The sequence below is a fragment of the Pinus tabuliformis genome, chromosome X (genome assembly GCF_031772625.1).
Source record: "Pinus tabuliformis cultivar Carrire ecotype Pingquan chromosome X, CPIR1, whole genome shotgun sequence".
NCBI lineage: Eukaryota > Viridiplantae > Streptophyta > Pinopsida > Pinales > Pinaceae > Pinus > Pinus tabuliformis.
The window spans coordinates 606,759,165-607,047,522 of record NC_142308.1 but is presented as its reverse complement, the minus strand read 5'-3'; the positions used below and the strand labels follow the sequence as shown (position 1 = coordinate 607,047,522).

Sequence of the window (288,358 nt, the reverse complement as noted above, 5' to 3'; positions counted from 1 at the left end):
ATAAGACCTTCGAGAAATGCCGATCGCCGATATGCGATATCGCAAATCGCAAGCATCGCGCTATGCGGCGTAACCATTAAACAAAATTTGCGATCTGCGATATTTGCGATCTGCGATATCTGCGATCTGCGATGGCAGCGATCTGCGACCTGCGATCTGAAAAGACTTATCACACGATAAACCCAGGATTAAGTGCGCGCCTTGAAGGAATTTAATGACCGCATGCTTGAGTATCTAGGAATGATTGCATTACATTTATCGAAGAGTCAAGTCATGATGAATGTCAGGGTTATGCATTCATTAGAGATTAATACTTTCACGTCAAATCTTTTCATTTCCCTTCTTCTTTGCGTAGACTGCAAGACACGCAACTAATATAAGTTTATATGCAGGAAACATTTGAGGGAAAGAGGAAAGCGCCAATCAGATAGCAAAGAGAGAATGCCTCCGCAAACGGATGCCGCATGCAGCAGAACCGCGGATTCCAGACTATCAGCCAACCGGCACTGATGAAATTAGACTATCCAGGACTCAGAGTCAAAGGCGCACAAAAGCAGCGTGTTCAGAAAAGATCCTGAAGCTCAGACTTGGTAAAGCAGAGAAAGAAGCGCATGAGAAGGAAGACGCTTCAGGAAAACCTGGAACAAAGAACGGAAACAATTCCTAAAACAGGGGGATGTCCATACAGCACGACTCCTAACCCACTCAGTCATTCGCACGACCGGAAACCGAAAACAGCAACAGCAAAATCAGTTCGAGAAGAACCTGGGTTGTGCTAAGTATACACGCGACAAATACACCCAGCTAGAGAAAGGTTTTCGAAAATATCTTCTGGTCTGCTGGAAGGAAGTGCCAGCTCCTGTTATTTCCACTTTTATCTCCCGAGCGAAAGAAGAAGGCGGCCAGCCGACTCTTCCTAGGAAAGCGTTACACTGTTGACAGCACTAAAGAGAATATACAGAAACGGTCAGAAATTAGATTTTAAGTTTAGAAATAAAGTTGATTTTAGTAAAAGGGTGGTCATTTGAAGCCGATTCCCTAATTTCATGTAATTAAGATTGATTAGTTAGTAGTATTTAACCCTTCTCATGGTTTTTGGAGAAGGGTCCGGAAATCTGTCAAAAAACTCATCCTCAGAACATGCACTTCTGCACCCTCAGAGGAGGTTTTTGATGAATAGATGGATCAAGATTTATTTATGTTTGCATTTTAATATCTGTTACTGATGTTGCTCTTCTGTACTCTTAGCAGATGTTAGAACAAGTAGAAATAAATCATTATTACTTAAAGTTTATTAGTGAAGTTAGTCATAAATGGTACTTTTATCTCTTGACTAGATTCTGCTAGTATCCCTAAAGTGATATGTAGTTTAGTTCTTTATATGTTATTGTATGAATGTCTGCATTACCATTTGGCACTTCTGTACGGTGGGATCATTTATTTATGCTTAACATATAGAAGACTGATTATGCGATATGTTGTTCACAACTATTCTGCCTAACTTCTTATGCAGAACGGTTCATCTTTATTGATTTATATTCTAATATCAGTTGAATGATCTTTATTACCAGCTGCTGTTAGAAATCTTTCTAGATCGCATAAACAAAAGAAAAACACCCCGGGTTAGCATAGATCAGATGTATTTTTCTTCATTAGATTACATTAGCATAGAGTTAGTTTAGTAGTTAAAATCGAGACTAGTTTAGAAAAACCTCTAGATTAATATCATCAGACTCTACGCACACACACACATCCATCACATTGGGAAACTGGTCCCATTACCCCCAGTCAGACCCGCTACTCCAAACGGGCAAGGAGCCGCCTACCAGGTTCCGGACCGGGTGGGTATCCCCCTTGTTGTTGACCCGACCTCGGGGCCCTCAACACCTCCCAAGAAGAAGACTGCAAGTAAAACGATGAAGAGAACATCATGTCGGCCTCATATATATATATATATATATATATATATATATATATATGAAATACACAACGATTCACTTGGTCAAGTCGGCTCAAAAATGGGGAAATAACCACTATATATATACCCAGTTAGGGTCACCGCAAAATAAGAGACAAGAACTCGCATTTTATGAGATGATTAGGTTAAGTACAAGGATTGTATTCCGCATTACAGGAGAGTAACAATTCATACTCATCTACAAATTTGGGTAAGGATAGAGACTCAGATTCACCATGACTGTTGGATGTTTACAGAATGGAATCCTTGCAGTTAGGGTGGCAAATAACGAAACAATTCCGGATGTATACCACATGGGTATAGTCTCGGCATGGGTGTAATGAAGAAGGTCTCAGATCTTTGTCTTGGGATACAATCATAATCTCGACATACCTTATGGACAGTCCTGACAATGACACACATTGCCTTAGCATATAAATTGTCTCGGCACAATACTCAATCAACATACTTAACATAGTCATGTTCTTGACATAATGGTCTTGATCATAATCCTACCGAAGATAAGATCACAATGAAGAATGATATGTAAACCTCGTTGATATGGTGAAGTTCTCTATGGCAATACAACAATGATGTTCTCGGTGATGACAACAGTAATCAAGATCTCAACAATACAGTGAAGATGATCTCAACAATGATAAATAAGAAGATTGGTGTCTTGTTCTTGGAGTGGCATAGAAGGTCAAGTGTCATGGTCTTGGTGTCCATCAATTAGAATCTCTATAAGAAGAATTATGTGTGGGTTTTCCTCTCCAAGAGGGAGAGGTTTTGGCCCTAGCAGAATGCCAACTTCTTGTGTTCTTGTCTCTTTGTTTTGGTAGCTATTTGATGAAATAAGAAACACACACTCTAATAATGTTAAAGAGAAGATTATGCTAATAAGAAAGTAAAATGCCTCACAAATAGTTATCAAGTAAAAGAAGAATCTCATTAACTAAATGTGCCCTCAATTCTTCAACAAGGAGCATACTATCAAGTAAGCATATTTATTTCCACATCTGAATCTGTCAAAATGTGTTTTTGCAAGGAAAGCAACAAATTGGTTGGGGCTTCAAACTATCTTGCATAGAAGAAAATGATAGATCTAAATCTCATTGAAAATGAGGCTATGGAACATGTCAAAGGTTCTATCACTAAACCAAGAAATGAATATGCTCAAACTCTTTCCAAGTATATGAAAAGGGAAGTTAGGGCTCAAAGGATTCTCATAGAATCCATCAGGGATCCCCTCATCCCATATGTATCTAAACTCGAAACTTCAAAATAAATCTATGACAAACTGGTAGAGTTGTATTCCGTAAGCATTGTTAGTGAAGTCATTTCATTAAGGCGAGAACTCTACAAGATGAAGATGTTAAGGGAAGATGGAATAGCCTCATACTTTATGTGGATATCTGAGATCTAGGATCAACTACAATATTTGGGAGAAGTCATGTCTGATAGAGAAATGACTACAGTTGTATTAAATACACTACCAAAGGAGCGGGGTGACTTTACTTCAACTATTTATGGGAATAAAGAAGCTACTCCATTCCAGGATCTATGGTCACTATGAAAGTTTAAAGAATCTAGACTAAAGGCCAAATATGATGTGGGAGAAGGTGAGAAAAATCAAGCTTATGCTACAATGACAAAAAGAAAGGGACAATTTGGAAAGTTTGGTCCTCGGGAAAATAAGATGAACATGGATGAAATACAATGCTATGGGTGTCAATAATATGGACACTATAGGAGAGATCGTCCTAAGCTCAAGAAGGACAATAAAAAAAGAGGAAGATAAGAATCCCACATCACCAAGGAAGTGGAGGAATCTAAAAAGAAGAAATCCAAGAAGGATGATGTAATAGATCTCCACTATTGAGATAGTCTTCCTCACATAAGTTCTTATAAAAATTCTAAGTCTTTTAAGATATGGCTATCATGATTCACTAAGTAAAATAATGGGATGCATCAAGGCATCAAGGAAGCATTGAAAGCAAGATCTCGGGACATCATCATAGAAAAGCATGAAAGGCGGTTAGAATCTATGGAAATCAAATATATAACTCTTGTGAATCTCATTGAAAACAAAAGTGGCAAGGTCATCTAGTACAAGTTTCATCATACTTCTGTCAAATGGAAACATCCGTTGATGGGGATACTGTAGATCCTCAAGATTCTCTAATGGAATCTTCATTGAAAGGTTCACCGATCATGAGGGGAAGCAAGTGTTTCATCAAGAATTCCAAATTTGTGGAATTCTTGGGATGATGGTATGATGACATAAAAGTGAAGAAAATCAAGGGATTGAAGCTCTTTCAATCAAGGAAGTTGTTGTAGGAAGTCTAGATGACCCAAAGGAAAATGATGTATGTGTTCCTATATTCAATATTAAAGAGTCATGTCATATGGTTGCAAGTAACATGGATCAATGCTCTATCTTGGGAGCATAATCAAAAGGAAGGATCTCCTCTCTTGAAGGAATGCAAGAATGCATGGGTCACACATTCACAAGATGGAATCAACATAATATGTCCTCATATGAAGTATGAGGTGGTTGACAATAATTGAGGAACTCTAATTGGAAGCTCCTGGGAATGAGATGTGTGACGAAAGGAAGGAAGAGATCGTGGAATATGCAACCATGGTAAAGGAAATAAACATCCGAAATACCAAGAAGATTTGAGTAGATATCTTCGTGAAAGATGTGAAAACTCTGATGGAGTATTAAAAAAAAAGGACCCTTGACAATATATATGTTTGGGAGATGTGTCAATCTGTATGCAGGATGCTAATGCAAACTAGTAGATGTCATGATGAAATACCATCACAAATGTAAAGTTGATTTTTAATGTTCATTCTTTTATTTTTATCTGGACAAGTTTTTGCAGGGCTACCAAGGGAAGATCTATGGATGTCTTCCACCACAGATGCACTTGTAGTAGAATGAAATATCCTTAAGTAAACATGGCATGAAGATAACAACATGGCATGAAGGAAGGCTAGATATGGACATATGGATCACTTTTTGATGATGACATGGTTGACTCATGGATGTCGGCTCCCTATGTAGAAGTCCCTAACGAAAATAAATTCATGACATCGTGAAGAGGAGTTCTTCAAGAAGCTGGTTGTCCCATCATCTCCACCCAAGGAGATGTTGTAGGTCCCTAATTAAGAGGGAGCCTAGAAAAAAGTTTCTTACTTGGAAGAAACTTGGAAATTCTTAAGCCAAGAAGGAGGTTAGGTACATTCCTTCCGTAGGAATGAGTACATTCCTTTATTGGAATAGACATGTCCTCCCGAATTAAGAGGGAGAGATAGATACATCATTCTTGTCTTCACTTGGGAATACATATTGGAGGATTGGGTAAAAATATGGCACGTGATGCTCTTTGAGGATGTATTAGGGCATCCAAGATAAAAGTAATTATTGAGGACCGATATTCTTTGAGCACTGGGAATCCATGATAAATATGGTCTTGGTGGAACACACCCTAAGAACTCGGGTAGGGTATGTTCCGAGAGAGATAATGATGACGATGTCTATACATCATTGGTCTCTCTATAATTGTGCTCAAATCTCGTGGAGAGATAGACTTGTTAGTCGAGGCCTTTCTATGTGACAATGCTAGTTTATATGATGCTAAACAGAGGGGTTACCAATCTGATTCTTTTTATGAGAAATTCTTCAGATTGAGAATGACCAAGTACCATTATGAATACCTCCCTAGTTAAGAGGGAGTGTTGAAAAATGTAACTAGGTTCGGTATTCATAATGACGTGTAATTTTGATTTTATGTAATTGATGAAAAGAAGAAAAATGAAATTATTATTGTAATGTTTGTCTCATGGGTTTTATGAGCAAGGAATTTTATTTTAGTGATGGCTCCCAATGTGAACCTTTAGGATTTGTCATCTTGTCATAAAATTCAATTTGAGTCTATGTCATGTATGAAGGACCATCCTTGAGCATGTTATATATTTATATAATTCCTTAAAATAAGTTAGAATTCCCTCAAAGACCAAGACAAAGTCACCTCCTTCAAGGCGGCTTCAAAAGAATAATATAAATCTCTCAAATAGACATGTCGGCTCACTATCATGTCATGTCGGATTATTTTGATGGGAAACAACTATAAATATGATTGTTTGTATTCATTTAAGAGCATAATTTCAGAGATTCGATCATCATACAGTCTGAACTGCGAAGTACAACGAGGAAGCCTAAAGACCAACAAAGTAACAAAAGGGAAGAGTGAATTTCTTAAGGGTATTTTGGGACTATTTTAAGGGCAGAAAACCTCTATACAAGAAGTTTGTTGCAACAGTGAAGGAGAAGTTTTTTGCTGCAATAAAGGTTGAAGGTAAGTGTGTTGTAGTAGTAAAGGCCAAGGAGAAGTCTGTTGCAACAATGGAAGCCAAGGAGAAGTCTGTTGCAGCAATGGAAGCCAAGGAGAAGTGCAATCCTCTTAAGGAGCCAAAGTGGAAGAAGGAATAGTGAAGAAGGTCGAAGGTCTTCCAGGGTTGAAAAAGAAGCCAAGAAGGAAGGAGCTGGAGGTTGACTATCATTGACTAAGGATCTTGTGTCTTGTTCTTGGTATTTGTCCATTGGAATCTCTATAAGAAGAAGAATTTTTTCAGGTTTTCCTCTCAAGTGGGAGAGGTTTTGGCCCTGACTGATAGCCTATATTCTGTCTCTTGTCTCTTTATTGTTTATGCATTGGTAGTTCTTTGATGAATAAGAACACTAATAACCTAATTAAAACAAGAGCCTAATCTAAAGAAGTAAAACACATTCACAAGCAGTTACTAATAGAAGAGAAATCACTTAATTGTTATGCCTTAGATTTCTCAACACTTCCGACTTCGCAAATTTTAGAGATTTAAATTCTTGAAAAATTCTGTTGTAAACGTTATAGAAAAACATTCCCTACAATATTGCATTTTGAATGTCAATAGAACTCCGAGCCTCTAACTATTTAAAAGCGATATGGAGTCGGGGTCAGCACCTTACTCACAGGACTTGTGGAAATGGAAAGATGGTTGACTTCCGACTTAGTTGTGGTCATTTTCTGCTGATCTACACCTACAAGATTGCATTCAAAGCATCGAAGCTCGACCCCACAACATTGCATTTAGATTATTTATGTTTTCTCCCATTTGACTGACTCCAGATCGTGGTGTCTTGGATAGTCCAGGTCTAAAATGAGCCTCCTAAGAAAAATGTACAACCAAAATAAACTTTATAAGAACCAATAGGATTCAAGATGATGATGTCAACCATGGGGGATGATTCACCATTTTTGGAGTAAAATAGTACAAAGATTAAAAAATAATAAAATAAGAAAACTACCTTTTCAACTCGTATTTTCAACTTATCTCCCTAAGTTTTTACTCAAATTTTGAGTGAGAGTACTCATTGGATGCAAAATTTAATTCTTCATCCAAGGAGTACCCATGTTGCATACTTTCGATGGACCCTATTACAGGAAAAATGAGAAATATATTAAAAAATGTGATTGCAATCACGTTTTTCATGTATTTCTCATTTTTCGTGTAGCAGGGTCCATCAAAAGTATGCAACATGGGTACTCCTTAGACGAGGAATCAAATTCTACATCCAATGAGTGTTTCTGCTCAAAATTTGAGTAAATCCATACGGAGATAAGTTGAAAATACAAGTTGAAAAAACAGTTTTGTCTTTTTCCTCTCTAAAATTTGATGATGTAATCTAATATTATTTTATTATTTCCACAATTATTTTATAATTTCCTTAGGAGGCCCATTTTAGACCTCAAAAATCCCCTAATGGATGGGGTCAGCACCTTTCTCACAAGTCTTCTGAAAATGTAAAGATGCGTATACTTCTGACTTCGCAAATTTCAGAGTGTTAAATTCCTGAAAATTTTCATTGTAAACGTTATAGAAAAACATGGAGCTTTTATATTGATTATTGAAGGAAAATTCCCTACAAGACTGCATTTTGAATTATAGTAGAACTCTGAACCCCTGACTTTTTAAAATCATACCATATGGAATTGGGGTCGACACCTTGCTTACAAGATTTGTGGAAATGGAAAGATGGGCCGACTTCCGACTTATTTGTGGTTAGTTACTACTAGTTTACCCTACAGGATTGCATTCAAAGCATCGAAACTCGACCCCGCAATGTACACCTCGATTTAACACTGAAACTTTGGCGTTATTTTTATATTTACCCACAAACTCCATAATTTTTTGTTAAGAAATAAAATCATGAATTAAACTAGAGTTTGCTCGTAGGGAGATCTCAAAAACTCACCAAGTTTTAGTCAGTAGAATCTGCAATTCACTTATCCGAACTCTATATCAACGCCCTTTGAAAACTCTGCTCCTAGCTATAGGCAAAAACACGACAATTCCAACTTCAATGAGCACTAGAATGCCAAGAAAATAACACAAAGCCTTTGAACACAAAAAACATCTCGAAACCGCCTCATTAGAAACGCGCTTATTGATAATCCCTTGATAAATTTTCCACCAACACACTTAAAACCAAATTTATGGCACCAGAGCTCAAAGTGGGTAGAACTTAACCCACAAATGTACGTAAAATCACTGTTTGCAGTACCTCCTCTATACTATTTGATCAGTCTGGTCAATCGTGCATGCCAGAATGACGTAATTCCTCGAAACCCGGCGCCGGGGATGCATAATGTCAACTATACAAAATCAATTTTTTTTGTTGTATGGACAAACTAATAGCTACAAACCGATCATAGATGTCACTACGCAAGTAGTGATATAATAATAAGAAATGACCATTTTTACATATTCCTAAATGTGGATAATGTGTTCCTCGTCCGTAGAAAATCATTGCTGCCAATATTAGCCATATTTTATACAAAATTGAAGTTGGATTTCTCTTCTTGTAGCCCCGAACGAACCACTTCTAACTTGGCACTACCACCACACAATGCATTGGTGAAGATTAAGAACTCTTGTTCTTAACAATTTTCTTTTCATAGTTATATTTTTATTCTCCAAATTCGTGTTTATTTGTGTGAGTCACATGAGCAGCTTGAATTTGCAACTTAAGGTTAAAATGAGACTACCAAATTCAGAGGGACTTGCAGCTTGTATGCAATGAAATCCACAAATTGCAGAATTGGAATTCAGATGCAACAATGTAGACTAAGAATTAACACATGTTTATTCCTATTATTGGCACAGATGATTATTAATAATTTCGGGTGATGTATAATGTTATACATATTTGCATAAATGTTTATTAAAATAAGATCAACTAACATAATGGACTATTTTGTTCTTGAGTTAAAGGATAAATAAATTTGACTTTCATATTAACTAACATATGTGGTATATAAAAATGGTCAAACATATCAAGTATTCTCATGTTAAGAATTCAAAACATCTTTGTTATGAAAAGTTTTGACTATTTATTAAATGACAGATCTCAAAGAATCAATTTTTTTTCTCACAAATCAATGACATTGACAAAGGTTATTTTCATTGATCATAGGCACAAGTGATTAAGAATATGAATATAAATCTAGAAAACTACAAACGACCAATTTTCAAAAGATGACATACAACATGACTATGTTGATGTTGAAGTGAAGTATAACATACTTGAAGAAAGTATAACTTGGTGCTCTCTCTCTCTCTCTCTCTCTCTCTCTCGATATATATATATATATATATATATATATTATTTCCATGAGAAATATTTTTGTATTTCATATGAGGAATATACATGTTTTTGTCCTCAAGAGACTTCTAAAACTCAACAACAAGGCTCAAGACATTACAACAAAGTTTATCATGTCACTTGTGGGAATTGAACTTCGACAAGTAGGATAATAATCATTCCTCTCAACTACCATAGATAAACCCAATTCTCTCTCTCTCTCTCACACACGCATTTTAACCACCTCCCACTCCCTTGACCATTCCATGTTGGGAAAGTGTTACTCCTTTTTGACCCGATCTACAAGATCTATTATGAAGATGGGGTTACAAAAAAAAACCTCACTTTTTAAACTTAAAAAAAAATTATTTTGATGCTACCAGATGATCAACTCATCAAGACATATCTAGCTATATAAGTTTTGTTTCAATCCAAGTCCCAAATCAAAAGTTATGCTCATTAAAAGTTTTGGCTTATTAATAGGGGCCATGTCATCACAAGGATGCCATGTGGCACCCACGTTGCCTTTTCCCTACTCACGTGGCATTGCCACACCATCCATGAATGGGTTTTAGGTTGACCATGTCACGAGACCTATGCTTCCATCCATTGTATGGTGCCTGAGGTGGAGTCCGCTGGCCCACATCATCTCAACGTCTCAACCTCAGGGTTCCCCCCTCACCTCCTTTGGCAGTTGCTTCAATTAAAAGTGTCGAGGTCTGAGGTCCAAGATTTGAATCTACGCTTCACCCCATTGTATTGTGTCAGAGGTGGAGCTCGCTAGGCCACATTATGTTGAGGTCTTGGCCTTAGGATTTCCCAAGTCTCTTCGCACACAGACACTTTGGGGCCAAGGGCTAAGGACCCACATCAACCCACCGACAGCTGGTCTCTCCATAGGTTGGCTCTTGCGATTTTCCCTAAGGTTCAATGGTTGATGGCATAATTATAGTAACCATGGTTCTGCCCTAGTCCCACTCTCTTCCTATTCACACATGTATGTTATGTTTCAACCAAGCCTTGACTAAAAGAACTTGTAGCATAAAACCCTCCAATGGTGGTCATGAATTTGGGGAAGCCCCCCCCCGCCCAATTTATCTTAGTCGTTGATTGGAGATGGGCAGATTGATGCTAATCCCAACTGCAGACACCTTGCTCATTAAACATCGGCCACATGGAGGCCCCCTCAATTGACATAAACCATTAATTTCTAGGCCCACTCTCCACTTAGTTCCTTTTAAAACCTGATGGTCTGGAGACCCATGAGCCTGGTAGGCTTCACCCCCAAGCCACGTCACAACAAGCTGCATCATTTTGACATAGAGTTATCGACCTTCCTACACATCTACTCGTTTTAGGAACTGAAACCCTAAGAGCCTGATGGGCCCACTCTCGACACATCGTGGCACCAGTCCATTGGCTCGTTTCTTCACCTATCTATTTCTAACACTCTGAAATCCGGAAGGAAGAGAACCAAATGTCCCAAAGGGCCCAATGGTTGGGAAACAAGGTTGCATAGGGCTAGGTTCCACCACCAACATAGTCCTATCATTCCCTTTCTGTGTGTTCTATGAACAATAACCCCACTGATAGGGTATGGATGATGCCCTTGCAGTGAACACTCGACATGGTTCAATTGGGACAAGATTCTACCCGTAGACCCATAATGTCACGCTCTTACCCATACACTGAAGTGTTGGGTCCTATCACTCTACCAATCCCGATGAGTTCCCACCATGTTGTGTTCCCAAAACAAAGAGGCGTAGCTATCCCATGCTATCTCCTCTACATATTGAGGCTTGTGCCCCCAAGGTCCAGAGACCACAAACTCCAATTAACGTACATAACAACATATGAAACAATCCAACTCTATTGCTTTGCTACAAACTGGTTCAAATCATTTAAATATATGGGATTTATTAGTTTTCCAACATGAAAAACATTGATTTGAATGATTGCACTAGCATAAATACAACCTATTTATCAAACATCACAAATCTACTAATCAATTTGAGTTATATTTATTCATAAGATTTAACAATCATCTAAGTGAGTATAAACACAATTTCTCACATCCATCATGAACATAACATTGTACAACATATTCCACACATCTATTAAATTAATATCATCTAAGATATCATGCAAATCATGAGCATAATGATAACCTTCACCATTCACGCATTCATTAACATTCAGAATATACAAGAGCTAATATAGACATGCAATTCGTGGAACATCACAGTTCATAACTCAATATATCAATGAATTTAACTTATATGAGTATGTAAAGATGGCTAACAATGAAAGGAAAGACTTCAACTCTCCACCCAACCATAGGCCAACTACACTGAAAATTTCTTGCAGCTGACCACCCTGGAGCTCGATCCAAAGTTTGAAGGGATGCTTATTTGGAAAATTCAAACAAAGACTTGGTAGATACTGAATATATGGAGTCCATTATACAAGTGGTTTCTCAACTACCTTCTGGTAGTAAGCAACATAGTGACTCACTTACTCCTATGCATTTAATCACAAGGCTTCACCCGAGGTCTAGATGGGGTATTTATTAGTCCATGGGGTTGAATCCACTGTCCAGGTGATCTCTCAACTATCTTTTCATACCAATAACCATAGGGGTATGCAATCCACTATCCAAGTGGTTAACAACTCTCCAACAAAAACTGCAGTGACACAAATTTCCCTATCCAAGTGGTTAACAACTATACAACCAACACCATAGTGATTTGGTGATCCACTAAGCCTCCCACTGACAGTCTAGCTTGGACACACATGGTCTAGTGGCCTCAAGCACATCAATACATGGCCTAACATCCCAATTTTAGAGCACATGGCTTAGTCAAAACTCCAACATTACTCCATGCAGTCCATGCTCAACGTCCAGAGAATTCTCCCTCTCCAGAAACATTCTCCTATCACCAGTGTTTGTTTCAAATATCACCCTTCGCGTTTTTCCTCATTCTCTCTATTCTTTTTCTTTCACCTTTATTTTTCTTGCTTTTCTTGCATCTCTTCATGTACCTGAGAGAGTGTCGACCTCCCTCTTCTATCTCGCTAAAGAAGAAGAAAATTATGGGAACTCCCCCCATCTAATCATGTCTCTTACTACATTCAATCGGTTGTGCCACCTCCTCCATCTTCGAGGGTGAGGGCATCATCCTCCACTTCTCCACTCACCAATGACATATTTTGAATTCTATCAGGTGATGGTTTGATCAGCTATGCCACTTCCTCCATATTTGAGGATGAGGGGTGTCATCCTTCACTTCTCACTCCCCAATAGACTTGGATCCATGTGTCCCTCCCTTCAGGCCAACATTCATTTTTTAATTATTTTCAAGAAAATAATCTAATACTTTAATTGTTATAAGATTTGTCCCAGCTAGTCGTGGCTTCCATAGTAGTGATCACATAAAAAGCAGGGGTAATAAGGCGAGACAATTACAAAACCCACCCCATTAAAGGAACATTTTCCTTGGTGTTTTGTAACTAGAAAGAAAAATAACAAAATTGAGCTTTATAATTACAAATCTTACATCCACTTAATAATTAAACCAAAAACGAGTATAGTACCCTCATTTGTTCATGTTCCCAAGTTGCTTCATCGGGTGCAAAGTGCATCCATTTCACTTTGACCTACTCTATTACTTGATTCTATAGCGTGATCTGTCTTTGATCGAGGATGCACAATGGTTTTGCTTTGAATTCTCCCTCAGATTCCACCTGTGTCACAGACCAATCAATTACACAATCAATGTCACATACATACTTTTTAAGCAAAGAAATGTGAAATAAATGGTGTTCTTTAATGTGGGTGGTAAGGCCAATCTGCAAGCTACTGGTCCCTCTCTTTCTTGGACATAAAATGGTCCACAAAATCTAGGTGCTAATTTAGCACAAGACCCTGCTTTCAGTGTGCATTTTCCTAGTTTGATATGGAGATATACATGATATCCTACTTGGAATTCTCTGTGCATTCTCTATTGGTCTGCATAACTCTTTTTCTTATCCTGGGCTGCTTTTATGTAATATTCCTAATTGGAATTTAACATCTAATACCAAGCAATGGACTAGGAACAGTAAATAAATTGGAACTCATACACAATAATTAAAACACTGAAAATGTCCAGCAACATAATTTGAGCCATTTTATTAGTTTAATGATAAAAGAGTACATAAAATGAGCTAAATCTTCGGAACTTGGGCTTGCTATGCAAGCTATGCAAACCCCATGTAGTACAAATCTAATTTGGAGGAAATACTGGCCCAAACCGGTACTATGCACTACCCATAAAATTAATGCTATTTCTATTGGAATGAGACTAAAGATTCTACCCTGAAGAATGGTTAGATCACCCTAAAATTGCAGCCACGAACTCCCCTCCAAAACCCCAGAAATACCCAGAAAGGGTTTGGCCCAACTCCAAGCCAAAAATGATCCCACCAAGTGATGTAGTTTCTCCAGCTAACTAGCAATTCGCCTTGCTATAAGAATGAGGATTTCAGGCCCGAGTATTGCCCGAAAAAATCTATAAAATTAGTTGGAGACTCCTTTCAATAAACCCACAAAAACCAAGAAAAGGTTTGGGCTAAATCCAACGTGCCCTGGTGACCCCAAGAAATGTGTGTGTTTCTAACTAGCTAGAAAAACGCCCCGCAGAAAGAATTCAGATATAGAAGGCCAATCAATTACTGGGTAAATCTCCTCCAACCCCTGAAAATCACTCCTCCAAGCCTCTTTATTTCTCCTTAACCCAAACTCACCAAATATCCCTATCAAAATGTTTGCACAATAGCTATCCAAAAACCCCTGAAATAGATAAATTCGGCCCTCAAAAATGCAACACTCTCGGCCCTACAAATCACCAAGGAAAAACTCGCCCTCCCTATGGATAAATCTCTGCAAATTCTCCGTCCAAAACTCCACTGTTTACTAGCTTCTCTCAGCCCCTTCGAATTTCCTTCTGTGCCCTGAGAGAAGCACGCTCCAGCTGGAAATGGTTTGCAATGTAGCTCCTAGAGAAGCCCTGAGATGGACTCCTTTTTACTCCTCTAGGGCGACACTCGAAGGTAGAAGTGGAATTCTCGCTCGGAAATTCCCTGTGTTGAACAACACAGTTGTCTTGGCTAAGTAGCTCAAGAGAACTAATGTTGAAATTGTAAAATGACCAAAGATGTCCCAAATGAGAGCCTCCTTGCTCTATTTATAATTGTTGGCCTCTCTCTCACTTGGTGGTCCCACTTTCCACTAGTTCATCCCCTTTATTTTTCTCTCTCTTGCTCCACAAGTGCGCATTCCCTTTTTGTCTCTCTTGTGGCCCCCACCTACCAATGAGCTGCAATCTTGTCTTTTCACTCAAGCTCTTCAAGCCGAAATCATATCCAAAACTTGAACTACAAAATTGTGCTATGCCTAGCACCTCCCCAATAAAATTCGTTAATCTCCTCAAATCAAAAATCAAAATTGGGGATATTACAGTCCTCCCCGCAAAAAAATGCTTATCCTCAAGCAATTCCTGAACAAGCACCCTATCTAGCTGTTGATAACCATTGTTACTGCAAATTATGCTAGAGTTCCAGATACGCCATTGAATCGTCCCTGACATTTGCACTGGCTTGTCATGAAGGAATCCCTCAATACCAGGATCCCAAGCCATCATGTCCAACGTGAAGCTCCCATTTCTCCACTCACTATCTTGCCATGTATAGGTACTAGAAGCCCTCTGCATACCATAAATGAGTAGTGAATCACGATCATAATAATGTATCACTCTTTCCAACTCCTCATGAAGCTTCCCTACCAAGTGGTCCATCTCATACACTCCAAGAGTAAACTCCTGAAAATACCACCCAATCCCTGTAGAGATAAAGTCTCACTCGCATGAGCTTCCCCTGATATCTTCCTGCCGATGTCCCTGCCATGTTGATGAAGTCCCCCATGCCATCAACGAATCACTAAATCCCAATGGAAGATCTGAATGATCTCCCCCTGTAGAATCGGTTCATCCCCAAGGGTAATTGTACTGCCAAATCATATGATGCCTAAATCCCATGCTAATCTAAAATGAGTTCCACCATGTTGTCGTTGTGCAACTTTGACCATGACAGTCTGCCCATCATGTGCAAGTTGTATCCTCCTCTCCTGGGACCTAATGGAAAAATATCTATAGAGCCCCAATGCATCTGGCCCAGGAATCTCCACGATGTCACGACCTACCCATCCAACACTCACCTTGATCCGTAGCAACAACATGGAAAACCAACCTTTCCATGCGACAAATGCCTGAACGTTTCCCCAGATGTCAAACCAAGTGTGAGTTGGGTTATCCTATATCCTGATCCCACTCATCACAAAACAAAGTGTCCCGTCAACCAACCAACTCCCCAGATTCCAAAGCTAGAACGGTTGCAGCATAGTCCTGACCGCTGCTGGCAGCAACCTGTACCACATCTCAAGTCCTTGCATGCAATCAATATATGGACTCCCTACATCACGAAACAATCTAGTGCATGTGAAATTTCCCTTCGTCGGCCATACCACATAGTGGGATCTGTCATCTTGCCTCCTGAAAGCACTCCCAAATACTGCCCGGAGTCTAAACATCTCTCTGCAAGTAAGGTACACCAACTACTGTAGATGCTCCTGAGACACCTCAGAATGTCTTGGAAAAAGGGGATCATGCATCTCCCTAAGTGTGGGATCAAGGGTGGTGCAAGTGTTACCTCTACAGAAGATTAGACTATCCCCAAGCAAGCATCCACCAACTCACACCCTGACCATATGCCACAGCTAGAAATCCTCTCTCCTGATGCACTGTGTCCCATCCAACTGTCTCAGACCATTCTCTAGGGTTCTATTGCTCATGATGCGAGCATCAAGAGACAATATCCAAGTCCCCTGTGCCAGTGTGCAATGCCGGAGAGTGATAAATGGAAGCTCACAGTCGGCCCTGTCATCAACTCGCTCTCCAACTTTGAGTGTACCAAACCCAATGGTGTTTCTGATGCCCTCGTTAGGAGATCTCTCTGGAGGAAATAATTCAACAACTTTTCATGCATCATCATCCTCTGTTGCACTCAAATACGTACCCCTACACTCCTCTACATAGCACTGAACTCCGTGGCACAACTCCATGCACCACTGGATACCAACGCTCAATGCCATGCCACCATGTACCATAGGGCATCCCATATGTGCCCATGCATCCACCACTCTGCTAGTACACCCACCATGATGTGATCTACACCTCCTCATATGCCCAGGTACACCTATGTGGCCCAACTCCTCATATGCAGTCGGCAATAACGCTACCATGTCAAACCTCAGTAGCTCTAGTGTCCAATACATCAATGAGAGTGCATTGTCTCCATATTATGCCTTTCCCAGTGGCTTGATGATTCCACCTCCTCCTACTAACTTCTGCCAAAGTAGTCTAATCATCCTACAATCCCATGTCAACCCAACATGCCATGACAACTCATGAAATCTGCCTGCTCCCCTGTTAATCCATCCTGTCACTAGTGCTGTCAAGAACTCTAAAGGGGATATGAAAATGTATGTGCGCCCAACCATCACCTATTGACTCCATGATGTGATGGAGAATCCCACTTGGATCCCAACAACAATCTGGCCCTTGAGCCCCTATGGTAATCCAAAACTTCTGTTGAACTATGGCCATGGATGCATCTAACCTCCTAAACAACTCCACTGGATACCAACTCAATATCTTTTGCCCTCCAACCCTGAGAGAGGGATCAAATGCATGAACAACCATACATGGAACATGTCCTCCTTCGTGTGAATGATGCACCCTACGCAGCGCATGTTTCCCCATCTCACTAGTCTGGCCAATCCATGTAATATGCCTAGGTAACATGACCTCTCTCTCACCAACATGCGGAGGTGGCCCAATAATGCTGCAAGCCTCATCGATGTATGCCTGAAGGGGACTGTCATCTGGAAGTATGACATCTCTATTGGTTTCTGATGCATCTAACTGCTCCTCATGGATGGCTAACTCTAAGTATGGCTACTCATCGTCCTCCACCATGGGATCAACATGAACCACTAAATGTCCCTCCAAATATAGCTCATCATGCATAACATCCTCAATAATCAGCTATGGGTAGCTACCATCTGGAAACTCTGTCACAGATTCCTCTATACCTATCGATTCCTCTTCAATGGTGGATATGTCTCCCAACACCTCATCAACCTCTTGTGTACTGCTATCACCTGAAAACTCAGACATGGCCCTAGACACCCCATCAACGGATCCCTCAACAATGGACGACATCTCATCCATGAGTGGCTCGTCATCAACAAATGACCCTCTGAGTGTATGCTCTACTCTTTCCATTAGGGTGTCAACTAGAGCTACCAAAGGGATCTTTGACAAGGGTGACTCCTGTGTCACACTGGACACATCTATTGAAGGAAATGTAACTAGGTTCGGTCTTCATAAATGTAATTTTGATATTTGTATTTATTCAAGAAAAGAGAAATTATTATAATATTTGTCAATGAGTTTCTTTCTCATTGAAAATAGGTCAAGCGCATTTTAAAGTGCTTCTAGAAAGTCAAAGTCAAAATGTAATTATGATGAGACCCTTTGAGGGCATGCTACATCATGAATTTCAATGTACAAGGTCATGGGAACACCTCCAAGACAAGTAAAATCCTCTCCTATCATCAACGAAGTCTTCAAGGAGCAAAATAATGAAGAAAAGATGAATTATAGCGAAACTGTCAAGTCTGCCTAATAGATAGTCAAGTCGGCTTGAAGAGGAGGGACAAATCTCTTTTTATAGAGGTTTTCCACTCCTTAAAATCACAACGAATTCTCTTTGAAATCAACGAGGGTATAACACAGGAAAAGGAGTACTAAGGAGGACGAAGAAAGCCAAGGTAAAGGGTTTACAAGGGCAACAAGCAAGGAGGAAGAACAACGAAGAAGAAGAGATGTTTTATAGGCTTTCTGCAACCACACGTGAGAAGATAAAGGAGGCTTCCAGTGGTCATTACATCAGTAACAAGTATCTTGGTTTTGGGCTAAGAAACAAGGACAATAAGGCCTCCCCAACCAGCGAAGAAGAAGGAAAAGACAATGAGGAGAAGGAGATTATTTTAGGGTTTCTATCCACACGTGCAACAATTAAACCCTTGCAGATTTGACAGCAGAAGAAGGAAAAAACATTCGATGTGTATCTAAGTCTACAAGGTATCCAAAGGAAAGCAAAGAAGGCTCTCTCTATAACTGTAGTAAAGAAGCCCTAATGTTCTAGGGTTTTCTAACTTAGACAAGCAGCAAAAGGACGAAGTGCTAAGGAGCAAAGTGTCGGAGGGCAGAGGTCCATGTGTCAGAAGTTATAGTGCAGAAAGAGGAAAGATTTGACTTGTGCTAGGAGGATATCCTAGTCAAGGATCTAGGGTTTGGCATTTTTCCAAATAAGAAGCTTCAATAAGAGGAAACTTCTGGTTTTCCTCTCAAGAGTGGAGAGGTTTTGTTCTTGGTAGACAGCCAAAAATTTGTGTTCTTGTTATTTTGTTTTGGTAACAATTTGATGAAGTACACACATATGCACTAATAAGAAGAATAAGAAGCATAAGCTAACAAGAAAAATAAAAAGACTCCACAAATTGTGACCAAGTAACGAAAAATCACACTACACTACTTTTCCTTAGATTCTTTAGTATTAGAGCATAGGTGACACATCAAGGAAAGGGCAACTCAAGGACACTCATCAAGGGAAGCATCTACAAATTTGAAGCATCAAGCCTATAAGTCTCAATCACTTCAAGGTCAAGAAGGGTCTACAATCCATCATTCATCAAGGAGGTCTACAAAGCTAGAAGAAGAGCCTTATGTAAAGGTGCCCACAAAGAAAAGAGCAGATTGAAGCAAGACCTACATCAAGCTACAAGTCATCAAGCAAAATCTCATCATCAAGCGAGTCCACTTGGAGAAGGAAACTTGAAGAATATCAAGATCCAAGGAAGACAAGCCATCAAGCCTTCCAGGAGGAAGCAAATCCATCACATCACAAAATCTTTCAAGTAAGTACATGTCCCCTTCTGAATGTAAATCAATGTCTTTTTGCGAGGAAATCAATGAATTGGTAGGGACCAATAACTTTCTTGCATGGAAGAAGAGGATTGATCTACTTCTCAAGGAGAATGAACTCCTAGAACTTATCAAAGGAAATATCACTATCCCTGCTAAGGAGCAGACTCAAGCCTTGGCCAAGTACAATAAGGATGAGACAAGAGCTCAAAGGATTTTGATAGAATCAATCAAAGACTCTCTCATTCCTTATGTCTCCAAGTTTGAGACATCGAAAGAAATCTACGATAAGATAGTAGAGCTATTCTCGGTATCCACAATCGGAGATGTAATATCTCTGAGGAATGAATTATACAAGATGAATATAACAAAGGAAGGAATAGCTACCTACTTCATGAAAATCTCTAAAATGAGAGATCAATTTCAAGAGCTTGGGGAAGTCATGTCTGACAGACAGATAAAAATTGTAGTACTCAATGCTCTACCTGAGGAGTGGGGAAACTTCACATCAAGAATATATTCCAAAAAGGAAGCAACCACTCTCAATGAAATGTGGTCTCTATGTAGGACAGGGAAAACCAGACTTAAGGAAAAAGAAGATGTGGGATCAAAGGAGAAAGCATTTGCTACCATGGCTAAAATAAAGGGTAAATTTGGCAAGTTTGGTCCACGAAGAACAAACAACAAAGACATGTCCAAGATCCAATGTTTTGGATGCCAAGAATATGGACACTACAAAAGGGATTTTCCTAAGCTTAAGAAGGACAACAATAACAAAAGGAAGAGGAAAGAAGATCACATAACTCAAGAGATGAAAGAAGGAAAGAAGCAAAATAGGGAAGATTCTCCAGATCTCTACTATGACTAGGTCAAACTCTTTACTTCTAGACTTCTTTAAAAGTTTTGGGTAGAATAGGAGCATGTAGGAATAAATTAAAATTGCATGGATAGAAACATCCTCTAGAATCAAGCAACATGATGTACATAGAGTTCTAGATACCCATGTAGATGTAGCCTTTATGATAAGAACAAAAATGCATAAGTAGAAATATCTTCTAAAATATAAGAGCATGGCAGGTATAACTCAAGATATTCATGTAGAAAAAGCATACCTAGTATAGGACCTCATACATGATGAAAGGAAAATTGATCATTATAATATTCTTAGAAGACCTCCATCATCAAAAGAAAGGAAACACTTGCAAAACAAGGATCTTTAAGATCCTATGATGGAATCTTCAAAAGAATGTTCATGAACCAAGGCAGATGTCTCACTGGAATCCCATTCAATGGGATTCAAGAAAAGGATGACATGCAGGCAAGATAAGATGAAGAAAGAAGGACCACACCTAAGAATGATCAAAGGAGAATCAAGATGAGGTATGTATGCATTAAAGTTTAGTGATGTTATCATTGAGTCATGGGTATAGTCCTATTACATGATCAGGCATGAAAGAATCTCTTTCACCAAGAACATGCTTGAAGGCATGTACCGCGATGCAATGAAGATCAACAAAAGAATATGCTCACATAAGGAGCATAAGATTGTTGACTAAGAAGCAAGAAGAAATGCCGACAAATCCAAAAATAAAGAAATGAAGGAATTCTCTCATAAGAAGCACTAGATGGTTGACCTATCTATCTAAGAAAAAGCAAATGAAGAAAGAGATCAAGCAAGTGAAGAACACCATGATCACCGAGATTCACTATCTGACAAAATGCCTTGAAAATATCTCCCGAAAGAGGGCAGGACAACTCTAATAAAGGAAGAAGGACCCTTGACACCTATGAAGGCCTGGGAGATACAAAAGGTGCATATACTTGATTCTACTCTACAGAGATGTCCTGATGAAGTAGCCATCCAACAAAAGAAAAAGCAATGTTGAAGCAATATCAGGATGAAGCCATGATCGGCTACTAGGTTAAAGCATGTAAATCGAAGCATCCATGAGAAGAATATTTTGAAGCATGGACAAGATGAAAAGAAAACCCGATGAATGATAAGAAAGTCACTTTCCACGAAGGAAGAAAGAAATGACAATCAGGAAGGAAAGTGATCGATGGATGGTGCCCTACATAGAAGAAGTTCGAACAAAAGATTTCATGACATCAAGAAAGGAAGGAAATCAAGCAGCTAGAGGACCCACGAAGAAGAAGTTGCTGATGAAGGAAAGAGTCCCCAGTTAAGAGGAAGCTTTGACAGGTCCCTGATCAAGAGGGAGTTTTGGATCACCCATGATTACAAAGGAGTGACAATTGTGTTTTCCATTTCATGGGTCATGCACCAGACCAGGACTAACAGCCGTAAGTCTAGATGAAGTTCGAATGGAAATGTAGACACAAGATAGACACAACATTCTTGTCTTCATTTGGGAAGAAAGAATGGGAGGATTAGGTAATCATCTGTCATCTGGTACTCTTTGAGGATGTGTAGGGTATCCAAGATAAAGGTAGGCAAGAGGATCGATATTCTTTGAGGATTGGGAACCCAAGATAAGAATAGTCCTAGAAGTTCATACTCGGTGAACACCTGGGTGGGTATGTACCTTGAGAGACAATGATGAAAGTGTCTATAAATAATTGGTCTCGCCAACATTGTAGCTCATGGTATCGTAAAGAGATGGAACTATTAGTCAAGGCCTTGCACTATGACAATGCTGATGGATATGATGCTATAACAGATGGATTGCTAATCCGATTTGTCTTATGTGAATTCTTCCAGATTGAAAATTCCCAAACACCTTGTAATGTTGTATGAATGCTCCCTAGTTAAGAGGGAGTGTTGAAGGAAATGTAACTAGGTTCGGTCTTCATAAATGTAATTTTGATATTTGTATTTATTCAAGAAAAGAAAAATTATTATAGTATTTGTCAATGAGTTTCTTTATCATTGAAAATAGGTCAAGCACATTTTAAAGTGCTTCTAGAAAGTGAAAGTCAAAATGTAATTATGATGAGACCCTTTGAGGGTATGTTACATCATGAATGTCAATGTACAAGGTCATGTGAACACCTCCAAGATAATTCAAATCCTCTGCTAGCATCAACGAAGTCTCCAAGCAGCAAAATAATGAAGAAAAGATGAATTATAGCGCAACTATCAAGTCGGCCTAATAGACAGTGAAGTTGGCTTGAAGAGGATGGACATACCTCTATTTATAGAGGTTGTCCACTCCTCAAAAGCACAACAGATTCTCTCTGAAATCAGCGAGGATATAAGGCAGGAAAAAGAGTACTAAGGAGGACAAAGAAAGCAAAGGTAAAGGGTTTACAAGGGCTGCAAGAAAGGAGGAAGAACAACGAAGAAGAAGAGACGTTTTCTAGTGTTTCTACAACCACATGTGCAAAGATAAAGGAGGCTTCCTACGGTCATTATAGCAGTAACAATTATCTTGGTTTTGGGCTAAGAAACAAGGACCATAAGGCCTCTCCAACTAGTGAAGAAGAAGGAAAAGATAGCAAGGAGAAGGAAATTGTTTTAGGGTTTCTGTCCACACATGCAACAAGTAAACCCTTGCAGATTTGACAGCAGAAGAAGGCAACAACATTCGATGTGTATCTAGGTCTACAAGGTATCCAAAGGAAAGCAAAGAAGACTCTCTCTATAACGAAGTAAAGAAGCCCTAATGTTCTAGGGTTTCCTAACTTAGACAAGCAACAGAAAGACGAAGTGCTAAGGAGAAAAGTGTCAGAAGACAGAGGTCCATGTGCCGGAAGTTATACTACAGAAAGAGGAAGGATTTGACTTGTGCTTGGAGGATATCCTAGTCAAGGATCTAGGGTTTGGCAATTGTTCAAATAAGAAGCTTCAATAAGAGAAAACTTACCTAGGGTTTTCCTCTCAAGAGTGGAGAGGTTTTGTCCCAGAGAGACAAAAATTTGTGTTCTTGTTATTTTGTTTTGGTAACAGTTTGATGAAGTACACACATGCACTAATAAGAAGAAGAAGAAGCATAAGCTAACAAGAAAAATAAAAAGACTCCAGAAATTGTTATCAAGTAACGAAGAATCACACTACACTACTTTTCCCTAGATTCTTCAACAACATCGACATGCTCCTCACACTCCGTGTGCCCACAATCTCATGCTCAACCTCCTCTTTAGGCTCTTAATATCTAAAGCCATGTCTCCACCAGCAAAAGCGCCTCTTGGTCTTATCCTCTAACTATCCTCCTCTATGCTCCTCAAATGAGAAATCCCTCACGATCCTAGGGTCCAATGCCTCACACTCATCAATCTTATCCATGGAGGGCCTCATTAAATCTGCAAAGGTGTCTAGTTCCCTATCCTCCTCCGGTTCACGCAAAAAATGAGGCATGGTAGGTCAAATGGGTTGGCCATGGGTACTGTTATGCTAAACTGAGTGTGCATGTGTGTGGCTTCTCTATTGGTTATCTCTCAATGTCCCCATCATTTGATGCATCCTCTCTAGGACTTGTTGGTTTTTCCTCCTCAACAATCGGTTCTCCCTCATTAGGTCCTCCATGATCCCTTGTGTACTCTTCCCTTTCGGTGTCATCAGAGTGCCCATAAATTCACCAGTCACTATGAATGCATGGCTAAATCCTGCATGATCTTGCTGGCTCCCCCACAGCTAGCCAAGATCATGCTCTGATACCAATGTAATATTCCTAATTGGAATTTAACAACTAATACCAAGTAATTGACTAGGAACAATAAATAAACTGGAATTCATACACAATAATTAAAACACCAAAAATGTCTAGCAACACAATCTTAGACATTTTATTAATTCAATGATAAAAGAGTACATAAAATGAGCTGAATTTTGGGAACTTGGGCTTGCTATGCAAGCTATGCAAACCCCATGCAGTAAAACTATGATCTAGAGGAAATACTGGCCCAAACTGGTAGTGCACACTACCTGAAAAATCACTGTTACTGCTGTTGGAATAAGACTGAAGATTCTACCTTGAAGAATGCTCAGATCACCCTGAAATTGAAGCCACAAACTCCCCTCCAAAATCCCAGAAATACCCATAAAGGGTTTGGACCAACTCCAAGCCAAAAATGATCCCTCCAAGTGATGTAGATTCTCCAGCTAACTAGCAATTCACCCTTCTATAAGAATGAGGATTTCAGGCCCGAGTATTGGGCGAAAAATTCTACAAAATTAGTCGGATACTCCTCTCAATAAACCCACAAAAACCCAAAAAGAGTTTGGGCTAAATCCAAGGTGCCCCAATGACCCCAAGAAATGTGTATGTTTCTAACTAGCTGAAAAAATGCCCCGTAAAAAGAATTCAGATATAGAAGGTCAATCAATTACTGGGAAAATCTCCTCCAACCCCTGCAAATCACTCCAAGCCTCTTTATTTCTCCTTAGCGCAAACTCCCCAAATCTCCCTGTCAAAATGTCTACGCAATAGTTGTCTAGAGACCCCTGAAATAGACAGATTCGGCCCTCCAAAATTCAGCACTCTCTTCCCTACAAATCACCAATGAAAAACTCTCCCTCCCTATGGATAAATCTCTGCAAATTCTCTAGCCAAAACTCCACCATTTTCTAGCTTCTCTCAACCCCTTCAAATTTCCTTCTGTGCCCCAAGAGAAGCACGCTCCAGCTGGAAATGGTCTGCAATGTAGCTCTTAGAGAAGCCTTGAGATGGACTCCTTTTTACTCCCCTAGGGTGACACTCGAAGTTCACCAAAGGTAGAGGTGGAATTCCTGCTTGGAAATTCCTTGTGTTGAACAACATGGTTGTCATGGCTAAGCATCTCAAGAGAACTAATGTTGAAATTGTACAATGACCAAAGATATCCCAAATGAGAGCCTCCTTGCTCTATTTATAATTGTTAGTCTTTCTCTCCCTTGGTGGCCCCCACTTTCCACTAGTTCATCCCCTTTCTTTTTCTCTCTCTTGCTCCACAAGTGCACATTCCCTTTTTATCTCTCTTGTGGCCCCCACTTGCCAATGAGTTGCAATCTTGCCTTTCCACCCAAGCTCTTCAATCTGAAATCATGTCCAAAACTTGAACTACAAAATTGTGCTATGCATAGCACTTCCCCAATAAACTTCGTTAATCTCCTCAAATGAAAAATCAAAATTGGGGATATTACATTTTAATTTCTGTCGAATACTGATTACTTCTTGCTTCATTTCTCTTAGCATGTTATGTCCAAGAATCACTTTGTTAATTGGGTCATCCCAACTAATGGGATTATTGCATTTCTTACCATACAATGCCTCAAACAGACTCATCTTCAATGAATCTTGTTCCATGTTGTTGTATGAAAACTCAACTAATAGTAGGAATAATTCCCACCTCTTTGAATGATACACGACATATATCATCAACATGTCCTCGAAAATCATGTTTACCTTTTCATTTTGACCATCTATCTGAGGATGATATGTTGTACTAAAAGCTAGTTGGGTTCCAAAACCAACAAACAATGCCTTTCGAAAATTGGATGTGAATTGGCATCCCGATTTGAGATGATTTTCTAAGATATGCCATTTAATCTAAATATTTCCTTCATGAAAATATGAGCTATGTCGATGGTCTTGTGCATGGACTTAACTGCTATAGAATGAACTACCTTACTCTATTTGTCTACTACCATCATGATGTTTGGTTGTCTTCTATGTCAATGGTCTTATGCGTGGACATAACTGTTATAAAATGAGTCGCTTTACTCTATTTGTATACTACCATCATGATGGCATCATGATGTTTGGTTGTCTTCGATAATCTTGTAACAAAGTCCAGAGACATGACTTCCCATTTCCACTTAGGGATTAGGACCAGCTGTAGCAATCCTATTGGGTGCTTGCATTCTACTTTGACTTGTTGGCATTCTAGGCACCTGGAAATGTACTCAGCAAATTCCTTCTTCATCCCTGGCCAATAGTATGATTTCTTTATGGATGTTATAATTTTATGATAGCTAGAATGATTTGAGCAAGGTCCTTTATGAAACTCATCCATTATGAGCTTCTTCAAGTCATTCACACTAGGCACATACCGCTTGCCTTTGAACAACAACATACCATCATCAATGAAATTGTAGCTCTTTCTCATTAGTCCCTCTATGTCTTGTTGTAACCATCTCTTCACATACTGGAAATGCTCATCACGTGTTAATGACTCTTTGATCCTTTCCTTGGTGTTAAACTCACAAGTGCTTATAGCTGCCAAGTGCATTACTTGGATATTCGACTAGGTGCATATGCTACTTGGTTTTCCTTGCCCTTAATATGTTTTATTTCAAAATCAAATTCACAGATTAAAGCCAACCATCTATGTTGTCTCACATTCAACTTAGGTTGATCAAACAAATATCTCAACCCTCCATGATTTGACATCAATACAAATCTTTTTACAAGCAAGTAATGTCTCCACATCCTCGGAGCATAAATAATTGTTGTCAACTCTAGGTCTTGAGTGACATAGTTATTCTCATGCTCATTTACTTTCCTTGACTCATAACAAATAACATTCCCCTCTTGCATCATGACTCCACCTAGTCCTTCCTTACAGGCATGTGTAGACCAGAAATTCCTTTTTATGGATCTGTGTTGATAGGTGGAAAAATTCCACCTACAATAGGGAGATACCACTTGGTTAGCGTCCAATTGTTGAGAAATCAAGGGTATTGCAAATTAGGGTTTGATTACTCTAAACTTGATAATTACTTGTGAGTTTTGTTGGTGTTTAATTATTTTGTTATATCTTCTTCATCAAGCAATTACCAAAAACCATAAATTACATGAAGATCACAAGAATAAAAAGAAACTTAAGATATAGGCTCCAAGCCAAGGCAAAACTCCTCCAAGGGGAAAACCCAAAATAATTCTTCTCTTCTTATAGAATCAGTGCAAAGTGAGACATCCAAGACCCAATGACCAAGATCAAGACCCCCTAAAGCACCAAGTCAACCCTCCAAAGAAACCTTCCCCAAACAAGTCAAGCTTCACAAGGTCAACAACTTCAAACTAGCCCAGTTTCAGAATGTTGGCCCGACTTCACTCCAACTTCAGCCTTATAGCTTCACAGAATTTCGACCTGCAACTTTAGAATATTTTGGTCCTGCAACTTGTAAAGATGCCCTAGAATCTCACATGTGTGAACAAAAGATGTCAAAAACAAAAATATTATTTTTCTTGGTTGCCTTGCTCTTCTTCTCCTTGACCTTCACACTTGATTCTGCCTCTCTTGCTTGGAGATCAAACTTATCAGTGAGTGTCTCGAAATGAGGTCGTAGTCTCTTCTTTATATAGCTTTTCAAGTGGTTGAAATAGGCCTTCATTAGGCAGACTTGGCCTTGGGGTCAAACAAACTCTTCTAGACTCAAAAATAATATTTTATTTTGATTACAAAATTCCCAAAAGGCACTTTGACTCATAAAAAAATTTCTTATTGACTCAAAAAACTCTAGAAGCAAGAAAAACATGCTTATCTAGAAAAATAATAATATAATATATATTTTTTTTCTTTCTTTTCTTTTTCATAAAATTTGCATTGATACAAGTACAAATAAAATTATGAAGACCGAACCTAGTTACATTTTCTAACACCAATTATACACCTATTAATTTGGGTTGGCAACACTCTAGGAAGCAAAAGCTTCGTTGCCTATACTAACCTAAAATAAATGCTAAAATTAAATTGAAACAGGGAAAATTCATGACATAATAAAATATTAACTATTTATTATGAAAAATATATACAAATTGTTTTGTAGGTGTGTGCTAGGCTTCAGGTGATTAAAGAGAAGAGGCGAGCATAATCACCCAAATGTGGTACTCAGAAAGCACAACAAAAGTTTGTAGTAATTTCCTGGACTGATCTGTGAGCTCAGTTAGCGACCAAATTGATTATGGGCTCCTGTTAAAGAGTATATAAAAAATCGAGTATATATTTTATATTGTTTTTATATTTAATTTACATGCAAAAGACTAATCTATTTGACAATGTTGTCGCACAAAGTGTTTAAGCACCGCGACAACGCTCACAGTAAGGGTTGTCAATCTAATCTTTACTCCATTTAGACTTTCTCCTAGATAAGTCAGGGGGGTAGTCCCTAAGGTGAATGAATGAGAATGGCCTGTGAAACACAAACTCTAGGAGACTTAAAGATGGACAACTTGATGAATTTAGAACAAATCTTGGTCAACTGAGATAGATAGATTAAAATAAGACACAACCACAAGATAAAAATAACTATAGACCAGTGCCTTTATACTCAATTAACCATAGAATAAACAGAAACAAGTTATCGAGAACAATTTATAAATGTGGCAAAGTGACGATCATGAACAATTAAATGTCAATGCCCAAAATTTTATCATGCAAGATATTCTAGCAATTAAATCTTGTGAAGAATTATGAAATTTAAATGCTAAGCAATAATTCCAGATTTAAAATTATTTTCATTAATAACCCGAATCTAGAATAATTTATCATTCTCCAATAGTCAATGATTTTAAAACATTAATCGCATCTGACAATAGAGAAATCACTACCACGAATGTACACTAACTTTATATTAACACTTTAATTATTCCTTAAGCAATTAATTTAATGTAGTAAATGAATTTTTTAACGCAACTAAAAAGTCAAATCAAGAGACATTAATCAAATTTAAATTTTTTTATGGGCCGTAGGCCACATAGAATTTTTTTTTTTCTAAATACAAAAGCTTAAGTTCTGCTTTTGATTTATTTCATTAGCAGTTAAAGTCACCAAAATTTAGAAAAAATAGATTTTTCAATGATTTCTAAATTTTTTAAAGCAAAAAATAAAAAAATAAAAGGAAAGGAAATCAAAATAAACATAAAAAAATCACAAGTAAAAAAAAATAAAAATGTGAAATCAAAACAAGACAAAAAAACAAAATAAAAAATCAAATTTTAAATCAAAACGAATCTAAAAGTTAACCAAAGTAACAAAAAAATCAAATTAAAACAAAATAAAAAAGGAAATTAACTAAAGCCTATCCATACTACAAATAAAATAAAATAAAATAAAAATGAAAAAGGTCGAATTTGTTTGTGTGAACCCAACCCTAACTTAAATGAAAACTTAAAGCATATGATACACTCAAAGGAAACAAATAAGATTTGTTTGGGTTTTGTAGGTTGACGAAAAAAAGGGGAAACGACAAGCAGCATTAGGGAGTGGAGCAGCTTGGACGTAGGGATGACAGCAAGCAACAGATAGCAGCTTTGAAGGGTTTTCAGGAAGGGAGCCGTGAATAGAAGGAGCTGGCAGCACGAGGAGAAATGGAGCTTGATGGAGGAGCACGCAGAGACTTAGAAGAGGGTTAAAAAGGAATGCGAGCAGCAAGGGTATGGAATAGAAGGAGTTGCGTGTGGCAGGAGGGATGCAAAGGGATGCGAGGGGCAACAAGGAAGGAGGGCACGCGGGCGAGGAAAGTCGCAGATGGGGCAGTCGATCTTGCAGCAGGGGTATGGCAATAGAACGAGGGTATTTGAATGAAGCAACATTTTTTGCAGGGGATGAATGAGGGAAAAAAGAGGGTTGTTGGAGCTGAGAAGGGGAAGAAAGAACTACAAGTAGAGGGATGGCAAGCTGCAGAAGGGTTTTCATAAAAAAATTGAAATTTTTTGTGAACCCAAAAACCCAGGCAGCAGATCGAAAAAACCAATCAGCAAAGAAATGGTAGCCCAGAAACTTAAAAAATTTCAAAAATTTCAAAAAAAATAAAAAAAATAAGAATAAAATTAAATAAAAAATAAAAAATAAAAATTAAATTAAATAAAATTCGATTTAAAATGATGTGTTCCTTTGCTTAAGATTTATCCTTGAAACCCTTATGAAAATTTCCAGATCCAAGAAATTTTAAACCCTTGGACTGCAAAAAAATTGAATAATATCCCTGGAAAATTATGTTGATAAACCCCAAAAATCCAAGTCTTACCCTACAAGGCATAGATCTGGGCTCTGCACAAATTTTTTCCTTAGATTTGTAGCTGAACGACAATAAGAAAACACCCAAATGATATATACAATGATAAAAACTAAAACCCAGAAAAACCTACATAAGAAAAATAGTTACAAAATTTACAAACTACAGGCTCTAATCAGCGGATCTACCATTATGCCACACAAAGAATTAAATTTTTAAATTTTGAAGGAGGTGCTAACTCAAAACCCTTCGTGAATCACTAATAAAATCTTATGATTCGCCTAGAGTTAATTTAGCTAGGCTCTTCCGAGAACACAGATCGGGAGTTAACTGGTCCAACTGAAAACTTCCCCTAATGCCTGATGATCTAAAATCAAAATTTCCCTGCAAGACTCAATCCAACCATTAAAAATAGAGTGAGAAAATAATAATAAAACTCATACAAATAAGATACCCAATATTACGTTCAAAATTTAGATTATTATTCAAACCCCAACAATTGAGTAAGATACTTGTACTCAAATCACTCTTTCAAAGCTATCATCAATGGCTTTATAAAAAATTATGTATGAAAACAACACATCTTACAGTATTCCCATGAAGAGTAATACTAGCAGAATTTAACCCCAAAGTCTTTCTTTATTATTCAGAAAAATATTACACAAGAGCTTCTCGCTAAGCACACGACTCAAAGGTCGGATCCATCGACTTACAAATGACTTCCTATTTAAACATAAATCCTTTAACGGCTAATTCGAGTGATCCTCGTCAAAACAATCTCAACCGTATATGAAGATTAAAATTTCTTTTAATCTGATCCGTAGAAATATTTAATTCTTGAAGAAATTCAAATTTTTTAATTAAATGCATTTTAATTAACTCAAAAATAAAAATTTTGAGTTAATTTCCCAAAAAATTTGACTTTGACTTAACCCCGAGGGATTAAAAATTTAAAATTTAGCAAAATAATTAATTTACCTTAGTCCCCGGACCTTTTAAAATTTAATGTTTAAGGATCGACAAATTTTGTTTTTGGAGAATTTAAATTTACATAAGACCTAGAATTAATTAAATTTCTGGCTTAAGATTTTAAATAATTTTTGGCTAAAAAATTTAATTCATTAACCTATGAGGGGATAAATTAATTTTTCAACTCTTAAGACACTTTACATCATCATTTTCATATTTTTTACAGCATATGGGATAAAACCCATTTGTAATAGACCCTCACAGAATACCTATTTCCGCGAAAAATATAATCTAGTAAACCAAACAATTTGTAATAAAATAACCTAACCAAATAGTTAGGATTATTCCCAAATTACTTTTACATAGACTCGATCTAGAATGCTAGAACTCGTCTAAGATCCTAGCGACAAAATCCATTCCAACTTTGGGGTAAGACTGGAGGAAAACTCTATCAACCATTTGAGAATGGATTAGTGAAACATAAAAACCTCCCAAAATGGAGGTCATCACTAGAAAAATAGGTTTACTTAGGTCGCTACATACATGACACGGATCTACTGAGATTATTTACATTATACACATGCAAAAAGGATTTACAAAACATCTTGGAAGTCAAGTTGATGATGATAGATGGACGGCACTATTACACAATAATTTGTCACTTTCCTGTCACTCCCCGTTCCTGATCCCGGAGAACCCTAGTAGTGACTACTGTGTTATACTTTTACCATGAAACCTATGCTCTTGCATCCCTTGAAGTTTGAAGAAATTAATCCCCACTCCCTTCAGAACATTTCTAGAGAATCCTTCTTAAAACCCTGTTTTTAAGATCAACGCTCTTTCCCAGTGTCTCACCCGCACTGATGGCAGAGTTTTACAATGTGACCCGCGCCGATTGGCGCTACTGTTATCCCAATACCTGCGTCGATCTACTTCTGGACTGTTTCCATAAAAGGAAACAGAGTTTCACGTCTAAAAACTTCTAGTGGCGATGTGTTAGATGTTCGTTTGGTTGGATAAGGGCCGAGAACTCCATATAAGGTTCATTCCCCCTTAAAAGTGGACATTTTCAAGGAGATAAGACCTTCTTCCCCCTTTGAGTGGATCTCATTCTTATCCTCCTCTCCCTATATAAACTACTTCGTCTTACCATTTTTTGTTACAATACAATACAACACATAGTGAAAGTGGTGGAGAGATAGAACCAGCTACAAAATTTTGAAATCTTTAGCTTTTGATAGAAGAAGATTAGTCTTAGAGGACAAAAGACTAGTCTTTGGTAGCTAAAGCATGAGGAGAGAGAGTTAGAGCTTGGAAGCTGTTTCATGTCAAGCTAGAGGAGGAAAAGAGTGTTGAAAATGCATGTAGTGGGACTTAGATACCGCAAAGGAGATCTCCAACATCAAGGCTTCGATTGTATTTCTCTTTGAAGTTTATTTTAATACAACTAATGGTTCATTTCCTATATTAGGTGTAATATTACATTGGATAGCTTAAAACTCTGTGACCTTTTAAGTAGATTGGATTCGATTTTATGCTATCACGTTCGTTGTTGTTTTTTGCATGTTTGTTTCAGGTACTTGAACGAAAGGAAGCTGGAGCAAGGGAGCGAGATCACCATCAAGTGGATTAGCATTACAAGAGGTGGGTCTTTTTATTCGATTATAATCTAAGGAAATTTACATTAGATTGTCTTGTTTGTGGCTAGAACCACTCTCTTGGGCAAGAGGGATCGTCTCTGTCCGCAGAGACGAATTTCCTACACCACAAATTGGCGACCATACTGGGGACATACATCTCCTTTTCATCACTCTATTTTTTCTACTTATGTACCTAGTTTGTTTATTTATGTTCTTCAGGATCTGTATTGGCCTGTTTGAAGGCATGCAAACAATAGCCCACCCTATGATGTGTTAAGTCTGGCCCTGTGTGAAGTTCTTTTTTATCTTTTCTTTGAATACCTCGATCAGAACTAGTTTCAGCCAAACAGTTGCACCGATCACGCCGATCAACGCTAGTTTTACCCTGACAGTCATGCCGATCATGTCGATCAGCGCTAGTTTTAGCCAAAAATTCGCGTCGGTCAATGAGTTAAGAAAAAATCAGAGTTTCTCCCATTCAAGTCCTAGTGTCTTGACCCTCAAACTCTCTTCTTCCACCCAGAAGTGACTAGGCTACTTTGTTTGCTTGATTTGATTGATTGATTGGCTTGAAGTTTCATTGCTTGATTTTTTTAGTTTTTTGGATGGTTTCTATGACCCTAGGGCATCTAAGTCAATTACTGTTTATTTGTTTGTTTACTCATTGTGTCAAGTTTCTGATTTGCTGCTTCATTTAATCCATCTTTCAGTCGCAACATCTTCATTGCTTCATTTTCAATTGAATGAGTGAAAGAGTCTCGTTTGTTCTCTTATTTCAAGTGTTTCTTTTCTCTTTCCGAGCATAGATTACATTGCTTGGTTTTCCGATTGAAGCATTCGTGTGTTTGGTTTTTTTGATTTAGGGAAGAAGTTACTTTTAGTTTCATTTATCATGCTTTGGATTTGATTGATGCTTGTTTGTTCAGAATTGTGAAAATTTTCATTAAAGTGCTTTATGTGAAAGATTCATTTTTCATTTTATGAAAAGAAGAACATCATTCTAGTTTACTTAAGTGAAAATATTGTATTAGTAGTGTTATTGAGAAGCTAGAATTGCATCATAATAGGCATGAGAAATGAAATGAAACTTCTTTTAGTGTTAACTTTCATCGAAGGAAGATTTTTTTTTCTCATATAGCTGCATATAGGAGTTTTTAGATGACAGTGGTAGGGCCTTGGAATTGAAACATAATTCAAGCTCAACCGTTAAAATTTATTGAATTAACCTAAGGAAGCATTGAAACTTAACGCTCACATTTAGTGGTCTAGGCTAGAGATGTATTCCGACGTCTTTAAACCTAGCAGTTGTCATTAACTTTAGACAACGCTAGTACAGACTTGTGCTCCCCATACTGTCACATATATAAAGTGAGACCCCACTAGGTTTGCAATCCTTTATCAGCAGTAAGCCGAGTTTGCCGCCTTGTAAATGTGATACACTGAACACAACATTCAAGGAGATAGCCTGCTCATACTTTTCGGTTCACCGGGAGGTATTCTGCAGTTCGAAATTATTTGGTAATCCTTTTTTCTAGATTATCCTAAGTAGTCATTTTGATCTTTTTTTACTCTTTAAATTTGAAAAGATCATCAAGCCCTTGTCCTTTCGAGCTCGTTAACTTCGAAAGCGACTAGAGTCACCTTTCGCTCTTTTCTCGACTCTTAAAATATGAAAAGGCAAAGTTTTGTTTCAGTGTTTTAAAATTAACTACCCACAAAATATTCTTGGTTAAAGTTATCTTCCTTAGTGATTCTTTAGGGTCGATTCCAATGGAAACATTTCCAAAGTCTACCAGTCAAGGATTCCCCTCAGATGGGAATCTTGATCCTTTTCCTTCTTTTGGAAATGTTGGTGCTCCTTATATGGCAACATTGTCCCTCCCTGGGTTAACCATTAGTTTACCTATCTGGTTATTTTCGACCTCGGTGCCCTCGAGTGTCCCAACTCCTACCTAGCCATCTCCTTCATTTGAACCACATCACGTTGATTCTAAGGTTGACCTCTCACCTTCTTCCCCTATTTCTTCACCTTCCTCTTCTACTTCGCCTGGTGAAAGTTTGAAATCTAGTAACCAAGAGGCTAAGAAGAAGAAGAAGAAGTTAGATAAGCGAGAGGCCAACTGTGTAGTTGTTACTCCAAATGCACCTCCCGTAGACAAACCTTCCGATCCTCCACGGAAGGTCAGATTCCCTTGCAAGCTGTGTAAGGGTGACCATCTCCTTCGAGACTGTCCTGACATTCCCAAAGTCTTAGAGGTATGGTCTCAAGACCTTAATCGACCATCCCCGTCAACCTTTGGAGATCATGTCAATGTTACACCTTCAGCTAATGATGGTAAGAAGAAGGGAAAGATTAAATTCCCCTGTAGGTTATGTGAAGGGAAACATCTTCTTCACCGTTGTCCTCTTATAGATAAAGCTTCCAAAATTTTGGAAAATCTTACAACTCCTCAAGCCCAACTCCCTGTTGGTTATCAGAGACTTTCCTCTGACCCTCTCCTAGTTGGTAAAGAGATTGACTTGGATTCATCTCTTGCCCATCCTTCTCTTCCTAAGCATGACTCTCTTATGTCTGCTTCCAACCAACCATCAGTCAGAAAGAGTGGTGACTTGGCGCTGCCTTCAATCGTTCACTTTGTTCCCGAAGAGAGTGATGATCATATTGCTCACGTTCTTCTCATCTCCTCAGATTCTCACGAATCGAAGAGTGACCCTCCCATCCCAGTTGTTCAAGAGAGTCCTTATCCTATTCCTACAGAGCATGGGGGGAATCATATGATACCTCCACCAAGTAGTTCTGTCGTTTCTTTTGATTGGAGTCAATTGACTGCTTTCCACCTTCCATCTTATGTGCCTTTCCAGATCATAGTACAAGCCTATAATATGGTATTACATGGCACTATATTAGATGAAGGCGTGTTTGTTAGCATCATGTCTTCTACTACTTGGCAAGCTTTGGGTTCCCCACAACTTGTGCCTGTCACCCAGAATTTGTTGTCTATCAACGAAGGAACCAGTCAGCCCTTAAGGATCCTTCTGAAGTTCCCTATTACTTTGGGAGGAAAGACCGTCTATATAAACGTGATGGTAGTCCAAGGTCCCTTAGATTTCAATCTTCTCCTTGGACGCGACTATGTTTATGTCATGGGAGCTCTTGTTTCTTTGCTTTTCCGTGTGGTTTTTCCACACGAAGGGAGAATAGTGACCATTGATCAATTGTCGTTCATTGGTCACCAGGTGCCTCCTATGCAACCATCGTCCCCTATTGGTTCTTGTTTGCAAGTAGTACCCTCCCTGCCATAGGTCAATTATGTGGCTACCCGTTCTATCTCCACATTTTCTGATGATCACACAGATGGTATAGTACATTATGTACTGGGGGCATTGGAACCCGATTTGTCTTTGGTACCAGTTGACATGTATTCCTCCCAGAGTGTGGTTCTCCGTCTAGTGAGGATCTCTTGGGAGCCATGTTCTCGTATGGTCCATGAACAGGCTACGAAGCATAGTTCTTTGTCTTGTGTCAAGCTCGTTACAAAATGAAACAAGGGGACGAAGCATAGTTCTTTGTCTTGTGCCAAGCTCATTAAAAAATGAAATAAGGAACACAGAGCATAGTTATTTGTCTTGTGTCAAGCTCGTTAAAAAATCAAACAAGGGGACGGAGCATAGTTCTTTGTCTTGTGTCAAGCTTGTTAAAAAATGAAACAAGGAAAATGGAGCAGAGTTCCTTGTCTTGTGTCAAGCTCCTTAAAAAATGAAACAAAGGATGTGAGCATAGTTCCTTGTCTTGTGTCAAGCTCGTTAAAAAATGAATCAAGGAGTCCGAGGACAGTTTCTTCCTGTATCAACCTCGTTAAAAAAATGAAACAAATGTCCGAGGATAGTTTCTTCCTGTATCTACCTCGTTAAAAAATGAAACAGATGTCCGAGGATAGTTCTTTTACTGTGTCAATGTCGTTAAAAAATGAAACAATTCCGTTTTCCAAATCGAGTCTTTGATTAAGATCTATATCCCAGTCGAGTCTTTTATGGATCTCGAAAGTGAACCTTCGTTCCATCCACCTAGCTAAATGAAATGAAGCTTGCGGGGCATGTACCTCGAATTGAGTCATTAAGCTGTGGGCATGCAAACTTATCTCAAGCATAGTTTATCTTTGTTTCAAGCTTGTGTAAAAATGAAACCAAACTCGAGCATAGTTTCTTGTTTCAAGCTTGTGTAAAAATAAAACCAAACTCAAGCATAGTTTTTTTTTTCAAGCTTGTGTAAACATGAAACCAAATTCAAGCAGAGTTCCTCATGGTTCAAGCTTGTGTAAAAATGAACCCATGCCCAATTTACATCTAGTGATTGTCGTTTTTATCAGCTAATTTCTGTTAGATGAACCTTGGTTGTTTCATTTCATCGCCGCCATCTCTTTGGCCGATCATATGCTTTCACTTGGTTGTTTTTCCTTTCCTGAGGAACTGCAACAATGAGTGGTTTTGCTAGCTAAGCCTCTTGACCTTTTAGTGTTTTGAGCAGTCCCCCCTTAAATAGAACCTGTTGCTACCCTTTATACCACTCTTTCCTCTAGGATGAGTCACCTTTAAGTTCTTTTTTGACTCGTAAAAAATTGAAAAGATTGCCGAATATTTTTTCCCTTTTAGACTTGTTAAAGTAAATTAAAGTAGGGAGTCATCTTTGAGCTCTTTTCTGACTCTCAAAATATAAAAAGATTGACAAGCTATTGTCGTTTTGAACTCGTTAAAGTAAATGAATCGACGTTTACCCAGTATGCGTTTACCCCTTTTTCGAGCTGGGATAAACTATTTACGAAAAATGAATACCTTAGTCAAACATGACTAGGAGGTTCTCTCGGATATTGTTTTCTACCTTTTCAAGTTTCAAGGGACAACTTTATGAAAATGGACCTTTGGAGTTTTCTTTTCCGCTTCTTTTCCAAACTCTCTAAAAAAAGATGTCGAGTTTCACCTTTTTCGGACTCGCTAAAAAATTAAACGACATAGGACTTGTCATTATAATCGAGCTACTCCTTCCTAGGTCTCACAAAACTTACTAGGATGGATCCATCCGAAGGATGGACTTATATTACAAGCATATGATATCCCTGTCAAGCATGTGTAAAAAATAACTGGGGTACTCGCCAGAAATGGTGGGGGAAATTGGAAGTATTTCATCAGTTGTATTCTTCACTTAAGGCAGCAGGTCACTCTTGAATATTGACACTCATCTATTGTTCGTGTCGGTTTTGGGACATCCTCACTTTGTCACTTGCCTCCTTGGGTTTTGGGTTATCCATTTTAAACTCTCATATGATCTCTGCCACGTCACCATGACCTCTGATCCTATGATGTTAAATGCTGCCAAAATCTGGAGTCATGTCATCCACATGTTCAAGAGAAGTCTTCCTACCTACACATTATCTAATCATATGTCACCATCTTGGATTACTCTCATTCATTATGTTTCTTGTTTCGTGTCGATGATGAAGGATCCATTATGACATTCCTTTGATGGATCTCTTCATGTCGACTTCAACTCATTATCCAGGAAGTTGATTTAGAAACTCTTTTCCAGTACCTTAGAACTTGCATGCCTCAATGGCAAGTTCTTCGCACCCGATGACAGGTTCTCATCATTGGCCCTCGATCGAGAAATTTCACAGGTGTTCGACTTCAGTGCCTTATTCACACTTCGTGAATTGTACTGATAGTACCTTGAGAGCTATTAACATTATGGGTGGTTTCTCTTGCGCTTGTTAATGGTTCACATCATTGGTCGGTAATCAAGTGATTTTCTAGCATGTTCAACTTTAGCATGTCTATTCACATGTTAGAATTTGTACTTTGATCGGGTCGTGTTGGAGCGAAACACCTTGGGCTTAGATCATAAAAGTCCAGGTTGCGAGGAGTGATGAGTCATTCATGATTATATACATGATTCTTTAGACAGATGGTTGCGACCATACTGTAGGTCTTTTCATTTTGATCCTCTCTATGTGGATGGTTGTGCCCATGTCGTGGATCTATTTCATATGATCCCTTCAATCAGATGGTTGCGTCCATGCCGAGGATCCATGCACATGATCCTTTTCTTGATGGATAGCTACACCTATACCATGGATTCATGTATTGTTATATGCCTCCCATGTTTATCAGGCATGACTACTAGATTTTAAATTTGTACATGTATGTTTGAGTTGCAGGTCTTCCAATGCTGGTATTCCACATCCTCGCTCCGTCTTAAAGCATTTCATCCATCGCTCTCAGCTCTGACTTCATGGTTTAGGGGGAATCTGTTACACAATAATTTGTCACTCTCCTGTCACTCCTCGTTCCCGATCCCAGAGAACCCTAGTAGTGATCACTGTGTTATACTTTCACCATGAAACCTATGCTCTTGCATCCCTTGAAGTTTGAAGAAAGTAGTCCCCATTCCCTTCAGAACATTTCTAGAGAATCCTTCTTAAACCCTAGTTTTTAAGATCAACGCTCTTTCCCAGTGTCTCACCCGTGCCGATGGCAAATTTTTACACTGAGCCGCGTCGATCGGCGCTACTATTAGCCCAATACCCGTGCCGGTCTACTTCTGGATTGTTTCTATAAAAGGAAATAGAGTTTCACGTTTAGAAACTTCTAATGGCGATGTGTTGGATGTTCGTTTGGTTGGATAAGGGTCGAGAACTCCATATAAGGTTCTTTCCCCCTTAAAAGTGGACCTTCCCAAGGAGATAAGACCTTATTCCCCCTTTGAGTGGATCTCATTTTTATCCTCCTCTCCCTATATAAACCACTTCCTCTTACCCTTTTTGGTTACAATACAATACAACACATAGTGAAAGTGGTGGAGAGATAGAACCAGCTGCAAAATTATGAAATCTTTAGCTTTTGATAGAAGAAGATTAGTCTTAGATGACAAAAGACTAGTCTTTGGTAGCTAAAGCATGAGGAGAGAGAGTTAGAGCTTGGAAGTCATTTCATGTCAAGCTAGAGGAGGAAAAGAGTGTTGAAAAGACGTGTAGTGGGACTTGCATACCACAAAGGAGATCTCCAATGTCAAGGCTTTGGTTGTATTTCTCTTTGAAGTTTATTTTAATACAAATATGGTTTATTTCCTATATCAGGTGTAATATTACATTGGATAGCTTAAAACTCCTTGACCTTTTACGTAGATTGGATTCGATTTTATGCTATCACGTTTTATGTTGTTTCTTGCATGTTTGTTTCAAGTACTTGAACGAAAGGAAGCTGGAGCAAGGGAGCAAGATCACCATCAAGTGGATTAGCGTTATAAGAGGTAGGTCTTCTTATTCGATTCTAATCTAAGGAAATTTACATTAGATTGTCTTGTTTGTGGCTAGACCCACTCTTTTGGGCTAGAGGGATCGTCTCGATCCACAAAGAGGATATTCCTACAACACATGCACATACACATCAATGAAGTTATATCCCTTTTGCGAAAAAATGGGGTGTACTGCTATGGGTCGTTGACACATAGTGGTCAACATCTGGCTCTACTTGGGGACACATTGCTGCACTAGAGGAATGTGAGAATCCAGAATCTGCATCACGCAACACACAAGATAACATAAGTAGCGTCCATCCAAAAATCATCATATACATACAAAAGATCTTCATTTATTAACTATCCTAATAACATGAAAAACACAAATCTAACTACAAAATGAAATACTGAAATAACAAGGTATAAGGTTAGAAATAGAATACAAAGATGCCCCATGGCATCAGATGCGTTCAATGTAGTGCATGTTGAGAATTTGTCTGTTTTCAGGCAAATTTGTTGGTTGTTTCCCAGATGTGCCATGTCCAATCCTGCATACAGTATGACTTTTTCATATCTAAAAGTCAAGCTGTTCGCGGCCATCAAATGGATCAAACCGCTTTCTCATTCTCTTTCTCTTGTGCTTTTTCTTTGTGGCAGGTTGTGATGTTGATGATGATGTGGTCAGCACACAACTTCCTTCTTGATCCGAAAAACGTTCATATGGAAAATTTGGAATGTTCAAGACTTTTGTGCCTTGCGCTTCTTTATGAACTTAATATGTTATCACTGGTGGATCAACCATGTAAGCATCAACCTGATTCTTATCAATTTCCATTTTATCTGGGTTACCTTCAATTAGCCACTTTTCAGTGGAACAAATGACCTACTCATAATAAGATGGAGCTTGCTGCATCAGACAAGGAGGCTTATGATCTGTTGATGTTTCTTCGTTTCTTTCATCCTCTGACTGATGTTGAAATTTTTGTACATGTATCTTTTCCATTGTTATGACATCCATCTGGTTAAAGTGTTCAACCTTCATAGCACTGATTTCCTTGGCATGGTTTTCCTCCATGGTCAATAACCTATTCTGAAGACATACCTGACTAGCTTCCATGTCCTTTATAATTTTATCGTTCTTTGCTTTCATGCCCATGAAGCAGTTTTGCATATAGTTTCTCTTTCTTATGATTTGATTGCATGGTAGCTAACTGATTATTATAATCGAATCTCATGATGGTCATTTTTTCATCCATAGTTGACAATTTGTTCTGAATCAAACTTATTTCTTATTGATAACCTGCTTCCATGGCAATCACTTGATTTGAATGATTGAATTCCATGATCGTCATCTTTTCTTCTAGGGCTAATAACTTGTTTTGCATAGAATTAATTTCCTGAGCATGATCAGTTGTTAATCTTGCTTGATTAAGTTCCATATATTTAATAAGTTGAGCCTAATTAACATCTGCATTCTTGATTGCTTGAGCCTGATTTAACTGTATGTCTTTAACCATTTGAATTAACTCCTTGAAATTATTTTCCACTTCTATAGTTTCCTTTACTTCAGCTCTCGCTTTGACCTTTTCTTTATCTCCATATCTATCTTCAAAGGCATCAATGATTGATTGTAGAGAATCAAATGGGTTATTAGGGAACTTAACAAACCAATCTAAAACATCTCCAGATAAGGTGAGAACGAAAATCTTCATCTTCACATCTTCATATTTAAAATATGGGCGACACTTTCTTATACATAAACTAACATTCTAAATGTGATTTTAGACAGTAAAAGCTTTATTACCTTGAAAAGGAGGAAATTCATCGATGGCTTCACCAAAAAAATAAGGATAACCATGTAGAGATCCCTGAATGTTAGTAAAATCATAAGGAGAAAACAAGTCAAAATCCATGATGACTTGTTTAACGGAAATGATGGGCCAAATGGATATGAGAGAGAGAGATCCCTGCTCAAGAAAATCAAAACATCTACAAGAAGCAAGTGTCTAAAAGAAATTCTTGTAAGAAATGAAAGAAGTGCAGTCGCCACTTGAGCATGAATCTCTCATAAAGTTTCCAAAGGCGAAACCGAAAAGTTAGTGGATGGAGGCAAATGACAATCAAGAAGGGCTCCTTGTCTGGGTTAAATGAATGAATAATTGGAGTCACCAACCAAATAGGAAACCAACCGGAATGTCCAGGTGCAGAAAGTGAAGATGAAAGGATTAGATGAGAGAGATGACGAGAGTTAGGATGGTGAGAAATGAAGAGACGAAATACACTAGAAAATGAGATGAAATACCATAAAGCCAAAGTCCAATAAATTGGTCCTTGGTGGCAATGCCAAGAAGTGTTGGCTTTGTCGGCTCGAATGAGAGATGAGAAATGAGAAGAATGATGAGGAAATGGCATTGAAACGCCGAGAAAAAATATATCCCCGACAACGACGCCAAAAAATGTTGTTTCGCTTGACAGCTTAATGAATGGCAGAAAAGATTAGATAATTAGGAAAATGTTGTGAGGACCAAGGACAGAAAAACTCTATCCCCGACAACGGCACCAAAAAATATTGTTGCACAAAGTGTCAAGGTACTGTGATAATGCTCAGAGTAAGGGTTATCACTCTAATCCTTACTCACTCTGTTTAGACTATCTGCTAAACAAGTCAAGGGGGGTAGTCCCTAAGGTGAATGAATGAGAATGGCCTGTGAAACACATACTCTATTAGACTTAAAGATGAACAACTTGATGAATTTAGAACAAATCTTGGTCAACTGAGATAGATAGATTAAAATAGGACACAACCACAAGATAAAAATAATTATAGATCAGTTTCTTTATACTCAATTAACCATAGAATAAACAAAAACAAGTTATCCAGAGCAATTTATAAATGTGGCAAAGCAACGATCATGAAAAATTAAATGTCAATGCCCAGAATTTTATCATGCAAGATATTCTAACAATTAAATCCTGTGAAGAATTATGCAATTTAAATGCTAAGCAATGATGCCAGATTTAAAATGATTTTCATTAATAACCCAGATCTAGAATAATTTATCATCCTCCAATAGTCAATAATTTTAAAACATTAACCGCACTTGACAATAGAGAAATCACTACCACGAAAGGACACCAAGGAACTTTAGATTAACAATTTAATTATTCCTTAGACAATTAATTTAATGTGGTAAATGAATTTTTTAATGCAACTAAAAAATCAAATAAAAAGATCTTAATCAATTTATTTTTTTAGATTAATTTTTTTTAAATATGAAAGCTTAAGTTCTGCTTTTGATTTATTTCATTAGCAATCAAAGTCACCAAAATTTAAAAATTTTAAATTTTTTAATGTTTTTTAAAAAAAATTAAATTTTTAAAGCAAAATCAAAAATAAAAATAAAATAAAAGGAAAGGAAATCAAAATCAAAAAAAAAAAAAATCGTAAGTTAAAAAAAAAAAAAAAAAAAAAAAAAATGTGAAATCAAAACAAGACAAAAAATAAAAATCAAAAATCAAATTTCAAATCAAAACGAATCTAAAAGTTAACGAAAGTAAATAAAAAATAAAAAATTAAAACAATATAAAAAGAGAAAACTAACTAAACCCTACACACACTACAAATGAAATAAAAAAAAAAAAAAATTGAAAAAGTCGAATTTGTTTGAGTGAACTCGACCCTAACCTAAACGAAAACTTAAAGCATATGATGCACACAAAACAAACAAATAAGATTTGTTTGGGTTTTGCAGGTTGATGACATCAAAGGAAAAACGACGGGCAATGTTAGGGAGTGGAGCAGCGTGGATGCAGGGGTGGCAACAAGCAACAGATAACAACTTTGAAGGGTTTGTAGGAAGGGAGTCGTAGATAGGACCAGGCAACACGAGGAGAAATGGAGCTCGATGGAGGAGCACACAGAGACTCGGAAGAGGGTTAAAAAGGAATGCGAGTAGCAAGGGTATGGAACGAAAGGAGCTGCGTGTAGCAAAAGGGATGCAAAGGGATGCGAGGGGCAGTAAGGAAGGAGGGAACGCAGGCGCAGAAGGCCGCAGATGGGACAGTCGGGTTTGCAGCAGGGGTATGGCAGTAGAACGAGGGGATTTTAATGGAGCAGCGTTTTTTGCAGGGGATGAATAAGGGCAAAAGGAGGGTTACTGGAGCTGAGAAGGGGTAGAAAGAACTGCAAGCAGAGGGATGGCAACAATGGAGCTGCAAAAGAGTTTTCTTAAAAATTTCGAAATTTTCTGTGAACCCAAAAACCTAGGCAGCAGATCAAAAAAACCAATCAACAAAGAAAAACTAAAAAAAATTAGAATTTTTTAGTTATTTAAAATGATGTGTTTCTTTGCTTAATATTTATCCTTGAAACCCTTATGAAAATTTCCAAATCCAAGAAATTTTAAACCCTTGGACTGCAAAAAATTGAATAATATCCCTGGAAAATTATGTTGATAAACCCCAAAGATCTAGAACTTACCCTCCAGGGCCTAGATCTGGACTCTACACAAATTTCTTCCTCAGATATGTAGCTGCATGAAAACAAGAAAACACTCAAACGGTATATACAATGATAAAAACTAAAACCCAGAAAAACCCACGTTAGAAAAATAATTACAAAATTTACAAATTGCGGGCTCTAATCAGCCAACTCTACCATTATGCTACACAAAGAATTACATTTTTTTAATTTTGAAGGAGGTGCTAACTCAAAACCCTTCGTGTATCACCAACAAAATCTTATGATTAACCTGGAAATAATTTAGCTAATCTTTTCCGAGAACACAGATCGGGAGTTGGTTAGTCCAACTGAAAACTTTCCCCAACGCCCGATGATCTAAAATCAAGATTTCCTTGCAAGACTCGATTCGGCCATTAAAAATAAAGCAAAAAAATAATAATAAAACTCAGACAAAGAAAGATACCTGCTATTACTTTCAAAATTTAGATTATTATTCAAACCCAGCGACTAAAAAAGATACCTGTAGTCAAATCACTATTTAAAAGTTATCATCAATGGCTTTAGAAAAAATTATGCATGAAAACAATACATCTTACAATATTCCCATGAAGAGTAACACCAGTAGAACTTAAATTAAATAAGACCTTCTCGCTAAGCACACAACTCAAAGGTCGGATCCATCGACTGACAAATAACTTCCTATTTAAAGATAAATCCTCCAACGACTAATTTGAGTGGTCCCCGTTAAAGAAATCTTGACCGTTGATGAAGATTAAAATTTCTTTTAATCTCATCCCTTGAAATATTTAATTCTTGAGGAAATTCGAATTTTTAATTAAATGCATTTTAATTAACTCAAAAATAAAATTTGTGAGTTAATTTCCCAAAAAAATTGACTTTGACTTAATCCCCAGAGATTAAATGTTTAAAATTTAGCATTATAATTAATTTACCTTAGTTCCGGGACATTTTAAAATTTAATTTTTAAGGACCGATGAATTTTGCCTTTGGAGAATTTAAATTTACCAAGGACTTAGAATTAATTAAATTTCTGACTTAGGATTTTAATTAATTTTTGGCTAGAAAAATTAATTAATTAACTTAGGAGGGGATAATTAGTTTTCCAACCCTCAAGGCACTTTACATCATGATTTTCATATTTTTTACATCATAAGGAGGAAAACTCATTTGTAATAGACCCTCACAGACTACTCATTTCTGCGACACAAATATAATCCACCACACCAAGTAATTTGTAATAAAATAACATAACCAAATAGTTAAGATTATTCTCAAATTACTTTTACATAAACTCGATTTAGAACACTAGGACTCGTCTAAGATCCTAGCGAAAAAATTCATTCCAGCTTTGGGGTAAGACTGGAAGAAAACTCTATCGACCATCCGAAAATAGATAGGTGAGACAAAAAACCTGCCAGAATGGAGATCGTCACTAGAAAAGTAGGTTTACCTAGGTCGCTACATACATGACACGGATCTGCTAAGATTATTTACATTATACACATGCAAAAAGAGTTTACATAACATCTTGGAAGTCAAGCTGATAATGATAGCTAGACAGCCCGGACACATTGATCAAGTGCTACCCCTTTTACGAAAAAAGGGGGTGTACTGCTGTGGGTTGTTGACACGTAGTAGTCAACGGACAGAAAGAAAACCTATCTCATAAATGAGAGCAAACTGCTTCTTTTTCAAATATCATAATAGAAATGTTGAAAAATAAACTAAGAGTGAATCTGAGTCTATTTAAAACTTTCGATAGAACATTATACTTAATATAAACGATATATACAAACTATTGTGTAGATGTGTGCTGGGCTTCAAGTGTTTAAAGAGTAGAGGGGAGGACAATCACTCAAATGCGGTACTTAGAACGCACAACAATAGTTAGAACTTAGAACAAATATGTGGGTTTAGTCAACCTCCAAATTGATTTTGGGCTCCTGTTAAAGAGCTTATAAAAAATAGAGTATATTTATTATATTTTTTCAAATTTAATTTGCATGCAAAGGACTAATCTATTTGAATGAAAGAAAACCTATCTCATAAATGAGAGCAAACCGTTTAAACTATTTTTTCGAATATCAGAATAGAATGTCGACAAAACACTAAGAAGGAATCTGAGTCTGTTTAAACCTTTCGACAAAACATTATACTTAATCAGTTTCATTTCATAAGGAAAAATAAAAGTACATTCAAATATTCAGCGAGTTTTGACATAAATGAAAGTGATCAATCAAAAAAGAAATTAAAGAGTCATAAAATATCCAAACTACGATATTCAAAGATACATCAATGCCTGAGTGGTTTTCAAAAATTGCTTGCAACTTCTAATTATAATACTAGTGTTATTGAGTACAACAATTTCCAACCCTTACTCCAACGTGAAGGGTTCTATAAATACTAAAAATTCCAAAAAGTATGATAATATTTGTTTCTCTAAATATAGAAAATCTACATGAAATAGGCAACAAACAAAATCTTATCAATCTATCTAAATCCTATTGTCAACTTGGCAGAATATTTAATTTTCCTCCTACATTTGATCTACTAGCAGTTTCTTTGATGTACTGGGTCCATTGCAAGAACTTATCAGATAGCTGTGGAAGATGGATCGGTATGAAACGATTTAAGCTGACCTGGCATTGAGAAATATGTCTCTCAATGTACTTTTTCTTTCTGTTGTATTTTGATGAGAACTTAGAAATTAATTTGATTTGCTCATAAGGACGCTGATAAAATGTCTGAATACTTTGTGGATCCCAAGTATTCATTCCCTTGATCTTCTCATTGTCGGATGACCTGTTTTCTTCAATAGTTTGCTGACAAATGACTGGTGGTAAGGCCTCCCTAAGTCCTTGAAGGTATGGCATACAAAATTCTTTAGTAATATCCAAACCATTGTCCCATACAACATCGCACCACTTGATGGCTTCCTTAATCCATTCATCAATAATTTTGGAATTTGTGTCTCTCTCATATAATGATGCTTGCATCAGCTTTTTATCTCTTTTTGACAAATTTTCTATTGTTTCCGGATCAAATTGCTTCTCCCAGTCTATAATCTTGCCAAATTGATCTTTTATTACTTGATCCTCCTTGGTCATTGATTTAATTTGATCAGTAAAAGAAATTAATTCTTGAAAGAAATTGTAAATCTTTCCCAACTGTTTGAAAAATTTTAACTGTACCTTTCTGAGGTGTTCATTTACAATCAGAGCCTGTTCTCTGAAAATATCTATGTTCAGAGATGCCTTTCGAATCTGGGCCAGTTGTTTTTCAAGGGATTTTATCTGTGCTTCTGATGTTGTAGTGATTGTTTGCAAATTAATATCTGACTGTTCCTTCAGAATTCTAATCTCTACTTCTTTAGCTTGTTTCAAAATTTCAACTTCTTGGCGATGCTGATTATTTAATTCTGACAATTTTGCTTGCAGTTGTTGCTCCAGTTCTGCCTTTTCCAAACTGTGCCTTGACTCCATTTCCTGCATTGCTAGCGTAAATCCCTGTCTGAGAACAACGGCATGAGATTGCCATTGTTGTTCACCAAAGACTCTGCTCTTTTCCAATTCAGCCTCCAGTTCTTTTATCCTTTGAAGATTTTTTTCAAATTCTCCTGACAGCTCTTCTACCGTGCCTTGACAATAAGTCACAAAAGCTCCTAAGGCCGAGGCTGCTTCAATTGCTTTATCTTTAGTATCACCTTTGGCTTGCCAGCTTAATTCAGTAGGTGTCTCCATGGAGTCATGCTTGCTCTTTGTAGACCTTTTAATAACTGATTTGGTTTGTGAATTGTAGAAATATTCACTTAGAGATGCAACAGTTTCAACTACTGGCTCAATTTCTGAAACTGGTCTGAAAATTGAAGAAAATACTGGAATATTTGTTGAGATAGGAGTAACTGATACCCCTGGGGAAACTTTATCAATCACCTGTCCAGATGAAGTATTCAAACACTGAAGTTAATTAAGACCATAACTCAAACTTTTAAGTAATTAGACAAAGAAAATTGAATTTTACATGATTAGCTTGGAGGGATTTCTTTGGACCACTATCAGAATGCTCCAAACCAAGGTACTGCTGCCAAGCTCCAAACACATCTCGCCTCTGTAGAAGCATCAAACCAAAATAACTGAAATAAATGCACCTGATCAAACTTTGTAAGCATTTAATTTCAATTGAACTCCTGGCAAGAAACATCACAAAAGCATAAGTAAAAGTGTATTACCTGAAAACAAGTAGACACAATGTCTGGGTCTTGAAGATATTCAGGACGACCAAAAGAAACGAATGCGAAATTCCACTGTTACAAAAGAAAGGGACATTAAACCTGAATTATGGAAATGAAGCAAATTTGGATTACTAATATTTTGAAATATTAGAGACAGAAAATGTTCTCTACCTTGCAAAATTCTTCATCGGGAACATGCAATTTCATTTTTATTCTTTCTTTTACTTCTGCTAATGTTTCGCCTTCATGGATAGCCAAAAAGAAGGGCTCGCCGAAGTTTTGCACCTTCAAAAAAAATTAAAAAGCTCAGAATTTTTTTTTTTTAAATCAAAAGATTTAATCACTGCACTTGTTACACTCACTGAAGCTTAAAAGCATAGAATCCTTTATTTTAGTAAAGTCCATGTAAAGAAAACTAATAAATTTACCATGTGGTTCTGAGATGCACTCTTTGTGAAATGATACACATGAATTAGCCAGTCCTGGGGACCTATATTTTTCTCCTCTTCTGGGACCTGCTCAGAGATGTCAATAAAAGTAATCATCAAGAAATATCAAAATCATTACAACAATGTGTTGAGAAATCTAGGGCATCAATGTTAAGTGATTTCTCTTCTATTAGTAACTGCTTGTGAATGTTTTTTACATCTTAGATTAGGATCTTCTTTTACTTATGTTAGTATAGTATTATTTTTCATCAAACAGTTACCAATGCATGAACCATAAAGAGACAAGAGACACAAAATATAGGCTATAAGCCAAGGCCAAAACTTCTCCCACTTGAGAGGAAAACTCGAACAAATTCTTCTTCTTATAGAGATTCCAATTGACGAATACCATGACCAAGACCCTTAACCTATTTGCCACTCCAAGACCAAGTCACACACCTTCCTTGATGTAGTCCTTGAAACAAACTTGTTGCTCTTTCCTCCTATGGTCAACGCAAGTCAAATTGTCTACACTTCTGCAATTTCGGTCTCATCCACAGATCTGCAACTCTCAGCTTATCTAATTCTCACGTGTGAGCTGTTTGGAGATGTCTTCCTTTTTTGCTTGACTAGGAGACTCAATCTTATGACCTCAGCTATGATGTATGCTGATATAAAGATCCTTTTCTTGGCTCCTTTGCTGTCTGAGAAAACCCTACTACAGAACCCTTAATACATGCCACACGTGCGAGAAAAAGTTAACCAAAACAGTCCCAAAATAACTTGGATTCTCCTCCTTGCGCTAGATGAGAGGCTTCTATCTCTACTTTTTGCACCTTCTGATGTATTTCAGATGCAAGACCGAATTCATTGTCTAGAATGAAAGTCAAGCTGCCTATAAATAGTAGTTTTCCCATGCAAATTAGCCGACATGACTTGGAGACGAGGCCAACATGCCTTTTGGAGATTATCTTACTTTCATCTTGAGCCGACTTGAAGGAGAGGTCTTGTGCTTGTCTTGGAGGGCTTTCATACTTATTTTAATGACTCATACAAAATGTAACATGCCCAAGAAGGGTCCTTCATACATGACATTGACTCAATTAGATTTTTATGACTAGATGACAAAACCTAAAGGCTCACAATGGGAGCCATTAATTAAAATAAAATTCCTTGCTCATGAAACCCATAAGACAAGCATCACGAAAAAAATTATATTTTTCTTCTTTTCATCAATTACATATGTCATTATGAAGACCGAACCTAGTTACACTTCTCTGTTGAAGTTTCTAAGATTACTTAGTTAGAAACCCTCCATGCACTTTATCTGATTTATTCCTACCTACTTGTTATTTTACTTAACAAGTTATTTACAATGTAAATACTGAAAATAAACACTAGTGCATGCTCAACATATTACAGATAAGCAACTAAAGGAAACATAAACAATCACACCATTATTTTTGGACAATATCCCTGGAAAAACCCAATGTGGGAAAACCGATGCAGATATCTAAGGGTTTTCTTATTAAGCAATATCAGAGTACAATCTAGGTGCCGAAACTGGCCTACCCAACAGAGAATTTCCTTGGCAGTAATACCTCTCAGTTTGAGACAAATCTCCTCGCTGAAACCTCGGATAATCCTTCCGGCAGCTCCTCAGCACCAATCTACCCCAGAAACCCCAGCGTCAGCCTCTCTCTGGACTGTGTCAGCCCCTCACTACTCAGCGCTAGCCCTGCGTCACCCCGGATGGGTCTGCGTCAACCTTAGGAGGCCCTGCGTCAGCCCTCTGGCCCTCTGTGTCATCAACAATGGCCTCTCTGAGGCTCTGCGCAGCTCCCGACTGCCTCTGCATGGCCCTGCGTGAGCCCTCGCTGGCTCTGCGTCACACTTACCGGCTACTGCGCTGCTCTCCCGGCACTATCTTTGCCTCTCTGTCTCTCTATACTCGATGCCCCTCAGCTGCAACTCCTGATCACTAATTCTATCTCTCTTAGCAAACCCTGCTCTAGAGAATAGAATGACTGATCACTCTGGTGTATTCTCCAGGTGACTCTCAAGCCTCCTCTTATACTTTTCATGTTGACATCTCAACGGCCGAGATTAAGTCCCTAATCAACGGCTAATATTAGATCTGGCTTGATCCATGTCTTTTGGACCACTCTAAAACACAGTCATATTAATACACATTAATATTTTATTTTCCCTAAGTTTAGACTTAGGGACTCCATTAAAAATATTAATTATTTTAATATCTCCTAATCTGTTTAGAATCTACACAAACCCTTTCTGGGTATTGGAGATCTCATGTGCCCCAACCTCTCCACCAAATTTCGTGGCTAGAGCACATCTGATACTACCCCAAATCAACACTCCCTCTTAGTGAGGACTGTGCTCTAGCAATACTCCTCACTGAGTATTACTCTGACTATCCGGCATCAGTACCTGTGCTGATGCTAGGCCTTCCTACCCAACATCCTCTGCACTGTTGCATCCTGTATGCTGCCCATGGTTCTGCCACTGCCACTGCTGCATCTGTACAACAGCTCCCTCTACATCCGTTCTGCTGCTGGTCCTTTCTCCCAGCATTGCATCCACACTGCACCTCCTCTCATCATGCTGCATCGTGCTGCCCATTGTTGCACTGCAACTCAATTACTAAGAAGTAAGTAACTAATCTCCCAACCAGTGTTGCACGAAGCGCGCCCCCCCCCCCCCCCCCCCCCCGGTTCCAAGCCCCGAAGCGTGTCCCGTACGGAAGCGCCGCTTCGACTTTTTTAGCCGCTTACTGGAAATTTGGAAGCGCTGTACGGAAGGGCCGCTTCCGAAGCGCCGAAGCGCGCTTCGTACGGCGCTTCGGGCGTCGGAAGCGTGGCGCTTCGGAGGAGGAAGCGTACGCTTCCCAGACGCTTCCAGAAAAGCTTCCGGAAAAGCGTTTAGAAAATCGTTTTTTTTCAATTTTTTTTTTAAATTTTAGGTGAGTTTGCTTGTTGGGGGTGGGTCCACCTTGGGTTAGGGTGACGAATGAAGGCAAAAAAAATATAAATATAGCAGATGCTCCCTCATGGTAATGTTAAATTCTTAAAGTAAAAGTGACATTCTCCTTTATTTTTCATTTTCATCCTTTTACTTAAATTTTTAACATTACCATGAAATGACTCAGGATGTTTGAGAGTGGTTCCAGCCTCATTGGACTTCATATGGAGAAAATAGAATTTCATATCCTATTCAAAATTCAACAGACTTAACAGTTTTCAGGTATTCAGGATCAATGGGATTGTGGCATTTCATTAGATTATATCAAGTATGAAGGTATGCGATTAGCATTTAATCAAGAGCACCAAGCCCTATATGTACCCTGGTGTTGGTGGTGTTAATTGTTGAACTCCTTTGTCACACGGCACGCCCTTAGCAAAAAATTACCTTTCAATCAAGTCAAAATCATCGATCAAACATGTTAAGCTTTTTCTACCATATTTTAAGTCTTGAATTAGGTAGTTTGATCAAAATTGGGCAATGTTGACTAATATCCCTAGACAATCGAGGTAGAGGCAAAGGCTAGACAAGAGGAGAAGAATCTAGATTCTAGATCATTAATGTACAATGGATGTTATATCTATCTTGATTTATGCAAAAATATGCATGTTTTCATGTCTTCTACAATTAATTTGGTATTTGGGATGTTTGTTTTGAGTATAAATGCAAAAAAATATAAAAAAATATATACATATAGCAAACGCTTCCGCGGACGCTTCGCTTCCTAGATTTTTGGAAAATGACGCTTCGGCATCCCCGCTTCCAAAAAACACTTCCACTTCGCTTCCGCTTCGTGCAACATTGCTCCCAACTAACCTCCCTATTGTGCTAGAGACACCCACTGATGCTGAAGCTCCCTCTGCCACTGACAAGTGCTCCCTCTTTGACCTCTGCGCTGCTGCAACAACTCCCTGCATCTCGCACCGTTGCACACCTCTCTGTGTCGTCCTACACTGGTGCAACACTCCTGTGCCTCTCGCACTACTGCAACCTGCTAGCCTCGAGCTGTCTCGGGACTCCTGCACTGTAGCTTTCTATGCCGCTTCATTGACATCTGTCTCTACTCGACTCAGCCAGTCCTGCTACTCCTCTTCGGGGCTCCCGTACCAAGGTCTAATCCAAGAGGCTGGGTACCTTGAGGATCCTGTTAGCCCTGAGGTGCAGCGCTGCTAGTTTGAAGACTAAAGGAAGAAGATGGTCTGCTTTGCTATCTTGGAAAGGGCCCCCACACGGGCCATCACTCCACTTTCCCCACTCTTCCACTTACATTCTATCCCGCTCATATCTTAACCCGACCCTCACTTCATAACAAAACCCTCTTCTGCCTTAGCCCTAAATAAATTAACCCAAAACCCCGAAAAACCTTACCTTTCCGTCCATACGTGCCCTCCGCACATTTCTCGAGGACATCCTATACCTCTGTGTCCCTCTGCCGATCTGACGGCCCACGTTTCACCCGATCGATGAGACATGCTCGATCGATCTCCGCCGTTAGATCACTCCCACTAGATCTAACGGTTGTCGCTCTTATCGCGCGGGCAACTAGCGAGAGGAGTACCCGCCCGATAAAGGCAATTTCTCTCTCTCCTCCTCTGCTACGTGGCATGCAGTGAGTGGCATCGGGCAGACTCCACCCTTTACCGCTTACCGCCCGATAAAAACCATAACCACCCAAACCAAACCACCCCCTCGGCGCTATTGTCCGAGCACCTCCTCCGCCTGATAGCCGTCCGATCTGTCCACCGAGATCCAATGGCTTGGACTTTTCCGCTCCCGCTAAAGACCGCAAGCCTCATGCAATCGATCCCCTCCGTCCATTTCTTCCGATCCAGCGGCCCTCGTTCATGACTGCTCCCGCTTGTCCTTCGCCACCCTGCCATTACTATGTCCGTCCGATTTAATTCATCCAACAGCTACCCGCCTGTCCTTCACCACCCGCCATTACTCTGTTCTTTCTAATTAGCACGTCCAGCCACCCATGCACCTCATACTCTACTTCCTATCAATTACCCGAGAAGGAAGGTGGTTGACTCTGTCAGTATTGTGATAGTCAGGCCACTGAACTGAATTAATAGAAAGTATGGCCGAACAAGGAAGGACACAACACGATACAAGCAAACAGAATTAAATAGTCATGGAGCCTCACTGGCACAATCAAGCCAGCCACCTAACAGGGCAGTGTTGTACCAGAATTAATTACCGTTTTCGTGATGGAAGGAAAATTGTGTCCTTGTACGCAATCAGGCAGTTAAAGACAGTGGGGATAGATTAAGACACCTCGAGCCCTAAAAAGCTCGAGAGCATTGTAAAGAGCTATAAATAGTTGAAAGTAAGATGTAATCAGGGTTCAACTTCTGGAGACTATAGAGACTTTGCTACTCAAGCTTCTCATCTTCATTCATCAGTAATACAAGCTTCTTTTGTTGTCATATGTTCAATATCCCAATTTCTCTTATGTTCTAAGCTTGCACTTGAACAGGCCATTCAGGTTTCTTTTGTGTCTAATGCCAGATAACTGTCATCTTATCTCTGCGTTGATGTATTAGATTTGCAAGTTTCATTTACTTTCTGTAGCTGGCCATCATATGTTTATGTATGTATCTGCTGGTATGGTTAGTATTCTCCATTCATTCACCTAATCTACAAACTATTGAGCATTGGTGGTCTAAAGCCTTGTAGGTTGAGGGTGTTCATGCATGTCTTGAGTAATAACAGAGTCAAAGTGGTTATTCAGCTTGATCCAGACCATTATTTATTCCAATAGTTCAGAGAACAATATTGAAGATTATATGTTACCAGGCATCTCCGAGCTGCAACCTAGGAGAGTTTCCTGGAGTGATAACATTAATTGGCGTCGTTGCCGGGGAGAGGAGATTGAAGCTCAGCTTCCCTGGGAGACTACACAGATCTAGCTTTGATGATAGACAAAGTCTGAACACTATTCTGGTTGTAACCATCTATCTCGCGACTCTACTGGAGAACGAACCTCTTGGCGACTCCACTCCATAATTCTGGCTCAGTTTGGAAGGCATACTCGAAGAAATCCTCAAAAGTCACAAGCTGACCCAGTACCTGACCCTGAAAATATCATCAGAGAATAAAGGCTTTCCAGAAGGAAGCATCAAGTTCAGGTAAACCTAAACAATATTCTATACATCCTCAAGAAAATCTTGCAATAGAACAAACACGTGTTGGGAGTATAGCATCTAATACTAGCAGTGAAGAAACAATCTTAGAGATACATAAAGCTCCTAATTCTTTAGGTCCTCCTTTTGTTGTAAACCCAAAGAAAGCCTCACCTCCTATCCATCATATCCCTTTAGTCTTATCAGTCACTCCTTAGCCCTCTGTCATTCAGACTTCCAGTACCCTTCTAGCCACCACAGCTATGGCAGGTCCACAAGCACCCACCAAAATGGAGAGAATTATAGCTGCTAGGTATGGACCTCTAGTACTGTCTGTTCCTTTGAATGCTATGCCTGCTGGAGAATATCAGAAATACATGCCTAAGTTTATTGGGACAGAAGGGTTACAGTTGAAGAACATCTTGAATCATTCTATAGCTATGCTGATAATCTAGACATTAGTGAAGATGATGTATGGATGAGAGTATTTGTCCAAAGCCTAGATGGAGAGGCTAGGAAGTGGTTCAGAGAATTGACCCCGAGATCTATAGCAGATATTGAAGCGTTAGACGATGTATTCTTAAAGCATTGGGGGGATAAGAAATATCTTCTCTACAACAAGATACCAACAGAAGTGAAACCCACCCCTACCTCTGCTAAACTCACCTATGCCAATGCTTTTGACTTCTGCTAAACTCACTTATGCCAATGCTTTTGACTCTGACTTCTGTCTACTATTGAGGGAGAGAAGATCTGCCACTTTGGTTGAGATGCAGGATGCAGCCTTGGAGGTGGAATCCAACATCATGGCTGCAAAGAAACTCAAGGGACATGTTGATCGAAGGAGACAGGGAGGTTGAATCTTCATTATCTGCAGATCCCAAGTTAGATAAGATGACTAAGATAATAGAGTCATTAGCCTCTGAAATCTCTAAGCTAAAGATTGAATAGCACTCTGGGAAAGGAAGAGCTCCTAATGCCTTTGCTTTTAGAAATCCGAACCCATACAAAAGAACTAATGAGCAGTTGCAGGTTCCTCAAAGAAACAAAGATGCAAATGAAGACCAAAGGATGAAGACCCCCTTGCAGAATGTAGTCATGGATGAAGATCAGTATGAGGAAGACGATGAGATCCATTGTCTGGAAGACAAGGGCAATGCCTCTTTTTTGACCCTAGCTGCATATGAAGAGTCACTATCCAAGGACCAAAACAGCCAAGAGTGGGATGGTGGGGCCATTCTGCAAACTGATGACCAACACAGATACAATCTAAGGTCCAAGGTGAATACTGCCCAGCAAACCCCTGTTTAGAGGGCTATCGTCCCTACAATGCAGCAAACTAACAAGCAAAAACGACCAGCCGCTGATCCCATCGTTCTCAAAGCTCCAACTCAAGAGGTAAGAGTCCCTAACAAGTACCCTTCTCCCTTCAATTTTGAATCAGAAATCCAAAAGCTGAAAATATCCATACCTTTGATGGAACTAGTGAAGAAAGAATCCTTTAAGAGACCCATCCTTGAGGCCCTTGAGCTTAAAACCACACAAGCACCTAATGACTATGTGAATCTGCAAGATGACAAACCGACCATTGTCCTCAGCCCAATGATTGAGCATTCTGATGACAATTCCCCATCATTCTATGTCTCCTTGACTATTCATGACAAAATCCTTCACAATTGTTTGCTGGACACAGGTGCCAGCCATAATCTAATGCCCAAGGCTGTCATGGACGAGTTGGGCCTGGACATCACTAGGCCGTATCATGACTTGTTTTCTTTTGACTCTAGAAAGGTGAAATGTTTGGGGTTAATCAAAGACCTAGCCATCACCTTGTCTCAACTGCCCATGAAGAGCATGATGATGGATATTGTGGTAGCAGATGTCCCCCCCAAGTTTGGCATGTTACTTTCCAGAGGATGGATTAAGAGATTAGGTGGGACATTGCAGAATGACCTGTCCTATGCCACTATCCCAGTCTTTGGAGGTGAAAGCAGGAGATTGTACAGAGAGGCTCAGTTAGCTTATATCATCAGCGATGAAAGGAATCCTGCTAATCATCCCATCTATGTTGTTGATACTGATTTTGGGGCATGTATCCTCCAAGTAGAAGAATCCCAGTTGGCCTCCATGCAGCTTAGAAAGCCGGTTTGCCATATCACAGAGGAAGGAAGCCCACAAATCTGGGATATGTTCTTTGATGGAGCTTGCTCTAAGGAAGCTGCAAGAGTAGGTGTAGTTCTTGTATCTCCCACACAAGAATGCATACATTTATCTTTCAAGCTAACTTTTCAGGTCACCAATAACATAGCAGAATACGAAGCCTTGATGTTAGGCTTAAACGCTGCTAAAGAAATGGGCATCAAAGATCTGAAAGTGTTTGGAGATGCAGACCTTATTATTCAACAGGTGAACAAGACATTCCAAGCAAAGCACCCCAGGCTGAAGGCATACAGAGATGAGGTATGGAAGCTCAAGGATTCTTTCAATAGCTTTAGTATTTCGTACATCCCTAGAGCTAAGAATCAGCTTGTTGATTCCCTTGCTGTGTCTGCTAGCACTTTTATCCCTCCTTTGCCTCCTAAGTTGACTTACGAAGTCCAAGTGAAATATAGACCGTCTTTGCCTGACAATGTCAAGTACTGGAAAGTTTTTGAAGATGATGATGAAGTCAATAGGTTTCTACAAGTCATTGATGAATTCTCTGAAATGCAAATTGACCAAGAGAATGAAGCCATTGAGGAATGTAACCAGTCCAAGCTGAGAGACAAAATTGGCCAGGATAGCATTGTGCAGCTGCCTAGTAATCATATACCCAAAGGGTTGGTGCCCTTAGAGAGGTTGTTTGACCATAACAATGTACCTTATAAACCTGCTAAAAAAGAAAGTGAGTCTGCAGTTCATGAACATAATATAGGGAGTCCAGCCCATCCAAAATATATCAATTTGTCCACTCACTTGTCCTCTGTCCAAAGCTCTGAGTATTGCACCCTGATGAAACAATTTGCTGATGTCTTCGCTTGGGAATACAATGACCTTAAAACCTATGACACCAGCATTATTCAGCATAAGATTCCACTAGAGAAGAACACCATCCCCTTCAAGCAGAAATTGAGGTCGATTAACCCTCTCTTGTTACCTTTGATTGAAAAGGAGATCAAGAAATTGCTAAATGCCAAATCATAGTTCCCCTAAGGTACTCGAAGTGGATAGCTAATCTTGTGATAGTGAGGAAGAAGAATGGAGAAATCAGGCTTTGTGTTGATTTCAGGAATCTGAACAAGTGCTCTAAAAAAGACAACTACCCCCTGCCCAAGATGGAACATTTGCTGCAAAAAGTTTCAGGGGCTAGAGTCATGTCTTTCTTGGATGGATTTTCAAGCTACAATCAGATTGCCGTACACCCAGAAGACCAAGAAAAGACTGCATTCACTACTCCTTGGGGCACTTTCATGTACTCTAAGATGCCTTTTGGACTGATGAATGCTAGGGCTACTTTTCAGAGGGCCATGGACATAGCCTTCGTGGGAGAGAAGGACAAGTTTGTCCTTATTTATCTTGATGACATAACAATTTTCTCCAGCAGTCACAAGGATCATTTACAACATTTGAGGAAGGTGTTCCTAAAGTGTAGAAGGTTTGGAATTTCAGTAAATCCAAGGAAGTCACAATTTGCTCTCGAAGAAGGCAAACTTTTAGGGCATATTGTTTCTGCTGCAGGTGTCAAAATTGATCCAGAAAGAGTTCAAGCAATACAGACATTGTCCATCCCAAGGTCAAAAAGGGACATTCAATCCTTTCTAGGTAGAATTAACTTTGTGAGGAGATTTATTCCAAACTTTGCAGAGCTAGTGAAGCACATCACTTCCATGCTAAAAAAGGGGTCAGAGATAAAATGGACAGAGGCTGCAAGAAGATCTTTCGAAACCATCAAAAGAGCTATCATGGAAGCTCCCACTTTAATTAGCCCAGACTACACCAAGGAGTTTTATATCTTCTCTTTTGCCTCTTATGATACACTTGCAGAAAAATGGTGAAGATGTAGAGAACTAGTGGCCTTCTTCAGCAAAACATTGAGGGATGCTGAATTAAGGTATGACCTTATTGAAAAACAGGCATATGCTCTTATAAAGTCCTTAAAGGCATTCCGAATTTACATTCTGCACTCCAAGGTGGTTGCCTATGTGCCTTTAGCTTTAGTAAAGGATGTCCTAACCCAGCTAGATGTTGATGGAAGAAGAGCCAAATGGATTGCAAAACTCATAGAATTCGATATAGAGGTGAAGCCCACCAAGCTTGTCAAAGGCCAAGGCTTGGCTAAGCTTATGGCCGAGGAAAATTGCAGTCTGCTGGACATAAATTGCATGAGCTTAAATTCAGATGGAGAACAAACAGAGGAAGCAGCAGGAAAGCACGAACAGAACCAATCTTTGGCTGAGAATTTGGCCACTTGTGAGTGGTATTCCAGTATAGTTCATTTCTTATTGAAGCTAGAAGTCCCTCCAGGGCTTAGCTTAGGATAGGCCAGGACCATTAAGCTCAGATCAACTAAATTTTGTATTAGTAAGAACCTTCTTTATTGGAGGGACCCATCCAGAATCCTCTTGAAATGTCTAGACAAAGAACAACCTATGGAAGTTATGCACCAGTTTCATTCTGGCATCTGTGGAGGGCATCATTATTGGAAAACCACGGCCCACAAGATCCTGAGGGCTGGGTATTATTGGCCTGCTTTGTTCTCTGATGTGTTTTCATTTGTGAAATCTTGTGACAAATGCCAGAGGTTTACAGGAAGACAACATCTGAAATCTCTGCCCTTGAAGCCCATACACACCAATGGTCCCTTCCAGCAGTGGGGTTTAGATTTCATAGGGGAGATTAATCCACATTCCAGTGGCTAGCACAGGTGGATTTTAGTAGCCACTGACTATTTTACCAAATGGATTGAAGTTGTACCCACTAAGAAGGTTGATCACCAGGTTGTCATGAAGTTCCTAACCGAGAATATTTTCACTAGATTTGGCTGCCCAACCAAGCTAGTCACTGATAATGCAGCAACTTTCAAAGCGAAGGAATTGGTGGACATGTGTGAATCAATGGGCATTCAATTAGTGCATTCTACCTCATATTATCCTCAAGGCAATGGCTTGGCTGAATCATCAAATAAGAGCCTGGTAAGGATAATCAAAAAACTGCTAGAAGACAACAAAAGAAGCTAGGATTCCAAGCTGAAGTTTGCACTGTGGGCTGACAGAGTTACCACCAAGAAATCCATAGGGAACTCTCCATTCAAGCTGGTGTATGGTACTGAAGTTGTTTTTCCTATCCAATTGACCCTCCCTGTAGCCAAGTTCTTGCAAGAGGAGCTGGATGAAGGAGATGACATGGCAAGGAGGATGAGTGACTTGGTTGAAGTCCAGCAGATCAGGGAACAACTAATTGAGAAGTCAACAATGCATCAAAAGAAGATCAAGGAAGTCTTTGATAAAAAGGCGAAGATGGATAATTTTCAGGTTGGTGACTGGGTCCTCAAGTGGGATGCATTCAAGGAAAAGAAGGGTAATCATGGTAAATTCGACGCCTTGTGGACAAGACCTTTTGTCATTACTCAGGCTCACACAAACAACACCTTCGTCCTTCACAATCTGGAGGGGGAAAGTGTTTTCGATGGCCCAATCAATGGGCATTTTCTCAAGCTTTATTTTGTTTAAGGTTGTAAAGGCCTTAGCTTTGTAAATATGTTTTTGTCTCAGTTTTTATTTTTATGCAAAATTGACTCCATGCCCAATGGAACACTAGGAGGAAGATTTGATTTTGGTTTTACTGGAAAGGCAGTGGTCTACAGTTCTTGAAACCTCACAAGGAGGCTTTCATCCCCAGAAGGAGCCAGTGTTAGCCCTGAGGTGCAACGCTGCTAGTTTGAAGACTAAAGGAAGAAGACAGTCTGCTTTGCTGTCCTGGAAACAGCGCCCACACGGGCCATCACTCCACTTTCCCCACTCTTCCACTTGCATTCTATCCCGCTCATATCTTAACTCGACCCTCACTTCATAACAAAAACCTCTTCCACCTTAGCCCTAAATAACTTAACCCAAAACCCCAAAAAAACTTACCTTTCCGTCAATACGCACCCTCCGCACATTTCTCGAGGACATCTTGTACCTTCGTGTCCCTCTGCCGTCGATCTCTCCCGCCGATCTGATGGCCCACATTTCACCCGATCGACGACACATGCTCGATCGATCTCCGCCGTTAGATCACTCCCGCTAGATCTAACGGCTACCGCTCTTATTGCACAGGCAACTAGCGAGAGGAGTACCCGCCCGATAAAGGCAGTTTCTCTCTCTCCTCCTCCGCTATGTGGCATGCAGTGAGTGGCATCAACCCACCCTTTACCGCTTACTGCCCGATAAGCGCCCGATAAAAACCATAACCACCCAAACCAAACCACCCCCCGGGCACTATTGTCCGAGCACCTCCTCCGCCCGATAGCCGTCCGATCTGTCCACCGAGATCCAACAGCTCGGACTTTTCCGCTCCCGCCAAAGACTGCAAGCCTCATGCAATCGATCCCCTCCGTCCATTTCTTCCGATCTAGCGGCCCTCGTTCATGACTGCTCCCACTTGTCCTTCGCCACCCTGCCATTACTAGGTCCATCCGATTTAATTCATCCAACAGCTACCCGCCTGTCCTCCGCCACCTGCCATTACTTTGTTCTTTCTAATTAGCACGTCCAGCCACCCATGCACCTCGTACTCTACTTCCTATCAATTACCCGAGAAGGAAGGTGGTTGACTCTGTCAGTATTGTGATAGTCAGGCCGCTGAACTGAATTAACAGAAAGTATGGCCGAACGAGGAAGGACACAGCACGATACAAGCAAATAGAATTAAACAATCATGGAGCCTCACTGGCACAATCAAGCCAGCCACCTAACAGGGCAGCGTTGTACCAGAATTAATTATTGTTTTCGTGATGGAAGGAAAATTGTGTCCTTGTATGCAATCAGGCAGTTAAAGACAGTGGGGATAGATTAAGACACCTCGAGCCCTAAAAAGGTCGAGAGCATTGTAAAGAGCTATAAATAGTTGAAAGTAAGATGTAATCACTGTTCAACTTCTAGAGACTATAGAGACTTTGCTACTCAAGCTTCTCATCTTCATTCATTAGTAATACAAGCTTCTTTTGCTGTCATATGTTCAATATCCCAATTTCTCTTCTGTTCTAAGCTTGCACTTGAACAGGCCGTTTAGGTTTCTTTTGTGTCTAATGCCAGATAATTGTCATCTTATCTCTGCGTTGATGTATTAGATTTGCAAGTTTCATTTACTTTTTGTAGCTAGCCATCATATGTTTATGTATGTATCTGCTGGTATGGTTAGTATTCTCCATTTATTCACCTAATCTACAAACTATTGAGCATTGGTGGTCTAAAGCCTTGTAGGCTGAGGGTGTTCATGCATGTCTTGAGTAATAATAGAGTCAAAGTGGTTATCCAGCTTGATCCAGACCATTATTTATTCCAATAGTTCAGAGAACAATATTGAAGATTATATGTTACCAGGCATCTCCGAGCTGCAACCTAGGCGAGTTTCCTAGAGTGATAACAGATCCTGCCCCTCATCGCTTGTAGTCCATCTGACCACAGCTCGATGTCTCCCCACTTCCGCTCAAGTGGTGCGTGTGCACTCATCACACATTGATCGTCCGTCAAAACTTCCTTCTCTGCCAGTGCTGGCACTGCCTTAGTCTCGGAAGACTCTCCCTTACACTTCTTCCTTGGACACTGGATCGCATAATGACCCAACTCCCCATAGTGGAAGCACTTATCTTGGAGAGATCCTTCTTCTTCCACTTTTCCTGCTTTCCCTCGGATGCTAGGGCAACATCTTCCTCCTCCTGCTTGACTTTGATCCCCTTGCTACTGCTACCCATCTTCGACTGTCGTTTGATCTCTTCCTAGCGAAGAGCCGCCCACATCTCGTCCCAAGCAGGGGGATTCCCTCTGCCCACTATACTCTGGACAAATACCTCCTAGTCTTCTAAGACAACATTCAGGGTTGTCCTCACCATCAGCTCCTGATCTGGCGTGGCTTCCATATCAGTCAACTGGTCTCGGATCTCATTCAGTCGTCCGAGGAAGGTGTCAATCTGTTCTCCCTTCTTCATCTGATACGACCTCAACTGATTCTCAAGTAGCATTCTTCTCTGCACAAAAGTATGCTGGTACAATTTCTTGAGGGCTTCCCACATCTCATATGTCGTTTCCTTCTCGGCAATGTGTGGTACTAAATGGTCCTTGACCCCATCAAGGATGATGTTCTTGATCCTCGCCATTGCCTCCTTGTACTTTTCGTTATCATTGGGGTCGACTGGGATAGCTATAACCTTCAAGGCGAAGTTCTTGACATGTTTTTTGTCAAGTACGGATAAGATTCTCGCCTTCCAGACTGTGAAGTTTGACGCTCCGTCCAGTCTATCCTGGTCTCTTACTCCGTGTAGCCCCATGATTCTCTTCTACTTCCCTCTTGGAAGTTCTCTGTTTGACTCCTCCAAGTCTCTACTTCTCGTCTGGAAGTTCTCTTCTGGACTCCCTCTGAGTCCTGATTTCCCTCTTGGAAATCCTTCTGTCGTTGTTGAGATGCCCCCTACTCTGATCGTCTTGTGCAACCGCACCACTAATCCGGGTTTCTCAGCTAGAAACCCTCGATAGCAACTCCCTCCTCTTGGCCTTGCTCTATCAGGTACTGTTCTGACTATAGTACCTCACCAGCTCCACTCTGCAATATTCCCACAGCCTTCTAAACCCCAGCAACCTAAAGGTGAGAGCTCCTAGGCTCTGCGCAATCCCGACACCAGCAACCCGACCTCCTCAGCGAACTGCGTCAACCCTCCTAGCTTCTGCGTGGCTCTATGTGAGGCTCCCTTTGCCTTCCTTAGCCTCTGCGCTGCCTCTTCTCGGCTCACCCTTGATGACGCAGGCACTGCGTCACCCTTCCCTTGTTGCTGCTCTGCTAGAAACAGCTTCTGTCACCTCGGGACAACTATTTCTGTTGCTATTGCTCCGCTCGACTAATGTCCTTAGTCCTCCTGTGATCTGCAATCACGCTTTGATGCCATGTTGAAGTTTCTAGGCTTACTTAGTTAGAAACCCTCCATGCACTTTACCAGATTTATTCCTACCTACTTGTTATTTTACTTAACAAGTTATTTACAATGTAAATACTGAAAATAAACACTAGCGCATGCTCAACATATTATAGATCAACAACTAAACGAAACATAAACAATCACACCATATGACACCATTATTTTTGGAACAATGTCCCCAGAAAAACCCAATGTGGGAAAACCGGTGTAGTTATCTGAGGGTTTTTTTATTAAGCAATATCAGAGTACAATCTGGGTGCTGAAACTAGCCTACCCAACAGAGAATTTCCTTGGTAGTAATACCTCTCAGTTTGAGACAAATCTCCTAGCTGAAACCCTGGATAATCCTTCCGACAGCTCCTCAGCACCAATCTGCCCCAGAAACCCCAGCGTTAGCCTCTCTCTGGACTGTGTCAGCCCCTCTCTGCCCGGCGCTGGCCCTGCGTCACCTCGGATGGGTCTGCGTCAACCTTAGGAGGCCCTGCATCAGCCCTCTGGCCCTCTGCATCAGCAACGTTGACCTCTCTGAGGCTCTGCGCAGCTCCCGATTGCCTCTGCATGAGCCCTTGCTGGCTCTGCGTCACACTTCCCGGCTACTGTGCTGCTCTCCCGGCACTATCTCTGCCTCTCTGTCTCTCTGTACTCAATGCCCCTCAGCTGCAACTCTCTATCACTAATTCTATCTCTCTTAGCAAACCCTGCTCTAGAGAATAGAATGACTAATCCTAAGTTGCACGAAACGGGGAAACGGAAACGAGTTTCCGAAACGGGAAGCGATACGAAACGCGACCTCCCCAAATTTTGGAAACGGGGAAATGCGAATATATATATATATATATATATATATATATATATATATTTAAAAATTATTATTATATATATGTGCAATCATAAAGCATTAATGATACATTATAATTTATTACATTTAAACATTAAAATTAAATTTACATCACATTTACTCATGAGTCATGAATGATCACATAATGAAAATAAAAATATAGGAAAATCCAAAAGCAACCTTTATTATATATCCAAGGGCAAAATCTCAAAATCAGCCTTTATTTATATTAGTATATGAGGCTGCAAGTACAATAAAGACTATAAGGCTGCAAGAACTATAGAGACAAGTCACAAAAGACTAATCCTCATCATAACAATCCTCATAAAAAATAGAAGCAACACAATGCTCAACAGTGGATGGTAGTGTTGAAGAAGATGATGCACCAATTCCACTTCCAGATTCGGCCTCAATATTCAGGGCAGCAAGAGAGAGATCCAAATCAGGATTTTCTGCATCCACATCCCATTCTTTAGAAGGACCACTGTTGTATTCTGGACCCCTACGAGATGCAAGGCGAAGGTTGGAGTGCACATAAACAAGATCCTCTGCTTTCTGTGAGCCCAACCTATTGCGCTTCACAGAATGAATAAAACCATAAGTGCTCCAATTCCTTTCTGCTGATGAAGAGCTTGCCACTTGTGAAAGAATACGAATGGCAAGGTTTTGCAAATGTACACCATTTGCTCCATGACAAATCCACCAGCTAACTGGATTCATGGTGCTTCTCTCCTCCAACGTTGATATATCTGCATAATCATCTATTTCTGCAGCAAAACTGGCAAATTCCTCCTTTACCTCCCTATGTAGATGAGAAGGAAACATTCTCATAAGGGCTTTTTTCACCCGAGTAGCCACCTCTCTATCCTTATGGGGTGCCTTCCTCTTCCCATTGCTTTTAGCAATAAGCTCCTCATCATAAAATTTGGGGTTCAAAGCATGTGCTAAAGTGTGCAATGGAGTATTGAAATTGTTCCACCTATCAACAATGATTTTCTTGATCAAACCAGCAAAATGATCATCAACAAACAAAAGTTGTGGAGACTCCTGCGAAATGATTTCCATAGTTTTCTCAACCATGGAATCCATGCCATCATATACCTCTCCCAAGAAAGGTTGGTCAGTGTCAGCACTTCGGAGAAGCTCAAATGCAGGGGTTGTGAACTTTAGCAAGAAATCTACCTTGCTCCACCAATCCTCATCAAGGCACAATCTACGCACCATAGATCCCCACTCTGAATCTGCTTGTCTCCACTCAATCCAAAGTTGACTCACCACCATAGAAACTAATGCATGCTTAACCTCAACAAGGCGGCGCACCATCACGAAGTTTGAGGCATATCTTGTCTCAGCAACTTTTAACAACTCCAATTTGGAGTACTCTCGAAATATGGCCTGAGACTGGTGGTGGTTGGTGATGAATTTGATAATCTCCCTTGCTTCCCCTGTGAGTTCCTTTATCCAGGAAACTTTGTTGTCGATCTCCTCTAAGATCAGATTCAGATTATGGACAATGCATGGTGTCCAAAAGATGTGGTCATACCTCCCCTCAATAATTAAACCTGCAGCTTTGCAAACCGGTGCATTATCCGTGATAACTTGCACCACCTTGTTAGGCCCTATTTGTTCAATAGCTTTTATAATAACATCAGCAATGTACTATGCATCTTTCACCTCTCCTGAGCAGTCTTCTGCCTTGATAAACATTGCTCCTTTGGGGGAAGTGGCAATGATATTTATCAATGGTCTGCGCCTTATATCTGTCCAACCATCTAAGACTATGGTAACCCCAGAGCTACTCCAGGAAGAACGAATTGGAGCTAAAATGTCCTCCACAAGGTCCTTCTCATTTTTGAGAAGTTGGGTTCTGACTTTCTCATAGTTGGGCCCCTTGTACCCTTGAGGAGCTTTGTTAACTGCCCTTATCATATCTTGCCAGTAAGGAGAGCGAACAACATTGAATGGGATACCACATGCATAAATGCACCTAGCCACTCTGGAATCAGTTTCTTCTCTTGCTTGCACATTCACCAATCTAGCAATTCTGCTATCCTGAACTGAAGGGGATGCCCCTGGGCCTCTGGTATTTTTGGGTGCTGGTTGTTCATGTTGTTGAGTGTGACCAGCTCTCCTCTTTCTTGCTTCAACTACAATCCTTGGCTCAATGTTAGATGGAGCTTGAGTAAGTTCATCATGCCTTCTCTTAGTACCATCCGCCTCATCTTGCTCTCTTTGATATGCCCTCCTTGCCAACGGATCTGATGTTTTTGTGCAACCTGAAATCCCCTGTCCTCCATGCAATAGATGTGCCTTCACTCTTAGGTAGGAGCCCTTGTACATATTATTGCAAAGATTGCATCGCCATTCCCATGAGCCACCACCTCCACATCTTTGAAGCTTCGTCATATGCCTCCAAAGAGGATAATATTCAGCCCTTGGGTTGGCCCTAGGGCTTGAACTTGCAGCTGCACTTTGGCTGGAAGCCATTGCTACAAAAATAAATTAAAAAAACAAATCTATAAATAAAAAAGTTAAATAATAAAAACGTTTTTCATATTTTTGGCTGTATAAACCCTAGAAAAATTGAAGAAATAGTAAGAAAAAACTAAGAAATGAATGTGGCTTACCCAAATTAATTTTCTGTGGCTGAAACTACCCTAAAATGCCAGAAAAGAGGAGAAATATGGTTGTAGCTGAGCCAAATCTGCTGCAAAAATAAATTTAAAAAACAAATCTATAAATAAAAAACGTTTTTCATATTTTTCGCTGCATAAACCCTAGAAAAATTGAAGAAACAGAAAGAAAAAAACTAACAAAATGAATGTCGCTTACCCAAATTAATTTTTTGTGGCTGAAACTACCCTGAAATGCCAGAAAAGAGAAGAAATATCGCTGTAGCTGAGCCAAATCTGCTGCTACTGAAATCTCCTGCTGAAATCTCTTTCTCTTGCTGCTGAAATCTCTTTCTCCTGCTGCTGAAATCTACTTTGCTCACTGCTCAAAACACCCTAGCTGAAACAACTGCCAGTCTCCAAAAGAAACGACTTGCTGAATAGTGTGATGAGAGAATGAGACAAACTTCTCTTTTATAAGTTTAGAATAGGCTTCTAGAATTTACTGGAAACCTAAAAAATATTTAAAAACAAATTAAAAAAAAAAAAAACACATTACAACTGGGAAACGTGGCTTGTACGGCCGGGAAACGCGTTTCCAGCCGTACTGCCACGTTTCCGTTTCGGGAAACGTGGCAGTACGGCCGGAAACGCGTTTCCTGGCCGTACCAAACGCGTTTCCGCGTTTCGTACCGGTTTCCAGCCGGAAACGGGCCCCCCCCCACGTTTCCTGCAACATAGGACTAATCACTCTGGTGTATTCTCCAAGTGACCCTCAAGCCTCCTCTTATACTTTTCATGTTGTCATCTCAACGACCGAGATTAAGTCCCTAATCAACGGCTAAGATTAGATCTAGCTTGATCCATGTCTTTTGGACCACTCTAACACAGATTCATATTAATACACATTAAAACTTAGGGACTCCATTAAAAATATTAATTATTTTAATATCTCCTGATTTGTTTAGAATTTGCCCAAACCCCTTCGGGGTATTGGATATTTCATGTGCCCCAACCTCTCCACCAAATTTCGTGGCTAGAGCACATCCGATGCTACCCCAAATCAACATTTTCAGCACTCCCTCTTAACAAGGTAGGTATTCATAATGGTACTTGGTCATTCTCAATCTGAAGAATTTCTCATAAGAAGAGTCGGATTGGTAACCTATCTGTTTAGCATCATATCAACCAACATTGTCACATAGCAAGGCCTTGACTAACATCTCTATCTCTCCACAAGATCTGAGCACAACATTGGCGAGACCAATGATGTATAGACACCCTCATCATTGTCTCTCTCGGAACATAACCCACCCGAGTTCTCAGGGTGTGTTCCACTAGGACTATTCTTATCTTGGATTCCTAGTCCTCAAAGAATATCGGTCCTCTACGACTACTCTTATCTTGGATGCCCTAACTCATCCTCAAAGAGTATCGATGCCAAATGTTTACCCAATCCTCCATTCTATCTTTCCAAGTGAAGACAAGAATGATGTGTCTATCTCTCCCTCTTAATTAGGGAGGGCATATCTATTCCAATAAAAGAATGTACTCATTCCTACGGGAAGAATGTACCTAAGCTCCCTCTTGGCTTAGGAATTTTTTCTTCCAAGTTTCTACCAAGTAAGAAACTTGTTTCTAGGCTCCCTCTTAATTAGACACCTACAACAAGTCCTCAGGTGGAGATTGTTGACCACTACGTGTCAACTACCCATAGCAGTACACCCCCTTTTTCGCAAAAGGGATAGCGCCTGATCGATGTGTTCCTGCCATCCAGCTATCATCATCAGCCTGAGGATCATCCCATAATGTAAACCCAGTCTGCATGTGTATAATGTAAATAATCTCAGCAGATCCGTGTCATGTATGTAATCACCTAGGTAAACCTAGTTTTCTAGTAACGATCTACATTCTGAGAGGTTTTTTGTCTCACCAATCCATTCTTAGATGGTCGGCAAAGTTTTCCTTCAACCTTACCCCAAAGCCAGAATGGATTTTGTCACTGGAATCTTAGGGGAGTCCTAGTATTCTAGATCAAGTCTATGTAAAAGTGATTTGGGAATATTCCTCACTATTTCGTTAGGTTATTTTATTACAAATTGTTTGATCTGCTATATTATATTTGTGTCGCAAAACTGGTAGTCTGTGAGGGTCTTTTGCAAATGGGTTTTCCCCCTTGAGATGTAAAAATGTAAAAATCATGATGTAAAGTGTCTTGAGGGTTAGAAAAATAATTTATCCCCTCATAGGTCCTAGGTCCTAGGTAAATTTCAATTTTCCAGAGGTAAAATTCGTGGGTCCTTTAAAAAAATTAAATCTTAACAGGTCCAAGGACTAAGGTTAATTGATTATTTTGCTAAATTTTATGCCTTGGGTCCCTAGGGTTAAGTCAGTCAAAATTTTGAAGAAATTAATGCAAAATTTTAATTTTTTAATTTATTAAAATGCATTAATTGAAAAATTCAAGATTTCCTCAATATTTAAAATTTCGACGGATGAAATTAAAAGAAATTTTGATCCTCATCAACAGTCGAGATTGCTTTGACAAGGATCACTCGAACTAGCTATTGAAGGATTTATCTTTAAATAGGAGGTCATTTTGTCTGTCAAATTCATCCGATCTTTTGATTATGTACTAAGCGAAAAGCTCTCTTGTAATCTTTTTATGAGCAATAAAGAAAGACTTTGGGGTTAATTTCTGCTAGTGTTACTCTTCATGGGAACGCTGTAAGATGTATTATTTTCGTGTGTAATTTCTTTTTTTGCCATTAATAATAGCTTCTGAAGAGCGATTTGAGTACATGCATCTTGCTCAGTCGTTGGGGTTTGAATGATAATTTAAGTTTTGAATATAATAGCAGGTATCTCTATTAGATCTGAATTTTATTATTGTTTTCTCGCTCTATGTTGACGGCTGAATTGAGTTTTGCAGGAAAATACTTGATTATTAGATCATCAGGCGTTCGGAGAAGTTCTCGGCTGAACCATCCAACTCCCGATCCGTGTTTTCTAAAGAGCCCAGTTTGAATTTGATCCTGGACTTATCATAAGATATTTTTATGGGTGATGCATGAGGGTTTTGAGCTCAGTACCTCCTTTAAAAATTCAAAAAACTTAATTTTTTTTGTGCTAAATTGTTAGATCTGGCTATTGAGAGCCTCAGATCATCAGATCTGGGAGCGGAGTCAGACTCACACTCCCTAGATCTGATAGATCTGGGAGCGGAGTCGAACTCACACTCCCTAGATTTGATAGATCTACCATTTATGTACATAGATCTGTAATTAATTTTAGTTTTCTGACTTTGGTTTTCAGGGTTTTAGTGTTTTTTGGTCATTGTGTATATCGTTTGGGTGTTTTTGTTGTATTGCAGCTACAGATCTGAAGCTGAAAGTTGTGCAGAGTCCAGATTTAGGCCTTGGAGGGTAAGATCTAGGTTTCTGGTTTTCATCAGCATGATTTTGGCAGGGATTGTGTCCAGTTTTTGCAGTCCAAAGGTTTAAACTTAGTTCCAGATCTGGAAATTTAATGAGGGTTTCATTAAGCAATCTGAAGCAAAAGGATTTAAAAATTGTATTAATATTTCTAGAAAGTTTTGAGGGGTTTCTAGACCACCTATCTACTGCTGCCTGGGGTTTTCAATTTTTGTTGCAAGAAAATTTTGAAATTTTTGGGAAACTGTGTAAAACCCTCGCTGTTCTCATTACCCACCATCTCTTTTCCTGGCCCGTGGCTATCCCCTCCTCTCATCGCTGCCAGAACAACCCTCTCCACGCAACTCCATTTCTGCATTTCTATTCTTGCTGTTGCGTATCCATTTTTTGTTCAATGCCATTCAAGTTTCCTCCTCCATTGATTCTTTGTTGTTCTGCCATCCCTAACCTGCAATAGAAAACCCCACCTACGGATCCCTCTCTTCATCTGTGTAGTTCATCTCCCTCACACCCACGTCCATCTACAAATCCGTTGCCCATTTCATCGAAAAACCTAACCTGCGGCTCCCTCATCCGCTGTCTGCTCCCTCTCAACCTACGTCGAACCCTTGCAAGCCTCTCCAGCACTGCTCCTTACCACCGTCTTTCAAACCTGCAATCAGCAACCAACAAATGTTTTCGATTTTTTTTACATTTCGATTTGTTTATATTTCACTTTGTATATTAAGTTAGGGTTAGTTTGTTTTTATTGTCATTGTGATATATGCGTTGGTTTAGTTTTAGCTAGGGTGTATTTTTTATTTTTAATTTCATTAAGTTTCAAAAAAAAAAAATTTAACTTTTTCTTAGTTTTCATTTCATTTTTATTTTTTAATTTTTTTTGAAACACTTAAAAACTAAAAATTTCTAAAAATCCTAAGCATTATTTTTTTTTTAAAATCTAAATATTAAAAAAATTTAAATCAAAAAAATATAAAATTTCAAAAGTCTAAAAACACCTAAAATATTTAAAATCCAAAAACATTTAAAAAATATAAAACTAAAAAAACTTTAAATCATAAATCTAAATTTAGTGACTAAGGATTTAAAATAAAATTCAGGGGTTTTTTTCTGCTTAAAATCTAGAATTTTTAATGTGGCCTATGGCCCATTAAAAAATTTGATTTTTTTAACCCTTCGATTAAATTAAATTCCTAAGGAATAATTAAGAAAAATTTAACCTAAAGTTCTTTAGTGTCATTTGGTCATTAAATGCAATTTTTTTTATGATTTTCCTACGGTCAAGGTGCGATAAACTTTTTTAATCATATTTGGCTGTTGAAGAAAAAATTAATTCTAGATCTTGGTCATCAACAATAATCTGGAATATCTTGCATGATACAGTTTTGGGCATTTATTGATTATTCATGATTGTCATTATTCGTCACATATTGAAAATCGTTCTAGACAACTTGTTTTATCTAGTTGATGGTTAATTCAAATATTAAAGGCACTGGTCTATAATTGTTTCTATCTTGTGGTCGTGCCTTGTTTACGTTGGTGTTTAATTTATTCATCTGATTTAATCATTTAAATCCATCAAGTTGTTCATCATTAAAATCTCCTAGAGCCCGTGATCCACAGACTTTCTCATCCATTTACCTTAGGGACTACCCCCTTGACTTGCCTAGGAGAGAGTCTAAACGGAGTGAGTAAGTATTTAAGAGTGACAGCGCTTACTCTAAGCATTGTCGCGCTGCCTAGACACTTTGTGCGACAACATAGATGATGGGACAACCAGCTACTTGAAGAACTCCTCCTCACGATGTCATGAACTTCTTTTTGTTATCTAGGAGTCTTCATGTTTGGGACTTCTTCATAGGGCAAAGACCATCCATCACTTTCATCCATGAGTCAGTCATCATCGGAAAGTGATCCATCTGTTCATATCTGACCTTCTTCATGCCATGTTTCCATAAATATATTTCATCCTACCACATGGGCATCATAGATCTTCCCTCGACAGACCTGCATAAACCCATCCAGATATTTGTTCAAAAATAAGAAATGAACACTTAAATCAAAATTACCTTTGTGATGGTATTTTATCATGACATCTTCTATCAGCATCCTATATACATATCAACACATCTCTCAAAGATATATATTGTCAAGGGTCTCTTTCTTTTTCACACTCCATCAGAGTCTTCATATCTTTCATGGAGATATTTTAGTCAAATCTTCTTGGTCTTTTGAATGTTGATTGCCTTTTTCCATGGTTGCATATCCACGATCTCTTCCTTCCTTTCTTCACACATTTCATTCTCAGGAACTTCCAATCGGAGTTCCTCCAATTAATGTCAACTAACTCATACTTTATACGAGGACATATTATGTGATTTCGTCTAGTGAATGTGTGACCCATGCATTCATGTATTTCTTCGAGGGACGAGATCCTTCCTTTTGATTATGATCAATATGGAGCATTGATCCATGTTACCTGCAACCATATGACATGAGTCTACAATATCAAATGTAAGCATACATATCTCATTTTTCCTTTGGGTCATCCAGATTTTCTGTAGCAGCTCCCTTGATTGAAAAAAAAGTTTCAATCCCTTGCTCTGCTTCTTTTATGTCATCATACCATCATCCCATGAATTCCACAAGTTGGATTTCTTTCAGTGAAACACTTGCTTCCCCTCTTGATCGGTGAACCTTTCGATGAAGATTCCATCAAAGAATCTTGAGGATCTAGAGTATCCCCATCCAACAGATGTTTCCTTTTGACAGATGTATGATGAGACTTGTATTAGATGACCTTTTTCTTTCTTTTCATACATTACTAATGAGGCTTCCAAGAGCTACCTTCTTCCATGGGTGACTGCCACATATTCTAACCATCTTTCATGCTTTTCTATGACAAAGTCACGATTTCTTGCTAACAATGCTTCTATGATGCGTTGATGCATCCCATTATTTTTCTTAGTGAATCATGATAGACATATCTTACAACAGAAGACTTAGGAATTATGAAAAGAACTTAGGTGAGGAAGAATATCTCAGTCATAGTAGAGATGTCTTACTTCCTCTTTCTTGGACTTCTCCTTTTCAACTTCCTCCATTTCTTCGGTGATATGGGCTTCTTCTCTTACTCTTTTGTTATTGTCCTTTTATATTAGGATAATCTCTTTTGTAGTGCCCATATTCTTGACACCCATAGCATTGAATCTTAGTCATGTCCTTCTTATTTTTCCGAGAACCAAACTTCCCAAATTTTCCCTTTCTTCTTGTCATGGTAGGATAAGCTTGATTTTGGTCACTTGCTCCCACATCAAATTTGGCCTTTAGTCTAGATTCTTCAATCTTGCACAAAGACCATAGATCCTGGAATGGAGTAGCTTCTTTCTTCCCATAAATACTTGAAGTAAATTTACCCCACTCCTCCAGTAGTGCATTTATTACAACTGTAGTCATTTCTCCATCAGACATGACTTCTACCAGTTCTAGAAGTTGATCTTAGATCTCAAACATCCTCATAAAGTATGAGGTTATTCCATCTTCCTTTGACATCTTTAGCTTGTAGAGTTCTTGCCTTAATGAGATGACTTCTCCAACAATGCTTATAGAATACAACTCTACCAACTTGTCATAGATTTGTTTTGAAGTTTCGAGTTTAGATACATATGAGATGAGGGGATCCTTGATGGATTCTATGAGAAGCCTTTGAGCCCTAACTTCTCTTTTCATATACTTTACAAGAGCTTGAGCATCTTCCTTTCCTGGTTTAGTGATAGATCCTTTGACATGTTCCATAACCTCATTTTCAATGAGATTCAAATTTGTCCTTTTCTTCCATGGAAGATAGTTTGAAGCCCCAACCAATTTGTTGTTTTCCTTGCGAAAAGACATTTTGATAGATTCAGATGTGGAAATAAATACACTTACTTCATAGGATGCTCCTTCTCCTTGTTTCTTCCTTGATGTTAATGATGATATAGAGAATAGAAAACTTCTCCCTGATAAAGGTAGTTTTCTTCAAGAATGATCCTTGATCCCACAGAGAGTGAGATCTCTTTGGATCCTTTGATGGTGATGTCTTGATGATGAAGATCAGTGATGTCTTGAGAGAGAGATTGCCTTCGAATCTTGAGGACAACGCCTTTTGATCTGGCTTCCTTTGGATGAATAGTCTTCAAGACACTTCAACTTCAAAATGATTGAGAGAGGATCCCAGGAATGATCTTGATCTTGAAGTGCTTTTCTTGGATGAATAAACTTCAAGCTTACCTTGATTCATAGATCTCTTCAACTTGAGTAGATGTAGGGCTTTGGCCTTCTTGTCTTGATGATGATCCCAATACTTCTTTGTAGACTTCTTTGATCTAGGGTTATGATTCTTCCTTTATAGATCTTGACTTCAATATGATCTTCACTTTGATGCCTTACTCGAGATTTGATCCTTGAGTGTCCCTTGATAAGATGCCCTTCCTTGATTTAGTCACCTTAGCTCTGATACCATGTTGAGAAATCTAAGGCATCAAGGTTAAGTGATTTCTCTTCTATTAGTAATTGCTTGTGAATGCTTTTTACTTCTTAGATTAGGATCTTCTTTTACTTATGTTAGTATAGTATTATTCTTCATCAAACAACTACCAATGCATGAACCATAAAGAGACAAGAGACACAAAATATAGGCTATAAGCCAGGGCCAAAACCTCTCACACTTGAGAGGAAAACCCGAACAAATTCTTCTTCTTATAGAGATTCCAATTGACAAATACCAAGGTCCAAAACCAAGACTCTTGGGCCTTAACCTATTTACCACTCCAAGACCAAGTCACACACCTTCCTTGATGAAGTCCTTGAAACAAACTTGTTTCTCTTTCATCTTTCTATGGTCAACGCAAGTCAAATTGTCTGCACTTCTGCAATTTCGGTCTCATCCACAGATCTGCAACTCTCGGCTTATCTAATTCTCACGTGTGAGCTGTTTGGAGATATCTTCCTTCTTTGCTTGACTAGGAGACTCAATCTTATGACCTTGGCTATGATATATGCTGATATAAAGATCCTTTTCTTGGCTCCTTTGCTGACTGAGAAAACCCTACTGCAGAACCCTTAATACATGCCACATGTTCGAGAAAAAGGTAACCAAAACAGTGCCAAAATAGCTTGGATTCTCCTCCTCCTCCTTGCATTGGATGAGAGGCTTCTATCTCTACTTTTCACACCTTCTGATGTATTTCAGATGCAAGACCAAATTCAGTGCCTAGAATGAAAGTTGGGCTGCCTATAAATAGTAGTTTGCCCATGCAAATTAGCCGACATGACTTGGAGACAAGACCGACATGCCTTTTGGAGATTATCTTACTTTCATCTTGAGCCGACTTGAAGGAGAGGTCGTGTGCTTGTCTTGGAGGGATTTCATACTTATCTTAATGACTCATACAAAATTTAACATGCCCAAGAAGGGTCCTTCATACATGACATTGACTCAATTTGATTTTTATGACTAGATGACAAAAACTAAAGGTTCACAATGGGAGCCATTACCTAAAATAAAATTCCTTGCTCATGAATCCCATGAGACAAGCATTACAATAATAATTTTATTTTTCTTCATTTCATCAATTACATATGCCATTATGAAGACCGAACCTAGTTACACTTTTCAACACAATGGAAATTCAGAATACCTCCTCTGCTCGCAAAGTCCAATATTGATCATTTATGTTCTCAATCTCTTCATTCAAGGGGAAAATCTGCATACAGATACAAATTATTGGCATTATCTAAGAATGTGAAGTGATAGCCAGAACAGTAGATTTCACCATAATGAATATAATAAACCAACAATAGACCAAGACTCCTAGAATAACCACTAAACAGGTGATGTTACTGTAGATCTTACCTTGTAAATTTTGTGGTAGAAGACCTGAAGTAATCTAATATCCGCATTTGGACTTGAAAGCTCAACCTATTTTAACAAGTATAATAATGAATGCCAAGCCTAGTCAGCAGCATACATTGGCAGACAACTCAAAAGATAGAATCAATATAGAAAGGCTTCCAATACTTTGCTTCACCAATGACAAGTAACAGTGTCTATTCATAAGTAACATCCAAAATAAAACATCGGCATTGTAAAAATTGGGATATATATATGATGTCACTGAACAAGCTCCCATGTATGTAAGCAAACAAAAGATTACAGTGCAGAAAGCACATTGATCAGAAAGTTATTTAATTTAATCCACAGAAATTGAAAATTGATTGTGTACCAAATCAAATGAATGAACACAATTTTTTAGAAAGAATATCACATCTCCACATAATTTCAATGTTAAAAAATCAGATATTAAACTTGACATTGATATCATGTGTTGACCAGGTTCAAAATGAACATAAAAATAACAATTCAAAATGACTAAGCAAGCCTCAAAAATAGGCATCGTAACATTTACATACACTACACATACATCTAAGAATGTACAAAAGCAATGAGGAATTAAAAAGAAAGAGGGAACGTAAACAACCCTTTTCTTGAGTTCATTGAAAACATCACCGACAGTACTCTGTTTTGGCAATCTAATGCTGTGCACAGATACCTGTTATAAAGCTAAAACATCAATCACATACCAAAAAATCGATGCTGCAAGTATAGAATTCTACATGCAGCTCCTACACTGCACACAATCAAACTAGTCCTGCTATTGTGTTCACCTCATCTTTTGTTGAATGATGGAAAGAAACCTTCAAAGTTTTTAGTCCTTGCAGCTCTGGAAGACGGATATCGAGAATTTCATAATACAAGATGTCAGAAGTCTGTCCAAAACAACCATCCATAACTCAGTAAATTGATGAGCTTGCACATAATATAGTTTCATTTCCAAAAATCTGAAAATATACCCACGAATTTACTTCTATTTTTGAATGAATACAAGTATGTGATGTATACCTGATTATAATGTATTAGCATATCACTTAAGTGGCCTACTCCTCTGAATCTGACGGATTGAGGATTTGGTTGCTGTGAGTAGCAATTATGTGCTGTGAGTCAGATTTTTGAGGGATTGTCCAAGTCAAGTTGCTGTGCAACTCTCTCCACAACATCGTCATAAGTGCAGAGTTTTGAGCTACAAAAGTTACAAACCATGAATATAAATAAGCCACCATTGTGCCTTAACTTCAAAGATATAAATTAAAATAATTCCCTCCCTGTATAGAATTACAAAGACCAAGGTTCCATTCACTTACAGTTCCAAACAAAAATCATCTTCCTTTGGCTTATCCAGGCGCCGAAAATGTACAATCTACAGAGAAAATTCACCCCTAAAAATTTAATAATCTTCTCTATTCACCCCACTTGGTAATGGAAGAAAAAATTATAACTCAGTAACAAAAGATACAGACGCAACATAATTCATAATTCATAAAGACAGAATTTGGAGAAAAGAAATAACTAACAAATCCTACAGCAAATTTTAATATGTCAAATCCTAGAGAAAATTTACAAAGGAGAATTTAGTCATACATCATTAAAATGAAGGCGATTATTATTAGCCTTAGTCTCATTTTTATACAGATGCAGATGCCAGGTTAAAATATTAGCTAACATATATTTTACATGTTATTCTTCTAACACCTAACATTTTTATTTCTTGCAACAGAATGGTGCCTCTACATTGGGCACTTTCATAAAAGTTATAAAACAAAATAGCAATTCACACCAGGGATTTGTCTGTAGACTCTGTACAAGTCATACTAGGGATTTGTCTGCACATACTACCACTTGAGAAGATAAAAATTCATAAATTATTTGAAGTTAAAACAGTAAAACCCTATGCTTGCTATGGGATGTTGAAAAATGTATAGTTAGGTTCAGTCTTCATATAGATGAAATGTACTTTTGATTCTTGTAAAGTGTAAAATGAGAGAAAGATTATTATTATTATTATTATTATTTGAGCATGGGTTTCATGCTCAAAGTCTTTTATTTTATAGGTCAAGCACCCATTGAGTGCTTCTAGGGTTAGTCCTAGGTCAAGGAGTCAAAAGAGTCATTGTCATAAGTTGAAGACCCCATCGGGCACATTGTAACTTGTAAAGAAAATTATTTTTGTCTTAAAAAGTGTCCAGATACACTCCAAGACCAAGTCAGCCTGGCAGCTGGCAAGTCCACCTAAAGGAAGAGCCACATCTATCCTTGAAGAAGCCTATAAATAGAAGAGGACTCGTCCTACTTGAAGCACATTCACTCACCACTCATTCTTGCGAAGGAAGAAGAGGACGAAGAGGATCTTTTGTTTGGGCTATTTTCTCTCACACTTGCTAAGGAGAACTAGGGTTTCTACAGCAGGACCTAGGGTTTCTATCTTCAAGTTCGATCTTGGAGAAAAGGAGACAAGTAGGTCAAGTGAAGGTCACCAAGGGTAATCCTCATGCTCCTGAAGTGAGGGAAAGTCAAGCGAAGGTCAACGGAGGGATTAGAAGGTAGATCGAAGCTCACACGTGTGGCAGCAACAACTATTGGGGGGGGCCAAAATGTCAAATCTGCAGTGGAGGCCAAAATTTCTGCCGCTGGAGGTTGAAGAAGTGCTACTGGAAGAGATTTGACTGGGTTTGACAGGATTAGGGTTAGCACATCATCTAGAGACGTTGGTCTTGGTCTTGGAGGGTTCTGAAGTCAGTGTTAAGGTATTGGAATTCGTCAATTGAAGAATCTATAAGGAAGAGAAGAGATTTGTGGGTTTTCCTCTCAAGTGGAGAGGTTTTGGCCCTGGCTTGCAGCCTATATTTTGTGTTCTTGTTCTGGTAGCTGTTTGATGATTCACACATATAATAATAAGTAACAAAGCTAATAAGTAAAAGAACATCACAAGCAGTTATCAAGTAAAGAAAAATATATATAATCATTGCCCTTTTGATTTCTCAACATGGGAGGCAGGTGCAAGGGGGATCATTCTACATATGAAGGAAATCAAGAACTTACCTATGCTTGGGGTCTGGCTTATGTGTCTATCAACGAGCAGAAGCACTTTTGGTTTATCAAGTCGTTGTGTTGATCGAGAAGGGGATAAAATGTCCTGTTGTGTTAGGGGATTCGGGATTCCTCATTGTAGTATGTCATTTGCATGTTATACAGCTCCAAAATGATGTTTACCTTGCTAGACTCGTTCTCAGGTACCCTATATCTATAATTCAATTGCAGACATCCAGGTCAACTTGGGTGTTGAATTAGGAGTGATAAGAATAGATGAAGGGTCTGTCCATCTACCCCCTCTCATCATATTAATAATGATACCTCCTAAGTCATGACAATATATCATAAACCCAATTGCCATCCCAAGCATGTGAGCAATGAGTGGGAGTTGATGCCCCTGTGGAGGTGCGTTTTTCATTTTACCTCACATGCATCAGATATTATTAATGGTTGCAACATGGGGAGATTTCTTGACCATGGTTTTATTGTTCAGCTGTGATATTGGGGTTGGTGAGTCTGGTTATTACCCTAGAACTGGAGCAGTTGGATTCTGAGCATGGCCATGGACTTTGCTCCACAGGACATTTTCATGTGGGATTGATTGGAGAGTCTTCGTAAATTCTGGATGCCAGTCTATGCAGAACACCTAGCCATGGCCAGTAATCACAGCGAGTATGGTCGTCGTGTTATTTGCACCTTATCTGATGTGAGGAGAGGTACAAAGGGTTGTGACTATGAGCACCAAATTCCAGAGGTTTAGAGTGATTTGTCAAATTCTTTTAAAAGGTGGTCACTGTGGCAGGATGATTGGGAGTAATGAGTTTTTGGTGGAGACTTGAGACTAGGACCATCATGTGAGTCTCTTCTCTTCAATTCTTAGTGTTTAGAGAAAATAAGGAATTTATGCTTATAGTCATTAGGAGAGGTATGACTCATATGAGGAACTGGCAGAAAGATTAGGCTCCTTGCATCTCATCTTCAATGTTGAGCATTTCCATGCAGTAATGTTCATCTCACTCCATTCAAGGAAAACTGAAACTATGGAGGAAACCTCTGAACATCTCACTCCATTCAAGGCAAACTGGAACTATGTTGTGGGAGAGGATATTGCAGGATCATCAGTGGATGTGGACAACATGCAACCTACCTAGCATGTCAGAGAGGCAGGTTGGCCTTAAAGGCTACCCCTCAAAGGTCAATTTTAATGTAGTTCTCTGCTTTATTATGTTTCATCAAGTAGTCTTTTTGATATATCTGTATATATGGCAAAGCACATGCTAAATAAATAAGATAAGGGCTTCAGGGAAGTGGATAGCACAGTTATTGGATAGAAAATATGGTCTTCATATCTACTTAGAGAAGAACTCAGTAGTTTGTGGCTAGGCTTCTTATATGTGTATTATTGTGCTGTCCAGTTCAGCCATGGACCCTTTATAATACAAATTTTAACCATTATTGTTTAAAAAAAAACCAACCTATGTTTGCAACCACCACAAAAATGCAAGTTCAATAATTATCATAAATTTATCTAGTAAATCCCCACAGAACAAATTTCCAGGAGCAAATAATGAAAATTTCATTCATCTAGCAAGCATCCAGCAGAATGATGAGTATATCAGCATGAATAATCCTGCAAAAGATTTTTTAAACTTAAAAGGGTGAAGTATGAGTAGAGAACCTTCAGCAGCACATTGTTGTTCAGGTAGATAACAAGATGCCAAATTTGTTGATTTTTGTAGCATTGGGAGGTATTCCTGCATACCAAATTGACCTCCTAAATCCGCCCAAGAAAATATTAAATATGAAAAATAAAAATTATTATTTCTGGCCTTCATGTAGGCCGCAAAAGTCAAATTGGCCCACCTTGTGAATGGGTGTGACCCTTGGTCAAAACCCATCCAGTTTGACCACTATAAATCGCCATTCGACCTCCTCAATTCATCATCAAATCAATTCAGATCTCAAGAGCTATTAGTCAGTTGTTTACACATGCAAAGGAGCAGAAGAAGTCTAAGGTTGTTAATTTTAGGTATGTTCTATGTTGATAGCAAATTTACTTCAATTTTCCATATTAGCTCAATATCAATTCCAGATTGGCAATCACATTTAGCATGATAGTAAAATGCAGATAGAACAGAAATATAAATCGTAGAAGACAAGCCAAGACAAGGGGACACAAGATGTGGTGCGAGCGAGGGACAAACCCCAATGTGGGGAAACCCTTGATCAATTCTTCTTATATGTTCTTCAATAGTTCAGCAGAGAGAGAGAGATAGTACATATACATCAGAAGTCAACATTTTGACTTATCAAATAAGGGCATAGATCTTCTCAAAGAAGATGTCATGTGAGGTAGTTGATCTGGACTCAGGTGAAGGCATGTTGATCCTCCAAGGTGACTCCATCACCATGCTGCAACTCACTGTGCTGCACCTCATCATCGTGCTGCACCTCATCATCGCGCTGCACCCGTCATTGTGCTGCACCCATTCCATTGCTGTGCACTATGCTACACCATTCCATCACTGTTGTACCCATCACCAACAAGCTGCAGCAATGCAGTGTGTGCTACTATGTCTACATACCCATCATCACCATGTTGTACCATTGTGCAGCATAGCACTGCATCCATGCTACCCACACCAGTGACTGTATTTATCATGTTGTACCCATCCAAGTATGCTTAACATACTATCAATACAACCATGCTGATACAACCAAGATGCATCTTATTACATCATGTGCTGCACCATACTATCCATTGTGTTGCACCTAAATATGCTGTCATATCAAACTTCAGTCCTCTATGTTGCTGGATATGGCCTATGGCCTAGCCCAGCAGCAAGACAACCCAACTATCTTTACCCAATGACTTCCTATCAACCTTATTGCTGCACAGCCTTACAGCGTCTAATGGCTGATAGGATCCTCTCCATGGACTGTGTTTAGGCAGCGTTTGGTCTTCTCTTTGACAACTAGGACTGCAGCCTATTCTTCTCATTCTCTGTGGCTGGGTTAAGACTTGAGACTACAGATTAGGACAGCAGCTTAGGGCACATGAAAACCCTCCTCAAACTGCGGCCTAGAACAACGTTAAGGTCTTCTTCTTGACTGCATTTAGGGCAGCATTGTGACTGCGTTTAGGGCAGCATTTTAACTGCGTCTAGGGCAGCATTCTTGACTGCGTTTAGGGCAGCATTGTGACTGCGTTTAGGGCAGCTTCTTGACTGCGTTTTAGGACAGCATCTTGACTGTGTTTAGGGCAGCTTCTTGACTGCGTTTAGGTCAGCTTCAATACGACCACTTCCTAGATCCATGACAGCGTAGAGGGCAGCTTCATCATGAGAGCGTCCTAGATCTAGGGCATGTCTTCTCCACATGACTGCATCCAACATGACTGCTCCTAGATCTAGGGCATGCGTAGAGCTAGGGCATCATCTTCTTGGAGCTGCGTAGTCCTTCTTCCCCATGGTAGCATCTAGGGCAACTCTTCCTAGGGCAGCATTTCTCTTAGGATCTCTCCTGCCACCAAAACCCAAAGACAAGTGGAGAGCAAGAGATCACAAGAAGAGTGTGTACAAATGACTAGCAAGCCACCTCTTTTTATACTAAATTGTTGAGCACATGTGGGGGCAATTTGGTTGCTGGCCGACCTTGACGAATTCTCCCATAACACAAATAAATTCATATCTCCATGAATACATGTCGAAATCGGATGATCTTTAGATCAATCTGACACCTCTCGACGAAAGGAATCGAAGAAAAATATCAGCTGCCATAAATAAGATGACCCACATGGAGTTTGGCCCTAGTTGCCAATTTTAACACTCCCCCTCAACTAGGGAGAACTCCATCTGCTAATCCATCTGCCAGACTATACTATCTCTACCATTAGTGCCCTACACTGCTCTACTGAACTATGAAGAAGAAGAAGTGATCGAGAATGTATTATACCATACTCTACTGACCCGAAGTCAATTCCATATAACAGAGAGTGTCTCATACCACTCTTACTGACCCGAAGTCAGTCCCAATGAAGAGAGTGTCATACCACTCTTACTGATCCGAAATCAGTTCCAAATAAAGAGAGTGTATCATACCACTCTTACTGAGCCGAAATCAGTTCCAAAAGAGAGTGAGTTATATCACTCTTACTGACCCGAAGTCAGTTCTAATTGATCCCAAATCAATATCATCCTAGCATAGGGAGTACGGTACTAACACGATGTGTCCATCAGTACTACTATGGTCCCTATCCTCATTTCCCTACTCATTGGCCAAATGAGAGGTACTTCCCATGAGTCCCAGACTGCATGGGTAGGATGTCTCAGTAGGAGAAGGATGAACCACTCATCCGACCTACATGTCGCCAGGGGTATCCCTGGGGAAGGCTGGACCACTCACCCTGTACACAACAAATCACTAAGGGAAGGCTGAACCACTCACCCTATGACTCTGTCTCGGCAGGAGAAGGATGACCCACTCATCCTGCCTACATAGCAGACCACTAGGGGAAGGTTGAACCACTCACCCTATGGTTGCTCATCCTCCACGATGTACCCCTAAGCGCCCTGGAGCTCTCAGAGCTCAATGGCCATATCATACAAGACCCTTAAGAGAGAGTCACTCCACGACTCCTAGTCATTATCGGAAAGTCATGAATTTGACCTTTCCCAGGGGCTTCGACAAAATATGGCGATCTGCACATCAATCCCAATGCGATGGAGCCTTCTTTCTGCTCAATGTACCATATCCCAGATAAAGTGGTACCTGATGTCTATATGCTTGGAGCGATCATAGAACACATGATTCCTTAACAATCGAATCCCCCTCTAGTTGCCACAGAAGATCACGACATTATCCAACTGTGAAAATTCTATCACTGCAGCAACTTATTTACTTTTCCTACTTATTTCATCATAAGTTATTCATGAAATTACTTCAACAAACATTAAAATAAATAGTAAATACTGCTGAGATATCACATCGTAATACAAAAACAAAATTATGCACACATTGACATAGTTATTTTGGATTAATGTCCCCAAAAAAACCCAATGTGGGAAAAATAGTGCAGCAAGGGAGGATTTTATTATTCAACAATTTTCTTGTACAACAGGGTGCCAAATTGGCTTACCCACAGATAGACAAACTTCCAGCACTTTCCTAAACCCAACGTAGGCTCTACTGACCTCTGCTACAGCCTGAAACCTTCTATGTCAACCTACTGAGGCTCTGCGCAGCCTCTCTAGGCTTCTGCTTCACTCCTACAGACTCTGTGTGGATGACGCAGGCCCTTCTGGCTCTGCGCAACCTCTGCTTCCTCTGGCTCTGCGTCTGCCTCTTCTGCATTGATCTCCCGTCTCTTTGTTCCGTACTTGCTGCCTCCTGACTGCTCTCCAAACCACTAGTTCAATTTCTCAGCAAACCCCGCTCCAGAAATTGAATTGACTGGTCTCCCTCAATGTGTTCTCCAAGTGCCCCTCGAGCCTCCTCTTATACTTTTTCTGTTGACATCTCAACGGCCGAGATTATGTCCCTAATCAACGGCTAAGATTAGATCTGGCTTGATCCATGTCTTTTGGACCATTTTAACACAGATTCATATTAATACACATTAATATTTTATTTTCCCTAAGTTTAGACTTAGGGACTCCATTAAAAATATTAATTATTTTAATATCTCCTGATCTGTTTAGGATCTGCCCAAACCCTTTCTGGGTATTGGAGATCTCATGTGCCCCAACCTCTCCACCAAATTTAGTGGCTAGAGCACATCCGATGCTACCTCAAATCAACACTCCCTCTTAGCGAGGATTGTGCTTTAGCAATACTCCTCACTGAGTATTACTCTGATCATCCGGCATCGGTACCTGTGCTGATGCTAGGCCTCCCTGCCCAACATCCTCTACACTGTTGCATCTTGTACTGCTGCCCATGGTTCTGCCACTGCCACCGTTGCATTTGTACGACAACTCCCTCTCCATCCGTACTGCTGCTGGTGCTTTCTCCCAGCACTGCATCCGCACTGCACCTCAATGTTGCACGAAGCGGGAGCGAAGCGGAAGCACGGAGCGCGGAAGCGTCATTTTCCAAAAATCTAGGAAGCGAAGCGTCCGCGGAAGCGTCTGCTATATATATATATATATATATATATATATTTTTATATTTTTTTGCATTTATACTCAAAACAAACATCCCAAATACCAAATTAATTGTAGAAGACATGAAAACATGCATATTTTTGCATAAATCAAGATAGATATGGCATCCATGATTCCATTGTAGTTACTAGTATGTACAACAATCATCTATATTCTAGCTATTACAAACATACATCAAATTTTTAAGCATATTATAAAACATAAAACATTTAAGCATATTATAAAACATAAAACATAGAGCATATTATGATTTATCTAGCAAGTGAGCAACTGTCAACATTTGTCATGTCCAAAATTCAAATAATAATGTTTACAAAATATGTCACTTGGTCACCGCCAAGCCAAAAAGGTTCAAAATTCAAATTCACAAGTCTACAAGTCTAATGAGTAATCTATGACAAAAAGAAGTAGATTGTGAATATATCTACTAATCTCTCCTCCTTCCACCACGAATAGAACGTGATGGCGGGCCTCCACGTGGTGGCAATGAAGAAGATGGTCCCTGTGTAAGTCGTGGCACTGGAACTGATGAAGAAGAACCCCCTGCTGTTGGTGTTGAACCATGGAACCTAGGAACCAAGGGACCAGATGGGGGTGGGGGTGGTGGCATATCAACACGGTCATCATCATCCTAGAATCGCTCAAAAAATTCATGCAAAAAAAAAAAAACACTAGTTAACAAAAAAATTAAAAACATGAATTAGAGAAATGCTTTATAAGGGAAAATTGGAAAATTCATACCACAATGGACATACCTGGATAAGAGCATCCTCTAATTGCTCTAGTCGCAACACTCCATCCTCCAAATTGGGCTCCTCTGAATTCTTGTCCCAAGTCAACAAGTCTTTATTAGACTTTGCATCTTCACAGTAATGGGACAACAATCGCAAGTTGTAATGAACATAAACCAAGCTCTCTGCCCGGTCTAAACTCAACCTGTTCCTTTTAACACTGTGGATGAAAGAATAAGAGCTCCAACACCTCTCTGCAGAAGAAGTGTTTACCACCTGTGATAGCACCCGCAATGCCAAACTCTGTAGAAGTGGAGTAGCCCCTCCATGCATGTTCCACCACTCAAGAGCAGAAAAATGCTCTCGATCTTGAATTGCATGCATGCTCCCAAATGGACCAGTGTTGAGCGTATAGTTGCTCACCTGTCTCCGTACCAATGCAGCCTCCTCATTATCAGGGATTAATCTACTCAATGCAGCCATATATTTTTCGTGAACCTCTCTATCTTGGTGTGGTTTTTTCCTGCTTCCCCCCCCAGGTGCTGGTTTTGAAAGCCATGATGGATGATAGTATTTAGGTGTCAAAACATATGCTAATGCATGCAATGGAATATTTAGCATTTCCCATCGATTTTGCACCTCTACACGAATATAATTGTACAAGGTGGTATCTCTAGGCTCAACAATGTCTTTAATCTGCCCCAACATGCTATCCATTTGCTCATACACCTCCCCAATTACTGGTCGATCTGAATCTGCAAACTTGATCATGTAATAAATTGGTTTGGTGAATTGCAAAACATATTTAACCTGTGACCAAAAGTAACTGTCAAGAACAGTGTCCTTGACTACATTAGCACCATCTGTGTCAGTGTTAATTTCATCCCATGTTTCAGCACACACCAGATTAGTTAAAGCTTGTCTCACCCTCACTAGCCGCCTAAAGGTGAGGTAATAACTAGCAAATCTTGTCTTTGCAATTTTAAGCAATTGCAACTTGGAGTAAGTGCCATAGAAGTAGTTTACCCTTGTATGCCCTGTGATGAATTTAATGAGCTGCTTCCCTTTCCTGTAAACCTCAGCAATCCACCCACAATCTTTGTGTTTCACAATATCATGCATCAAAAGGTTCAATGTGTGAACCAGGCACCCAGACCAAAAGATGTGTGGATGAGTACGCTCAATAATTTTTCCTGCTGCCTTACAATTTGCTGCATTATCTGTGATCACTTGAACCACATTATTCGGACCAACATCTTTGATTGATTTCAATAGGAGATCTGCAATGTTTTGTGCAGTTGCACTAAAGGAGGAGGAGTCATGACATGCAATAAATACTGCACCACTAGAAGAAACACCAAGAACATTTATCAAATGTTGGTTTCTAATATTTGTCCACCCATCTGATACAATGGATACCCCATAATCCACCCACTCGTGTAAAACGTGTCAAAGCTCTTTGAACCTTAGCTTTTTCTCTTTCTAATAACACTGTTCTAGCTTTCTCATAGTTGGGGGCCTTGTATCCTTTTGGGGCTTCATTGATGGCCTTTACCATGTCATGCCAATAGGGAGAGCGAAGCACATTGAATGGTACACCGCAAGCACAAAGAAAACGGACTATCTTTCCATCCACATCATCCCTCCCAGCAACATTAAGGAAATCCCCTATTGTTTTTCTACCTCCAGAGGTTGCAGAAGTACCATGAGGAGATGGGCAACTACCAAATTTAGAGGTTGCACTTGATTCAGAATGAGTTTTTTGTTTCTTGTTTTTTTGTTGTGCAACCATCTCTATTTGGATGTATTTTTTTCTTTGTTCAGTTGAAATGTTTGGGCAAATTTGTACCCCCACAGAACCCTTTTTTTCATCACTGTCCAGCACCCCACAAAGATGCCTCCTCAGACGAGTATATGAACCCGTATATGGTTTTCCTCCATGACAACCATGAGGGCACACAAATTTGTAAGATCCACCACCATTTCCCCCTTCAAGTTTGGTCACATAGTTCCACAAGGGATTTGATGTACCTTTCCCATCTTGTGCTTCAGTGTCCCCTTCAAGTTCATCCCCTTCCTCTTCAAACCCTTCCTCCTCATCATACATTGGGTCACTACTATTAGGACCAAGTTCATCCCCTTCCTCTTCCCCTCTATTCCTCACCCTTGCCATCATTAAAACCAAGAGTGGAATGATACATAGAAGCCAAAAGAACACCATCTTGGAATATGGATATAGGTGGTGGACAACCTGTAAATAAAGGAGCAAGTAGAAACAATGGGAAAGAGTAGGAGAGGGAGGAGAAAAATACAATTTTTTTTTCAAAAAAACAAGGGAGTTTGGGGTTTGAACTTACCTCTTTAGCTCTTGTAGATGAAGTCCTCCAAGCTCTTGCTCCAAGCTCCTCCTCCTTCTCCTAGCTCCTCCTTCTTCACTCCTCCAAGCTCTCCTCTCTTCTCCTCTCCTTTCCTCTCTTCTCTTCTCCTCTCCTCTCTTCTCTTCTCCAACTCTCATAAACTCAAAGTGAGAAAATGAGAAGAGAATGGGGGCTTTATTCTTTTCTAAACTCACCCTAAACTCACCCTAACCCACCCCCTCATCCTAAGTTAAGTTAACTTTTAAAAGAAATTAAAAAAAAATTAAGTTAATTTTTGCTGCCCGCGGGTTGCGTCCGGGTTGCGTCGGGTTGCGTCCGGGTTGCGTGCGGGTTGCGTGCGCTTCCGGGCGGGTTGCGTGGCGCAACCGGATGCCCGAATCGCCCTCCGAAGCGCGGATCCGGGGCAACGCCACCTAAAAACCAGGAATCGTTTTTAAAAAACGGAATCGCGCAACCTAAAATTTGGAATCGCGCTTCGCCTGGAGATTCCGGAACGATTCCGTACGGGTCGCGATTCCGGCTTAGGATCCGGGGGGGGGGGGCGATTCCTGCAACTCTGCTGCACCTTCCTCTACATCTGTGCTGTTGTTGGTCCTTTCTCCCAACACTGCATCTACACTGCAACTCCCTCTGCATCTGTGTTGTTGTTGGTCCTTTCTCCCAACACTACATCTGCACTGCAACTCCCTCTTCATTCGTGCTGCTAACACACTACTTTTGAAAGGGGTTCTTTACCATCCCCATCTTTTCCCTAAAGTAGTCAAATTTTGACTTTCCAAGGACCTTGGTGAGGATATCTACCACTTGTTCCCCTGTAGGAGTGTAGCTCAACTGTACAGCTCCACGTTGGACACAATCTCTGACAAAGTGACACCAGATATCAATATACTTTGACCTATCATGAAATACTGGATTCTCAGAGAGTTTGATGCAACTCTAATTATCACGCATGATCCTAGTCCCCTCCATATTTCTTCTAAATAGGTTTACCAGCAGTTTTCTAAGCCATATGGCCTCACACAAAGTTGTGCTTGCTGCCATATATTCTGCCTCAGACGAGCTCAGAGCCACGGACTTTTGTTTCCTACTGCACTAGGAGGTTATTCCTAATCCAATGTTGAAACAGTACCCAGAGGTACTTTTCTGATCCACTGAACTTCCTACCCAACCTGCATCAATAAATCCACTCAACCTGATATCCTTCCCCTTGTTGTACAAGAGCCCATAATCAACTGTTCCCTGTAAATACCTGAGAACGTGCTTGGTTGCTACCCAATGAGCCCTCTTTGGTTCCACCATGAACTGACTAAGGATGTTGACAGCATAGCAAATATCTGGCCTGGTACTGACTAGATACATCAGGGACCCTATGAACTGTCGGTATAGCGTGGGATCGACATCCTTGTCTTTTGATGCATCAATCTTCTTCCAGTTGGTGATCATTGGCATAGCCATAGGTCTACAGTCTCCCATCTTGAACCTTTTTGGAATTTATGTAGCATACCTTCCCTGCCCAAGGAACATTTCTCCTTTCTGCTGCCAAACTTCCAACCCTAGAAAATAGTGCATTTGTCCCAGATCCTTCATATTGAACTCCGTGGCTAGATTCTTCTTGCAGTCTTCAATGAGTCTGGATGATCCTGTTAGGAAGATATCATCCACATATAATACTAAGATAAGTGGCTCGCTCTCTACGACCAGATAGTAGAGATTCGGATCTGCGTCACTCTTGACAAACCCCATCTTCTGCAAGTAGCCATCAATTTGACCATACCACGCTCTTGGTCCCTGCTTCAACCCATACAAGGCTTTCTTTAGTCTGCATAGATGAGACTTCTTCTCATGAGTTTCAAAGCCCTCTGGTTGTTCAATGTATACTTCTTCTATTACCCCATTCAGAAATGTCGTCTTGACATCCATCTGATGGATCTCCCATCCCATCTGAGCTACAAGAGATATCACGGTCCTAATGGATGTATACTTGGCTACCGAGGCGAAGGTTTCCTCATAGTCAATGCCTTCCTTTTGAGCATACCCCTTAGCCACAAACCTGCCCTTGTGTTTTTCAATGTTGTCGTTCGCAGCATATTTGATCTTGTAGATCCATCTTGAACCTACCACAAATTTGTCTTGAGGCCTTGACACCACCTCCCAGACATCGTTTACCATTATGGAGTTATACTCCTCCACCATCGCATCTAGCCAGACCTGATGCTGAGCTGCCTCCTTGAAGCTGGCAGGCTCTCCATCCTGAGCTACTAACGCCTGATACCTGTCTGGCTGTTTTCACTCCCTTTTACTGTTCCTTGGCTCTTCGATGAAGTTCTCTGCATCACGCAGAATCTAACGAAGTTCCCTGCTGGTTCTTCCTTTGCCAACAGGTGCTTCTGTTTGCTCCTCTTCCTCATCCTGAGAATCTTCCTGATCTGAGGAAGGATTCTTCACTTCCGTTGGTTGAAGAGGCATGACCAACAGATCTTCTTTTGCCTGCTCCTTGGAAGGCATTTCGCGAGATCTTCTGAAAGCTCTGTCCTCCATGAACTTTACATCTCGTCGTACTACTACCTTCCTGCTCCCTAGAAGATAGATCCTATATGCCTTAGCGTTTCTCGCTATATCCTACCAGATACCCCTTTTTTGCAGTCTGATCCAGCTTCTTCCTCTTTTCTTCGGGTATGCGACAATATGCCAAACTCCCAAATATCCTGAAATGACCGACTTCAGGTGTCTTCCTAGTGAAGACTTTCTCTGGAGTAATCTTGCCCAATGCCCGATGAGGAGTCTTGTTCTGAACGTAGACCACTGTGTCGCATGCTTCTGCCCACAGGAATTTTGGCATATCTTGATCATACAGCATGGCCCTAGCTGCTTCTACAATAGTCCTGTTTTTCCTTTCTGCCACCCCATTCTGCTCTAGATTGTAGCGAGCTGTCCACTCTCTTCTGATGCCCTCCTTAGCACAATAATCAGTGAAGTCCTTATCGACATATTTTCCACCATTATCTGAGTGCAAGACTTTTATTTTCTTACCTGTCAGATTCTCCACTACAGCCTTCAACTCCTTGAATCGACAGAAAACCTCATCCTTGGTTTTCAAAAAATAGATCCAAGTTTTCCTCGAGTGGTCATCAATGAAAGTTTTAACGGACATAGGTCTGCAGATATCTGAGTGTATCAATCCTAGTACACTCTTGGCCCTGTAGTTTCTCCTAGGAAATGTCGCCTTGGCATACTTTCCTAGAGCGCATCCCCTGCATACATCATCTCGTTCCGTACTCAGATACAGAACTCCTGTTACAGTGGTCTCGAGAATTCTCAGAGCTCCATGGTGCAAGTGACCCATCCTTCTGTGCCATAGTTCGTTCAAGTCTTTGTCCCCGTGACTACCTATTAGTGCCATTGGAGATTCTAATTGTAATCTGTGCAACCGATTACTTTTGATCTTGATCTGCACTTTCTTTTTCCAGCTCAGGTGTTTGACGTATACCTTTTCCTTGATGAAGTAGATGTCATAGCCCTTGCCTTGTAGTTGTGACATGGAAAGTAAGTTCATCCCCAATCCTGGCACATGCAGCACATTTGTGGCACAGAACCGCTCTCCCGATTCTGTCTGAAAAACTATGGTACCCTTTCCTACTAGAGTACACTTTGCCTTGTTCCCCATGGTGATCTGAAAGTTCATCTTCTCTTCTCGATATTCTGAGAAACACTCCCTGATTCCCGTCATATGCCACGAGGCTCCACTGTCTATATACTATACTTCTGATGATGCAGCACATTTGTGGCACAGAACCGCTCTCCCGATTCTATCTGAAAAACTATGGTACCCTTTCCTATTGGAGTACACTTTGCCTTGTTCCCCATGGTGATCTGAAAGTTCATCTTCTCTTCTCGATATTCTAAAAAACACTCCCTGATTCCCGTCATATGCCACAGGGCTCCACTGTCTATATACCATACTTTTGATGATGCAGCACTAGTCATGCATGCCACTTCTTCTTCCAACCTGGAAGCCAACATAGAGAAATCGAAATCTCTCTCTCTTGTGCAATCTTCTGAAAGTCTGTGTGAATCCCCTGAGGTGGATGCCTCTACATCATGGTCTCGACCCATAAATGATTTTCCCTTTCTGTCTCTAATTACTTGCTCTGATACCATGTGAAAATTCTATCACTGCAGCAACTGATTTACTTTTCCTACTTATTTCATCATAAGTTATTCTTGAAATTACTTCAACAAACATTAAAATAAATACTGCTGTAAATTCACATCGTAATACAGAAACAAAATTATGCATACATTATCAAAGTTATTTTGGACTAATGTCCCCAGAAAAACTCAATGTGGGAAAATCGGTGTAGCAAGGGAGGATTTTATTATTCAACAATTTTCTTGTACAACAAGGTGCCAAACTGGCTTACCCACAGATAGACAAACTTCCAGCACTTTCCTAAACCTAGCGTAGGCCCTACTGACCTCTACTATAGCCTAAAACCCTTTGCGTCAGCGTGAAACCCTCTGTATCATCCTATTGAGGCTCTGTGTAACCTCTTTGGGCTTCTGCATCACTCCTGCAGACTCTGCATGGATGACGCAAGCCCTTCTAGCTCTGCGCAGTCTCTGCTGCCTTTGTGTGGCTTCCTCTAGCTCTGCGTCTACCGCTTTTGCGTTGATCTCCCGTCTCTCTATTCCGTACTCGCTGCCTCCTGACTGCTCTCTAGACCACTGGTTCAATTTCTCAAAAAACCCCGCTCCAGAAATTGAACTGACTGGTCTCTCTCAGTGTGTTCTCCAAGTGCCCGTCAAGCCTCCTCTTATACTTTTTCTGTTGACACCTCAACGGCCGAGATTAAGTCCCTAATCAACAGCTAAGATTAGATCTGGCTTGATCCATGTCTTTTGGACCATTCTAACACAGATTCATATTAATACATATTAATATTTTATTTTCCCTAAGTTTAGACATAGGGATTCCATTGAAAATATTAATTATTTTAATATCTCCTGATCTGTTTAGAATCTGCCCAAACCCTTTCTGGGTAGTGGAGATCTCATGTGCCCCAACCTCTCCACCAAATTTCGTGCCTAGGGCACATCCGATGCTACCACAAATCAACACCAACATGTGTCCAAACAACTCACTAAAGAGCTTCCACAACCAGATAGCTTCACAGGGGGCCATACTCACTGCTATGTATCCGGCCTCATTTGTGCTTAAAGCAACCGACTTCTGCTTCCTACTCATCCAGGATATCAAAGCAGAACCCAAAGAGAACCAACACCTAGAAGTGCTCTTGCGATCCTCCACACTGCCTACCCAATCAACATCAGAATAATCATGTAGCTTCACATTTCCAGCAGTGTATCTCAATCCATGAGAGATTGTGCCCTAAAGATATCTCAAATGATTCTTGGCACCAATCCAGTGAGGCTCAACCATATATGAGCTCAACATGCTAACTGCAAAACATATATCCGGACGGGAGTTCACCAAGAACATCAATGTTGTTATGAGTTGACAAAACTCAGAGGCATTTTCCAAATCAGGTCCGGCAGCACTACCGCATAACTTCTTAAAGTTAAGCTCCATCGAGGTAGTCATGGGCTTGCAGTTCACCATTCCAAATCCGGAATCCAACTCCCTCTTACTTTTGCAAATGAGAGGGTCTGCACCTGTCAGAAAGAGGTCATCCTCATAAGGTGCCAGTATGAGAGGTCTATCATCCATAACTTCCAAGCAATGGTTTGGATCGGCTTCACTCCTAGTGAATCTCAGCTTCATCAGACAGCTATCAATCCTCTCATATCAAGCCCGGGGTGTTAGCTCCAAATCATAGAGAGCTTTCTTCAACCTGCATACATGAGATTCCTGATCATGAATCTCAAACCCCTCGGGTTGTTCCAAACCTGTGGACTTGCTACATGAGGGGAATGGTCCCCTTGTAAGATTTTCCTTCGGTACATCTCGGACATGTACCCTCATGCTCTTCTTGAATTTAGGCATCCCTGTCACCATCTGACTCACATCGGGTAGGGCCCCATAATAAGTAGACCTTCGGTGCTATAGAAGAGATGTGTCAACTGACATGGTCCCCAATGGACTTCCTGCAACTTGATACAAATTGTCAACCCTGAACCCAAGAATAAAAGCATCTTTGAAAATTCCATTTTCAAACACATACCTTTCCATCGATAAATGCCACCTTGAAACCTTTGACTTTCATTGCTGAAATGGACACCAGGATCTTCTTGAGATCAAGTATATAAAGAACTTCTTGTTACTGGATCGTGCTACCCTTATTTAATTGAAGGGTAGCATTCCCTACACCCTTTCCGGGATAGGTGGCATTGACTCCAAGTATAATCTCCACAATTGTTTCCTTCTCTATTAAATTAGAGAGAGCTTCCTTCTATTCGATGAAGTGCCCTGAAGCACTACTATCAATAAGCCAGATTCCCAAAGAGTCTGGAGGAGAAGTAGTGGAGAGGGCCAATATAAGATAATACTTCTTTAGCTTATCAGAAATAACATTTGATTCTTCATACCTGGAGTGCCTTGCTTTCTTTGAAGAGTCGTCCATTTCCTTGATAACGTGCATTACCTGTCATTCCTCCGATCATTGAAGATGTCCCTAGAATGATTGTTATCATCATCAAGTGATGTGTCCCTACCATTCGAACACTCCTTCGCATAATGGCCGAACTTATTGCAAGCAAGGCATCTGCCTTTCCTTCCACCCTTAGATCCGGACTTCCCATTGAAGTGATCTTTAGGTAGGCCATCAAATGCTTCCGCTGCGCCACTCGGATAATATTCTCTGCTTTGACTTCACCCTTGGTGAATTTGAAGTGGGATGAGGAACCCATTGAGCCTTTTGTCCTTTCCAACTGTCTTCAGTGATTGCTCTTTCACTCTTGCTTGGGCTTTTTCTTTGCCTCAGCTCCGATACCATGTTAATTTTAGGTATGTTAATGCTAATAGCAAATTTACTTCAATTTTCCATATTAGCTGAACATCAATTCCAGATTGGCAATCACATTTAGCATGATAGTAAAATGTAGATAGAACATAAACATAAATCACAGAAGACAAGCCAAGACAAGAGGACACAAGATGTGGTACCATCCAGGGACAAACCCCAATGTGGGGAAACCCTTGATCAATTCTTCTTATATGTTCTTCAATAGTTCAGCATAGAGAGAGAGAGATATTACATATACAGTAGAAGTCAACATTTTGACTTATCAAATAAGAGCAGAGATCTTCTCAAATAAGATGTCACATGAGGTAGTTGATCTCGACTTAGGTGAAGGCATGCTGATCCTCCAAGGTGACTCCATCACCATGCTGCACCTCACTGTGCTGCACCTCATCATCGTGCTGCACCCGTCATTGTGTTGCACCCATTCACTGAGCTGCTCTTATCACTGAGTTGCACCCAATCACGACTGTACCCATTGCTGTGCACTATGCTGCACCATTCCATCATTGTTGTACTTGTACCCATTGCCAACAAGCTGCGGCAATGCATCGTGCCGCTGCTATGTCTACATGCCCATTATCACCATATTGTACCATTGTGTAGCATAGTACTGCATCCATGCTGCCCACACCAATCACTGCATTTATCATGTTGTACCCATCCAAGTATGCTAAACATACTGTCAATACAACCATGCTGATACAACCAAGTTGCATCTTATTACATCATGTGCTGCACCATACTGTCCATTGTGCTGCACCTAAATATGTTGTCATATCAAACTTCAGTCCTCTATGCTGTTGGCTATGGCCTGCGGCCTAGCCCAGCAGCAAGACAACCCAGCTATCTTTACCCAATGACTTCCTATCAACCTTATTGCTGCACAGCCTTACAGCGTCTAATGGTTGATAGGATCCTCTCCATGGACTGTGTTTAGGCAGCGTTTGGTCTTCTCTTTGACAGCTAGGACTGCGGCCTATTCTTCTCATTCTCTATGGCTGGGTTAAGACTTGAGACTACAGATTAGGACAGCAGCTTAGGGCACATGAAAACCCTCCTCAAACTGTGGCCTAGAACAACGTTAAGGTCTTCTTCTCGACTGTGTTTAGGGCAGCATTGTGACTGCATTTAGGGCAGCATTCTGACTGCGTCTAGGGCAGCATTCTTGACTGCATTTAGGGCAGCATTGTGACTGCGTTTATGGAAGCTTCTTGACTTCGTTTAGGGTAGCTTCTTGACTGCGTTTTAGGGCAGCATCATGACTGTGTTTAGGGCAGCTTCTTGACTGCGTTTAGGTCAGTTTCAGTACTACCACATCCTAGATCCATGACAGCGTAGAGGGCAGCTTCAACGCAGCTTCATCATGACAGCGTCCTAGATCTAGGGCATGTCTTCTCCACATGACTGCGTCCAACATGACTGCTCCTAGATCTAGGGCATGCGTAGAGATAGCGCATCATCTTTTAGGAGCTGCGTAGATCCTTCTTCCCCATGGCAGCATCTAGGGCAACTCTTCTTAGGGCAGTGTATCTCTTAGGATCTCTCCTCCCACCAAAACCGAAAGACAAGTGGATAGCAAGAGATCACAAGAAGAGTGTGTACAAATGACTAGCAAGCCACCTCTTTTTATACTAAAACGTTGAGCTCATGTGGGGGCAATTTGGTCGCTGACCGATCTTGACGAATTCTCCCATAACACAAATAAATTCATATCTCCATGAATACATGTCGGAATCGGATGATCTTTAGATCAATCCTACACCTCTCGACGAGAGGAATCCAAGAAAAATATCAGCTGCCATAAATAAGATGACCCACATGGAGTTTGGCCCTAGTTTCCAATTTTAACAAAGGTTGACCACCGAATTTTGGACTAGAGTTTGACTCATTGACTAGTGTTGACTTTGGCATTTTCTGGGCAGCTTTCACTTGGAATCTTGGACTGATTATTGGACCAAATATTCTGGGCATCTTTGACTGAACATTGACCAAATCAATGGGCAGAAATCTGGATGTTGACCAAACCTATTTGATTAGTGTTGACCACAGGTCAACTATGCCAGTTTGACCAATTTTTTCTGAGGAAATTATAGGGCTGAAATTCAGCCTCTTTGACCACAGTTGATCAAAAGCAGCAGAGGTCGAAATTCATCCTGTTGACCAAATTTGACTAAACAAAACAGAATTCAGATATTCCCTCTCATTTGACCAGGTCTGACTGGTATTAAAAGCTTGTAAATTGGCACAGATTTCTAGACAATTTTATTGTAAACTTTGCTGAATATTGAATTCTCCTTAGAAGAAAAGTTGGCTGGGTTTTTCCCAAGGTTGGGTTTTCCCAGGGTAATCTTGTGTCTTGTGTCTGGCTGTCTCTTTATGATCCTACGGTTACTATTGCATTATAGTTGAGATTTTTTATGTATAACTGCTTAGTGACATAAGACTATTTGAGAATATAAATCATTGGAAGTAATTATCAACATTAGAAAATCAGTTTCTATTATGACAAAAATCAACATGGTATCAGAGCCTAGTTGAAAGAGCAACCACTATAGTACTTTGAAGATGCCAAGCTTTGGAATAATTTGAAGTCAGTTCAAGAGAAAGAGTTCACAAATACTTGATTCCTTTATTGTTTGACAAATGACTCCAAACCTTAGAATTGAACACAGGTTGGAAGGTGCAATCAACTATCAATCTTGGAAAACCAGAGTACCCCAAATCCTCGAGTAAAATGACCTTCTAGAACATGTGGAGAAGGATATTCCAGAACCAGAGTAATCCTCGAGTAAAATGACCTTCTAGAACATGTGGAGAAGGATATTCCAGAACCAGAAGGGGCTGAGGAGAAAGCAAAGCACAAAAAGAGTGAGGCAAAGGTGAAGAAAATTCTTGTAGACTCCATAAAAGACCACTTGATTCCTCATGTTAAAAGGACTAAAGGCTGCCAAACTAAGTTACCGGATCCGTGGGGCCTAATGGCTGGATCTGCGGATCCCCGGATCGGAGACGGATTCGGATCCGGATCCGCAGAGATCCGCCTATCTTTCTTTTCGTGGGTAAAAAATCATCAACATACGGGAGCACAAAATTCCAAAACGAGAAATTCAATGCAAGTCAATGGAATGGTAAGAAATAGATTAATGAATCTGTTAGCGGAAATAAACTAGGGAATTGCTGGGCGACATAAAATTTATTATTTTTATGTTGAACATATTATAAATTTTAATACAAGACGCTATAAACTTTAATGCAAGTTCGTGGCGACATACAAGACGCTATAAACTTTAATGCAAGTTCGTATTTCTATGTTGACCATGTTATAAATTTTAATAGTATTAAAGACATTATAAATTTTATTATAAACTTTAATACACGTGACTGACGTGAACTCATATTTATTAAACTTTAATAGTATTAAAGACATTATAAACTTTAATACATGTGACGTGAACTCTTATTTATTTAGAAGATATTTTAAAGTTCAGAAAGTAAGTTTATATTTTAATCAATTTTAAAGTTCCTTTTCAAGTTTAAAAGTAACTTTTCTAAAATAACTATAAGTTTAATAATTTGCTTAATATAAATAATTATAACTTAGTGTTTATGACGCATTAATTATATTATGATTAATTTAATAATTATTTTTAAAGTATTAAATTGGAGTTATATATTTAAAAAAGTACATATGCTTTTTTATTTTTATATAAATTTAATTAATGTTTAATTAATATTTATAAATGATACATTAAGAATTATTTATTGTATGTAAAAATTATATATTAACAAATTAGTATATGTTTTTATTTTTAATATTTGTATAAATTTAGTTTTTATTTTTATATTTATATAAATTTTAATTTTAAAAATTATAAAATATTTTATATTTGCTTGTACTTGCCGTTTCTTTGCCGTTTCCGGATCCTAGGTTTTCAAAAAACTGGCGGATCCGTATCCGAATCCGGATCCGGATCCGGATCCGAATCCGAATCTTGGTAACTTAGCTGCCAAAGCAATGTACAATGCTCTAGAAAAATTATATGCTAGCAGCAATGCTAACAGGAAATTAGCTTTGAAGAATCCTCTTCGCAATATTAAAATGACTGGATCAGATTTTGTTAACTCTTATCTTCTGAAAATAACACAGGTCAAAGATGAACTTGTAGCCATTGAAGAGAAAATTGAAGATTCAGAATTAGTTACAGTTGCTCTAAATGGCTTTCCTTCATCATGGGAACCATTTATTCAAGGAATCTATGCACGTGGAAAACTGCCATCATTTGATGAACTATGGGATGATTGTATTCAAGAAGAAACCAGGTTGCTGGCTAAAAATGAACCTCAGAATGAAGAAACTCAAGCCCTTGCTGCTTGTACAAAGAAAGGGAAAGAAGGAATCCTAGAAAATTTGACAAGAAGAACTTTGATTTTGGTAAGAGGAACTTTGGAAAATTTGATGAAAGAAATAAAAAAAGATCAGATCAAAAGAAGAAAGACATATCAAAGGTTAAATGCTTCATCTGTCATAATCTTGGTCACTATGCATCACAATGCCCTGAAAGAAAGAGGAAGGAAAAAGAGCATGCTTCTACTACCAATGTCAATGAAGAATAGAATGACGTAAAGCCACCTCTAAGGAAGTCAAAGGATTTCTTCAGTAAAGAAGGTAACAATTGAAAGATAAGCATTTATCTTCTTCTGTTTCTCATTTTTTTATAGTCAAGATTTTATTTTCAATTGGTTGTAGCCTTAGTACTTTCTTACTATTTTTGTTATAATAAAGGAAGATTTTTTAGAAAAAGACTGTTGTAGTACAAGGCAATGTAGTAGGAAGAAGGAATTTCCTACAAAGGTACAGGTCTACAGATATATTCCTCCACTTACAAATAAAATAATACCCAAGATCATGGGATGATCAAAACGAACTGATCTCTAGAAAATGTTAAAGGCAAAGGACAGCCTATTGGAAACTTCTAGAATTAGATTTAGAATACTGTATATAAGAATTGCAGAAGAATTTGAAGGATATCTACAACAAGGTAAGGTTAAAGGAAAAAACTTCATACAACAGTCAAAAGATAAGTAATCTATATCCTTCTATCTGGATTTTTATTTTATTTCCTTCTCTTACATTCCTTTGTTTTTGTATCTTTTACTCAATAATAATTGTTTCTTCTATGATATCCTGAATAAGGTTTGCAGGAACATTGTTGATATGATCTGTAATGTCCCCATTTTTATTCTTCTTCATAGGACAACCAGGGTGGATTTCCAAGGCAGAGGATGCCAGGTCAGTGGAGCAGGTTTATGTCATCAGAGGTTCCGATGGAGTTTTGAGGAGTTTTATGGGGTCCGATGGCATTCGCTTGGCATATTCATCATTATGAGAAATTCCACACATCTTGTTTTTGGTTCCATGACTTTCAGATAATTCCCGTAAAACGGGGCTATTATTGGCGTAAATTAAATATGCTCGAGGTGGCGTTCTAGGGAGATTAATTGATGGAACACCTCAGTGTAATAGCTCGTTGAAACTGGAACGAGAATATCTACATGATGGGATGTTGAGAAGTGAGTTCCAGTGGCCAAAGAGAGTATGGTGGGTGATTTACTATTTTCCTTAGTTAAAAATTACTTTAATTAGTCATTTAATTATATGAAAAATAATTAATTAGGAGAAATGGGCCAAAAGTGACTTAGTAAAATAAAATAAAATAAAAGGGTCACTTAAGATAAAGTCAATGGAGGAGTTTCTAGAATAATAAATAAAATAATAAAATAAGATGCTTCTAGAGGCTTGGAGATCTATCTATGAGATCTATAAAAGAGGAGGAGAAGGTCATTTGGAGACATCTTGGATCGGATATTGTTTCTTGCATGAGAGGTTGAGAACCTGGTTCTCTACTCCAGCAGTAGCCCCAGGACAGAAACCCTCGGGTGATTAAGTGAGAGTGGGCGACCACCCATCACTTCCCTTGGTGAATCCATTCAGGATTCACAGGTTGCAGTTTATTGGTTTTCAATTTGTTTGGGAGGCCGATTGCGGCATTATTGTATATCTGTTTGAGGCCAACTTATCTCAGCGATATGGGTGTATGTGCATGTAAACCCCAATTTATCTAATATAATAAAGCTGAGGTTGTTCCTATTCATTATGTTATGGGATTGCAATACTTTTTTTGTTTAATTTTACATGGCAATCTTCTATTTATGAATGAAATTTTTATCTGGAATTTTTCTAAGTAAAAAATTTGAGCTTGTTCCAAATTTTTCCCACTTGGGACATTACAGTGGTATCAAAGCATCGAACTTGGCTCAGCCTGCGGGTTTGGGTTTTCAGTTTTAAGTATTCGAGGATTTATTTTGGAAGTGCCAAAGTCATCCTTTGTTGTAAAATTTTTATTTATGTGCCAAGATTGTTGTTGCCAGTTATTTTTCAGTGAATTTGATGGATTGAAGAGGTGGAGCATTGTGATATTATTTTATCTTATTTGGAGCAGTGTACCGAGTTGGGCGGAGTAAGAAACTTGCACTAAATTGGGGCTTTCTATATCTTTTGGAATCTACCCAAAAAAATTCTGGGTTTTTCTGGGTTTTATGAGAGGAGTTCGTGGTTAAAATTTCATAATTTTCCGGGTAGAATGCGGGTTGTAAATCAATGTTCCTTCATTTCGTTTTATAAGTGAACTTGATAATTCACACCATTTGGTGAGTCTGATCTTGGCTTGGATTTAAGCCAAACCATTTTTGGGTTTTTATGGGTTTGGTGTGAGGAGCCTTAGGTTAAATTTTCAAAAATTTTGGAGTAGTATTGAGGGAAAAAAACACCAGTTCACCTTCAGCAACAACAACATAATTTATGGGCAGTGTGAATTAATTATCTGGGTTATTTTGTTGGGCCTTTGCAACAGCAGTAAGGGGAGCTTGAAATTTTAAAATTTATTGGCTCATGGATGAGTCACTGAGGCAGCTCACAGCCCTTAGTGCTGACCCTATCGCCAGGAGAAATTTTATGAGAATATTTTTGGGAGGGTTCAGATTTGGGAAGGATGAGGAACCAAAGCAGAAGCAGTCTCAAGAGCTCCCAAAGAAGAGCCGAAATCAAATGAGGAGAGAGCATATCTGCTTCACATGTCAAGGAGCATGGACACCAGATCACACATGTAAAACTGACAGAGAAGCAAAAACTAAAGAAGAGCAAGGAATGACAAAAAACTCAAGTCAACAAAGAAATGAAGGGCCCATGTTTGAGCAGGAGCTGCATGTAGAATGCTTTAACTTGCATGAAAACACCTTTGAGGAGCATGAAAACACCTTTGAGGAGCACGAACAATTGTGTGATAGCAACCTACCTATGCCTCTATGTTTGATGATTGTAGATGGTGAGCAACAATTTGATTCCATGCATAAAGAAAGCCCAGGAGAAGACACTTGGGAGGATTTGAATAAATGATCCCAGCACATCAAAGCAAAATATAATGAATATTTTTTACATCATGGAGCTGCAAATTGTGGTCTGTTAGGAGTAAATAATCATATGCAGAGAGTTTTAACATATTGATCAAATCACTAAACTACAAATTTAATTTTTTAAATTTGGAATCGAAAATAAACGAATTAAAAAAAAAAATTGATTTTGATTTCTTATAATGCTGTAGTTTTAATGATTTGTGCAAATTCAGAGCAAGAGATTTTTATTCAATTTTGAAAATAAATCAATAGATTTTCTAGTCTTCCTGATCGCTCGAAGCGCAGAAAGAGAGCATATTAGCATATTGATTTGTTTTTTTTTTTTTTTTGCGAGTTAGCATGGATGGAGTGGCTCTTACTGCACTATTGAATTTATTCATGAAAAATGATGATGATTTTTTATTATTTTTATTATTATTTTTTTTTTTTTGAAAACAAGACTAAAAGAAAACCATATGAGATCTCATTTTATTTTTCTAATCTATTCTACCTTAACTTGAAAGTATTTTTTTATTTCCTAGGTAAAAGAATGCTTCCAGTGAAGCCACCTACGGACTAAGAATTCGAAAATGCTCACATCAAGATTTAAAATTTTTACCTTATGATTTGCAAACATGTGAGTAACCTGTTTTATTCTTGGAGTTGGCGCAAGGTTCTTTTGAAACCAATCTTCAATATTGTCCTTGCTCTCCAAGAAGTACATGTTTAACATCTTCAAATTTCTCATCCGTAGATGAATTAGTAAGAAATGGGGGGTTTGATAAAAAACTGAATTTAAAATCAAACTAAGTATGTATGAAAAATAAAAAAGCTCAACTCGAACACCTTTATGAAGATCCTGCTGTCACCAGGTTTCACAACTTAGTCCATAAAAAGAAATGGCAATAAAAATAACTTCCTAAGTCTATCTCTAAATGATCCTCCCCGACAACGGCACCAAAATGTTGGGTCTAAAATGTGGATGCAAATTAGAGTTTTATTTACTATCAATCCGGGTAAATAAACTTTGAGAATCATCCAATATATATGGACTTAGAGACAAACTAAACTAAGCTAGGTGAAAAAATGCCAAAGCTCCCTTACAGGAGGTCTTTCATTGGGATCTCCAAAACCTATTTAGTCATTTAACAAAATGAAATCTAAAGACATTGTGACAAGTGTAAGAAATATTAAAGCTCCCTTACGGGAGACTGTTCATTAATATCTCAAGCATATAAATTAGAAACTTAAACTAATAAAATCAAACATTAAATAACAAATCAGATTCATTGAAAGAAACATTAATACTTTCTTACGAAAGGTCATTCGTTAATATTTCAAACATATGAACCTAATGAAATTTACAAATAAACATAAAATGAAAGCTTACCAAAACAAAAGTGTACTTGTTAGACATTGGGGGCCCTTCCAAGGATTCATAAGCACATCAAAAGAGAAATCAAATGTAGAAGATAAAAGAAGCTCCATTTTATTTATCATCAATTGCAAATTGCAATTACAAGTTCTACATCCCAAGAGGTTCTAAAATCTCCATTACAATGATTCCAAATTCTAACTTCTCATTACCACTTATAAGATCCTAAGGTTCTAAATTCTAACTTCTCAATTCCAAATTCTAAATTCCAAAGTTACAAATGAAGGAGATAACACTCCTATTTATACAAAAGTTATGATAACAAACTCATAAATGTGGATCCACTATTCCCTCTTCAAATCCACATATCTCTCAACCAATGGTGACACATAACCCTATCCTCCATGATCTTCTCCATGAGGTCCATGATCTTATCCATGAGGTCCATGATCTCCTCAAATTCGAATTTGAACATAGAGTGCCACATAAGGCCTTAGAAGCTTCCTTTGTACCTACACATGTCAACAAACTCATTCTAATTGTTAGGTATAAGTATATGGATATTATTTTCTAAAGTTTAACCACAAATTCACTTAAAAATACTAAGAATTAATAATGTTTTGGAAAACACAATGGTAACCCATTTAATGATGAAAGTGAAGCTAATGTGGTAACATGTTGGTGGAATAGAGGTGAGAAAAATTGTGAATGGAGTGAAAGTGGATGTATTTTAAGGATAATTCTTAGGCCCAACAAACATAATAGAGTGGAGACGCCCAGACATGTCAGAGACTACATGCTCCAGTTGGCAATGGGATACGAGTCGACGGCTCTTTAGCACTTTTTCCCGACATCAGGAAAGTAAGATTAGCATTAGATTGAGTCAGGGGTTGGACTGGAGAGAGGTGATGAGATGGTATGCGGTGGATGGAGCAACATTCATGGTTGGCGCTATAGCACAACAGAAGTTGTGGAGCATTGGTGCTCCTTCTTGGTGGCATTGGGATCCAGGAGGATTTGTTGATGACGAGATCAGTCGAAGATTGGTCTGGGATCCAAGCATTGAGGGGTCCGTTCATGGTGGGTTGACACAGGAGCAGAGCGTCACCATTGGTTCGTATAGGATCCTGGTATTGGGTCTCAACTGCGTTGGGCCACCAGATTGGTCCACAAATTCAGATTACTTGAGGGCAAGCAATCTTGGGGTAGGAAGACTGTAATGTCCCCATTTTTATTCTTCTTCATAGTACAACCAGGGTGGATTTCCAAGGTAGGGGATGGCCAGGTCAGTGGAGTAGGTTTATGTCATTAGGGGTTCCGATGGAGTTTTGATGAGTTTTCATGGGGTCCGATGGCATTCGCTTGGCATATTCATCATTATGAGCAGTTCCACACATCTTATTTTTGGTTCCATGACTTTCTGATAAAAGTAAAACGAGGTTGTTATTGGCATAACTTGATTAATTATGCTCGAGGTAGCATTCTGGGGAGATTAATTGATGGAACATCTTAGTGTAATAGCTCGTTGGAAATGGAACGAAAATATCTACAGGATGGGATGTTGAGAAGTGACTTTCAGTGGCCAAAGAGAGTATGGTGGGTGATTTACCATTTTCCTTAGTTAAAAATGACTTTAATTAGTCATTTAATTAAGGTAAAATAATTAATTAGGAGAAATGGGCCAAAAGTGACTTAGTAAAATAAAATAAAATAAAGTGTCACTTAAGATAAAGTCAATTAAGGAGCTTCTAGAATAATAATAAAATAATAAAATAAGATGCTTCTAGAGGCTTGGAGATCTATCCATGAGATCTATAAAAGAGGAGGAGAAGGTCATTTGGAGACATCTTGGATCGAATATTGTTTCTTGTATGAGAGGTTGAGAACCTGGTTCTCTACTCCAGCAGTAGCCCTAGGACGGAAACCCTCAGGTGATTCAGTGAGAGTGGGCGAGCACCCATCACTTCCCTTGGTGAATCTATTCAGGATTCACAGGTTGCAGTTTATTGGTTTTCAATTTGTTGGGGAGACCGATTGCGACATTATTGTATATCTTTTTGAGGCCAGCTTATCTCAGCTATATGGGTGTATGTGCATGTAAACCCCAGTTTATCTAATATAATAAAGCTGAGGTTGTTCCTGTTCATTGTGTTATGGCATTGCAATACTTATTCTATTTAATTTTACATGGAAATCTTCTATTTATGAATGAAATTTTTATTTGGAATTTTCTTGAGTTAAAAATTTGAGCTTGTTCTAAGTTTTTCCCATTTGGGACATCACATGATCTCTCAAGTGAGGAGTAGTAGCAATGGTACAAAAGACTTGTCTACATGACAGAGGGAGCAACAGTAACAGAAGAACTTGCTTATGAAAAAGAAATAATGGAAGGATTTTTATCGTGACAAAGGGAGCAACCCAGATAATCACAAAGAAGACCTACTTTAGCTTCAAAAGGATTTAACCTCAAGATGAAGGATTTTTTATAGTACATTATCTAGCTTTTTGATGAACTACAAATCCATATTCATGGACCAAATATTTGAAATTGAACACCTCAAGTTAATATATATATATATATATATATATATATATCACTGTTGATAATATCGGCGATATATCGGCGATTTTCGGAAATATCGCGATATTTTCAAAATATCGGCAAATATCGGAAAATATCGGCTATATTTAAAAATTTGAAAAAATTATTTTTTATGCTTGCCGATATTTGCCGATATTTTGCTGATATTTTCGCCGATATTGCCGATAAGATATTTTCTGGACCCTCGCCGATATTTTGCCGATACCGATATTTTCAACACTGATATATATATATATATATATATATATATATATATATATATATATTGATTGGTACTTATGATGTATATTGTATATATCTCAGGAAACGAAGTGAGTCTTTGCAGGGATATCACTAGTCATAAAGCAATGACCAGATCACTTCATTCGAGACATAATGAAGAAAGGAGAAATAGAGCTCCAGTATATATTCACAAATAGATTGTGGACAAAATTGAGCTTAGTATGATGCTAGATGTCTCCCTCGTTGAAATTAATGATGAGGAAGCCAAAAAGGATTTGGCTGGGCCATAAAGGATTTTGACCAAGTAGAGATGTACACATTCACCTTTGAAACCAAAAGGACTTGGCTAGGTCAATCGAAAGTCAATGTTCCAGGGAAATTATAACATTGGACAGATCTTCTCCTTAGAACCCAAAAGGACTTGGCTATGTCGACCAAAGGAGATAGATAAAATTCACCTTTAAATACAAAAAGGACTTGGATAGGTCACCAAGGATTCTGTAATGTCCCAAATGGGATAATTTGCTAAATTTGCAGAAATCGAACTCAACCCAAATTTCACTAGTAAACTATCATTCACTTAGCAGAAGATTGCCATGTAAAATAAAACAAACAAAGCACTGCAATCCAATGACACAATGAACAAAAAAACTCTCATCTTTTATTATAATGGATAAATTGGGGTTACATGCATATACAACCAAAATAGTTGAAGAATCTAGGGCTAATGTAGTTAATGAGATTCTTCTTCCATAATAACTATTTGTGATGCATTTTGTCTTTAGATTATTAGCACAATCTTTTGCTTATTATCATTAGTGTGTATATTTCTTCCTTCAACAAATAGCTATCAAAGCAAAGAGACAAGAGCACAAGATACGACATTCTGCCAGGGCCAAAACCTCTCCCTCTTGGAGAGGAAAACCCACACAAAATTTTTCTTATAGAGATTCTGATTTACGAACACCCAAACCATGACCCTTGACTTTCTGAGCCACTCCAAGACCAAGACACCAATCCTCTTCACTGTTGTGTTTATTTAGCAAAGTCTTTCGGTAGAAATCACATGAGAAATTTTTGGTTGACGCGTTTCGAACCAAGTGTGGTTCATCATCGGGACTAGATGAAGAGGCAGACCATGGCAAAGGCTTAAATAGAGAGCAATGTAGAGACATAATTTCAAGTAACGGCTATATTTGAACAATGATATTTAAATTATGATATTAATTTATTATCTTCATAACTTTTGATGTACCAGGGTCAATACTATTATACCACTAAGGACACGATAGCAGCATCATCACCGAAACAATGACTGTACATTTACTGAGATTTGCTACACCCTTCACTAAGATCATAGTTGCATTCTTGAGATCATCTTTTGTGTCTTCACTGAAATCACCATCATACCAATGAGATCTATATGTACATAGATCCATGAGAGTTGCACTGATAACCTTTTCATGATCAAGACTTCATGACTATGTTATTATCAAGCTCATGACAGAGATCGAGATCATGACAAGTCATGACGTGTTGCTGTGGGGTAATATCCAAACGTGTTACTGCAATGATATGTCAAGAGTGTAGCCTTTTCATTCACGAGTATGCATTCCCTTTAGAACCGACATCTTCATCATGAGACTATCATTACAGTAGTACTGCTTCAGAGTAGGCCGAGACTGTATCTTTCCATCCATAAGTATGCCAAGAGTATATATCATAGCGGCATCGTTTATATGACTGCATCGAATCTCCAGAGTAAGTTTCCCATAGACTGTGTCACGTGATTCTTCTTCATCTCATAGATGCAGAGAGTAATTCCTTCAATTTGTATGATGAGAGCAAGCCCTGAGACAGAGCTTTCACCGAGCACCGAGACAGAGCTTTCATGAGATCGTATATCGAGATTCTGTGTTTCATTGTTTCGTATTACCAAGATCATGCATTGGATATGTCACAGAGATATTATCCCTTTCAGTATCTTACGAAGTTTCAGAGTGATCTGAAGATTTATGTTCGTTGATTATTCTAGTTGCATATATATATAGTTCCTTGACCATATGTGCAAGTCGAAATGAGCCAGTGAACCTTTGCGTCCTTCTGTTGAGCCGACATGTCATCTTTATATACTTTGACTTGACTGTCTTTCTTAGCATTTTTGCAGGCACACTTTTTCTTTGGAGGATGGTGCTTGTCTTGGAGGGCTACTTGACACTAGGTTGACCCATGTACATTACATAAATGCTCAAGAAGAGCTCTTTAACACGATTTTGAATCTTTGACTCAGTGTTGCACTAATCGCGATATTATTGTATAATCGCGATAATTTCAAAGAAAAGATAAATTTGCGCGTAGTAATCGAATTTTTTTTTGGCCCAATTTTTTCGAAAAAATCACGATTTTTTCGGTAATTATCGCAAGAGGCTCAGGCAGCGCGTGTTTAAACGGAAAAATGAGATTTTTTTTTATTTCATTTGGACAGCAGAGGGCGTCGTGGGGTTTGGAGACTTGGAGTGTTGGAGGCTTGGAGATTTTGCCATTTTGGAGCTAAATCAACTACCTGGAGGAGAAAATCGAAGAGTGAGCTAAGGAGGAGACAAATTATATCCATAAAAACTGTATGGGCACCAATGTTTTTTGTTTTCATTGTTTTGTAACTTTGTTTTTGTTTTTTTCAATGTTTTTGGTTGGGTTTGGAATGGGGTTTTTGACATTTGTCCAATGTAATTTTTTTTTAGTTTTTTTGGTTGGGTTTGGAATGGGGTTTTTGACATTTGTCCAATGTATTGTTTTTTTAGTTTTTTTGGTTGGGTTTGGAATGGGGTTTCTTAAATTGTATGTAATTTTTTTTAGTTTTTGTACAATGTAAATAGTAAAATACTAAATTGTAAGTTTGTAACTTGTAAATACTAAATTGTAATCCTTATTTTCCCATAGGTTCACTGAAACACCATTCAAGTTTTCAACTTCAAAGTTCAAAATCAAACATGCCAAGGAAATTGGACCCTTTCTGGGAATTTGGTGAACCTAATGCTCCAAATGATAGACTAAACTTGACTTGCAAGTTGTGTGGGCACCATATGTCCGGGGGGGTGTACAAATTGAAGTATCACCTTGCAAAAATCCCTGGATTTGATGTAGGGCCTTGCAAAAATACAAATCCTGAACTCATCCAAAGAGCCATGAAAGCATTGGAAACTTTAGACCACAATAGAGAGGCCAAAGAAGAAATGAAGAGGCAACTAAAAAAGTCAGCTGAACAAGCAAGTGCCACTGGTTCTACTGCAGCATCAACCAATCTGGTAGTTGCCTCATCATTTTTTGTTCCTCGAACCACACTTGGTTCATAGCCATCTATCAGTTCAATGCTAAAAAAAACTGAGAAAGAACAAGTTGACAAGTTGCTGGCAAAATTTCTCCTTTGGAGTGATATTCCTTTCAGCGTTGTAAGGAATAATCCATTTTTCCAACCTGCTCTTGATGCTATTGCAACTGTTGGCCCAGGGTACAAAATCCCTTCTTATCATGACATGAGAGGCCAGATTCTTCAAAATGAAAAGCTTGACTGCACCAAAAGATTGGAGGATTTTAGGGCATCATGGGCACAAACAGGATGCACTGTGATGTCAGATGGTTGGATTGACCAAAAGGGGAGAACCCTTATAAACTTCTTGGTTAGTTTTCCAAGGGGACTATGTTTATCAAATCTATTGATGCATCTGCACAAATCAAAGATGCAAGAACTTTATGTGATTTGCTAGATGTGTTTATTTTGGAGGTGGGTGCAGAAAATGTTGTCCAAGTCATAACGGACAATGCTGCAAATTATGTTGTTGCTGGCAGGATGCTTATGGACAGGCATCCTACTTTATTTTGGACACCTTGTGCTGCACACTGTATTGATTTGATGTTGAAGTACATAGGGAAAATTCCCTTTGTCAAAGATATTATTGAGACATCCAAAAGCATTACAAAATTTATATATAACCATACATCTGTGCTTAGCTTGATGAGAAGATTCACCAACAACAGAGTTAGTGCGCCCCACCATTACACGGTTTGCCACCAGTTTCATATCTCTTCAATCCCTCTTGAATTCTATGTGGGATGTGAAGAGAATGTTTCTTTCAGAGGAGTGGCGTGCTTTGCCAATGAGCCGCAAACCAAAGGGAGAGGCCGTATGCAAACTAGTTTCATACCAGGAAGACTTCTGGGTGGGAGTGCAGGAGGTGTGCGCCATTACTGAACCTTTGGTAAAGGTTCTTCAGTTAGTTGATGGTGAGAAGCCCGCAATGGGCTATTTGTTTGAGACCATGGACAAGGCCAAAGAAGCCATTCGGGCCTACTATGATGATAAGGGAGATGAGGGGTTTCAGAGACAACTCGGGGAGTGATTGATTAGCGATGGAACAACACACTCCATCGTCCCATTCATGTTGCTGGGATTTCTTGAACCCCATATTTTCTTATGCATGTGGGTTTGTATTTGATGTTGAGATCATGGATGGATTCTTATCCTGTATCCGGAAGATGGTGTGATCTCCAGCAGAACATACAGAGATCTCTAAAGAAATTGAAACATATAGGATGGCAGGTGGCACATTTGGCTTTGACATGGCTATGACTGATAGGACGATTAAAATGCCAGGTATTTTTTAGTTTGTAACTTTGTTTCAAATTTCATTGTCTCTTCAAATTCCATTTTTTTCTTATGTTTATTTAAAATTTTATTTGTAATTTTGTTGTAGATGCATGGTGGAGAATGTATGGTGCCAGGGTACCCCTTCTACAAAAGCTTGCCATTCGAATCCTCAGCCAAATATGTACCTCCTCGGGATGTGAGCGCAACTAGAGTGTATTTGAAAAAATACACAACAAGAAGTGCAACAGGTTAACACTTAAAAATTTAAAATATTGCAAATTTCCAAATAAATTTTTGAATTCATTAAACAATATTTTTTTTATAATTATTAATTATTATTTCATGATCTTTGTACAGGTTGGAGTCCCAGCGACTTAATGACATGGTCTACGTCTACTACAATCTTCGATTGTGGGTGAAGCAACTTGAGAGGACACTTGATATGGAGGCCATCTCATTGGATGGGATTGACACCACTGCTGCATGGAGGGTTGAGGCCGAGAGGCCTCTCATGGAGTCTGCTGATGATTGGTTAGTGCAGGATGTAGTGGAGGGGGAGGAGAAGGAGGAGGAGGAGGTCAAGGAACAGGAGGAGGAGGTGACACCACCTGCCCAGGCTACCCCTGCCACCAGTGGAGGACGTGGTCTACCTCCTATAGCTCCTACTTCTAGTTCTTCAGCTTCTAGAGCATAGCAGACTCCACTGCCAACTCCACCAGCACCAGCATCTACATCTAGAGGGAAAGGGAAAGCTATGGCATTTTCTCGCAAGAGGGGCAGAGGAAATCAATAGTATTAGACTTTAGTTATTTTGTTCATTTCATTGTATATGACATTATGACTCATGAGATACATTATTATATTTTTTTGTTGATATTTTGAGGCTGAGTTGGGACTCAAGAGTCAGGACTTACTATTCAGGACATGATTCACTGTTATGTGTGATTTTAGCACTAGAAATGATATTAAACATCTTATATATTAGTTCTTTTATCATATTTATGTGTCAATGTATTTATTTTATGTTGTAGATGGTTTAGATATTAAAAAAATTGGAAAAAAAATGAATATTTTTGTACCAAACGATTTTTTCCCGATTATTACCGATTTTTTCCCGATTATTACGATTTTTTCCTCGCGTTGATATTATCCCGATAACGATTAGTGCAAAATTTCTTTGACTTTCCTAGACCTATGGAATGAGCAAGAAACTATAATGTTCCTAAACAAGAAATTAAGTGATATACAAGCATGCAAACAATCCAGTAATCAAAAAAACGAAATTTACATCAAGCATCCATGCGAACGCTAGAAATAGAGAACTGCTAAGCCATTTCATTAATTCTTCAAGGGCAAATACAACGACAAGATAGAATGGTGCACCTGGACTTGTCTCAATGGACAAGAGTGAAAAAACCTAGGCGAGCAAATGCTGAACTGAAGGCTACACCAACTGCTGCACCAAAACTGAATTGCGTCGCCCAGAAATTGCAATTTCTGTTGAATTTGAAGGGTTGGAATCATTACTTCCTGTGCTCAGAAAATAATGAGATTTCATCTCCTTGCTCCTTGGCCTAATCCCAATAAAACCTAGGAAGGGTTTGGTCTGGTTCAAACTTCTTAAATTCGACCCCCAAGGAGCCAACCTCAACTGCAACTGCAAAACTTGGCCTGCTAGAATGAGGCTGTAAAACCTCCTGGAAAATGCCCCAAATCACTGAGATGATCCCTCCTATGAATCTCCTTCCTTCCTAGCCGAGATTTCGGGTTGTAGCTCCTCCCCTCGAGCCACGAATTGACTGAACTGGCCCTCTACACCATCCTCTAAGCCTGGAATTCGAACTGCTGGTTTGCTGCCTTCTCTTGCCCCAAAACTCTCCCTGAATGTTGGCCCAATGATGTCCTTCAGATTCCTTGGCTTCTCCGGCTAATGGCTAGCCCAAGGTAGCTCTTTCCCTCACTGCGTGTTCCCAACTGTTGGCCCATAAATACGCACTCCCTAAAGATAATTGAATGACTGTGATGTAGATAATCCCCAGAACTCCTCAAAATGTTGTGGAACTGCCTTCATCTCGCTTGAGAGATAAGTGGCTGAACAACCAGTTGACTCGACTAAGCAGCTCGAGCAAACAGTCAAGCGCAATTCAATATACAAGAGTTAATGCATGACCAAGTGAGAGGCTCCTTCTCCTTATGACTTCGAGGACCTTCCCTTGCCTCATGTGGCCCCCTCCAACAGTTATTCAAATTCCATCCAAGCCATTCGAATTGCCTAGTTCGAATTCCCATGTGGGTGGCCCCCACATTCCACTAGCAAACTAATCTGGCCGAAAATTCTCCTAAGTCCCTAAGTCGAAACTGCTTGGGTCCTTTTCCTTGGCAAAAATGTGCAAAATTGTGTAGAGATAAGCTTGTTACAAATGTTTTTGGGAAGGGACATGACAGAAACTCATTCATATAATTTACAAAAATAATATTTCTTTTTCTTGACAAGTACAAAGATCAAAATTACGTTGACAAATACCGAACCTAGTTACACTTTTCTTCAACAGTCCCTCTTAACTAGGGAGGTATTTACAATGGTACTTGGTTATTCTCAATTTGAAGAATTTCTCATTAGAAGAATCGGATTGGTAATCCCATCTGTATAGCATCATATCAATCAACATTGTCATAGTGCAAGGCCTTGACTAACAGTTCCATCTCTCCACGAGACCATGAGCTACAATGCTGACGAGACCAATGATTTATATACACCTTCATCATTGTCTCTCAAGGTACATACCCACTCGAGTGTTCACTGCATATGACCTTCTAGAACTATTCTTATCTTGGGTTCCCAAACCTCAAAGAATATCAGTCCTCTTGCCTACTCTTATCTTGGATGCCCTACACATCCTCAAAGAGTATCGAATCCCAGATGATTACCCAACCCTCCATTCTTTCTTCCCAGGTGAAGACAAAAATGATGTGTCTATCACGTGTCTACATTTCCATTCATGGCCTTCATCTAGACTTACAGTTGTTAGTCTTGGTCTAGTACATGACACATGAAATAGAAAAAACACAATTGTCACTCCTTCGTAACCAAGGGTGATCTAATTCAAACTCCCTCTTGATCAAGGATCTGTCAAAGCTCCCTCTTAGCTAGGGACTCTTCTATATATCAACAACTTCTTCTTCATGGGTCCTTCAGCTGCTTGATCAACTTCTCTCCTTGATGTCATGAAATTTAGTTGAGCTTTTTCCTTGTAGGGCATTAGCCATCCATCACTTTCCTTCTTGGTCTGTTATGTCATTTCTTTCTTCATGGAAAGTGGCCTTCTTGATACATATTTGGAACGTTCGTCATATGGCTACTTCTTCCTCATCATGTTTCTTTCAAGAATTTCCATCCACCACATGAATGCTAGTTGTACTTGTACTAACAACTCTTGTGCCAGTAGCCTTGCATGAACTCATCCAGATATTATTCAAGAAATCAAAACATAGCAATAAATCAAATTGTACCTTTCGAGATGGCTCTTCATCATGATATCTTCTTGTACGTATCAACATCCTGCATACATGTTGACACATCTCCCAAAGATATCCATTGTCAAGGTTCTTCATCTTTTTTAGACTTTCATCAGAATCTTCATATCTTTCCAGGAGATTTCCTAGTCAAATCTTCTTGGTCTTTTGGATGTTATTGCCTTCATCATGGTTCCATATCTCACGATCTCTTCCTTCCTCACACATTCCATTTCCAAAAGTTTTCAATCAGATTTTCTTAGTCAACTACCTCATACTACATATGACGACATATTATGTTGATTTCATCTAGTGTGACTTATGCCTTTTTGCATCCTTTCAGAGGAGGAGACCCTTTTCCTTTGATCATGCTTCTTAAGATAGAAGTAACAATCCATATTATCTGCAACCATATGACATGATATTATAAAATTTAAACATAAGAATGCATACCTCATTTTACCATTAGGTCATCTAGGCTCCTTCTAGCAGCTTTCTTGATTGAATTGTCTTCAACCCCTTGATCTGCTCTTCCTCTTATGTCATCACCATCCATGAATTCCATAAATTGGAGTTCTTGATGAAACACTTGCTTCCTCTCTAGATTAGTGAAGCTTTCCATAAGGATTCCATTAGAGAATCTTGAGGATCTTGCATATCCCCATCTGGAAAATATTTCCTTTTTGACTTGATGTATGATGAGACCTGTCCTGGATGACTTCTTCCTTTCCTTCAATGTCCAATGAGGTTCCTGCTATATCCTTTAATGTTTAACTGTCGTGGATTTTGTTCTTCATGATTCCCACAAGCTCTTGCTTCCAATGCTTTCATGATGCCATGATGCATCTTATTATCATGATCATATCTAAAGATTTAGGAACTTATGATAGGACCCCTTTTGCGAGGGAGATCATCTACTCATAGTGGAGATTTGTTGCTCCCTCTTTCCTTGGCCCTTTTCTTCAGCTTCCTCCATCTTTCCTGTGATATGAGCTTTCTTTTCACAATCTATCCATAGTTCTTGTTTTGTCTTACTTGAGAATCAAACTTTCATTTTCCTTCTACAAATGTTTGAGTCCTTTATTCTTTAACATTTTTTGTCTGCAACTTATCTTTCTCTATCTAACATAGAGACCACAAAGTGTTGAATGAGGTAACCTTCTTGTTTATAGACATTTGTTACCTTGCTTATCTGTTGGAACAATGATGATTATCTTCTTATCATCCTTCCCAGATCTTCATGAAGTTATTCCTTCATTCTTTGATGCTAACCATCCAGTCTAAGTGATATGACCTTCTTTTCACTTTCAGTGAATATATCTTTTAGTACTTCATATATATATATATATATATATATATATATGCCTCCTCTTCTGCTACATAGGCATGGGAGGACCTTTGAGTGATATCTTATGAGTCTCTTGGTGCATTTCAAACAATGTTTGACTTTCGGAGATCTTTCCATAGACATCAACGACTTCTCTTTTCTGTGAGGATTATAACAATCCTCCTTATTCTATGCAAGGACTTTCGATGATTTATTGACCTATAGTTCTCCTTGCAATCATGAAGTCATTTTACCAAATTGATTAATGAAAAATACTTATTTGATTTGTGAAGATGAAATCTTCACCTTCATCATGTTGATGAAGATTGACAAGGACTTCTTTTTGAATTATCTTCTTCTAGGGTAAGAAAATGATCTTTGTTTTCTTGAAGATGATGACAATGTTTTCTTGCTCTTATGCTTTTCCTTGTAGATCAGAACTGCTTCTAGGGTTTCACCTTTCTCCAAGTTGATGTGATCTTCGTTTTGAGATCCTATGAGCTACCTTGCTTTGTGGACAACTTGATGAGTGTCTTGATGGCCTTTCGATGATGACTATGGAGACACAAGCTCTCGTTGTTGTAGGTTGCTCTTTGATCTAGGGTTTGATCAAGATTAAGGTTTGATTCTGCAATGTAGATCTTGATGTTCTTCAACTTGCTTTGATGCCTTGCTAGAAACTTGAACCTTGAATGTCTCTTTTCTACCCTTCCTTTGACTATAACCATATCTCCGATACCATGTTGAAGAATCTAGGGCTAATGTAGTTAATAAGATTCTTCTTGCATAATAACTATTTGTGATGCATTTTGTCTTTAGTTTATCAGCACAATCTTTTGCTTATTATCATTAGTGTGTATATTTCTTCCTTCAACAAATAGCTATTAAAGCAAAGAGATAAGAGCACAAGATATGGCATTATGCCAGGGAAAAAACCTCTCCCTCTTGGAGAGGAAAACCTGCACAAAATTATTCTTATAGAGATTCCTATTGATGAACACCAAGACCATGACCCTTGACTTTCTGAGCTACTCCAAGACCAAGACACCAATCCTCTTCATTGTTGTGTTTATCTTCATCACTTTTGTTGTACAAGGGTCAATACTATTGTGTCACTAAGGACATGATAGCAACATCATCACCAAAACAATGACTGTACATTTACTGAGATCTGCTACACCCTTCACTAAGATCATTCACAAGTATGCATTCCCTTTAGAACCGAGATCATCATCATGACACTATCATTACAGTAGTGTTGCTTCAGAGTAGGCCAAGACTGTATCTTTCCATCCATAAGTACGCTGAGAGTATATAACATAGTGGCATCGTTTATATGACTGCATTGAATCTCTAGAGTAAGTTGCCCATAGACCGTGTCACATGATTCTTCTTCATCTCATAGATGCCGAGAGTAATTCCTTCAATTTGTATGATGAGAGAAAGCCCCGAGACAGAGCTTTCATGAGATCGTATATTGAGATTATGTGTGTCATTGTTTCGTATTACTGAGATCACGAATTGGATATGTCACTGACATATTATCCCTTTCAGTATCTTATGAAGTTTCAAAGTGATCCGAAGATTTTTGTTCGTTGATTATTCTAGCTGCATATATATATAGTTCCTTGACCATATATGCAAGCCGACATGAGCCAGTGAACCTTTGCATCCTTCTGTTGACCCAACATGTCATCTTTATATACTTTGACTTGACTATCTTTCTCACCATTTTTGCAGGCAAACTTTTTCTTTGGAGGATGGTGCTTGTCTTGGAGGACTACTTGACACTAGGTTGACCCATGTACATTACATAAATGCTCAAGAAGAGCTCTTTAACACGATTTTGACTCTTTGACTTTCCTAGACCTATGGAATGAGCAAGAAACTCATTCATATAATTTACAAAAATAATATTTCTTTTTCTTGACAAATACAAAGATCAAAATTACGTTGACAAATACCGAACCTAGTTACACTTTTCTTCAACAAGATGAACGCTAGCCTCCAAGATAATTGCCTGCATTGCACCAACCTCCAAAACTGAACTAAACTGTCACTGCTAAGCTAGATTGTGAATTCTAGATGAATTCACCAAGGGGAGATGGGTGCTCGCCCGATCTCACTAAATCACCTGAGATTTTCCATCTTGGGGCTACCAAGGAAGTAGAGAACCGAGTTCCCAACCTCTCATCCAAGAAGAAATAACAAATCCAAGATGTCCTCCAATGTCCTCCTCCTCTTTTATAGATGTGATGGACCCCTCTAGAACCTCCTATTTTATTATTATTTTAATCATGGAGCACTTTTCCCTCTTTTATTTCAATTAAAATATTTTTTTTAATGCGGGAAATGGCAAATTGGCCACCATGTCTCCTCAGGTTACTAAAACTCACATCTTAACCATCCCATCCTGTAGATCTTCTCATTCTGGTTCCAACGAGCTATTACACTAAGGTGTTATGTCAAGTATTCCTCTTGGAATACCACCTTAAGCGTAATTAATTGAGTTAACCCCAATAGTAACTCTATTTTTTGAAAGTTGTCGGAATGCACCGAAATGAAAGGCAAAATGTGTGGATGATGGAATATACCAAGCGAATTCCATCAGACCTCATAGAAACTCCTCAAAACCCCTCCAAAAGCCCCTAGGCCTACTGATGACACCAACATGTAACTGTGACTTGTCTGCCCCCAACTCTGAAAGTCCATCCTAGCCATGTCATAAGAACACCAGAAAAAAGGAACATTACAAATCCTCCCACCCCAAGATTGCTTTCCCTTAAGCAATCCAAACTTGTGGACCAATCTAGTGGCCCAACGCAGTTGAGACCCAATGGCTAGAACCCATTCGAACCACGGGATGATGCGCTGCCTCTGTGTAAACCCAACATGAACGAAGCCCTCAATGCCCAAATCCCAAACTGATCTCTGGTTGTACCTGTCATCAACCAATCATCTTGGATCCCAATGCCACCATGGCCAATCCTCGTCAAAGTCCCATGGCTCAGACTGTGCTCTGTCTCCAGCTATAGCTGCTGCTCCATAAAGCGAATACCAACTCATCAACTCTCTCCAATCCCACCTCTAGCATAGGCTGAGGTCAACCCCACTCTATTGATGCTGGGCTAGTGCTACTGAAATACTAATGAACTGTCGATCCACATCCCACTGCCCACTGAATAATGTAGTAACCCTCTCATCTAAGCGCCCCTGTTGTATTGTGCCCTAAACTAAGGTTGATACTCCATCAAAAGGATACCAACTCATGATCTCTCGCCAATCCATCCTGTGGGAAGGATCGGATGCATAGGCACCTGTATATGTGATAAGTCCCCTATGTTGCATCGTGCCCCACTCATGCAACCTTGCCTAGTCAGTCAACAATATCCATCGAGAAAATCCTACCTCTCTCCCTATAAATGGTAAAAGTGGCCAAATTGTGTTGCAAGCCTTGTCTATATACTCCTGGAGAGGGTTGCTGCATGAAAATGTGGCAGCTTTGTTGGTTGCCATTACATTTGTTTGCACCTCATCACTGGGTAGACCCAAAGATGGATGCACTGGCATCTCCCTCGTCTGATAGGAAACTCCACGCTCCTCCAGTCCACCAATCTCCTGCCAAATTGTCATGTCATACTCCAGCACCTCCTGAGGACAAGTGTCTGCGAATAATGCCACCCCACTAGTTGTCTGTACATCTGTCTGCTCACCATCAATGGTTGACCCCAAGGGTGGCTGCTCATCCATCACGGGCTCAATATGAACCTCGAACTGACTCTCCCTGAAAGGCTCATCATGCATATTGTGCACATCATCCTCCTCAGCTAGCTCATGCGCCACCATATGCTACTCATGTTGAATCACCATTGGTGACTCATCATCCTGAATGTCTCCCATAGGGTCCACTGATTGCTCATAAAAATTTGGCCTATTATCAACAACTCTACATGATTCATGCCCCTCGGAGGCATCCTCATATGAACCCAGCGACTCGTTCAAAGAAGAATCCTCACTTTGAAGGTCAGAAGGAATCTCCACCTGCTCTACCTCTGTCATCTCCTCAGTGTCACTCAAACATGAGTGGTTAGGTCCCCAAGGTCCCTTGCAGATGAAGCAAAGTCCCTTCCTCCTTATCTCATTCTTGTTGCATGATCTACCAAACCTGAGCAGCTCCTCCCTGGTCAACTGTCTCTTGAACAACCCAATGTTCTTCTCAACCAACCTTTCGTCTAGCTCATAAGCAGCAAGCGAGACCAACTGCTCTCTCCTCCAAACAGACAACAATCGAGACTTCAACTCCCAGAAAATGGCATCACTACCTCTTATACATGATGACAAGATGGACTGCATGTGTGTTATCACTGTGTTAGGATGATGTTTCCTAATGCTCAAGAACCATTGGAACATCTGCAGGATCAAACCATCACACTCTAGATCAAACACGATTTCATAATTCCTAGTCATGGCCATAACTTCTAAAATCTCAAGCTTCTTCCCAAATGTAGATCCTGCACTATTGTCCAAGCCCTAGAAAGTTTCTACTAACAGTCCGAAAATTCTCCTCATAACATCATCATTATAAGGAGCTATAGTGGCGGCTCGTCTCATGATGTTACTGAGACAAGATGCAGCTCGAAGTCTAATCCCTTCACAAGGTTCCTCCAAGAACTTGTGTTGTATGAGATGTGAAAATTCTATCACTGCAGCAACGGATTTACTTTTCCTACTTATTTCATTGTAAGTTATTCATGAAATTACTTCAACAAACATTAAAATAAACACTGTTGCATATATCACACCGTAATATAGAAACAAACATATGCACAAGAATCAACACATTGACACAGTTATTTTGGACTAATGTCTCCGAAAAAACCCAATGTGGGAAAACCGGTGCAGCAAGGGAGGATTTTATTATTCAGCAATCTTCTAGTACAACAAGGTGCCAAACTAGCTTACCCACAGATAGACAAAACTTCTTCTGAACCCAGCGTAGGCCCTACTGACCTCTGCGTCAGCCAGAAACCCTTTGCGACAGCCTACTAAGGCTCTGCACAGCCTCTCTGGCCTTCTGCGTCACTCCTGCAGCCTCTGCGTGGATGACGCAGGCCTTGTTGGCTCTGCGCAGTCTCTACTACCTTTGTGTGGCTTCCTCTGGCCCTGCATCTGATCTCTTTTGCCTTTGCGTTGATCTCCCGTCTCTCTGTTCTGTACTTGCTCTCCAAACCACTGGTTCAATTTCTCAGCTAACCCCACTCCAAAAATTGAACTGACTAGTCTCCCTCAATGTGTCCTCCAAGTGACCCTCAAGCCTTCTCTTATACTTTTCTTGTTGACAAATCAATGATCGAGATTAAGTCCCTAATCAACAGCTAAGATTAGATCTGGCTTGATCTATGTCTTTTGGACCATTCTAACACAGTTTCATATTAATACACATTAATATTTTCATTTTCCCTAAGTTTAGATTTAGGGACTCTGTTAAAAATATTAATTATTTTAATATCTCCTAAACTGTTTAGAATCTGCCCAAACCCTTTCTGGGTATTGGAGATCTCATGTGCCCCAACCTCTCCACCAAATTTTGTGGCTAGAGCACATCCAATGTTACCCCACATCAACATGAAAGCAGGCATAGCTAGTTTTAGAGCCCAAATCAGTCTCTTCCCTTCTAACTGGTTCACTTCAGAAAGGAGTGCATCCAATTCATCTAGTTTGAAAAGGGCTTTCACTGTGACCCTCATGTGTTTCAATTCTATCCCAAGTGCAAATATTTTGTGTCCTATTTCCTCCCCCTTCTGCACATCTCTTGGTGATTCTTCTAGAAGAATGACATAGATCCTTTTTGACAAAGGTATGTTGTTCAATTTTGTTTTATGGTCTAATGATGCATGGTGGTTCAAGGAAGCAATTTCTATGGTTAATCTTCTCAATTTGTTTAGTAGTTCCTCCGAGGTTTAGTCCAATGATGACAAGAATGCTTGTGATAATGAGGCTACTGCTTTTCTGAGCCTTTATAGTGTTATAGGTGTTAAGTATTTACTAATGCTCCCGAAAATGGTGGAATATACCAGTAGAGTTCACCCAACAACCATGACTGATATTCAAATGAGATTAGACATACAAATAGGAAACTGATAAACTTCATGACCATTAGAGTTTTGAGGATGTTACAAGCCTTTATAATGAAATAGCAATGAATTGATGCAACAAACAATGTATGGGAGGAACCTGGTTTATTGATGGCAGTGTATCCTTTACGGTCTAGCCAACATACACAGAGACACTCAACAACCCAAACTTGGTTGACTGTCCACAATATTTCAATGTCTATTCTTGTAGTTTTGTTGTTTTGGTCCTTTAACGCCTTCAGATTATATGCTCAGCTAGCAAAAAAATGCATGGAGTTTCTTGGCTAGCTATGCAGGGAATTTCGCACCCCTTCTAGGAGTTGACTTGACCCACAAAGGTAAGAGTTCTCCCACAACTTCACACGCTGGTTTCTTGTGGCAGCTCAAATTGTTCCAGAGATATATTGCACCAATAGCTAACACACCTTCCAGCAAGGATTAAGCACACTCAGGTATCACATAAGGTTTTGTCCAGCAGAGTATGGACCCTCCGTCTAATAACCAAGTGTTAGAAAATTAGAAAGGAAGAAATATTTTCTTATACTTAATGATTAATTGTGATGTTCTTGACTTCTTATTAAGTTTTCTTTATATCTTCTTTCTTTAGTTCATCAAGCAATTACCAAAGCGAAAGCAAATAAAACAATGGACACCAGATATATCACTATGCTAGGGAAAACGCCCCCTCGAGGGGAAAACCCAGTCAGTAATTCTTCCTTCAATAGTTTTCTGGAGATATTCCAAGACTCTTGACCTTGACACAAACTTTCCTCCACACCAAGTCATCCTTCTTCCTTACTTGCAGATGATCCTTCTTGACCTAACAGAAGAAGAAGCAACGGCAACATTTTCTTCAACCCAACAACTTTGATCTTGCCTTAGAGACTTCGATCTTTACTGAAAGACTTCAATCTTCACTTAGAACCTTCAATCTTGGCCCAATACAGCTTCTTGAGGTGACAACATCACACGACAACTGGCTACGACATCGACACGGCAACTGGATACAGCATCATACGGCAACTGGCTACGACATCAATAAGAGAACTTCAATCTTCCAAACTAGAGCACAAGAGAGAGAGATAGTTGCACCAAAGATTCGATTTTCCCTTTTTCCATCTCCTAGACCAAACTCGCACTTCCTTCTCCTTCATCTTCTATTTCGCACCTCTTCCGAATTCAAGAGAGGTCGAACTTGCTTACGAGAGTGAGTGCTTCAAATGGAATTTGAATGCCTTCATTTATAGTCCTTTGGTGAGGTCGAATAGCCTCCTTTGAGGCTGACTTGATCATCTTAAGGCCGACTTGGTGTGGAGACAACAAAATTCATATTTGACTCAATACTTAACCGTTTTACATGATTCAAAAGCCCAAGAAGGGTCTCTTTAAAAGCAAAATGACTCTATTGACTTAAAATAAATCGTAGAAGTCCTCAATGGGGACTTTGACCTAAAACATGGTGACCTAAGCATGAAACCCATGCTTTAATAAGTCACAATAATAATAATAACAATTCTTTTCTTTATTCTTTTGACAAGTACATTACAAGATAACTCAAACACATTTAATGAAGACTGAACCTAGTTACATTTTCCAACACTCCCTCTTAACTAGGGAGGTATTTATCATATACAAGTACAAGGAAGATTTCAACTATATCAACCATGAAGAATTTTAGGCACCACAATGCCATGGACTAGATTCTTGACCAGGGCAATCCATCCATTGGTCTCTCAACAATTTAGGCACCGCAATGCCACAGACTAGATTCCTAACCAAGGCAATCTATCCAAGTGGGAATAAGATGGACTCAAGCTTTCAACCACTCTAGGTACCATCAGGCTTACTTGCTAACTATGAACCCAAAAATCCAGTTGTGTATCCAAAAACAAAGCTCTATAATCAAGACCACCTTTTCCAACTTCGGGACCTAGACATCAACACAAAGTGTCAGCCAGATGTCCTCCCAGGAAATGCTTCACTCACAAAGCCTCAACACTCCTAGATCCAGCAGATCAATGACAACCAATCTCGCCCAATCAAACTAATTAGTAACTAGCATGCTATCAACACCTTCGAGAGATTCACCTGTACAAACACAACCCCAATGAATAATACACTTTCATATGTATATAATAAAATACAAATCTCTGGGGTCTTCCAGACAACTTGATGTTGCTTCTCAACTTTTCATAGTAGGACTATCCATTGAATCTTTGACAAAAAATTCCTCAATCATAAACTTTCCTTTCCTACTTCCCACGCAACAACATATCCTCCGAAATTCATTCTTTAATCAAAACCAAGCTATGCCCTGCCTCTCAATCAGGGAGCATCTCTTTATCCAGACTCCCTCTTAATCTTAGGGATATCTCTTTTATTCAGGCTTCCTCGGGGAGATCAACTTCTTCTTTTCGTCATCGAAGAATATTTCCTGGCTTCCAACCATTTCATCAGAATTGTCATAATCCACATCATGCCTATCAACGAACATCTTCATCATATTGAAGATTGTGTACCTACACAACTTAGATAGCAAGTACAACCAAATCTATAGAAGCATGAAGTTAACCATATCAAAATTACGAAAGCATTTCAACCTTGTATATCAAATATCAAAACAAAAAAGAGACACATACTCTTTCAACATCTTAAAAGGGACTTAGTCATAAACCCTAGACTATTTGATAACAACTTTCATTACATCTAGGGTTTCAATGTTTCTTCCAAAGGTATGACATACCTTTCCTCAAAGCAAACCTTAGAAAAAATTCAAACAAATATATATCAACAAAGCATCTAACAACTTTCAAAATTCATATGTTAGACTCCTTACTAGGGTTTCACACAAATCCTAGATTTCATACATTAGAATTAATCAAACAAAACCAATCACAGCGTAGTCAACATAACCAGCTTCCCCTAGGGTTATTTTCAAACCCTAGATTTTTAAATCAAACATCAATCACAACCAAAACTCACATTTCAACGGTATCACACAAATGTCAAATTATCACATAGTCATCATACATTAGAGATTTTCACTTCTACTAAGGTTTAACTCCAAAACCCTAGAATTTCACAAATACTATCATCCTAGAATGACAAACTTTGACTATAGCTTAGTTCCAAACCCTAGGATTCATGACCACCGACAAATAGGTCAACTCATACATCTAAGACTTCATCAACATGCATAGGCATTTCATATCATGTGTTAGTCAAACCGAACTTCACAAATATCAATAAGAGTTAAACAGACAAACTTGATTAGACTAGGGTTTGATCGGACAAACACACATTCCATGGAAGAGGGTCTTGCTTACACATTCCACCAAACCTAAGTTGCACGAAACGGGGAAACGGGTACGAGTTTCCGAAACGGGCATGGGTACGAAACGTGACCCCCCCCCCCCAAATTTTGGAAACGGGGAAACGCGATATATATATATATATATATATATATATATATATATATATATATATATTAGAATTTAGGACATTTAAGAAATGTTATGTGCAATCATAAAGCATACATGATACATTATAATTTATTACATTTAAAGTTTAAACATTATGATTGAATTTACATCACATTTACTCATGAATGATCACATAATGAAAATAGCAATATCGGAATATCCAAAATCAACCTTTATTATATATCCAAATCTCAAAATCAACCTTTATTATATATATGAGGTTGCAAGTACAATAAAGACTATGAGGTTGCAAGAACTAGAAAGACAAAAGACCACTGCTCTCTTTCTCTTTTCTCCTTTTCTAAAATCATCCATCTCCAAGAGAAACAACTTGCTTAATTGTGTGATGAGGGAATGAGGTGAGAGTCTTTTTTTATAACTTGAGAGAGGCATCTAGAAGCATCCACAAGATATTTTATTTGCCCAATAAAAAATTAGAACTGAAATAAAAAAATTAAATAAATAAATAAAAAATTAAAATAAAAAATAAAATAAAAATCGCAATATGAAGTGGAAACTCCGTCGTACGACCTAGAAACTCGTTTCCGGCCGTACTGGCCACGTTTCCCCAGCCAGAAACTCGTTTCCAGGCCGTACAGTACGCGTTTCCGTTTTGTTTCCTGGCTGAAACAGACCTGGGGGCAACGTTTCCTGCAACATAGCACCAAACCCTAATGAGTTAGGGTTTCAATATAAGAACATAGCAAACCCAAAATTACCAATACTTCAAAGGTTCAGGATCTTAGACTTTATCATTCAACCCTAACAAGGTAGGTTTTCCTTATCATACCAAAATCCTAAACATGACATCATCAACAAAAACTTCAAATAACATTTCTAATAACCCTAAGCAATTTAGGGTTTCAGTGATTCACATTAGCATACCCTTAGGTTAGGGTTTTCCAGAGAACCTGTCTAGGGTTCTACAAAATCAGTTAGGAATATGAGTGGGGTGGGTAGATTTATCAAGTGATGAATCACCCAAAACAAGAATCACTATGATTCAATATAGCTAGACACAACAATGTTAGTAATAGATTGTCAAATGAATAAACAAAAGAAATCAATGTTTTAAAGCATACCTTTGTTCTTTGACAAACCTTGTCTTGAGAGGTCCTCTTTCATACTCCAATAGAGGGAGAATGGTGATTAGTATTGAACATAATCAAAACTAAATGAGTACATGAAAACAAAAACTGAAAGGAAATGAGATACTTATCTTTGGGAGTTGTTGGGGGGTCCCTCCAAAGCTTGAGGGATACCTAAAAACTTATAAAACAAAAGAAAATGTCTTTTCCAAAAACATGTTAAAACCTATAAATTCTAAACATTAGAAATGCAAAATAGAATATCTAAGACTAAAAGAAAAGGACTTAATAGTGTAAGTCCCTTATATCAGATTCTTCAGGTTTTGCTTTCTTTGGATCTCCTTCTTCAACAATGTTAGCATGACCTCTATTTCTCTTCTTATTCTTTCGATTTTTGGGATAGTCACTCTTGTAGTGACCCTTCTTATGGCATTGATAGCATTCTACCTTGGATATGTCAACTTTCTTCCTTGGTCCTTTTGATTTTTTTCCTTTCTGTTTAGAAATGTAGGAATTTGATACTCCTTCAAGATTGGCGACTAATGAGATCCTTTATTCTTCTTGACTGCAAGCAATCCATAGTTCTTGAAAAGTGGTAGCTTCCTTCCAACTGTTAAGACCTGCAGCAAATGCACACCAAGTAGGTGGCAATCCTAATAGAGCGGTGACCAAGAGTTCTTTATCTAGAACAATTTCATCAATGGCCAAAAGATCATCTTTGATTCTTGCTATCTTCACAAAGAAGGAAGCCATTGTATCTTCTTTAGTCATCTTTGTGGTCCTTAGTTGTAATGATCCTAAATAGGAAATACAAGTGCTAATAGCAAATATTCTATGCAGAAAAATACAAAAACGAAATATTCATCAAACACCCACAGAAAAACTGCAAATGAAGAACTTTTGAGCCATTTTATTATATTTTTGCAAGCCAAATACAATAGATAGTGGAATGGTGCACCTAAGCTTGTCTCAATGGACAAGCAAGACCAAACCTAGGTAGGAAAATGGCTGAGATGAAAGTTGCCTAGTTGTTGCACCAATCTGCACTGCGATCCCCAAAAAACTGTTGCACTTCTGAATATCGAATGGCTGGAAAGTACACTAAAACCGCTCATAAATTTATATGCTTTCAACCCCAGACTCCTTGGCCAAAACCCAGAAAACCCAAAAGGGAATTTGGTTGGTCTTGAATTCTATTTTTCGACCCCCTTGGAGCCTCACCCTAACTATGACTGCCAAATTCGACCTGCTGGAAATTGCCTACAAATCCCTCTGCAAACTCCACCAAAATGTTGGGTTCACCCCTACTATCCAACTCCTAACTTCCTGGATGAACTCTTGGCCCAGATCAGTAACTCCCAAAACACCACGAAATTCTGTCAGGTGGCCTCTGCGTTGTCCTTCTTACCAAAAAGGCAAATTGCTGGTATGTTGGCTCAGCTAGCTGAAATCGCCAGCGAAAATGTCGGCCCAATGTTGCTACTTCAGCTCCCTAACCTCTTGACAAGCAATGAGATCCCTGCTAGTCTCAAACTCCCTCTGCGTGATTCCTAGTTGCCCAGAAATATGCATTCCCCTCTCTGCGTTCGTTATTGATGTGTGTTTCTGCCCCGAAACTCTTGAAAATTGTTGTAGAACAGCCTCCCTCGGGCACAGATGGTCCCTCGAAGTAGAGGTTGAATCTCCTGCGTGAGAGACTTGTGGCTAAACAGTGGGTAGACCTGGTAAACAACAAAGCGTATAGATGAGTGTTTGTTTGCAAATGTCAAAGATGATCCAAAATGAGAGTTGATCTCTCCTTATATCTCCTTGGACCTCCTTAGCCTCATGTGGGCCCCTCCATCCACCCATTTGATTTCCCTCCAAGCACATCGAATGGCTAGTTCGAATTCTTCATGTGGGTGGCCCCCACATTCCACTAGCTGCTAAATAAAGTCGAATTAGCCCCAAAGTCCCTAAGTCAAAGTGTGGGGCCCTCTTCCTAAGTCAAAAATGTGCCAAAATTGTGTAGTTGCACCCTGTTACTAATGTTTTTGAGAAGGGACATGAGATTAGTTCATTCTTCAAGCTTGCCACTTGACCAATGTTCTTAATAGTGAATAACTTTGCCAAGGTTACATACATTTCCTGAGCATGATTGATGTTGGCTATAAATGGGACAAGATTGTCCTTTATTCCTTCTAACGTTAGAGTCATGGCCACCAATTCTAATTCTCTGAATTTTACTTTGTCGGCATCACTAGAGTCATTTGTAGGCTTCTTTACTTTTCCTTTGACCAAGTCTAGTACCTTGTCCTTTTCAAGGATGAGGTCAATCCTCTTCTTCCACGACCTGTAGTTTGAGGCTCCTTCAAGTTTGTTCTCCCCCTTGATTGTGTTAGACATCTTCCTTGAATATAGTGGACTTCTTCCCTTAAATAACCCTTTTGAATGGTTCCTTGATCAAGTGCTTGAGATTGCCTTTTTTCCTTCCTTCTTCACCAAAGCTCTGATACCATGTTAGAAAATCAGAAAGGCAAAAAGATTTTCTTATACTTGATAATTACTTGTGATGTTCTTGACTTCTTATTAATTTTTCTTTATATCTTCTTTCTTTAGTTCATCAAGCAATTACCAAAGTGAAAGCACATAAAACAATGGACACCAAATATAGGCACTATGCCAAGGAAAAACCCCCCTCGAGGGGAACACCCAGTTAGTAATTCTTCCTTCAATAGTTTCTTGGAGATATTCCAAGACTCTTGACCTTGACACAAACTTTCCTCAACACCAAGTCAGCCTTCTTCCTTACTTGCAGATGATCCTTCTTGACCTAGCTGCAGCAGCAACAACAACACTTTCTTCGACCCAGCAACTTCGATCTTGCCTTAGACACTTAGATATTTACTGAAAGACTTCGATCTTCACTTAGAACCTTCGATCTTGGCCCAATACAACTTCTTGAGGTGACAACATCACATCACAACTGGCCACAGCATCAACACGGCAACTGGTTACAACGTCATACGGAAACTGGCTACAACATCAATAAGAGAACTTCAATCTTCCAAACTAGGGCACAAGAGAGAGAGATAGTTGCACCAAATATTTGATTTTCCCTTGTTCCTTCTCCTAGACCAAACTCACACTTCCTTCTCCTTCTTCTTCTATTTCGTACTTCTTCCGGCTTTAAGAGAGATCGAACTTACTTGTGAGAGTGAGTGCGTCAAATGGATTTCAAAGGCCTTCATTTATAGTCCTTTGGTGAGGTCGAATAGCCTCTTTTGAGGCCGACTTGGTGTGGAGACCACAAAATTCATATTTGACTCAATACTTAACCTTTTTACATAATTCAAAAGGCCAAGAAGGGTCTCTTTAAAAGTACAATGACTCTATTGACTCAAAATAAATCCTAGACGTCCTCAATGGGGACTTTGACCAAAAACATGTTGACCCATGCTTTAATAAGTCACAATAATAATAATAATAATTCTTTTCTTTATTCTTTTGACAAGTACATTACAAGATGACTCAAATACATTTAATGAAGATTGAACCTAGTTACATTTTCCGACACCAAGCTCAAGACACCTTCCAGCCTCGTACACAACCCTTCGTCCTCAATAAAGCTCACGCATAACAACTAAAATTTCACCATGATGTTTCTTCACGATGCATTACGTTTCCGAGTAAGCACCAGTTCTCACGTCCAAAACAAAGGGGGTTCACGGCCTATCAAAATTAATGTCTTACAACCTGCCAAATGAACGAGAAATCTCATCCAGTATATTCGTCCTGTTAGATAATGAGGATCCTGCCTAGAGATGCAGTGTACAAGATAGTCACTTGAGTTGAACATGCCCCAGGCACTCAACCTCCGCTATTGTAGTATACTCGGCCTGCTTTAGTAAGTTGCAACTCAATAAAGTCTACCTAAATCACACAAGGCAATTCTGGGCGAGATTCTCAAGAATTATTACGCCAAGAAGAGCTTGCCCAGAAATAAAGTGACAAGTGACTTCGTTCAGACATATAAGATCATTTTGCCCTATAAAGTATTGAGGAGTATGCCAAGACGTAGGAACAATCCCGCTCTGCACTCGCTCTACCCAAATGACGATGACGCGGTTTGTAAGGAACTAGTCTTCCGCTTCTTCAAAATTCAATTCTATTGCTTTGAACTCAGCTTGCGAGGAGAATCACGAACTCGACCATAGTGTTAAACAAAAAGATGATGTAACAATGATTTTGGCTTCCCGAATAAAGTAGCTCGACTCCTCCAGCACTTTGAGAAGTCCCACGATTCTCAGAATTGTACCAGAACTCTATTTTTCCACGCCCAACAATGTGGCTTCCTCAAGCAATTGTCCCTGCCTGGTCACATGAATTTATTGTAGGAATATGGAATGGCTAAGCCCCTTCACTGTATGAACTCGACCTCTAGAAATTTCACCTGAGAATATTTACAGTCCCATCCACAAAGAAGTTTGGAGCTTGACTTCTGGAATCTTACAGTCACTATAAGATTCTCTTTTCTCTGGAACAGACTCGTCCCACATAGGGGAATGCGCTCAAAACTGGAACATGGGACCCCTAGAATTTCTCAAGAAAATCGGTTTTTTGCTAGTGAATAATATAAATATATATATATATATATATATATATATATATATATATATATATATATATTGTTTGGTCCTTCGGTCTTGGAAAAAATTCATCGGCCCTTTCAATTTCCCTCCAATCCCATCCACCTTGTTGTCGCACAGATTGACACGACAACGCTCAGACCGGGGCTGTCACTTTGATCCCCAATCCCTCCGTTTAAGCCTATCTCCCGCGGCTAAGGGGGGTAGACCCTATGAGATGATGAAAACCAATTGTGAACCAGTTGGGTTGGGAGACACGAAAGGAAACCAGCACTAGATAGATTTTATTAATTTAATGGACCAGTGCCTTGTGCGCTTGATGTTTAAACAGTTATTTACTAGATGTTGCAGAGATGTAAACCATGTACAGCAATCATTTACCATCAAACAACTTGAACGGTGCAAGATATCCAGTAAAACCACAATGTTCTTATAATGATTAAAGCTCAATAACGATATCCAGCAATTAAAAATTTCAAAAGACGAACTGCTTTAAACAACCACGCAATTATGACATTAACCAGATATCATATTCATGCAACTAATGTTCGAAATGATCATTCATGTGCAGACTCGCATAAAATGATAAATATTCATTCCACATCAAAAATTTAGCCTTAGCAGAAAAGATAAAATGTGATAAAATCTCCGAGCCAAGACTAAATCTGGCAAAATATTTCCCAAAATATATATTTTTTTTTTACGTTTTTTCAAAATGAAACAAGATTATAAAGTCTAAATAAAAAGGGTTTTTTATTTTCCTTTTTTTTATTTTTATTTTTATAATTTTTTGAAGTTTTATGATTTTTTTAAAAATCTAAACTATAACAAAACAAAAGAAAAAGAAAATAAAATTCGAATCCTAAGATATAACTTAGCTTTAATCTAAATACATAAGAAATAAAAACCAAATCCAAACAAAGTTAAACTTTTTGAACTAATCTAATGCTAAACCCTAAATCTAAAATCTAAATAAATTTAAAACTTAACTATGCTAACATATATAAAACGACAACTAAAACAACGAAATTAAGTCTAAACAAAACTAACTGCTGAACAAAAAAAACAAATCTAAACTCTGATTTTGAAATTGTAATCTAACCAAAACGACTGAGGTTGAAATCTGAAATGAATGAAAATTTAACCAGCGCATAAAAAAAAACAGTCGTTAACCACGGCGAATATGCAAATCCGCAAAACCTCGATAGCACAAGAGGAAGAAATACGACTGTGTGGGCGTGCGAGGAAAACGTTGTCGAAAACCTTGAATCGTATTTGAGCTGAAAGAAATCTTACCTGATGCCCACGCGTAAAAACGCTTAACGCACCTTCAGAAATCACCTTACGCAAAACTCGTGATACTCTTGGCCCGCGTGAACTATTTGAAACTTGCAGACGGAGGTGAGTTCGACGGTTTTACGCAGGTTGCCGGCAGATGCAGTGAGACTTCGGCTTGGAGGGATTGCCAACAGCGCAGTCGTATTTACGATGAGACTAAAACGAAAATGCTTCCTGATGCCACCTCACGCCAAACACATGAAATTACTGGCCCGTATAAAAAAATTGAAACGTTCTCTTGCTTGTGACGGCAGCTGCGAAGTGAATGGAGGACGGCACAAGAACGCAGGGGTGACTGGAGCTGCAGATGTAATGGCGGCAAGGAGAAGATGCAATGCAGGTTTAAAAAATCGAATGGGGAAATAGACGCAGCAGGGATTAAATAAATTGACGAACCAACTTTTATTTGCGCAGATGAACAAGCGTTGTGGAGATAGGGATGCAGGAAACAGCTACGCAAGGAAGGCAGTGTGGAAAGTTTCAGAGGGGTAACGAAAATGGCAGCTGCACGCAAGGATTTGGCACTTGAATAGAAGATGCGTGGGAAAAATGCAGATGGAGACTGCGCACATCAGCTTATGGTAGCGCTCTGAGAAGGCAGTAACGATTGAAAGGCTGTAGCGCAGAGGTGGGAGCCTGGAAAAGGAGCAAAGGCAACGAATTTACGCAGAGGATTGATATGGCCTGAGCAGCCTTGAGTCCCTTCAGAAAAAGATTGTCTCTGATGAAAACCCTGCAATAAATTTCCAGATGAAAACTTCAGATAGCAAAACAGCTTAGACAGACCTTCGAACAGATTCAGAAAACCCTGTAACCTGTAATCGAAAACAAGTACTTGAAAAATACATGGAAAAAAAAAAAAAACCAAAACCCTATAAACCGGTCCAAAATCACAACATTACAGCTCTATAATAGCCAGATTTGTCAGTTATTCTCAATAATATTTTCAGAACTTCAGATTTACTATGAAAAACTTCAGAAAATCTCTCATGCAATTTAGAAAAATAAACTAAATGATTAACCCAGGATCAAACTAGTTGGGCTCTGCAAGAAATGCTTGCGGGAGCTGGCTAGTTCAGCCGAGAACTTCCCCAAACGCCCACTGGTCTTCTTTAATAAGGGTTTCCTGCACAGCTCATTTCAGCCGTCAATAAAGAGAGAAAAAACAATACTAGATCTCAACAGCAATGGAGATACCTGCCATTACTTCAGAAAACCTAATACCATTCAAACCCTAGCATGTGAACAAAATACCTGTGCTCAACAATACTCTATAAGAAGTTGTTACTAATGGCTAAAAATCAAAATATGCAGAAAATAAAATAGCTCACAGCACTTCCAGAGAGTAACACCAGCAAGATTTGAACCCCAAAGTCTTTCTTTATTAGCACCAGAAAAGTTTACAAGAGAGCTTCTTCAGCACAAGACTCCAAGATCGAATGATCTCAAATGACCCCTAGCACCCTATTTAAAGGAAAAGATCCCAACAGCGAGTTCAAGTGATCCATGTCAAAATGATCTCAACCGTTGATGAGGATCAAGATATCTCTTGATCTCATCCGTCGAACTTTTAATGTATTAAAAAATTTAAATTCTGCATTTATTTACTCAAAATATTATTATTTTATTATTTTTAGGTTTTTTTACTTTATTATATTTTTTTATTATTTATTATTATTATTATTATTATTATTATTATTATTTTTTAAATGGATCCTTGAACTTAGCTTTTGGGAAAATTACCTAGGACCTAGGACTTAGGACTTATGAGGGGATTAAAACATTTCTTAACCCTCAAGACACTTTACATCATGACTTTTACAACTTTACATCCCAAGGGGGGAAAACCCATCTGACATAGATCCTCATAAATCACCCAGTTCTGCGACACAACTATAATCTAGTAGATTAACACACTAGGATTCTCCTAAGATTCTAATGACAAAATCCATCCCGGCTTTGGGGTTAGGTTGAAGGAAAACTCTGCCGATCATGGATCGGTGAGACGAAAAACCTTCCGGGACGTAGATTATCATTTAGAAAATTAGGTCCACCTAGGCAATTTACAGACATGACTCATATCTGCTAAGATTAGTTACAATTTATACATGCAGACTGGGTTTACAACATAAATTGATCAAGCTGTCGATGACTGTAGAATGGCACGGATATGTCGATCAAGCGCTACCCTTTTTGCAAAGAAAAAGGGGGTGTACTGCTGTGGGCAGTTGACCGGTAGTGGTCAACATCTGGCTCTACTTGGGGACACGTTGCTGCACTGTAGGAATGTGAGAATCCAGAATCTGCATCCATGCAACACACAACAGAAATAAGTAGCGTCCATTCAAAAATCATCATATAACATTTAAGCACATAAAAGATAGAAGCTCTTTAACTATGAAAAGTAAATCTAATCTAAAACAGAAATGAAATGCTGAAATGACAAGGAGTAGGGATAGAAATACAATACAAAGGATGCCCTATGGCATCAGATATCATCTCTGAAGAACAACTTGAGCATTTGGCCATTCGCTGGTAGATCAAGTGGTTCGCCATCCAGTCTGCTCAAGTGGAATGAGTTTGGTCCAGCTATATCTCGAATGATGTAAGGTCCCAGCCACAAACTGTCAAACTTCTTATGTTTTCCTGGTTTCTCATTCTTGCGGTCCCAAAGCAATACCATATCTCCCACCTGCAAAGATCTAGATCGAGAAAATTTATCAAAGCTTTTCTTAATGTTAGATTGATTTTTACATATGGCATCAAAAGCTGTCCTACGAGCTTCATCTAACTCCACAATCCGATCTATTCTATTCTGAACAACATCTTTATTAGTAGAAAAATTCTGGAGCTGATAAGCTGGCAATTTGAGGTGCACAGGTAAAGTTACATCCAAGCCATAAACTAATTCAAAGGGAGATTTACCAGTAGCTTTCTTCTTAGTGATTCTATCTGCCCATAAAGCATACTTGATTTTGCTGTCCCATGATCTCTTATTATCTCCTACTATCTTTTTGATAATGGTTATGAGATTCTTGTTACTTGATTCAGCTAGACCATTACCCTGAGGATAGTAATTTGACGAATGAGATAAGACAATGCCATACTTGAAACAAAAAGATGAAAACTCTAAAGAACTAAAAGCTTTGGCATTGTCAGTAGTGATCTTAGCAGGGACACCAAATCTAGTAATGATGTTATTTTCAATGAAATCCATAATAACCTTTTTAGTGGCATTCTTAGCAGGAATGGCTTCAACCCATTTAGTAAAATAATCCGTAGCTGTCAAAATCCATGAGTAGCCATTGCTAGAATTTTCATGGAACTTCCCTATGAAGTCCAGACCCCAATGCTGAAAAGGTGCCTCTATAATGACAGGTTGTAGAAGCAGGGCAGCAAGCTTCTGTTTCCCAGTGAATAGTTGACAAGCTTGACAGGCTCTAACAAACTTGTGCACATCAGAAAAGATTGAAGGCCAATAATAGCAAGCTCTCAAGATTTTGTGGGCGGTAGTTCTAGCAGCATAATGACCACCACAAAATCCTGAATGAAACTCAGAGATTAATTTCTTGGACTCAACGTCGTCAACACACCTAAGCACTATGCCCTCAGGATTTCTCCATCCAAGGCCATCCTTCATAAGGCAATACTTAGTGGCTTTTAGTCTAAGAGCCCTTCTCTTATGAGCGACTAAATGGTTAGGACATGCAAGATTCATCAAGTAATAAACTATGTCCTTGTACCACTCATGCTCTCCTAATCTTTGCAACTCCGGCGAAGATAGATCGCTAAGACAGAACAAACCAAGAGTCTTTTCATTACCTTCAGTTAACATCTGAGCTAAACCTTGGCCTTTGACCAGCTTGGTGGGTCTGATCTCTAAATCATATTCCTGTATTTTAGTAACCCACCTAGCACGAGTCCCTAAGCAATCAGTTTGAGTTAATATATCCTTGACAGCAGAATGTGGGACGAAAGCAATGATTTTAGAATAACCCACATAAGTTTTAAAGTGCTTAAGAGACTTGACCAGGGCATAAGCCTGCTTTTCCATGGTATTGTACTTCAATTCGGAATTTTGAAGTGCTCTACTCATGAAAGCAATAGGCTGCTCGTGACCATCTTTATTCTTTTGAAGCAGGACACCAGCAATGGTTTCTTCGGAAGCGAAAGAAAAAATCATGAAATCCTTGGAATAATCGGGACTAAGACAGGAGCTCTTGCGATAGCACATTTGATTTCTTGGAAAGCCTTTTTACCATCTTCTTGCCAAACAAATTTCGCATCTTTCTTTAGAAGATTTTGAATAGGCTTAGCTATTTCTGCGTAATTTGGAATAAACCTTCTAATAAAATTTATCTTTCCGAGGAAAGACTGAAGGGATTTAAGATTATGAGGGAGAGGAATCTTTTGGATTGCTTCAATCCTTTCAGGATCAATTTTGATTCCTTCCTTAGAAATGATATGGCCGAGTAATTTCCCTTCCGTTACTCCAAAAACAGACTTAGCTGGATTCAAAGAAATCCCGTATTCTCTACATCTATCGAAAACCTGCCTAAGATGATTTACATGATTGGTACCATCTTTAGAGAAAACAGTAAGATCATCTTGGTAAATTTCAATAAATTTCCCGATTAACCCTTTGAAGGCATAATCCATAGCCCTTTGGAATGTAGCCCCAGCGTTTGTTAATCCAAAAGGCATTCTGATGTATTCAAAGGTACCCCATGGTGTAGTGAACGTGGTTTTATGACGATCTTCCTTCTTAACCCATACCTGATTGTACCCAGAAAAACCATCTAGCAGCGACATCATTCCAGAACCGGTTACTCTTTGCAATAAAGTCTCCATGTTTGGCAAAGGGTAATTGTCCTTCTTGCATGCTAGATTGAGGTTTCGAAAATCGACACACAGCCTTATCGTACCATTCTTTTTCCTAACAATCACCAGATTCGAACACCATGTCGAATGCCTTGTCTGAGCGATAATCCCTGCTGCAAGCATTTTCGCAAGTTCTTTCTGAACCAAGGGGGCTAATTTAGGATTAATTTGCCTAAGTTTCTGACGAAAGGGTTTAGCATTTTCATCCTTTAAGGGGATAGTATGTTCCATGACATCTTCCCTATAGCCCTTTAATTCGTCATAAGAAAAGGCTAAAATATCTCGATATTCGCGAAGTAAATCAATTAACCTTTTTCTTTCCTCCACACTAGTACCTCTACCAATTTTAACGATCTTTGGGTTTTCAGAAGTACCAATGTTTATTTCGAGATATTCGCCTGGGTCCATCTTATTTTCTTCTCTCAGCTTCGTGGCATCATGCCGATCAAAATGTTGCTCTAAGGCAACCACGTTCCTAGGAGTAGGATTTATGATATGCTCATGATTTAAAGATCCATCCTCCTCAGAAACTATCCGGAAATCCTCAAACTCATCCAAACTGTTAAGAAAACGAATGACTTGCTTTTCATCATTGAAGACCTGCCAATGCTCTGAGTTATCTGGAACAGATGGTCTGAATATTACTTCCATTTTGATCTTGTCGTTAATTAGCTCATCAGATAACTGGAAAGTAGTAGCAGCTACGGCAAGTTCATCTGCCAAACTATTCTGCTCTCTTGGAATTGCTTCGAGGTCAAGGGCATCAAAATGCTCCATAGTATCCCACACAGCATTTCTATAGTTTCTTAATCTTTGATTTCTGCATGTGAATTTATTTTTAAGCTGCATGATAACTAAATCAGAATCCCCTTTAATGCTAAGCAATTTAACCTTCAAGGACTTGGCCAACTCAAGCCCCAACAATATAGCCTCATATTCAGCGACATTGTTGGTTGCTTCAAATTCTAATCGATAGGCAAACTTGAAAATGTGACCAAGGGGAGATTTAAGCACTATCCCAGCACCTTTACCAGCCCTAGATGATGCACCATCGAAGTACATATACCAAACTTTATCCTTGAGACCCCTAATCTTATCATCGGGAGGAATTATAAAATTAGACATGATGGCATAGTTCCCAATGTCAGATTGCTCTTTGATTATTTCGTTGTGAGGTCTCTTAGGATCTTCAACATGAAATTTTCTTTCGGGCTCTCTATTTAGTCTTACAAAACCATCACCCCTAGGAGAAGGAATCATGGCATATGACCAATTCATTTGAATACTTCCTCCTAGATCAGAGGCCCACTTTCTAGATAACAACATACCCCAGGCATCAGGCACATCCACAACAACAATATCCATGACAACCATGATGTCTGGGTAAACTGAAAGATGAACTTGTAAATCTTTGATTAAACCATGCACTTCGATTTTCTTAGAATCCATGGCGCATATATTATAGTAGGGTCTAGAAACTCTTAAGTTAAGCTGTTCCATGACCCTTTTAGTCATTACACAAGCTGATGCACCAGAATCCAACATGCAATTATTCAATTTATACCCATTAACTAATAAGGTGATAAAGAAAGGCTGATGATCTTTGTTATCAGCATCTAAGCTTTGCAGATATATAGGAGCATCATGATAGTCAACTTCCCGAGTCTTCTTTTGAGAAGTATTGACTTGAGGACCTTGAATCTCTTTTAGTAACTTGTCTCTTTGGGAAGGGATTTTAGCAATCTCGGAGACAGGAACCCAGATTTTAGCATTGTTATACCAACTTCCCAAATCGACATCTATTCCAGAGTTTACACCAGGGTTAAAAGTTCGAAGGGGAATTTGATTCCCACTTTGATCTTTATCCCTTCTCTGATAGGTCAAACCCTTATCTCTAGCAATTTCCAAGATTTTCTCGGGAGAGGGATTTTCACCATATAACCTAGCCAAAATATCATCTTCATTTTCAAGGTTATTTATACTAAAAGCTGATGAAGGATTCTCAACATCACGACTTTTTTCCTTGACCTCTATCCAATCATCCATAGACAAAGGAAACTTGCTGCCTACTACATTTATTTGATCACATGTTCCAAACATTCCATTATCTAAAATTCTTTTAACGATGGGACAAGTGGCCTCTTCATGAAGAGCATCACAAACCCGACAGTAAGGAGGAGCATTATCAACCAAATTAGTTAACGGATTAGGAGGTCTCTGCTCACTAGATTGACCCTTCCTTTGCCAATTGTTATTTCTATTATTATTATTTCGAGGTTGAAAATTCTGCGTTTGCGATCTTTCCATTTGGATCAACCTATTCTGCAAAGTGGTTATCTCCTTATTATGATTAATTTCCATAGTTTCAATTTTTTGAAGCAATTTGAGAACAAGCTCACTTTCAGGTTCTTGAACTGCTTTTCCTTTAGGTTCCTTTAGTTTCGTAGCAGCCCTATCGAAACCTGGGATCTCAGACTTCCCAGATGCGGCCTTGTCCTTTTCAAGCTCTATAGCTAAGGCTTGGCAATCTCTATAATCATTAAGTTTAGCACGCCTCAATTCATAAGATGGCTCAGGACTAAAGGCATCAATGTAAAAATCTTAGAGAGTTTTATCTGTAGGTTTATAGTCTTGAGGTAATTCTCTAACAATACCATTAAACCTTTTATTAAATTCTTCAACAGTTTCATCCTCTCTCTTTCTTATTAGGCTAATAGCTTTTACGAGGTGTCTTCCTTCTCTCTTATCTCCATATTTTTCTTTAAATGCATTAATGATCGATTCTAAGGAATCAAATGAATTCTGGGGTTTTTCAGTAAACCATTCATGAGCATCACCCCCCAAGGTTAAAATGAAAAGAGTCATTCTAACATCTTCATGATCGAAATCAGGGGACCTTGCATATTTAGCCATCCATATATTAAAGTCTCTTAGATGCGAATTTGCACTAATAGCATTGTCTCCCTGAAAGTTAGGCAATTTATCTATCCCAACTGATGGAATAGCATTGGGATACCCTGGAATGTTAGAAAAATTGCAAGGGGCATACATATCCATGATGCTGTGCCTAACTTGACCTTTAAAAAGCAAATGAATGTCAGAGAGGGCTTCTTGTCCAAGGTTAACAAGAAGTGTACGAGAAGAGAGTTTGTGTAATCGTACCCTGAGGACCTTTTCAGGATCAGGAGTAGGATTGCACACACTGCTTGGATGTCTTCTAGTATACACTCTTGAAGATAATATATGAAGTGGAGTCGCCACCTGAACAAAAAGTGAAACACGAAAAAGCTAAAAAAGAAAGCACCAAGGACAAAAAAACTCTATCCCCGGCAACGGCGCCAAAAAATGTTGTCGCACAGATTGACACGACAACACTCAGACCAAGCGCTGTCACTCTGATCCCCGATCCCTCCGTTTAAGCCTGTCTGCCGCGGCTAAGGGGGGTAGACCCTATGAGATGATGAAAACCAACTCTGAACCAGTTGGGTTGGGAGACACGAAAGGAAACCAGCACTAAATAGATTTTATTAATTTAATGGACCAGTGCCTTGTGGGCTTGATGTTTAAACAGTTATTTACTAGATGTTGCAGAGATGTAAACCATGTACAGCAATCATTTACCATCAAACAACTTGAACGATGCAAGATATCCAGTAAAACCACAATGTTCATATAATGATTAAAGCTCAATAACGATATCCAGCGATTAAAAATTTCAAAAGATGAACTGCTTTAAACAACCACACAATTATGACATTAACCAAATATCATATTCATGCAGCTAATGTTCAAAATGATCATTCATGTGCAGACTCGCATAAAATGATAAATATTCATTCCACATCAAAAATTTAGCCTTAGCAGAAAAGATAAAATGTGATAAAATCTCCGAGCCAAGACTGAATCTGGCAAAATATTTCCCAAAATATATATATATATATATTTACGTTTTTTCAAAATGAAACAAGATTATAAAGTCTAAATAAAAAGGGTTTTTTATTTTCCTTTTTTTTTATTTTTATTTTTATAATTTTTTGAAGTTTTATGATTTTTTAAAAAATCTAAACTATAACAAAACAAAAGAAAAAGAAAATAAAATTTGAATCCTAAGATATAACTTAGCTTTAATCTAAATACATAAGAAATAAAAACCAAATCCAAACAAAGTTAAACTTTTTGAACTAATCTAATGCTAAACCCTAAATCTAAAATCTAAATAAATTTAAAACTTAACTATGATAACATATATAAAACGACAACTAAAACAACGAAATTAAGTCTAAACAAAACTAACTGCTGAACAAAAAAAACAAATCTAAACTCTGATTTTGAAATCGTAATCTAACCAAAACGACTGAGGTTGAAATCTGAAATGAATGAAAATTTAACCAGCGCATAAGACAACAAAAAAAAAAACAGTCGTTAACCACGGCGAATACGTAAATCCGCAGAACCTCGATAGCACACAGGGAAGAAATACGACTGCGTGGGCGTGCGAGGAAAACGTTGTCGAAAACCTTGAATCGTATTTGAGCTTAAAGAAATCTTACCTGATGCCCACGCGTAAAAACGCTTAACGCACCTTCAAAAATCACCTTACGCAAAACTCGTGATACTCTTGGCCCGCGTGAACTGTTTGAAACTTGCAGACGGAGGTGAGTTCGACGGTTTTACGCAGGTTGCCGGCAGATGCAGTGAGACTTCGGCTTGGATCCATTGCCAACAGCGCAGTCGTATTTACGATGAGACTAAAACGAAAATGCTTCATGATGCCACCTCACGCCAAACACATGAAATTACTGGCCCGTATAAAAAAAATTGAAACGTTCTCTTGCTTGTGACGGCAGCTGCGAAGTGAATGGAGAACGGCACAAGAACGCAGGGGTGACTAGAGCTGCAGATGTAATGGCGGCAAGGAGAAGATGCAATGCAGGTTTAAAAAATCGAATGGGGAAATAGACGCAGCAGGGATTAAATAAACTGACGGACCAGCTTTTATTTGCGCAGATGAACAAGCGTTGAGGAGATAGGGACGCAGGAAACAGCTACGCAAGGAAGGCAGTGTGGAAAGTTTCAGAGGGGTAACGAAAATGGCAGCTGCACGCAAGGATTTGGCACTTGAATAGAAGATGCGTGGGAAAAATGCAGATGGAGACTGCGCACATCAGCTTATGGTAGCGCTCTGAGAAGGCAGTAACGATTGAAAGGCTGTAGCGCAGAGGTGGGAGCCTGGAAAAGGAGCAAAGGCAACGAATTTACGCAAAGGATTGATATGGCCTGAGCAGCCTTGAGTCCCTTCAGAAAAAGATTGTCTCTGATGAAAACCCTACAGTAAATTTCCAGATGAAAACTTCAGATAGCAAAACAGCTTAGACAGACCTTCGAACAGATTCAGAAAACCCTGTAACCTGTAATGGAAAACAAGTACCTGAAAAATACATGCAAAAAAAAAAAAACCAAAACCCTATAAACCGGTCCAAAATCACAACATTACAGCTCTATAATAGCCAGATTTGTCAGTTATTCTCAATAATATTTTCAGAACTTCAGATTTACTATGAAAAACTTCAGAAAATCTCTCATGCAATTTAGAAAAATAAACTAAATGATTAACCCAGGATCAAACTAGCTGGGCTTTGCAAGAAATGCTTGCGGGAGCTGGCTGGTTCAGCCGAGAACTTCCCCAAACGCCCAATGGTCTTCTTTAATAAGGGTTTCCTGCACAGCTCATTTCAACCGTCAATAAAGAGAGAAAAAACAATACTAGATCTCAACAGCAATGGAGATACCTGTCATTACTTCAGAAAACCTAATACCATTCAAACCCTAGCATATGAACAAGATACCTGTGCTCAACAATACTCTATAAGAAGCTGTTACTAATGGCTAAAAATCAAAATATGCAGAAAATAAAATAGCTCACAGCACTTCCAGAGAGTAACACCAGCAAGATTTGAACCCCAAAGTCTTTCTTTATTAGCACCAGAAAAGTTTACAAGAGAGCTTCTTCAGCACAAGACTCCAAGATCGAATGATCTCAAATGACCCCTAGCACCCTATTTAAAGGAAAAGATCCCAACAGCTAGTTCAAGTGATCCATGTCAAAATGATCTCGATCGTTGATGAGGATCAAGATATCTCTTGATCTCATCCGTCGAATTTTTAATGTATTAAAAAATTTAAATTCTGCATTTATTTACTCAAAATATTATTATTTTATTATTTTTAGGTTTATTTACTTTATTATATTTTTTTATTATTTTTTATTATTTTTTATTATTTTTATTATTATTATTATTTTTTTTTTTTTAAATGGATCCTTGAACTTAGCTTTTGGGAAAATTACCTAGGACCTAGGACTTGGGACTTATGAGGGGACTAAAACATTTCTTAACCCTCAAGACACTTTACATCATGACTTTTACAACTTTACATCCCAAGGGGGGAAAACCCATCTGACATAGATCCTCATAAATCACCCAGTTCTGCGACACAACTATAATCTAGCAGATTAACACACTAGGATTCTCCTAAGATTCTAATGACAAAATCCATCCCGACTTTGGGGTTAGGTTGAAGGAAAACTCTACCGATCATGGATCGGTGAGACGAAAAACCTTCCGGGACGTAGATTATCACTTAGAAAAATAGGTCCACCTAGGCAATTTACAGACATGACTCATATCTGCTAAGATTATTTACAATTTATACATGCAGACTGGGTTTACAACATAAATTGATCAAGCTGTCGATGACTGTAGAATGGCACGGATATGTCGATCAAGCGCTACCCTTTTTGCAAAGAAAAAGGGGGTGTACTGTTGTGGGCAGTTGACGGTAGTGGTCAACACACCTAAAAGGAAATACTTGGCCTTGAGATTTTATTTTCTCACATTATTGATATACCCTTGAAAAGAATTTTTGGATGCCCATGATTTCTCACATAATGTTTGACCAAGCTGAATATTGAATTCTCCATCCACAATAATGTGGCTTCAACTAATTTATGAGCTCATCCTCTACAAATACACAGGCTATATATATATATATATATTGTTTGGTCCTTCGGTCTTGGAAAAAATTCATCGGCCCTTTCAATTTCCCTCCAATCCCATCCACCTGAAAAGAAATACTTGGCCTTGAGATTTTATTTTCTCACATTATTGATACACCCCTGAAAAGAATTTTTGGATGCCCATGATTTCTCACATAATGTTTGACCAAGCTGAATATTGAATTCTCCATCCACAATAATGTGGCTTCAACTAATTTATGAGCTCATCGTCTACAAATACACAGGCTATAAGTCTCATCCTTTTGAATTGGAAGGAAAGATAATCGACCTGGACTAGATCTAGAATTGCAAAGTTGATCTGTAGCACTAAGATACCATTCTCTGATTAGAAAGAAAGCAAGAAAAATCCTTCAGCAAATCCGGCTTTTGCGGCACATCAACTAGCAGGCTTGATCGAAATGGAGGAAGAATATCAGCGAGCAACGGAAGGATCGAACTTCACGAGGAACGAATATGTCTCCCTCACTATTTGATGGCAACTCAAAAAAATTCATAAAATTTGGCTTGAAAATGAACTTTGGACTTGCCCTTCTCTTTTTTCTTCACAAAATAAAGAATCGGCAGAATGATTTTGACGGCCCCACCTATAAATTAAAAATTTGATATAATTTGGCCGAAAGTCCCTTTTGAATAATTCATATTTCTCACGGCCTCATAATCTTGATTTTTAAATTCGTTGAGCATCGCCATTTTGTCGATCATTTAATAAAAATGCAACAATTTGGTAACTGAATTAACAAGAAGTCATCTTCAATAAAATTTGGGTTTTTTGGCAAGGATATTTTTTCTGCAATGCACCTTCAAAATAAACCATTGACAGTCTGTAGTTAACCCTCAGGCTGGCAGGAACACCAACTCTGAATACCATTGTAATGTCCCAAATGGGATATTTTGCTAAATTTGCAGAAATCGAACTCAACCCAACTAGGGTTACATGCATATACAACCAAAATAGCTAAGATGAGCGTTAGCCTCCAAGATAATCTGTTGCACTGCACCGGCCTCCAAAACTAAATTGAACTATCACTGTTAAGCTCTCCTGTGAATTCTAGATGAATTCATCAAGGAGAGATGGGTGCTCGCCCAATCTCACTAAATCATCTGAGGGTTTCCATCTTGGGGCTACCAAGGAAGTAGAGAACCGAGTTCCCAACCTCTCGTCCAAGAAGAAATATCAAATCCAAGATGTCCTTCAATGGCCTTCTCCTCCTCTTTTATAGATCTGATGGGACCCTCTAGAACCTCTGATTTTATTATTATTTTAATCATGGAGCACTTTCCCCTCTTTTATTTCAATTAAAATATTCTTTTTAATGCGGGAAAAGGGTAAATTGACCACCATGTCTCTTCAAGTTATGGAAACATACATCCCATCCTGTAGATCTTCTTGTTCTAGTTCCAACAAGCTATTACACTAAGGTGTTCTATGAAGTATTCCTCCCAAAATGCCATTGAGTCAGGCCAAATAATAACTCTATTTTTTGAAAGGTATTGAAATGCACCGAAACGAAAGGCAAAATGTGTGGATGATGGAATATACCAAGCAAATGCCATCAAACCTCATAGAAACTCCTCAAAACCCCTCCAAAATCCCCTAGACCCGTCGATGACACCAACCTGTACCTGTGACCTGTGTGCCCCCATCTCTGAAAGTCCATCCTAACCTTGTCATAAGGAACACCAGAAAAAGGAACATTACAGATTCTGACTAGAGAGGTGAATAGTCACAAGGCAAATTCTCAAGGAGTTAGAAAAAATTTGATACCTATGCTAAGGTCATGACCAAAAGAATTTGATATACTTGTCTAAGGAGCAATGAAGGATTTTGAACCACCCTAGTGTTATGAATAAAATATACATATAAATAATGTAAATATAAATAATAATAACACATCATAAATAATGATTAATTAATAATTAGTTAATGAAGAGGTATGTCCCTAAGACATGATCGTTCATAAAGGAACACCTACCTAGGTTATATAAGCAGACCCTCACTCTTAGTTGTATCATCATTCTTATTCATACATTTTAATATATATTCATGTATCTTCAATGGAGATCTTTATATTCCAATTATTCTAGAGTATTTAACTTCTAACTGTACAAACTTTGTTCATTACATTGGTATCAGAGCTATTCGATCCTCTGGTCGCTCAAGCGCTACACAGAGCCAGTATGATCTAGCCTTTGGCCATCGAACTTTGTCAACCTTGTTGTTTTTGAAGCGTTTAGCTACAAGAATTTTGGAAATTCTCCATTTGGTCGTCAGAGGCCCTTGGCCATTAAATTATTAAATAATTAAAATATTAAAAAAAAAAAGACAATATATTTTTTTTAAAAAAGCAAAAAATTCTATAAAAAGAATTTAAAAAAAATAGAAATACCAAAAATAAAGAAAATAGAGAATTATAAAAAATAATAATAATAATAATTAATATATATATATATATAGATATATTGGGGAAATAAATAAATAAGAAAGAGTTATATATTTAAAGAAAAAAAATATGAAATTATAATTAAAACTCCTCCCAAAAAAAAAGCGAGTATCCTCTACCGTTGTTTTCCAGCACACCGACCGGATGATTTTCTACAACCAGCCACGCCCCACCTGCAGTGGTTGACCGCTGCCCACTGTCACCATCAAAGCAACGAACTAGAGATCGAACGCCACTGCTAGATCCCCATCTCCTCTTGTCCACTGATAATCAAACCATCTGTTGCTACTCCACATCTACACTCATCCACCGCCCCCGCACCCTGTTCATTTCAGGCATGCATTACATTTTTCCCAACAACCACCGCATTTCCGCTTTGTAGAGGACAATTTTCTACAATCACTGATTCAACCGCCACCATTAAATTTTTGCAGTCGTTTCTCGTAGTGGCCTTTCCAAAGCCTAGGTGTGAAAGTGGGCCAGTCAACCTCCATCGCTGCATTTTTCTGTCTATTGTTTATCCAATCCGCCTATACAAACATTTGAACAATCATATAACTAATAATTCTTCATACAATCGTATCACCATCATACCCTAACCAAGTCAACCACAGAGCAATGCTTCATCTCTCCCCCCACAGTTGCAACCCTTCCCAAGTCAATCCACCACCATATTATCGACTAAACGCCACAATCAATACAGACACGACTTATCCATATGGTTGGGTTAAGTTAAGGTAATTTATAAGTTGGAAAAAGCAAAAAAAAAAATTCAAAGTTTTGGTGGGATTAATTTTAATTTGTTTAAAGTTTGTGGTAAGAAGTATAAGTGGAAATACGTTTATGTTTTTATGGAGGAAAAAAAGTAAAATCAACGAAATAATACCATTAGTAACTAATACTATTATCAAGTTATATATATATATATATATATATATTAAAAGGGACATTCATGTATAAAAAAAATAAAAAATAAATAAGAAGAAATATTTAATTATAAAAAAAAGACCTTATTATCAGTAAAAAAATATTTCATAAAAAATTCAGGAATAAGTGAATTATTAAGATATTTTCATCAAAGGGAATATGGAATCTAATTTGGAAACAAAGGAAGGAACATTTTCAGAGACCTCACGTAATTACGTTTCAGTGCTATTTAAAATTAAAGGGGCTATTGTAGGAAAAGATGTTACTATTTTTCCATCTCACTTGCTGAAGATAAAAATTATATAAAGCCTAAAATCACAAACCAATTAGTGATTCCCGAGTCAAATATAATTGAAAAATTAGACTGTTTTGGCAACAAAAAATATGGCATAACCAATTTAGAGTTAAAGATTGGGGATTATACATTTATATCGCAATTCTCAGTTCAAACCCTATGGAACACTCAAGGTGACATTATTTTGGGTTCTCCCTAGATGGAAAGTCTAGGGTCCTTCATCTTAAATACGAAAAAGAAGTTTTTGACATTTTCATACAAAAAGAAAAAAATAACATTACAGGATTTTACTTTGAAACCTGATTCAGTGACGCCAGAAAACATACAAGAAATCTCAAAAGTAATTATTCAAGAAGGTAAAAAAGAAATACAAAATATGCAAAGAGAAGTTGACAAAATCATAGCTGACAAAAACGAAGAAATTACTTGTCTTAAGGACCATAGTGAGAAATTACTCACTCAAATTAAGAAACTTAAAAATGATAAGCAATCATTGAAAAATAAATTAGAAGAACTCATCACGAAAGATGTATCGAAGTCGTCAGATGTAACCGTCCAAATTGAAGATAAGGGAACGAATACTGATCCAGTCAATATCACAACTCAAAAAGAGGACAAACCAGTTGAAGGAAAAACATATTCAGATGTTGCAGTTCAAATGATGAAAAATCCAAATGAAGATTTTGTAACCAACTCAACAACATCAGTATTTGAAGTAAATCAGGAAGTTGTCACACACAAGATAAGGGAAAATCAAACCACAAGAACTCCCTATTGACATCTGAATCACAAGAGCAGACAACTCAATCAATCTGCATATTTGTATCACTCAGATCAGAAACAACAAACTTTTGTTTCGAAGACTACTAATGTCAGTGCAATTCAGTCTTGTGATAAAAGTTCACACGAAGTATCTAGTAACCGCAAGATTCTGCAGAAGATTGATTTAGGATGATCGGATCCTTCCTCCATGCAACAATTTTATATATCACTCCAAGGATCATATCAACTTGTATCAACGAAGATGACAATTCCGAGACGAGAAGACATTCAAAACAGAAAAAGAGATCAAGCCTTTTCATCAATAAGCTTTGAGGACAAAGCTTTTTGAGAAGGAAGGCAATGTTATGAATAAAATATAGATATAAATAATGTAAATATAAATAATAATAACACATGATAAATAATGATTAATTAGTAATTAGTAATTAGTTAATGAAGAGGTATGTCCCCAAGGACATGACCGTTCATAAAGAGACACCTACCTAAAGTATATAAGAAGGCCCTCACTAGCATTTGTATCATCATTCTTATTCATACATTTTAATATATATTCTTGTATCTTCAATGGAGATTTTTATATTCCAAGTCTTCTGAAGTATTTAACTTCTAAGTATACGAACTTTGTTTGTTACATTCATACTAGAGCATTCCTCTGAAGTATACAAACGTGTTAGTTACATTGGTATTAGAGCATGCCGCTTAAGTATAGAAAAAATTTGATACCTAGGCTAAGGTCATGACCAAAAGAATTTGATATATTTTCCTGAGGAGCCATGAAGGATTTTGACCCACCTTCGATATTTATGTTGATCAGAAAGACATGCATCATTATGACAAGCTCATGTAACTCTTCTTAAGGAAGGAGAATTCCCAGCTTAAGGGAAATTTGTTGCAAGAGAATACCTCCCTTGCTAAGAGGGAGTGTTGATTTTTCTAGCTTCGTGAGGCATTCCTGCATGCCAAATTGGCCTCCTAAATTGGCCCAGGAAAATATTAAATATGGAAAATAAAAATTATTATTTCTTGCCTTGATGTAGGCCCCAAAGATCAATTCGGCCCACCTTGTGAATGGGTGTGACCCTTGGTCAAAACCCATCCAGTTTGACCACCATGATCCTAATAGACATATAATTAAATGCAGGGCATCACATGAAATTCTTCATTAATAGAAATCAGAAAATTAATATTTGGGTGCTATGTAATAGAGATTCTAGGCATTTTACCTCATGATCATTTCTGTACAGGAAACATCAAATGTTTCCCATACATTTCCTACCAAGTATGTAGATGCCATTACATTACTATAAAATCTACTCCATTCGTTTTTGAGGGATAGACAGGCACCATGACTTCAAGTGTTTCCCATACATTTCCTACCAAGTATGTAAATGCCATTACATTACTATAAAAACTACTCCATTTGTTTTCAAGGAATAGACAGGCACCATAACTTAGAATTAAGAAAAAAATTGAATAATAAATTAAGGTCACAACAGGTTTTAAGAAATAATTTTTTTTAAATCCTATCCATGCATCTAAATGCACACCATCTATATAAAGAATTTCCTTCCAACATATTCACTTATGTAGATATATTTTCCTGTTTCCTAGAATTTTGTGTATATGGTTGCCAAAAGCCAAAGCATTTCCATGCTCCACATGGCATTGTCTGAGGAAGTGCAACATTTATACCCTACAATATTTGTTCATGGTTCTAACAAATACAAAATTTGTATGCATAGCAATAAGTTAAATCAAATTTTGAGGCACAGTTATGTACACAATTTTCACAACATAACGGAGGACATCACCAGGGAACTACAGTGCATTATAATTGAAATCATGTAATTAACATTTTTGAGCTACGTAATTGAGATTCTTAGCAATGAACTCAGTGCCCATTTCGGTACAGGAAACATTTATGGTACAGAAACAAATTCAAGGAAAACATAAACGATGCTATAGAAAAAATACAAAGCACTCTCAACACAGACCTTGGCAAACCTAAGATATTTCATAAAATTTGAAGAATTTTTGTGGCCCTGATGATTATAATAGACATATAATTAAAAGCAGGGCATCACATGAGAACTACAGTTCTTACTGAATAGAAATCAGAAAATTAATATCTGGGTACTATGTAATAGAGATTCTAAGCATTTTACTTCATGATCATTTCTGTACAGGACACTTCAAATGTTTCACATATATTTCCTACCAGGTATGTAGATGCCATTACATTACCATAATTTTAAAATTGGCAACTACGGCCAAACTCCACATGGGTCATCTTATTTATGACCGTTGATATTTTTCTTGGATTCCTTTCTCTGAGAAGTGCAGGATTGATCTAAAGATCATCCGATTCCGACATGTACAAATGAAATTATGAATTTATTTTGATTATGGACAAATTGTCAAGGTCGACCAGCAAACTTATGTAGGCTCAGAAGCCCAACAGTCACATATATTCATCCTCAATGTTTGCTATAAATACATGATGTCTTAGCCTCATTTGGACACACTCATCTTCACACTTTTCTCTCTCTCCTCATTGACTGGATACAGATTTCTGGGCCTCTCTCTCCACACGTACGAAATTTCAGGCGAGTGAAATTTCAGGAGAGCGAAATTTCAGGAGACTGAATTTCTGGACAGTTTGACCAAGCGTTGACCAACATGCATTGACCTCTTTTGATTGCGTTTTTGTGAGGGCTATCTCTGTTTGGGCAGGCCACATTTCTGGGCACAGAAATCGAGGCTAAACATTGACTGTTGACCAGCATTGACTGCAGCTAGGGCTGACCGCAGGTGGGCTGTTTGACCAAACTTTGACTAGGCTGAATTTGACTATTTTGAGGGTTGTTTTATCTTGCTGTTTGGAGGTCGAAGTTGACTGAAGTTGACCGATTTGCTGAGGGTCAAATCTGCCCTATTGACCAGCGTTGACTTTTCTGGTTAGGGCTCTTTTGCTGCTGTTATAAATTATCAGATTTGTAAATTGTACTATCTCTCTCTGTTGAACTATTGAAGACTAAAAGAAGATTTGATCAAGGGTTTCCCCACATTGGGGTTTGTCCCTGGCTGGTGCCACATCTTGTGTCCTCTTGTCTTGGCTTGTCTTCTACTGTTTATGTTTATGTTCTATCTGCATTTTACTATCATGTTGATATGATTGCTAATCTGAATATTGATACTAGACTAATAAAGAAATTGAAGTAAAATTGCTCTAAAGCATAGAACATACCATTGTTGCCTAAAATTAACATGGTATCAGAGTTGAGGTGAAGACAAAGCCCAAGAAAGAGTGAAAGAGTAATCACCAAAGACAGTTAGACGAGGACAAAAGGTTCAATGGGTTCCTCATCCTACTTCCCGACTGAAGACAAGCTCCATGATAAATCTGACTATCTTGGATGGAAGACGTCTCTTGATTTGACCTTGGAAGAAAAAGAAGTGATAGACTATGTGCAATGTAAAATCCCTGAACCTCCTTCAAATGCACCAGCTGTCGCAAAGACCAAGTACAATAGGGCTAAAGTCAAAGTAAAGAAGATTATCGAGGATTCCATTGACAAGCATCTAGTGGGCTACATCTCCGAATTGAAGACCTCCAAGGAGATCTACGATAGGTTGGTCGGCATGTTCAAGCTTAGTAATGCTAATCAAATTCTATTTCTCAAGAATAAGTTGAAGGATATTAAGAAGGGCAAGGATGAGGATATTCAATCCTATTTCGTGAGGATTACTGAGATAAAGAATGATTGATTGGAGAAGTCGTTCCTGACAGGGAACTTACTCTCACCACCCTTGGAGGACTCCCACCTGAGTGGTATGTATTTAGAACCACCGTCCTCAACAATGATCGAATTCCAGGGTTTCAAGAATTGATGTCGAGATGCATTCAAGAAGAAACAAGAATGGTGGAGCAAGAAATGTCTTCTAATAGAAGCAACCCCACTGCATTCTCTGCTCCAAAAGGAGAAATAATGCAAGGTCTAAAGGTCATTTCCATGAAAAGCCTGGATCTAAGGGAGGAAGGAAGGGCAGGTGCTTTGTTTGCAATAAGTTTGGCCACTATGCAAGGGAGTGTCCAAATAGAAGGGACACATCGCATGATGATGATCACAATCATTCCAGGGGCAACTTAAACAACAATGATCAAAGGAATGGCAGGTCCAATGGCAAAGGAAAAAGGAATGCGGGACATCAAGGAAATGGTCGACCCTCCAAGAAATCAAGGAATTCCAAGTATGAAGAATCAAATGTTGTTAACAATAAGAAAAAGAGTAATATCTTATATCGGCCCTCTCCACTGCCTCTCCTCCGGACACTTTGGGAAATTGGCTGATTGATAGTGGTGCCTCAAGGCACTTCACCGGATACAAGGAATCCCTCTCTAATCTAATAGAAAAGGAGACAAACTTGGAGATCATCCTTTTAGACGATGCCACCTATCCTGTAAAGGGAGTAGGGAATGTTACCCTTCAATTGAATCAAGGTAACACTATTCATTTGCAAGAAGTACTATATGTACCTGATCTCAAGAAGAACCTAGTGTCCATTTCAGCCATAGAGGACAAAGTATTCAAGGTGGAATTCATCGATGGAAAGGTACGTGTTTGGAAAAGAAATTTTAAAGATGCTTTTACTTTTGGGTTCAGGGTTGACACTTTGTATCAAGTTGGAGGAAGTCCATTGGGAGCCATGTCTTGCGACACATCTCTACAATCTGAACTATGGCACCAGAGGTTTTCCCATCTTCATTATAAGGCCCTACCCGATGTGAGACAGATGGTGACAGGTATGCCCAAGTTCAAAGTAGAGCATGAAGGTGTATGTCCGGGATGTGCCGAAGGAAAACTTACAAGGGGACCATTCCCCTCAAGTAATAGCAAGACCACAGATATATTGCAATTGATCCACTCCGACATATCTAATATGATGCCCGTAAACTCTTTGGGAGGATACTTATATTATCTCACCTTTACGGATGATTATTCTTGCAAGACCTGGATCTACTTCTTGAAGAAGAAGGATGAAGTGTTCACCTGGTTCTGACACTTCAAAGCCTTGATCGAAAACCAATCCGAGAAGAAAATCAAGCTATTGAGGACTAATAATGGGACCAAGTTCGAATCCAATGAATTCCAAGATTATTGCAGAGAAGCTGGCATTAAGAGGGAGACGACGATGCCATACACTCCTTAGCAGAATGTGTGGCTGAAAGGAAGAATCGTTCTATTGTAGAAGCAGTTTGTGCCATGCTTCATGATCAAGGCCTTTCGAAGTTCCTATGGGTTGAAGCTGCCAATACCGCCATGTATGATCAAAACCGATGCCCTCATCAAGCAACGGACTCCAAGACTCCTGAAGAAATGTTCACTGGTAAGAAACCAGGTGTCTCTCATTTTAGAATTTTTGGAAGTCCTGTATATTTTCATGTGCCGAAAGAGGAAAGAAGCAAATTGGGTGCATCTGGTAAGAAAGGAATCTTTGTGGGCTATACTGAAAATTCTAAGGGATATAGAATTTGTGGCTGGTCAAAAGGAAGTTGAGATAAGTCATGATGCCACCTTCGACGAAGATATGGCCCTAAGGAAGATCAACAACCTTCCTATCCTAAGGAAGGACAAAGAAGCTGACACCGGAAATCAGGGTGCAAAAGAAGACGAAACGACACCTGATGTTGATGTACCTATGGATCCTATTGATCCTCCTCCTCATGAGCCCAAGAAAAATCAGTTGTCCCCTCTAAGTGGCTCTACAAAATCAAGCATGGAGCTAATGGAAGTGCAGAAAATTTTAAGGCTCGCTTTGTTGCTTGAGGCTTCTCCAAAAGGAAGGTGTAGATTACAATGAGATATTTGCACTCGTTGCCCGACACACCACCATCCGCTCAATCATAGCCCTTGCTGCCTCGCAAGAATGGAACCTACATCAGATGGATGTCAAGACCGCTTTCTTGCATGGTTCAATCAAAGAGGAAGTCTATGTGGAACAACCCGAGGGGTTTGAGGTTCATGATCGGGAATCTCATGTATGCAGGTTGAAGAAAGATCTGTATGGATTGAAGCAAGCACCTCGGGCTTGGTATGAGAGGATCGATAGCTAGCTGATGAAGTTGGGATTCACAAGAAGTGAAGCCGATCCGAACCTTTACTTTAAGGTTGAAAATAATAAACCTCTCATTCTGGTACTTTATGTGGACGACCTCTTTCTGACAAGTGCAGACCCTCTCATTCACAAATAGAAGAGGGAGTTGGATTCTGAATTTGAGATGAAGGACCTAAGACCGATGCACTTTTTCCTAGGTTGGAGGTCTGGCAAAAGCCAGGTGAAATTTTCCTCTCTCAAGGAAAATATGTTGTGAAGATATTGGAAAGATTTGGGATGGTGGACTGCAAGCCTGTGACTACTCCAATGGAACTTTACTTTAAGAAGTTATGTGGTAGTGCTATTGGACCTGAATTGGGAAATGCTTCTGAGTATCGTCAACTCATAGGAGCACTAATGTTCTTGGTAAACTCCCGTTCGGACATATGTTTTGCAGTTAGCACATTGAGCCAATATATGGTTGAGCCTATCATATACATTATATTGGTGCCAAGAATCTTTTGAGATATCTTCGACGCACAATCACTCATGGACTAAGATACACTGCCGGAGATGTGAGGCTGCATTGTTATTCTGATGCTGATTGGGCTGGCAGTGTGGTGGATCGCAGGAGCACTTCTAGATGTTGTTTTTATTTGGGTTCTGCTTCGACATCCTAGATGAACAAGAACAGAAATTAGTTGCCTTGAGCACCATCGAGGTCGAATACATAACTGTTAGTATGGCCTCATGTGAAGCTATCTGGTTGAGGAATCTCTTCAGTGAGCTATTTGGACATGTGTTGGATACCACCATGATCCTTTGCAACAACCAGAGTGGGATCCGATTATCTAGGAATCTTGTGTTTCATGATCACTCCAAGCATATAGATATCAAGTACCACTTTATCCGGGATATGGTACAACGAGGAGCAATAAGGCTCCATCACATTAGGACTGATCAGCAAGTCGCCGATATTCTGACAAAGCCCCTAGGGAAGGTCAAGTTCTTGGCCTTCCTAGAACGACTTGGAGTCATGGAGAGACCCTCTTATGAGGGTCCTGTATGAGATGGACATTGAGCTCTACGAACTCCGGGGGGCTTGGGGTACTTCTTGGAGCGATGAGCAACCATAGGGTGAGTGGTTCAACCTTCCCTTAGTGGTTTGCAGTGTAGAGGGTGAGTGGTTCATCCTTTCCCTAGTGGTTTGTAGTGTACAGGGTGAGTGGTTCAGCCTTCCCCTGCGATACCCCTTGGCGACATGTAGGCAAGATGAGTGGTTCATCCTTCTCCTGCTGAGACATCCTACCCATGTAGTCTAGGACTCATGGGAAGTACCTCTCATCTGGTCGATGAGTAGGGAAATGAGGATAGGGACCATAGTACTACCGATGGACCTAAGTTGTAGGAAACATGGGCAGAGGGTCTGTTTCCATACGGAAACGAAACGGAAATGGGGAAACCCATACGGTACGGCCCAAAAACTCGTTTCCGACAATATTGTCCCATTTCTCGAGGAGGACACATGGCAAGTATGGCCGGAAATGAGTTTTCGGGCCGTACGGTGGAGTTTCCCCACGCAGATTGACTTTTTCTTAGATTTTTTTAATTTTGTTTTCTATTTTTTAATTGGGTGACTAAAGTGGCTTCTAGTTGCTTCTAGATGCCTCTCTCAAGTTATAAAAGTGACCTTCGCCTCATTCTCTCATCACACAATTGAGCAAGTCGTTTCTCTTGGAGATTGACGATTTTAGCAAAGGAGAAGAGAGGAAGAGAGCAGTGGTTTCAGCTAGGGTGTTTTCAATAGTGAGCAAAGGATATTTCAGGAGCAAGAGCAAGAGAAAGAGATTTCAGCAGCAGATTTGGGGTGCAGAGTTTCCGGCTATGGCATTCTTGGTTTTTTGGCTCAGCTACAGCCATATTTCTCGTTTTTTCTGGCATTTTGGGGTAGCTTCAGCTACCGAAAATTAATTTGGGTAAGCAACATTCATTTTCTTAGTTTTTTCCTACTATTTCTTCAATTTTTCGAGGGTTTATGCTGCCAAAAATTTAAAAAACGTTTTTATTTACAGATTTTTTTTATTTTTATTTTTTGCAGCAATGGCTTCCAACCAAAGTGCAGCTACAATTTCAAGCCCTAGGGCCAACCCAAGGGCTGAATATTATCCTCTTTGGAGGCATGTTAAGAATCTTCAAAAATGTGGAGGTGGTGGCTCATGGGATGTAATATTTGCAATAATTCGTACAAGGGCTCCTACCCAAGAGTGAAGGCACATCTTTTGCATGGAGGAGGATAGGGGGTTGTGGGTTGCACAAAACAGCAGAGGAGGGCATGTCAAAGAGAGCAAGATGAGGCGGATGTTATTAAGAGAAGGCATGATAAGCTTACTAAAGCTACTCTTCAAGCTCCATCTAACATTGAGCCAAGGATTGTAGTTGAAGCAAGAAAGAGGAGAGTCAGTGCCACTCAACAACATGAACAACCAGCACCCAAAAATACCAGAGGGGCATCCCCTTAGCTCAGGATAGTAGAATTGCTAAATTGGTGAATGTGCAAGCGAGAGAAGAAACTGATTCCAGAGTGGCTAGGTGCATTTACGCATGTGGTATCCCATTCAATGTTGTTCTCTCTCCTTACTAGCAAGATATGATAAGGGCAATTAACAAAGCTCCTCAAGGGTACAAGGGGCCCAACTATGAGAAAGTCAGAACTTAGCTTCTCAAAAATGAGAAGGAGCTTGTGGAGGATATTTTATCACCAATTCGTTCTTCCTGGAGTAGCTCTAGGGTTACCATAGTCTCAGATGGATGGACAGATACAAGGCGCAGACCATTGATAAATATCATTGCCACTTCCCCCAAAGGAGCAATGTTTATCAAGGCGGAAGCCTGCTCAGGAGAGGTAAAAGATGCACAGTTCATTCCTGATGTTATTATAAAATCTATTGAACAAATAGGGCCTAACAAGGTGGTGCAAGTTATCACGGATAATGCACCAGTTTGCAAAGCTGCAGGTTTAATTATTGAGGGGAGGTATGACCACATCTTTTGGACACCATGCATCGTCCATAATGTGAATCTGATCTTAGAGGAGATCGACAACAAAGTTTCCTGGATAAAGGAAATCAGAGGGGAAGCAAGGGAGATTGTCAAATTCATCACCAACCACCACCAATCTCAAGCCATATTTCGAGAGTACTCCAAATTGGAGTTGTTAAAAGTTGTTAAGACAAGATATGCCTCAAACTTCCTAATGTTGCGCCGCCTTGTTGAGGTTAAGCATGCATTAGTTTCTATGGTGGTGAGTCAACTTTGGATTGAGTGGAGACAAGCAGATTCAGAGCAGAGATATATGGTGCGTAGATTGTGCCTTGATGAGGATTGGTGGAGCAAGGTAGATTTCTTGCTAAAGTTCACAACCCCTGCATTTGAGCTTCTTCAAAGTGCTGACACTGACCAACCTTTCTTAGGAGAGGTATATGATGGCATGGATTCCATGGTTGAGAAAACTATGGAAATCATTTCGCAAGAGTCTCCACAACTTTTGTTTGTTGATGATCATTTTGCTGGTTTAGTCAAGAAAATCATTGTTGATAGGTGGAACAATTTCAACACTCCATTGCACACTTTAGCACATGCCTTGAACCCCAAATTTTATGATGAGGAGCTTATTGCTCAAAGCAATGGGAAGAGGAAGGCACCCCATAAGGATAAAGAGGTGGCTAATGGGGTGAAAAAAGCCCTTATGAGAATGTTTCCTTCTCATCTACACAGGGAGGTAAAGGAAGAATTTGTCAGTTTTGCTGCAGGAATAGATGAGTATGCAGATATATCAGCTTTGGAGGAGAGAAGCACCATGAATACAGTTAGGTGGTGGATTTTTCATGGAGAAAATGGTGTACATTTGCAAAACTTTGCCATTCATATTCTTCACAAGTGGCAACCTCTTCATCAGCAGAAAGGAATTGGAGCACTTATGGTTTTATTCATTCTGTGAAGCGCAATAGGTTGGGCTCACATAAGGCAGAGGATCTTGTTTATGTGCACTCCAACCTTCACCTTGCATCTCGTAGGGGTCCAGAATACAACAATGGTCCTTCTAAAGAATGGGATGTGGATGCAAAAAGTCTTGATTTGGATCTCTCTCTTGCTGCCCTGAATATTGATGTCCAGACTGGAAGTGGAATTGGCCCATCATCTTCTTCAACACCACCATCCACTGTTGAGCATTGTTCTGCTTCTATTTTTAATGAGGATTAGTCTTTTGTCTCTATAGTTCTTGCAGCCTTATAGTCTTTATTGTACTTGAAACCTCATATATTAATATATAATAAAGGCTGATTTTGAGATTTGGATATATAATAAAGGTTGCTTTTGGATATTCCGATATTTTTATTTTCATTATGTGATCATTCATGAGTAAATGTGATGTAAATTTAATCATAATGTTTAAATGTAATAAATTATAATGTATCATGTATGCTTTATGATTGCACATCTATATATATATATATATATATATATATTCGCGTTTCCCCATTTCCAAAATTTGGGGAGGTCGTGTTTCGTACTCGTGCCCGTTTCGGAAACTCATACCCATTTCCACGTTTCGTGCAACTTAGCAATGGATTCATCGTGTACTACCGTACTCCCTATGCTACGATGGCCGATATTGATCTGGGATCAATTGGAACTGACTTCGGGTTAGTAAGAGTTGTATGAGACACTCTCTTTTGATTGGAATTGACTTCGGGTCAATAAGAGTGGTATCACACACTCTCCTTTGATTGGGACTGACTTCAGGTCAGTAGAGAATGGTCTGATACATTCTTGATCACTTCTTCTTCTTCATAGTTCAGCGGAGCAGAGCAATGCATTGATGGAAGAGATAGTATAGATTGGCAGATGGATTAGCAGATGGAGTTCTCCATAGTTGAGAGGGAGTGTTAAAATTGGCAACTAGGGCCAAACTCCACATGGGTCATCTTATTTATGACAGCTGATATTTTTCTTGGATTCCTCTCTCCGAGAGGTGTAGGATTGATCTAAATATCATCCGATTCCGACATGTACAAATGAAGTTATGAATTTATTTTGATTATAGACAAACTGTCAAGGTCAACCAGCAAACTTATGTAGGCTCAGATGCCCAACAGTTATGTCTATTCATCCTCAATGTTTTCTATAAATACATGAAAACTTGTGTAGGCTCAAAAGCCCAACAGTTATGTCTATTCATCCTCAATGTTTTCTATAAATACATGATGCCTTAGCATCATTTAGACACACTCATCTTCACACTTCTCTCTCTCTCTCCTCATTGATTGGATACAAATTTATGGGCCTCTCTCCACACAGCCGAAATTTCAAGAGAGTGAAATTTCAGGAGGCCGAAATTTCAAGAGAGCGAAATTTCAGGAGACCGAATTTCTGGATAGTTTGACCCAGTGTGGAAAAAGTCTGGAAAAAATCCTGATTTAATCCTAAAAACGCGATTTTTTGAACTAAACGATTTAATCCCCCGACTTTTTGGCGACTTTTTCACAAAGGAAAAAATCCCGATTTTTTCCTTATACTCCCGATTTAATCGGGAGTTGACCCAAAAAGTCTGCCTCCCTTCCCAGGCCGTGGATAAAGAGGCCACAAAGGTGAAAAAACTGTAAATTGAAGCTTCCATCCATGCATTTTCAAGTTATTGCATTGTATTGTTTGTCATACTTCTTGCGAGCATAGCAGTCTCATTTGTAATCTGTTAGTTTTGAGGTTAAGATATTTTTTTGTTTTCCAAGGAAAAACAAATCTTTATACTTCATATTTCTAGTTAGAAAGCAAAGTATACATTGGCTAAGCCTCCAGGCTTTTAGTGATCCAGACTCTAACAGCCATTGCCCCTTCAAAATATTACAAAAGTACCAAAAGGACAGGCATACAACAGTCTTCCGTAGAAAGAACCCCACACCATCAAAAACATTGTTACAATTGTTGAATGCTTCTAGAAGAAACAACAAAGAGGAGGTCATGAAGATCAAATAGCAACAACCTGTCCAAAAAAAACAAAACTAGTGCCTCAAAAAAGAACCCATTTTTCAGACAGGAACAAAGTACCTGTGAAATCTTGTGCCAACAAAGATCCTTCCTGCAATGAGAGCACGTTTTGAAAGGGAATCTTCTTTAGTGGTGAACTCCCTATAAATGTGGGCAAAGGTTATGTATCAGAAGTGGATTTTACCTCCAAGAGTTTTTGAATAATAGATGCCAAGGCTAGGTTAGTAATCTGACATCTACTGTTTTCTCAGAAAATAAGCAGCTTGGAGTCACCAAGCGTTAATTTTCACATCTACTGTGATACTCACTGTTAATTTTCATTGGACCTACCACCTGACACCTTATTACCCAAGCAGATTACAATCTACTGAATAAATGCATGACTTATTTCTTAATACAATTAGCGGAAACAAAAATTAAAAGGGGAATAGGATCTCAGTGACTGATTACTTGATGACTTTTAGATGACTCATGATATACATTTATTATATTTTTTGTTGATATTTTGACTCTTGAGAGTTGAGACTCAGACGGGACCCAAAATTCAGGGGTTGATTCACTATTTTGATATGTGATGTAGCATTAGACTTCATATACATATTATATATTAGCTTTCTTTACATGTTTATGTGGAAATGCATTTATTTGATGTTGTGGATACTCTAGATGTTAAAAAAAATAAAATAAAAATGAATAATTTTGTGTTTTTTTAATTTTGCCGACTTTTTCAAAAAACTCCCGACTTTGACGAGTTTTTCAACTTTTGGACCCTTGCCGAATTAATTCCGACTTCGACTTTTTCCACATTGGTTTGACCAAGTGTTGACCAGCATGTGTTGACCTCCTTTGATTGCATTTTTGAGAGGGCTATCTCTGTTTGGGCAGGCCACATTTCTGGGCACAGAAATCGAGGCTAAATGTTCACTGTTGACCAGCGTTGACTACAGCTAGGGCTGACCGCAGGTGGGCTGTTTGACCAGACTTTGACTGGGCTGAATTTGACTGTTTTGAGGGCTGTTTTATCTTACTGTTTGGAGGCCGAAGTTGACTGAAGTCGACCGATTAGCTGAGGGTTAAATCTGCCTTGTTGACCAGCATTGACTTTTCTGGTTAGGGCTCTTTTGCTACTGTTATAGATTATCAGATTTGTAGATTGTACTCTCTCTCTACTGAACTGTTGAAGACTAAAAGAAGATTTGATCAAGGGTTTCCCCACATTGGAGTTTGTCCCTGGGTGGTGCCACATCTTGTGTCCTCTTGTCTTGGTTTGTCTTCTACTGTTTATGTTTATGTTCTATCTGCATTTTTCTATCATGTTGATGTGATTGCTAATCTGAATATTGATATTGGGCTAATAAAGAAATTGAAGTAAAATTGCTCTAAAGCATAGAACATACCATTGTTGCCTAAAATTAACACATAAAAACTACTCTGCTTGTTTTCAAGGAATAGACAGGCACCATGACTTAGAATTAAGGAAAAAAAAATTGAATAAAAATAAGAACAAAGACACAACAGGTTTTAAAGGATGAAATTCCAAAGCTTATTATCCATGCATCGAAATGCACACCATCTATATAAAGAATTTCCTTCCAACATGGTCACCTATTTATAGATATATTATTTCCTGTTCCCTAGATTTTTGAGTATATGGTTGCCAAAAACCAGAGCATTTCCATGCTCCACATGGTGTTATCTGAGGAAGTGCAACATTTATCCCCTAGAATATTTGTTCATGGTTCTAACAAATGCAAAATTTGTATGAATATCGATGAGTTGAATCAAATTTCGAGGCACAGTTATTTACAGAATTTTCACTACATATTTGAGAATTTAGCACAGCTATCAACTTATGCCCTGTATAATTAGACAGGTATAAATCTATGCCAAATATAATGAACCAAATATGGCATGAACACTCTTAAAATCCACAGAAAGTCATCAAAAAGACCACAAATGCCCTAAGAATTAATAACTCAATTGAAAGAACTTGGCAGGCTAAATATATTTCAAACCATACAGCAAGTACAAAATCTTGACATTCAAAGGGAAATAATTATGCACAATTACATATTTGCCCACATCCAAAAGAAGCTTTAAAACCAGCATAAATAAGAGAAAGCCTTGTTTGACAACTTATAATTCATACAAGTGCTTGTGCCATATAATCTACAGTACTAATTGAAACCTTCATTTTCTTTAATAATAATTTTACATCAGTTAGAAGAGGCACTGCAAACAAATTAAATGATAGAAGACTTGTCCAAGAAATTGTAAGTGTGAAAAAATACAGTGCTCTCAGTAGATTATGTACCTGCCGAGTACGAACATAATCCAGGAATGAAGGAACATCTGGAAATTGGTGTATATCCTCTTCAGATGTAGCAAGAGATCTCTGAAAACAAATGATGTCCCCATCTTCAAGCTGCATGATTGACATCACCACAAATATAGAAATAATATAGTGAGGGACCCATGCTTAGTAACAAACTGCATTGCATGAATTTCATATAATAAATCCCCTCACTGACCCTTTCTAAAATGAATAAAGATACAATAAAGATAAAACAAGTATTGACAACAATGGTATAAAACTGAACTAACCTGGCTAGATCGAAAAGTACTTCTCTTTTCAATGGGTTCACACATGACATTTGGTTCAAATTTGATTTCCTACATATTACAACACCCAATGCATAAAACATTAACCACTGGATCATGGAAAACCAACAAAATAGGTGCAACTAGGATCCATATATACCTTGGAATAAGAATACTTATAATAAATATGACAAGCACCACGTGACATTGTCACTAATTAGTGTCACAGTATCCAAAAGCTTTTATTCAACTAACCTCGTAAAGATCAATTTCCTCATCTGGTGGAAAACCAACCATGGCATTCAGCTTTGTAATAATTTCTATTGGCTTTCCCAGAGCCTTGACAAAAAGCCTCCCAACATACCTGAAAGACAACAACACTTAATTATATAGACCCAATAAAACATCCTACAAGGTATTGTATTGAAGGGGGGAGTGATTTAGAACATTTATGATACACAAGCTATTACCTGAGCTCTTCTCTCACTGGATCATAGAGTTTGAAAAACAAAAGTATATCATCTTTTGTTTTATCAGGTGGGAGCAATCGAAGATCCTACAGATTTTAAACTATAAATCATTATCAGCTAACATGTCATAATGTTTATCACAACTGAAAAGCTAGCACCATTCAAATATCGGACATCGTTTTAGCAACTCAAAATATACAATGATATGCAACAAAGGTAAGATATCTCTATGGACAAGAAAGATGAGAAACAACTCCAGATAATATATCAAAGGGAGCCTACATCTTCTACCACTACTGCAAAATGATAACATTTGAGTAGTCACATTAGTAATAAACAGATTAATAGTTCTAAGCAAGTTTCTATGGGCTCTTTTAATTAAACAATTGGCACTAATAAGCTACTAAACATAGCACTTCTTTAACCTGGGAACACTCTTCAGCAAATTAAGCTTCCACAAGTAACACATCATATGAATGTTTGGACCAAGATTTATTTCACTATTTACATGTACAAAGCTTATAAAAAGGTTCTGAAGTTACCATGCCATTCCTTTATTAAAAATGACACAACTTTAATTTGAAAATAACAAGCCAATATTCGATGGCTAACAGATAGACAAAAATTGTGCTGTAATATTTCATTGCACAAGCTTCCTATATATACCATGTTGAAAACAACAGTCCACATGTCAGATTCAGAAATTTACCGGACCATATACGGCTTCCAAAAACAATCTCAATTCTGCAGTGTGTGCCTTGTTTGAAGTCTCTTTCAAGATACCAACCTGTAAAGTTTAAACAATAAGGACTGCAATAAGTGCTAAAACTCAAGAAAATTGCAGGAAAACCAATTTTCAAAAGTTGCTTACAGATTGGGACTCCTCCAGTTGTGTTAAGGGCCTGTTAGGACGGTATGTGTGGTTTTGTCGCTTAGCCCACAGCCAAAACCGCTGAAATTGCACTGGAATACCAAATTCTTTTGCAACTTTTTCCTGCAAAATTAAATATCTTCCATTAAAATAGATCTACAAAGAAGACTGATGGTTGAAATGAGAAATGGTATTATTCAGTCCCAAAAATGTCATCAGAAACTACATTTACAGGTCCCTTGAACACTGATAAGATGCATATCAAATCTTTAAATGAATAAGGATAAACTATAATTAACAATTGGAACAAAGAAAATACATCGTTATTTCCTGTGAAGGCCACAGTAAATCCCATACAAGAAACTCAAAGAAACTGAAACTTTTAAACATTAATCTTACACTCTGTTATCCTGGGGCTACAGAACAATGGTCATTCCTTGATGCAGAACATTATATCCACTAAAATATCCAGAATACCCACTATATTATTTTCCACTATAGTTTCTAGCCTTTCAATTAGTTGCAATATGTTCAAAATGATAGAAAATTATATCCATAACCTTCCATCCCTCGCAATTGTTAAATTGAATATGGCCAATACTGCACGTGGAGATGCTCATTACGCTTTCATTACTAACATAGAGATCTTCTACAACATTAAATAAGAGGGTATATGTATGAATAATTCCCCTGGTATATTAAGAGATATGTCAAAAGCATTCGGCTCCGATCCTGCCAACCCCTGAAGCCTCTGCTTTCGACCTGCTTTTTCACATCCCATCTGTAGTCCTCTCCGTGGGAGGCCATTCCCCACACACAGCCCCCCTCTCCTGACCTTGCAGCAGTGGCATTCCTCTCCTTGATTGCTTCCCTCGGCCCTCTGCAAGATCGACCTGCAATCTCAAAGTTTGTAAAACACTTGGAATCCATCCCTGAAATAGATTTACCCCCGACAGTTCCTCGCAAGGCAGCTCTCTCCCTTGTCGAGCAAGCCTTGGTAGAATAGTTTACCGACCTGTGGCCTTCACTAAAATTGGTTCAAAAGTGGATTGAGCGTAACTGGTCCACCAAAATCAAGTGACAAATTTCAGCTTGTTTTTGCGGCAGAGGGTTTTACACCTTCGAAACAAAGGAAGACAGAGATTTAATCTTCAAAAATGGGCCATATTTCATGGATTCAAGAGCCCTTTACTTAATCAGATGGACCCCAGACTTTGATCCGAAGCTCGATATTCCCAGTGCTGTCCTAGTATGGGTTTTCCCTCCTCATCTACCACTCCATTGCTAGGGAGATGATTCAGTAAGAGCAATAGGAAACACAATCAGAAAATACATAGATCGGAACGAGCCAAAGGATAACATGCATGTATGCACTACAATCTGCCTAGAGGTTGACTTAGACAAAGGCCCCCCTGAAGCAGTTAAGCGTAAGTTTCACAATTGGTCACATATAAAGCAACTTGACTATGAGCAGCTCCCCTCCAAATGCAAGGTATGTCACGAATATGGTCATTTTGCAAATAGATGCCCAAAACAATCAACAACTGAATCTCTAGAAAACAACGAAAAGCAAACGGAAACAGCTAGGCGTAAATCCAACAATACCAGAAAAAACCCATCCTCAAATGGGCAATCCCAATCTCGTGTCCCTCCTTTGGCTCGTCAACCTTCACCATCTATCCCAAATCCAATCAATGTCGACCTTTCACGCTCCTTAGGAACTTTTATTCCCTGCACCTCAAACATTTTCAAAATCCTAGCCAATACCCTCTTGTTGATCCCGATGACCAACAAAACACATCCACTGAGCAGGAGGATGGGGAAGCTTTAGAGGAAAATCCCCCCCATACCCCCCAAGCCCAATTCGCTAATCTACAATTCTTGATCAAATCAGGGACAATCTCCAACCTCTTCAAAACCATGAAGAATCCACAAGGCCTCACGAATCAATGCATGAAGATTGAACCTTTCCACCCTCTGATCCACTTCTCATTCCTCCTTCCCAATCTACTACGTCCTTTGCTAACATCTTGACAAAGAGCCAAAACACTCGATGCCCCCAGATGAATCACAAAAGAGAATTGGAAGGAAGTCTGTGATGAAGCAACACAAAAAGATATGGCATTGGGCATTCAACAACCCATGGATCAATTTTTAGGGAAAGGACAAGCAATGAAAGAATCTTTGACCCAAGCAGGGAGAGTCAAGGGCTCTACCACCCCTTCCCAAGGTAAATGATGATTATGGTCTCTTGGTATTGTAGAGGACTAGGAACAACTCCAAAAATAAGTGCAATAAGAGATACAGTTGGATCTAAAAAACCCACAGTCCTCATTTAGGAGACTAAATCAAGCGAGGAAGAAATGGCCTCTATAATCAAGAAAATTAGTAAAGATCTGAAAGAAATAGCGATCAGTGCTAGGGGCGCATCAAGAGGTATATGTACAATATGGAACCATAAAATGTTTGACATACTAAATACACATCAGGAGTAGCATTGGGTGAAGACTGATTTCAAGAACAAAGATAATGGAAAGACGTTCACATTCTATAACATCTATGGCCCGATCCATTACAGAGACAAGGAACAAAGTTAGAACTCCTTGGCTCTTAAGTTAGATTCAAAAGATAGTCTCTCCTAAATACTTGCAAGCGATCTCAATCTGGTAATGAATTGCAAAGAAAAAAGAGGTTGTCAATATCTCCCTGATCCATGTAGAGACAAACTGGAAAGCATTATGGTCAATTAAAGTTTCATAGACATCAAGCCAAGAAATGGCAAATTTAAGTGGAGTAACAAGCGCCAAGGTCCCTACAACATCAAAGAATGTTTGCACAGGTTCATTTTCTACACTAATCTTATAGCCACCTCCACCTCTGTGTCCTCAAAAATACATAGATCATAAGCTTGTAAGTATTATATTTCAAGAAAAAGGAAACTTTGGTCCTCTCCATTTTCATTACAATCCTCTTTGGTCCAAGAATAAGGAAGTGCATCCATTGGTCGAACAAGCCTAACACACAAAAATAGATGGCTCTCCAAACTTTGTCTGGAAGTCAAAACTAAAGATTGTCAAGTATGCCCTCAAGATCTGGGCAAAGAACAATTACAGAGAACCCACTTAGGAAAAGAGAGCCACCCAAAGGGAACTAGAAGCAATGTAGTTAAGAATGGAGAATGGAACAGAGACAAAGGAACTCCAACCTCAAGAAAAGGAGCTCGATTGGAAAATTTACCAAATAAATAGGAAAGAGGAGGAAGACAAGAGAATCAAATCAAGAAGTCACTGGCTCCAAGCAGGAGACAAAAACATAGCCTTTTTTCACAACTAAACAAAGGCCTGAAGAAATAAAAATTGTTTCCAATCTATCTACAAAGAAGGGAACATTCAAGCCGAACGGGTGCAAGAGGTAAAACAAGTAGCCTTTAAACATTTTAAAAGGCTCTTGACCGTTGACCTCAAGCCAGTTGATTTCGAGAAAATTTAGAGCTCAATTCCAAAATTAGTAATTGAAGAGCAAAATGCAATCTTACTCGAGCTTATCACAGAGGAAGAAATGCAAAAGGTAATCTGGAGCCTGCACCCTAACAAAGTGCCAGGGCTTGATGGTTTCTCCATATCCTTCTATAGATCCTACTGGGGGCCTATAAAGGAGCTCCTAAAAATGATCCAATACACCCAAAAGAAACCCAAAATTGGAGGCGGGGGGGGGGCTATTCAACTTTCATATCTTTAAATCCCAAGGAAACCATACCCTCGTCCTTCAATCGCTTCAAACCAACCTCCTTATGCAATTCCTCTTACAAAATCTTGACCAAAATTCTTGCAAATCGCCTCAAAGACTTCATTCCGGGCTTGATATCTGAAAACCAGGGTGTGTTCATCTAACATAGACAGATTGTGGACAGCATTCACCTCATCCAAGAAGCAATACATCCCAACCTCTCCAAAGAAGAACAAGGTTTCATCCTCAAACTAGATGTGGCAAATAGTTTCGATAGGGTAAGACACTCCTTTCTATTTGTTGTCTTGAAGCGATTAGGTTTTGCTAATGAATTCATAGGCCTAATTAAAGCGTGCATCAACAAGCCATGGGTAGCAATATTTGTAAATGGAAGGCCTGGCCATTTTTTCCAAAGCACTAAAGGGATAATGCAAGGATGCCCTCTCTTGCCTTTCTTGTATGTCCTAATGGCAAATGCTCCTAGTAGAAAACTGGAACACGAGAGACAAAGAGGAATGATCACAGACATTTAGCTCAATAGAGGAACAAAAGGTCCTGAACCACTGACAATTTGCAGACAACACCCTCATGATTGGAGGGGCCTCACCAACAATAAGCGCGAAGACTCAAATCAATTATGGACCTCTTTCTCAAAGCATTAGGAGGGCTCCTCAATAAAATCAAAAGCAACATATTTGGATGGAACACTCCCCCTAGAACTCTAAGAAGAATTTCTCAAATATTTGAAATTCCTTATAAAACAGAGTGGAAGCACTTCAAATTCTTGGGAATGCCTATATTTAAGCATGCAATGAAATCGTAGGTTTGGATTGAGATATTGGATAAAATGAAAAAGAAAATGCAAAACTAGGGAACACAATCGCTCAATTTAGCAAGTCGTGCCATCTTAATCAAATCAACCTTGTGAGCTCTTCCTCTTTATCCATACACGATCCTTCAAGCTCCAACTGGAATATTAAAGCAAGTTGAAATCCTCATTAGGTAGTTCCTTGGGCAAGGGGGGAAACAAAACTAAAAAAAAATCATCTACTCAGTTGGAAAAAGGTCATAGTTCTTTATGAAAGATGAGTGATTGGAATAAGGCAACCAACACTTATGAATACAACCCTGGGAGTGAAAATTCTTTAGAGACTTATCACAAAGAGAGAACACTAATGGAAACAGATCTTGGAAGGTAAATATCTCTCCACATCTCGCCAACATTTACTTCATTCCCCTATCCCCCTCTGTAATTGCTCCTCCATTTGAAAGATCTGCAAAAAGGCCCTTCCTCTCGTTAAATCTCATACATCCTGCATCCTTGGAAGTGGATCCGATATTGAATTTTGGGAAAAAAAGCATTCTTGGCAAGCCTGTATTATCCACCATTCCTGCCCTTCAGCGTCTTCAAACTTGGTGTGCTGCCAAAGGTATCTCTCACCTAGAGAAAATTTCTCTCTAAGAGCAAGAGGGAGCCATCTGGTAGGCCTGGAACCCCCACTCTTCCAGCTAGAATATCCCATATCTAGAGTTTGCTTGTAGAAAACCTAAAGGGAGCTACCCCAACAATTCAACAGACCTTTACACAACAAACAACAAAATTTAATTGCAATTTAGTTTTGCATAACGACAACTAGTACACACAAATTTTAATGCCAGATATACCATGCATGTCGTGCAACTAGTACACACAAATTTTAATGTCAGACCAATGTTATTAGAACCAGACTAGTCATCGAACCGGTAGACCCCCCAGACCAGGAACTGGTCAAAACTAGACCAGAACCAGTAAAAATACCAGACCAAAAAACTGGTCAACCAAAAACACAAAATATTCAAATTTTAAAGAAAAACATATATATTCATGTGCATCCTTATGAATCCAAACCATTTATACACAAATAAGTAAAAGCTCTCATTGATATAGCATGTAAAGGTGCACATAATCAAAATAACATTGTGCAATCCATCTATACGTTGTGTTGACCCCTACTGGTCAACTACCCATGCAGTGCACCCCGTTTTTCTTGACAGAAAGAAGCAGCACCTGATCAGCATGTCCGTGCCATCCTGCCATCATCAGCAGCTTGATCTTTTTGATTTTAAACCCAGTCTGCATGTATTAATTGTAAATAATCTTAGCAGACATGAGTCATGTATGTAATTTGCCTAGGTGGACCTAACTTTCTGATGATAATCTACGTCCCGGAAGGTTTTTTGTCTCACCGATCCACGGATCGGCAGAGTTTTCCTTCAAACCTGACCCCAAAGCCGGGATTGATTTTGTCATTAGAACTTTAGGAGAATCCTAGTGTGTTGATCTGCTAGATTATCGTTGTGTCGCAGAACTGGGTGTTTTTGTGAGGGTCTGTATTAAATGGGTTTGTCCCTTAAGATGTATTTTTGTAAAAGTCATGATGTAATGTGTCCTGAGGGTCGAGAAATGTTTTAAATCCCCTCATGAGTCCTAAGTTCTAGGTCCTAGGTGATGTTTCCGAAGACTTAGTTCAGTGATCCATGTTAAAATGAATTAAAAAATTAAAAAATGAATAAAAAATAATAAAATAATAAAAAATTAATAAATGAAGCAAAAACCCTAACTAATAAAATAATAATATTTTAAGTGAATAAATCGACGGATGAGATCAAGAGATGTCTTGATCCTCATCAACGGTCGAGATCATTTCTACATGGATCACTCGAACTAGCCGTTAGGATCATTTCCTTTATATAGGGTCTTAGGGAGTCATTTGAGATGATTCGATCTGTGAGTCTAAGGCTAAAGAAGCTCTCTTGTAAATCTGTTTCTGGTTAATAAAGGAAGACTTTGGGGTCCATATCTTGCTGGTGTTACTCTCTTGGAATGCTGTGAGATCATTTCATTTTCTGCATATGTTATTTTCAGCTGTTAATAATAGCTTTTCTAGAGTATTGTGGGTACAGGTATCTTGCTCACTTGCTAGGGTTTGGGTGCTGCTAGGGTTTCAGGAGTAATGGCAGGTATCTCCATTACTGTTTGAGATCTAGCAGCATTTTGCCTTCTTTATTGACGATTGTTTTGAGCTGTGCAGAATAACATTTTCTGAAGGAATTTGTGGGCGTTCGGGGAAGTTCTCGGCTGAACCAGCCAACTCCCGCAAGCATTTTCTGCTGAGCCCAGTGGATTTGATCCTGGGTTTATCATTCGGTTTTATCTTTCTGATCTGCATGAGAAAATTTCTGAAGCTTTTTCACAGTGACAATCTGAAATTTCTTATCTTTAAAAATTTTCTGTGTTTACTGCTAAATCTGGCTGCTAAGGGGCTAAATCTGTACATTAATCATTTTTTTTTATTAGGGTTTTCAAGCTTCTGCTTTTCACAATTTTTTTATTAGGGTTTCAAGAGTTTGCTTTGTACAGTTTTGATATAGGGTTTTGTTTTTTTTTGCAGGACCGCAGTCAATCTCCTTGACCCTCACTGCATTGAGCATTATCAAGTAAAAATTCGAAATTGTGTTATCCTATGAGCATCAAGTGGAGAAATCTGATTCAAATCGTTGCCATACGTTGCCACTGTCAGAGCAATTCGTGAACCTACAGAAAACTCACGCTGCTGCGACAGTCAAGAAACCTGTTCATTCAAAAACGTATCTCCTACAGCCTCTTCGTTCCATTTGCAAACCCTCAGCTCTGCCTTCCGCATTGACCCTTGTCAAATCATCAAAAGCCTGGTGGGAAGGTGATATACTGACGATGGAGCCTTAACAAATTGCGATCAGAGGTACATAAATTCTAAAAAAAGGGGCCGCCGTAGAATCCCGTTGTGTGTGGAGGTATCAAAGCAGCGGGAGATCCAGGTCTCGAAGCCAGGCAGCCTGCGTATCAAAGGCTCAGGGCATTGGCAGCAGATGAACTCTTCTCGATTTGTGTATCAGGTGAAAATCGATTGCCAAATCTTTTATATCGAACGCCGGGGTTTCTAGTATCCTGCACGTGAGGCTATCACTGCATCCACGCAAGGAGCGAGCTTCTTCATCGAACCTGCAATCTACAGCTATCTGCAAAGACTATCGGCTAGCGATTGTCATTTGTCATTCCATAGCTGCTATTACGCGCCTCAGGTAAAAACGTGAATCGTTATTCGAATTCTGCTGAGAGATGTAACGTAACCCTCGGATCGATTTCGGTTTTCTATCCTTCTTTGCCGTCGACTGTAAAAAAAAAAAAAAAAACAATTATCTGCTTCGATGCTGGTTTTCCTTGCTCCGTGGCCGAGAGATAGTGGTTTAGGCGGCTTGGGTTTACACGTGCTCAGCCTGCAGATCGATTGCCAGGTAAGCTCCAATCATTCACGCTCAGGTAAATCGAATCTGCTGTTTCACTGCCGCCGTCTTTTGATTCTTTGGGGTCGCCGCGTCTCACATCTTCAATTTCCTGAGTATATCGCACTGAATTTTTATGCATATATCGATTTAAACTGGGTCACGATTTAGGCTTGTACATCTGCGTTTATCATATCCGTGGCTCAGCTCATCATCGATTTTCTTCCTCAGGGTTACGGTCTCGTTGCTTTGGTCACCATAGTGTATTCATCTTGTGCTATTCAATCGTTTTACGGATGTTTATGTAGATGAGCTTTTGTTAGGGTTTAGCTCAGTCTCGATTTTTTTTTTTAGTTTTATTTTTAGATTTTGGCAATGCGTTTTGATGTTTTAAGTTTTAGTGTAGTTTTAAGTTAGATTTTTTTTAAATTTTATTTTTTTTAGCTTTATAAACCTTAGATTTTGTTTTGTGATATCTTTATAATATAAAAAAAAAAAAAAAAAAGAAGAGGAGTCTTAAGCTTTGTTTGTTAAGTTAATTTTAGATTTTAATGTTTTAGATTAAGCTTTCTTTTTTATTTTATTTATTATTTTAGTTTAGGACTTTATTTTGTTTAGATTTAAATTTTATAAAAAGATAAAAAATAAAAAAGATTTCTTTTCTTAGTCTCAGCTTTAGATTTAGTTTTAGTTTTAGCATGGTTTTGTTATTTAGGATTTGAGCTTAGGATTCGATTTAGGTATATTTTATTTTAGTTCTAGTTTAATTTTAGATTTATTTCAATAGTTTCTTTTTTTAGATTTTTTTTTTTTTTTTGGAAAATTATTTTGCAAGTCTCATGAGCTTTCGCGTTATGTGTTTTATGCTGAGATGCTAATTTTTCGAGCCGAGATGCGAAGTTGATATCTGGATTAGGATTCTCGTGGTGGTTTAGAGCATTTATCTTTTTTGAATCTTTCAGTCGCTGGATATCGTTTTGATTTAGCTGATGATTAATGATTGATGTTCACAGTTCATGTTTCTATATCATCTAATAAGTAATCGATCAAATAATAATCTCTTAAGGCACTGGTCTGTTAAATTAATCAAATCTTTCAAGTGCTTTTTATTATCGTATCTCGTGTCTCCCAACCAACTGGTCGACAGTTGGTCTCATCACCTCACAGGGTCTACCCCCCTTAGCCGCGGGAGACAGGCTTAAACGGAGGGATCGGGGATCAGAGTGACAGCCCCCGGTCCGAGCGTTGTCGTGCCAATCTGCGCGACAACACGTTGGAAATACATCAACAAACAAGTTCCACATGGCCTCTAACATCCAAAAAGATCATGCTACAACAAATACCTACATATCATCAAAATCATTGCCTATATTGGGACCTTCGTCATCACTATCACCCTCTAAGCATTAAAATAAGTTGAAAAAACATAGCCTATCAAGTCAATACTTTGTTTGAGTGATGGGTACTTTTTAGTAGGCTCATGATAAAGGAGTTCGACAACCAATGCCACTAGCATTAAGGTACATAGAGGTCTTGGTGCTCTTGATTAAATACTAGTTCCATACCCTCATTCATGACAAAATCCAACGGAGCGTTGCAATCCCCGCAATCTTGAAATCCTGGAAAACCGCTGAGTATACTGGATTTTGAGTGAGGTCAAAACCACTCTCAAACATCCTAAGTCATTTCATGATAATGTTAAAAATTTAAGTAAAACGGTGTATCATTTTACTTTACAAATTTAACATTACCATGAATTACATAGCATTAGTAGGACAATATGGTCAAATACTAGGCTTCCCCTATCATAAATCATTGTTTTTTCTTAGAAAAAATTGCATTCAAAGGGTCCTTGGCAGCAAGGTACAAAACTGGGCCGGTTTGGTAGCGAACCCACTGGTTCAGTGAAAAAGGCCGGTTCGGTACCAAACCGGTCAGAGTTTCGTACAAGAACTCGCTGGTTCGGTATCGAACCGATCAGTTTTGTACAAAAACCGTCTGGTTCGGTACCAAACCGATCGGTTTCGTATAAGAACAGTTGGTTCGGTACCGAACCGGCCAAAAGCGGTTCCGGTCACTGGTCTGAACCAATAGGCTTCAAACCGGTCGGACCAGCCAGTTCAGACTGGTTCGGTCCAGTCCTAATAACACAATGCCAGATATATCATGCAATGAGATGTATTGATTTCATTGAGGCCTAATGGGTATTCGTCCAGTGCTGACTTTTCAAGAGCTTCACAATTGTAGACTGTGTAGGTTTCTTCTTGCATATCAGTTTTCATTATTTCCCTACACAACAAAACATATATTTTAGGATTGAATGCCATGAGGTCAGCACTTATAGATTATGGGTGGCAGACTGAACGGATTTCTCTACAGCATATCCATTTCTCAATATTTTCCAAAACAGCCAAAAATTCATTTTAAGAAACTAGATATAAATTAGCAGGCATCAGTCCTTGTAGTTCTCAAATCTAGCGGGCATTGGCAAAAATCCAAATGCTGCCTTCTCAGTTCTTCACAGATGCAGAATGAGTAGGTTTCTCCCCTGCATATCCAATTGTGAGTATTTTCCCAGCCATCAATTCTGCTGTTATGTTATTGATTACAGAGCTCAGATAAGATAATTTTATTATGTCCACAAATGAAAAAAAAATCTGGCAATAGTACTAGAATACAGAGACATCTCAAAAAGAGGAAGGTGACGCATAAACTTATAAAATGACAGATCCCTGTAAAAAAAAGCATAGAATTTTAATCCAAAGTCAGGTGTGCTCAAGCCACTAGCACAGAACCTTTTTCACCCTGTCATATGCCAAGATGTATCAACTTCATCAAGGTAGCAATCCCAGTGTGGATGAATAGTCTTTAAGCTATGAAGTAAGTTCACATTGAGATTGCTACCTCAAAGAATTTGAAAAATATTGGCAACTAACAGATCTGGAGTCAACATAGGTCTATAATTGTTGAGTAGTAGAATCCAGGTTTCATATAAGATTGGTTTAGCTTTTACGTCTTTTATGATGTACATAGCAATTACAAGAGGATTAGCATTGTAATTTGAGGCTGTTTAGAATCTATAAAGTTTGATAGCATCGCAATACCTGTATAGAGTTTGGATATATACTTGTTACCTTGGGAGTTTAACTAAATATTCATGTAGGTATCCAGTACATAAACAGTAGGACTCAACTCTAAAACTGCGGGAGATGAAATGGAAGTAAAGCCAATGTGCACATTGTCAGAACCAAATTTTATTTAACATGCCAGCTAGAATATATACATAAATATTGAAGGTTCCATTCATCCATTATGCATCATATCTTTCTTATGGTACAGACTACAGCATACTATGTTAAAATAAACGCCAAAGCCACTGCTTGCAACAAGAAAACAAGGTGCTTAATTTGCTCCTAGAAGCTACTACATAATAATCTGCTTTAGGGGCTTGCAAATCATAGGGAAAGTTTTTAAAAAGTACATTCTTGCAGGTACCCTTTTGACAAGAATGAATTCCATTCTAGGGATGGTTGTGCTATTGTGACAATATCCACTTGCATTGAAAAAGTGGTCTATGGCTTATTTGGTTATTTCTTATCAAGTAATTAGATTCTACCTTTTCTACTTGGTGTTCATGTATATTTATATCAGTAGAAGGTAAACTTCATAAGTAAGATATACACTATGAAACCTAACAAGATAAAAATTAAAGACTCAAGTTTTCTAATGGAAAACAGGTACAAAATCCTCTACCACTGGATCTGTTGAACCTGGGGGATGGAAATGCAAAACCCTGGATTTGGATCCAGATCCAGATCTACCTAGATCCGCCCAGGATCATTTTCATGCACAGATCCAGATGGATCCCTCAGCTGTAAAACAAATCCCAAGCGTCCAAAATGGATCCTTTACTTTTGGTCTTTTAAAAACTAAAAATAAATCAAATTTCACTTGCCACTTTGTATTCGCCAAATTTTGGTCTCCTTTGTTGTCACTCATAACTCGGCCTTAACTATCATCCTCTTGTGTTTGTGCTTGAAGTTGATAATGTCATGGTGCCATGTAGCCTAGAATGAGTATTGGGTTGATGGTGTTATGTTGTTTGGAATGAGAAGCTATATGTATATATGATTCACTATAATAAACTTATAGCATCTACATTAGATCTTATGAAATTACAAGTTACATTTTATATTAAACTTGTAATTATAACAATTAATATACAACCTATATATATTAAAGTATCAATTAAAATTTATAACTTTATATATACTCATAAAATTTAGCAGTTGAAAATCAATACACTGATTATTTTATATATAATAAGTATTATATATTTAAAATGTATATATAAGTTACATATTTATAATTATATATTTAAATTGTTATATTAAGTTGTATTTTTACAAAATATAAAAATATATTTATATTGTTTCTACCTACAGTTTCCCCACCACATCTGGATCCTGACTTCCAAATTGCAGATTCATATCCAAAACTTAGTAATTTAGACCAATGTTATCGGAACTGAACTGGTGATCGAACAGGAAAACCCTCTGAACCAGGAACCGCTCGGAACCAGTGAAAAAACCAAACCAAAAACACATAAAATATTCAAATTTTAAAGAAAAACATATATATTCATGTACATCCATATGAATCCAAACCATTTATGCACAAATAACCAAAAGTTCTCATTTATATAGCATGTAAGGGTGCACACATCCTAAATAGCACCAAGTGAAATCCATCTTTGAACTAAAAATACATCGACAAACAGGCTCTAGATGGCCTCTAGCATCCAAAAAAAATCATGCTACAAGAAATACCTACATATCATCAAAATCATCACCTATATTGAGATATTCATCATCAATATCACATAGAAAAAACATAGCATGTCAAGTCAAGATCATTTGAGTGATGGGTACATTTTTAGTAGGGTCATGATAGAGGAGTTTGACAACCAATGTCACTAACATCAAGGTACATAGAAGGCTTGGTGCTCTTGATTAAATACTAGTTCCATACTCTCGTACATGACAAAATGCAATGATAACATTGGAATCCTCCCGATCCTAATATGCTGAAAAACTATTAAATCTGCTGGATTTGAGTGATATCTAAAATTCTACTTTCTCTATATGAAATCCAATGAGGTTGGAACCACTCTCAAACATCCTGATTCAATTCATGGTAATGGTACAAAACCAATCAGTTTAGTGAAAAAGGCCAGTTTGGTACAGAAGCAGCCATTTTCGGTTCCAAACCTCAAACCGGACTGGTTTGAACCCCAAACCAATCAAACCGAACGGTTCCACCAGTTCCTGTCCGGTTCCGATAACACTGATTTAGACAAAATCCCCAAGGGACTAGACAACTTTCATGGTCTTTGGAAGAACCCTCATTGGCACAGTTACTTACTCCCTAACATTTGCTTATTGAAATTCTGCCTTGTACAGAAAACAGATGTATGCTTGTCATGTGAATTTATATATGAATGAAATTCAATTTCATCTGTCAACTTCAATTCCAAATTTTACATTGAACAGCTTCAACTTTCACCCATCTAAAGTGCATGTGATGTCATTAATCCCTCTGATTTGGACAATTCACCACTGATCAAAATTGTGACCATATAAAGGTAAGGCCCAAGAGGCAACTATGAGAAAGATTCGATATCAAGATGACATGATATATTGACGACTACATGGAAACATAAAATTAGGTTCTTCTCTGTGACCTTCCAATTACTGTGTATCAGCCTTACAATTTAAACAGTTGATTCAGTGGAACAAACAACTAAATAAAGAACGTGTTATGAATATTGCAAGCTTTAATAATTAGATCCTAATGCAGTTCTTTGAGATAATAATAGCCAATACAAATTCCTTCCATTTAAAAACTATAGCAGAAGAGTTCAATGTAGAAATTAATGATAGAAATAATATGTCTCTATACTGAAAACTAAAAAAAACACAATTATAAAAGAAAAACCTTTGGCACTGATATCTGTTGACCCTGCCGCCTACACCTACCTACAAGTCAGTGGGAAAAGCCTTCAACCCCACAAGGTGTGGTTGGTGGTAGGGAACTCAGAGAAGGGGTTGTCACACTAATCCCGACTCTCTCCATTTGAGCTATCTCCTAGGTTAGTTAAGGGGGGTGGTCCCTAATGAAAAGTTAAGTTAAAAAGGATATGAGTTTCTAGGAGAATTGTTAGAGTTAAATAGATTATCTATTTAAGATTTATAAGCAAAAACTGATATGAGCAATAACCATCATAAGATAAGCATGAAATACATAAACAACTAGTGCCTTCCAAGTATTTGCTCTTTAAGAAATGAAATTGTATTTTGCTTAAAATGAAGTGAAATGCTTTCAAATGGAAATCCAAAATAACCCTGAAAAGTGAAGCAATAAATTGTTAGCACAAGATATTATAAATGCTTTCAAATCAAAGCATATTGTCTACAAATCAAAGCATGGAAACTATCTTGCTCAAAAGGATACAAAAAAACTCAAATGTTAGACCAAGATGACAACATGCAATTAAGTTTTCAACCCAAATTAATAGTACTTGAAAGTGAAATCAACCATTCATGACAATATGCAATTAAACCAAAAGATGAGTCAATTTACAAGTACGAGAAAATTAAACTTGTTGCAAAAGAGATTACAATGCTTCAATCCAAAGTGCCTCTTGAAATAAGATTTGCATGTGAGACTTTAAACCATCAAGATAGCAAGAAATTTAAGAACTTTGCAAACAAAGCAAATATAATGGAATGAATTCTTAGTTTATTTTATTAATTAGCGCTAAGGCAAAGTTACAATTGAACTCTAGTCCTCAGACCTCATCCTCGCCCAAAAATTTGGATCTCACGATGAGGAGGCAATAGAGGTAGAGGGTCCTTAAAAGTCTATTCAACCAACTTAAGTTGGAGGTAAGTTTTAGTGAGGCTTAGGGCCTTCATATACTAAAATGCCTAGATGAAGTGCAAATTGTCTTAATTCCCCAAATTAAACTAATGCAAATGCAAATGCTTCAAAGAAAAATAGTTTGCAAAACTTGAGAGCATATTCATGTGGGAATTTAAATACAAGATTAGTAAAATTTGCATCGGAGTGAAATGTATTGATTTTAAGCTAAGTCACATGACACGAGGACACGAGACACGGAGGACACGTAAATACGAGGTATTCAATACGAAATGCAGCGACTTGGAAACAGGACACGGGGGACACGTTTTATATATATTTAATAAAAATATATATATATATATATATATATATATATATATTATTATATTATTATATTATATATATATATACCGAAATATAGTTTTTTATCCATATTAAATTGCAGGTTGCAGCTTATCCATAGTTTTTTATGCCATGTTTCTTGCAAGTAATGGAATGCCAAAGCATGGGTTTGGTGGTTGTTATCATCTGATCATAGGTAGATTTAATGGTTTTCAGCTTGAAGAATGCAGTTATGTGTAGGATTCTTGTTAGTAAAGGTGTACACAGTTGCCATTTATAATTCTATTCAAGGCATAATGAGGAACAGTGTGATTTGACTGCTGCAGCATGCTTCAAAGGATGATGCTGAGAGTCTATAATGAGTGTGTTCTGAGGCTGATAGAGTCATAGTGATGTTCTGTACGTTACTATGAACTATTTCATATTTTCATTCATGCCAAGAAGATTGCCTGATCATCTGTTTTTGTATTGAGATGGATTAATGTCTTGATCCTTAGTTATAACATGTTGAGATAAGAAAGAATGCACATGTATGCTATATTTTTCATGAGTTTTAAGTGATGCCAAATCATGGATTTGGTGATTGTTATCTTGTGTTTATAGGTATGATGTGTGTCTAGCTGGGAGAATGCAGCTACTGACCTGTAAACGAGGACTTATAGCCCACATTTGTCACCCACATAGATCTCCACAGAAATGAACAATAATCCTCTGTTCTCAATGCATACTTCTATACTGCTAAACACCAACAGGCATAACAGAGTGGCTGCTGAGAACAGTCTTCACACTTGTTCACTGTTCTGCTTGTGTAAACCCTGTGCAATGGGAAACTATGCAATCTACCTGGTCTATCTCTCTCTGGAACAGTCTTTGTTACAAAGAATTAGTAATTACAAAGGCTCCAGACGAATGTTGGACGAAAATAAGCCGGAATAAACCAACGCGTCGGCTTTAAACAATGATTTTTTCGCAGTACGTATTCAAATAGTCGAAATACGTTAGGGCAACGTATTCCACCTACGAAATACGCGTATTCGGAATGTGGGACACGAAAAGAAAACTTTGAATACGTATTCAAATTTTGATGACACGATGAAAATCGTATTGGACACGTATTAGGGCCGTTTTCGTGTCCAATACGAAAAATACGGGACACGGGGCCCTAGGGGACGTGTCCTGTGACTTAGATTTTAAGCATGCAGAATATGAAATTAAAAGCTAGAAAGCTAAAAAAAATTAAAAGCAAGATTAGGTCACCCACAAGAATCCCTCCTCTAAATGAGGAAGAGGGATGCCATGGGAAAAATCCCAAGCTCCCACAAGCAAATTAGATCTTTTATTAATATTACAATGAGAAGATGGCCCTTCAAAGTCCTCAACTAAACTTCAAGGAGAGTCCTCACAATAATTGTTTGAAACTTGGACACTAGACCTCCTTTCTCGAGAAAGTAGTGATAAGATCTCACAAAACTTTTGCAAGGGAAACAAGGTGTGAGTTTCCTCCAAATGCCCATGGCTTAGAGAGGAAAATGGGCAGCCCTCTAGTGAACTCGACTTGGCCAAAATAAACCTCAAAAGGGCTCATGACATCCTTGGAAATCAAACCCCCAACATTTTCCAAAGGTCCTGCAAAGACTTGTTAGATGTCGCAGGAGGTTGCTCTTCAAAATCTGCCACACAAGAGTTAGCAAACAATCCAAACAATGGCTGCAAAATAAGTTAAGTATTAGTGAAAAAAATCAAAAAGATAAAATGTATATGTACAATTATAATTTACAAAAGGTTAAGCTAAAGAGTGAGAGTAAACTCTCGTCTTTGCTTAGCCATCTTCAAGCTCTTAGATAACAAATGAATGAAATGAAGTACAATGTTTTTTTAAAAGAGATTTAAATTTAGAAGTTCTCGGCTTGTGTACAGGCTACGTGCCAAAACCCCTGCAAAACCACTTTGTAAGATAAGACTATGAAGGCTCAAAGAACAAATGAGAGCTCCTTTAAGAATGTATCAAGAGTGGGTTGTGTTGACCCTGCCGCCTACACCTACCTACAGGTCAGTGAGAAAAGCCTTCAACCCCACAAGGTGTGGTTGGTGGCAGGGAACTCAGAGAAGGGGTTGTCACACTAATCCCAACTCTCTCCGTTTGAGCTATCTCCTAGGTTAGCTAAGGGGGGCGGTCCCTAATGGAAAGTTAAGTTAAAAACAAAGATGTGAGTTTCTAGGAGATTTGTTAGAGCTAAATAGATTATTTATTTAAGATTTATAAGCAAACCTGATATGAGAAATAACCATAAACACATAAGATAAGCATGAGATACATAAACAACCAGTGCCTTCAAAGTATTGCTATTTGAGAAATGAAATTTTTTATTTTATTTTTGCTTAGAATGAAGTCAAATGCTTTCAAATGAAAGCCCAAATAACCTTTCACTTGGGTTTCCCAATGGAAAAGGGTTACTTAGCTTATGCTTTAGCTTTCTTCTTCAAACTTGAATTGCCTCCAGGAACACTCTTAAATAAATCTTTTGATGTCTTATGAGATTGTTGGCTTGAACAACTTGTGGGACCTTTGATATCCTTGGAGGTGACTATTCCAACCGAAGAAGTCCTCACACTCCAATAGAGTTGGCAACCTATCCTTTGAACACAAAAATGCCTGCAAACCAATTGTAAGCGCAAAAGAGACTTGGCATATAGAGACCAAGTTGAGCTTGTCATTCAACCGAAAATGACAAGCTACAACAAGAGTACAAAATATACCAAGCCCAAAGGAGATTTGAGATAGCTGCAAATATCTCCTCCCTAGACAATAATGCCTTCAGGCAAATGCACAAAAAAAACAACTAGATAGCAATGTATAATCGAATGAATAATAACATCAAATGACACAGGTATACCTCATCAACCAAAGAATGCACCACAAGAGAAGCTAGTAACCCCAAAGACTTTGATTTATTTATATAAAAGTTGAGTACAAAATCCAGCAGAGTCTCCGCAAGCCCAACAGCTCATTCTATCCATCCCAAATGAGAGCTCAAGACTCATATAAATAAGAAAATGGGAGATGATCCCAAGGAAAATTCCAATGACAAGTGGAGATGGATTGACAATCCCAATGTAGAAAATCAAATTACAAGTGGCAAGCTGACTGGCTGTAGGCAGAAAACTTGATTCCTTGGTTGTCCATCGTATATCCTCAAATCTGTTCTGTGTTTGGCTGCCTCTAAACTGTTGTTGACACCTCAAACAGCCAAGCCAACCAACTGCTGTTGACACCTCAAACAGCCAAGCCAACCAACTGCTGTGTATGTTGTTATGAAGATTGTATTGACTGTTGTTAACTGTGCGTATAGGTTGCCTCTAAACTGTTGTTCGCTGCCAAATCTGATCTGTGTAGGAGCTGAAGTAACTAGCTTTATACACATGGATGGATGGGTGTAGAATAGTGGTGACACACTCCATAACTTATGCGTTGACTGAACCTTCCAATCTGCTTCACAAATCTGCGTATATAACTTTGACAGCTGCATTAAAAATTTGATTGGGACAGCGTGTAATCTGATTTGGCATATGAGTATTTGCTGTAGGTAACTGGCAATGTTGAGCTGTTTGGTACATGTGTACAGTTCGGTGGAGATATGTCCTTGATTTCATGCATTTAAATGATCTTTCCAAATCTGCGTTGAGATGCCTTGCTGTAGCGTTGATCTTTGACCGCCAACATGCACATAATTTGCCCATACGTGGACCTGTCTCCTTGATTCCCAGCGTAAATATCCTCTTAAAATTCTGCCTATAATTGCTGCGTTGAAGCTGAACTGAACTGCTATTGGCTGATTTGCGTGGAGCTGGAGTGGCTGCGTTGACACTTTGACTGGCGTGAATATTCCTTTGCTGTAGCTGTACGTGGAGATATCTTTTATCATGTGCCTTTTATCAAACTAATGTGTAGGCTATAGTTATGTGGGGTCCCTCCAAGTTTAATTAACTTTTTCACCTTAGACTTTAATTAACATTTGATTTAAATTAAATCACAGTCACTTCATACATTTGCTTGTACGTACTTCTCATGAGCTCATTGTGGGCCCCTTTGACTTTGACTTGAAACTTTTGACTTGAGCCTGTTGTACCTTATGAGGTGGGTCCCACACGCTCGCCACATCACCCTTGACTCTCCACATAATTTCCATGTCAAAATTTGACTTATTTTGACTTTGGAAAAATTTATAAATTTTTCCAATTATTCATTTTTTTTGAATTTTTCTTCATTTTTGCTACTGTCACTTGAAAAATCGGCTTTTGAGGGGCTCTAAGTCATTTTTTGACCCCGAAAGTGGGTCTTAGGATAATGCTGGGCCTCTGAGGATGAATTTCGAGTAGTCATACACCCCAGACATTTCCTAAGGCCACTTATTTACACCATTACATAGAAAATAATTAAAAAATCCCGTTTTGCGGGAAATTTTTAATTATTAAAAAATCCTACTTAGACCTAGCCAAATTCCACGAAACATTTTGTGTGATCTAGTATGGTAATATACATCGACTCTAGACACCAAGATGTGTCAGGGGCTCAATCTTCAAACCGTCACCCCGGCTTTGGGGTAAAACATGAGTGAAAAAATCCAGAAAATTATCCGCCTCTGAAAAAGAAGGGATAATTAACCGGATAAAAAAAACACTCCAAGGTGTACTCGTTTGCTGATCGAGTCCCAACATCCTAGGCCTGTTACAAATTCAAAACTCATCATTACTAGTATCACTTATTACAATTCCCCGTAGGGTGTGGAATCTGGGTACAAGAAAGATGATGAGAAGATAGAAGTAGAGTTAAAAAACTCTGTTGACTGATGATGTGACCAAGCAACTTCCCTTCAGTCACTCCAAAAATAGATTTAGCAGGATTTAAGGATATTCCATACTCTCTACACCTATCAAAAATTTGCCTTAGGTGGCTTATATGGGAAATTCCATTTTTAGAAAAAACAGTTAAATCATCTTGATAGATCTCAAGAAATTTCCCAATTAAACCCTTAAAGGCATAGTCCATAGCCCTTTGAAAAGTTGCTCCAGCGTTCGTTAATCCAAAAGGCATCCTTAAATATTCAAAAGTACCCCATGGTGTGGTGAATGTTGTCTTATGCCTATCCTCCTTTTTCACCAAGACTTGGTTGTATCCTGAAAATCCATCTAACAAAGACATCATTCCAGATCCTGTTACCCTTTGCAATAATGTTTCCATATTAGGTAAAGGGTAATTATCTTTTTTACATGCTAAATTAAGATTTCGAAAGTCTACACATAGCCTGATTGATCCATTCTTCTTCCTCACAATAACCAAATTTGAACACCATGTGGAATGCCTAGTGTGAGCAATAATACCAGCCTGAAGCATCTTTTGCAATTCCTTTTGTACCAAGGGGGCTAACTTAGGATTGATTTGCCTAAGTTTCTGCCTAAAGGGTTTGGCATTTTCGTCCTTAAGAGGGATAGTATGTTCCATAACATCTTCCCTATAACCTTTCAACTCATCATATGAAAAAGCCAAAACATCTCTATATTCATGAAGTAAATTTATCAAATTCTTCCTTTCTTGCTCATTGGTACCCTTGCCTATTTTAATAACCTTTGGGTCATGAGGGGTACCAATATTCACTTCAATGAATTCCCCTGGGTCAATTTTCTTATCATCTTTTCTCTTTGATGCATCATGTCTGTCAAACACTTGCTCCAAGGCTACACGTTCCCTAGGAGTGGGATTTGTCACCACATTACACTCCTCATAATCACATCCTTCCTCTTTGTAGCCAGCCTTAAATTCAGAAAATTCCTCCATGTTATTTAAAAAACGAACCACCTGGCTTTCATCATTAAAGATTTGCCAATGCTCTAGATTGTCAGGAACTGATGGCCTAAAGATAATTTCCATCTTAATTTTATCATCCACCAAGTTCTCTCCAAGCTGTAATGTAGATGCAGCAACAGCCAGCTCATCAGCTTGTTTATTTCCTTCCCTAGGAATTGCTTGAAGGTCTAATGCATCAAAATATTCCATATTATCCCAAACAGCATTTCGATACTTCTTTAATCTATCATTCTTGCATGCAAATTGATTCTTAGTTTGAAGAATGACTAGATCAGAATCCCCCTTGATACTAAGCAACTTTATCCTCAAGTCTTTTGCCAACTCAAGACCCAACAATAGAGCCTCATACTCTGCTACATTGTTGGTCGCATCGAATTCCAGTCTATAGGCAAACTTGAATATGTGACCAAGAGGGGAGGTAAGGACAATTCCAGCACCCTTACCATACCTAGAATGGGCACCATCAAAATTCATGTGCCAAACTCCATCTTTTTTACAATCAACCTCCTCCTCCAAAGGAGGAAAAGAATTAGCCAGAATAGCATAGTTTCCCAAGTTATCAGATTCATACACAATTTCATTATGAGGCTCCCTGGGATTTTCTATATGAAACTTTCTCTCCAATTCCCTATCCAGTCTAACCATGATGCCCTCACTGTTAGGGATGGTAGCATAACTTAAATCCATTTGCAAACTACCCCCAATATCAGCTCCCCACTTTCTAGACAATAACATCCCCCAAGCATCAGGCACATCAATCACCACAATATCCATGGTGATCATAATGTCAGGATGTACAGCTAAGTGGACTTGAAGATCTTTTATCAAACCACACACTTTAATGATCTTTGAATCCATTGCACAAATGTTGTGGTAGGGTCTAGAAATCCTCAAATTTAACTGATTCATGACTTTCTTAGTCATGACACAAGATGATGCCCCAAAGTCAAACATACAATTGTGTAAAAGCATTCCATTGACCAACATAGTTATGAAAAAAGGTTGGTGGTCTCTGTTATCTCTACACATATCACTACTTTGCAGAGTGATAGGGGCATCCACATATCTATCCTTAGAAAAATTAGACATTTCTTTTCCACTGGGAGCATCAATGGCTTTCAACAATTTATATCTTTGGGAGGGAATCTTCATGATTTCAGTGACAGGAACTAAAATCTTAGCATTATTAATCCATCCTCCCAAGTCAATATTCAACTTCGATGTGGGTGGAGTGAAAGTTTTACTATGATTTCTTTCTTTATTCTTGGCTATCTCTAAAATTTGAGTTGATGAAGGCTTCTCTCCATATATTTCTGTGATCCTATCCAAATCTTCAAAATTATTTATACTCTAGGAGGATGGAGTCTTTTTATTTACCTTCTGACTACTCTCCATAACTCCCATCCAATTTTCTAAGGACAAATGATGCTCTTTTCCAACTACATTGATTTGTTCACTTGTTCCCATCATATCTCCTTCTAGGATCCTTCTTGCATAAGGACAAGTGAGTTCATCATGTATGTCATCGCAAGGTCTACAATAAGGCATGGAATCATCAACTAAGTTTGTAGACTCGAGTGGATTAGGTGGCCTATGGTCATTGGGAGGTCCTCTCTTTTGCCATTTATCATTTACTCTATTTGGGAATCTCCCACCTTGATTTCTTTCCATGGCCACTAATCGATTTTGGATAGCATTCATTTGACTGGTGTGATTTGCCTCCATACTCTTGATGAGTTGGGTTAACTCCTTAATAGGATCATGCGTAGTCTCTTCTTTGGCCTTGCCTTTGGAATCGTTCAGTTTCGATGGCCCTCTATTGAAACCAGGAATTTCAAATTTTCCTGATTGCTTTCTAGCCCTTTCTATCTTTAAGGCTTCAGATTGAGCTACACTCAGATTCGTAGGCTCCTTCCTCCTCAACTCATAGGCAGTGTCAACCCCAAAAGCATCTAGGTATGAGCATAAAAGAAATTCATCAGGAGGTTTAACAGTAGCAGGCATGTTTTTTACTAATTCATTGAATCTCTTGTTAAACTCCTCCATGGTCTCATTCTCGTTTTTCTTCATGTTGCTAATGGCATTGATCAAATGCCTATTTTCCTTCTTCTCTCCAAACTTATTTAAAATGCAGTTAGAATGGCTTGTAAAGAGTTATATGAGTTAGCAGGTTGCTCAGTGAGCCAATCAAGAGCATCCTCTTCTAAAGATAAAACAAAAAGCCTCATCTTCACATCCTCATAATTAGCAGTGTTACACCATTTAAAGATACAAACATTAAAGTTTTTCACATGTGATGTAGCACTAATGGCATTGTTACCTTGAAAGGAAGGCAACTTTTCAATAGCCTTGTTAGGGATATTGTGAGGATAGCCATTTATGTTAGTGAAGTCACAAGGAGCAAAAAGATCATTCATGATGCTAGGCTCTACTTGTTCTTGAAAAAGCAAATGAATATCAGAAATAGCCTCTTGCCCAAGACTAGCAAGAGCTCTACTACGAGAAAGTCTATTCAACCTCTCTCTAAAAACCCTTTCAGGATCAGGAGAGGGGCTAACTAGACCACTTGAATTTCTCCTAGTAGAGACTCTTGCAAAATTTGGATTGAGTGGAGTCGCCACTTGAGCAAGAATCTAAATCTAAAGTTCAAAATGCTAAAACCAAAAGGTTAGTCAATTTCCCAGGTACAAGAAAGCTTGTCCCCGGCAATGGCGCCAAAGATGTTGACCCTGCCGCCTACACCTACCTACAGGTCAGTGAGAAAAGCCTTCAACCCCACAAGGTGTGGTTGGTGGCAGGGAACTCAGAGAAGGGGTTGTCACACTAATCCCAACTCTCTCCGTTTGAGCTATCTCCTAGGTTAGCTAAGGGGGGCGGTCCCTAATGGAAAGTTAAGTTAAAAACAAAGATGTGAGTTTCTAGGAGAATTGTTAGAGCTAAATAGATTATTTATTTAAGATTTATAAGCAAACCTGATATGAGCAATAACCATAAACACATAAGATAAGCATGAGATACATAAACAACCAGTGCCTTCAAAGTATTGCTATTTGAGAAATGAAATTTTTTATTTTATTTTTGCTTAGAATGAAGTCAAATGCTTTCAAATGAAAGCCCAAATAACCTTTCACTTGGGTTTCCCAACGGAAAAGGGTTACTTAGCTTATGCTTTAGCTTTCTTCTTTAAACTTGAATTGCTTCCAGGAACACTCTTAAATAAATCTTTTGATGTCTTATGAGATTGTTGGCTTGAACAACTTGTGGGACCTTTGATATCCTTGGAGGTGACTATTCCAACCGAAGAAGTCCTCACACTCCAATAGAGTTGGCAACCTATCCTTTGAACACAAAAATGCATGCAAACCAATTGTTAGCGCAAAAGAGACTTGGCATATAGAGACCAAGTTGAACTTGTCATTCAACCGAAAATGACAAGCTACAACAAGAGTACAAAATATACCAAGCCCAAAGGAGATTTGAGATAGCTGCAAATCTCTCCTCCCTAGACAATAATGCCTTCAGGCAAATGCACAAAAAAAACAACTAGATAGCAATGTATAATCGAATGAATAATAACATCAAATGACACAGTTTTACCTCATCAACCAAAGAATGCACCACAAGAGAAGCTAATAACCCCAAAGACTTTGATTTATTTATATAAAAGTTGAGTACAAAATCCAGCAGAGTCTCCACAAGCCCAACAGCTCATTCTATCCATCCCAAATGAGAGCTCAAGACTCATATAAATAAGAAAATGGGAGATGATCCCAAGGAAAATTCCAATGACAAGTGGAGATGGATTGACAATCCCAATGTAGAAAATCAAATTACAAGTGGCAAGCTGACTGGCTGTAGGCAGAAAACTTGATTCCTTGGCTGTCCATCGTATATCCTCAAATCTGCTGTGTGTTTGGCTGCCTCTAAACTGCTGTTGACACCTCAAACAGCCAAGCCAACCAACTGCTGTTGACACCTCAAACAGCCAAGCCAACCAACTGCTGTGTATGCTGTTATGAAGATTGTATTGACTGTTGTTAACTGTGCGTATAGGCTGCCTCTAAACTGTTGTTCGCTGCCAAATCTGATCTGCGTAGGAGCTGAAGTAGCTAGCTTTATACACGTGGATGGATGGGCGTAGAATAGTGGTGACACACTCCATAACTTATGCGTTGACTGAACCTTCCAATCTGCTTCACAAATCTGCGTATATAACTTTGACAGCTGCATTAAAAATTTGATTGGGACAGCGTGTAATCTGATTTGGCATATGAGTATTTGCTGTAGGTAACTGGCAATGTTGAGCTGTTTGGTACATGTGTACAGTTCGGTGGATATATGTCCTTGATTTCATGCATTTAAATGATATTTCCAAATCTGCGTTGAGATGCCTTGCTGTAGCGTTGATCTTTGACCGCCAACATGCACATAATTTGCCCATACGTGGACCTGTCTCCTTGATTCCCAGCGTAAATATCCTCTTAAAATTCTGCCTATAATTGTTGCGTTGAAGCTGAACTGAACTGCTATTGGCTGATTTGCGTGGAGCTGGAGTGGCTGCGTTGACACTTTGACTGGCGTGAATATTCCTTTGCTGTAGCTGTACGTGGAGATATCTTTTATCATGTGCCTTTTATCAAACTAATGTGTAGGCTATAGTTATGTGGGGTCCCTCCAAGTTTAATTAACTTTTTCACCTTAGACTTTAATTAACATTTCATTTAAATTAAATCACAGTCACTTCATACATTTGCTTGTACGTACTTCTCATGAGCTCATTGTGGGCCCCTTTGACGTTGACTTGAAACTTTTGACTTGAGCCTGTTGTACCTTATGAGGTGGGTCCCACACACTCGCCACATCACCCTTGACTCTCCACATAATTTCCATGTCAAAATTTGACTTATTTTGACTTTGGAAAAATTTATAAATTTTTGTAATTATTCATTTTTTTTTTGAATTTTTCTTCATTTTTGCTACTGTCACTTGAAAAATCGGCTTTTGAGGGCCTCTAAGTCATTTTTTGACCCCGAAAGTGGGTCTTAGGATAATGCTGGGCCTCTGAGGATGAATTTCGAGTAGTCATACACCCCAGACATTTCCTAAGGCCACTTATTTACACCATTACATAGAAAATAATTAAAAAATTCCGTTTTGCGGGAAATTTTTAATTATTAAAAAATCCTACTTAGACCTAGCCAAATTCCACGAAACATTTTGCGTGATCTAGTATGGTAATATACATCGACTCTAGACACCAAGATGTGTCAGGGGCTCAATCTTCAAACCGTCACCCCGGCTTTGGGGTAAAACATGAGTGAAAAAATCCAGAAAATTATCCGCCTCTGAAAAAGAAGGGATAATTAACCGGATAAAAAAAACACTCCAAGGTGTACTCGTTTGCTGATCGAGTCCCAACATCCTAGGCCTGTTACAAATTCAAAACTCATCATTACTAGTATCACTTATTACAATTCCCCGTAGGGTGTGGAATCTGGGTACAAGAAAGATGATGAGAAGATAGAAGTAGAGTTAAAAAACTCTGTTGACTGATGATATCTGATGGTACAAGTGTCCTCTGGATCATCCTTGGGCATGGAGTCTTCACATAATCATCAGGTGCCACTCCAGTGGTCAACAGGTTGGTCTCTCCAAAGACTTCCCCTCACACTTGATTCTGTGATCCCAACAAGATGTTCCCTCTACAAAACTTCAATCAAGAATTAGTTCCATATAGATTTAGCAATAAACAATTATAAGAAACTCTAGAGATTTATTTAAAACCAATGTGGAAAAAGTCGAAGTCGGGATTAATTCAGCAAGGGTCCAAAAGTTGAAAAACTCGGCAAAGTCGGGAGTTTTTCGAAAAAGTCGGCAAAATTAAAAAAACACAAAATTATTCATTTTTTTTTAATTTTTTTTAACATCTAGAGTATCCACAACATCAAATAAATGCATTTCCACGTAAACATGTAAAGAAAGCTAATATATAATATGTATATGAAGTCTAGTGCTATATCACATATCAAAATAGTGAATCAACTCCTGAATTTTGAGTCATGTCTGAGTCTCAACTCTCAAGAGTCAAAATATCAACAAAAAATATAATAAATGTACATCATGAGTCATCTAAAAATCATCAAGTAATCACTAATCAGTCACTGAGATCCTCTTCCCCTTTTACGGGAATAGGGAATGGCTTTGCCTTTTCCTCTAGAGGAAGAAGACCCTGCCCCTAGGGATGCAAAATGAAATGGACTCAATCATCCTCTAGAAGCTGATGGAAGAGGTGGCCTCTGTGCTACGCTGCCGCTGTTGCCGCCCACCCTAGATGGTGTCACCTCCTCCTCAGCATCCTCATCCAGCTCTGCTACTGCCTCTTGAACCTGATGTTGCTCCGCCTCCTCCTCCTCTATCTCTGGCTCTCCCTCCTCTGCAACTGCTACATCCTCTAGATCCACACCTAACCAATCCGAGATCGTGTCCAAGATTGGCCTCTCAATCTCGACTCTCCATGCAGCAGTGGTATCAATATTGTCCAATGAGATGGCTTCCACATGAGTAGGTTTCTGAAGCTGTCTCACCCACAATTGAAGATTGTAGTAGACATAGACCATGTCATTGAGGCGTTGGAATTCCAATCTGTATTAGGATCATAGATTGTAAATTAGTATTTAGAAAATTTAAATATTAAAATTAATCAAACGAATTCAAAAAATTTAATTTGAAATCTTTTTAGTTTTTACCTGTTGCGCTTTTTGGAGTGTATTTTGTCAAATACACTCCAGTTGCGCTCACACCCAGAGGATCTGCATGTTTGGATGAGCACTCGAATGGCAAGCTTTTGGAGATGGGGTACTCTGGCACCATAGCTTGTCCACCAAGCATCTACAAGTTAAAAAAAAAATGAGAAACATAAAAAAAAACATTGAAATTCTAAACTTGAAAGTTTGAAACAAACTAAAGCTTACCTGGCATTTTGGTTGTCCTATTCTTAATAGCCATGTTAAAACCAAATGTGCCACCTCCCATCCTATAGACCTCCATTTCTTTAGAAATCTCCTCACGTTCTTGCTCAGATGACACCATCCTCTCGACACAAGTGAAGAATCCATCCATCACCTCGGCATCAAATCTGAAACCACAAGCATAAGAAAATGCAGGGTTGAGGTAGACACCTGCAGCATGAATGGGGCGATGGAGGGTATTGTTCCATCGCTGATCAATCACTCTCCATATGACCTGTTGTTTCTCTAACCCCTCGTCTCCCTTATCTGCATAATAAGCACGGATGGCTTCTTTGGCCCTATCCATGGCCTCATACAAGTAGCCCATTGTGGGCTTCTCTCCATCAACCAACCGAAGAACCTTTACCAAAGGTTCTGAAATGGCACACACCTCCTCTACTCCTGCCCAAAAGCTCTGATCATATGAAACTAGTCTGCATATGCCCTCTCCCTCCAGTTTGTGGCTAATAGATAAAGAACGCCAATCCGCTGAGAGAAACATGCTCTTCACCTCCCACATAGAATTCAACAGAGACTGAAGAGATATGAAAGTAGTGGCAAATCGTGTAATGGCAGGCCGCACCAACTCTTTGTTGTTGGTGAATTTTCTCATCAAGCTAAGCACAGATGAATGATTATAAATAAATTTTGTTATGCTCTTGGCTGATTCAACAATATCCCTCACAGTAGGAATTTTACCTATATCCTCCAACATCAAGTCAATGCAATGAGCAGCACAAGGTGTCCAAAACAAGTTAGGATACCTCTCCATAAGCATCTTGCCAGCTGCAACATAATTTGCAGCGTTGTCCGTTATGACTTGGACAACATTGTTTGGGCCTACTTCCTGAATGAAGAGGTCCAACAACTCACATAATAAACGTGCATCTTTAATGTGTGCAGATGCATCAACAGATTTCATAAACATTGTCCCCTTGGGACAACTAACCACGAAGTTAAGAAGGGTCCTACCCTTCTGGTCAGTCCAACCATCTGACATGACTGTGCATCCAGTGTGCTGCCATGATGCCCTATACTCTGCCAATCTAGCAGTGCACTCAGTCTTTTCATCTTGAAGAAGAGGCCCTCTCAATTCTGAAAAGGTGGGGGCTTTGTACCCCGGGCCAACGACAGCAACAACATCAAACATAGGCTGGTAGAATGGGTTTGTCTTGGCAATGTTGAAAGGAACATCACTCCATAGAAGACACCTACTGACCAACTTGTCAGCGTCTGCCTTTTCCTTTTTTTTCATTGATGATCTGATCCCAGGTTGTGAACCAGTTGTTGTTCTAGGAACAAAAAAAGATGAGATAGAAGGATGAGTACCCATGGGTGAGGAAGGTGATGCTGCTGTAGAAACACTGCCACTCTCAATTCCCCCCACTCTTGAGCCCCCTACAAGTTGTTTTGTTATTGCTGCCCTGGTGTCTTTTCCCTCCTCTTTATCCATCAATGATTGAATGGCCCGTCGGATGATTTCTGGAGTTGTGTTTTTGCAAAGTTCAACATTTTGCCCCGGAATTTGCCCCAAATGGAATTTTAATATGTTGATGCCTCCTGACCTATGCTTGCCACACAACTTGCAAGTCAAATACATTCTATTGACCCCCCCAGTTTCGGGTGTAGCATCAGGCTCACCAAACTCCCACATAGAATCCAAAATCCTCAGCATTTTGTCTTAAACTTTGAGCTTGAATTTAAAGTTTAAACCTGGGCACAAAAAAAATTGAAACAAATTCAAATCATCAAAATATAACTATTAACTTGTATTGCACTCAGAATTTAGAAACAAATTAGTAAATTTAAAATTTAAATTACAAATTTACAGTAATTTTGATTTTTAATTTTTTAAATTTTTAGACCCCCCGAACAGTGAACACTTAAGCCATATATATTTAATATTTATTATTATATATTTATATGTTAACAGCTATACTGTTTTTAACTTTTTATTACAGATACAGGGACAGACATGGATACGGTAGCTTTTTAGAAGATTTTGAATAGGATATGAGTCATATGACTGGGCTTGGAAATATATAAAAATAAATAATATTTATTATTTATAACAGTATATGTGAGTGCAATGATTATTTTTATGATAATTACCAATTCATTGATATTATTATTATCTCAATGAATACGTTTTAAAGGTCACAATATTTGTTGTAAAAGCATTATTGGAAGTATGTATCGGTATCCACTTGCTGGTGAGTGGTGACAGAATTTAGAAACATTGCCCTACTATTAATTTACAGTTGGTTCCCTGTACTCATATAATATATTCCATATCCATACGATAACCTAAAATTGGCTGCCATATCTTATATTAAGTTACAGAACATATGGTTTAATAAATATTAAAAATTGTTCAAATTTCACATCATATTATGATTCAATCTTCCACGATTCTTGAAAGTTTGAAACTTGAAACTGACAATACATATGTCACAGTCATATAAGTTTATAACAAATTTGGAATTTGGTAACCGGTTAATGGCTTTCCGGCGTCCGCTGCCCTCAATGCGCATAGCGGCTAGCCATATGTTATTATGTAATATTAAATATATATGTAATGCGCATAGCGTCCTTATACAACTGGTTCACAACTTGCTCAGAGGCTTGATATTACTGTTTAGTATTTACATAATACGTAACTTTAAGTTTTAACAACCAACGGAATCCGGATTTCTAAACCTGAACTTTGAACACTGGTCACTCAAGTCTGAGCAGTGAGAAATAGCATACCTTGAGGCTTGCGGCAAATGCAACCTGAAACCCTTGATTCTCCACGAGTCCACAGCGCGGCGGCGGAACAACCAAAACAGACAGCGAGAAATGAAAATGAACCGAAATGTTTAATGAACGATTTTCGGGTCTTATAACTTTTATCCACGCGTTGATAAACCATGGCGATTTTTTCAATCGACTCCTGAAAAAATCGGGATTAATTCGATTATATCGCGATTTTTTCGTTTTTGAAAAAGTCGCCAAAACATTAGCCGATATAATCGTTTAGCTGAAAAAATCGGATTTTGAGGAATAAATCCCGATTTTTTCGGGACTTTTTAAAACCAACTAGAGCATTCTATACCTAAAGCATACTTCTAAATCAAATGTCAATGCAAGATAGCTCTACATTAACAAATCTACAAGAGCATATGATAACAAATTAGATCAAAGCATAAGAAAAAAAATTATACCAACGATCAACAATTCATCACACTCCCAAAGGAGGAACACCTCATGAATGAAACCCTAAAGTCTTTATTGATATTTTTGAAAGTGTACAAGGCACCAGCGCTTCTGCAAGCACAATAGCTAGTAACAATATGATACAAATGAGAGCTCATGGCTCTATTATATAGAGAGTTGGGAGCAAATCCCAATGAAGAATGACAATGAAAAATGGCATTGGAGTCAATCCCAATGTAGAAGTGATTAAACAAGTGGCATGAGGTGACAATCCCAAAGAGAAATTCGAATTTGTTGAATAGAACTCCAATGCCAAGTGTAAAAATCGAATTCTGACAAGTGGACATCATTTTCTTCTTCTTTATGTGCCAAATTCGAATTTTATGATAGAATGACAAGTGTATATGGGTGGTAACCCATGTAGGGACAATTTCCCACAAAAATCTCCACCAAATATTCTCTCAAATCCTTCCAAATGTGCATTAACTTCACAAATTCGAATTTCCAAGTAGGCAACTTTCTCCTTTGATGCCAGAAATTCGATTTTATTTGAGAACATGTCCTTTCAATGATTTTAGGAGTCGACATCACCTTGGGACTTCACTTTAACTCCCCCATAATTTTTCACCTCATTTCCACAACATTTAAAATGTGTGGATATTTGTTTTTCTCCATTTATTTAATTTATGGCTTAATTAATTGCCAGATTTCCCACTAAACTTAGGAGAAGTGGGTTTTGAGGGTTCAAAACACATATTTAACCCATCAAAGTGTGTCATAGTAGAAAGTTGAGGGTGAGAGGTGAAAATTTCATTACTCATACCCCATACAACTTCTCTAGACATCACTTATTACATTTAAAGTATAATTTTATTAGCAATTTCCGTAGTGCAGAAAATCTAAAAAATTAAAAAATAACTACCTAGACCTAACCAAATTCCATGAAATTTTTTTAATGTTTAAGTATGGTAATATACATCGACTCTAGACATTAAGATGTGTTAGGGGCTCAACCTTCAAACCGTCACCCCGACTTTGGGGTAAAACGTGAGTGAAAAAATCTAAAAAATTATCCGCCTCTGAAAAAGAAGGGATAATTAACCAGATAAGAAAAAACACTCCAAGGTGTACTTGTTTGTTGATCGAGTCCCACATCCTAGGCCTATTACAGACTCAAAAACTCATCATTACTAGTATCACTTATTACAATTCCCCGCATGGTGTGGAATCTGGGTACAAGAAAGATGATGAAAAGATAAAAGTAGAGTTACAAAACTTTGTTTACTAATAATATTTGATGGTACAAGTGTCACCTGCATCATCCTTGGGAATGGAGTCTTCATATAATCATTAGGTGCCACTCCAGTGGTCAACAATATCAAAATTTTCTACAGCATAAAGAAGCCTATCAACTTTAAGAGCATGAAAGTGATTGGGTGTGGAGGTCTTGTTCCAAACAGGACCATAGAAAGCTGATTACAAATGATAATACAATTTTCCATGAAATTTTAAAAAGCTACTTCAAGCTTTCAGAAAGGGAGAATCATACCTTGAAAGAAATAAAAGGAACTTGTTTCTGAATCCGAAATGTCCGGACCTTATCATGATCAACAAGATCAAAATATATGTCCTTACCAATCTGATTAAAAAGATCTTGATCACGGGCAACCTGAAACAACAATTGTAAACAGAAAATATTATTTTTTTCCTCAATTATTGATATTTTAACATACTTCTGGAATTTCAACATAAACAAAATTTGTTTTGCACAATTAGTAAAGAAGATGAGAGTTACGCAATTGATAAGAGAGTACCTTTATAATTGCAAAAAGATGTGCCTCGGCCTTTTCTTTCTGCTTCAGCTCTTTTTCCTCTTGTCCTTTCTGTAATCTCACCTGTAGAATATACATGCATGGCACTTAGCATCATGATAAACAAGAGATTGAATGAAACCAAGTAACTTGGGAAAGCTTTAATACATAACCAAACAATGGTAGTTGAACAATTTCACAACCAAAATACTCACCCTTAGCCGCTCTGCAATATCCTTCTCATCGACATTGCAAATAATCTTGTTCTTATAACTCTCTCTAACATAGACAAGCATGTAAGCATTTGAATATTTTGTAAATTTAAATGGATTATTGTTCAACCCGGGATTTGTCTGCGGCAGCTGCAACAACAAGACAGAAAATCATTGATATTTTTGAAAGCTTTCAGTGAAACTCCAAACAACAAAATGGGGAATATTTTTACCTCCTCTCCACGACCATATTGTTCTTCCAGGGCTCTCTTAACGTCTTCCTTTGTAACTCATTCATCATCAAACTTGTACCTATGATAAAAATTCAAATACATTTAATCAGAAAAACTGCATAGAAAAGTATACCGTGAAAACCTTACAGTGTTCATTCTTTCAACCATATTAATTAGCAGAACAAGCCCCCACATAATCAAATTACGGTTCAAATGGCATACCACTGACTGAGAGAGTTGGCCTAATAAATGCATAATAATGGCCACCATGAACACCCCCGCTATGGACCAAAACACTGCCACATAGTATCAGAGTATAAGCTTACAGCACTAATATTTCATAAAAAGAGAATCCAAACACTAAATTTTAGAAATATATACTTAACCTGAGACTAAATAACATTAGTTAGAAGACTTGATCATAAAGCACTAAAGCTTGAGCAAACACAGTTTAATCCATGGGACTATCAGTTATAAAGCTAAGAATCACTAACTAAAGAAACATGTAACAGTCACACTCACATTAAGAACCAACAACACCCAATCTGATCATTCCCAAACAAGAACTGCACATTTGAAAATATCCACACCAAAAACCGATATGCCATTAATTAAAAGAATAAACCATAACAGCAAATCATAAATGTTAAAGCTGCTGATTCTCTGAATCATATGACCCCAATGTGATGCATTATGGTTATTCAGTCAATCAAACAATGCCCAGACGTCCAAGTACACCTCCAACCATTTTATGAAGAAGTCCTTGCAAAACACCTCTCTAGAATTCATTGATACAGTAAAGATTACTTCCCTTTGCTAATCACTGGTTAAATTAAGAGAAGCAAACAGTAGAGGCATGTCTTACTCTCAAGAACACCTTGTTATTGAATTATGGCGTTAATGTATCGTTGAAACTTGAAACCCTTTAACAAATGCAAAATATAATGAAAAATAAAAGAAACATGGATCCCACAGGTAGCAGCTCAATTGGTGATCACCCTGTTATGAAGTATTATGTAAATTGTGAGATTCAAGGTTCAAATCCCCTCATGGGTGTTTATCCCACACAAAAAAAAACATGGAAAAATATCGATATATAATTAGGCCCTCCAAAGGAATGTTGGAAATATTGCTGTCATTGATGGCAACCCTTAGCCAATTCTTCAATAATACTATAGAACTCCCCATATCTGAAATTCTCCTTGTGCTTGCAACTTCTTCCTCTTTGACATCAATGTCAAAGGGATGCTCCCCCTGAACTTGTGTTTATCCTTATCTATAAGTCTTCTTCTGTATGCAACTTTTGTGTCTACAACTCTTCCTCTATTTGCAACTTTTGTTGGTGACTGTAACTGCTCCCCCTGTCTGCTATGCATATTTTCCCTCTGTGAGATATTAACAACAAAACAAATTCTTCCTCTGATTGCTTCTCGGTTGTCTGAAACTAGGCTCCCCCTGTCAACATTGTGTCCTTCTGCATGCAACAGTTCTTCTGTGCCTTTGAGACTGGTCCCTCTATGATTGCGCTATATATGAACAACACTTTTGTCTGCTGCAATACACCTTGTGAACTGAAGTTGGATGTTGTTCCTTTTACTAATGAGTTATTAGGGATATTACTCCCAAAGAGGAGTTTTTCTTTCTTTTAATTTCACTGAGGACATATACATTGTTTGGAGACCTAATTACATTTGCTACTAATCTTCCTGAACCTACTTTTCTTATTTCACTTTTGTCATTGATGTCAAATACCAAGGGAGCCTACTTATGTTTGATATAATCATATAAAGATTGGAAAATGAAGATTGTTGGAAATATTGTTTTTGGATTTTTGATGCCCCATTTGGATATCCTATCTCTAAGATGAGGACCTACCTGTAACAAGAAGATTAAACTTACTGGAAATTTCATTGTCGTTGCACCATTCAGATCCCGCTGACCGCAACCAACATTTTGGGGATGACTCTCCACCCAACCGTATGCTCAGTTGCACTAGATCCTTCTATAGTTGGCCACTCAGGAGCCCTCATTCAACTACTATAGCCAGTGAACCATTATTTCCTAGAATTCTCCTCAGGAAAGAATAATGCCTCGCGTCCTCCTTTTCATCCATCAAATAGAACAATTTGTTCCAAAAGTGGAAAAAGAATCTTCATGCAAACAATCCATGACACATGTGTCCTCGTGCGAATTTCTATTTTTTTGTTTTGAGTTTTCCTTAATTCAGCCTTTTCCTTAATTTCACTCTTGCTTATCTTTTTTTTTTTTACTTTTTGTTCACTTTGCTTATTCTTAGTATTTTTATAATTTATTTTTATTTATTTATTCAGAACTTCACTTTATTATTCATTATTTATTTATTCACTATTATTATCTTCTCTTTATTATTTATTATTTTATTTATTTACTATTATTATCTTCTCACTATTATTGCTTATTACTTTATTTATTTTATTAATATTAGTAGTAGTAGTAGTAGTATCATTATTATTTATTGATTTATTAATATGGGGCATTGCAAGAAAGCCTATTCTAAGACCTTTCCAATAATATATGGCACTCCCTCTAACTCCATAGGAATGAGGAAATATGAAAGATTCTAAGTCACCTAACATGGGGACATGAAGGACATAGGGATTTGAGTGTCGGACACAGACACGTTGACCCCCCGGAACAAGACACATTAGGACACGTCATATATTATTCTACTAAATATATATATCTGTGTGTGTGAAAAGTTAGATATTTCTTACACAGATTTTCATTCATGATACAAATTCATTGATTCAAACATAGATCTTCATCTAGATGTAAATTTTACAAAGTAACATTATGCATACAAATACAATTGTGACATAAATGACAAATCATAATCCATATTCAATTCATCAATGATCCAATAGGAGAAAGACAAAATACTGAAGTTTTCTCATTAAGCCATCAAAATCAAAATGTGTTACATAGGTAGTCATGAGTCATCAATCCTCATCATCAAAATCAGCATCATTGCACTCATCATCATGGTCACCATTGCTCTCCTCTGCTACATCCTCCTCGTCCGTATCCAAAGTCATCTATGCATCTGTTGGTGTGGAGGATGACCCCTCTACAATATCACCATCATCAAATGTGGCAGGCTCTAGCACTGGTTCATTAAAAGCCAAGTTGGCCAATGCCAACTCAACACTGTTGTCTAGACCATTGTTTTACAAACCGGCCGTTTCGAAACCGAAACGGCCGAGTCGAACCGAGTTGAAGCCTTGAGGAGTGACCCGGTAGAAAAACCAGTCCGGGAGGCCGAGTCATGACTGACTCGGCCGAGTTATTGCATGACTCGGCCGAGTCAGTCATGACTCGGTCAACCCGACCGTTTTGCACATCTACTCGGCCGAGTCATTAAATTCAGCCAGTCACCCAAAGAAACAACGATTTTTCTATTTTTTTTTTAACTTTTTAACATTTGGCTGATTGTTGGGGACTCCAAGGTGTTTTCTAAATTGGTTAAATGCTATTTGGGGTCCATTCCCCTCTCCTAGTATTGATATGATGTTCAAATTTCATGGTAATGTTAAATTCTTAAAGTAAAAGTGACATTCTCCTTAATCTTCATTTTCATCCTTTTACTTAAATTTTTAACATTACCATGAAATGACTCAGGATGTTTAAGAGTGGTTCCAGCCTCATTGGATTTCATATGGAGAAAGTAGAATTTTAGATTTCATTCAAAATCCAGCAGACTTATCATTTTTTCAGGGTTTTAGGATTGGAGGATTGCAATGTTTCCATTGAATTTTGTCATGTATTAGGGTATGGAACTCGTATTTAATCAAGAGCACCAATCCCTCTGTGTACCTTGATGTTAGTGACATTGGTTGTTGAACTCCTCTGGGATTCGCTCTCAAACCTGGAGCTTCTGAAAATGTCGCTTCTACTCCCGTTTTCGCTCTCGCTCCCCACTTCCGCTCCTGCTCCCAAGTAACACTGAGCTAGATGATGTTGGCAACTCTAGCAGTAGCCAGTACTGGTCATTGATGGGGCCCCTTGTCTGACTCTGATGATGATGATCCAGAGATTGGTCGAGATGATCTTGGCTCCTCTGGCAGTAGCTACTAGCCTCCTTGGTTATTTGTATTTTGTTTTGACTCTTGAGTCTTTGATCATGTATGACAGACTACAGTTGACTATGTATTTACTATTGCCATTGGGTTACCACCGTACCATTTTGATATAATGGATTTGTTCATGAGCCTACTTTGATCATATGTTGTCTTCCATGTATATTATAATGTTGTGTGTTTGGAAACTTGAAAGAAAATCTTTAAAATTATGTTTAAAATATTTAAAATTATGTTTTTTTATAAAAAAAATAAATATTTAATGTATTTTTTACAACGACCGAGTCATTGAAATCGAGCCGGCCGAGTCATTACCGAGTCGGAGTCCGAGTCGGAGTCGATCCTCGGCCGAGTCCGAGTCCGAGTCCGAGTTGTAAAACATTGGTCTAGACCCATATCATCAAGAAAGACATCCCACATCTTTGTCTTTCCCTTCAACCACTCATCCCTCTGCCTATAAATAAGACGAAGGTTGGTGTGCACATACACCATTGTCTCTGCCCTGGACTGCTCAAGCCTGCTCTTCTTGACACTATACAAATTCCCATATGTGCTCCAATTCCTCTCGCAACAAGAGGATGAAGTCACCTGAGAGAGGAGCCTCATGGCTAACTGTTGTAGAGGAGGGCTTGTTGCCCCATGAGTTGCCCACCAAGAATAGGGCTTCTTAGCCCCTCTATCTCTAATCACATCATATCCTACAAATCGACCAGTGCCAGTGGAAAACTTTGCAAAGGCATCCTCCACCTCATCAAGGGATGCTCTATCCTGAAAAATTCGCCTGAATGCATCTTTCCTCCCCAGTGAGATTTCACCATCCATGTGAGGAGGGAATCTGCGAGAAGGTCCACCATTGAGCCACTCTAGGCTATAGTATTTTGGGTTCAATGAGTGAGCCAAACAATGTAAAGGTGTGCAATTCTTGTCCCATTTGCTGACAAGAATATCTTGTATGGTGGTGAAAGCCTCTGATGATGTCTCATACTCAGGGCACTCACTCTGTGAAATAATGCTCCTCACAGAGTCATTCATGGAATCTCGTCCCTCATAAACCTCTCCTAGGATGGGTTGGTTTGTATCTGCAAATCGAAGCAAAGAAATGATAAGGTCCATGATCTTAATAAGTAGATCTACCCTCTCCCACCAAGCATCATCTAACATTGTCCTTCATTCTTTTTGAGGTTGTTTGATCTGTCTTTCTCCAAAAAGACCAAAACTCTGAAATAACCATGGCCCCAAGAGCGGTCTTGACCTCCCTCAACCTCTTCAACATGATGAATGAAGAGGCAAACCATGTATCCGCAATCTTCAACAATGATAGATTGGTGTACTCCTTGTAGATAGTGAGGGCATTTGTATGATTTTGTACAAAGTTGCGGATATGTCGTGCATCCTCAATAATGCTTCCAATCCAAAGCACATCAGAAGCAATAGATTTAAGTGCTAATTTCAATGAATGGACAATGCAAGGTGTCCAAAACACTTGTGGATATTTAGCTTCCACAATCATGCCAGCAACCTTGCAAACAGGTGCATTATCTGTAATGATTTGCACACAAGAATCAACACCTACATCTTCAATAACTTTAATAAACAACTCACCCATATATTGTGCATCCTTGTATTGTCCAAGTGCATCCACTGATTTCAAGAAAACTGGACCATTCAAGGAAGACACCATGAAGTTGATGAGTGGGTGTTGTGCTGGATTTGTCCATCCATCAGAAACAATGCTAACCCCATATGTTGGCCATGTTGATTTAATAGGCTCAAGCATTTTGTCCACCTCTTTTTTTGCCTTCTCTGACCCAAGAGGCACATACCCTAATAGAGCCCCTTGAGTTAGAGCTCGACACATCTCAATAAATAGAGGTGAGTGTGCAACATTAAAGGATATGAAGTTTTGACAGCAAAACAAACAAACAAAAAAAAAAAAAAAGGTAATTATGAGATCAAGCTCTTCCCATTTCTCTTTCTGAAAAATCTTGTCCATTGGACCAAAGTGCAATTTCCTTTCTTTTCTGCTGCTTGTCGCCCACCAAAACTCTCAAATGGGAATTTGTTGTTGCTTTTCCTCAAGAATGGAAGGGGGTCATCATTTTTGCTATCACTAGATTTTGCAGCCACATTTTATACCAACATTGGCCTCTCTTTCCATTTCTTTTCTCTTTGCTAAAAGCACCTTTGTACATGTTGCAATTCCACAACTTGGTAAAGCCAACAAATGAAATTTCACACGGAAATATGTGCTCATGAAATTAGTGTTGCAATAGCTGCATTTCCAAGCAACATTGTCTCCTACCTTCATCTTATTGCATGGCCCTTGCTCTCTTGTGACATATTTCCACAAGGGATATTTGTTATCTTGAGGACGTTGTCTTCCCTCAACATTTGAAGTTGTTGTTGCAGCCCCACTTGCAATAGAGGGAACACTTGCAGCAGACCCTAATGAAATTGGAACAGGAGGGGCATCTCCAATGGGGACATTCTTCCCCTTCCTTTGCCCCTTCCCTGCTACCCTTGATTGAACCATGAATGTTGTAAAAAAATAAACAAAAATTGCACAAATTTGTAAAAGAAATGCACATGCAAACTACTGTAATAAAAATGCAAAAAAAATAGAGAGAAAATGCACTTACATGTTGCTTGAATCTCCTTGAAAATTCTCCCACACCATTTGCTCTTTTCTCTCACACACCCACAACAAACCCACAGCCAAGAAGAAAGGTTAATGTGAAAATAGAATGGCCAAATCGGTCTTTTAACGCCGCACGAAAGTGTTTTTTCGGGATTCGTGTCCCAAAATCAGGACACGATCATGTCCCGATCGGACACAACTAGACATGATCAGAAGGACACGAATATGACCAAATCATGTCTGATTCGCCCGATTTGGGACACGAGAGGATGAATCTAGTTTCATAGGAAATATTTCATCAGGATGGCCCATCCCGAGTACAAGTAGGTCGACCCAACTAGTGTTACAAGTCAGCAACATAAGTGAACGTACAAACACTATAAATAAAGGGCATATGAGTTCATTTTAACATAAATTCATAAAAGAACAAATTTGAGGTCGCAAGAGGAGCTGAGGAATAACTTTTGTTGTGATTCTTGGAATCTAAAGGTGGAAGCAAAAATGTGATTTATGGAATGTACGAATCATTATGGAATTTTCACTATATCTTTTCATTTATGATATTTCAAACGGTGAAACTTGGAGGAGCTATAGAGAAGATCTTTGTGTACTTGTGGTTAAAATATCATACACTAGGTCACTACAATTTCATCAATATGCCCAAAGGAAGTTAGGCTTCCTAAATGCTCCTGAAATTAGCTTCAAACAACTCAATTTGGCATTTTCGCTATAACTTTTCTTCTAGGATGTTTCAAAATGTGAAACTTGGAGGATACAGATAGAAAATCTTCATGTACTAGTGGTTCAAATTTCAAACCTTGTTTTGCTACAATGATGGAGATATGATTTGAGGAAGTTAGTGTTCCTAAATATTCATGAAGCATGCTTCAAACAAGTTAGCTTGTCATTTTTGCCATAACTTTCATTATGAGATGTTTCGAACTACGAAATTTAGATGAGACGGAGAAGAGATCTATAGGTACCTGTGGTAGAAATTTCAAAACCAAATTTTCAAAATTGGATACGTGACATGCGATGCAAATTCATTCTTCAGAAAAATCCAAAAGCAACAAGTTTTGGGACAAGTAGACTTGGTAAAGGAAGAAACAACAGGGAAACCTAAAGCAGGCAAAAGCAACTAATGGAGTTGGTGAAGACAGAAGCAACAAGCAAACTTGGTGAAAGCAGAGCAACTGACAGACATTGTGAAGAAGCAAGTAGATTGGTGCCTACAAATATTTGTAGCAATGGAGATTGGTGTCTCCTGTAGGTTGGAGACTACGAAGCAACCGAAGGGATTGGTGTCTCCTATATGTCGGTGCTTACAAAGCAGCGAAGGGGATTAGTGGCTCTTGTAGGTTGGTGCCTACAAAGTAGCAATTTTTGTTTTTTCCCTTTTTCGTGTGGGTAGAGCTACATCAATACATAAACAATCAAAATAAATATTTCCCCAAATTGGTTAGTTTTGACCAATTTTGTCAAGAACAAACCAATCTTTATTGATTTTGTCAAGGTCTAACCAATTTGTTTGACCGCTTTCAACCAAAAAACCCCCAAATCAACCAATTATAATATATTTTATGTTAGTGTCAACCTCCATCATGGTCCCACCATATCATGCACAATTTCAAATCAAGGAATACATCAAACACTAATAATCAAGGATTAGTGAACTCCTCCTTCAAGATAGTGTCATCACGTCCAAAATTATTCCATCGACAACCTTAGATCATAATCATGTTGCTTTGTACATAAAAGACTTGCATAATTTTCGACCTTTACCACACTAATTCAATCCTTTGTCGTTTCAGGACTCTATGACCATGGCTAAATTTCAAAGGTATTGCAGATCTAGATCACAAGTTCCCCAATCTTTATATAGGAGCAAACATTGAAGATAGTTCATCTTGCTCTCAAAAGCTAGGTAAAAGTTTCCTATGTCACATCGTTGGTTGAGAAAGACATATTAAAGCTCGGCTAGCGTCTGTGTAAGCTAGAATGAAATCAAAGAAATCTCTTCTAAGCTACAAGAAACAGAGAATACGACATACCATGAACTCCACAAGGAACTCAACATTGAAGAAGAAATGCAGTAGCTTAAATAGCGCGGCCTTTGGCTGAAGTTTGGGGACAGTAACAAAATGTTCTTTTTTCTTTTTGACAAGCTAAAGCAAGAAAGCACAAAAACAATATTAAAGAGATTGTTTTGGACGATGGGTTTGGGGACAATAACACAACATTCTTATTGACAAGCTAAAGGAGGAAAGCACAATAACAATATCGAAGAGATAACTTTGGAGGATAGATCCAAGATATGCGATTTCCTAACAATCAAGGATGCAACCAAGACTCAATTTGAGTCCAAATATTCTAAAAAAGAAGGCATTAATCCAAAATTAATTGCAGCCATGTTCAACAATATCCCAATGGTCATTTCCTCCATAGAGAACACAAAGCTATTAAAGTCGATAAAGGAACTAGAAATATTAAAAGCAATACAAAGCCTATCACTGAACAAAGCCCCAAGCCCTAACAACTTAAACATCCACTTCTACAAAGCGTGTTGGAGTGTGATTAAAACAAATTTAGAGAGAATGTTGCAACGTGTTCAAAAATCATGCGAGCTAAAACGCTGGACAAGCTCATCATTTCTCACCCTCATTTATAAAGAAGAAAATTCATATTTATCCATATTTCAACCAATTTTCTTTTACAACTCCTCATACAAAATCATGTCAAAGGTCATGGCTCTCAAGGTAAAAAATATTATGCCTAATATCATCTCCAAAAATCAAGGCTTTATGCAAAAGAAATGAATAGTGGACAACATCATTATGGTCCAAATGTTAAAATTTGGCAGCTCAGGGATGAATTTCTCCTAGAAGAAATCATATCTTTCGTTTATGTTTCAACCACCTATAATAAAATTTCATTTCTGATAATTCTAATATAACGTTCCAAAAATAGTAAGTCAAATGTCAATTTGGAAGGGACTTTCCAAAATAGAAAGACATGTCTAAATTATAAAGGATGATCTCGACATATGGAATCCACTTTAAAATCAAATCAATCATGACTATACAAGTCAAGAATTAATATTTTATCCTTACTAGTATTATTATTATTATGATACTATTATTTCTAAAATAATCCAAAGTCATTCCACCTTTAACGGGTTAATAAAAAACGAATTCTCAATAGTCTCATCGAATGAGTCAATTAAATTGAGAATCTCTTACTTGGCAAATGGATCCTCTCTCTTGGAATAAAATAGTAACTCCTCACTTAAGAGAACGTAACTCTCCCTCACTAATTCGATGTGTGGCAAAAGTGTAACTCCTCATTAAATGCACTTGTAACTCCCTCACTCAATTCGATTTGTAACTCTCACTAAATATTCTCTCATGTCTAAGTGTAACTCTCTCTCTCTCTCCCTAATTTGAATTGTAACTCCTCAAGACAAGTGTACCTCTCTCTCTATTCTTGGGATGAGTTACACTTCTCCTCAAGTAACTCCTCCCTCATGGAATTTGATTCTCCTATTGTTGGCTCAAGGCATGAATTCATTTTGTAACTCCTCTCCTTTCTCATCTATTTAAGAAAGAGCAAGTGAGAGTTGAGTGTAGCATGTTCATTGTGAAGAAGGAGAGCAAGTGTTGAGTGTGTGCAAGAGAAGTGTGTTAGTTTTTGTAGCATCGAATGTGTTCTAGCCTTGAAATTTGGTGGAGAGGCTAGAATGCATGAGATCTCCAAAACCCATAAATCGTTTCTGGAAATTCCACCTAGAAATGACTTAATTAGATTATTAGTGAGTTTTTAAATATTTCCTAAGTCTAAACTTAGGGAATCTGACTAATTAATCATAATTAATTAATTTATCGTGCGAATGTTCTAAAAACTCTCATGGATCAACTTCAAGTTAATCCTAACCATCAATTAAGATCTATTCTTGGTCATTGAAGTCTCAACAGAGGATTATACGAAGAAGTCGATGGGGCTTGGAGAAAACACTTGAAGAGTTCGATTCATGAGCAGATCGATTTCTAGAGTAGCAGCAGTCAGTTGCCGGAGAGAGAGCCAGTGAGATTGAAGAAGTGAAAGAGGGGCAGGGACAGTGAAGCTGGAGGAAGGATTTCAAATCCGATGAGTGCATTTGCAAAGAGGCAAGTGAGCCACAGAGAGGCTAACGCAAAGTTGTACAGTAGCCTCTAGGGGCAAAGTCGATTTGCTAAGGAAGATTGACGTTTTCAATTCCAGAGGCCAAGAAGGAGTCCAGAGTGTCGGAGAACCATCTTTCTGGTCAGCAAAAGGCAGAACGACTTCATCAAAATCCAACAAAAGGAAATATGTCCGGCCAGCTACGCAAAGCAGCGCAGACGCTGATGCAGTGCCTCAAAAGGCCAAAATTTTGAAGTGAAGTGGTGTCGGGAAATTGCCTGTGGGGTGAGGAAATTCCTCACTAGATTTTTCTTGCCAGTTTTTCTCTGTAGGATTGCCAGTTTCGGCATCCAGTTGTACTCAAATTATTTCACTGCTACATAATAATAAAACCCTCAACTTCTGCACCAGTTTTCCAGAGTTGGGATTTTCCGGGGACATTGGTCCAAAAATCATTGTGTCATTTCTATGTGTGTGTGCTAATCAGTGTTGCAGGAATCGCCCCCCCCCCCCCCCCGGATCCAAAGGCAGAATCACGGATCGGAGCGAATCGATCCGGAATCCCCACTGGAAGCGCGATTCCGTTTTGGAGGTGGCGCGATTCCGGGCAAAAAAAACGATTCCTGCCATTTCATGTTGCGGCCCCCCGGAATCGCGGTTCGGCAGACGCTTCGGGCACGGGGTGGCGCCACGCAACCTGCCCGGAAGCGCACGCCACCCGCACGCCACCCAGGCGCAACCCGGACGCAACCCCGCGGGCAGCAAATTAAACATATTTTTTTTTTAATTTCTTTTAAAGTTTAACTTAACTAGCATGAGGGGGTGGGTTAGGTGAGTTTAGGGTGAGTTTAGGGTGACTTTAGAAAAGAATAAAGCCCCCATTCTCTTCTCATTTGCTCACTTTGAGTTTATGAGAGTTGGAGAAGAGAAGAGAGGAGAGGAGAAGAGAAGAGAGGAAAGGAGAGGAGAAGAGAGGAGAGCTTGGAGGAGTGAAGAAGGAGGAGCTAGGAGAAGGAGGAGGAGCTTGGAGGACTTCATCTACAAGAGCTAAAGAGGTAAGTTCAAACCCCAAACTCCCTTGTTTTTTTGAAAAAAAAATTGTATTTTTCTCCTCTCTCTCCTACTCTTTCCCATTGTTTCTACTTGCTCCTTTATTTACAGGTTGTCCACCACCTATATCCATATTCCAAGATGGTGTTCTTTTGGCTTCTATGTATCATTCCACTCTTGGTTTTAATGATGGCAAGGGTGAGGAATAGAGGGGAAGAGGAAGGGGATGAACTTGGTCCTAATAGTAGTGACCCAATGTATGATGAGGAGGAAGGGTTTGAAGAGGAAGGGGATGAACTTGAAGAGGACACTGAAGCACAAGATGGGAAAGGTACATCAAATCCCTTGTGGAACTATGTGACCAAACTTGAAGGGGGAAAGGGTGGTGGATCTTACAAATGGATGTGCCCTCATGGTTGTCATGGAGGAAAACCATATACGGGTTCATATACCCGTCTGAGGAGGCATCTTTGTGGGGTGCTAGACAGTGATGAAAAAAAGGGTTCTGTGGGGGTAACCATTTGCCCAAACATTTCAAGTGAACAAAGACAAAAATACATCAAAATAGAGATGGCTGCACAACGAAAAAACAAGAAACAAAAAACTCATTCTGAATCAAGTGCAACCTCTAAATTTGGTAGTTGCCCATCTCCTCATGGTACTTTTGCAACCTCTGGAGGTAGAAAAACAATAGGGGATTTCCTTAATGTTGCTGGGAGGGATGATGTGGATGGAAAGATAGTCCGTTTTCTTTGTGCTTGCGGTGTACCATTCAATGTGCTTCGCTCTCCCTATTGGCATGAAATGGTAAAGGCCATCAATGAAGCCCCAAAAGGATACAAGGCCCCCAACTATGAGAAAGCTAGAACAGTGTTATTAGAAAGAGAAAAAGCTAAGGTTCAAAGAGCTTTGACACGTTTTACACATGAGTGGGTAGATTCTGGGGTATCCATTGTATCAGATGGGTGGACAAATATTAGAAACCAACATTTGATAAATGTTCTTGGTGTTTCTTCTAGTGGTGCAGTATTTATTGCATCTCATGACTCCTCCTCCATCAGTGCAACTGCACCAAACATTGCAGATCTCCTATTGAAATCAATCAAAGATGTTGGTCCGAATAATGTGGTTCAAGTGATCACAGATAATGCAGCAAATTGTAAGTTAGCAGGAAAAATTATTGAGCGTACTCATCCACACATCTTTTGGTCTGGGTGCCTGGTTCACACATTGAACCTTTTGATGCATGATATTGTGAAACACAAAGATTGTGGGTGGATTGCTGAGGTTTACAGGAAAGGGAAGCAGCTCATTAAATTCATCACAGGGCATACAAGGGTAAACTACTTCTATGGCACTTACTCCAAGTTGCAATTGCTTAAAATTGCAAAGACAAGATTTGCTAGTTATTACCTCACCTTTAGGCGGCTAGTGAGGGTGAGACAAGCTTTAACTAATCTGGTGTGTGCTGAAACATGGGATGAAATTAACGTCAGTACAGATGGTGCTAATGAAGTCAAGGACACTGTTCTTGACAGTTACTTTTGGTCACAGGTTAAATATGTTTTGCAATTCACCAAACCAATTTATTACATGATCAAGTTTGCAGATTCAGATCGACCAGTAATTGGGGAGGTGTATGAGCAAATGGATAGCATGTTGGGGCAGATTAAAGACATTGTTGAGCCTAGAGATACCACCTTGTACAATTATATTCGTGAAGAGGTGGAAAAACGATGGGATATGCTAAATGTTCCATTGCATGCATTAGCATATGTTTTGACACCTAAATACTATCATCCATCATGGCTTTCAAAACCAGCACCTGGGGGGGAGTCAGGAGAAAACCACACCAAGATAAAGAGGTTCACGAAAAATATATGGCTGCATTGAGTAGATTAATCCCTGATGAGGAGGAGGCTGCATTGGTACGGAGACAGGTGAGCAACTATACGAGCAACACTGGTCCATTTTCGAGCATGCATGCAATTCAAGATCGAGAGCATTTTTCTGCTCTTGAGTGGTGGAACATGCATGGAGGGCCTACTCCACTTCTACAGAGTTTGGCATTGCGGGTGCTATCACAGGTGGTAAACACTTCTTCTGCAGAGAGGTGTTGGAGCTCTTATTCTTTCATCCACAGTGTTAAAAGGAACAGGTTGAATTTAGACCGGGCAGAGAGCTTGGTTTATGTTCATTACAACTTGCGATTGTTGTCCCATTACTGTGAAGATGCAAAGTCTAATAAAGACTTGTTGACTTGGGACAAGAATCCAGAGGAGCCCAATTTGGAGGATGGAGTGTTGCGACTAGAGCAATTAGAGGATTCTCTTATCCAGGTATGTCCATTGTGGTATGAATTTTCCAATTTTCCCTTATAAAGCATTTCTCTAATTCATGTTTTTAATTTTTTTGTTAACTAGTGTTTTTTTTTTTGCATGAATTTTTTGAGCGATTCTAGGATGATGACACGGGTGTTGATATGCCACAACCCCCACCCCCATCTGGTCCCTTGGTTTCTAGGTTCCATGGTTCAACACCAACGGCAGGGGGTTCTTCTTCATCAGTTCCAGTGCCACGACTTACACAGGGACCATCTTCTTCATTGCCACCACGTGGAGGCCCGCCATCACGTTCTATTCGTGGTGGAAGGAGGAGAGATTAGTAGATATATTCACAATCTACTTCTTTTTGTCATAGATTACTCATTAGACTTGTAGACTTGTGAATTTGAATTTTGAACCTTTTTGGCTTGGCGGTGACCAAGTGACATATTTTGTAAACATTATTATTTGAATTTTGGACATGACAAATGTTGACAGTTGCTCACTTGCTAGATAAATCATAATATGCTCCATGTTTTATGTTTTATAATATGCTTAAATGTTTTATGTTTTATAATATGCTTAAAAATTTGATGTATGTTTGTAATAGCTAGAATATAGATGATTGTTGTACATACTAGTAACTACAATGGAATCATGGATGCCATATCTATCTTGATTTATGCAAAAATATGCATGTTTTCATGTCTTCTACAATTAATTTGGTATTTGGGATGTTTGTTTTGAGTATAAATGCAAAAAAATATATAAAAATATATATATATATAGCAGACGCTTCCGCGGACGCTTCGCTCCCTAGATTTTTGGAAAATGACGCTTCCGCGCTCCGCGCTTCCGCTTCGCTCCCGCTTCGTGCAACATTGGTGCTAATATTTCTTCCAGTGTTTATTTCTTCTGCAGTTTATTTGTGTAGGTTGCAATGTGATTGGTTCAGTATTTGTTGTAGCAAACAGTAAATAAATTGTTAAGAATTAATTTAACAATTAGGAGAATTAATTCCAGTTGCTACAATAGGAATCGGGTTTCTGATTTTTCACATGGTATCACAGCACAGATGATCAACCAAAGAGCTCAGTAGCAAAGGAAGAGGGAATTTCACTGTTCATTGAGGGGAAATAGATCGAAACTCCAGAGGCAGCACAGTCACCTTGGCCAAGAGGTCGATTTCTTGAGGAGAATCGATTTTTTTGAGAGAGAGACAGAAAAATTCGATCTCTCTAGATCGAGGGATTCCAGAGGCAAAGGGAGCAGCCTATATTGTTCACAGAGCAGATCTCTAGATGGACGCAGAAGTTTTGTAGCAGTTTGCTATAAAAAAATTGGTGTCGGGACGAAGAAGAGCACACACTAAGGGAATATTTTCCTCTTGGATATTCTAGTCTCAAGAAGTTTGATTTCCCTTGCAGATCAGCAGTCATTGTGAGTAGATTTTCTCACTCCAGAAGGGAGTGCGAATAGCCTAGCAGCAGCTGAGCAAAAGGGAAGAGGATATTTTCGACATTATCTGAGATGGCCACTGCTGGGCTTCGAGATTAGGACAGGTTGGACGGTGCTTCCAACTATGTCATCTAGAAGGCAAGGATGTCCTTCCTTCTGGATGAATATGGCCTAAAACTATTCATAGATGCAGTGGTAGCTATCCCCACAGATGTAGATCAGCTAAAGGAGTACAAAAAGGAGATGGTGAGGGAAAAGGGGTTGATCCATGAAGATGTTCAAGATCACATTGTATCACACATAGCGGCCCATGGAACAGCCAAAGAGATGTGGGATACACTTTCCACGTTGTACCAAGGCACTTCCGAGCAATGAAAGATGTACTTAGAGGAGAAGCTAAGATACACCAAGATGTAGAAAAGGGAACGCATAGACACCTTCCTCACTAGGATTCAGGAGATCCAGGACCAGCTGTCAGCGGTTGGGGCAACACCTCAACCCATAGAGCTAGTGCGATTAGCACTCAACAATGTCTCAGAGGAGTGGCAGGTATTTGTCCAAAGTATCTTGGGCAGAGAAACCTTGCCAAGATGGGACAAGATGTGGGTTGATTTGCAACAGGAGGAGTTGAGACAAGACCTAGTGAAGAGCTCCATCAGTTGCAGCAGCAGCGGATCGAAGCAGGTTTAGGAAGAGGAGAATGTGGTCGTCGCATCAAAGGGTCTGAGTCAGGGACAAGGGGAGCAGCGAAAGAAGAAGAAGGACTTGTCAAAGGTGAGCTTGGTCACTACAGCACCTAGTGTCCTCTCATGAAGAACGACAAGGAGGAGAAGCAAGACCAGCAGGCAGCATCAGCAAAGAACGATAGGTTGTCCTCCAGGATGGAGGAAGACTTCACCATGTTTGCAAACATATCTCTAGGAGTGAAGTGGAGTGACTTGGTGTTGTAGCCCCAGAGTGCTACAGATGGGCAGGATTCTTGAGGAAGTCCACCTCTTGAATCAGTACTTTGTTACAGTAGCCCGCAGTATTCAGTAGCAGGATGGATCAATGACAGTAGATGCAGTCAGATGCCAAAGTGACAGATGCAGAGTCTAGTTGCAGTCAGATGTTGGGCAGCGCAGTGCAGAGTTGGCAATTATGCAGTGGACATAGTGCAGAGTCAGTAGCAGTGAATTTGGCACAGTCCAGAGTCAATAGCAACGCAGATGCCTCAGTGACAACGTAGGTACTAGCAGCAGTCAGACACTCAGGTGACAAATGCATCACACTGATCATAGTTGATTCAGTATTTAGGATGCTTTTCAGTTGCAGATGTTGCAGTTGCAGCAGCAACAAATTAAGAGGGAGTTCCAGTGCAGATGGAGTGTTGGCAGCAATTCAACAAGGCTAGCAGCATCACAAATGCAGCACATATAAAAGTTGTGTAGTGGTTGGTGGGCAGCAACGGCCAGACATCAGCAATGTGATAAGAGATGATGCAGAGACAGGGTGTTGTTATAGGAGGCAACAACTCTAGAACACATTCCTCGCTAAGAGGGAGTGTTAATTTTTGTAGCCTTGAAATCTTGTGGAGAGACTAGAATGCATGAGATCTCCAAAACTCAGAAATCGTTTCTGGAAATTCCACCTAGAAATGACTTAATTAGATTATTAGTCAATTTTTAAATATTTCCTAAGTCTAAACTTAGGGAATATGACTAATTAATTAGAATTAATTAAGTTATGGTGCGAATGTTCTAGAAACTCTCACGAAACGACTTCAAGTTAATCATATCCATTGATTAAGATCTAATCTTGGTCATTGAAGTCTCAACAAAGCACCATAAGAAGAAGTCGATGGGGCTTGGAAAAAACACTTGGAGAGTTCAATTTCATGAGCAGATCGATTTCCAAAGTAGCAGCAGTCAGTTGTCGGAGAGAGAGCCAATGAGATCGAAGCAGTGAGAGAGGGGCAAGGATAGCGAAGCTGGAGGAAGGATTCCAGATCCGGTGAGTGCATTTGCAAAGAGGCAAGTGAGCCACAGAGAGGCTGACACAAAGTTGTGCAGTAGCCTCTAGGGGCAAAGTCGATTTGCTAAGGAAGATTGACGTTTTCAATTCTAGAGGCCAAGAAGGAGTCCAGAGTGTCAGAGAACCATCTTTCTAGTCAGTAAAAGGCAGAACGACTTCATCAAAATCCAACAAAAGGAAATATGTCTGGCCAGCTACGCAAAGCAGCGCAGACGCTGATGTAGTGCCTCAAAAGGCCAAAATTCTAAAGTGAAGTGGTGCCAAGAAATTACCTATGAGGTGAGGAAATTCCTCACTAGATTTTTCTTGCCAGTTTTTCTTTGTAGGATTGCCAACTTCGGCATCCAGTTGTACTCAAATTATTTCACTATTGCATAATAATAAAACCCCCAGCTACTGCACTGGTTTTCCCGAGTTGGGTTTTTCCGGGGACATTGGTCCAAAAATAACTATCATTTCTATGTGTGTGTGCTAGTATTTCTTTCAGTGTTTATTTCTTCCACAGTTTATTTGTGTAGGTTGCAGTGTGATTGATTCAGTATTTGTTGTAGCAAACAGTAAATAAATTGTTAAGAATTAGGAGAATTATTTTCAATTATTGCAATAGGAATCAGGTTTCCGATTTTTCACAAAGTGTGAGAGAAAGTGAAGAAAAAGAGAAAGGGAAGAGTTGGAACAAGTGTGAAGGACAAGATATGATCAAGAGAATGAGGAAAGCTTCAAGCAAAGAGCAAGAGCACTTTAGCTGAAAGTTGATCAAACATTGGTGACTATTCATTCTCATTCTCTCTCTCTTTCTCTTTGTACTCTGCTAAACAATTGAAGAAATCTAATAGAAGAATAATCATTTGGGATGTCCCCCTTGAGGGGTTTTGCCTTGGTCATTGGACATAAATATCAGTGCCTCATTTTGTGCTTGGTTGTCCTCATATGATCCTTATGTTTATGTTCTATCTACAATTGTTAATCTGAAAAGTTTTGAAAAAGAAATCTGCATTCTAAGTAATTGAAACAACATAAAACATTTAGTTTTCTACAAAGTACTTTCAAGTCCCAACATAGAACATTCAGTTTCCTGCAAAGTACATTCAGTTTGTTGCAAAGTACAATTGATTTTCTGCATAGATCTTTCAAGTTTCTGCAAAAAAAAAAAAAAAAAAAATCTGCATAGAACTCTTAGATTTTTAACATGGTATCAAAGCCTTGGTGAAGTCAAGTCCAAGGAGACCAGAGATTACCTGAAGAGACCCCACTTGCTGCCAAAGTTTTATAATCAAGATGACTTTGTCCTACTTCAAGGTAGAAGAAAAGTTCAATGATGCTTCAAACTTTGGTCCATGGAAAGCAAGACTAGATATCACTCTTGAAGAACACACAGTTCTGGAGTATATTGAAAACATAGTAGCTGATCCACCAGAGAATGCAAGCGTTGTTATCAAATCCAAACATAAAAAGGATGAAATCAAAGCAAAAAAAATTATCTTTTATTCTCTTAGTGATCATCTCATTATTTATGTTTCCGGTTTGAAGAAAGCTAAAGAAATGTATGACAAACTAATTGGCATGTTTGCAATTAGTAACTTGAACCAGATTATTGCCTTGAAGAATCAACTGAAGGACATCAAGATGAACAAAGGAGAAACGGATCAAACATACTTCTTGAGAATGACCAAAATCAGGAATCAACTGTCAACAGTTGGTGAAGTTGTACCTGACAAAGAAATGGTGTTGACTGCACTTGAAGGCCTTTCTCCTTCTTGGGAGACTTTTATCACCACCATTAGCAATATTAACACCATTCCCACATTTGATGAGCTCCTGGGAAAGTGTATTCAAGAGGAGGCCAGAATGATCTCCAAAAGAAGAATTTCACATCATGAAGAAGAAAAACCAACTGCATTTTCGTTCCTATGACAAGAGAAAGAAAGGTAATAAAAGCTCTCATCAATTTTCAAAAAAATTTGCTTTCAAATCAAATGATTCCTTCAAAGGGAATCTAGACATGTCAAAAGTTAGAAACACTATCAAAAGCATGGTCACTTTGCTCATAATTGTAGAGAAAGAAGAAAAACACCTACATTCAAAAACGAATCCGATTATAGAAGAACACTCTTGAAAATCAAAGAAAAGACCACCCTAAGAAAACAAGAAATCCAAGGTATAGAAATAATGCAACAGAAACTCAATCAGAATATTTTCTTGTTTCTGCTCTTCCTAATTCTTCTTCTGTAGATTCATTTGATAGTTTGTTATTTGATAGTGGTGCTTCCAAACATTGTGCTAGTTATAAATAAGCACTTTCTAATCTAGTTGAGAAGGAGCCTAATTTAAATGTTATCCTTAGAGATAATTCTACTCACCAAGTTAAAGGTTATGGTTCTGTTTCATTTCAGTTAGATCATGGCAAATCTATTTTCTGTTCTAGAAGATAAAGCAATAAAAGTTGTTTTCATTAATGGAAAAGTCTTAACCTACCCTTTGAACTCAAATATGAGAGAAGCCTTCACTCTTAGATCAAGATGTGAAGAGCTTTACAAAGTCAATGGTAAACCCATTCATGCACTGATCCATGATATCGATCTTCAGTGTCAGCTATGACACAGAAGATTCACTCACCTACACTACAAAGCCTTACACATATAAGGAAGATGGTTTTTGGAATGTCTAAGATCATAATGGATTATGAAGGATTTTGCCCAGGATGTGCAAGTGGAAAGCATGTAAAGGGACCATTCCCTTCAAGCAGATCAAAAACTAGTCAAGTACTTCAGCTCATACATTCTGATTTATGTTGACCTATGTTTGTTACTTTTCTTGGTGGCTACTTGTATTTCATAATTCGTGTTTATGATTTTTCTCGCAGAACATCGATATTCTTTTTGAAAAAGAAAGGGGAAGCATTTGACATATTCAAAGATTTCAAGGCTCTAATTGAAAATCAAACTGGAAAGTTGATCAAAGCTTTCAGATCTGATAACGGGGGAGAGTTCACCTACAATGATTTTAAGGATCTTTGCAAAGGCATCGTAATAAATAAACAAACCACTGTGTCGTACAATCAACAACAAAATGGTGTGGCCGAGAGGAAGAACAAGACCATTATGGAAGCGGTCAAAGCCATGTTGCAAGATCAAAAGCAACCAAAGTTTCTGTGGGGAGAAGCTGCAAATACCGTTGTTTATGTGCAAAAAAGAACTCCTCATCAAGCCTTAGACATTAAAACTCCTAAAGAAGTCTTCACTGGTGAAAGGTATCAAGTAAGTCATTTGAGAATCTTTTGTTGTCCTGTCTACTTCCATATGCCAAAAGAGAAAAGGAACAAGCTCGAAACTTCAAGTAAGAATGGTATGTTTGTTGGTTATTGTGATAATTCAAAAGCTTATAGAATTTATGTACCTGGTCAAAGAACAATAGAGTTTAACAGAGACATAACATTTGAGGAATATGCAGCTCTTGCAAAAGCAAGAGACTCTCCTCCTCCTGCCATCACTGAAAGAGAAGTTGTTAATCAAAAAGAGTCAGCATCTGAGTTTGAATTGGAACCTGAGAATGAGCTTGTCAATAATCCCATGGGTTCCATGGATCTTCTAGATCCTCCACCACATGATCCTCCTACCAAAAAGATACCACTATGGCTACGAGATACCTTGCAAGATGTTGAACAACATGCTGCCCCAAGAGGAACATTCAAAGAAAGTAAGAAGCCAAGTCAGTTTCGAGGGTATGTTACTGGCTTGAGCAACATCATTTAGGTAGAACTTTGCACCTTTGAAGAAGCTGCAAAAGAACAAGTCTGCAAACATGACATGACTAAAGAATACGAGTCCATCATCCAGAATGATGTCTGGGAAGTGGTTCCTAGACCTCACGGTAAATCTATTGTCACTTCCAAATGGTTGTTTAATATTAAACATGGTGCAGATGGTAGTATTGAAAAATATAAGGCTAGATTTGTAACTAGAGGTTTCTCTCATAGAGACGGAATAGATTACGATGAGATTTTTGCACCTGTAACTCGATATATTACTATTTGATCTATTGTTGTCTTCGCTGCTAGCCAGGGATGGACTTTTCACCAAATGGATGTGAAAATTGCTTCCTTGCATGGTTTCCTCAAGGAAGAGGTATTTGTGGAAAAACTACAAGGCTTTGAAGAGCATGATAGGGAAACTCATGTATGCAGACTAAAGAAAGCCTTATATGGGTTGAAGTAGGCTCCAAGAGCTTGGTATGCTCGAATTGATAATTACCTGATGAAGCTTGGTTTCACCAAAAGCAGTGCAGACTCAAACCTCTACTTCAAGACTGTCTAAGGTATACCTTTGATTTTGGTAATGTATGTTGATGATTTATTCTTGACAAGAGGAGAACCTCTTATCCTCTAGTGTAAGAGGGAGTTAGCTTCTAAATTTGAAATAAAAGACCTTGGTTTGATGCATTACTTTCTGAATCTACAGGTCTGGAAAAGACCTGGTGAAATTTATCTTTCTCAAGGAAAATATGTTGTTAATCTTCTTGAAAGATTTGCTATGGTAGAATGTAAGTCCATGCATACTCCTATGGAAATGAACTTTAACAAATTGTGTGGCAAAGTTGCAAGACTTAATCTGGTAAATCCCATAGAGTATAGACAACTCATTGGTGCTTCAATGTTTTTGGTAAAAACTAGCCTAACGTATGTTTTGTTTTAAACACTTTAAGTCAACCTATGATTGATCGCATTCATGCCCATTGGATTGATGCAAAATATGTACTCAGATATTTGCATCGAACTATCAATCTAGGATTGAAATACACTGCTAAAAATGTAGGACTTCATGGATACACTGATGTTGATTGGGCTGATAACTCTATTGATAGAAAGAACACTTTTGGGTGTTTCTTTAGCTTAGGATCTGCCATGATCTCTTGGATGAGCAGAAAGCAGAAGTCTATTGCACTAAGTACAACTGAAGTTGAGTACATTACTACTGGCATTGCTAGCTATGAGGCAGTTTGGTTGAGAATACTTTTTCGGAACTATTTCAGCAAGTTCCATACACAACAATTATATATTGTGACAATAAAAATGGGATTCGTCTTGCAGAAAATTTTGCGTTTTATGACAAGTCCAAGCATATTGAGATCAAGTATCACTATATCCCAGATATGCTGCAAAGAGGAGCAGTGAGGCTTCATCGCATCTGCACTAATGATCAGATAGCTGACATTCTGACCAAGCCTTTACCAAAAGCAAAGTTCTTGGTTTTTAGAGAGCAGCTTGGACTTATAGACGTAGCCCTTGCAGGAAGCAGTCACAGTTGATCGAGAACATTGAGCTGCCTTTCCCCCCTGTCAGAGCTCACAGGATTAGTGAATTTTGTCGGAAAGCTCCTGAGGATGAGGGACCTCTTGTGTAGTGTGTGCCACAAGAGTCGGTCTCAGTATGCATTCGACCCACAGTCTAGGACATGGGAAGAGCCATCTATCTACCCAATAGGTGTAGTGAAACCTGTCTGTGTGACTTGTCTAAGATGCAGGTATTCTATCACTTGATGTTTAAAGAAACTTGGTGGTGTTTAATTCTTGTCTGTGTGACTTGTTTGAGTCTTGTCTATGTGATGCATGTGTTCTATCACCTAATTTTTTCGATGAAAATTGGTTGAGTAATCCTTGTCTATGTGACATGTGATGATATTTTCCTTTCCAATTTGTGTCAAGTGGATGATTCTTCTTTAGATTGCAACTTCATTGTTACATATGTTACAGAGTATTGTTGAACTGGAATGAATGAAAAAGATTAGAGGAAGCAGAGATCTTTGATGCAGAAAGAGATTCCTCCATAGTTGAGAGGGATTGTTAAAATATGGCAGCTAAGGGATGAATTTCTCCTAGAAGAAATCATATATATATCAGTTATATTTGAACCATCTATAATAAAATTTCATTTCTGACAATTCTAATGACCTTCCAAAAATAGTAAGTCACATCTCAATTCGAAAGTGACTTTCCAACAATAAAAAGACATGTCTAAATAATCAAGGATGATCTCGACATATGGAATCCACTTTAAAATCAAATCAATCATGATTATACAAGTCAAGAATTAATATTTTATCCTTACTAGTATTATTATTATTATGATACTATTATTTATAAAATAGTCTAAAGTCATTCACCTTTAATGGATTAATAAAAAACGAATTCTCAATAGTCTCATGGAATAAGTCAATTAAATTGAGAATCTCTTACTTGGAAAATCAAACCTCTCTCTTGGAATAAAATAGTAACTCCACACTTAAGAGAATGTAACTCTCCCTCACTAATTCGATGTATGGAAAAAGTGTAACTCCTCCTCATTAAATGCACTTGTAACTCCCTCACTCAATTCAATTTGTAACTCTCACTAAATATTCTCTCATGTCTAAGTGTAACTCTCTCTCTCCCTAATTTGAATTGTAACTCCTCAAGACAAGTGTACATCTCTATCTATTCTTGGGATGAGTTACACTTCTCTTGAAGTAACTCCTCCCTCAAGGAATTCGATTCTCCAATTGTTGGCTCAAGGCATTATTCATTTTGTAACTCCTCTCATTTCTCATCTATTTAAGAAAGTGAATAGCAAGAGCAAGGGAAGAGTCGGAACAAGTGTGAGAGCCAAGATCTGTTCAAGAGAAGTAGGAGATCTTCAAGCGAAGAGAAAGAACACTTCTGCTACAAGTTGATCAGATATTGGTGACTTTATTCATTTTCATTCTCTCTCTCTCTCTCTCTCTTTGTACTCTGCTAAACAATTGAATAAATCTAATAAAAGAAGAATTATTTCGTTTTCCCCCTTGAGGTGTTTTTTTGTGGTCATTGTCTCATATGTGTGCTTGGTTGTCTTCATATGATCCTTATGTTTATGTTCTATCTACAATTGTTGATCTGAAAAGTTTTGAAGAAGAAATCTGCATTCTAATTAATTGTAACAACACAGAACATTTAGTTTTCTACAAATCACTTTCAAGTCCCAGCATAGAACATTAAATTTTTAGCAAAGTACATTCATCTTTCTGCAAAGTACATTTAGTTTTCTGCATTGATATTTCAAGTTTCTATGAAGAATTTTTAAGTTTTTGCATAAAACTTTCATCTTTTTAGCATGCTATCAAAGCCTTGGTGAAGACAAGTCCAAAGAGGCCAGAGATCACCTGAAGAAACTCCACTTGCTGCCAAAGTTTTATAATCAAGATGACTTTGTCCTACTTCAAGGTAAAGGAGAAGCTGAATGATACTTCAAACTTTGGTCCATGGAAAGCAAGGCTACATATCACGCTTGAAGAACATGAAGTTCTGGAATATGTTGAAGATGCAGTAGTTGATCCACCAGAGAATACAAGTGTTGTTGTCAAATCCAAACATAAAAAGGGTGAAATCAAAGCTAGAAAAATTATCTTTGATTTTCTTAATGATCATCTCATTACTTATGTTTATGGTTTGAAGAAAGCTAAATAAATGTATGACAAACTAATTAGTATGTTTGCAATTAGTAACTTGAACTAGATTATTGCCTTGAAGAATCAACTGAAGGACATCAAGATGAACAAAAGAGAGACGGTTCAAGCATACTTCTAAAGTGACCAAAATCAGGAATCAATTGTCAACAGTTGGTGAAGTTGTACCCGACAAAGAAATGGTGTTGACTGTGCTCGGAAGCCTTTCTCCTGTTTGGGACACTTTTAACACCACCATTAGCAGTAACAACACTATTTCCACATTTGATGAGCTCATGGGAAAGTGTATTCAAGAGGAGGTCAGAATGATCTCTAAAGAGAGAATTTTGAATCATGAAGAAGGAGAACCTACCGCATTTTCAGTCTATGACAAGAGAAAGAAAATTAATAAAGCCTCTCATCATTTTTTAAAGAAATCTGCTTTCAAATCAAATGATTCCTTTAAGGGAATCCAGACATGTCGAGTTAGATGCTTTAAATGTCAAAAGCATGGTCACTTTGCTCATGACTATAGAGAAAGAAGAAGAGAACCTAGATAAAAAAACAACAACAACAAATTTCAATATAGAACCGACACTTCGGAAAATAAAAGAAAAGGTCATCCTAAGAAAACAAGAAATCCAAAGTATAGAAATAGCAGCGAAAACTCAATCAGAATATTTTCTTGTTTCTGCTCTTTCCAGTTTTTCTTCTGCAGATTCATTTGATAGTTAGCTAATTGATAGTGGTGCATCCAAACATTTTACTCATTACAAAGAAGCACTCTCTAATCTAGTTGAGAGGAAAACTAATTTAAATGATATCCTTGGAGATAATTCTATTCACCAAGTTAAAGATTATGGTTCAGTTTCATTTCAGTTAGATGATGGCAAATCTATTTTTCTACAAGAAATTTTGTATGTACCTAGTTTGAAAAGGAATCGTGTATCCATATCTACTCTAGAAGATAAAGGAATGAAAGTTGTTTTTAATTAATGGAAAATTTCTAACCTGACCTTTGAATTAAAGTATGAGAAAAGCATTCACTCTTAGATCAAGATGTGAAGGGATTTACAAAGTCAATGGTAAACCCACTCATGCACTGGTCCATGATACCATCTTCAGTGCGAACTATGGCACAAAAGATTCGCTCACTTACACTAAAATGTCTTACCTCATGTAAGGAAGATGGTTTCTAGAATGTCTCAAATCATAATCGATTATGAAGGAGTTTTCCTAGGATGTGTAAGTGGAAAACATGTAAAGGGACCATTCCCTTCAAGCAGATCAAAAACTAGTCAAGTACTTCAACGCATACATTCTGATTTATGTGGACCTATGCTTGTTACTTCTCTTCATGGCTACTTGTATTTTATAGTTTTTTGTTGATGACTTTTCTCGCAAGACATGGATATTCTTTTTTAAAAAGAAAGGGAAAGCATTTGACACGTTTAGAGATTTCAAGGCTCTGATTAAAAATCAAATTGGAAAGTTGATCAAAGCTTTCAGATCTGATAATGGGGAAGAGTTCACCTCCAATGATTTTAATGATCTTTGCAAAGATGTCGAAATAACGAAAGAAACCATTGGGTCGTACAATCCACAACAAAATGGTGTGGCTGAGAGGAAGAACAAAACCATTATGGAAGTGGTCAGGGCCATGCTGCATGATCAGAAGCTACCAAAGTTTATTTGGGGACAAGCTGCAATTATTGTTGTTTATGTGCAAAACAGAACTCCTCATCAAGCCTTAGACAATAAGACTTTTGAAGAAGTCTTCACTGGTGAAAGACCTGAGGTGACTCAATTGAGAATTTTTGGTTTTCCTATGCACTTCCATGTGCCAAAAGAGAAAAGGAACAAACTGGAAGCTTCAGGTAAGAACGGTATGTTTGTTGGTTATTGTGATAATTCAAAAGCTTATAGAAATTATGTGCCTGGTCAAAGAACTATAGAGTTTAGCATAGACATAACATTTGATGAAGATGCAGCTCTTGGAAAAGCAAGAGACTCTCCTCCTCCTACCATAGATGAAAGACAAGTTGTTAATGACAAAGAGTTTACATGAGTCTAAACCGAAACTTGAGAATGAGCTTGTTGATAACCCTATGGATTCCATGGATCCTCTAAATCCTCCACCACATGATCCTCCTACCAAAAAGATGCCACTATGGTTGTGAGATACCTTGCAAGATGTTGAACAACATGCTACCCCAAAAGGAACGTTCAGAGGAAGTAAGAAGCCAAGTCGGTTTTAAGGTATGTTGCTACCATGAGCAACATCATTCAGGCAAAACCTTTCACCTTTGCAGAAGCTACAAAAGAACAAGTCTGGAAAGATGCCATGACTGAAGAATATGAGTCCATCATCTAAAATGATGTCTGAGAAGTGGTTCCTAGACCTCAAGGTAAATCTGTTGTCACTTCCAAATGGTTGTTTAAGGTTAAACATGGTGCAGATGGTAGCATTGAAAAATATAAGGCTACTCTATTAGATAGAGGTTTCTCTCAAAAAAAGATAATAGATTACGATGAGTTTTTTGCACTTGTAGCTCGATATACTACTATTCGATCTGTTGTTGCCTTAGCTACTAGCCAGGGATAGACTTTTCACCAAATGGACGTGAAAACGACTTTCTTACATGGCTTCCTCAAGGAAGAGGAATCTGAGGAACAACCACAAGGCTTTGAAGAGAATGACAGGGAAACTCCTATATGCAAACAGAAGAAAGCCTTATATGAAATGAAGCAAGCTCCAAGAGCTTGGAATGCTCACATTGATAGCTACCTGATGAAGCTTGGTTTAACCAAAAGCAGAGCAGACCCAAACCTCTACTTCAAAACTGTACCAGGTATACCTTTGATTTTGGTATTATATGTTGATGATTTATTCTTGACAGGAGGAGAACCTCTTATCCTCCATTATAGGAGGGAGTTATCTTCTGAATTTGAAATGAAAGAACTTTGTTTGATGCATTACTTTCTGGGTCTACAAGTTTGGCAAAGACTTGGTGAAATTTATCTTTCTCAAGGAAAATATGTTGTTAAGCTTCTTGAAAGAATTGCTATGGTAGAATGTAAGTCCATGCATACTCCTATGGAAATGATCTTTAAGAAATTATGTGGCAAATTTGCAAGACCTAATCTAGCAAATCCCACGGAGTATAGACAATTCATTGGCACTTTGATGTTTTTGGTAAACATTAGGCCTAACATATGCTTTGTTGTAAACATTTTAAGTCAACATATGATTGATCCATTTCATGCCCACTGGACTGCTGCAAAACATGTACTCAAATACTTGTATGGAACTATCAATCTAGGATTGAAATACACTGCTAAAAATGTAAGAATTCATGGATATACTGATGTTGATTGGGTTGGTAACTCTGCTGATCTAAATAGCACTTCTGGTTGTTGCTTTAGTTTGGGATCTGCCATGATCTCTTAGATGAGCAGGTAGCAGAAGTCTGTTGCACTGAGTACAACTGAAATTGAGTACATTGTTGTTAGCATGGCTAGTTGTGAGGCAATTTCGCTGAGAAATCTTTTTGGGAACTATTTGAGCAAGTTCTAGAAACAACAGTTATGTATTGTGACAATAAGAGTGGGATTTGTCTTGCAGAAAATTTTGTGTTTCATGGCAAGTCCAAGAATATTGAGAACAAGTATCACTATATCTGGGATATGGTGCAGAGAGGAGCAATGAGGCTCCGTCACATCTCTATTGATGATCAGATAGCTAACATTCTTACCAAGCCTTTACCGAAAGGAAAGTTCTTGGTTTTTAAAGAGCAGATTGGACTTATGGACGTGACCCTTCTGAGAAGCGGTCACAGTGGATCGAGAACACTGAGTTGCCTTTCCCCCCTGTTAGAGCTCAGAGGATTGGGGAATGATGTCAAAAAGCTCTTGAAGTTGAGGGACCGCTTGTGTAGTTTGTGCCACAAGAGTACAGCTCCGTATGCATCTAACCCATAGTCTGAGACATGGGAAGAGCCACCTATCTGACCAATAGGTGTAATGAACCTTGTCTGTGTGACTTGTCTAAGATGTAGGTGTTCCACCACTTGAAGTTTAAAGAAACTTGGTTGTGTTTGATTCTTGTCTATGTGACTTGTTTGAGTCTTGTCTATGTGATGAATGTGTTCTATCACCTAATTTTTTAGATGAAAATTGATTGAGTGTAATCCTTGTCTATGTGACATGTGATTATCCTTTCCTTTACAAATTTGTGTCAAGTGAATGATTCTTCTTTAGATCGTGACTTCATTGTTACAAATGTTACAGAGCAAAGTTGAACTGAGATGAATGAAAGAGATCAAAGGAAGCAGAAATCTTTGATGCAAAAAGAAATTCCTCCTTAGCTGAAAGGGAGTGTTAAAATTTGGCAACTCAAGGATGAATTTCTCCTAGAAGAGATCATAGCTTTCGATTATATTTGAACTAATTATAATAAAATTTCATTTCTGATAATTCTAATATGACTTTCCAAAAATAGTAAGTCACATCTCAATTTGGAAGTGACCTTCAAAAAATAGAAAGTCATGTCTAAATGATCAAAGATGATCTCGACATATGGAATCCACTTTAAAATCAAATCAATCATAATTATACAAGCCAAGAATTAATATTTTATCCTTACTAGTAATATTATTATTATGATACTATTATTTATAAAAAAGTCTAAAGTAATTCACCTTCAATGGATTAATAAAAAACGAATTCTCAATAGTCTCATGGGATTAGTCAATTAAATCGAAAATCTCTTACTTGGAAAATCAAACCTCTCTCTTGGAATAAAATAGTATCCCCACAGTTAAGAGAATGTAACTCTCCTTCGCTAATTCGATGTATGGCAAAAGTGTAACTCCTCCTCATTAAATGCACTTGTAACTCCCTCACTCAATTTGATTTGTAACACACTAAATATTCTCTCCTGTATAAGTGTAACACTCTCTGTCCCTAATTTGAATTGTAACTCCTCAAGACAAGTGTACCTCTCTCTCTATTCTTGGGATAAGTTACATTTATCCTCAAGTAACTCCTTCATGGAATTCGATTCTCCTATTGTTGGCTCAAGACATGAATTCATTTTGTAACTCCTCTTCTTTCTCATCTATTTAAAAAAGAGCAAGTGAGAGTTGAGAGTGGCATGTTCATTGTGAAGAAGAAGAGCAAGTGTTGAGTGTGTGAAAAAGACGTGCAAAAGCAAGTGAAGAACAAGAGCAAGGGAAGAGCTAGAACAAGTTTGAAGAACAAGATCTGATCAAGAAAAGGAGGAGATCTTCATGCAAAGAGCAAGAGCACTTCAGCTGCAAGTTGATCAGACATTGGTGACTTTATCCATTCTCATTCTCTATCTCTCTCTCTTTGTACTCTGTTGAACAATTGAACAAATCTAAAAGAAAAGTTTTGAAGAAATCTTTGTAACTTAAAAGTTTTGAAAAAGAAATTTGCATTCTAAGTAATTGCAACAACATAAAACATTTACTTTTTTGCAAAATACTTTCAAGTCCCTCATAGAACATTCAGTTTTCTACAAAATACATTCAATTTTCTACAAAGTACATTTAGCTTTCTGCAAAAGTACATTCAGTTTTTTGCATAAATCTTTCAAGTTTCTGCAAAGAATTTTTAAGTTTTTGCATTGAACTTTCATATTTTTAACATTATATCAAAGCCTTGATGAAGAAATTTCAAGGAAACCAAAGATCACCTAAAGAGACCCCACTTGCTGCTAATGTTTTATGATCAAGATGACTTCATCCTACTTCAAGGTAGAGGAGAAGTTGAATGATGCTTCAAACTTTCGTCCATAGAAGGCAAGGCTAGATATCACTCTTAAAGAACAAGAAGTTTTGGAGTATGTTGAAGACACAGTAATTGATCCACCAGAGAATACAAGTGTTGTTGTCAAATCCAAACATAAAAAGGGTGATATCAAAGCTAGAAAAAATATATTTGATTCTCTTAACATCATCTAATTACTTATGTTTATGGTTTGAAAAAATCTAAAGAAATCTATGACAAACTAATTGGCATGTTTGAAATTAGTAACTTGAAGCAGATTATTGCCTTGAAGAATTAGCTGCAGGACATCAAGATGAACAAAGGAGAGACGATTCAAGCATACTACCTAAGAATGACCAAAATCGGGAATCAACTGTCATCAATTGGTGAAGTTGTACCCAACAAATAAATGGCATTGACTGCCCTTGAAGGCCTTTCTCCTGTTCAAGAGACTTTTATCACCACCATTAGCAATATTAACATTATTCCCACATTTGATGAGCACCTGGGAAAGTGTATTTAAGAGTAAGCCAGAATGATCTCTAGAGGTAGAATTTCACATCATGAAGAAGGAGAACCTACTGCATTTTCAGCCTATGACAATAGAAAGAAAGGTAATAAAGGCTCTCATCATTTTTCAAAGAAATTTGCTTTCAAATCAAATGATTCCTTTAAAGGAAATCTATACATGTCAAAAGTTAGATGCTTTAACTATCAAAATCATGCTCACTTTGCTTGTGGCTGTAGAGAATGAAGAAGAGCACCTAAATTCAAAACAAATCTAATTATAGAAAATACACTTCTAAAAATCAAAGAAAAAGGTCATCCTAAAAAAACAAGAAATCCAAGGTATAGAAATAGTTCCCCGAAAACTCAATCAGAATATTTTCTTGTTTCTGCTCTTTCCAATTCTTCTTTCGTAGATTCATTTGATAGCTGGCTAGTTTATAGTAGTGCTTCCAAACATTTCATTGGTTACATAAAAAACTATCTGATCTAGTTGAAAGGGAAACTAATTTAAATGCTATCTTTGGAGATAATTCTACTCACCAAGTTAAATGTTATGGGTCAGTTTCATTTCAATTAGATGATGGCAAATCTATTTTTCTGCAAGAAGATTTGTATGTACCTGGTTTGAAAAAGAATCTTGTATCCATATATGCTCTAGAAGATAACGGAATAAAAGTTTTTTTTATTAATGGAAAAGTTTTATCCTAACCTTTGAACTCAAGTATGAGAGAAGTCTTCACTCTTGGATCAAGATGTGAAGGGTTTTACAAAGTCAATGGTAAACCCATTCATACATTGGCCCATGATACCAATCTTCAGTGTGAGATATCGCATAGAAAAATAACTCACCTACACTACAAAGCCTTACCTCATATAAGGAAGATGGTTTCTGGAATGCCTGAGATCAGAATAAATTATGAAGGAGTTTGCCTAGGATGTGCAAGTGGAAAGCATATAAAGAGAACATTCCCATCAAGCAGATCAAAAACTAGTCAGGTATTTCAGCTCATACATTTTGATTTATGTGGACCTATGCTAGTAAATTCTCTTGTTGGCTACTTGTATTTCATAATATTTTATTGATGATTTTTCTCACAAGACATGGATATTATTTTTTTTAAAGTAAGGGGAAGCTTTTGAAATGTTCAGAGATTCTATGGCTTTGATTGAAAATCAAACTGGAAAGTTGATCAAAGCTTTCAAATCTCATAATGGGGGATTGTTCACCTCCAATGATTTTAATGATCTTTTCAAAGACGTCGAAATAAAGAAAGAAACCACTGTGTCGTACAATCCAAAACAAAATGTCGTAGCTGAAAGGAAGAACAGAACCATTATGGAAACGATCAGAGCCATGTTGCATGATCAAAAGCTACCAAAGTTTATGTAAGGAGAAGTTGAAAATATTGTTGTTTATGTGTAAAACAGAACTCCTCATCGGGCATTAGACGATAAGACTCCTAAAGAAGTCTTCACTAGTGAAAGGCCTGAGATGACTCATTTCAGAATCTTTGGTTGTCCTATGTACTTCCATGTGCCAAAAACGAAAGGGAACAAACTGGAAGCTTCAGGTAGGAATGGTACATTTGTTGGTTATTGTGATAATTCAAAAGCTTATAGAATTTATGTATCTGGTCAAAGAACTATAGACTTTAGCAGAGACATAACATTTGATGAAGATGAAACTCTTGGAAAAGCAAAAGACTCTCCTCCTCCTGCAATTGTTGAAAGAGAAGTTGTTAAGGAAAAAGAGTCTACATCTGAGTCTAAATTCATAACCTAAGAATGAGTTTGCCAATAATCCCATGAGTTCCATGGATCCTCTAGATCCTCCACCACATGATCCTCCTACTAGAAAGAGACCACTATGTTTGTCAAATACCTTGCAGGATGTTGAACAACATGCTGCCCCAAGATGAACGTTCAGAGAAAGTAAGAAGCCAAGTCGGTTGCAAGGGTATGTTGTTGTCATGATGTTAAGTTTAGGTATGTTCTATGCTAGAGCAATTTATTTCAATTTTCACAGTTAGCTCAATATCTTTTCCAGATTAGCAATCACATCAGCATTAAAGTAAACTGCAGATAGAACATAAACATAAATCACAGAAGACATGCCAAGACAAGAGGACATAAGATGTGACACTAGCCAGGGACAAACCCCAATGTGGGGAAACCCTTGATCAATTCTTCTTATATGTTCTTCAATAGTTCAGCAGAGGGAGAGAGAGAGAGAGATAGTACATCTACAACAAAAGTCAACACTTTGACTTATCTAGATAAGAGCATAGATCATCTCTAAGAAGATGATACATGAGATCAGTTGAAGACATGTTGCTTCAACTGATTCTCCAAGGTGACTCCTTCACCTATCATCGTGTTGCATCTCGTCATCATGCTGCACCTCATCGTGCTGCAGCATGGTGCAGCACGGTGCTGCATCATGCTGCACCTCACCGTGCTGCACCATGCTGCACCCATCATCACAATGCTGGACCTCATGACTATTGCACCTAATGTTGCATTGTTGTCCCATGTGCCATGGTTGAACCATGTTGTCCATGCTTCTTGTCCCATTGTTTGCTTGTTGTACCTTGCTTGTTGTCCCTTGCATGCTTGTTGTACCTTGCATGCTTGTTGTACCTTACAAGCTTGTTGTCCCTTGCATGCTTGTTGTACCTCATGTTGCACCTTATTGTAGCATTCATCATCACTGTGTTGCACCCTTATTACAATGTTGTCACACCTTATTATATCATGTTGCTGCACTTACATCAGTTCACTGTTAGGGGATTCTCTGATTGCCACATTGTTGGACTGGTAAGGGTATTCTAACAGTTGTTTGGACAGCCTTCACAACATCTGTCCCAAGGCTATGATCACCCTTCTCCAGCATTCCTAAACCACACGTTGGCTTGTTATACCCCAGCAGTCACAACTAGCCCTTACGCCCTCCTTGTTAGCCTTAACGTAGACCTGTAGGTGTATAAGGGACTGCGGCTTGCTACAGCAAGCCTATCCCTTGTTGCAATAGCCCTTTCCAAGAGTTCTAACCCCACGAAATAGTTCCTCATGCCTTCGGCCCTCAAGAGTACTCTGCGGCATCCAAGACAACCTCTAGGCTTCCACCAAAGTGACCCAAAAACAGGCTACTACTCCAGTAATTAACTCGACCTCCATTGAGGAACTCGGGCCTCCTCCATGCTGTCTTAGATCCTTCCTCTCTTGTTGCGGTTAGAGCTTTCGTTCTTCCATAGACTGCATTAAGGTTCTAGGGCATCCATCTAGGGTAGAGACCCTTTTCTAATCTGCATTGAGGGGTTACATTCTTGCCCTTCTTGACTGCGTATACCTCTTCATAGGTTATGTTAGGGCTTCTCCATAGGGCAGCATTAGGGCTTCTTAGGATCTCTCCTCCCACCAAAACCCAAAGACAAATGGAGAGGAAGAGATCACAAGAAGTGTGTGTCCAAATGACTTGCAAGCGACCTCTTTTTATACTAAAACGTTGAGCACAAGTGGGGGCAATTTGGTTGCTGGTTGACCTTGACGAATTGTCTATTAACACAAATAAATTCATAACTCCATGAGTACTTATCGGAAGCGGATGATCTTTAGATCAATCCTACACCTCTCTATGAGAGGGATCCAAGAAAAATATGAGCTGCCATAAATAAGATGACCCACATGGAGTTTGGCCCTAGTTGCCAATTTTAACACTCCCTCTCAACTAGGGAGAACTCCATCCGTTGATCCATATGTTTGACTATACTATCTCTACCATCAATGTCCTGCACTACTCTGCTCTGCTGAACCATGAAGAAGAAGAATTGATCGAGAATGTCTCATACCATTCTCTACTGACCCAAAGTCAATTTTATTGATCCTAGATCAATATCACAAGAGAGTCTCAAACCACTCATACTGATCCCAGATCAATGGAGGTCATCTTAGCATAGGGAGTATGGTAGATACAACGATGCGTCCATCGATAGTACTATTATGGTCCCTAACCCCATTTCCCTGCTCATTGGCCAAATGAGAGGTACTTCCCATGAGTCCCAAACTGCATGGGTAGGATGCCTCGACAGGAGAACCATTCATCTTGTCCCTAAGTCGCCTCAGGGTATCACAGGGGAAGGCTGAGCCATTCACCCTATACACAGCGCACCATTAGGGGAGGGTGAGTCGCCCCATGGTTGCTTGTTGCTCCAAGCAGTACCCCAAGCCCCCCAGAGCTCAATGCATGCATCATGCAAGAACTCCAAGTCGTTCGAGAAAGTCACAAATTTGACCTTTCCCCCGGGGCTTTGACAGAATGTCTGAGCCCTGTACATCAGCCTGAATGCGATAGAGCCTCCTCGCTCATCGACGTACCATATCCCAGATAAGGTAGTATCTGATGTTTATATGTTGGAGCAATCATAGAATACGGGATTCCTCAACAATTGAATCCCTCCCTTGGTTGACACATAGGATCCCGGTGGTATCCCTCATGTGTACAAATAGCTCGCTGAAGAGCTCCCACAACCAAGGAGCTTCACAAGAGATCATACTCGTAGCTATGTATTCGGTCTCAGTGGTGTTTATAGTAACCGACTTCTGTTTCCTACTCATCCAGGATATCGAACAAAACCCAAAGAGAACCAGCACTCGGAAGTGCTCTTGCGGTCCTCCACACTATCTACCCAGTCAAAATTCGAATAATCATGCAGCTTCACATTTCCGGCATTGTATCTCAATCCATGAGAGATTGTGCCCTAAAGATATCTCAAAAGATTCTTGGCACCAATCCAGTGAGGCTCAACCATATATGAACTCATCATACTAACTGCAAATCATATGTCAGGACGGAAATTCACTAAGAACATCAACATGAATGAGTTTATGAGACTAAAAGGAATTTCCCAAATCTGGTTCGACATCACTACCATATAACTTCTGAAAGTTAAGATCCTCGAGGTAGTCACGGGCTTGCATTTTACCATTCCACATCTGGAATCCAACTCCCTCTTACTACTGCAAATGAAAGGGTCTGCACCTGTTAGAAATAGGTCGTCCTTAGAAGGTGTCGGTATGAGAGGTCTATCATCCACAACCTTCAAGCAAAGGTTTGGATCAGCTTCACTCTTAGTGAATCTCAGCTTCACCTGACAGCTATCAATCCTCTCATACTATGCCCGGGGTGTTTTGCTTCAAGCCATAGAGGGCTTTATGCATACATGAGATTCCCGATCATGAATTTCAAACCCCTCGGGTTATTCCAAACCTGTGTACTTGCTACATGAGGGGAATGGTCCCCTTGTAAGATTTTCCTACGGTACATCTCAGACATGTACCTTCATGCTCTTCTTGAATTCAGGCATCCCAGTCACCATCTGACTCACATCGTGTAGGGTCCTATAATAAATATACCTTCGGCGCTATAGATGAGATGTGCCAACTGACATGGTCCCCAATGGACCATATTGCAACTTGATACAAATTGCCAACACTGAACCCATGAGTAAAAGCATCTTTTGAAAATTCTATTTTCAAACACGTACCTTTCCATCGATAAATTCCACCCTGAAACCTTTGACTTCCATTGCCAAAATGGACACTAGGTTCTTCTTGCGATCAGGTACATAAAAGAGATTCTGTAAATGAGTCGAGTTACCCTCATTCAATTGAGGGGTAATATTTCATACACCCTTTCCGAGATAGGTGGCATTGGCTCCAAGTGTAATCTCACAATTGTTTACATCTCTACCAAATTAGAGAGAGCACCCTTTTATCCGTTGAAGTGCTTTGGAGCACTACAATCAATAAGCCAGATTCCCAAAGAATCCGAAGGAGAGAGCCAATAAATATAACGCTTCTTTATCTTATCAGAAACAACATTTGATTCTTCATACCTGGGGTTCCTTGCTTTCTCTGAAGAGTCAGTCGTTTCCTTGATGACCTGCATTACCTGTCATTCCTCTCATCATTGAAGATGTCCCTGGAATGATTGTTATCATCATCAAGTGATGTGTCCCTAGCTCAGACACTCCTTCGCATAATGGTCGAACTTATTACAACCAAGGCATTTGCCTTTCCTTCAACCCTTAGATCCGGACTTCCCAATACAGTGACCTTTTAGGTAGGTCATCAGAAGCTTCTGCTACGCCAATCTGATAATATTCTCTCCTTCGATTTCACCCTTGGTGAATTTGAATGAGGAATCCACTGATCCTTTTGTCCTTTCCCAACTGTCTTCGGCGATTGCTCTTCAACTCTTGCTTGGGCATTTTCTTCGCCTCGGCTCTGATACCATGTTAAGTTTAAGTATGTTCTATGCTAGAGCAATTTATTTCAATTTTCACAGTTAGCTCAATATCTTTTCCAAATTAGCAATCACATCAGCATTAAAGTAAACTGCAGATAGAACATAAACATTAATCGCAGAAGACATGCCAAGACAAGAGAACACAAGATGTGGCGCTAGCCAAGGACAAACCCCAATGTGGGGAAACCCTTGATCAATTCTTCTTATATGCTCTTTAATAGTTCAACAGAGAGAGAGAGAGAGAGAGAGATAGTACATTTACAACGAGAGTCAACACTTTGACTTATCTAGATAAGAGCATAAATCATCTCTAAGAAGATGATACATGAGATCAGTTGAAGACATGCTGCTTCAACTAATTCTCCAAGGTGACTCCTTCACCTATCATCGTGCTGCATCTCGTCATCATGCTGCACCTCACCATGCTGCACCATGCTGCACCCATCATCACAATGCTGGACCTCATGACTGCGGCACCTAACGCTGCACTATTGTCCCATGTGCCATGGTTGAACCATGTTGACCATGCTTGTTGTCCCATTGTTTGCTTGTTGTACCTTACTTTCTTGTTGTCCCTTGTATGCTTGTTGTACCTTGCATGCTTGTTGTACCTTAAAAGCTTGTTGTCCCTTGCATGCTTGCTATCCCTTGCATGCTTGTTGTACCTTACAAGCTTGTTGTCCCTTGCATGCTTGTTGTACCTCATGCTGCACCTTATTGCAGCATTCATCATCATTGTGTTGCACCCTTATTACAATGTTGTCACACCTTATTATATCATGCTGCTGCACTTACATCCGTTCACCGTTAAGGGATTCTCTGATTGCCACATTGTTGCACTGGTAAGGGCATTCTAACAACTGTTTGGACAGCCTTCACAACATCTGTCCCAAGGCTATGATCACCCTTCTCCAGCATTCCTAAACCACATGTTGGCTTGTTATACCCCAGCAGTCACAACTAGCCCTTACGCCCTCCTTGTTAGCCTTAACATAGACCTGTAGGTGTATAAGGGACTACGGCTTGCTACAACAAGCCTATCCCTTGCTGCGGTAGCCCTTTCCAAGAGTTTTAACCCCAGAAAACAGTTCCTCATGCCTCGGCCCTCAAGAGCAGTCTGCGGCATCCAAGACAGCCTCTAGGCCTCCACCAAAGTGACCCAAAAACAGGCTGCTACTCTAGTAATTAATTCGGCCTGCATTGAGGAACTCAGGCCTCCTCCACGCTGTCTTAGATCGTTCCTATCTTGCTGTGGTTAGAGCTTTCATTCTTCCATAGACTACATTAAGGTTCTCGGGCATCCATCTAGGGTAGAGACCCTTTTCTAATCTGCGTTGAGGGCTTACATTGCTGCCCTTCTTGACTACGTATACCTCTTCATAGGTTATGTTAGGGCTTCTCCATAGGACAGCGTTAGGGCTTCTTAGGATCTCTCCTCCCACCAAAACCCAAAGACAAATGGAGAGGAAGGGATCACAAGAAGTGTGTGTCCAAATGACTTGCAAGCCACCTCTTTTTATACTAAAACATTGAGCACAAGTGGGGGCCATTTGGTTGCTGGCAGACCATAACAAATTGTCTATTAACACAAATAAATTCATAACTCCATGAGTACTTATAGGAATCGGATAATCTTTAGATCAATCCTACACCTCTCGATGAGAGGGATCCAAGAAAAATATCAGCGGCCATAAATAATATGACCCACATGGAGTTTGGTCCTAGTTGCCAATTTTAACACTTGAGCAACATCATTCAGGCAGAACCTTGCACCTTTGAAGAAGCTACAAAAGAACAAGTCCGGAAAGATGCCATGACTGAATAATAAAATTCCATCATCCAAAATGATGCCTGAGAAGTGGTTCCTAGACCTCAAGGTAAATATGTTGTCACTTCTAAATGCTTGTTTAAGATTAAGCATGGTGCAGATGGTAGTATTGAAAAATATAAGGCTAGATTTGTAACTAGAGGTTTCTCTCAAAAAGAGGGAATAGATTATGATGATATTTTTGCACCTGTAGCTTGATATACTACTATTTGATCTTTTGTTGCCTTAGTTGCTAGCCAGGGATGGACTCTTCACCAAAAGGACGTGAAAACTGCTTTCTTGCATGGCTTCCTTAAAGAAGTGGTATTTATGGAACAACGACAAGGCTTTGAAGAGCATGACAGGGAAATGCATGTATGCAGACTGAAGAAATCTTTATATGGGCAGAAGCAAGCTCCAAGAACTTGGTATGCTCACATTGATAGCTCCCTGATGAAGCTTGGTTTCACCAAAAGCAGTGCAAACCCAAAACCTCTACTTCAAGATTGTCCAAGGTATACCTTTGATTTTCGTATTGTATGTTGATAACTTATTCTTGATAGGAGGTTTACCTCTTATCCTCTAGTGTAAGAGGGAGTTAGCTTCTAAATTTTAAATGAAATACCTTGATTTGACGCATTACTTTCTAGGTCTAGAGGTCTGGCAAAGACCTAGTGAAATTTATCTTTATCAAGGAAAATATGTTGTTAAGCTTCTTGATAGATTTGCTATGGTAGAATGTAAGCCCATGCATACTATGGAAATGAACTTTAAGAAATTATGTGGCAAAGTTGTAGGACATCAAGATCTCCAACTGCAGTTGTAGAAATAGTAGCACTAGCACTCGCTGCACGCTGAGATATATGAGCTATGTGCCTGCGTCATGCCTGAGTAGAGGAGATGCCTGCAGCTAGAGGAGTTGGCGCTAGTATTAGTGGATTTGCATTTAACTAAATATTCTGTAATGCATCCATCTCCAAATCAAAATCAACACCAATATCCTCATCAAGGTCAAACTCTACTAGTTGAGTCTCCACTACCCAATCTAAGGATGGATCAATATCTTCCAACAAAATAGGATTTGTGTCAGGTCTTTTGTTTAGCAATTGGTTGCGTCTTAGACGGAGGTTGTATTGGACAAAGACTAGATCATTTAACCATTTTTGTTCTAAACGGTTTCTCTTCTTCGTGTGAATCCTCTCAAAGACAGACCAATTGCGCTCACACCCAAAAGCATTACAAGTTTGACTCAAAACACAGATTGCAAACTTTTGCAATTGCAGACACTAGCTACCAAATGCCTCCCACCATTGTGTTGCAAAAAACATAGTTGTGCAATGAGTTAGTTCAACAAATTATATCTAACTTTCAAATTATAAACAATTTAACAAAATAAGAATTTGAAAATTGAAATTGTTTACCTGGCTCATCTACTTCCCTTGCAATCCTTGCTAGGTTTTTGCCAAAGGTACCTGTGGCTCTACTGAAACAAGTGATCTGTCGGTGTATCTCCAGCTACTCAATCTCGTCAGGGACCATGTGCTCAAGGCACTCAATCAATCCATCTCTCACCTCCCCAGTCAAACCTTCTCCCACCAAAGCTTTATAATGATACCCTGGGTTCATTAAAAACTCAGTTGCACGTATAGGGCGATGGAGTTGATTGTTCCATCTTTGATCAATGATTTCCCAAATGGGCCCATTCTTAGCCACTCTATCCTAGTATGTTGCCTTTATTTACTCCTTTTGCAGATCCATAGCCTCATAAATGAAACCCATAGCCAATCTTTCCTCATCCACCAACTGCAATACCTTAACTAGTGGTTCAACAACTTTCACAAACTCTTTTTCCTTTTTCCAAAATATGTCTTCATTAACTTTCTTTCTTATATCTTTTCCATCCTTTTTGTGAGCCCATTGACATCCATTCCATTCATCACTGGAAAACATCCTCTACAAGTTTCTATGTTGGGAAAGCATAGACTGCAATGTCAACAAATAAGTTGCAAATATTGTGATGGCAAGCCTAACAAGATCCTTGCCCCCTGTGTTTTTTCTCATCAGGTTCAAAATCCATGAGTGATTGTAGATATACTTTGTTCTGCTTTTGGCATGCTCTACAGTGTTCTTGATAGTCAATTTTAGTTAACAATGGTATGTTCTATGCTTAGCACAATTACTTCAATGTTCCTTTTGCAACCCAATAACAATTTCCAATTTAGTTTTCCAATAGCAATCACATTGACCATAAATCACATGAACAATAAAATGTAGAAGACAAAACAAGACAGGAGAACACCAGATTTGATGGATGCCAGGGAAAAACCCCAAGATGGAGAAAACCCTTTGATCAATTCTTCTTATTATTATATCAAATGTTCAACAGAAAGAGAGTACAATAATACAAAAGTCAAAGTCAAAATTGACTTGCCAAATCACTATCCAAAATAGTCCTGCAATTATGTCCTTGGTCAACAGTAGTCAAATCAATCCCAATAAAAAAGTCAACAACAGTCAAAGTCTAGTCAAACTTCTTCAAAATAGCTTGGTCAAAGGAGAGAGAAACTGCACCTCTTTTGTTGGTCAAAGTCAACCAAAAACAGTCATCCAAATAGCAGAAAAACTCAGTCAACTCTGCAGTCAAACATGCCTGCAGTCAAGGCAGGTCAAAGTGCTCAAAAATTCTCAGTTTTTGTGCCAAACAGTACGACCTGCCAAAAATGATTTTTTTCCACATAAGTCACAAAGGATGTGTCAAAGTACCTGGCCAACGCTGGTCAAACCCTGCAGCAACTTTGAAATTTCAGCCCTGTAATCTGCCCAGAAATTCGTCCTCCTTGCCTCACATGTGAGAGAAAATCAGTTGCCAAATGAGGTGTATGAACCAATCAAATGAGGAGAGAGAAGATGTGTGTGATGAGATGATGTGCCAAATGAGGTTGGGGGTCTCTCTTATTTATACAAGTTGTTGAGGGTGAAAAGACATGTCCATTGGGCTTCAAGAGCCTACATGATGATGTGGTCGACCTTGACAATTTGCACGTGCGGGCATCAATTCAAAAACACATTTCTGCTTGTCCAAATTTGATGATCTTTAGGTCAATTTTGGTCCTCTCAAAAAGAGGAATTCAATGCAATAATCATCTCCATCAAATGAGTTGTCAAAAGTCGAATTTGGCCCTAATTTCCAATTTTAACAGTCCCTCTCAACAAGGGAGAACTCCACCTGCCAATCCATCCATCATCATCGATCATCATGCCATCTTGTCGTCATGTACCATCTTTATATCTCGTCTCTACTCTACTAAACACTGATATAGATAATGAAAAAGAATCAATCGAGAGTGAGTGACAAGACCTTACCACTCTCCACTGACAAAAGTCAGTCCAGGGGTAGAACCCCAATCAGACTTGATCCCAAATCAAGTTGTTGAACACCATGCATCCTAGACATAGGGAGTACGGCAGTACACGATGCGTCCATCTGTAGTGCTATGGTCCCTATCCACTTTTCCCAACTCATTGGCCAGATGAGAGGTACTTCCCATGAGTCCTGGACTACATGGGTAGGATGTATGTTGGGGCATCCGCAGGAGAAGGTGAACCACTCATCCTTCTCATATGCCATAGGAGAAGGTGAACCACTCATCCTATGCATATATCATTAATCGTAGGGGAAGGTGAACCACTCACCCTACATACATGTGTCATCAATCGTAGGGGAAGGTGAACCACTCACCCTATACAGAGCACACCTATAGGGGAAGGTGAACCATTCACCCTATGGTCGCTAATAGCTCCAAGAAGTACCCTAACCCCAGGATCTCACATAGCTCAATGTCCAAAACAAGAAAGACCCTCATGGGACAATCCTTTCACGACTCCAAGTCTCTCTCAAAAGGCTAGGAATTTGACCTTCCCCAAGGGCTTCGTGAAGATGTCTGCAACCTACTCATCAATCAAGATGTGTTGGAGCCTTATTGCTCCTCGTTGTACCATATCCCGGATAAAGTGGTACCTGATATCAATGTGCTTGGAGCGGTCGTGGAACAAGAGATTCTCTAAAAGGTAAATCCCACTTTGGTTGTCGCAATAGATCACGGTGGTATCCAGCATGTGCTCAAATAGCTCACTACAAAGCTTCCTCAACCAAACAACTTCACAACAGGCCATACTAGCAGCAATATATTCAGCCTATGCGGTGCTTAAAGCAACTGATTTCGGCTTCCTGCCCATCCAAGAAATCGACGCAGATCCCAATGAGAAGCAACATCATGATGTGTTCTTTTTATCCACCACACTGCCAGCCCAGTCAGCATCAATATATCCATGTGACCTCAAATTCCCAGCAGTGTATTTAATCCCATAGTTGATTGTGCCACGGAGATATCTTAAGAGACTCTTAGCAGCAATCCAATGTATGTGATGAGGCTCAACCATAAATTGACTCAATGTATTCACAGCGAAACATATGACCAGTCGAAGTTTACCAAGAACATCATGGCCCCCACAAGTTGTCGATACTCGGGAGTCGGAAGGGTTTGCCAATTCGGGCCCAGCAGAACTTCCACATAGCTTCGTGAAGTTGAGTTCTATCGGAGCAGACACAGATTTGCAATCCACCATCCCACATCTCTCTAGAAACTTCACAATGTATTTTCCTTGAAAAAGGAAAATCTCGCCTGGCTTTTGCCAAACCTCTAGACCTAGGAATTAGTGCATCAGTCCTAGGTCCTTCATCTCGAACTCGGAAGTCAACTCCCTCTTGCATTGATAAATGAGAGGGTCGGCACCTGTCAGAAAGAGATCATCAACATAAAGGACCAAAATGAGAGGCATGTCCTTTTCAACCTTGAAGTATAGGTTTGGATCAGCATAGCTCCTCGTAAATCCCAACTTCATAAGATAACTGTCAATCCTCTCATACCAAGCCCTAGGGGCTTGCTTCAACCCATAGAGGGCTTTCTTCAACCTGCATACATGTGTCCTTCGATCTTGAACCTCAAACCCTTGAGGTTTCTCCAAGTAGACTTCCTCCTTAGGAAAGACATGCAAGAAAGTAGTCTTGACGTCCATTTGATGTAGGCTCCATCCTTGAGTGGCAACGAGAGCAATAATAGATCGAATAGTGGTATATCAGGCAACTGGTGTAAATATCTCGTCATAGTCCACTCCTTCCTTTTGAGAGACACCACGACCTTATATTTTCCAGCACTCCCATTAGCTTCATGTTTGATTCTGTAAATTCATTTAGAGGTGACCACAGACTTGTCCTTAGTTCTAGGCACCACGTCCTAGACATCATTCTTCATGATCGATTCATATTCTTCATTCATATCATCCTTCCATACTTGGTGCTTTACGACTTCTTCGAATGTGGATAGTTCATCTTGAACGATAGTACTCATAGTGCCCAAGTACCCTTGATACTTGTTCGGCTTCTTACATTCGCGAAATGTCCCTCTTGGAGCAGTATGTTTTTCAGCATCTTCGAGAGTCTCTTTGAGCCATAAAGGTCTTTTCCTTGAGATAGAGGGATCCCCAGAAGGTGGAACAATAGGATCCATCGGACAATCAACATCGGGCATAAGTTCATTTGTTGGAGGTTCATCTTCTTTTTCTGCAGTATCATCATTGTCCTTCCTTGGAATGGGGAGATCTCTGGCTTTCCCAAGGGCAGTATCTTTATCAAAGGTGACATCACACTTTACTTCCACATCTCTTCGACCAGGTACATAGATCCTATATGCCTTGTGAATTTTCACTGTAGCCAACGAATATACCCTTCTTCCCAGATGCTTCCAACTTGTTTCTTTTCTCTTTAGGCACATGAAAATACACGGGACAACCAAATATTCTAAAATGAGAAACATCAGGTTTCTTACCAATGAAGACCTCCTCAGGTGTCTTGAAATTCAATTGCTTGATGTAGACTCCTATTTTGAACATATACAGCAGTGTTGGCAACTTCTCCCCATAAGAACTTCGGTAGGCCTTGATCATGGAGCATGGCACAGATGGCTTCCATGATTGTTCGATTCTTCCTTTCAACAACTCCATTTTGCTCAGGAGTGTATGGAACAATTGTCTCCCTCTTAATGCCAGTCTCTCTACAAAAGTCATTGAATTCATTTGATTCATACTCGGTTCCATTATCGGTCCTCAATATCTTGATCTTCTTCCCTGTTTGATTTTCCACCAAGGCTTTGAAAGAACAGAACCATTTGAACACTTCATCCTTCTTTTTTAAGAAATAGATCCATGTTTTGCGTGAAAATTCATCCACAAAAATTGCATAATATAGGTATCCTCCCAATGATGTTACGGGCAACATACCAGATAGATCGGAATGAACCAATTGAAGAATATCGGTAGTCTTTCTTTCACTAGATGGGAATGGTCCCTTTGTAAGTTTCCCAGCTACGCAACACTGACAAACACCTTCATGGTTCATATTGAACTCGGGCATACCTGTGACCATCTTCCTTACCCCAAGTAAGGCTTTGTAATGTAAGTGGGCAAACCTCCTATGCCATAGCTCGGATTGAAGAGAAGTATTGCTTTCCAAAGCTGCCAATGGACTTCCTCCAACTTGATAGAGACCATCAACCCTAAATCCAAGAGTAAATGCATCTTTAGGGTTTATTTTCCAAATACTGACCTTTCCATCAATGAATGCTACCTTGAAGCCTTTATCTTCCATTGCAAAAATAGACACCAAGTTCTTCTTCAAATCGGGCGCATACAACACTTCTATTAGATGAATGGTTTGACCTTGATTCAAGTGTAGAGTAACAATACCTATCCCTTTTACGGGGGAGGTGGCATTTTCTCCAAGTATGATCTCTAAATTAGTCTTCTTTTCAACCAAATTTGAGAGGGCCTCCTTGTACCCAGTGAAGTGCCTTGAGAGGCTCCACTATCAATCAACCAATGATCCAAAGTATCCGAAGGACAAGTAGTAGATAGAGCGGAAATAAGATAGAATTCATCTTGTTTTTCTAGAACATTACTTTCATCATACCTGATATTTCTCTTCCTTTTGGGAAGTCAACCATTTCCATTTCGAGTAGCAGGAGCACTCCTCTTTCCTTTGTTATTGAACCTGTTGTTCTTTTGATTGTCGTTTCCTTTGAAATTGTTGTTGTTGTTATTGTCATCATCCCTTACAGAATTCTTCTTGTGAGGACACTCTCTAGCACAGTGGTTGAACTTGTTGCAATTATAGCACCTTCCTTTTCTTCCTTCTTTGAATCCCTTCTTGAATCCTTGACCCTAAATTCTTGGACCAGCATTATTCTTCCTCTTTGCATGAGCGGAGAAGGCAATAGGTTCATTTCCATTAGAGGGCTTATCTCTCTCCATCATCCTATAACTCATCAAAACCAGGTATCCTATCATTGTTGAGAATAGTGGTGACAAATACATCCCATGGTCTTGGAAGACCTCCAAAAGCAATGAGAGAGAGCTCCCTATCAAAGTTAACTTCTCCAATAGATAGCAAGTCATTCTTGATTTGCGTTATTCTCATGAAATGGGATTAAATAGACTCCCCTTTATCCATCTTGATATCCTTCAATTTGATTTTGAGAAAGAGGATTTGATTTGCATTGTTCACTTTGAACATCCTAACCAGCTTATCATATATCTCCTTAGAAGTTCCCAAAACAAAAATATAGGCAACCAAATGCTTTTGAATAGAGTCGATCAAAAAATTCTTTGCTTTGACCTCACCTTTCAGCAGTTGGTAAATTTGAAGGGGGCTCCACCACTTTTCCATACACATAGTCCAATACTTCATGTTCCTCCAAAGTCAGGTCCAAATTCATTTTCCATGCATGATAGTCAGATTTGTCATTGAGCTTGTCCTTAGTCTAGAAGTAAGATGAAGAAGCAATTGAAACTTGTCCAATAAATCTCTCTTGGTGATTGTTTTCTCTCTCTTGCTTGGGCTTTGTCTTCACATGGGCTCTGATACAATGTTAATTTTAGTTAACAATGGTATGTTCTATGCTTAGCACAATTACTTCAATGTTCCTTTAGCAGCCCAATGACAATTTCCAATTTAGCTTTCCAATAACAATCGCATTAACCATAAATCACATTGGGAGTAATTGTAGATAGAACATGAACAATATGGTGCAGAAGGCAAGCCCAGACAAGAGAACACCAAATTTGGCAGATGCCAGGGAAAAACCCCAAGATGAGGAAAACCCTTTGATCAATTCTTATTATTATATTAAATGTTGAGTAGAGAGAGAGAGTACAATAATACAAAAGTCAAAGTCAAAATTGACTTGCCAAATCACTACAAAGCAATCCTACAATTTTGTCTGTAATCAACAATAGTCAAATCAACCCTAATCAAAAAGTCAATAGCAGTCAAATTCTGGTCAAACTTCTCTAAAACAGCTCGGTCAAAGGAGAGAGAAACTAGGCCTCTTTTGTTGGTCAAAGTCAGCGCAAAACAGCCATCCAAACAGAAGTCAAACTCGGTCAACCTGCAATCAACTCTACGATCAACACAGGTCAAAGTGCTCAGAAATTCTCGGTTTTTGAGCCAAACAGTATGGACTGCCAAAAACTAAATTTTCCCACAAAAATCACAGTGAAAGGATGGGTCAAAGTGCCTAGTCAACGTTGGTCAAACCATGCAACAGCTCTAAAATTTCGGCCCAGTAATCTACCCAAAAATTCATCCTCCCTACCACACGTGTGAGAGAAAATCAGCGGCTAATGAGATGTATGAACCAATCAGATGAGCACAGAGAAGATGTGTGTGATGAGATGATGTGCCAATGAGGTTGGAGATCTCTCTTATTTATACAAGTCGTTGAGGGTGAAGAGACATGTCCATTAGGCTTCATGAGCCTACACGATGATGCGGTCGACCTTGACAATTTGCACATGTGTGGGCATAAATTCAAAAACACATTTCTGCTTATCCAAATTTGATGATCTTTAGGTCAATTTTGGTCATCTCAAAAAGAGGAATTCAATGCAATAATCATCTCCATCAAATGAGTAGTCCAAAATGGAATTTGGCCCTAGTTTCCAATTTTAACATTCATCCAATCTATTTTACCAATATCCTCAAGCATGAGGTCTATGCAATATGCAACACATGGGGTCCAAAAGATGGTTTTGTGTTTTTCCTCTAACATTTTACCAGCAAGAACATAGTTAGAGACATTATCTGTGATGATCTAAACAACATTAGCCACCCCCACCTCTTCAACAACTTGATTCAAAAGTTGAAACAACAAGTGTGCATCTTTCATCTTATTAGATGCATCAACTGATTTTAGAAACATGGTTCTCTATGGGCAAAAGATAAGAAAATTTATAATGGTATGGTTCCTTTGATCAATCCATCCATCTGACATGATGGTACATCCTATTTTCACCCATGAGCTTTTGAAATCTTTCAAATATTCCTCAATGGACATAGCCTCTTTTTGCAAAAGAGATCCCCTTAATTCAGGGATATTAGAGCCTTTGAAGCCCTTACCGGTAGCAAATATGGCATCAAGCTATTGAGAAATCTAGGGGCAACAAGTGTAGGAGATTTCTTTTCTTTTGATAACTGCTTGTGATGTATATTTACTTAATTTACTTCTTTCATTTAATTATAATTAGTGTTCTCTATCATCAAACAGCTACCAAAACATAAAGAACAATGAGACAATAGGACACAAGATGTAGGCGATCAACTAAGGCCAAAACCTCTCCAACTTGAGAGGAAAACCCACAAGAATTCTTTCTCTTCTTATAGACCTTCAACTGACAAATTCCAAGACCTTTGACCCTTGACCAAGAACCACCAAGGCCAAGCCGAACCTTGATTTTAGCAACTTCTACAAATTCTGACTTCCAGTATCTTCTTCTATAGCTTCAACGAACCCAGCAATTTTTTCTACAACTTTGACCTGTCCAGAACCAAACTTTGTCAACTTTGACCTACCTAGAAAAATCTTCTGCAACTTCGACCTGCCCAAAAAAATATTTTGCAAAAACCCTAACCCTTGCATGTGTGAGAAATGATGGTGTGAGATTGTGTTCCTTTCTCCTTTGCTTAGGTAGATTCTCTCTCCTAGAGAATTCGGCTTCCAAAATAGCTCCTCTTGATGACCTAACTTCACTTCTACAACTCAACTTTTCTGTAGCAGCAAGAACCCTAATTCCTTTGCACGTGTGGAGAGAAGTAGCCCCAAAAACAATCCCAAAAACTTGATTTTCTCTTCCTCTTCGTCCTCTTCTCCTTCGCACTTCTTCTTGTTCTTTTGATCGAACTTGTTGTGATTGATGTGTCTTCCAAATGAATTCAATGTCTCCTTTATATCAGCTTCTCATTGGGTCGAATTGCTTCTTTTAGGCCAACTTGTTCTTGAGTGTAGGCTGACTTGAATATTGCAACACGGTTTGGTCTTGGAGGGTTCTTTGACTTGACTTTCACTCAAATAAATTCTTTTTACAATATGTAACATGCCCAAATGGGTCATTCATACATGACAATGACTCATAAGCCTTAGAAGCTCTCAATGGGTGCTTGACCTATAAAATAAATTTCCTTGAGCATGAAACCCATGCCTCAAGAAAAACAATAACAAATTTATTTTTCTCATTACATCAAATACATAAAATCATGATTACATATGTCATTATGAAGACTGGACCTAGTTACATATTTCAACACAAACATAGGTTGATAATATAGTGAGCGGGCAACATTGAAGGGGATATCAGCATCATACCACCATCTAGCTATGTGATCACAGGTAGTTTCTCTCAATTCTTTCTTCCAATGGTCATCTAAAGTAGGTTGGATTTGACTTTTATTAGCTTGAGGACCATGTGCACTATCAAAGGGAGAGGAGGGTGTGAAATAACTTTTGATATCACCCCTCTTGTTAATTTTACCCTTACCCTTTTCTTGAATAGAATCCAAAGAGGGAGAAACATTGTGGAAGGTGTTGGATGCATCAGTACAAGGGATACATAAAGAGCCCTCATAATCAAAATTGGGGTTGGCAGCCATCATGTGTTTTAGACTCCTCTTCCTCCCTATTTCAGCCTCTATTTCTTTTTGCCTAGCTTTTTCTTCCTCAAACTTCTCAAATTTTTCTAGCAACTCCTTCCTAATTTCCCCAATCTGCTCTGTTGGTGTTGCACATGGGACAATTTGGCCTCTAATACCATCCAAGTGTTGTTTCAGCCTATGAATGCCCCCTCCATCTCCCTTAATTCTTTTATGACAAAATTTGCAATACATTTGATTGTCAATCATCTCAGCATATGCCCAAGCAACATCTTTCATTCCAAAAGCCATTTTCTAATAGTGGGAATTGGAAATGAAAAGACAAAAGTCTAAAAATGAAAAGAAAAAAAAAACAACTCTTCATTTCTTCTAGAAAAATTACTCTTTTCGACTTCCAGATCGGCAAAAAAAAAAAAAAAACAAGGGCAGATTTGAGAAGTGAAAAAAAAAATACATGTAGCTTTCTCAATGCTACTCCAAAATGTTGCTCTGATGATTGCCCAAGAACCTCCTCACTGTTGCTCCAAAAACCAACTCCAACTCTTCACAAATTCCTCACAAATGCTCACACAAATGCAATGAGATAGTTGTGAGGAAATGTGAGGGGGTTGGGTCATTTTTATAGGTTTGGGAGAGGGGTAGAGGAATTAGGGGAAAAAAAAAACCAACTTGGATTCCGTCCTCCCGCCTTTTTTTTTTGCCAAGCAGGTCAGCGGGTTTAAGACGAGCTCGGCCCAATCGGCCAATCCGTTACCAAACAGGCCGAGTCAGTTACGGTAACAGACCGATCGACTCAGTCACGGTAATGGACCAGCCGTCGAACCGAATTTTTGGCCGAGTCGGCCTAGGCAGGGATTTGGCTCGGTCTACCAGGCCAAACCCAAGTCAGACCAACCTGGTTTTAAAACTATGCAACGAAGAGAAAAATTGGATGTTCTTGAAGCATAGTGCAATATGCTCAAGAATCTAGTTTTAATATTCACAAAGATTCTCACTCACTACTCTTCCAATAATCCTTATGGTTTTTAAAACTTTTTGAATCCTAGGTGTTTTTATCCAACAATTTATCTACAAGAACAATCTCTCTCCAATGGCTTGCAATAGTTGCCAACTTTGCTTGAAGCTCTATATGGATACTCTTTGTATCATGCACTATCCAACATATCATGCACCTAATTTCAATCGACAAATACATCAAACCTTAATAATTATGGAACCATAACAATTGGCAAACTTTTTCCAAGCACTATGCTAGAAAGCTTAAATGCATGGCTCTCTTACCAATGTCCAAGTGGGAATCTCAAAGCTTAAGGATAGGTAGGTTTTGATGAGTACCAAACCACCACATCTTCTCTCCCTAAGCTATCAATGAAGAGGCTCAACATCATTCTTCAAATGTCCAAGGACTACAAGCATTGACATTTATAAAACTCTTCTTGCTGGCATCATGAGACTCTAAACCTATCAATGGTCTCTCACTAGCTCTTTTTGGAATCTATGATATGTAGTCTTTCATCAAGGAGCACATACAAGAGGGAGACATCTTCTACATCACACCTTGATTTCTTTGCTCTTATTCAGTAACAATGAGATCATTTTAGCCTCCTCCCCTAACAGGTATCAAAGGAATATTGATTCCCCATCTAGTTTATGTGATCTTAAACAATTGGTGGTTAACCTTGGTAGAGCTAAGGTCATATCTTCAATTTGTCTAAGACCTTTTCAAATTACCAATCTTCCCAAGGTAATGAGATTGAGATCAATGCGACTTGCATATATTTGGAGGAGCAATTTTCAAGCTCACAATTCAATTTGAGGTAGGCTTTTCAAAGCTTTAGGAAGGGACTACACTTTACCTACATTGCTAGAGAGACAATGTTTTCAGATTACAACTACACTTTCAAGACATCTTGTCTAGGATGTCCCTCTTGACAATAATTTTGTGGTTGGTTCTCAGATCTAAGGACATAACTTGCTATCATCTAACTAGGCTAGGATTGAGAGTGTCTAAACTCTCATATTGAAACTATGATCTGTTGCAACTGGAAAATTACTCAAACCATCATCCTTGCAAAGTTAGGACCATCATTTACACCTCAAAACTATCTTCGAGCTTATCTCCTTTCTCCATGGGATTGGGACTCTAGGAGACTCAACCATAAGATGGGAAAGGTATCCCTTCTGTCTCTTTGCTCTTCAAAAAAGCTTGCTTCTATAAGCACCTCGATATGAAGGCAAGTTTGGTTCTCTATGGCCTCCTTGATACTCCAGGTTGTTGACATCTCTGTTGACTGCCTCTCCCATTTTAGATATTCCTTAAGACACCCCTGCTCACCTTAGGCACCACAAGCAGGATTTGAACAGGGCAATTGGAGAGTACATTTACAGAGAGTCATTCATGTCACTTGGATATCATATTCAATACTCTATTGTATGCACACTTAAGAAATCACAGATAAACTTAATTCCCTCTAGTTAACATTGCCATAATGTTCATCTTGTTTACAATGTGTAACATCACTATGGAGGATGTAGATATGGTCAAATAATCCAACTGTCCTTTGTTAGTTTAATTGCATAATTTTGAAATAGATCAGTGCAATTAACTTGAGAATGCTTTTAATGATATTTATGGAAAGCCCATTTTTTTTACAGAATTATGTTACACACGAAAAAATCCCCCCCAATTGACTAATTTCGAATGAATCGTTTCTTGGTCAACTACTATTGTAGGTTTTGATTCACACTAGACATGCTAGCCAAACTCTTTTATTTATGGGCGAAAACAATAAGGCACGCTCCATTACTTGTACATACTACACAGATATTGATAAATATAGAATTAGTACAATCAATGTAAAAGTCTGTTTAGGCACCCTAATATCACAAACTACAATAGAACTGCAACACAGCATCCAGTATGTGGGACTATTATTATGTAGGTCCAACCTGGGAAAAGTTGACAGAGGGTAAATCATGCAGGAGATGCAGTGGAAATCTAGACTCATGTTGAATACCAGGCATATCAGAGATACTTGCAAGGATATCCAACTTTTCTTGTTTCAGCCAAAAGTGCACAATACACCAATTTGAACTTGATTAAAGATTAAAAAGGCTGTAAGACACATTTGTTACTTGGGTTTGGGATTTTTAAATGTTAGGTAAGAGGCACCAACTTCTTGGAGCCTGAACAAGGGTTACCTGTGTAGAGTGTACAAATTACGTACACTCCTGTCTGCATCTGGAGAAAGATATTTTCCATTATCCCTATCCAAATCAAGCTGCAGGGGAAACTCATAACGATCATTTATCTGCCACAAGACACAAGAGATCAGGTCTATTGATGACAAAAAGATGGTCTCTATGCCAAGGACAACATTAAGTCATTCAACTAGGACAACCATTTTGATGAAGAAAGAAAATAGAACACATTTACATCACACATCAGCCAAAGAAAGCCTCTTTTATAGCTTTGCATGTACCTCAAAAATCTTGCATGTACCTCGTATTTTCAAGGTTAGCTACCTTGCAAAGCTAAAATTATTATCCAAGAAGCATTGCAATGGGTGGTGGTATTATCTTGATCATTGTTCCTTTAGAAGTTCAAAGTCATCTTATATTATATATTATACAAGGATACTAATTTAGTAAAAGCCTGCAGTGCACTGATTTGATTTTATAAATCAAAGTTCAAACAAAGAACATCAAAATGAATTTGGTTACCACCACACCCAGCTCATCCAATAGCTAATAAGTAAAAAAATAATATTATAGAAAAAAAGATATCTTGATGTTTCTAAAACGAAATCCATATATTAATGATGCTTATTTCTATGAAGCCAATTACAAAATGCCGTTCCAATTCAGATCCAATCATTTGATTCTTTCAGAAGTCTACAATGTTACTTAGCTTCTAAGGTGTAACGTCCTCTATGAATTGAGGACGAATGGGACAAAGTAGCCTATCAATCCCCGTAGGCTATAGTCCTCCATAAAAGGGAAAAACCCCAAAAAAATTCCCACTGTTGGGCAAGATTTGAGGCAGCTGGACGAAGAAACCCAAAATTGGGGCTTGGAGTAAAGTTTACTCAATCATTTTAGAAGAAGAGACCCCTCTAGGAAATCTATAAATATGAGAGGGATGAATTCATTTTGGAGCATCAAGTGTGGATCATCTCATTTGTTTCTTGAGCATTAGCTTTGAGGGTTTTAAGACCCCTTTCTCTTTGTCAATTTCGGTGGTGAAAGATTCCACCCTAGTTGACACATTTTCTTTTTCTCTTCTTCTATTCTGGCATAAGAAAAAAAAAACTCTATAAAATGGCAGCAATTTCTGTTTGAAACAAGTTTTGTGGTGACTATCTCTGTTTTGGGCAATGTTTTACAACTCGGACTCGGACTCGGACTCGGCCGAGGATCGACTCCGACTCGGACTCCGACTCGGTAATGACTCGGCCGGCTCGATTTCAATGACTCGGTCGTTGTAAAAAATACATTAAATATTTATTTTTTTTATAAAAAAACATAATTTTAAATATTTTAAACATAATTTTAAAGATTTTCATTCAAGTTTCCAAACACACAACATTATAATATACATGGAAGACAACATATGATCAAAGTAGGCTCATGAACAAATCCATTATATCAAAATGGTACGGTGGTAACCCAATGGCAATAGTAAATACATAGTCAACTGTAGTCTGTCATACATGATCAAAGACTCAAGAGTCAAAACAAAATACAAATAACCAAGGAGGCTAGTAGCTACTGCCAGAGGAGCCAAGATCATCTCGACCAATCTCTGGATCATCATCATCAGAGTCAGACAAGGGGCCCCATCAATGACCAGTACTGGCTACTGCTAGAGTTGCCAACATCATCTAGCTCAGTGTTACTTGGGAGCAGGAGCGGAAGTGGGGAGCGAGAGCGAAAACGGGAGCAGAAGCGACATTTTCAGAAGCTCCAGGTTTGAGAGCGAATCCCAGAGGAGTTCAACAACCAATGTCACTAACATCAAGGTACACAGAGGGATTGGTGCTCTTGATTAAATACGAGTTCCATACCCTAATACATGACAAAATTCAATGGAAACATTGCAATCCTCCAATCCTAAAACCCTGAAAAAATGATAAGTCTGCTGGATTTTGAATGAAATCTAAAATTCTACTTTCTCCATATGAAATCCAATGAGGCTGGAACCACTCTTAAACATCCTGAGTCATTTCATGGTAATGTTAAAAATTTAAGTAAAAGGATGAAAACGAAGATTAAGGAGAATGTCACTTTTACTTTAAGAATTTAACATTACCATGAAATTTGAACATCATATCAATACTAGGAGAGGGGAATGGACCCCAAATAGCACTTAACCAATTTAGAAAACACCTTGGAGTCCCCAACAATCAGCCAAATGTTAAAAAGTTAAAAAAAAAAATAGAAAAATCGTTGTTTCTTTGGGTGACTGGCTGAATTTAATGACTCGGCCGAGTAGATGTGCAAAACGGCCGGGTTGACCGAAGTAAAAGGATGAAAACGAAGATTAAGGAGAATGTCACTTTTACTTTAAGAATTTAACATTACCATGAAATTTGAACATCATATCAATACTAGGAGAGGGGAATGGACCCCAAATAGCACTTAACCAATTTAGAAAACACCTTGGAGTCCCCAACAATCAGCCAAATGTTAAAAAGTTAAAAAAAAAATAGAAAAATCGTTGTTTCTTTGGGTGACTGGCTGAATTTAATGACTCGGCCGAGTAGATGTGCAAAACGGCCGGGTTGACCGAGTCATGACTGACTCGGCCGAGTCATGCAATAACTCGGCCGAGTCAGTCATGACTCGGCCTCCCGGACTGGTTTTTCTACCGGGTCACTCCTCAAGGCTTCAACTCGGTTCGACTCGGCCGTTTCGGTTTCGAAACGGCCGGTTTGTAAAACAATGGTTTTGGGCAGAAAGTTTACTATCTTTGTATGGCAGCGAATTCCTGTTAAATTCGATTATTGTTGAGCGCAAGAATTCTTATTTGAGACAGAGAGGAAAATGAGATCCTTTGGTTTGGCACAAGGACGTCACCCGTGATCAGTGAGGGTTTTGTGCTTAGCTGGACAGTCTTGCACAGAAGTAGGGTAGAGCATGTTGAAAAATGTGTAACTAGGTTCGGTCTTCATAAATATGAAATGTACTTTTGATTCTTGTATTTTGTAAAATGAAAGAAAAATTATTATTGTTATTGGAGCATGGGTTTCATGCTCAAGGTCTTTTATTTTAGAAGTCAAGCACCCATTGAGTGCTTCTAGGGTTTGTCCTAGGTCAAGAAGTCAAAAGAGTCATTGTCATAAGTTGAAGAACCCATCGGGTACATTGTAACTTGTAAAGAAAACTATTTTTGTAATTAAAAGTGTCAAAATACCCATCAAGACCAAGTCGGCCTATTTTGAGGAGCCACGTCCACCTTGAGAAGCCTATATAAAGGAGGGAACTTGACCTCCTTGAGACACATTCATCTCACATCTCATTCAAGCGAAGGAGGAGCAAAAAAGAGCTAGCAAAGAAGGAAGAGGACGAAGGAAGAAGTTTCTGGGCTAATTCTATCTCACATGTGCGAAGAAGGAAGGCTAGGGTTTGCTGCTTCAAGGTCGAGATTCTCTATCTATTGAAAGAGGGTCAAAGTTGTTGGAAGAAGGACCTACTAGGTCACATTCTAGCCCTAGACAAGGAAGAAAAGCAAGAAAAGTTGTTGGGAGGCCTTGGAAGGCTAAATCGAGCTCACATGTGTGGATGCAGTAGCAATTACTAGGGGCCGAAAATTTCAGACCTGCAATAGAGGCTGAAATTCTGAACCTGGGGGTCAAAGTTGTGCTACTGGAAGAGATTTGACTGGGTTTGACTTGGACAAAGGAAGCACATCATCAAGAGAGGTTGGACTTGGTCTTGAAGGGTATTGGCATTGGTCTATAGGTCTTGGAATTTATTAATTGAAGAATCTATAAGAAGAGAAGAGATTTACGGGTTTTCCTCTCAAGTGGAGAGGTTTTGGCCTTGGATTGCAACCTATATCATGTGTACTTGTGTTCTTATGTTCATCTTTTTTTGGTAGTTGTTTGATGATAAACAAACATAATAATAAGAGAAGAAGTTAACAAGTAAGAAAAAGTAAAAAGATATCACAAGTAGTTATCATAGAAAGAGAAATCATCATAAGTACTGCCCTATAGATTTCTCAACATGGTATCAAAGCTAACATTGGCTAAGGGCATAATGAAAATATCCTCTACACTAAAGAAGTTCATAAAGAAGTGTATGAAGGTGGCAAGTCAACTCAAGAAGGGCATCAAAGAAGTATGGGATCTCTTATTTTCTTCTAAAAAAGAAGTGACCAAGACATCTACAAAGGATGAAGGACTATTCTCAACACTCACTGGCACATTTCAAGATGAGAGTATTTGGGTGATCGACATTGGAGCATCAAGACATATCACTGGTCATCACAAGCAATTAAAGACATTATCAAAAGGAAAGTCCTCTTACTCTGTAGAGCTTGGTGACAATAAAAGCTACCCTGTGAGAGGAATTGGATCAACTTCACTTGAGCTAGAGAATGGAGGAAACATTCATCTCAACAATATCTTATTTGTTCCAGGTTTACACAAGAATCTACTCTCCATTTCAAGTCTAGAAGACAGGGGTAATAGAGTTGTTTTCATTGATGGAAAGGTTGTAGTATGGGGTAAAAACTCAAACATTGAAGATGCAAAAATGATTGGGATCCGTGAAGGAAGACTTTACAGATCATTAACTCCCCTCACTCAAGCTTTGATTCACACTGAAGTTAACCCATGTAAACTTTGGCATAGAAGATTTTGTCATCTTCACTACAAAATCCTACAAACCCTAAGTTCAATAGTGAATGACATCCCCGATCTAAAAGAAGATCATAAAGGAGTATGCAAGGGATGTGCATTGGGTATGAACAGAATGAGACCATTTGGAAGCAGTGCTTCAAGGTCAAAAGAAATATTGGATCTTATTCATTCTGATGTTTGTGGTCCTATGACTCCAAAGTCACTTGGAGGTCATCTATATTATGTCACATCCATAGATGATCATTCAAGGAAAAATTGGGTTTACTTAATGAAATCCAAGGATGAAGTATTTATCAAATTTCAAGAATTCAAAGTTTAAGTAGAGAACCTTATAGAAAGGAGAATCAAGATATTAAGGTCTAATAATGGAAGAGAATACACATCCAACGAAATTATAGTCTTCTGTAAGGGGTCTGGGATTAAGAGGGAGTTGATTGTTCCATATAATCCCGAGCAAAATGGAGTTGCAGAACGAAAGAATCGATCTATTGAAGAAAGTGTAAAAGCTATGTTACCTGATCAAGGTTTGTCGAAATTTCCGTGGGGAGAAGCTACAAAGACCAAGCATGGATCATCTCTGAAGTTTTGGTTGTCTTGTCTATATTCATATACCAAAGGACAAGAGAAAGAAGTTGGATCCATCAAGCATGAAAGGAACATTTGTTGGCTATAGTAACTCTTCTAAGGCCTATAGGATCTACATAAAAGAAGGCATTGAATAGAAGTCAGTCGAGATGTGATATTTGATGAAAGTATTGCATTCAAGAAATCAAAAGATCTTCCTATGGACTCTGATGATGAAGAACTTCTAGTATTTGAAGAGGAAGTTGCTAGGAAGTAAGTGTTGAAAGCGTAACTAGGTTCGGTCTTCATAATCACATGTAATTGTGACTTTTGTAAATGATGTAATGAAGAAAATAAAATTATTTTTGTAAGCCTTCCTTCATGGGTTTCATGAGCAAGTGATTTTATTTTAGATGGCTCCCATTGAGAGCCTTACGATTGGTCATTAAAAGTCAAAGAGTCCATGCCATGTATGAAGAACCAGTGTTGCACGAAGCGCCCCCCCCCCCCCCCCCCCCCGGTTCCAAGCACCGAAGCGCGTCCCGGAAGCGCCTAGGAAGCTTGGCCGGAAGCGGCGCTTCCGAATTCGGAAGCGCCGCTTCGGCTTTTTTAGCCGCTTCCTGGAAATTTGGAAGCGTTGTACGGAAGCGCCGAAGCGCGCTTCGTACGGCGCTTCGGGCGTCGGAAGCGTGGCGCTTCGGAGGAGGAAGCGTACGCTTCCCAGACGCTTCCGTACGCTTCCAGAAAAGCTTCCGGAAAAGCGTTTAGAAAATCGTTTTTTTTTCAATTTTTTTTTAAATTTTAGGTGAGTTTGCTTGTTGGGGGTGGGTCCACCTTGGGTTAGGGTGACGAATGAAGGCAAAAAAAATATAAATATAGCAGATGCTCCCTCATGGTAATGTTAAATTCTTAAAGTAAAAGTGACATTCTCCTTTATTTTTCATTTTCATCCTTTTACTTAAATTTTTAACATTACCATGAAATGACTCAGGATGTTTGAGAGTGGTTCCAGCCTCATTGGACTTCAGATGGAGAAAATAGAATTTCATATCCTATTCAAAATTCAGCAGACTTAACAGTTTTCAGGTATTCAAGATCAATGGGATTGTGGCATTTCATTAGATTATATCAAGTATGAAGGTATGTGATTAGCATTTAATCAAGAGCACCAAGCCCTATATGTACCCTAGTGTTGGTGGTGTTAATTGTTGAACTCCTTTGTCACGCGGCACGCCCTTAGCAAAAAATTACCTTTCAATCAAGTCAAAATCATCGATCAAACATGTTAAGCTTTTTCTACCATATTTTAAGTCTTGAATTAGGTAGTTTGATCAAAATTGGGCAATGTTGACTAATATCCCTAGACAATCGAGGTAGAGGCAAAGGCTAGACAAGAGGAGAAGAATCTAGATTCTAGATCATTAATGTACAATGGATGTTATATCTATCTTGATTTATGCAAAAATATGCATGTTTTCATGTCTTCTACAATTAATTTGGTATTTGGGATGTTTGTTTTGAGTATAAATGCAAAAAAATATAAAAATATATATATATATAGCAGACGCTTCCGCGGACGCTTCGCTTCCTAGATTTTTGGAAAATCACGCTTCGGCGTCCCCGCTTCCAAAAAACGCTTCCGCTTCGTGCAACATTGTGAAGAACCCTTGTTGGGGATATAACAATGTATATGAGTCTATAAAGTGTATAGATAGCCCTCCAATGACAAGCACTAATCCTAGGGTGCTTCGCTTCTTACTCCCCTAGGGTGACACTCGAAGTTCACCGAAGGTAGAGGTGGAATTCCACTTGGAATTCCTAGTGCTAAACAGCACTTTTCTTCTTGTGATAAACAGCCCCAAGAGAAGATGAAAGGTGAAATGTAATAGTCAAAATATGATTAGCAAATGAGTCCATCCTCTTTTTAGTATTTCTCCCCATGCTTCTAGACTCCTTTTTTAATTATTATTTTATTGGTGGGGGTCATTTTCCACTAAGTGACTTTTGCCTCCATTTTAATAAAATAATAATTTTGCGCCAATCTCCAATAAAATAATATTTGCCACCTTTCTCCAAAATAATATTTGCCACCTTTACTTAATATCGCCAAAATCAGGCAAAATTCTCATGCTCACAAAATTGGGGATATTACATGTTGGGAGGACTTGGAAGGTTAAATCGAGCTAACATGTGTGGATGCAGTAGCAGTTGTTGGGGGGCGAAAATTTTAGACCTGCAGTAGAGGCTAAAATTCTAAAGCTAGGGGTCGAAGTTGTGCTGCTGGAAGAGATTTGACTAGGTTTGACTTGGACAAAGGAAGCACATCATCAGGAGAGGTTGGACTTGGTCTTGAAGGGTATTGGTCTTGGTCTAGAGGTCTTGGAATTCATCAATTGAAGAATCTATAAGAAGAGGAGATTTACAGTTTTCTTCTCAAGTGGAGAGGTTTTGGCCCTAGCTTGCAGCCTATATCATGTGTACTTGTGTACTATTGTTCTTCTTGTTTTGGTAGTTGTTTGATGATAAACAAACATAATAATAAGAGAAAAAGTTAATAAGTAAGAAAAAGTAAAAAGATATCACAAGCAGTTATCATAGAAAGAGAAATCATGCTAACTACTGCCCTATAGATTTCTCAACAGAGCAAGATTCCTCTCGAAGTACCCAGATCCTAACGACATATCATTGCAGAATTCTGGAAGACGTTTGGGCGGGTCGAACACTAATTCCCTGAATCCCTGCAATAGAATCTACCCAAGGTGACCAATAAAGGACGGACAAAATCTGCAATGGGTTGGAGTTCATTCTAAGGCTTCTGGTGCTGAAGTTCATGATTTATTACTTGACGACAGTCACTATTTAGTAGCGTGGATCCGTGGCTCAAGGAAGATTTCGGGGTTGTCCAAAACGATCGCTAGCATGAACAGATTTGTACAGTTTGAGCCAAGCTAAAGCATAACTAATCTCTTGAGATGATGTTTTAATTTCTGTAGCAGATCGAGGCTTAGAAACCAACACCAAGTGTGATTATATATTTGATGAGTGGATGGAGGCAAGGAAAATATAGAATCGAGGGTCTGAATCAAGCGGGACCCATAGCAAAGTAAGGATTCAAATCTAATTCTCGAGTTGATCAGACTAGATCGAGGCTTAGAAACCAACATCGAGCGTGATTACACATCTGACGAGTGGATGGAGGCAAGGAAAAGACAGAAATGACAGTCTAAATCAAGCGGGACCTATAGTAGAGGAAGGATTCAAATCTAATTCTCGAGTTGATCAGACTAGGTTGAACGTAGGGTTAGATGATTGGTTTATTTGAACATTTAGTTAGGATATACAATCCAAGTGTCAAAACTTGGTTTTTGTCTGAATGTGAATTATATGAACAACTGTGGTATGGTTTTTATTGAAATTGCAATGCGTTGTTGAATTCACTATTAATTGGAATTGGTTTATTTGAAATAATTCGCTCTATTCAGTTTATTGTATCTTAATTATTGGTGTTGTTCATCAGAAGAACGCATTATTTGAATCAGATGTAATTATTGTTTGACAAATAAATTTCTGCCTCAAAACCCTAATCTCCTAGTAAACCTAGGGCAAAATTAACCTAGCTCATTACAGTGGTATCAAAGTGTTGGAATCCTGCCAGCCTGTGAGTTTTGTGCATGTTTCCGGGAGATACGAGTAATGTTACAGTCAGGAAGAATATGGGTCATCACAGGGCAACCATGGAGGGTAAGGAGGAACGAGGAGATCCATACACCAAGGATCTCTTACATGTATTGATACATGGATAGACAAAAATATCAAATTTGATATTACAAGGATAACAACAAGAACAACAATTAATACAAACATTGGCCCAGGGTCAGCAACAACTTGCTTAGCTGATCACTCATCTTATAGGAAATGAAAGTGTTGCTTGCAACAACAGAACTAACATGGAAGGGGGTGGGAATCGTGACCCCGTGTTAGTTTCTGTAGCATCGAATGTGTTCTAGCCACAAAATTTCGTGGAGAGGCTAGAATACATGAGTTCTCCAAAACCATAAATCATTTCTGGAAATTCCACCTAGAAGTCTCTCAATTAGATTATTAGTCATTTTTTAAATATTTCCTAACTCTAAACTTAGGGAATATGGTTAATTAATCAATATTAATTAAGATAAGGTGAGAATCATCTAGAAAATCACATGGATAGACTTCAAGATGATCCTAGCCATTGATTAAGATTTAGTCTTGGTTGTTGGAGTCATACAGAGGATTATAAGAAGTCGATGAGCACTTGGAGAAGACACTTTTGTAGTTCGATTTTCTTAGCAGATCGATTTCCAGAGAGCAGCAATAGTTGTCGGAGATCTAGAGATCGAAGCAGGGTAAGTGAGGAGCAGAGACAGTGATCCGGAGGAAGTTTTCCAGATCCATAGAGGCAGAAGCCAAGGGCCGAGTTATTCCCAGTGAGGCAGCATAGGGGACTGCGCAATTGCTTCAAAAACAATTCGATTTGGTTGGAGAGAAATTCGTTTTCAGTTCCAGAGGTCGGGCAGAGGATCCAGAGTGTCGGAGAAGCGATTTCCTCAGCAGAGACAGGCTAAACAACTTCATCAGAGGCAGTTCAGAGGCTAGACATCATAGGGCCTGTGCAGAGCAGCGTAAAGGCTAATGTAGAGGGTCCAGAAGGACAAATTTCTGAAGAGAATTTGTGTCGGGGTTGCTTGTGGAGGAAGGGTAATTCCTTTAGATAATTTTGCCCAGATTTTCTTGTTGTTTGGATTGTCAGTTGGGCACCCATAGATTGTACTCATATTTCACTGTTGCATAATAAAATAAAACCCTCATCTGCTGCACCAGTTTTCCTGCATTGGGTTTTTTCGGGGACATTTGTCCAAAAATAACGATGTCATTTTTATGTGTGTGCTAGAATTTTCTCAGTTTCCAACGGTATTATTTCCGCAATATTTTATTTTTGAAGGTTGTAGTGTGATTTATTTAGTATTTGTCGTAGCAAAAAAAATGTTAAAATTAATTAACAATTAGAAGAATAATTTCTAGTTGTTGCAATAAGATTTCAGTTTGAGGAATTTTCGCATGGTATCAGAGCGTGATTGATCAACCAGGAAGCTCAAAAGTGGAGAAAGAATTCCGCAGCTCAGAGGGAGCAGCAGGCCGAAATTCTCGAGGCAGCGCAGTGCTAAGACAGGCAAGCCTAATTATCGGGCCAGCAGTTCAATTTTCAGTTGCAGGGGTGCAGAAAATTTGATTTGCCCAAGAGAGTGATTCCAGCAGTCAGAGGGAGTAGTTGTAGCTCATATTTTCACTAAGAAGATTTTTGGTTGGACGCAGAGGGTTTGTGCAGCAGCAGAACCAGCGTCGGGTGGAAGAGAAAAGCACACATAGCAGAGGGAAAATTTCTCTCAGGGAACTTTGAGTCTTAGAAGTTCGATTTTTCCTTGCAGATTGGCAGTAGTTGTGAGCAGATCTTCTCACTCCAGAAGGGAGTGCGAGTAGCAGAACAGCAGCCAAGTAGAAGGAAAGAGGGGATTTTCGACAATTTTCGAGATGACCACTACAAGGCTTAGAGATCAGGATAGGTTGGATGGATCATCCAACTATGTCATTTGGAAGGCCAAGATGTCCTTCTTTCTTGATGAATATGGCCTGAAGGACTACATTGATAATGTAGGGGCAGTTCCTCAGGATGCAAACCAACTCAAGGAATATAGGAAGGAGATGGCGCGAGTGAAGCTTTTGATCCTGAATGGAGTCCGGGACCGTATAGTCTCACATATAGCAACCAAGGGAATGGCCAATGAGATGTGGGATGGTGCTCTCTCCACACTATACCAGGGTACTTCCGAGCAGCGAAAGATGTTCCTAGAGGAGAAGTTGAGATGCATTGGGATGCAGAAGGAGGAAGGCATAAATCCCTTCCTCATCAGGATTAAGGAAGTACGAGACCAGCTTTCAGCTGTTGGGTCAGCACCTCAACCTTCAGAGCTACTACAATTGGCACTCAACAATGTCTCAGAGGATTGGCAAGTCTTCACCCAAAGTATATTGGGCAGAGACACGCTACTAGGATGGGACAGAATGTGGTTTGATTTGCAGCAGGATGAATTGAGACAAGATTTGTTGAAAAGCTCCATAAATGGCAGTAGTGGCAACAGACAGAAGGTGGTTAAGGAGGAGGAGAATGTGGCCCTTGCATCTAAGGGTCCCAATTAGGGGCAGGGGGACCATAGAAAGAAGAAGAACGACCTATCTAAGGTCAAGTGCTTCAAGTGTGGTGAGCTCAATCACTACAACACGCAGTGTCCTCTCAAGAAGAAGGACAAGTTGGAGAAGTAGGACTAGCAGGTAACGTCAGCTGAGATCGACAAGTAGTCCTCCAGGTTGGAGGAAGACTTCGCGATGATGGCAACCATACCTCCAGGGGTGAGGTGGAGTGACTTGGAGTTGTAGCCCTAGAGAGCTACAGAGATTGGGCAAGGTCCTTTGAGGAGTTCACCTCATAGGATCATTACCGGCTATGGGGGCCCACAGTATTCAGTAGCAGGATGGATCCATGGGAGTTGATGCAGTCACAACCAGAGTAACAGTTGCGAACTAGTAGCAGTCAGATACTGCGGAGCGCAGTGAAGAGTTGGCAACAGTGCAGAGTCAACAGCAGCGCAGATACTTCAGTGATAGTGCAGAGGCTAGTAGCAATCAAAACTCGGGAGACAGAGGCATCATACTAAACACAATTGATTCAGTATTTTGGATGTCTTTCAGTTTCAGTAGTTGTCGTTGCAGCAGCAACAAATGAGAGGGAGTTGCAATGCAGATGCAGTGTCAACAGTAGCACAAATGCAGCATCAGAATTGCGCAGTGGGTGGTGGGAAGTAGTAGCCAGACTACAGCGACGTGACATAGGTGATACAGAAATAGAGTGTTGTAGCAGGGTGTGCAGCATTAGAACACATTCCTCGCTAAGAGAGAGTGTTTGTTTATGTAGCATCGGATGTGTTCTAGCCACGAAATTTGTTAGAGAGGCATAATTTCTCCAAAACCCATAAATCATTTCTAAAAATTCCACCTAGAAGTGTCTAAATTAGATTATTAGTCTCTTTTTAAATATTTCCTAAGTCTAAACTTAGGGAATATGGTTAATTAATCAGTGTTAATTTAGATAAGGTGAGAATCATCTAGAAACTCACACGGATTGACTTCAAGATGATCCTAGTCATTGATTAAGATTTAATCTTGGTAGTTGGAGTCCCAACAGAGGATTACAAGAAGAAGTCGATGGGCACTTGGAGAAGACACTTCTCTAGTTCAATTTTTTTGGCAAATCGACTTCCAGAGAGCAGCAGTAGTTGTCGGAGAGCCAGAGATCAAAGCAGGGTCAGTGAGGGGCAAAGATAGTGATCCGGAGGAAGTTTTCCATATTGGGAGAGGCAACAGCAAGGGGCCGAGTCATTCCCAGTGAGGCAGCGCAAAGGACTGCGCAGTTGCTTTAGAAACAATTTGATTTTGCTAGAGAGAATTTTGTTTTCAGTTCCAAAGGTCGCGCAGAGGGTCCAGAGTGCCAGAGAAGCGATTTCCTCCGCAAAGACAGGAAAAACAACTTCATCAGAGGCAGTTCAGAGGCTAGACGACATAGGGTCTGCACAGAGCAGCGCTAAGGCTGACGGAGAGGGTCAAGAAGGATGAGTTTTTGAAGAGACTTTGTGTCGGGGTTGCTTGTGGAGGAAGGGTAATTCCTTCAGATAGTTTTGCCTAGATTTTCTTGTTGTTTGTTTTCAGATTTCACTGTTGCATAATAAAATAAAACCCTCATCCGCTGCACCGGTTTCCCGCATTGGGTTTTTCCGGGGACATTTGTCCAAAAATAACAGTGCCATTTTTATGTGTGCGTGTGCTAGAGTTTTCTCAGTTTCCAGCATATTATTTCCGCAGTGCTTTACTTGTGAAGGTTGCAGTGTGATTTATTCAGTATTTGTCGTAGCAAATAGATTGTTAAAATTAATTAACAATTAGAAGAATAATTTCTAGTTGTTGCAATAGGATTTCAGTTTGAAAAATTTTCACAACCCATTACTCCTTAGTCCTAACACCAAGGAAACCAACAAGAGGAGTCATCGGTCGTTGCTTCCTCAATTCACGATAATCAAGCCCTAGTAAACCAAGAAGTTGTTGAACCAAACAGATTGTTGAACGGTCACTTTTGGGAATATGCAGCGCTAGAAGAAAACATGCGAGCAACCATGACCTTCAATGAATATAGTAATTTCTGATTCAGAAACAAACCCAAGGGACAGCCTAATTCTGATCTAATATGTAAGGTGAGTAAACTTTCCCTTCCCTCATTTGACGGGTCATCTAAATGTACAATAAGAGCTTGGGTGCAAAAATTAGACACCTATTGCAGGCTCAACCCTGTGGCAGAATCAGATGCAATCCAATTTGCAACATTGCATCTAGAAGGGGAAGTGCATGAATGGTGGCATCATGGTCTAGTAACAATGGGGCATGCCAACATTGCTTCTTATGAAGATTTTACGCAAAGGCGGATAGAAAGATTTGACCGGAAGAACCCCGACATCCATTTCCGAGAATTGGCACTTCTCAAGTAGAGGAGATCACATGAAGAGCTCATTACAGAATTTGAATGTATCACTATCATGGTAATAGATATATCCGAAGAAAGGTTAGTCATGCTTTTTACGGAGGTTTTATCTGAAACACTACAAGGCTGAGTAAAAGAATTCAATCCCACAACCCTTCAAGAGGCTATCAAGAAGACTCATGCCATGGGAAACACAGTAGTCAAACCTAAAGCCCCTCCCAAACCTTTCATTCCTCTGAAAGATAAGGAGAAGAACGCCCCTCAACGTGATTGGCCCAAAAGGGACTAGTTAGAGGAGGAGACCCGAAGCAAACTAAGGAGGAAAAAGCTATGTTTTACTTGCAAGGAACCATGGGAACCTAGACATCATTGTTTAGGAAAGGGGAAGATTCACTGCATCGAAGTGCTCTCTGACGACGAAGAAGGAGAAGAACCCACAACTAGCAATGACGAACCCGATAAGCCTAGTAGTACCAAGGAAGGACACCCATGGGAAGAAGCTAAATAGGAGGAAAAACCCCGTGAAGAAAAGAAATCCTGGCCACAAGTTAAGATTGTGACTCTTTCAGGAACACCCATATATTACACCTTCAGGATCAGGGGAGTCATTAAGGGACAACGTATCACAGCCTTGAATGGTGGGGGGGCTACACATAATTTCATTGATGCAACATCAGTCGCAAAGAGAGGGCCTCCAACAGAAGAATTCGAAGGCCTTGATGTAATAGTAGCAGATAGGTACAACTTGGATTGCACACAGATGATCCCAGCTTTGAGTGTAATACTTGGTAATTATACTTTTGCAAGTGACTTTTACATAATTGATTTGGTGGATATTAATATGGTATTGGGGGTTCAATGGTTTTATTCATTGGGAAAGCACATGATGGACTATCAAGCATTGGAAATGGAATTTAAAGCACCAAATGGCAGTAAGGTGGTTTTGAGGGGTATGGCAAATGGTGGACCACAGGTTGTTTCTACTAGAAGGATGAAGGCCATTTTTAGGCATAAGGATGTAACATATGCAACAAAATGCAAGATTACAAGCCAATAGACTCCCAGCAGTGACAAACCACAGTACAAAGTAGACATTCAACGAGTGTTGGACAAGCATGGTCAGGTATTTGGTGATATTCCCCAAGGATTGCCACCAAAAAGAGGATTTGAACATACTATAGAACTAGAAGAAGGGGCCAAGCCTGTAATCACCACACCATATCGACATCCAAAGAAATTCAAGGACGAGATAGAGAAGACCATCCAAGAATTATTAACAGTGGGCTGTATCAGACTGAGCTCAAGTCCATTTGCCTCATCTGTGGTTTTATTGAAGACAAAGGATGGCACATGGAGGATGTGTATTGATTACCGAGCTCTCAACAAGAAAACCATCAAAAACAAGTATCTTATTCCCAAGATCGATGAATTACTAGATGAACTTCATGGAGCAGTTTACTTTTCAAAGATCGATTTACGATCAGGGTACCACCAAATCCGAGTTCAAGAAGAGGACGTGCCGAAAACAAATGGTCACTTTGAATTTTTGGTCATGTCATTTGGGCTAACCAACGACCCTGCCACTTTCCAATCCTGTATGAACAATATCTTCAGCAAGAAGCAACTAAGGAAGTTTTTATTAGTATTCTTTGATGACCTTGCCATTTATAGTGAAACTTGGGATGATCATTTGCGGCATTTGGATACAATTTTGAGCATTATGCAGGAGCAATCTCTCTATGCCAAAGCATTAAAGTGCGAATTTGGGTTAACGGAGATTCTTTATTTGGGACACATAATCAGCGCAAAGGGAGTACATGTTCATCAAGAAGAGATTTAAGCAATATTGGACTAGCTCACACCCAAGAACCTGACAGAATTGCGAGGATTATTTGCAATTTGCAGTAATTACCAATGATTTGTCAAAGGTTTCTCTCAGTTAAGCGCGCCCTTGATAGATTTAACCTTCACAAATAAAACATTGCGGAAGAAAATAAAACATTGGAAGCTGAGAAATACTAGTGCACACATAAAATCAACATAATTATTTTTGGACAAAAGTCCACGGAAAAACCCAACTTGGGAAAACTGGTGTAACAATTGAGGGTTTTATTATAAGCAGCAATGAGAAATTCTAAGTACAACTAGATGTCGAAATCTGGCAAACCTATAGAGAAAGATACTAGCAAAAATCTAGTGAGGAATTTTCCTCACCCCATAGGTAGCCTGTTGGACGTCTAGCCTCGGACTAGTCTCTGATGAAGTCATTTTTCCTTCTGCTGACTGGAAAGACGCTTCTCCAACACTCAGGGACTCCTTCCCGGCCTTTAGAGCTGAAAACATCAATCCCTCTTAGCAATTCGACTTTGCCTCTAGAAGTTGTTGCACTGCCCCAACGGCAGTCTCTCCGTGGCCCTTCTGCCTCTCTGCAAATGCACTTGCTGGATCTGGAATGCCTCCTCCAGACTCACTGTCTTTGCCCCTCTCACACTGCTTCGACCTCTAGCTCTCTCTGGCAATTGATTGTTGCTACTCTGGATATCGATCTATTGAGAAATCAAACCTCTCAAGTGTACTCTTCATCACCACATCGACCTCCTCTTATAATCCTCTGTTGGAGCACCAACAGCCAAAAGTAAAACTTAATCAATGGCTAGGATCATCTCTAAATTGATCCGTGTGAGTTTCTAGATTATTCATGCCTTGACTTAATTAATATTGATTAATTAACCATATTCCCTAAGTTTAGAATTAGGAAATATTTAAAAACTGGTTAATAATCTTAGTTAAGTTATTTCTAGGTGGAATTTCCAGAAATAATTTATGGGTTTTGGATATCTCATGTATTCTAGCCTCTCCACAAAATTTCAAGGCTAGAACACATCCGATGCTACAAAAACTAACACTCCCTCTTAGCTAGGAATGTGTTCTAATGCTACTGCACACCCTGTAGCAACACCTTGTCTCTGCATCATCTCCTGTCACACACACCCCGTAGCAACACCATGTCTCTACATCATCTCTTGTCACGCACACCCCGTAGCAACACCCTGTCTCTGCATCATCTGCTATCACACTACTGATGTCTGACCATACTGCCCACCAACCACTGCGCAACTCTGATATATGTTGCATTTGTGTTGTTACTAACACTGCCATACTGCTGCCAATACTGCATCTACACTGCAACTCCCTCTCATTTGTTGTTGTTGCCGCTGCAACATCTGCAACTGAAAAGCATCCAAAATACTGAATCAACTGTGATCAGTATAATGCATCTGTCACCTAAGTCTCTGACTACTGCTAGTATCTGCATTGTCACTAAAGAATCTGCGTTGCAAATGACTTTTGCATTACGCCAACTACACTACTGCCAACTCTGCACTGCACTCCCCAGCATTTGACTGCTACTAGTTTCTGCAACTATCACTCTGGCATCTGACTGCATCAACTGCCACTGATCCATCTTGCGCTCCCCTGTAGCTAGTTAATGATCCATTAGGTGGATTCCTCAATGATCCTGCCCATTTGTAGCGCTCTGGGGCTAAGTCACCCCACCTCACTCCTAGAGGTATATCGAAAAACATGGAGAAATCTTCCTCCAGCCTGGAGGAAAGCCTATCGATCTCCGCTAAAGCTGCCTACTGATCTTGCTTCTCCTCCTTGTCCTTCTTCCTAAGAGGAAACTGGGTATTGTAGTGACCGAGCTCACCACATCTGAATCACTTGACCTTCGACAGGTCCTTCTTCTTCTTCCTCTGCTCCCCCTGTCCCTGACTGGGACCCTTAGATGCGAGGGCCACATTCTTGTTGGAATTTCTAAGTCTAACACGTTAGAAACCCTTCATGCATTTTACTGGTTTATTCCTACCTATTTGTTCTGTTAATTAACAAATTATTTACCATGTAAATATTGGAAATAAATACAAATGCATGCTCAACACATTACAGATCATCAACTAAAGGAAATAGAAACAAGCATACAAATGACACCGTTATTTTTGGACTAATGTCCCCGAAAAAACCCAATGCGGGAAAACCGGTGCAGCTATCTGAGGGTTTGATTTATTAAGCAGTTTAGAATACAATCTAGGTGCCAAATCCGGCTCACCCAACAGAGAAAAATCTCGGCAATAGTACCTCTCCTTCGAAGACAAATGCTCCGGCTAAAACCCCGGATAAACACTTTGGCAACTCCTCAGCTCCAATCTGCCCCACGAAAAACCCCAGCGTCAACCTCTTCTGCCCTCTGCGTCAACTTTCCCGGCAGTTCTGGCTTATGCCCTCTATGTCCGCTTTCCTTGTAGTTCCGGCTTCTGCCCTCTGCGTCAGCTTTCCCAGCAGTTCCGGCATTTCCCAACAGTTCTAGTTGTTCCGGCAGTTCCAGCTTCTGCCCTCTACGTCAGATTTCCCGACAGTTCCGGAAGTTCCGGCTGTTCACAGCTGTTTCGGCTTCTGCCCTCTACGTCAGCTTTCCCGGCAGTTCCGATTGTTCCTAGCAGTTCCGGCTTCTGCCCTCTGCGTCAACTTTCCCGGCTGCTGCGCTAATCCTCCCGGCACTATCTTTGCCTCTCTGCTTCTGTATTCATTGCCCCTCAGCTGCAACTCCAGATCACTCTCTCAACTTTCTTAGCAAACCCAGCCCCAGAAAGTCGAAATCTTGATCTCTTGGTGTGTTCTCCAAGTGACCCTCAAGCCTCCTCTTATACTTTTCTCGTTGACAAATCAACGGCCGAGATTAAGTCCCTAATCAACGGCTAAGATTAGATCTAGCTTGATCCATGACTTTTGGACCATTCTAACACAGTTTTATATTAATTCACATTAATATTTTAATTTCCCTAAGTTTAGACTTAGGGACTCCATTAAAAATATTAATTATTTTAATATCTCCCAAACTGTTTAGAATCTGCCCAAACCCTTTCTGGGTATTAGAGATCTCATGTGCCTTAGCCTCTCCACCAAATTTCGTGGCTAGAGCACATCTGATGCTACCCCAAATCAACAATTCTCCTCCTCCTTCACCTACTTCGATCTGATGTTGTTGCCACTGATGGAGCTCTCCAATAGAGCTTGTATCAACTCATCCTGCAGCAAATCAGCCCACATCCTGTCCCACCTTGGCAAGGTATCTCTGCCCAAGATACTTTGGACGAATACCTGCCACTCCTCTAAGACATTGTTGAGTGCCAATCACACTAGCATCGTGAGTTGAGGCATTTCCCCAACATCTGACAACTGATCTCAAACCTCCTGAATCCTGGTGAGGAAGGGATCTATCCCTCCCCCCTTTTGCATCCTGATGCATCTCAGCTTCTCTTCTAAGTACATCTTTCGTTGCTCGGAAGTACCTTGGTATAGCATGGAGAGAGTCTCCCACTTTTCTTTGGTCATTCCCTTGGTCATTATATGTGAGACAATATGATCCCGCACTCCGTCTAGGATCAACCTCTTCGCCCGTGTCATCTCCTTTTGGTACTCTTTCAGTTGATCTGCATCCGTAGGAACTGCTACCACCGCATCAATATAGGCTTGCAGGCCATATTCATTTAGAAGAAAGGACATCCTTGCCTTCCAAATGACGTAGTTGGAAGCTCCATCCAGCCTGTCCTGATCACGAAGCCCAGCAACAGCCATCTCAACGCTCTGACGAAAACTTCCTTTTTCCTTTTGCTCAGTTGTTTCTCTGTTATTCACACTCCCTTCTGGAGTGAGAAGATCTACTCACAACAACTGCTAATCTGCAAGGAAAAATCGAACTTCTTGAGACTAGAAGTTCCTTAAGGAAAAATTTCCCTCTTTGTGTGCTCTTCTCTCTTCCACCCCGATGCCGGCTCTACTCTAGCGAACTGCTGCAAAAACCACTATGTCCAGCTAGAGATCTGCCCAACAAAAAAACTGAGTTGCTCCCTCTACCTCTGGAATCACTCGATCTGGTAGGAGTCAAGACCGAATTTTTCTGTCCCTCACTCAAAAAATCGAACCTCCACAAGTAACTTGACCTCCTAGCAGAATGACTGCGTTGCCCTTGGGAATTTCGGCCTGCTGCCCATATTGAGCAGCGAAATTCCTTCTATTTTCGCCTCTGAGCTCTCCAGCTGATCAACTGCGCTCTAAGACCGTGTGAAAATTTCAAACCGAAAACCTATTGCAGCAACTGGAAATTATTCTCCTAATTGTTAATTTTATTTAATAATTTATTTGTTGTTTGCTACGACAAATACTAAATAAATCACACTACAAACTTCACAAATAAAATACTACGGAAGATAAAACGATGGAAGCTGAGAAATGCTAGCACACGCACACACATAAAATTAACACAATTAGTTGATTCAAAGGAGTGAGGAGCGATGGCACACTGAGGAACTAGGGTTCCTGACAGACCCTTCCACGGCGCACAGTCTGAGCACATAGCTTTACAAGCCCAAACAAAATTTGTCAGGACTGACTCTGTGACTCTGAACGCAGAGGACAATGAACAGTCCAACGGGGGAGGCATCAGCACCTCCCCCCAAAAATTACAACAACGAAAACCCAACTGAGAGCAGAACTAAGACTGCAGAGAAGGCCGAGGCACAGCTTGTGCAGCAGCCAGAGAAGAATGAACAAGAAGATCTGGAATACGAGAAGTTGGACAAACCAGCAACATCAGGCACACCAAAGAAAGCTTCATCACCCACATGCAAGCTCATCGCCACGGAAAGGCCCAAGATCGAGTTGCTTAGCCACAGGATCAATGCGCAAATACAATATATGAAAGACCATGCCCTGATTGGCAGATTCATAGGTTTCTAGCCAACTGAAAAAGCCCTGCAAGGCTGGATCACCTCGAAATGGAAGCCCAAAGGTCATGTAACTCTATAGTTGGGCCCTAAGGGCTTCTTCACAGCCACTTTCAACTGCCTTGAAGACCGGAACCGGGTCCTGGATGGAGGACCTTACTTCTTCAACGCAGCAGGTCTTTATCTACGAGACTGGGTCGAAAGATTCAACCCCGATAAGGAAGATTTCAGCTGGGCACCAGTATGGATCTGCTTGTACTCACTTCCACTGGAATACTGGGACGAGGATTCACTAACAGCCATTGGCAATGGACTAGGTGAGTTCATAAAGGCAGCAGAGGAAACTAAGCTTCGAAGATACACATCCTATGCACGGATCTGCGTTTACATGAAGCTGGGCCACGCACTACCGGACACGGTAAGTCTTCTTCACGACGACTTTGAATGGATTCAACCCCTTGACTATGAACATGTACCCTTCTGTTGCAGGAGATGCCATGCCCACGGTCACCTCTTTCGTGACTGTCCCTTAAACATGACAGCCAAAACCACCGAAACCGGAAACAAGTCTGATCCAGAAGGCTTTACCAAGGTTACCAGCCGGAAAAGGCATAACAAAAAACCTCCCTCAGCACCCAAAAACGCTGCTCCATCCTCTACTTTGCCATCCTCCAGCAACAGCTTTGACATCCTGACAAATCTAGAACAGCCCGAATCAGATACGCCTATGCAAGCAAACCCAAGCTCTGTTCCATCCACCCCTCTGTCCCCCACTCTCATCCAAGCTAACACTAGTCATCCCTCGAAAGCTATCTCCTCTGAAAAGCCGGCCTCAAATTCGCAACTCGACACCAACCCTGTTAATTTCAAAGCCCTATGGTCTAATAAAAGTATGGACATTGATGATACTCTGGAAGAACCCTCTCAGCCACAAATCCACCAGGAAGGAGAAACTCAGCAAAGCTTAATGGAAGAAGAACCAGAAAGCTTTGATCTCGGGGAAATAGACATTTTCAGTCTAGAGCAAGCCTGCAAAAGGAAAGAGTTCGACACAATACCGGAAAGACAACTGGAAAATTTGGAAGTAGTGCTCACAAGAGTGCATCAGCACAATACTTTGGGCATACAGCAAGGAGGCAAATGGGATGGGAAACATATCATCAAAGATGGGAAGAAAAGAGGCAGAAAGACAGATCTACAACGTACCATATTAATTGGGGAAATGCTAGTGGAGTCGGGAAGATGCTCCAAGTTGACCAAATATTACCGATCCTTACCTACCAGTCAACCATGAAGCTCATCTCATGGAATGTAAGAGGACTGAATGGTCCCGGAAGTACAGAATGTTGAAGAACATGATCCAGCAGGAACAACCATACATTGTATTCATGCAAGAAACAAAATGCAGCACCAGTACCTTAGAATCCATCTTATCCAAAGCCTGGGCAAGATGTCAAACAACAACAGTTGACGCAACCGGTGCTTCGGGAGGATTAGCCATAGCATGGAATTCTCAGCATTTATCCTTAACAAATTTCCATGCTTCACACTATTTCATTCAAGCAACGTTCCACCTGATCGGCACCAACATACATGGACACTTAACCAATGTTTACTTCCCTCAGGAAAGTATGCAAAAAATAAAGCAATTAGAAACATTGAAGATCCTTAATGCTCCAAGAGCTTATCCACTTTGGATAACGGGAGGAGACTTCAACATGATCACCCGGCTGGAGGAAAAACTGGGAGGCAGACGAAAGCTGGACAAAGAAAGCAATGACTTCAAAGATTACATTCAACACAATAGTCTAATGGACTTACCTTTTGACAACGGCATCTTTACTTGGAACAACAAAAGAGCCGGCACTCAGCAAATAGCATCCAGGTTGGACAGATTTCTAATTTCAGACAATTTTGTTCATCTTGGTGGTGATATAAGCGCCTCTATCTTACCCTTAGCTAGTTCGGATCATTGGCCCATTTCTCTACAATGGAAAAATCCCGGAAACTCCAACAGAAAACCATTCAAGTTTGAAGCTTTCTGGCTTACTCACCCTGAGTTCAATACAGTGGTCAAATCAGCATGGGAAAGTTTCATTCCCAACGGAGGCTCACTTATGTACCAATTCCAGCAAAGACTGAAACACATCAAAAAACAAATCAAAATCTGGAACTATACCACCTTTGGCAACATCTTTCAAGAGAAAAAAGCCCTTGAGCAGAGCATGACAGAGCTACAGCAGAAGATCATCCTAGAAGGCAGAACAGAGGAGTATGCCAAGAAGGAACAAAGACTACTAACACAACTAGATGAAAGAGGCAAACAAGAGGAACTGCTATGGAGACAAAAATCAAGAATCAGATGGCTAAGAGAGGGGGAACGAAACACCAAGTTTTTCCATCGTACAACTATACAAAGAAGAATGAACAATACAATTTCACACATTCAAAACTCTCAAGGAGACAAATTGGAAAAACAGGAAGACATAGAGACAGAGCTTATAAATCACTTCAAAACTATTCATCAAGAGCAGCCCACAGACAAACAGAGCGCCATCAATGATATTCTTCAGCATATCCCTAAACTCATCACACAGGAGCATAATCAACTATTGCTAAGGCCAGTCACAATCATAGAGGTCGAAGAGGCTTCCAATCAACTAAAGGCTAGGAAGGCGCCAGGACCTGATGGCTTCACGTCCAACTTTTACCATCACTTTTGGGATCTAATTAAAGCAGATGTTTGGAACGTGGTTGAGGAATCAAGAGCAATGCATTGGCTACTCCCCGCGCTCAATACAACTTTCATCGCTCTTATTCCCAAAGTCGCGCAACCAAGCACTCCGGAGAAGTTCAGGCCTATTGCCCTATGCAATGTGATCTACAAAATTATATCGAAAGTCATAGCCAATCGTCTCAAACCGCTTCTCCCTCTTCTCATCTCACCAGAGCAATCTGGTTATGTAGAAGGTCGACAAATTTTGGATGGTATTATTCTGACCCATGAAACCATTCATTCTCTCAAGAAGAACAAACAAGCAGGCATGCTGTTGAAAATTGACCTTTCCAAAGCCTTTGATAAACTCAGTTGGACCTACATAAAACAGCTGCTAACGGCCTTTGGATTCAGCCCGACCTAGGTCAGATGGATGATGACACTCATAACCTCCCCACTCTGCTCTGTCCTTGTCAATGGGATCCCCTCTAAACCGTATCACCCCTCTAGAGGAATACGTCAAGGAGACCCGCTGTCCCCTTTTCTTTTCATTATTATGGCTGAGGGTCTAGGCCATATCATAAAGCATGTCGTACAGTCCCATGATCTCAGAGGACTCTCTGTCCATGGATCCCCTGCTATCACCCATCAACAATTTGTTGATGACAATATGCTCTTTGGTCATCCTTCTGTACATGAAGCCAGAACCTTTAAAGCTCTTTTAGACACATTCTCAGAAGCTTCTGGCACCACCATCAACACCTCCAAATCTCAGATTTTTTTCTTCCATACTCCTATTCCCACCCAAAGAGTCATTACTCAAATCATTGGATTCCCTCAAGCCAAGCTTCCGTCTCAGTATTTAGGCGCCCCCCTCATAGATTCAACCTTAAAGCATGCTTCCTGGCATCAACTCATAGAGAAAATGGAAAGTCGACTCCTATCTTGGACTTATAGAACTCTCAACATGGCAAGCAGATTAGTCCTGATAAAGGCAGTTCTACAATCAATGCCCCTCTATCTGTTCTCAGTGCTTGCTACGCCGAAATGGGTACTGAAAAGAATTCGAAACTTGCAACGCAATTTCTTATGGGGCTCCACAGGACAAAATAGAAAATGGGCTCTAGTCAAATGGGATAAAGTCTACAGGCCTAAAAGACAGGGAGGCCTAGGCTTACGTGACCCTCAACACAGCAACACTTTGATGGGAGCAAGGATTTAGTGGCAATGGGTTTCCTGTCCACAGAAGTTATGGGCGCAATTATGGATAGCAAAGTATGAAAATAACCGACCACAACAAGAACTAATCAGGATCACCACCACGCCGATAGGATCCTTAATCTGGAACGCGACCAAGCAACACAGAGAGGTCATCTATCAGCACAGCTTCTGGGAGATAAGGAACGGAAGAACAACCCGTTTCTGGACGGACTCCTGGCAACAAAGACCCAAAATTGAAGTATTCTTGCCAGACACATTTTATCATGGAAACAACATTAACCAAGCAAACAATGTGGCACACTTCTGGACTCCTAGCATTATACAGGGATTCAGACAATGGAAACCTGTGAGGCAAATAGCACAGCAAGGAACGGAAGCTCATAACATGGAGCTACACAAAGAGCTCACCAGTAGAAGAATCAGAGTCCATACAGGAAGCGATGTTCTAAGATGGGGTTATACACCGAAAGGCACATACACCACCAAAGAAGCTTACCAAATAATGTGCCAAACTCAGGAACCAATAGATCCTGCCTGGCAGCGTATATGGACTACGGGGATCTGGCCCAAAGTCTCTACTTTTATCTGGTTGTTGTATCATCAAAGAATTCTCACATGGGATAACTTAATTAAAAGAGGATTTCATGGTCCTTCTTACTGTCCCAACTGTCAAAATAATGAAGAAACTATTCAGCACCTCATGGACTCTTGCCACATGGCCAATCAACTCTGGGAAAAGCTCACTTTCAGATGCCAGAGACCCTGCAGATTTCTTGGGGATATAAGAGGCACCATTCGCAACTGGACTCCAGAGCCCTATAACAGCAAAATTCTCAACAAGTTATGGACAATCTTGCCAGGTCTCCTTCTATGGACAATCTGGAAGGAAAGAAATAAACGAATTTTCAAAAATCACAAAACTTCCTTAGAAATCATATGGACTAACCTATGTCAGAACATCAAGGAAACTCTTGCATTGCATCAATGGACAACGGATGACTTTCCGACCCAGCCACAAGAATTAAGCATATGGGCTAACTGGAACCTACAGCTCCCTCAAGCTCTTTTGAATACCAATAGAACCAGCATCACAACCAGGCAGCTTTCACACTGGTCACTCCCCCCTACAGGAGTGATTAAGTTAAATTTCGATGGTGCCTCCAAGGGCAACCCAGGCAAAGCAGGATATGGAGGCATATATAGAAATCATGAGGGCCAACCTCTTTTATCTTTTTTTGGATCCATTGGATGGGACACGAACAACTCTGCAGAACTGGAAGGCTTGTGGCAAGGTATGAAGCTAGCTGACCAACATAACTTTTATCCCATCCTTATAGAAGGGGACACTCAAATCCTCATCAATATGGCCATTCAAATACAACAGGGAAGCACGGCCTTACGAGTTGCCAACAGCTGGAGACTAATGACCAGGCTTGAAACAATAGAGAAATGGATAAAAGACAGGAGAGCAATAACTTTTATTCATGTCAAAAGGGACAGTAACAAAGTAGCTGATCTTTTAGCAAACATTGGGACAGATCAGGACCAGGCCTTACGCTATGGTCTTCTCGATATCATAGATGACCAAAAGCAACTGCAAATTTGCACTGACCTGGTGCATCAGGAAGCTCAATCCCCGGATGCGGGTGTTCATTAATTCGTATACGGTGATGAGACGGGACGATGGCGGACGAGGTGGCCACATGGTCCTCTGCAACCATCCCAAGATCAACGTAAATGATACTCGGGGCACCTCGTAGGCGGCATTAAATGCCTGCTACAGTCGAGGCAGAGCCATTCCCTGTTTAACCATGGCGCCAGAAAACATTCCAGTCATTCTGCCCCTGTTTCACTGTGCTTGCCCTCCGCAGGCGGAAGAGCCATCTGAGAGAACCAGCACGGGGCGCCGCTGCTGGATTGTTTGTTGCCTTGACTTGGGCAATGGTTACCACCATTCCCATTCAAACCTCTGCAACTCACCTTTTGTCCCCCAGCATTCTGTAACCTCTGCGCAAAATTCCTCTGTTTATTCTCCTTCTGCTTCCCCTGACTCTTTCGCTACTCCTACTTCCACCATGGTTCGCCACCGTATGCGTAGCAGACACGGTGGCACGCGAGGAGGCAGCTCTCGCTCCCCGGCTTCCCCAGCTTCCTCTGCTGAAAATCCCCAGTATCCGATTACCAAAAGTGGCCGCGGCAAAGCAGGTCTCCACAGATCCAGACGCAAAGAGGCGATTGTTCACACTACGCCCTTTCCTCTGCCTCTGCACCAGGTCCCTCACACGACGCAGTTCCGGTTCCGCAGCGCTCTGAACTGCCCAGTCATTGTGGCCACTGTCTCCATCTCCATCACAGAAGAGAATGAGCAGCACATTCCTATGACATTTTCCATGGAGGAGACGAACAGAGCCGGTCCTAGTCGGAACAGAGACAACGACGAAGAACAAGGTGGTAATGGTGGCCGGAACAGACAGCATGGGAAGGCCAATGCTGGCAGCTCGCATGATGACTTGGGCCTTCAAAGTGACACGCCGGCAGTGGAAAGACGCATGGAGGACACGGTGGGTCCGCAGGTGGAAGCCGGCAGCAGGGAGGGCGGACAGCAGGCGGCGGGGTGTGGCAGACAACAGGTGGCGAAGTGGACAACCCGGATGACTGGGCTTGTCCTATTGTGGAGGAACCTGCCACGGAGGAATTTATCGCGCGTGTCACGTCTGCCAGGTGGCACTTCTTTTAGCTCTTGGTTTAGTTATGTCTTGTCTTGTGTGGCCTCAGAGTTCTCTGAGGGGTGATGGTCCAGTCCGGACAAACTGTTGATTTCTGGGTGGTTCGGTTATGCTGTTTTTGATTTCTGGGTAGTCTCTTCAGAAAACTGTGGTTAAAACTGTTGTCTTTTTGGACTTCTTTTTCTCTTTCAGACTGGTTTCCCCTTTGTTGGGGCAGTCTCAGACAATGTTCATGGCTACATGCTGATTAAGGCCGAGTCCCTTTACGGCCAGGAAACTTTGTAACTACTTTTTGTATTATATCAATAGATTAATCTTACTTAGAAAAGAAAAGAAAAAAATTAACACAATTATTTTTGGACAAAAGTCCCCGAAAAAACCCAACTTGGGAAAACTGATGCAGCAGCTAGGGATTTTATCATTAAGCAGCAGTAAGAAATTCTGAGTACAACTGGATGTCAAAATCTGACAATCCTACAGAGAAAAATAATGGCAAAAATCTAGTGAGGAATTTTCCTCACCCCACAGGCAAACTCCCGACACAACTTGCCTTTCAGAAATTCAACCCTCTGACCCTCTGTGTCAGCCTCTACACAGCCTATTGGACGTCTAGCATCAAACTGGTCTCTGATGAAGTCCTTCTGCATTCCGCTAACTAGAAAGATGCTTGTCCAACAATCTAGGACTCCTTCCCAACCTCTAGAAACTAAAAACATCAATCCCTCTCAGTGATTCGACTTTGCCTCTAGAAGTTGTTGCGCTGCCCCAGCGTCAGCCTCTCTGTGGCCCTTCCACCTCTTTATAAATTCACTCACGGAATCTGGAATGCCTCCTCCAACCTCCCTGTCTCTTCCCCTCTCACACTACTTCGATCTCTAGCTCTCTCTCCGGCCACTGAATTCTGATACTTTGGAAATCAATTTGCTGAGAAATCGAACCTCTCAAGTGTCCTCTCCATCACCACATCAACCTCCTCTTATAATCCTCTGTTGGAGCACCAATGGCCAAGGTTAAAACTTAATCAATGGCTAGGATCATCTCGGGATCGATCCATGTGAGTTTCTAGATGATTCATGCCTTGACTTAATTAATACTGATTAATTAACCATATTCCCTAAGTTTAGACTTAGGAAATATTTAAAAATTGATTAATAATCTAATTAAGTCATTTCTAGGTGGAATTTCCATAAACGATTTCTAAGTTTTAAGGATCTCATGTATTTTAACCTCTCCGCAAAATTTCAAAGCTAGAACACATCCACTGCTACAAAAACTAACAGTTCCCATTTTTAGGATCAACTAGTTCAATGACTAGTCCAGTTGTGATGACATTGGCTGATCATCTACTAGAGGCATAAACATTATTCATCTACAGTAGAATGGAATGCATAATCTTTAGTAAGATTGAGATATATTTAGGCTTAATAAGAAACAGATTTTGTTCTTCGTTTGCCAAGTAAGAGCTCAAATTATTTTTAAAGTATGCCCTCTTTTAATAGTAGGAAACGTATTTCAATCTGTCAGTTCATCACTTCTTAGATTTTAAGTAGAAATAAGCAAGCAGTTAATTTTACCATAACCAATATCACAATGGAGCTGTTTCAATACTACCAATTCTGATTCAAGTGAGCTAGGTAAATACAGAAAAAGATACAAGCCTGCGAGTGCTTAAGATTTTTGATCTTTGGATGTGTTTGGTTCCCTTTTCAGTGTATATAGTATGAGGCACTAGTAAGCACAGCCCATTGATCATTGTGTCAAGGTGTTGTGCTATTTTCTTTTTAATTCTTTGGTGTGCATGTCTAATAATAGGTTTTAATTAGCAAAACACAAGCAGTTAATTTTACCAAAAAGTAAACTCACAACAACCAATTTTGACACAAATATTCTAGGTAAATACAGAAAAAGCATATAGTAGGAGGCACTGGCATGCACAACACCTTGACCATTGTGTCATGCATGAAATCATACTCGAATCGCTTTAACTGAAGCTGTAGCACTGGAGGGAAATCAATGAAAAGAACACCTTTTCTTGCTTCCTGAAAGAACCGTTAAAATTAGAGATCCAGTTTTGACAAAAATTTACAGGTATCAATTCTTAACGTGAATCAAGAACCTATAAAATCTAAAAACCGCAATCTGACATTTTTAGGATTGGTGATTGATGACCTAACCTGCAAACCATAGTGCTTTGCATGGTATTTACTATCACCTTCAAGCTTTTCAACCTCCACATACTTGTCAAATGATGCATAGATATCTCGACAGCCTTTAACATCAAGTTGTAGATCTATTGGGAAATTTTAACAACACTATATTAACAATGAGAAAGAAAACCGTTGATTAAATTGCAAATAGGACAAAGCAGAGTATACCATAGAATGACCCTTTTCGTGTAGATTTATAATCCACGTTTATACATTCAATGTAATTCATATGATGCCCCTCAAACAGCTGTTGTATTGTACCCTCCACAGAAGTCCCCTGAAAGCAAATAGCACACAGTTTTTTTAATTATTTTCCATTTCAATAAACTCTAAACAACCAGGCAACAGTGATAAAATCATCAGAAACAACAAGAAAGCTGCAACACCTTCATTTTGTCTTCTAATTTCTCGAACAATACAAACAATACACGGTTCAACTCCCGTACATCATGCTGCATGGATGAATCATATGTATCCCATCCAAAAGATTTCGTCAAATCTTTTGTTGACACACTGGTATCATTGTATTGAACTCTGTAGAACAAGCTCTGTAGAGCCAAAGGAATGCTATTTGATGGTACATCATTTTCAGCCGTTGGCATATGATACACCGCCTGATAAATCATAAATCATACAGAGATCCATATCAAATCTGGTGCACGTAAAAAGATACTCATTCACAAATAAACCTACACATTCTCTACAGTGAAAATAACACCATAGGGGTATTGCATGGTACCTATTCATAACAAATTGCAAAAACAATCATAATGAAACACTAAACTGGCAAATGTCAAAGGCAAGAAAAAAAACTAAAGACAACAGACCATAAAACTGTTTAGTAGCATTTACAAGTCAAACCCACCAAAGAAAAGGCAATGCTAACCAACATTTCTAAAGTAAGGCATATGATACAATGTCTGAAGAAGGGAATTCATGTAACATGTTGCTCCTTCATTTTTCAGTCCAACAAAGCCGGTCTCCTTTTTCGAATCATATCGCAAGTAATCCATCCCTCTTTGTACAGTAACCTCTGCTTCTATTACCAAAGTGTCATTTACCAAATAACCTTTACATGAATCATAAAGATCCAAAAGAGGCATGAATGATGTGAAACCCCAATCACTCTGCCGGGCATTGAATTGCTGTTGTGTGTCTGCAGATAAATGAAAATGAGAACGGGTGTACATGTTAATCTACATGGTAAATAATGATATTAAACAAAAAAGGCCATAGGGAACCCAAGGACTTGAAAGAAGAGGAACCACTTAATCCCTGACATGCAGCTTGAATAGCTATACATAAAACCTAAAAGAGCGTAAGATTTTAGATGAAAAAATGAACACGCATATATACAACCAAAGAAACTCAAATAAGAACCCCTACTCACGGAATTTCGTTAATACAGTGTTCAAGGGGTATATCGTAGACCAAAAGGCATCTAAAAAGTTCAGAATGCATACCCTTTCTGACACTGTGCTTTGAATTAATCTGATTAGCAACAGCCAGACTGAAATGAGCATATATGCTCCACCCGTATGGTAAAGTGCTAGAATCCGCCACATCCAAGTACATTGACAAGTGACCCACATTGTTCCCCGTTGGAAATATTAGAATTCGCCTGCATCAAAGTCAAAAGAATAGAAGGTTGAAAAAACTGGGTTCAACTCGGTGATCAGTGAATACACTCGGGATTCAAATATCGGCAACAACTTTGGTTCTTACCATTTATATCCTCCGACTATAAAAGTTTCAGAATAAAGCTTTTTCACCTTTAGCTTTGTAAAGTGTTCAACTGTCCAGGTGAATTTTGACATCGGAGGATACTCAATAATAGGCTGGTTCTCAGCCATACTCACTGTCTCGAATTGCCCAACTGTTGCTGTTGAAAATAAAAAAATGAGAAACACAATAAGCTGAGACACATGAATGTTGCCAGACAGAGTAACACAATAATAGAAACTGACACAAATAACGTCACACGTGGCTTAATAATAGCTATTCCATTTCAGTGTACATTCACCCACATGAGTGGAGATAATAAAACTAAAACTAAAAGTCACTAATCTGTGTCAATGCTCATGAAGCCATGCATTGATCATTATTGTAAAGATTCAGTTTAACAGTCATATAACTGTGTAAATGTATCAGTTTCAGCAATATCAGTAAAATCAGGTTTGCGTTTTGGAAAACTGTGGCATGCTACGAAATTTTGAATGGCCTTTGCACCCGAAACACAATGGAATCGAGAAGTGTAAATGTGGTCTGTCCACTGTGACGTGATGGCCGAACAGCAACTTGACAAACTCAATAAACTTTTAGGCACCAAAACATATTTAAACAAATAAAATCAAAATCAAAATAATGCGGCTAGAGCCTCCCGAACTGAATTAAGAGTTTCAACCAAACTTACAGAGGTAAAGAAAAAAGTAAATACAAAAACAAAGAGAAACAGAGAAGCGTTTTCGCGAAGAATGACCTTCCATGGGTTCAATTGTGTCGTTGTTGAAACCCTGATGGGGCACCAACAATTTCGCGGTCCCTGTGCTGTTGCTGCTGCGTGCATTCCCCATCCTACCGCCTGCCATATCCATTCCCAAATCAGGCGTTTTTTTTTTTTTACAACCAGGAGGCTAGTTGAATTTTTTAAATAATCTACATATGGCTTGAAGGTTAAAAACCACCATTAACTTGACTATAGTCTAAAGGAATATTATGAGTAAACTGAGCTTAAACTTGTAACTTATTAGTCTAAAGGATTATTATTATGAGTAAACTGAGCTTAAACTTGTAACTTAGGAGTAAATTATTAGAGTAAACTGAGCTTAAACTTGTAACTTAGAGTAAATTGAGCTTAAACTTGTAACTTGACTATAGTCTAAGGGAATCTTATGAGTAAATTGGGCTTAAATTTGTAACTTGAGTTAGTCAAGTTACTTCCTTATTTTAGTTTAAAATTAATTTTATTTAATCTATTTTTATTTTTATTTTGGTGTTTTTTTTCGGAGGCCACAATTTTACCCAAAAATTTATTTTTCGCAGTCATTATTTTTGTTTAAAAAATTGACTATAGGAATGTTTCAATAGTTTTTTTGATGGTGGAAATGGATTCAGCACCATAAAAAACTCCTATAACACTCAAAATCTTGAAGTTTGACAATTGTAACCCAAAATTCCCAAAATTTCTGCTAGATTTTTACCAAAACAATGTCAAAATTTCCACTATTTTCTTAACTCCAAATCTATCAGCCTAGATCCATCTTAACACCGGATCTACGAAGCATCGAGAGGGATCAAATCTTTTTGCACTCTAAAAGAGGTTGGCACCTCAAAAGATTTGATCCCTCTAGGCCCTTGGTAGATCTTGAATTAAGATAGACATTGGATCTAGGCCAGTTTATATAAACAAATAAGGTTGTTAGTTTTTAGTTTTACCATAAATACATAAACACATTAAAAAAGATAACCAAGTTCAATGTTATTTATTCCAACTTGGAAGTCGTTTATAATTTACCACTAAACCATTCATCATATACACTATTGGGCACTCCCACATGATTACCTAGCATCATAAACCTAATTTTCCACATGTATGTGTGTGAACATTATGGTGTGTCCATGAAGTCTCTCTAGAACATTATGGTGTGTCCATGAAGTCTCTCTATAACTCTCACTAGTGGTAATCATGTCACTTCAGTTGAGGCTTAAATTACTTAAGGCTCAAATAAATCATATATACTTTACATCTAAAAGTAACATCTCTCTCTTCGCTCTGGGTCTCCTCTCTCCCTCACTCTCTCTCTTATCTCTCTCTCAAGTCCCCTCTCTCTTCCTTCCTCCCTGTCCCTTTGTGTCCCACCTCTCATTTTCTCCCCCTACCCCCCATCTCTCTCTTTCTTCCCCTTCCCTCCCTCTCTCCCCCTTCTCTCCCTCTCCCTTTCCTCTCCATCTCTCCCTTGTCACTCCCTCTCTCTCCACCTCCATCTCTCTATGCC

At 39.1% G+C, this 288,358-nt stretch overlaps 1 protein-coding gene and 1 pseudogene across 2 annotated transcripts; one reads left to right on the top strand and one right to left on the bottom strand.

The window, feature by feature from the left end:
• Positions 1–47,307: 47,307 nt before the first annotated feature.
• LOC149141502 (ubiquitin C-terminal hydrolase 13-like) lies at positions 47,308–287,009 on the bottom strand (annotated as a pseudogene). Its single transcript, XR_016264985.1, has 31 exons — positions 286,843–287,009; positions 286,089–286,245; positions 285,827–285,984; positions 285,254–285,519; positions 284,750–284,977; positions 284,532–284,640; positions 284,331–284,446; positions 284,097–284,195; positions 254,861–254,970; positions 201,217–201,290; positions 200,995–201,073; positions 200,765–200,911; positions 200,553–200,633; positions 200,288–200,407; positions 167,377–167,499; positions 167,215–167,292; positions 166,506–166,591; positions 166,291–166,399; positions 166,039–166,107; positions 165,749–165,859; positions 79,107–79,162; positions 78,808–78,985; positions 78,573–78,674; positions 78,386–78,457; positions 77,761–77,826; positions 77,546–77,611; positions 49,672–49,758; positions 49,415–49,528; positions 49,241–49,315; positions 49,033–49,119; positions 47,308–48,944 (listed from the first exon to the last, which is right to left on the bottom strand). The product of XR_016264985.1 is annotated as a ubiquitin C-terminal hydrolase 13-like (transcript).
• LOC149141503 (uncharacterized) lies at positions 214,789–215,793 on the top strand. Its single transcript, XM_089449681.1, has 2 exons — positions 214,789–215,294; positions 215,417–215,793. The coding sequence occupies exons 1-2, from the start codon at positions 214,836–214,838 to the stop codon at positions 215,618–215,620; spliced, it is 663 nt and encodes a 220-aa protein (XP_089305807.1). The 5' UTR covers positions 214,789–214,835; the 3' UTR covers positions 215,621–215,793.
• Positions 287,010–288,358: the final 1,349 nt, after the last annotated feature.

Excerpts from the sequence above, each read along its gene's own strand:
- LOC149141503 (XM_089449681.1), top strand. The coding sequence starts at position 214,836 with ATGGCTGCATTGAGTAGATTAATCCCTGATGAGGAGGAGGCTGCATTG. Across the intron at positions 215,295-215,416 it reads TAGAGGATTCTCTTATCCAG|GATGATGACACGGGTGTTGA; the intron begins GTATGTCCATTG and ends GAGCGATTCTAG.